We start from the raw sequence: 247129 nt of genomic DNA, 5'->3' as shown, positions 1-247129 counted from the left end.
GGCGTCTACGTCCTGAACAACAAGCACCGTCTCACCCAGAAAAAGGTACATACCACCGTATCTGAAAATCTAGAAATTGACTGTGTTTGTCTGGTTTTCCTTAACCATAAGTCTTTGGTTGGTTTATTTCTGCACCCTGCAGGTGTGGGACGAGGTAGAGCATCATGACATAGGCTGCACACCAGGTGGTGGGAGCAACAGTATGAATGTGTTCTTTGATGCTGGGCTGGTGTTTGAGTCAAGCACCGCTGCAGGAACCGCCTACAGACAAGGTGAGTTCACTTCAACCAATCTGAATGAAGCTAAATTTGATTCTGTTTAAGAATAAAATAGATTTGCAAAGTGCAGCTACCTTAAACTATACAGTGTCAGGCATGTTTATAGACACGCATGGTAAAGATGAGTGAAAGAGCTTGAAATATATTAACTTTTCGTTGCATAAGTGCAGTCTCACGCTAAAATAACCTCTAATTAATTTCCAGAAGTTAGTAAAACCTTTCAGTACATTTAGTCAGTAAGCATTACCAGAGTAGCATTTGAATATTACTAATACAATGTTGTTACATCCATTGACAACTTAATAGGTGACTTACTCCTTCGTAACGGCCTTGGACCTAAGAGCCTTTTCAGGTTGCATCAAGTTTGAAATATATGTTTTGATTGCATGTTTATATATATATATATATATATATATATATATACTGCTCAAAAAAATAAAGGCAACACTTAAACAACACAATATAACTCCAAGTAAATCAAGCTTCTGTGAAATCAAACTGTCCACTTAGGAAGCAACACTGATTGACCCGACAAGGGTCCCCGTTGTCAATCAGTGTTGCTTCCTAAGTGGACAGTTTGATTTCACAGAAGTTTGACTTACTTGGAGTTATATTGTGTTGTTTAAGTGTTCCCTTTATTTTTTGAGCAGTGTATATACGTATGTGTGTGGGTGTGTGTGTGTGTCTTGTAAAGATGTGGTTTGTGTTCTATTTCAGAAAAAGGCTGCAAGGCAAGCGCCAAAAGGAAAAGATCCACAACTATCATGGAAGTTAGAACTACGCTACGTAAGAAAGTTTTTAGCCAATCAATAACCAAATATTGTGTCATTTGTTAAGCTATCATGGTGTTATGTCTTTCCAAGTTAGATTTATTTGTTCAAACTGCCCTGTTTCTACATGCATGCTGCCTTTTTTAACACATAGCTTTTCTTTGTTTTTCACAGTGAGTCAGTTTAATAATGAGCTGGAGAGAGAATGTTGTTTGGACGGCATGAAGGAAGTCCCACTTTCATACACCTGCGAGGAGCGTAAGGCGTACATTGTGGATGGTCAAGCCTGTGCTGATGCCTTCCTGCAGTGTTGTACTACGATGACAACACAGCTGTCTGAAAGGAGGGAAGAAAACTTCAAATTAGCTCGCAGTAAGAAATGGGAACCAATTGGTGGGGAACAGTATTCTTATTTTCCTAAAAGAAACGTTAATGATCCCATGTGCAAAAACCCTTTAGGTGAGTCTGATGACAGCTACATGGACAGCAATGAAATTGTTTCTCGAACCAAGTTCCCCGAAAGTTGGCTGTGGATTGACATCCAGCTTCCTCGCTGCCCAGCCAACGTCCAGAACTGGTGAGCCATTTGAAACCTGCACAGATCTATTATTCTATAAAAAGATAATTTGGTAATAATTTTATATGCTCGACCTTCATATCTGCTTCTGCTGATCTGTGTTTTAGTGTGGCCACGTCCATGGAGAGAAATGTTCCTCTGCAAGACTCAATCACGACCTGGCAGTTCACCGGCATCAGTCTGTCTCGAACACTTGGTAAAGTTTATAATTTTCCCAACATTTACATTTCTGCTCTCTTTTGGTGTCTTACTTTTTTATTTGTTTCATCTTTAAGGTCTCTGTGTGGGCGAGCCATTGGAAGTTATTGTCCGTAAGGAATTTTTCATCGATCTCCGGCTGCCTTACTCCGCCGTCCGAGGAGAGCAGCTTGAAATTAAAGCGATCCTTCATAACTACAGCCCAGACCAAATAACCGTAAGTTAGAGTTTACAAATTTGGGCTGGGTCGGGCCAAAATAAATTTTTGATGGTCTGGTCGGGCTTCTTTAAATAGCCTGCAAATGCAATACATACGGCACAGAGAAAACAAATCAAGAAATAATGATCTTCTTATTGTAGTCTAAATAGAGGAGTTGATTCTCTGTTTAGGAGAGAAGGAAAGTAAGGTGCAGAGGTTCATTAGATCACAACAAGTTCACTCTGCACAATAACTGCGTGTGTGGCCCCGGCCTGCTCCGCTCCCATCAGTCACACATTCCAGATGATTTGCACTTGACTCACTGGTCACGGCCGACACAATTATATTGATTATATCGAACTGGAAATATTAAACAAAAGCTAAAAATGGGAAAAATGACATTGCTTACTCAAATTATGGTCTAAAAATGAAAGCAGTTGAATTGACTTAGGGCTCAGGTCTATAATTCATGTTAATTAGTCGGCATTATTAACAACAGATCTATGCATAGGTTTACATAAATGTAACCAGCACAACACAAAAGGGTCTGTTTACCCAGAGACAGAAAATGGTCTGTTTTATAGACAAATGGAAGTTAGAACATTTTTTTATGCACTCTAACTGATTACTAAGTGATTACATTTAATTGCTTTTCTCCGTCTTTATCCTGTCCTCAAGGTTCGTGTGGAACTGATTGAGGAAGAGAACGTGTGCAGTGTAGCCTCCAAGCGTGGGAAGTACCGGCAGGAGGTCAGAGTTGGAGCCCAAACTACACGATCTGTACCATTCATCATTATTCCAATGAAGGAAGGAGAGCGTAGCATCGAGGTCAAGGCAGCGGTCAAGGACTCATCCCTTAATGACGGAGTTATGAAGATGCTGCGCGTTGTGGTAAGAGAGACACAGAGCCTTTCTCAGTTAACAGGGCAGACCCCAGACTGGTCAACATTCTCATTTGGACCTATGGAAATCAATTTATTAGCATGTGTGTTGGACAGCCAGGGGACACAAGGGCAAACTGAGAAACCCCAACTTCATGCATGTACTCCATCTGGATCAAGCACTGTGCTTGCCATGAGCAGTTATATAGCATATATATCCATCCATTTTCTTTCACCCTTGTCCCTCAGTGGGGTCAGGAGGAGCTGGTGCCCATCTCCAGCTAACGTTCTGGGCAAGAGGCGGGGTTCACCCTGGACAGGTCGCCAGTCTGTCGCAGGGCAACACAGAGACACACAGGACACACAACCATGCACACACACACTCACTCCTAGGGGCAATTTGGAGAGGCCAATTAACCTGACAGTCATGTTTTTGGACTGTGAGAGGAAACCGGAGTACCCGGAGAAAACCCACGCATGCACAGGGAGAACATGCAAACTCCATGCAGAAAGACCCCAGGCCGGGAATCAAACCCAGAGCCTTCGTGCTGCAGGGCAACAGCTCTACCAACTGCGCCACTGTGCAGCCCCTAGCATATATATAATTTTCGATATTTACAATTAATCGGGTAATCATAAATCGCTCTTCCTTATCTCTCTCCCGTATAAATACACCGGCTGAAACGGTCACCACGCATTTCCAAGAGGAGAAAAACTGTCGTACTCCAAGCATCGCGGCAGATGATTTAAAAATGTGTATTGGTCCCCCAAAAATTGACAAAAACCTGGAGATTTGCAGTTGTGCTGCTAGCACATAAGCAACGACTCACAGGCGGAAATGAGCGCGCTGCCCAACACAAATAGTGGTCCGGCCGGAACACGGTGCGCTAAATAATAAAACATAATTTTACGAATCTTAGAGGTAGATAAATTTTCCTAGAGGAATTTTAATAATCAAGGTATGGAGTCATTCTTGGAATCGTTACAGCCCTACTCTAAAATCGAATACTTATCTGTTCAATATTTATGTATGTTTTTGTTTTTTCTTGTTTTGCTTCGACCTACCAGAACCATGCAATAAATGTTTGTTTCTGATAATTTTTCTATCGTTTCCCAGCCTGAAGGCGTTCTGATTAAAACTGCCCAGATTGTACCTCTAGATCCAGTTAAGAAAGGACAGGGTATGTTCACACATTAGCAATGCTTTAACATTTTCACTGATGTATAGTGGAAATATTTTTCCTAACTGATTCCATGTACTTTTCTACTTTTAGGTGGAGAACAAGTGGAAATCCTGAACAGTAATATTCCCAGGAAAGATTTGGTGCCAAACGCACCAACCAGCACACAAGTTTCTGTGACTGGTGAGTTTCTGTGACTGTTACACCCACATAAATTATACAGAGACAGCTGCTTGAAAATTGACTATCCTATGTCAATTTACCGATTTTATTTTGTGTGTGCAGGCAGAGAACAGGTTTCTGGGCTTGTGGAGAATGCCATTAGTGGTAAATCCATGGGTACTCTGATCTACCAGCCCGGAGGCTGTGGAGAGCAGAACATGATCCACATGACTCTGCCAGTCATTGCAACCACATATTTGGACAAAACCAATCAGTGGGAGGGTGTTGGTTTGAACAAACGTAATGAGGCTCTTCAGCACATAAAAACTGGTAAGGTCACTTGGATGTAAAGAGAAATGGATTTCACTTGAAATGTGTGCTCTTTTGATTGTTGACTAAATGAATAGACTAATAATTTACTATCTTTTTAGGATACAACAACGAGCTAGCGTATCGTAAAGGCGATGGCTCATTTGCTGTGTGGGCTAGTCATGGAAGTAGCACCTGGTAAGGCACTCAGGCTCAATTATATTTTTTGGAGACAATACTTTGCTTCTCAGTATTTGTTCTATATGCAGTTTGATGAACTAAACTATTAATGTTTTTTCTTCTCCACAAGGCTGACAGCATATGTGACCAAGGTGTTTTCTTTAGCTTACAACTTGATAGCAGTGCAAAATGATCACATCTGTGGTGCAGTGAAGTATCTGATCCTCAACGCTCAGCAACCTGATGGCATGTTTAGAGAAGTTGGAAACGTACACCATAGAGAGATGCAGGTTAGTGCACCACTAAATACATTATATATAAATGTGTACACAATAAGTACATTTGTTTTAGATACGTTTTGCTTCTTGGCAAAAAAACCCTGATTCTCCTGGAAGGAGTTGATTTCTGTTGCTGCCGTCCCACAGCAGAGTGTGACCAAACTAGCATGAGAAAAAAGTGCCAGGCTGTTGGATACTGAGGCCATAGTTATTTTAAAGAATTGTTAAATATTTTAAGCTAAGTCTTGCTTTTGTTTTTATTTTTATCATCCTATGCAATTAAATTAATCATCATATTATGAAGCTTTATTACAAAACCCCCCCAAAAAAACCAATTCAAATTCCTTTACTTAATGTCATAAGTTTGTTTCCTCCATTAACATTTTCGGAAACTTATGATTTTCATCTAAAACAAAACCCCTTGTTTTCTTCCTTGGACCATGATAAGGGAATATTTTACCTGACATGTTAGTGTTTGTATTTGTGCTTATTCAGGGTGATGTGCTTGGCGGAGACTCGGATGCTTCTATGACGGCCTTCTGCCTCATTGCCATGCAGGAATCACGCACAATATGCGGAGCAACTGTAAATGTGAGTACCTCGACCTTGTCATTCCTGTGAGAAATCAACTCTGTGACGTTGGTGAACAGGAGGGAGTATCAAAGGTTTATGCTTTCACACTGATATCCTCTATCTCGATGGCTTCCCAACAAACCATTACATTCCCATGTTCTCCTTTTCATTTCCCAGAGTCTTCCATCCAGTATAGAAAAAGCCGTCACCTACCTCGAGAGACGTCTCCCCAACCTCGCCAACCCTTATGCCGTCGCCATTACATCATACGCTCTGGCCAATGAAAACAAACTTAACCGGGAAATCCTCTACAAGTTTGCTTCTCCTGGTATTTGCACTGCCCATCTTGTGGAAATTGCAATTTATAAAGTGTGTCAGAAATATTTTATATTTTTACAACAACAAAAAAAAGTTTTTGTTTTTCAGAGTTAAACCACTGGCCCATACCTGGAAAAAAGACATTCACACAAGAGGCAACAGCTTATGCTCTCTTGGCTCTGGTCAGAGCTCAGGTGAGTAGAGCCATTGTTATTTGTTCATTGTGACTTTGAAGGACAAAGTTTTCAACGTCTATTGAAAAAATTCACACTTGCTTTAACATCTTTCTTTGTTCCTTCTAGTTCTTTATGCAGAGTTTCTAAAAGCGGGTACTATCCTATCACTGGTGAATTCAATTTACAGGTTTCAGGTTAAATGATTTAGGAGAAGTAATGCTAAATCTGTAGCATGCTCAAAAATGAATCTCTGCCATCAAAAACTTAAAATCAAAAGGTTTTTTTCAATTTGGGGCAAACGCTTCAGACAGATATGTTCAGGACTGTAGAGTGGTGGAGCTGCTTGTTGAGCTATGCTGTTTGAAATCCCATCCATCCATCCATCCATCCATCCATCCATCCATCCATCCATCCATCCATCCATCCATCCATCCATCCATCCATCCATCCATCCATCCATCCATCCATCCATCCATCCATCCATCCATCCATCCATCCATCCATCCATCCATCCATTTTCTTTACACCTTTGTTCCTTAGTGGGGTCGGGAGGGTTGCTGGCGCCCATCTCCAGTTAACGTTCCAGGCGAGAGGTGGGGTTCACCCTGGACAGGTCACCAGTTTGTCACAGGGCGCTGTTTGAAATAGTTGAAGGGAAAGAGGACAATACATATACCAAATGTACTAATATGTAAATTGAGGCTAACGCATGAGTGTGTGTGAGTATGGATCCACGGATACATATATTTAGACATGTGTAAACGCAGTTAAGATGGAATATTAATTAATTTATGTATTTTTATTTAATAATGAGGGTCCTTCTGAAAATATAGTATGAATTTATGGGGTAGGACTTCATAAGTTTCTTGCGTCTTCCTACTTTTCGAGCATGATAAGATTACTGTGGTTCAAAAATATGTCTCTTTTGCATTCTTTGTTCATGTGTTTGACTTTACACTTCTATCATGTTTGAAAAAAAAAATTTAATAAATGTAGCACAAACTGCTTTGTGAGTTCAGTGCATTGATTAAGAAAATAACCAAGTAAAGACGGCATTGAAATTATGCAGCCTATGTAGAGAAAGCATTGCTGGTTGAAGACAGAATTTAACCTCAACTACTGTGCTGAATTGTTCTGATTGTTGGCGGACAGGATACAAACTGATTATTAGTAGTCACTTAAAAAAAAGCAACAAAAGTACAAGTACTACGCATTGCAGGCTCAAATGATCTCGGTTTCTTTCACTGTAGGGCTTTGAAGATGCACGGCCTATCGTTAGATGGTTTACCCAACAACAGTTTGTCGGTGGAGGTTACGGATCAACACAGGTAGCTTCTAAACTTCCAGACTTTTTCTTAGGGAAATATTACTTTCCCTAGTTAAACTGAATTTTTTCTTAATTCTTCTCATTTGTAATTTTTCTACCTTCCCAGGCCACCATTATCGTGTACCAGGCCGTGGCAGAGTACTGGACCAAAGCTAAAGAACCAGAATATGATCTGAACGTTGACATCTTGTTGCCGGGCAGATCAAAGCCTGACAAGTTCAACTTTAACAGAGAAAATCAGTTCGCCACAAGAACATCTAAAGTGAGATCACAACCTCCTTTTTTTTATACTTTGTGTATTTTTATGATTTGCTTTTTCCTAAATTACAAATTAACATTTCGACAGCTTAATGACATCAACCAGGATGTGAAAGTTACTGCCACAGGAACGGGAGAAGCAACAGTGAAAGTAAGTAAAAATTTTTTGTTAATTCCAGATGTTTGTTTTTTAGCATTATTCAAACTGTGAACCATAAAACTAAGTTGGAAAATATTAATATTCTTAATATTACAGATGGTTTCGCTTTATTATGCCATTCCTAAAGAAAAGGAAAGTGACTGCCAGAAGTTTAATCTCTCTGTCCAACTAATCCCAGGTAATTTTTTATTAATTTGTTCTGTTTTTGTTATTCTCCATTCCATTCATGTGATTTGTTTAAAAAAAAAAAAAAGCATACTTTATATGGATTTAATTTGCTTCTTCAGAAAAAGAGACAGACGATGGCAAGATTTACATGCTTAGGATCGATGTTCTGTAAGTACAGCACACCACACTTCAGCTTGTGTTAAAAAAGGTCTGTGAAATTATTAAAAATTTCTCTCAACGTTGTGAACAAAGGTATAAGGACAGGAACAGTGACGCAAAAATGACGATCCTAGACATTGGCCTGCTCACCGGATTCACTGTTGACACAAAGGACCTGGACGCGGTAAGAGTTCGAACGAGAAACCTACGGCTGAATCCAGATATTTACATACAGTGTATAAAACGATGCAACTTTTTTAATTATTTCTCACATTAAAGCAAACTAAGCTCTTCCTGGTTTAGGTCAGTTTTGGATATCCAAATTATTTCTGTTTGCTAAATGCCAGAATGATGTGAGAATTGTCATGTGTACTCTGAAGCGTTAACTTTGCTGCTCTAAAACCATTTTTTTAAACTAACTTGGGAGTATAAGTTGGGTTGCTGTGCATCTAGGAGACTAACTTGATGTTTTAACTTGATGGTTGATGTCTTGAGATGTTGCGTCAATTTTTCAAAATAAGACTGAATGACACTGTCATTAACATGACATAACACCCGTTATGAACATGACGGCGTTTTCATGAATGTTTGACCGTTTTCAAGAAGTGTCATTTGGAAAATAATGACATTTTAATTCAAAGTTACATTAAAAGTTACCTTAAAGGTCCATTAAAATTGACAGTTTTGCATTAAAAGCATCATTATTTACCAAATGACTCTTCATGACAACAGTCATAACCTTTCATGAAGACTCCTTTGTGTTCATAACAGGTGCTACATCATGTTTATGACAGTATTATGTCTGTCTTATGCACAACCGTTCAAATGAAGTTTTATCAAAAGTTCTCAAAACAATTCTCAAAAGAAATCTTCCTCATAATTATAGCATGTAGCAAATCTATTGAATTTTGTTAATAATCAAAACAGGAAATGTGTTTAATCTGATTTAAGCACATTTTTAACTTATTTTACATTTGAACTACACACCACAGTTTGGGATATTGTCCATTTCGTAGCTTAAAGTATGACTCAGGCCACATGTTTGTGTGTGCAGTTGTCTAAAGGACGCGCCCGCATCATTTCAAGGTATGAGATGAACACAGTTCTGTCTGAAAGAGGCTCACTCATCATCTATCTGGACAAGGTAAATAATTCAACCTTCTCTTCTTTTTTTTTCTTTACTACATGTTGGATTATTCATTAGTGTTCCTCACTTATTTTGAAATCTCTCACCAGGTTTCACACACACGACCAGAGGAGATCAGCTTTAGGATCCATCAAAAATTAAAAGTTGGCGTCTTACAACCAGCAGCCGTGTCTGTGTATGAGTACTATGAGCGTAAGTTTAAAAGGGATGGGCTATAGTTTTTTTATCTTAACCTGCTCAGCTGCGCATTTCTTGTAAGCTCAGTTTTACTCTACAAAATTATTTTTCTGATGCTTTAAATTTATATAAATATCCATGTTCCCACTTACCTAACCTGCTGCTGTGCCAGAATTTCTCTGTTGTGGGACAATAAGGGATATATTTACTTTATTCTATTCTTTTCTAAGAATACATTTGTTTTAAATATGTGGGTTATTTTCCCTTTTCTATTTTAGAAACACCTTGTGTGAAATTCTACCATCCAGAGAGGAAAGGAGGAAAACTGCTCCAGCTCTGTAGGGATAATGAATGCTCCTGTGCAGAAGGTAAACAAGAATAGTTTGCACGAGGATTTTAGGTTGGAAGAACACACGGTTTACTTCCCAAAAGCTGACATTTTTCTGAAAAAGTTAGCAAAATCGCCCTTTTTAATGTAAAAATCACACTTTGCTGTATCAAATTTTGTTACACATTTGACACAAAGCGATGCAAGTTTGTGAAGTGGAAGAAAAAGAAAAAGAGTCAATTAGTTGATTTAAAATATCTGAAATATTTATATCATGCAGTAGCCAGCGTGTGTATTTTGCCCCCTTGTTTTCAATTACCCCTAAATAAAACACACTGCTATTTTTATCCCTATGACGTATGAAGGCCTCAGTAGTCTGACCAAGATATTAGTGAAGTAATAGCAAAGACCAAACATTATTAATGACAAAAAGTACTGCTCACAGTTAGAAGCTGTGCAGATCCGCATCGCAGATGGCAGAATCTGTTCATATGACCAATTAAAAGTCATTAACTACCTCATTTTAATGAAGAATGGGACATTAAAGTCACTGTTGAAAGAAAGCCAAAAGATTCTCATTTTATGTTTGCCATAAGCCATGTAGGAAACTTTGGAAAGACGTCGATGGAGAGGTTCTTGTTAGATGACAAAAAAATTGAAGTTTTTGGCCTGCATGCATGCAAAAATCTTTGTGTGGGAAAAAATGAACGTCGCACATCATCCTGCACACACCATCTCCACTTTGAAGCTTCAATCTGCAGAAAAGCTTTTCTTGGTCATAGATACAAAATATTGAATGTACTATTGAGGGTTCTAATAATTGTGTAAACCATGTGCAAAATATTTCCAGTTTTATACTATTCTACATATATTTGAATAAAAAGCTTGGACATTTTCACAATCAACATAGTTTTGCTAGTAATTACAACATTACTTCTGCTTTATGCATACCTTCATTTTTATTAGTAGTCCTCTTTAAAATGTCGCTCTTTCATAGGTCTGCAACATACATGAACAGAATCTCTTGTGTCACTTTTTAGAGAATTGCAGTATGCAGAAAAAGGGTCAGATTAACAACGATGAGCGCACAGCTAAGATCTGCGAGAGCACGGAGACCAGCAAGATAGAGTTTGGTAAGAAACAGCAGCCATGAAAATGTCCAACAAAAGAAGACGTACTTTTTTTTAAGTTGGAGCAATGCACGATGACGAGATCTCAAACCTGTACATTGTCTGCCCACAGCGTACAAAGCTATGGTGGAAACGAGTAACTTTGACTTGTCTACAGACTTGTACACGATGCGCATAGTGCAAGTTATTAAAGAAGGTGGGTATTGAACTCTGTGAAGGGCCATGAGTTGGATTTTTAAGTTGTTGTGTATCAAGTCCTTCAGTGACATGAAGATCCTCACTTGCTTTGTCTTCTTGTTCTACAATTTGACCACAGGAAGCACGGATGTTGGTCCTGCTGGTAAGCTGCGCTCATTCCTCAGTTATCAGCACTGCAGAGAAGCTTTGAGTCTGGAAAAGGGCAAAACTTACCTCATCATGGGATCATCCAAAGACATTCACAGAGACGACCAGAAGCAAACGTAAGTTGTTGCTCGTGTAAGGGGATCGTTTAAAATCATCACTGCTCTTTAAAAGCCAACGTTCTGGTCAGAGAACTAAACATAAAAAATATCCTGAACGCAATTGGGAAGTTTGAGCTAATTTGTAAGGTTTTTTTTGTTTGTTTTTTTTTAAGGGTAGACTAACAATAAAACTTACAATTGATCATTTTTGATCAATTAATCAAGGAATTACACAACTTTACATGTAAATGACCTCTTATCCATACAGAGTGTGTGAACATTGACCCAAACTAAGGGACAAACAAATGACCCGTAGCATGTTGCAGAGACGCCATAAGCTCCTTGTTGCCGTTAACTAGCTGCCATAAAGTTGCATCTCAATTATTAAATAATATGAAGCTCATTTAGCTTTTGATCTGGATGCAGAAAATATACTTACTTTGACTTTTCGTGTGTATGTGTGTGTGTGTCTCCCTGCTCCTCTTAGGTTCCAGTATGTGCTCGGGGAGAGGACCTGGATTGAGTACTGGCCGTCAGATGCGGAGTGCCAGAGCAATGAACATCGACCTACCTGCATGGGCATGGAGGAGATGGTCGAACAGTTCACTACTTTTGCATGTCAGCAGTAACTGAACTCAAGAAAACAATGGTCATGTATCCAATAATGTTTTTTTGCAATGTTTGTAAAGGTTGTGCAGAGTGGGCTGTATAAGAGCTAAAATAAAAATGTATTAATCCAAATCTGACGTTCTCTTTTGTCTGAGTCTTGACTTTTGATGCTTGCATACAGGACATGTTTCATATATGTTTTCTCTTTGTCCTTTCACTTGACTTATTCATGTTCTTAGTGGTTTATTTATATGTCTCATGTCTGAAAAATTATGACACATTCTTTAATGCAATATTATTACTTTAATAATATTAAAGTAATAAGCAACGCTGAACAAACAGGCAAAGCTACAACTGGTACAACAGGTGTTACCAACTGCACCAGTAGTGAAACAAGTCAGCGTTGGGCCGGGGGGCGGGGCCAATTACCGGGCCCCTAACGAATCACCGGGCCCCTTACGTGCACTGCTGGAAACTGTTGAGCAGTGGGGAGGGGGGGTTGTGCCGCGTATGTCTTGATTTTTACCCAGGAAGCATTTCGGCTAAACCGTGAGTGAAACAGCCATTGGGGCTGACTAGTATGTATTCCATTCGGGAAGGTAACTAACATTTAATACACCTTTCTCAACTGGCGAGGGCACACTTTCTCCGTCTATAATCAGACATTTAAGCGACCTGAAACCATTCCTCCCTACCTGGCACCTCCAGAACCGGGCCCCCATACGGTCCGGCTCGGGGAGGGGGCAGCCGCCCACCCAGCCCGGCGCCTGAACCGCACCACTGTGCGGCCAGTGTTTCTTATTTTTTTTCTTTTGCTGCATTAATAAAGCTTGGATCAGTCTGATAGTTATTTTTGTAATCAGGACTCAAGTCCCCTCCACTCTCCCCTTCTGCACGTGCCTTGAACACATGGACCGCTTCCTGACAGACAAACAGTTGTCTACAACACATACAGGCACGTGCAGGGCGGGGGGGCGGGGCAGTGGCGGAGCCAGAGGGGGGGTCAGGGGGGCCAGTGGCCCCCCTGTCATCTGATTGGCCCCCCTAGTGGCCCCCCCAGATGACTGACATGTAACAGCGCCAGGTTATTCCTGCACATTATTTGGAATCATTCTAAGCCAACCTAATATCTAAAGAAGAAAAACAATAATAAATATATCAAAAGAAAATGTATAAAACTTTATATAAGTCCATGTGACATAAATAAATAGATTTTTATCAGGCGCGATACCAGCCTCCTTTGTACTCATAACAACAAGCTGATATTCTTGTCCTGGGTGTTTCAGTTATGCTGCGCTGTGGTGCAACTCAAAGGCTAAAGCACTTCATACCTGTTGGTGATGGTAAAACACCAATAAGTTATTTATTGATCCTCCGCAAAAAAGAGAAAAAAACGAAGAGGGGCCGACAATGTTCCTAGTTTGGAGCAGAGGTGGCGCTACAGTTTTTTTCGTTGTCCGTCAAAGAAAAAAATAATTTTATTTCCAATTTGTAGTCATCAAACGAAACATTTATTATTTCTCTGCTAGAACGTTTTTGAAATCAGGTAACATTTCACGAAATGACGTGATTAGAAGACAACAGAACTCTGATCGGTTCCTGATCCCGCATCACTTCCCTCAGCGGGAGAAAAACCCCGCAGAAGCGGATCAGCTGCTGGACGCTCCAAAGTCTCTGGTCCGTTAAAGCGTCCAGATCAGAGGTGATTCTCTGACTGATATTGTTCTTAGTCTGATTAATAATGAGCTCCACGATGTTTTCTGTGTGTAAAGTTGAAACTGTCTGCGCACCAAGTGGTCAGCTGATCACAGTCTGGACAGAAACCAGCGAACTGCTCTCTGTTCTTATCAAGACGAGGCTGAGGAGGGAATCTGACATGTTAACTAGTTTTTACTGGTTTTGTTTTTAAAACACCATTAACATAAGCAGTGTAACTATATATTGTATATTTGGCGTTTGTCATCTCATGTGTGATTAATTGGAGCGTAACGGTGGAGCATTTAAGCGCATTTATTGCCCAGCGCACTGCGCTTGTTTCTGCCTAACGGATCTGCACTTTAATTTCTTTCCTCTCTCAACAGTCAGCTGTTATTCCTCGACATAAACTACAATAAGTAGATCACATTCTCTTTAGGTTTTCTCTGTGTGCTGCAAACTCATTAAATGTAAACTCATTAGAAGCCCGAGCACCATCAGGCAAATAATTCTGGTCCGACCCGGACTATTTTTAGCTGTCAAATTACCTGTCACAACAGAGCTTCCTAACCAAGGTGTAACTCATCAACACGCTGTCAGCTCTCGGTCAGAAAGACGCATTTAGTTCAGTGTCCATGAGATGATATTCAGAAAGGATCTTTTATTTGATTGATTTTAGTTGCCTCTGCGATGAACTCTTTGCCTAAAGTCTATCATGTCTCCATGTGCTCCAGTCAAAGGTGTTAATTATAACATGTCAAATGACAGAGGGGCCTAAAAACTAACCAAATATTCAGTTTGGTTTTTTTAAAAAATTATTTATATGTGCACACACACATTTAAAATTTTGCCCCCCCAGAGGTAGTCCTGGCCCCCCCTTCGCCCCCCCAACTTTAAAAGTCTAGCTCCGCCACTGGGGCGGGGGGGGGGGGGGGGGGGGGGGGGCTAGGGGTCTTGAGCACCTGCCTCTTTTGCTCCTTGCCCCCAAGTGACCTTTTGGTCAATTTATTTTCTTTATTATTATTTATTTTATTTATTTCCTAAGCCCTCTGACACATAACATGTACTAATTTATTTGGTTTTGTGTTAGTTTAATTTGTTGTTGCTTTTTTTCAATAAAAATCACACAATAAGCCCTCCTGTCATCTTGTTACCTTTGACCTTTTGCCCATGACGCATGACGCAGTTGCCTCTCGCATAGTGAGTTAGGCGGCTAACTGGAGCTCAACGTAGCGAACGTTCCAGATTACAGAACAGCTTTTAGTGAATTAAAAAAAAACATTTTTGTTGAATAAAGTAGAGTAGACTTGCTACTTGTCAGATAACGTATTGTTTCTGCTTCAGCTCGGAGTCACAGTTTTATCAGAGAGGTCATGAAATACAACAGACACTGACAGGCCTCTGCGTCTGCCTTTCTCTGAAGAACTACTGAGCGGGAGGAGAAGCCAGGTGAGGAAAAACTGTTCTTATCTATCGATTCAGTGTTTTTATCACACAGACTTTAGGCTGCTGTTGTTGTGCTATTAGCTAGCTGATAGCTAACGACTTTGCTAGCAAAGCAAGGTAACTAAAATGCTTCTTCCCAGTATCGTTAATGATATCAGTCATTATTCAGTATTGCTTATGCAATAGGGGGCACATCGCCCTTCCAAAACCTATTATCTCTATAATGGATATATGTCTTCTAATTTCTTTTGCTGCATAATGTACATGGCATTACTAGCGTTAGGTAAATGTATCTTGAAAGAGAATAGCTAATATGTTAAGATGTACTAAATCTAGTAATTATCTCACAATTTGTAATTTATCATTGTTTATTCAACTCTGAAAGCTGTGTGACTTTAATATTCTGCCCTAAAGTGCGGCTAGATGTGCCCTTTTTTTGAGCACCTGCCCCTTTAGTGGTCTCTGCACGGCACTGCACACATATTCATTCTCACATGTTCTTACATTTATTTGTAAGACATTTTATTGAAAACCTGTAAAATTAAGATTGTTTCCCCTTTCTTCTGTGATTTAGACAAAATGTGATTCATCAAAAAATGTTTGTAAGCCAATTTTTTTCAGTCTTTAAACTACAATAATCTGCAACTTAATGTGAAGAAGTTCAAAAATGTTTGGTTTTCCAGTTCCTCTGAGTTTTTGGTTCATTCTTCACATTTGCACAACTGGAGCATTTCTTAAAACAATTACAACAAACCCAAAATCTAGCTAACCTGTACAATGGATTCAGAACAACTGGAACTAATTCAGAATGAATGGCTCGTTCCTCCAAAGCAGCTCTTCATGTCAGTGAACTTGTCATCAAAATGAAAAGTCCTGACACAACGACAATAACATCAGGGAATGCTGAAACTGATCAGACACACAAACGTTTCCAAAAAAAAAGATAAATAAATGCAAGACAATGACAGATATTGGCAACTAGTTAAACATTTATGCTTGCCATTTAAATATTTACTTAGCAATTGCACTAAATATAAAATGTACTAATTATTCAGCTCAAAGCTAAATATTTACCTAGTAAATAATATTTATCTTGCTACCTAGTTATTTTAGCTGAAAGCTAAATGTTTAGCTTCCTCGGATCTTCTCCAAAGACAGAAAAGGTTTGAGTGTTTGTCCATTTCATGTTTATAAAGTTTAAGTTATTGTTAGAAAATAGTTTCTAAACTGTTAGAATTTACCAGAACACGTCGTATCCATGCAGATGTTATTGTTTTCCACATTAACTGTCTGATGCAGATTTTAGTTTTGTTTTCTTTAATGAAGAGTTTAACAACTTTTAAAACTAAAAATATGTTTAATGTTTTATTGGAAATCCATTATTTTCTTCACTGATACTCTTGTATTTATTTCTGGTTAACAATTTGATCAGACAACAGACATTTTGTACCCTGGTGAAAAATTAATATACTAAGTATGTTAAATAACATACTGCCAGGAAGTCATGTTTACAGATGGGACTTTGATAAGGGGAAATATGGGAGGAACTTCAGGTTGGGGAGAGTTAGAAAGGCTCTGTAGAGCTTGGCTTCACACTGGCAGCAGATAGGAATCAATCTGGAGGATGAGAAGGACTCTTCTGCTGCAGCTGGCCTCTCTGGCCTTTGCCTCCTGGGCTCTTCTGGCTGATGGAGCTAATTTGTAAGTAGACCTGTGTGTTTGGAGCACAATACAAATTTATAGAAATTAAAGCCTAAAGATGAAATGTATCTGTTTCTTTGAATATAAACCATTTATGAAACCAAATTAGAATATTTTGTATGGCTTTGTATATTTCTTGTATGATTATCTCAAATGTATTACTAATAGTTTGCAAACTTTTACTATATGGTTGTTTTTTTTGACCCTCTTGAACCTTTTTGCTTTACTTGCTGCCAAAATGTTGTCCTGCATTTCGTTCTGTTTGCATAGCCTTGGATCTTTATCAATGATTGATTTACTGAGTAGTCCAAATAACAGATCATTGCCATCTACTAAAAAAGTCATCTTAAAATATGAACAACCTAAACGTTTAATCAAAGGATCAATAGCAGGTCTCAACTTTACAGCCATCGGATGCCAACAGTTCCAGAGTTTGAATGTAAAATGTCATTTAAAAGTATTCATATTGTTTTATGGTCTGGTAAAAATTGACCCCTTGTTCCAGGTTTTGCTTCACAAAGAGTCTGGGCTCTCAGCTATTGAGATATAAGATATGAGGAGGCTTGGGCTCTTGAGGTTTTAAATTTTACCCCAGTGCTGACGTTTTCCTGCACCAATTCGACATTATGAAACTTATATAAAATTGTCTCCCCTTTAAACAGCCACCCTCCACTACAAAGAGAGATATGTAGAGCCAAACAAGGCAGTTGTTGATGCTAATTCAATATTTGGAAGTATGGCCAACATAGTGTGAACGGCTTCGTTCACTTCATTTGCTGCCATTCTAAAACAGCTCAAAGGTCAGAAAATCGACGTTGTCGTTCACTACTTCTCCTGTTGGCTGATTGGTCTGGCAGAAAAGCTGTTAGAGGGAATCGAGTGAGCAGGAGAAAACCCAGATTGTACTGCAGGCAAGATTTGAATTGAGCAGAGGAGCGCAGAAAGGCAACTTTTTCACATTCTGTTGTGTAACAACCCAAGTTTATTGGAATGTTATGTGACTAACACTCTGGAATGCAAAATTGTTAAGTAGAAATAAAAGGACAGGTGACTTTTTTGTAAATAAAAAATCTGAGAAGTGTGGTATGCGTATGTATTTGGTATAGGTATCTACCAAGACATCCATCTAAGCTAACATTTTATGTAAGGAGAGCATTAATCAAAAAGGCAGCCAAGATGCCTATGGTAATTATAGAAGATCTAAGATCCACTGCACAAATGGAAAAATCTCTTCACAGTCTAGTTTTAGCAGTGTGGACTATAAATGAAGTAGTGATGGATGATTACCATGATGAAAGCTATTATTTTAATAGAGCAATAAAATGTCCTGTTTGCAGTTTGTCCCAAACTGAAAGATGGAATTAGGGTGGAGTGTTACCAACAGTCGTTTAACAATAGCCGTTTCCCTAAGTGGCCATTGGCCAACAAAAGAATTCAGTTTTGAATGATCAAATGCATGTTTTTCTCTCTTGTGATCATCGCCATATAGTACTATCCTCATTTAAATGTATGTAAACCTAATCACTCTAAACCACAAATTAGCAGCATTTTGTTGGAATCTAGTTCTTTTTTTCAAAATACCCATCCATGTACCATATAATTTACCTGCAGCAAAGTGATGTCTGCCCCCAACCTGCTGCGAGTGGGAACAGCAGAAAACATCTTTGTGGAATGTCAGGACTGCACTGGAGGGGACATGGTGGTCAGCATCAGCGTGATGAACCATCCCACCAAAAACAAGGAGCTGACTAGGACATCCGTGACCCTCAACAGGGCGAATAACTACCAGGGGTTTGGAAAAGTAACTGTAAGTAAAACAGTCTTGCAATAACAGGATGGCTAACATGCCTGAAGTGCTTCTTATCAGTCTGCCTTCTCACTCTGGCTTCAGATACCAACAGCAGAATTCAGCAAGGATCCCACTATGAGGCAATATGTTTATCTTCAAGCCAATTTTCCAGACAAAACTCTGGAAAAAATTGTCCTGGTGTCTTTCCAGTCTGGGTACATCTTCATACAGACGGACAAGACGCTCTATACTCCCAACAGCAGGGGTAAGAAGGCGCTCTTTCAACCATGTTGGACAAAACAAAGCATATTTAGATGTTTGACTCGCATAAAATAATCTACTTGAGAGCTATGGTAATACATTTTATCTCTTGAGAAATAAAGCACAGCTGCAGAAATCATATGATCTGGGAAAAGTGTAAATATATAGCGTTTATCTAAATATATAGATGCAAGCAGTCCTATGTATATATATTTCCCATAGACATATATGAAATCTGCGCAACTTTGTTTTACTTGCCTTACCTGATTACTTGATTGGCTCAGACATCTCAATCTGCTGCAAATAATTAAAGCACAAGGACAAAGTATAAAGTAATTATTTAATTTTTAACCTGTAACAATGAACACACAGGGGAATTTATTCGCAAAAACTAGCCTACAAAAAATGAGGAGAGAAGGTAAATATAGAAAGTTAAAAGGAACAAAATGAAATTATTACTTAAATGAATCATTAAATGAATAAATATATAAATCATTTCTTTAATAGACACTTAATTTATTAAAGGTGCTATTTGTAACTTTAATTTATAAAAATCTGTTTTTTACATACATACAGAAAGTGCTCACATGTCGCGATAAAGAATAAATCAATTAATTGGATGATAAACAGACCTATCAACCTCATTTTAATTATCGACCTCATTTTAATTATCGTCTTTATCGTCTCTTCCGGCCTTTTTTCTTTCTGTTAATGACACTGAATGAACAAAGGCTCAACACCGGTGCTCTCCACTGACCCTCCCTTCCTCATTTGCTTAGTCTAATGTCCAGCGCACACGACATGAGTTGTGTGCGCATAATCTGCACTCATTTGGTTGAATGCAGTATTTATTTCCACTTTGGCTTTATGTTGTCTAGTTTTTATTCAAGTACGTTTTTTGTCAATGGAGACTGAGAATCCATTTTATTTTTGTTTTTGGTTGTTTTGTTTATTTAGTTTATCAGTTCCAGTGTTACGTGTTCTTTTGAAAATAAGGTGTATCTATCAGGAAATCGCAGTGCATTATTACGTCATTTCCATTAAATTAGTGTCAAAAGATCTTGAAACAATATTATTGTTTATCGCAATAATTTTTTATACAATTAACCGTCCATCAAAATTTGTTATCGTGACAGGCCTATTCACACTACCTATATGTACATAATGATGTGAGCTCCCAAAACCAGTTGAAGCAGTTCACAGTTCACAGTTCAAAGTTAATTCAGGAACTCGACTGCCTGCAGTCCTTCCTCTGATTGGTCATTTCCTATCTCTACTCTTTGTTTCTCTTTTCTTGGCTCAACCGATAGGATGAATGCTACTTTAAGCTTCAATGGTGTGATGGAGTGTTCCAGTATACATTTCTTTTTTAAATTAATTAGACTTATTCATGATTCTCATGAAGTCATTTAATTGACAGAGGTGCTGAAGTTCAGTCCTCGGGAGTTGCCGTCCTGCTTCTTTCTTGTCCAACACACCTGAATGGCTAAATTTACTCATCAGCAGGTCGTTCAGTTCTGCTAAGTTCTGCTGGCTGGCACTTCATTCCTCAACCAGACAGTTTTTAAATCGCAGCAGAAATAAAGAGTTAGTAAACTAAACAAACATTAGACTTGTTTACTAAACACTCAGACTAGCATACAGCCTTTTTTAAACAGAAAACTTACAGAAAAGGTGAAATCATAAATAAATGTGCTATTTGGAAAAGAAGATATATTTAAAACCTATGAGAAACTTACATCTTTCTGTCTCTATGCCAGTTTCTTTCAGGTTGTTTGCCTTGACTTCACAAATGGAGCCTGTGGGTAGAAATGATCAGAGCCAAAATCATACTGTGCTCATCGAGATTATGGTACTATGTTTTATTCTTTTCAGATGACAACGAGGACGACAATTAATATCCAGGATCAATCCACGTTTATTTTTCTTCATCCTAATTAGCAAATTATTTTCATATTCAGTTCAGGAAAAGGAGAATACTAAGATTAGCTAACATAAATAACTAGAGCAAATGAAGGATGTTATCAAAATGTAAATGGGCTAACTTTTAAAATCTGTCCATTGTATAAATTTACCTTAGACTCCTGAGGAAATCATCACATCTCTTGATGTAGTTGCTTTGAACTCTGGTATGTTCTCTGGACATTACCAACTTGGTGAGATTGCCAGGTGAGTACATTTACAATAACCATGAAACGTTTTTACCATATTAAATAAATAATACATTATTTACTCAAATAAATGTATTTGCTATAAAAGACTTGATCACGTTAGTTTGGCTAAAAGTTCCTTGGCCTACATAATGCAAATTTTCCTTGAGTATCTAAATTCTGGGCGTTGATCACAGTCATACAGGTTTTATTTCTTGAATAAAATATGCAAACTAAGCCACTTAACAAGGAACTAAATTTAGGAGATTAGCAAGAATGTAATTTTTCATTTTATTTGTATATTAATATTATTATTATTATTATTATTGACATTTTTGTGTTTTAATAAGCCTAGTTATTGAATTACACTGCACTAATTGGGCTGATTTATGTCTTTGAGAGAACAAAGCACAATAATCCAATCCTTTTCATAAGAATTAACTTCTGGACAGATTTCAGATTCACAGGATATTCAGAGCTTTTATTGACAATAATTTTTTCCCCCAGTTGATCAGAGATTTTTGACCCTGTGTGTGTTTGTGTCTTTCTCAGCCCTGGACTGTGGAAGATGGTGGCAAAGTTCGAAAGCAACCCACAGCAGAGATATTATGCTGAATTTGAAGTCAAAGAATATGGTAAACATTCATTTATGTAGCTTGTTTTCAAATCTATCCACCATTCGTTCTGTTGTTCACCTGCTGATAATAATACATTAAAAGATGTTTTCATTTTGCAGTACTTCCCAGTTTTGAGGTTAAGTTGTTGCCTGTGGTCCCTTTCTTCTACGTCGACAGTGAACAACTTACCATCAACATCAAAGCTGCGTATGACTTTTTATGATCCTCATAACTGAAATAAAAGCGGATTTGTTTGTCACTTTTGTTCTTAATTTGTCTATTCATTTGGTTGTAGATATCAATTTGGGAAAGAGGTTTATGGGACTGCTTATGTGATGTTTGGTATCATGGAAGACAACGTGAAGAGAAGCATCCCACACTCTCTCACGCGAGTCCCAGTGAGCTCTAGGACTATGTTTTATGTTAAAATTTAAAAAGTCAGGCTGAGCTAACTTGGGGTTGTTGGATCACAGGTTGTGAATGGTGAAGGGCAGGTCACACTGCAAAGGAATCAGATCACTCAGACCTTCCCAGGAATTTATCATCTTGTAGGAAAATCCATCTTTGTGTCTGCCACTGTGCTGACAGAGAGCGGTGAGTGACTGGGCTGCATGTTCAGTGTTTTATTACATTTTAAATAAATCATATTTATCAGTTGAACAAGCAGCAACATGAAAACAGAAGAGATAAAAGAAACAACACTGATATTTAGAAAAAAATATACTTTTTCTACCTCAGTGAAAAGTAATAAACAAATTACTTACATTATTTAGACAAAATAACTCAGACTGAAATAACCTTTTTGCCCCTGAAATAACACCTCTTCTTGATTTTATTGAACATCTTCTCCCTACTTAGATTACACAAGACTATTTTCTCAATTTGTTTTTGCAGATAATGAAATGGTGGAAGCAGAGCTGAGAGGCATCCAGATTGTCACGTCGCCCTACAAAATCACCTTAACAAGAACCCCCACATTTTTTAAACCAGGAATGTCCTTTGATGTTGTGGTACGGAACCAGACGTTGTTTTTCTTATTTCACCATTAAGATGTTAGTAACTAAGAGCTTTAAAATGTGTAATGTTTGTGTAAAGATCTTTTTTTATTATGTGCATGGTTACTTTATGTTGTGCAACAAGAAGTACATTATTGTTTGGCATATGCAATTATTAAGTTATTAATAAAATTATAAATGAAGTTGGGGCTGCAGCTGATGATCAGGAATCTTTAGTCAAACACATCAGTCGCTCAGGAAGGAAGGAATTCAACGCTACTGGACTATAAACACTGCACTCATACACCAGAATAAGTGAGAATTTATTAATGAAAATTAACCTTATAGTCAAAATATTCAGCCACCAGATTCCATAACTAAATTACTAATCATGCAGCTATCTGCTAGTCAAAGGATCAAATGATGAAACGAAATACTGAAAAATGACCTCAAGACTAATAATAGCCCTTCTGCTGGCATTCTTCTAATAGTAGATTGTCAGAGAAAGAGCAGCAACACAGAAGGATCACAACTCAACATGAACATATGAAGAGAAAAAAAGATAGGTGTGTGTGCAAAGACATAGGAGACAGGGACAACCTGTCCCACCCTGGAAGAAAAAGTCCAGACCCAAATTAGAGCAAAGGTTTTCTACAACAATAGGCATGTGATGAGATGTAGTTTCATTTTAGATAACTTGTGCCCAGCACTGTTCTAACTGCATGCAGCATAAACTAAACTATTAACATCATATTAATCCTAAAATGTTCAGAACCTGCCCTGCGACAGACTGACGACCTGTCCAGGGTGTACCCCGCCTCTCGCCCGGAACGTTAGCTGGAGATAGGCACCAGCAACCCTCCCGACCCCATTAAGGGACAAGGGTGCAAGAAAATGGATGGATGGATGGATGTTCAGAACCTGTCTAATTCATTTTTCTGCACTCAATGACAGGTTGAAGTAGTACATCCCAACGACAGTCCAGCAGAAAATGTCCCGGTGGTAGTAAGTCCTGGTGATGTGAGGGGAATCACAGCAGCCAATGGGAGGGCAAGAGTCACCATCAATATACCAGCAACGGATTCCAATCTGAGAATCACTGTAAGTTAGTTGGCGATGAATTACTGTAACTCTTAACTCAAAGACGAGGCAACAACAATTTGCTGAAATCGACTAAACATAACACTGATGAAATGTACGAGCCAATCCAATCACCGCAGGACATGTCCAAACATCAGGGCCCCTAACGCATCACAATGTGAAAAACATGTTTCCTGCCATTTTTTATTACACGTCAACAGTCAGGATTCTAGGATTGCAAATTGTTTAAGAATAATGTAAAAACTTATTTTGTCTTTGGAAAGGTACAGAGTTTGATTTGTATGCTTACACAGTGCATGTGTGAATGAAATTACAGGCAAAAACGGACAAAGATAATCTTTTACCATCAAGACAAGCAGCGACTGAGATGGAAGCGTTTGCTTATTTGTCCAGTAGCAAGAGCTACATCCACATAGGTAGGCAGTTTTCTCAAAGACGTCATGTTCAGGTCACCAGTCTCATTTATTACACCTTAACAATATTTGCAACTTTGTAACCTTGCAGCAATAGACACAGTTGAGGTAACAGTAGGACAGCTTCTGAAGATAAACCTCGTCCTCAATAACCTGCTGCTTGCAAAGGATATCACATACCTGGTGAGACATTTCTATTGCACTTGCCAGTGATGCGCACACAGAATTGCTACCTCCTCTTAATTGTGCTAGTTTCTCTGGACATATTTGATATCTACTAATATCCAATTATCTGCATCCCAGATCCTAAGCAGAGGCCACTTGCTGAAATATGAGCGCTACAGAAGTAGTGGCCAAACTCTGATTTCCCTAATTCTTCCCATCACCAAAGAGATGTTGCCCTCATTCCGCATCATAGCCTACTACCACCCAACCGATAATGAAGTGGTGTCGGACTCTGTTTGGGTGGATGTGAAAGACTCGTGCATGGGCTCGGTAAGACTCATTCCACTGACAATATGAGTCAAACCTGGACAAATCCTTGGTATGTAGATGTTTGGCATTATGAGGAAATATTTTGTGCTATTTTCTCCCCATGTAGTTGACCTTGGAGTCAAAGAGGCCGCTTCCGTCCTATGAGCCTCGCAGGATGTTCACTCTGAAAGTCACAGGAGATCCAGGGGCCACAGTGGGACTCGTCGCAGTTGATAAAGGCGTCTACGTCCTGAACAACAAGCACCGTCTCACCCAGAAAAAGGTACATACTACCGTATCTGAAAATCTAGAAATTGACTGTGTTTGTCTGGTTTTCTTTAACCATAAGTCTTTGGCTGGTTTATTTCTGCACCCTGCAGGTGTGGGACGAGGTAGAGCATCATGACATAGGCTGCACACCAGGTGGTGGGAGCAACAGTATGAATGTGTTCTTTGATGCTGGGCTGGTGTTTGAGTCAAGCACCGCTGCAGGAACCGCCTACAGACAAGGTGAGTTCACTTCACCTTGTAGTGAAGTTTGTATTTTTATTCTCGGTTCAACTAAATGAGGTTCTGCATACAATTCAAATACCTTCATGGAGTTGGGTTACAGTTAATGATATGAATCCTTAATTCTTATTTTAAAAATGTAAACAGTGATAATCATTATTATTTTTAGATGAAAACAATGTGATGTCATGTTTTTGATGGATTTTCATGTTGGCAGAAGGTTTAAACACAGTGACTACTATTTTTAATAATGAATGTCTTTTTTAAGGGTATTAAGTTGTTATTTATCTAAAAGATATTTTGTATTCAATTTCAGAGCTGAAATGCAAAACAACATCCAGACAGAAAAGAGACACAACAGCTTCCCTAAGTAAGAGGCACAGATTTAAACTAAAAAGAAATCCCTTTTAATATTGATACTTTTTTTACTAATACATCTACAGTTGATACCAGAAGTTTACATGAAAAGAAACAAAAACACACGCACCATTTCTGTCTTCACTGTTTGAGGTTAAATCAGACCAAACATATCTAATTTTAAATAAGACAGAATTACTTTTTATATATATGCTAGACGCACATAAATAATGTGAGAGAGTTTTATTCATTACTGTTTTCTAACCCAGAAGCTTACATACACCTCCTCGGTATATGTTAGTATTGCCTTCAAACTTTATGACCAGGGTCAAACATTTTTTGTTTTCTTCCACAAGCTTCTGACTATTGTTTCCTGCACACTGTCTCATTTCTCCTGACAGCTGCTGTCATGTTTATAAGCCACCTTGCTCACACACACCTTTTCAGATCTGTCCACTGTCTCTCCATAATAATGAGTTTAGGGCTGTGTGAAGACGACGCCAAAATATTGATTTTAATGTCCTTAAGTCACTTTGTAACTACTTAGGCTGGACGTTTATGGTCATTGTCCATTTAAAAGACCCATTTGTGCAGAACTTTAGCTTCCGTTTGATAAGTAAAGTCTGAAAAGAGTTTAGTCTCATTTATTGAATATAAATACTTATAAATAAATGCCATCACCATAATCTTTAGCTCCTTCACCAATACTGTGTGAAATTCAAGACAGACTCCAAAATCCCAATTTTACTTCCAGTGATAATAGGAGAATTATGTTGATGAAATTAAAATATTAACTGTAAAATGGAGCATTATCCAAATTTTTTTCCCAGATTTTTTCAAATCTTGGGAACAATTCTTTCACTTATCCAAGTGTTCAAACACCTATTGGTAAATATACATATTGACTGTCAGGTCAACATGATAGATATGTTGGAAAGGACTATATAACATAGATAATGATTCATTAAAATATACTATCATTTATAGATTACAGGCATTGACTAGTGTGTGCGCACGCTTGGGACATCTTGTTAGTCAGAGAAACACAGTGAACACAGTGATGGTGTCATACACCATCTCCATCCAAAATGACCCCACAATGAAAGGCTTGTTGTGATTAATACTGCAGTGCTGGATATTTTTATAACTAAAGAAACACAAACCATGCTATGTACTTAGGTGAATCAGATGACAGCTACATGGACACCTATGAAATTGTTTCTCGAACCATATTCCCTGAAAGTTGGCTGTGGATCGACATCCAACTTCCTGTTTGCCCAGCAGGAAATCCTAATTGGTGAGTCATTTGATGAAATTGAAATAATCTACCACAGTAAAAGAATAAAACACTGGACATTTAATTTGCTAAACTAATAATCTCTAATTATATTTTTAACATTGCCTTTGTTTTTGTGTGTGTGCGTTTCAGTGAATCCACATCATTGGAGAGAAATATCTTTCTACATGACTCAATGACAACCTGGCAGTTCACCGGCATCAGTCTCTCAAGGACACTTGGTGAGGAGTCGTCTGTGTTTTCCTACTATCTCAATTTCAGCACCTCTTATTTCTTGTCTCATTTCTTCTTTGCCTTCACTCACCCTAAAGGTCTCTGTGTTGGCGAGCCATTGGAGGTTATTGTTCGCAAGGAATTTTTCATTGATCTCCAACTCCCTTATTCAGCCGTCCGAGGGGAGCAGCTTGAAATTAAAGCGATCCTTCATAACTACAGCCCAGACCTTATTACTGTAAGTCATAAAGGAGAGAGATGAAAAAATCTGTGAAACTGTCAAAGATTAAGAAAAAGATAAGAATAGCAGCACTAAAGTGGCATAATTCACATTTATCTTTGTTTACCTGACTTTTTTACATCTGACGTGGACCAGAACTCAAGATCAAAAAAATCATCGGCAGTTAAGATTATTCCCCCAAAATAAAATGTAGAATATTCCTGGAAATTGAGGAAAAACTGTAACAGTTTGACAATGAACAATATTATTCTCTACTATTCAATAAATAACAGCAATTTTATGTAAATATTTGAAACACCTTTTTAGATTTCCATACGCTTGTGATGTCAATATCTTTCTCTGTCTTTATAATATTTTTAAGGTTCGTGTGGATCTGATTGAGGAAGAGAACGTGTGCAGCGTAGCCTCCAAGCGTGGGAAGTACCGGCAGGAGGTCAGAGTTGGAGCCCGAACTACACGATCTGTTCCATTCATCATTATTCCAATAAAGGAAGGAGAGCGTAGCATCGAGGTCAAGGCAGCTGTCAAGGACTCATTCCTTAATGACGGAGTTATGAAGATGCTGCGCGTTGTGGTAAGAGTGACAAAGGGTTTGTTTGTTTTGTGCAACAATGGGTCTGGTTTTCTGTGACGGATTGAGCAGTCAAAGGAAAGCCAGGCACAGGTTTAAATTAAAAAAGAATTGTTTTTTATTTAACCCAAAACACAGACTTTGGTAAATAATGAAAAAAAATTACAAAGCTGGGCCCATAAAAGAAGTCAAAGTAACAGACTTCAACTCAGACTAACTCAAACAAACAGACATAAATGAGACAAAGGGGAAAGTTAAATACTGGCTGATCAGGCCACATAGAAGACACAAATGGGGGAACACACAAAAACCTAAGCTAACATAGAATTGATGATGAGTAGTAGTATGAACCAATTTGCAGTCTCAGCAGGCTTGCTCCACCCTTTCTCCACCTCTTTGTTCTCCTGAAGGACTAGAGCAGCCGGCACTGAGGCAGCTCAAAGAACAAACAAAGGTTAAATCAAGCAGAATGTAACAGTGTAAACTAAAATGTGCGCACTTATTCTAGAATACAGTGATATGATGTGTTGCCTTCTAAACAAAACCCAGTTATTCTGTAAATTAAATCCTAGACTTAAAGAAACCCAAATATAAATATGGTGAGACTGAACTTTATTGTGTGTGGTGTGATTGAATCCATCCATCCATTTTCTTTACACCTTTGTCCCTTAGTGGGGTCGGTAGGTGCTGGTGCCTATCTCCAGCTAACGTTTCGGGCAAGAGGCGGGGTACACCCTGGACAGGTCGCCAGTCTGTCACGGGGCAACACAGAGACGCACAGGACAAACAACCAAGCACACACACTCACACCTAGGGGCAATTTAGACAGACCAATTAACCTGTTGGTAACCTGTTTTGGACTGTGGGAGGAAACCAGAGTACCCAGAGAAAACCCACGCATGCACAGGGAGAACATGCAAACTCCATGCAGAAAGACCGGGGCCAGGAATCTAACCCAGAACCTTCTTGCAATCACACAGGCAGCCCTGTGTGATTGAATGTTACCACATTTGTGTGTGGCTGACAAAACACTCAGAATTCTGACTTTAATCTCAAAAATAATAATTCTGACTTTAATCTCAGAATTCTGAAGTCAGAATTATTATTTTGAGATTAAAGTCAGAACTTTAAAAAAAATTTTCCAGTGGCCCCAATCCTCTTCTGTGTACCTATTAAGACAAATAGAAAAAGTTTCATGCAGAAAAAAAACATTTTTAAGACTTTAAAACAGGTCAGTTTGACCGGCAACATAAGAGGAGGGTTAAACAATTTATTTTCTGAAAAGAAATTACAATGTCTTGTATCTTGAACAAATATTTTTGACCTCAATGCTGCATATATTTATGTAAAGATATGAAATAGAATTTTTATTGTGGATTTCACAGATTCAGTTATGTTCAGCTTACTTCATTACAGAAAAAAATTTCTCAATGTGGCAATAATTAACAACTCTCTGAACCAAATGTATGTCCCATCATATTTTAAAACAGCAAAAGTAACCCCTGTATTAAAGAAATCTAATCTTGATTTTGGCTTGATTCTCCGATTTCTGTCCCATCGCTGAGCTGCTTGCAAAAGTTGTAGAAACACTATTCAGATCCTGGTTATGCAAGTTACAGAGCTGATCCCTTTTCAGTCTGGCTTTCTGAAACGGCCTCCTACTGAAACAGCTTTAGTAAAAGTCTACAGCGATCAGTTAATGACTGCTGTTGGTCCTATTAGAGCTCAGTGCCGCCTTTGAAACCATCGACAACATAGCCTTGTTAAACCGGCTGAAAGTTCTTGGTGGTATTTCTAGCTCAGACTGACTCACGTTCATACCTTTCTTACTTTAACTTTTTGGTTTCAAACACCAGTAAGAAAGAAATTTTCATTACAACTCGCAGTCGCCTACATCCTAAAATCAGTCAGACAATTGCCTCTTACTGCCCAGTAACAAAATCACAGCCTATGCTGACTCACAGACAACCCATTCTGCAGGACATTAGTTGCAAAAAGGACTTATTTACTTCATTGTCCATTTGCACCTTGCATATAGGACTCTCTTTCTATTTATGTCCATCCATCCATCCATCCATTTTCTTCCGCTTATCCGGGGTCGGGTCGCGGGGGCAGCAGCTTCAGAAGGGAGGCCCAGACTTCCCTCTCCCCAGCCACTTCTTCCAGCTCCTCCGGGGGAATCCCAAGGCGTTCCCAGGCCAGCCGAGAGACATAGTCCCTCCAGCGTGTCCTGGGTCTTCCCCGAGGCCTCCTCCCGGTGGGACGTGCCCGGAACACCTCACCAGGGAGGCGTCCAGGAGGCATCCTTACCAGATGCCCGAGCCACCTCAACTGGCTCCTCTCGACGTGGAGGAGCAGCGGCTCTACTCTGAGTCCCTCCCGGATGACCGAGCTTCTCACCCTATCTCTAAGGGAGAGCCCAGCCACCCTGCGGAGGAAACCCATTTCGGCCGCTTGTACCCGTGATCTCGTTCTTTCGGTCATGACCCAAAGCTCATGACCATAGATGAGGGTGGGAACGTAGATAGACCGGTAAATCGAGAGCTTCGCTTTTTGGCTCAGCTCTCTCTTCACCACGACGGACCGGTACAGCGCCCGCTTCACAGTAGACGCTGCCCCAATCCGCCTGTCGATCTCCCGCTCCCTTCTTCCCTCATTCGTGAACAAGATCCCCAGATACTTAAACTCCTCCACTTGAGGCAGGACGACCCCCCTGACCCGGAGAAGGCACTCTACCCTTTTCCGGCTCAAGACCATGGCCTCGGATTTGGAGGCACTGAGCCTCATCCCGGCCGCTTCACACTCGGCTGCGAACCGCTCCAGTGAGAGCTGCAGATCACGTTCCGATGAAGCCAACAGGACCACATCATCCGCAAAAAGCAGAGATGCGATCCTAAGGCCACCAAAACGGATCCCCTCAACACCTCGGCTGCGCCTAGAAATTCTGTCCATAAAAGTAATGAACAGAATCGGTGACAAAGGGCAGCCTTGGCGGAGTCCAACTCTCACCGGAAACGAGCCCGACTTACTGCCGGCAATGCGGACCAGACTCTGACACCGGTCATACAGGGACCTGACAGCCCGTATCAAAGGGCCCGGTACCCCATACTCCCGGAGTACCCCCCACAGGGCCCCCCGAGGGACACGGTCGAACGCCTTCTCCAAGTCCACAAAACACATGTAGACTGGTTGGGCGAACTCCCATGCACCCTCCAGGACCCTGCTGAAGGCGTAGAGCTGGTCCAGTGTTCCACGACCAGGAACACTGGACCAGCTCTATTTATGTATTTTATCTTATATTTATTGAATGTATGCTCTAATTGCCACAATTAATTACCACCCCTGGGGATAAATAATTGAATTGAACTGAATAAAAAAGTGACACACACTACAATAAGTTATTCAGCCATTCGCACACTGAGCTACTGGATTGTAGCCACAGCTGCCAAGGGGCCGACTGACAGAGGACACAATGACAGAGGAGGAAGGAGCAGGGATCAACCCACCGATTGTGGAACAAACTCCTGCCACCTTCACCACCATCATCACGCAGTAGTAACTTATGTGTATTAAAAAACGGGCAGGCATGTTTGGATTTACTTAGATGTCATACATTTTAGAGTTTTAGATTTTTTTTTTAATTGCATGTTTTTGCTTTGACCTACCAGAATCATTGAATATACATTTATTGTTAATGTTTGTTCAAACTTTCCTTTTACAGCCTGAAGGTGTACTGACCAAAGTAGTTCAGAGTGTAACTTTAAATCCAGCTGTAAAAGGTCAAGGTATGTTTTTACATCATCAAGGCAAGATTTCAGTGATATACAGTTTTTGTTATTTTTTCTAACTAAGTCAATTGTTCTTTTCTACTTTCAGGTGGAGTACAAGTTGAAACCCTGAACAGTAATATTTCCTGGAAAGATTTGGCACCAAACGCACCAACCAGCACATATGTTTCTGTGACTGGTGAGAGATGTTGTTACACCCACACGAATTATGCAAACAAAGCTGTTTGACAATCAACTATGAATTGATCTGGATTTCTTCCACCTTTCTGGAAGTTGGAATTAGAGCTGTTGTAAACGATTATTTTAGTAATCGAGTAATCTATAGATTTTTCTTACGATTAATCGAGTAATCGGATAAAAACAATTATGAAATAAAATATTGGTAAATCTTCCATAACACCAGTGTTACTATCGGATATCAACATCAGTCTATTTGTTCCACATTTGAGCTTCCCTACCAGTTACTATTTTGTAGACCGTGGGAGCAATACGGGATATTTACCGCTCCTCCGTTCAGAAACTCATCTACCAGCCATGTTCCGCCTCCCATTTGTTCAGACCGGGCTGATATAAGTTTATTGTGCGGTTCGTCGGTAAAGCTGCTCTTACCCTGTAAGCATCAACCCTCAGCCGCCCGCCGTGTTCAGTCTCTCCGCTCACCTGTATAAATCCTCCTCAGCTTCTTCCCGCCGTTCAACCAGCAGCTCCGGAGCAGAAAAGCTGCCGAACTCCCGGCATCACGCCGGTCATTTTAAGGATGTTTATTGGTCCCACAAAAACGATGAAAACCCGGAATTATCACCAATCGGTAAAATCCCCGCGGGCCGAACTTGAAGATTGGACGTTATGCCGCTAACACGTAGCTTCCGTCAACAACTCAGAGGCGGAAGTCAGAGCTCCACTCAACGCAAATAATGTTCCGGCTGAAACACGGTGCGCTACATGATAAAACATAAATTAACGAAGCTTCGAGACAGGTCAATTTTCCTCGAGGAATTTTAATAATCGAGGTACTCGAATCACTCGAGGAATCGTTTCAGCCCTAGTTGGAATATTAAAATTTTTCATCTATTCGTACATTTACTGATTTTATTTTGTGTGTGCAGGCAGAGAACAGGATTCTGGACTTGTGGAGAATCCCATCAGTGGCAGATCTATGGGTAATCTGTTCTACCAGCCCGGAGGTGAGGGTGAGGGGAACATGATCCTCATGACTCTGCCAGTCATTGCAACCATATATTTGGACAAAACCAATCAGTGGGAGGCTGTTGGTTTGAACAAACGTAATGAGGCTCTTCGGCACATAAAAACTGGTAAAGTCATTTAGATGTAAAGAGAAATGGATTTCCTTTAAAATAATAAATTTTCTTATTGTTGACTAAATGAATGCAAGGTTATTTGTGAATAAAATAACAATTTACTATCTGTTTAGGATACAACAACGAGCTAGCGTTTCGTAAAGGCGATGGCTCATTTTCTGTGTTTGCTAGTCGTGGAAGTAGCACCTGGTAAGGCATTCAAGGTTCAATTATATATTTTGGAGACAATACCTCACATCTTAGTATTTGTTCTATGTGCAGTTTGATTAACTAAATTATTAATGTTTTTTCTCCCCCATAAGGCTGACAGCATATGTTGCCAAGGTGTTTTCTTTAGCTTACAACTTGATAGCAGTGCAAAATGATCACATTTGTGGTGCAGTGAAGTATCTGATCCTCAACGCTCAGCAACCTAATGGCATGTTTAGAGAAGTTGGAAACGTGATCCATGGAGAGATGCAGGTTAGTGCACCACTACATAGACTATATCCTGAAAGGACTGTTTATTTCTACTAACATAGTGGCACATATTTAAGGAAATTGCATCTGTGAGTGGAACAACATAGTGAAAAATGTGAGTTGGGTCCATCAAAGCATTCCCAAATCATCTTTTTTTTCATGGCAAAGAAAGGAGTGGAGAAGATGGATTAGCTTGTCGTCAGGATCTTAGTTTCACAGAAAATTTTGGATCAGTTTGGGTGCCATTAATGCCAGAGTGACCAGCGTAACCAAACTGACTTATTTGTAACAAAGGCTGATTTCTGTTGCTGCTCTCACAGCAGTGTGTGACCAAACTGTTGACCAGCCTGAGTCAAAAGTTGCATGATGAAGGTCTTTGTTAGTTAAATGATCAAATTGCTACATTTTTTTATGTCTTTTTCTAAAAGTCATACGACTCAGTAAATGACAAGGAACCAGAGTCAACAGCAGAATAAGCTGCTTAGCACTGGCAGGGAAGATATTTCATGTTTTAATGGGCTCAGCATTGGCTCTGCTGTACAACATGCAGCATCTAAAGCTAAATAAACAGTATGTATTTTTTACAGTATTTACATTTGTTGTAAAGAAGCATTGTTGCAAAAAAATCTACCAAACACAAATGCCTTTACCTCTTGTGCCATGTTTATTTTCACTATTAAAATATCATCTGCTATGAAACTGAGAATTCATTAATGAAACAAAACCCAGTGTTTCATTTATTTGAACCATCATGATGAATATTTTACCTGACATGTTGGTGTTTGCATTTGTACTTATTCAGGGTGATGTGCTTGGCACAGACTCAGATGCCTCCATGACGGCCTTCTGCCTGATTGCCCTGCAGGAATCACGCACAATATGTGAAGTAACAGTACATGTGAGTACCTCGATTCCATCACACTGTGTTTTTAACTTGTTTATTTAGTTCAAAACTGTTTGTACTAAAGGTTTGTCAAAACAATGAACGTGAAAAAACAACTCTGACAATGAACAGAAGCGAATATTAAAGGTTTATGTCTTCACAATGATCTTTCTCGATGACTTCCCAACAAACCATTACATTTCCATGTTCTCCTTTTCATTTCCCTAGAGTCTTCCATCCAGTATATCAAGAGCTGTCACCTACCTTGAGGGACGTCTCCCCAACCTCGTCAACTCTTATGCCGTCGCCATTACATCATACGCTCTGGCCAATGAAAACAAACTTAACCGGGAAATCCTCTACAAGTTTGCTTCTCCTGGTATTTGCACTACCCAAAAAAAATCTAAATAAGTTGCACACACATATGTATGTATGCATGCATGCTGCGTCTTAGGGCCTGGGGCCCATAGGTAGAAGTGCTGTTTTGAGGGTTAGGTTTAGGACTAAGGTGTGAATTGAGTTTAAATTATGGTTAGGCTTAGGATAAATGAATGAAAAATAAATGGAAGTCAAGGTGACGACTTTGTGAAGATAGGAAGACATGCGTATGTGTGTGTTTGGGTCAGGGCCGGCCCAAGGCACAAGAAAACTAAGCGGGTGCTTTTTTTTTTTTTTTTTTTTTTTTTACGATAATATATATTTGATCATGTAGAAATAATTTATACAGGCAAAATGAAAAAAATAATTGCTCTTGATTCTCGTTGGCCCTATATATTTTTGAAGGTTTTTTTGCTTGATAACGTTGGATGACAATAATTAAAAGTTTGCGATGTTTGACATCGCAAACTAGCAAAATGTTTTTATATCAGGCTGCATGGCTAAATCATTAATGTACCAATGAGCTGTTCTACGCTGTAGTTAGCAATATGTTTGCTGCAGAGCATGATAATTTATGTGACTAAAGCAAACATTATTTTTAAATCAACTCATAAGTTACATTAATTATAAGAGGCTTGGGTCGGCCCTGGTTTGGGTGGTTAGGGCTGTCTGGGTTGTAGAATTGTAATTTATTAAGTATGTCAGAAATATTTCAAAACATTTCAAAATGTTTCTGTTTTTCAGAGTTGAACCACTGGCCTATATCTGGAAAACAGACATTCACACAAGAGGCGACAGGTTATGCTCTCTTGGCTCTGGTCAGAGCTCAGGTGAGAAATTGTTCCATAAATATAGAGTTATGGTGATTTTATTATTATTATATTGAAACGCAAAAAAATTTAACATCAACTGGAGCAGCCCTGTTTTATAACATGAAAACAGTGTTGTTTTAATGTTTTTTGGGGTTTTTTTTAAATTAATGAATAGCTTTTTATGTGGGATTTTGCAGGCAATATCTTTTCGCTGGTGGATAGCAGTGAGAGCCATTTCAGTTTGGATATTTAATGGCAAATTAGGGAAAATAATGCTTAAACTAGAGCATATTCCAAATAAATTTCTGAAATCTATAATAACCTAAAATTGGTAACATTTTAATCACGTTGAGGGAGCCTTGTACCAAGATGCTGTACTTAAGCTTATAACATCTGTGCATTGAACCCAAATGTTTTCATTGAAATGAGACATCACATGCATTTCAGGGAAAAGCTGCATCTGTGTGTTTATTCATGAAAATCAGAGCAAATAAGTCATTTGACATTTGTGCTACTGGTTGGGGACAAAATAATTTTCAGAATTATTTAATATAATTTTATCACTTTAAAAACATTAAGAACACAAAACATGTTATGATTTTTGTTATGAATACCATTACTAATGTCAGTCCTCAATATACATAGCAGCTATTAATACATTTTCTGAGATTTTTATTTCTTTAGGTCTTAAAATCTGTTTTTTCATTTGGTTTGCTTAAAAAAATTGCTACTTTTACAGTACATAAATAAATTAAACGAAATGAAAACAAAACCAAACATAGGAAAAAAATTGCAATCGCAATGTTTTTAGAAAGTGTATTTTAATTGGGAGTCAACAGAACAAACATTTCCCATTGGACACAGATTGCTGTATGTAGTTTGAAATGCATCTGACAAAAATCAATGAGAAAATTAAAGGAAAATGAAAATTCCCTTGAAAAATAAAATAAATAAATTAAACAGCCAGAAGCATAATGTCTGGATCTGGGAAGGTTAACTAAAGTAACATTAAAAATGAGAATATATTTTTCTGCATTACTTTTTCATCCTGTTATTGTGGGTGAAGGGAGAACTGATTGTATTACCAGGACTAGGGAAGCATTACTTCTGCATGAATTTAGCACAGACTGCTTAGTGAATTCAGTATGGAAAAAGCAAGTAAGTGGGGAAAGAAGGCATTGAAATTACGCAGCATATATATAGAGAAAGAACTGCTAGTTTTGTAATTTTTTTTTTCATTATAGCACTTTGACGATGCACGGCCTATTGTTAGATGGTTTAACCAACAACAGTTTGTGGGTGGAGGCTACGGATCAACCCAGGTAACTCATAACTTTTCTTCTTGCAACCTTCTAGTTGTTAGAAAAATATAATTTGTTAGTTAAACTGGAATTTTTCTTAATTCTTCTCATTTGTAATTTTTCTGTCTTCCCAGGCCACTATTATCGTGTACCAGGCCGTGGCAGAGTACTGGACCAAAGCTAAAGAACCAGAATATGATCTAAATGTTAGCATCTTGTTGCCGGGCAGATCAAGGCCTGTCAAGTTCAACTTTAACAGAGGAAATTACTTTGTCACAAGAACATCTAAAGTGAGATCACAACCTTCCTTCACATTTACAACATTTAAACTTTTTTATGATTTGCTTTTTCCAAAATTACAAGTTAAAATCTTGACAGGTTCCTTACATCAACCAGGATGTTAAAGTTACTTCTTCAGGAATTGGAGAAGCAACAGTGACAGTAAGTAACTTTGTGTTATACTCCATGCAAGTACTAATATATTTTTTAGCAGTGTATGAACTGTGAACCATGAACATTAAGCAAAAGCTTTCAGACAGAAAGTGTAAAAATAAAGCAATATACCTTTCAGCCTAATTCTATTCTCTCTGCATATTCCATCATATAAAATGTAATCAAATGAGACCTTCTCTTTTCATGTATCAAGGATTTTATGAAATACAGCTACCTCTGGTTTGATTAATTTTGTTGATTACTTTTTACAAAATAATTCTGAGCTTTAAAATTTTGTTTGAATTCCATCTTTTAAAGGTTTTTCAGAATATCTGTTTTTCATCTCAGGTACTTTTGATGTGGAAAATCTGAACTTGTATGCATGTATGCTATGCACTGTTCTTATTCTAATGAATAATATGGAAATCTCTGTTCTTTAGAAACAGGGAACAGTTGTTAGTTGCTCTAGTGTTGTTCCAACAGGGTCACACTGATCCTTTGTGCGCATTTACAAAGGATTTTGAGCGTTGCGCTAAAACCGTGTGATGGTTAATTGATATCTGAAGAGGACATAGTGCAGCCTAAATTAATCCCCTGCAGTCTGTTTACTGTTTGCCATGTTAAAATTATTGTTTAGATTCTAAATCTCATTGCAAATCAATTGCATTTTGGAAAATAGTTGCATTTTTGTCATTGGTTATTTTGCATGTGAGGCACATTTAGACAGATCACGTCTTGTTCTAACGTTACAACACAATAATTTTACTCTCAATGTCAGATGGTGTCGGTGTATTACACCATTCCTAAAGAAAAGGAAAGTGATTGCCAGAAGTTCAATCTCTCTGTGCAACTAATCCCAGGTAATTTTTAGACATTGTTTTGTTTTGCAACATCTTGCCATTTTATCTCTTCTTGTGATTTGCTCAAAAAGATTGTGCATATTTCATTCATAGTTTCTTCAGGAATATCAGATGAGGATAGGAAGACATACAAACTTAAGATAGATGTTTTGTGAGTATTGTTCACACTTCAACTTTTGTTAAAAAGAATTACCTGAAATGACATAAGCTGCTCTGTGTGTTCCACATACAGGTATAAGGACAGGAATCGAGACGCAACCATGTCAATCTTGGACATCGGCCTTCTAACCGGCTTCACTGTTGACACGCAGGATCTGAACTTGGTGACAGATTGAGAAAAATGAACATAGAAGAGTTTTAACATTCAGTGTTGGACGTTTTTGATATTCCGAGGTGTTTTAAAGTTTATTAGATGATTGAGGCCACATGTTTATTTGTTTGTGCAGCTGTCTACAGGACCTGACCGCACCATTGCAAGGTATGAGATGAACACAGTTCTGTCTGAAAGAGGCTCACTCATCATCTATCTGGACAAGGTAATAATTCACCTTTCTTTTGAGCTTTTTCCTCATTTGTTAGTTGCTCCGTCATAAATGTAAATCTCTTACCAGGTTTCACACACACAACCAGAGGAGATCAGCTTTAGGATCCATCAGACATTAAAAGTTGGCGTCTTACAGCCAGCAGCCGTGTCTGTGTATGAGTACTATGAGCGTAAGTTTTAGCGGGATGGGCTTCAAGACTGTTTTGTGTGAAACAGCTTTCATTCCATTTCACATATGTATTAATGACTAATAGACTTTTATTAGACATTTCTTCATGTCTAATAGCGCCTTAACAAATAGAGAGCAGTTGTTTAAAATATTTTTAGAAAGCAAAAAATATATAATATAATGGACCAAATAAAGTACCTAGTATTTTTATTTTAGATCTTTTAATAGGCTTTGAGATATTAAAATAACTTTATTTCTCATTTTAGAAGCACCATGTGTGAAATTTTACCATCCAAAGACGCTGAATTTAAAGATCTGTATAGGTTATGAATGCATCTGTGTTGAAGGTAAGAAAAAAAACTGAGTCCAATTGTCTTAATTTGAATGACAAATTAAACATTTGCTTTTCTGCATTCCAATTTCTCCAAATCAATTAAGTTATGTAATAATATACAAATGAGACTTAAGACTGCAATGAAATTCAGTGAGAGACTGAACATAATCTGCAAGATGACCAGTATATGTACACAAATAAAGTCCCTTTCTAGAGATTAAGCTAATGAATTAGACTATTGTTCAAATGTTGATGTTTTTCAGTAACTCAATTCATTAAGTGAAACCCAATATGTAGATTAATGACACAGACTGACAAAATTTAACAAAGGATGTTAAATACTTTGTTTTTGTCTTTTATAATATTTTTTTCTCTTGCAGCTAATGGAAACAGGACATTTAGGATTAGAATATTACATCAGACCAACAAAAATTTTTACAAACAGAATTGTGGGCTGAATGAAAAAAAATGCTGTCTCTGTTCTACATCTAGCAACAATCTCCAATGGATCAATGATTAAGTTTCCAAGACATTTTTTTATTTCAAGTAAAAGAGCCATGCTAAAATCACCCTGCATCTCTTATAATGTTTCAGAGAGATGCAACATGCAGAAGCGCTACAGAAACAGCACTGATGAGCGCATAGCTAAGATTTGTGAGAACACAGGGACCAGCAAAATAGATTTTGGTAAGAAACAGCAAGTGGGCTGGAAGTAGACAAAATTCCTACCCAACCAAAATACAGCAAGTTTGATTATTCATAACTACCACATTGTCTGCACACAGCATTCAAAGCTACGGTGGAAGGGACTGATTTTGAGTCGTTTGCAGACTTTTACATAATGCGCATTGTCATGGTTATTAAAGAAGGTGGGTACCTATATTTTCAAAACTTTAAATAATTCCTAGATGGAAGTGGAGACAGTCGCATAAAATATTTATAGACACTGTATCTGATTATGTCTTTTGTTAAACTTGCTTTTGTGTTGTAAGGAGATGTAGCTCGTTAGTGTAAAAACCTAATTTAAATGTTACTGTAGTGCAGTGCCATCTGTTATTGTGATTACTTTCATTCTTCTGTACCTCCTACTAACACTGTATCCAAGTGTTTTTGCTTGTATACAGAGGTTTAAAAGGCATAAAGGGTAGATTAGCTATTGAGTCACAGTGAAAAAGCAGCACATTTCACTTACAGTAATACCATATTGTCTAAAAATGTGTTTTTTTTCTTTCTCCTTTTTTTGTTCTCATCTGCTTTTGAACCACAGGACCGATTGATGCAGATGCTGTTGGTAAACTGCGCACATTTTTCAGTCGTCAGTACTGCAGAGAAGCATTAAATCTGGAAAAAGGCAAAACCTACCTGATCATGGGATCATCCAATGACATTCTCAGAGACAACCAGAAGCAAATGTGGGTTTATGGACATTAGGAGATAGTCCTTTATAAACATCCTCTAATTTGCAGCCACTCATAAGTCATTGCAAGTTTATTCATATTTGTACCAGCAATTTACAGAGAGCTGGGCAACTCACCATTCCACGTATTTCTGTTCTTGTCCCTGTTTAGATTTCAGTATTTGCTCGGGGAGAGGACCTGGATCGAGTACTGGCCCTCAGAAGCAGAGTGCCGTCTTAATGACTACCAACCTACCTGCCTTGGCATAGAGGAGATGGTCGATCTGTACTCCACTTTTGCATGTCAGCAGTAACTGAACTCAAGGAAATAACCATCCAATTTTAAATATGCTTCATTTTGCAGTTTTTTAACATCTGCTGACAGTATTATTAAAAATCTCTTGGGTGTCTCATCTTTAATTATTGTCTGGAATTGAAACTGTTTTCCCCATCTTTCTCTGTTTCAGCTCTCATTATATACATAAATTCTTCTTTACTACCTTAAATACCTTCTTTAAATATTTGTGGGTCACAGTCAGGTGATGTGAAGATATTAGTAGAAATAGTTGTCTAAAAGTATGAAAGAACATGTCATGTCACTGGGTGCTCTGGAAATTAAACAGATCCTATAGTGATTCAGACACATAGTCTGTTTTAGCAATTTAAATCCACTCAGAATAAACATGTTACAATTCACTTTGCTACAATGCTTTGTTAGGGTCTTGGTGTATTTACTGAGTCTGCCAGCTGTATCGATCTACCAAAATAGCTATGACTCGCTAAGCCACTGGATTTTACAACCTGCTGAGTCACAAAATCAAATGTTGAGGGTACTGGTGCAGCTCACACATTAATATCCTTTTTACTACTGGAAAGGGAGTTTTTACCGATAACTTCACAGAATTCAAATGGACCATTTAATATAAACAGCACAGTGTTTCCCAACCCTGAACCAGATGAGTTATGCTCAGCAAAACTTTGTTAATCAGCCATCAATTGAAATTTGGCGTGCTGAAGCTGGGCCACTGTGGCTCCGAGACGAGGCTTGGGAAACATTGGTTTAACACGAGGAACATTCTTGAGTATTACAGAGCAAAAGTATTATTCAACAATTGCAAAACGACAATTTTGTCAAGTTGTTTTATTATTTTACCACCTCAATTTGGGTACATAACATACACATTTGGACTAAGACATATGTCTTAGTCTAAATTGGGTACATTTGTTCTGGTCATATTATTGTCTTTCTTTGTTGGATCAAAGTTCAAGTAGCTGGTGAAGCAAACGAAGTAAAAACTGAACAAAAGAAGTACACATTCTAAGGAAACGATGAAACCCTGACAATGATTAAACAACCAAATATATTGATCAGCAAATAAATGTGAAAAAACAACTCAGAAACGCATAAAGCCTGACAGTTTAATTATCTAACTTACCATATTTCTGGTTTTGTTTGCTTTTACATAAATATTTCAACTTTTTCACCAATACATGTCTGACAGCTTTAGTTGCTACTTCACCTTATAAATGCAATTATAAACATATCGACAAATTGCTAGCTTATCATATTAATCCTTTTTCTTTAAAGGTGCAGTGCACCACGGGCAGCACAACACCCCCTGCACACACAAATTCCCACCTCACTCTATAACCAGGCAAATCGTACAAAAGATCTTACTAAAAAAGGAAAAACTCAGATTTCAAAGAATCTGGAATCAGTGTGAAAAGTGAAGCTCAGGCTTCACCTATCTCAATCTAAGGTAAATCTAATGCTGAAAAAGATATACATTAAAAATACTACATACTTTTGGTGAATTAATTTTAAAGAATACATATTTTTAACAATCTTAAATTCTGTCTTAAAGAATCTGTTTGGTGCAGTGCAATCATGTTGTGTTTTGGCCCGTCAACGTAGAAGATCAAAACACTCCAGTGTTCTTAATATACATAAATCAATCATACTGTAAAATAGCCCGTTGTTCAGTTTGTCTCTCTAACAGAGTGCCTTTTTATAGTGATCATCACTTGCTTCACCATTTGACAAATTATAAATGCGTAAGCTGGTTAACTGTCTTTCAATTGGACAAAGTAAAAGAGGCAGGAAGAGGATCCTGCTGCCTGAAGATAAAAGACAGGCACACCAGCGATCTGTAGCCACAGCAGAGATGGGATCAATGATGGGATTCTCTGCTCTACAGCTCCTGCTGGTGGCTTTTTCCTGTCTGACTTCTCAGTCGAGTGCATTTCCTTTGTAAGTATATCTGGAAAACTTTTTCTTTTTTTCTATAATTGATACTTGTTGCTTTTAGATTAAATGAGCCAACGTTTCATTCAAGTTATGATCCTCAGTGCACGATAGTAAATCAGGGATGATCTTTCTCATTCGACTCTTGATTTGATTCTTCGCTGCAGTTAATAATGTATTTATTGTCTCAGAGCCTGTTTAGAATTTGTTTTGCTTTAGTTCATGACAAAACATAGTGGATGTGTGCTTTTGCCAAATGCAGCGTCTTATCCCAACAGTGTTGCGTCTGCATAATTTTTATTGTGTTGTCATTGCAATAGCATTGAAGCAAACATGCTTTAAAAACAGCAAAATGTAAACATTGCCTACAGTAACCAAATGAAAACTTTACATAAAACGAAAAAGGTGATTTTTAATTATTGAATATTAAAAGTGCTGCTTAAACTTTGATTCCATCGTTGTCACTCAGATCAAAGTACTGTTTGCACTAAAATGGCAGTACATTTACTGTCTATTTCAGGCTTTATTTGGTTCCATGAACCAGACAAAGCAAATAAAGCAACGGACCAAGTCCAGAGCTATGATGAAACGTTTCATCGTTCTACCATTGGATCTAAGTCCAGATAATGTTCAATCCTGAAATGCTGAAGGTTAAACATTACACTCTAATTTACCTTTTATTTGGGGTAAAACTCAATTTAGATTTGGTTTTAGCCTCTTATGGAATATGTTTTCTTCTAAATTGAAAAACAGCTGTTGGATCTGTTCAACAGGAATGAAAGAATTAATTTACAAAAAAAAAGTTTTTCTTTATAGTTTATTATACAACTTCTGCCTACTTTTTTTTTCTCAACAGGAAAGTTTTGTCCGCCCCCAACTTGTTGCGAGTTGGTGCAGCAGAAAACATATTTGTGGAAATTCAAGACTGCGAATCTGAAACAGAGATTTCTGTTGAAATTGCTGCATGGAGTTTTCCAACAAAAGCAAAAAAATTAGCATCGACACATGTGAGGCTTACAAAAGAAGGACATTTCCAGAATCTCGGAAGAATAACGGTAAAATCATATCAAAACCCATTAGTATGCTTATTAGCATTAGTATGCTTAATCTAATATAAAATTTTAAGTAATCTTTTTGTTACATAATTGTTACAAAGTGTTTCACGGTTAACATTCATGTTGGTATAAAAAATAGGCATTTATTTTCTTTTTATATCTACTAATGTATATATTTCATAATTCTGTAATAGTTAATACTTACCTTTGAGCGGATTTTTAAAAATGATCTAACTTTTAATTAACCGGGTTACTGTTGTTTCTCAGATCCCTGCTGATGAGTTTGAAATCGACTCAAAGAGGAAGCACTATGTTTACCTTCAAGCAAACTTTGGTGACAGTTTGCTGGAGAAAGTTGTGTTGGTTTCGTTTGAGCCTGGTTATATTTTCATCCAGACTGACAAAACTATCTACACCCCCAATAGCAATGGTAAGTATTACTCATGGAGTATGTCTTTTATCCCCATCTTTCATACCATGGTTCACTTCCAAAAATGCTTATAAATTACTGGGGGAGTTCTTTAAAAAAAAAAAAAACAGAGACATGGGTCCATGTCTCTGTCTCTATTCTGCATGTGCATCACTCTCACAAGGAACAAATATAGCACTGTTTGGAGCGGGTTTTTTGTTTTTTTGTTTTGTTTTTTTTAATCGTTCTGCGTTAGAGCGTCACTGATTAGCGCAGCATTCATCGTTTTCAGTGCCGTTGCATCCTGTGGTGTGGACAGGACGAAGGATGGGGGCCTTAGTGTTGCCTAACATGCAAATGAAGCCTTGTAATATGATATTGCCAAGAAAACTACAAACTACCACACACAAGGGAAGTTAAAAAAACAAATGACTTGCGTTCAAAAACCATACAGTTATTATCGTTAGAAATGAAGAGTTATTCTCACAGGAAAATGCTTTTTGCTTTTTCAGCAAACTGAAATGTTGTGCAATTGTGATGAAACATGTAAACAAGTGTCTGCCCTCTGTTCTGTTTGACAGTCAACTACAGATTGTTTGCAATCAGGCCTGGCATGGAACCGGTGGAGAGAGCGTCCGAAGCTGATGCTTTAATTAACATTCAGATTGTGGTATTGTACTATATTCAAAACTAAATATATGAAACCATATCAAAGTTTAAGAAACTGAACATAACACATATGCATACTAATTATTCAAGAAAGCTCAAGTACTTCTGTCACATATGTAACTATAAGAGTATCTTAGTTTTAAGTACAAGTCAGTAATACAATCCTACTCATTGAATTACAATATTATTAGAAAAATGTCGTTTGTTTCAGTAACTTAATTCACCAAGTGAAACACATTATGGAGATTATTTATACAGACTGACTTTTAAGTCTTTATTTCTGTTAATAATGATGTCCATCTATTTTCTATCGCCCTTGTCCCTAGTGGGGTTGGGAGGGTTGCTGGTTACTATCTCCAGCTAATGTCTGTCTGCTGCAGTACTAAAATTCAACATTTAGAATTAGAATATTACATTATGTTATTGAAAACGTTTTTCATTCAGAAATGTGGGCAATTGAAAAGTATGTTTACTTTTCAATTGTAAACATTGAACAAATAACTTGAAGGTTATTTGTTTCAAGAAGCACTTTTAATTTGATAAATTACCTTAATCATAACTCATATTCTAGCAAATTGAATGGCTTTATTGTGTAAGAATAATGGATAACATAACAATTTCCTTCAGAAATGCTTCTGAAGGAAAGAGTTTTTTACACTGATGATACCTGCTATGGCTTATTTAATGTTTCTATTTAGACCCCTGACGGCGCCACGTTACAATCTGACTTTTTTATTTTCAATTCACAAATACACTCTGGAACGTACCATCTTGGTGACCTTGTAAGGTAAGTTACCTTATGATGCAAGTTAAAAATAATCTACTCTGCCTATTGATGTGCATCTTCTGCTGTAGCCCAGGGATTTGGAAGGTGATTGCAAAGTTCAGCACCAGCACGCAGAGCTTTGTGTCAGAGTTTGAGGTTAAAGAATATGGTAAGTCTAGGGTCGCTATACCTGTGGCCATCAAATGGAGACAACGATAAAATGTGCAGTGATCTTTTCACAGTGCTTCCGAGTTTTGAGGTGGAAGTGAAGCCTTTGCAGCCCTGCTTCTATGTGGACAGCAAAGAACTCAAATTCAGCATTGAAGCTACGTATGGAAAATTGATTGGTACACATAAGGAACTTCTTACTCTGTAACTGAAAATAAGCTGTTTTATTTTATTCACGGTTTCAGGTACACGTTTGGTAAAAAAGTGGATGGATCAGCCTATGTGGTTTTTGGAGTTATGCATGAAAATCAGAAAAAAAGCATTTCTGATTCTCTCCAGAGAATTCCGGTAAGTTGTTTTAGACTTTTCTGGACAAATATTAATTAGGATCCCATTCAAATTTTGATGTGATTTATGACAGACAGTGGCTTTCCAAAATGGTATATTATTTGGTATTATATTTGATGGTAAAATATGTTTCATTCCATTTTAGATTGTTGAAGGCCAAGGAGAGGCCAAAATAACAAAGGAGAACATCAACACTATCAAAGATGTGGACAGCCTGGTTGGGGAAACTATATTTATAAAAGCAAGTGTACTGACAGAGAATGGTAAGAATGACGAGAGGAAATGAAAGATTTTTGGAAATAATTTTTGCTACGCATGATCAGTATTTGGAGGTTTAAGTGATTCACTAATAATGAAACATTGCAAATAGGTGGTGAACTGGTGGAAGTTGAGTTGGGAGGCATCAAGATTGTCACATCGCCTTACACCATCAGCTTTAAGAAAACGCCCAAATATTTTAAACCAGGATTATCGTTTGATGTAACAGTAAGTAACATGTATATGTCTCAAATGTGTAGCCCCCAAACCCCAACAAAAAAAAAACAACTTTGTTGGTTTTACTTAATCAGTGAAAGCCTTTCTGACACATTAGTGGCAATACCAGTGATAAGCTTGGCAGAACTGTAAAAGGATTTTGCATGTTACTAAGAGAGTTGACCTGTGTTGAAGATTAAAAAAAAATCATAATTGTAAAAGTTAAAACAATGCTTTCAAGTATTGGTTTTCTTTTTCCTTAACAGGTTGAAGTTTTAAATCCTGATGAGAGTCCAGCGAAAAGTGTGGTTGTGGTAGTTGATCCGGGGTCAGTTACAGGTTTAACTGGAACCAATGGATTAGCGAGGCTTACCGTCAATACAGTGGCCAACTCAGATCTCCTATTTATTGCAGTAAGTCATTTGGACCCTTCATGTCAAATAACTCTTCTGTAGTGAAAAGATGGAATTGACCTGCTTGGCTTTTGGCTTTTTTTTTTGTGAAATAATTTCCTGACATCCTTGTATTTATTTATTTATTTATTTATTTATTTATTTATTTATTTATTTATTTATTGTATAAATTCTTAGTCATCTCTTTCATATATTTTTAACTACTTGAACTTCTTTTTTTTTTTTTTTTAAGACAGAAGCTGCTGTGAAGCCTTTTCAAAATCTATAGGTCAATCCTAAACAATTTTGTTATTTTAGGACATGAGCCAACTGAAGGTATGCCAGTGACTTAAAGTGCTTTGCTCTGGTGATAGTTGCTTTAAACTCCCCCAAAGCAGAAAGACAGACACAGGTCGTCTCTGCCTTGCTGCATTTGGGTCCATTGTCATTACTACATCATGATAGTAATGCAAATATTTTATAAAAGCTGCAATAAATGTAGTTTTCTCTTAGTTTTTTTTTAAATTATTATTATTATTATTTTCTGCGGGCTACAGGGGGATTAGGTGAAAATGAGGAAGGATGCAACAGAATCAAGTGCAAGTAATGTCTTTGAACAATCAGTATCAATTGTCTCAACTAGCTACAACTGGTGGCCCACCTAACATTAGCTCGCCTTGAGCCCAGGTTTGGATCTCAGCTGGCCTAATCAAAAGGCTACATTTTTGCTGAGAATAAAACTCTGAAGCTATATGAACAAATGTGCTGAGATGAGTGCACATTCAAATTTTCATGTGCATAAACGGAGGGTTTTTGGCTGGTCAAACACCGCTCACTTAAGACGTAGAAGACTTGTAGTAAAGACAGCGAAACAAGTATAGCTGTGTCCATAGTCCCAGAAACCAGTTTCTTCTTCCCTATTTTATAATATCACAGGTTAAGTCTGTCAATTACTTGTTTTTCCTTTCTTTAAATGCTTGTCTAATTTTAGGCAAGGACAGATGTTCCTCAAATCCCTTCTGAAAGACAAGCATCAGTCAACATGACAGCCTACCCATACCAAAAAGAAAGCAACAATTACATCCACATAGGTAAGTGATTTCTAGACATATTTTAATAAACTCTGACCATGGTAATATCAGTAACATACAAAATACATGGGTTTCTACTTCTCTTGGTTGTCCCACTTTAACACCTGAAATGTCTGACTGCAGGTCTGGACAAAACACTCGTGAATTTGGGAGAAAACATGAAAATTAATCTTAATTTTGAAAACCAGGATAGACATTGTGACATCACATACCTCGTGAGAAACATTCTTTAAATCTATGTCTTGTTAATGGGCATGCTTTCAGAGTCTGATTCCCTTTGTTGCATAGTAAAGCTAACCCTTCCCACAGGTCTTCAGCAGAGGCCAGTTGGTCCAGTATAAACGATACAGGAAAGAAGGTAATAAACTGGTCACCGTGATACTTCCAATTACCAAAGAAATGCTGCCATCCTTTCGCCTCGTTGCCTACTTCCATCCAACAGAGTCAGAAGTGGTGTCTGACTCTGTTTGGGTGGATGTGGAAGACACCTGCATGGGATCGGTGAGAAAAATGTTACATTGCAAGTACATTTCAGGATTTAATGAATCACATCTCTAATGGATTTTTCTCTTTCTTTTTTAGTTGACGTTAATCTCAAACAAGAAATCATACTTGCCTCGAGAAAAAGGCATGCTTGAGCTTAAAGTCACAGGAGATCCAGGGGCAAAAGTGGGTCTGGTTGCAGTCGACAAAGGGGTCTATATTCTAAACAACAAGTACCGTCTGACACAGAAAAAGGCAATTTCTTTTTCTTTCATTCTTTTTTTTCCAAGTTTAACATGTTAGATTTCTTTCCTTTGCATGTGCTTTAAAAAAGAAGAAAATAACACTCAATATGATTCTATAAGTTTGTATAGACACAGTATTTCCCAACCCTGGTCCTCAAGGGACACTGGCCTGCATGTTTTAGACGTCTCCCTCCTTTAATGCACCTGATTCAGATCATTGCAAATGCCATCAATTGAAATCAGCCGGGCTGAAGCAAGGACACACATAAAACATGCAGGACAGTGTGTTTTCAGGACCATAGTTGGCAAATACTTTTATTATCACAATATCATTCAAATATGAAAATTGGCCACAAGTGGTTTCAAATCCATAGCAATTCGCCACAGAGAAATAGATTATGCAGAGATGGTTCATTTTTAACTTCACATGGAACCTTGAGATAGTAAAAAGAAAAACCTGTACACACACACACACACACACATATATATATATATATATATATATATATATATATATATATATATATATATATATATATATATATATATATATATATATAATATCCAGAAACATATGTAGATTTAACTTTCAAATGGAATTTATGGAAAATGTAAAGTTCATATAACAATGATGTATTATGGAAATAGGTAAGTAGAAGTATGGAATAGTGATTTTTCTCTGCTGAAAATGATGGGCCAACTCGTCTCCAATGCAACATATTTATTTTTGCAAAGATGTTAAACAACCTCACAGAAAACAGCACATTACAGAAGCTACTCAGTGTGTGGTCTGTACATTGCTCCATAAAGTAGGGTTTTACAGTACATGTACTGTAAAACCCAATAATGAAACAGTTAAACTTAAATCATTTCTTATTATAACCAACTACATGCTTTTATAGACTAGTCTAAAATGGTCAACTTCACAAATCAACAGCTTTGTGAAGAAAAACAGGGTCACAACTTGGTGTTCCTAAGAAACATCGATCCTAAAGACACTTTAAATTTGGTTTTTGAAAATGTATAGAAGAAGCTGGCTTGTTTAATAAAAGGGTATCATCACAGGGCTAACAGCCAAACATGTTGCAAAATCATTAAGTGTAAATATTTTCAATATTTGAATAACTTCTCCTTTGCTCAGATTTGGGATGTGGTTGAGCAGTACGACACAGGCTGCAGTCCAGGTGGTGGGAACAATAGCAGGAATGTGTTCTATGATGCTGGACTGTTGTTTAAGACCAACACAGCTTTTGAGACACCCTACAGAACAGGTAGGTGTCATCATGGTCCTAAGGTGTTAGAGTAGAAACTAAAAATCCAAGTTGGCAACAAGCTTATTTTGTTCCCCGGTCTCCCTTCCTTTATATATGTGCTCATGTTTTTATTTTTTACTACAGACTCAGACTTTATATAGCTGTTTCTCTCATAGTTGAAGCACTTAAAGGAGCTATTAACAGCATAACATCTAAAAAAAAAAAAAAAGCTTTTATTTTCTAAAAGCAGTGTTTCAACTGTTAAAATGAGAAGATTTTTAAAATCAATGTGTTGAAAATAATTCGCAAGCAGCTTTAGAACAACTGTGCTTAGGCAAATGGCAATGTTAGATAAGTCATACGCATAACAAGATGTAGTTTTAGAGATGCTTTATTACTAAATCCTTGTTTTCAATGTATTATATTGCATACACTGTGCAGAATAGTTTTGTCCTTTTTTTTGTTTAACAGCAAATTTTATTTTGCAATTACAGATTTCAAATGTGAGTCTCATCACCGGCAGAAACGAGCTACCACCATTTCAGAAGTCATAAACGAGTTGGGTAAGTTGTAGCTATTATTCCCTCCTCATTTCAGGTCTACTGAAATTATGCTATGCATATGTTTTTTTTCGGTTTTAAATAATAGACAAACAGAAGAAAAAAGTATAAAATTTTGAAACTACACAGATAACGGCAACAACTTCCTCATCGAATTTGTAGACATGAAGACTTTTATTGAGGACCGGATGGTGCATGGTGCTTCTGCCATGCCTGCAAGGTCCATTGTCCCACTCATCAAGACCATACTGATTTGTGGTGTTACGTGTTAGGCAGGAGAGTGGGAGTCCCCCAGGGCGGTCCACAACTGGTGCCTCCTTGTTCCTGGTCAAGAGGGGATTGGGACTCACAACAGAGTGACCAACACTCCGGGTAGTCTGGGGGGATCTGGGTTAGCCAACCAAAGCAATCCTTCTGACAAAAGCTTAAGACACAGAGACTGGCAGTACCAGCCAGGATTGTAGGTGCCATGCGAGCCCCAGCAGGGCAACCAGTCTCCAAACCGCAAACCTCCAATGTCTGCCTGGGCAAAACCTAAGTTCCTCAACCCAACCACATCCATACTTACCTACCTAACTAACTGTCTTCCTTTCGAAAGATAAATCGATCGCTTAAAATTTCAAGTTATCTTTTGCAAATTTTATTCTCCATTTACATCTTTTGTAACCTTTTAAAATATATATTTCCCTTTTTCAATTACAATTTTAAACTTGCCAGTGCTTTGGATCGTTTTGGATGTCACTTTACGCAATGTCTCATCTATGATGACATAATGCATTAGTGTATCTGATTTAGTTTCTATTTGGGATGATGGATCAGACGATTAATTAGTAGAAGAAATGAGAGTCAGACCCAGTAGATTTTTGTCTCATTTGTGAACATCTGATTAAAGTTTGATCTTATCTAAATTATGGTGCACATTGATTGTCCTGTTATCATGAAAAACATGAAGCATTTTTTGTGTATTGTTGTGTTTCATTGTTTTGTTTTGTACATTTTATTATGTTTTCTCCATATTTTCTTCCCACTAAATCTCACTTTCCCAACAGTAAACACATATAATGAAACTGAAAAGTTGAAAAGAGAGTGCTGTCTGGATGGTATGAAAGACATCCCTGTTGCATACACATGTGAGAGGCGGAGCAATTACATTTTGGACGGCCCAGATTGTGTTACAGCTTTCTTGCACTGTTGTAATGAGATACAAAAAGAGCAAGCTAAGCGAAGAGAAGAAATACTTCATTTGGCCCGCAGTAAGTGGGAAAGGGTTTGGGTGGGTTTGTTTTAGTCGTAATATTGTTATATTATGCCCACAGCCTCTCAACAACCATTTTACCAGTGCTTATTTTTGTGATTAGGTGAGGTGGATGATTATTACATGAGTAACAAAATAACAACACGGAGCAAGTTCCCTGAAAGCTGGCTTTGGTATGATCTCACATTACCTGAATGCCCTGGGGAAGATCCAAACTGGTGAGAGAACCACCAAAAAACCATACGCAAGAACAGAAAAGATCCACATCAACATTTATTAAAGGGATTTATGTGTTTTTATTCCAGTGGCAGCAGAGTCTTTCAGAAAAAATATGCATTGCCTGACTCTATCACCACATGGCAGCTGACTGGAATTAGTTTGTCAAAAACTCACGGTGAGGACCTGAGCTGTTTTTTTTTCAATGTATATATATTTATTTTTTGCTTTTTTTGTCAGAACCTTAGTACATTTAAATATTTTATATGACTGAACTGGATTTGATCAATTTCGTTAATCTGTTTGTTTCAGCCAGGTTCAATATTAACAAAACAAGCCAAATTCTAGATGTTTCATTCTTATCACTGGATGCTGTAAATCTCCACATTTAATCTGTCCTTAATTTACTTTAAATCAGTTTGAATATTTTAATACCAATTTCAATGTGCATGTTGTTCTGTGGAATAATTCTGTGGTCAGCATAGAACCAAATTCACGTTTGAGCCTTAAAAAGTTTAGATACAAATTTGTTTTTGCGTAGGAAATTATAAAACCCAGGCTGCACAGTTGGTAGAGCTGTTGCCTTGCAGCAAGAAGGTTCTGGGTTCGATGCCCGGCCCCGGTCTTTCTGCATGGAGTTTGCATGTTCTTCCTGTGCATGCGTGGGTTTTCTCCAGGTACTCCGGTTTCCAGTGGTGGAAAGTAACGAAGTACAAGTACTTCGTTACTGTACTTAAGTACAGTTTTCGTGTATCTGTACTTTACTTAAGTAGATTTAATAATGGGGACTTTCTACTTTTACTCCACTACATTTTACAGTAAGTATCTGTACTTTCTACTTCACTACATTTCTACAAAACTGTCGCGTTACTCGTTACATCCAAGTCGCGTTGCTCCTTTCTTCCGTTAAAATGTGACGTTCAAGGACTTAAGGTGGCGCCGTAAAATCCGAGCAATAACGTGACTTACTGTCTGTTGTCACCCATCGGCTCCACCTTTACTCGCACGCGGAGCTCCAGACATGCGCAGTGGTTTCCTCTGAGCGGGAGGAGATGTTTGTCTATAATATAATAGCGCTGCATAAATTGATATGGCGACATGTAAAATCAGCAGCGCTTCGCTTTCACAGACGGTGGGGACTTTGTCCAACTTTTAGCGTCACTTGGAAGGAAAGCTTAAAGAAAGGTAAGATCTGTGCTAGCAAAGCTAGCTGTACTGAGACACATGTTGCATCTGATGAAAAAAAGTCGTCACTCATGCACTGAAGTATTGTGTGGAGGTGTTGACTGAGGTGTCGCATTTATGGGACAACGCTGTGACCAAAGTCTGCAATATAGTGATATGACATTCAGGAACGATCCGATTCTTCTGGACGGATCTTTACTAAGTCCTAAGGACTGAAGCCTCACGCCTCACTGAGAGCCGTTCTTTGTTCTTGTGTACACTGCGGTACACAGTGTGCGGTAGACATTCATTTAATCGCTGAATAAGTAAAAGTTGAATGTTGGACAGTGTTCATAGTTGAACGTTATTTACCGTTAATTGCGATGTTTCAGTTGTGGTTTCTGACATATGCAATATGGGCAACCGCCCAGGGCGTTAGTTTTCTAGGGATAGCAGGAGACCTCCACTGATTGTAGCACAGCGATGAAAGCAAAACAGAATGAAGTGAGTTTTAATTGATACTGGTTAAATATATTTCAGCTTTAATATCTAGGTGTTTTTATGGGAATGTGGATCTTTCAGATCAATCTGAAAACCAATTTTGATAGGTAAACTTAATGTTATTGTGTCATTTAGCGCGGGGCGCTGGTCTTGGGTTCGGTGGTCTTGACTACAACTCTGCTGCATGGCTCCTTGGTTGCATGTCCTCCACCCCGCCCGCACCTTCTTTACATCCCCTTTCAGTTAGATTTCTTTCTAAATAAATGTGACTAATGAAGTTCATGCTATGTTAGGACAGGAGACAAAATGTTTCCATCCCTGAAATTATGATTCATAGAATCACATATCTAAGACTAAACTGTTACAGAGAATAAACACAATAAGAACATGTTTAATCTGTGGTAGTGTTAATTAAAATGGCACATTTCTGATGTATTAAAATTAAATGCGATCGGCACACTTTATGATATTAGCGATTAGGTAATGCATTCAGCGAGTACTTTTACTTTTAATACTTAAGTATTTTTAAAAGCCAGGACTTTTTTACTTTTACTTAAGTAAAATGTTAATGTGGTACTTTGACTTTTACTTAAGTACATTTTTGACTGTGTATTTGTACTTTTACTTAAGTAAATTTTTTGAATACTTTCTCCACCACTGCCGGTTTCCTCCCACAGTCCAAAAACATGACTGTCAGGTTAATTGGCCTCTCCAAATTGCCCCTAGGTGTGAGTGCATGCTTGTTTGTCCTGTGTGTCTCTGTGTTGCCCTGCGACAGACTGGCGACCTGTCCAGGGTGACCCTGCCTCTCGCCCGAAACGTTAGCTGGAGATAGGCATCAGCACCCCTTCCAACCCCACTAAGGGACAAGGGTGTAAGAAAATGGATGGATGGATGGAAATTATAAAACCCTACACAGGTTCGACACTTGAGGCTCCATAAAAAAGGGATGGAAAAAAATGGTCAAAAAAACACATAGGCAATGCTAATACATTAACACACAGCTGGAATCTACTAAAGCTTTTAAAGCAGTTAAGGCTTACCACTTACAGCAATAGTATGTAACTTTTAGTAAAAAGCATTTTAACATGTTTCACTATGTTGTGACAACAAAGTATGAGACAGATAATCTGAAAAAATTGCACTCCTCTGCCAAATACACTGTTATGTCAGAAACAGCTAATTATTGCCATGAGGAGGGTCTTACCGCTGTCAATCATCCTGGTGTGTCCCCCCCCCCCCTTGCTCTCTGCTACGCTACTGCTGGCTCACCTCAACAGAGCCTGACTGCTCAGGCTAGTTAGCATGGCCACTGATGATGGTGGATTAACAGTTTTCCTGTAATTATAAGTTTTTCTTTGCCATTGGCACATTAAGCAGCAAATACACAATTTGCATGAATTGAAAGCTCTAAGAGACTCCTCCTGGCTTCTGGTTGTTTCTGACCAGGAGCAGTGCATCTCTGCAGATGGCTGCAGGACCACTGGGAGGATGAGAAGCTTGATTTTCTTTTTTATTATTATTATTCACAGATTATCTTTCTCATACCATCCTGTCACGACATAGTGAGATATGTAATAAATATGAAAAGAAAAAAAAACATAGTTGTTATAAAAGTTGCATAATGAAGCTTTAACTAAATATTTTATTCATGTGCTAAATTAATTCTTCAGTACAGGTTGCTGTACAATTTTCCATTCATATATTGTTTTTATCAGTTTTTTCCAAATTTGTCCTCCCTTCTGTTTTTAAGGTATCTGTGTGGCAGAGCCATTAGAGGTCATTGTTAAAAAACCTTTCTTCATTGACCTCAGGCTACCGTACTCTGCTGTCCATGGAGAACAACTTGAAATTAAAGCAATTTTACATAACTACCATGATGATCCCGTCAGTGTGAGTATGTCTTGAACTTTACAGCCTGAACACCTCTATTGTAGTCCGTGCTACAAAGGACACGGTGAAAAAATTTATGAACTGAACATCAAATATGTCATCAAAATACCTATTTGACAGGATAATCTTAGTTTATTTCAAAGATTATTTACAAAATATGAGCAACAAAACCATTGCAATTGCAATATACTGGACTGAAAACAACATTATATCTTTGTTGCTTTTGTTCTATTATTGTATTATCTATTATTTATTGTATCTATTTTTTGAGACCTCTCTCTTATCATTGGCTTCTTCTTGTCTCTTTTAAGGTACGTGTGGACCTCCTTGAAGAAAAAGATGTGTGTAGCGCAGCCTATAAGCGGCAAAGGTTTCGGCAGCTAGTTAAGAGTTGGGGCCCAAACTACACGTGCTGTGCCATTCATTATTATCCCAATGAAGGAAGGGGAAGTCAAAATTACGGTTAAAGCAGCTGTTACGGATTCAGATATAAACCTCTCAGACGGAATTGAGAAAAAATTACGGGTTGTGGTAAGTGAGAAAGACTAATGTGGTTTCTGAGTTTAGGATGCTTTATTAGAACTGTTTTTCTCAAATTATGAAGATGTTCTGTCTCTGAAGATTTTTGTTTTTTATTCACATTGTTGTTTGGATTACTTTACTATTTTTTCAGCCTAAAGGTGTATTGAAAAAATCCATTAAAAATGTACTACTTGCCCCTGCTGAGAAAGGTGTTGGTAAGTGTGTCCTCAAAATGAGAGCAATTTAAAAAATCTACCACATTTCTCTAATTGAATAAATGTTTCTTTTATTAGGTGGTAGACAAGACGAAACTATAAATAGTGGGATTTCTCAAACAGAGCTCGTTCCAGACACACCTTTGAATACACACATCTTTGTCACAGGTAAGACACCGTAAACAGAAAGTATTTACACAGTATTTAAGCACAAAGTGATCCACATGGGATAACAGTATTTTTACATTGAAATATGAGCAAAACATTTTTATTATTGGTTTACCTGCAAAGCTCATACTCCACCTTTGTCTGAGCCACCTGCAGTGTGTGCTTACTGCTTTTAGGAGGGCAGGTCAGCTTAATTTTATTTTATTTCTAAATAATTTAAGAATGTTTGTGTACCTCTCCTGCTCACAAAGGACGGGAACAGATGAGTTCACTATTGGAGAATGCTATTAGTGGAAAATCCATGGGAACACTGATCAAAGCACCTGGAGGCTGTGGAGAGCAGAACATGATCTCCATGACCCTGCCGGTCATTGCTACGTTGTATCTAGACAAAACCAACCAATGGGAAGCTGTAGGCTTTCAGAAACGAGCGGAAGCTCTCCAACACATCAAAACTGGTATGCTCATTAATTATTTCTTTCTGTGAACATCAGAATGAAGAAATATGCAGACATTTGAGCCATCACTTACCCACTAAGAGTGACTTTGTAGATTTAATAGCTGATTAAGATTTAATACCTGCCATCAAATATTTAACATTTTTCTTTTATGCAGGTTACAAAAATGAATTTGCTTACCGTAAAAACGATGGCGGATTTGCTGTATTTCCTGATCGTCCAAGTGGCACTTGGTAAGGAACCTGTTTGTATAACTCACAAATGTTTGCAATTATTGGTTTTGTACTTATTGGTTTTGAATATAAAATAAACCTGCTGTGTTCTTGACACTTTTTAGGTTGACTGCCTATGTTGCCAAGGTCTTTGCTATTGCCCGTGGTCTTGTGGAAGTGGACAAAAATGTCATCTGCGAGGCTATTCAATTTCTTATTGTCAAAGCAAAGAACCCTGCTGGAATATATAGGGAGGTTGGAGATATGATTCATTTTGAAATGATTGTAAGCTTTTTGATTTAGTTAAAGTAGTCCTTAAATCTTGTTTGAAGCAAAAACCAGAGAAATCAATCAAATTAATGCATATCTATATTATACTTGTCCACATCTGTAGGGTGATGTGGCTGGTAGAGATTCACATGCCTCCATGACGGCTTTTTGCCTGATTGCCATGCAAGAGTCCCGATCAATATGTTCTGACATTCAAGTAGGTACCTCACCACAATTATTTATAGCACAATATGGCAATGCAATCAAGAAACTAAGGCTAAAAGTACAACATCACATTTTATTCTATCTTTTTTGCAGCATCTGAATGACTATATTTACCAATCAGTAACTTACCTGGAACAACATCTTCCCCAACTAACCAACCCCTATGCTGTTGCAATAACATCATATGCTTTGGCGAACGAAAACAAGCTGAACAAAGATATTCTCTACCAGTATGCTGCTCCAGGTAGTGCTGACTAAGCATCTGCTTATTTCATGATAATTATTTATCAAGTATGGTGTAATGACTTGGGCTTTTTGGGTATTTCTTTCATAGACAAATCCCACTGGCCTTCATCCACAACCCATGAAAACACACTGGAAGCGACTGCATATGCTCTCCTTGCCCTTGTCAACAACAGGGTGAGCACATCTTTACAGTGACATACGCCAGAGTGTTTGCAGAAAAGTTATGACCGACGTGACTCATGAGAAAACTCAGGAGAGGGGTTTATTACAGAGGTTGCCAAACTGTGGGGCGTGCCCCCAAGAGGTGGGGGGATGCCGTGCCATTGCAGGGGTGCAGGAAACAAAAACAAAATGTTGAACGTTGTATGTGCTGGGGGGGAGGAGATGGGTTTGAGTGGTTGGAAGAGTACAACAGGGGCGGGGGCGGAGGGGGCAGGAGAAAAAGTTTGGGGACCACTGGTTTATGAAACAAGAAACAGGAGTGAACTCTGGAGTTGTAATGCTTGGTTTGTGTTGAATGGAGAAGAAGAGGCGGCAGACTCTCTAAGATAGCCAAAAACTCACAACCACACTGGTACACTGAATTACACAGTGTTTGTCCTTTAATAAGCATACTCTTCATCAACCTTACATCGCCCAGTTGAACGGCTGCTATATAATCAAACTGTAGCATGTTTCTCCCACTCTGTGGAGACATACAGAGATTATAAAGGAATGAATATGAAAATATTACAAACATTATATATACATTATATACATAGAATATAAAAGAAACTTAGAATCCATAACCAAATTAAAGCTAAAAGGTTACAAAACTACCCTTATTTCTATAAAGGTGGACAATTTAAGTTTTTTCATTTATTGGTTAGTAATTTTGTTTGTGGGGCCTGGGGGTGATAAACTTGAGTTGCTAAAACTATTTGCTTATTATCTTCCTGTGTGACCCTAGAGCTTTAGTAACTTTATTACTGAGGCCATCGCTCTTTCGGTCATGTAGTGGTTGTAATATGCAATACAGTAAAATAGAGTTATTTTAAGTTATCGAAGGACACTGAGGTTTTTTTTTATTTTAAAACATTAAAGTCTTTTGTCTTTTATCCAAAGTCCTTTACAGAGGCAAAACCTATCGTAAGATGGCTCAGCCAACAGCAAAAGTCTGAAGGAGGCTATGGATCAACGCAGGTAACACTGAAGTTTTCCCCATTCAACTTAAATATCTGTATTGAGTCTGGTTTGTTAGCATGGTGGTCATCTGTTGGTAACATGGTCCTGATCCTCCAGGCCACAATTATGGTATACCAGGCTGTAGCAGAGTACTGGGCAAACGCTGAAGAACCTAAATATGATCTGAATGTGGACATTACCTTACCAGGCAGGACAAATCTTCTCAAGTATAATTTCTTCCAAGGAAGTCATTATGCAACAAAATCCGACAAGGTAGGAATATGTTCATATTTTCAAGTATATGTTTGTGTATCACAGTGCTGGGGAGAAATCTTGGCCCATTCCTTTTGACAACATTGTAAAACAAAATGAACTGAAACAAACATATGTTTTTGCACAACTGATTTGCTCCCTTTCTATGAGATTATGTCCCTTCTGTGATTTTTAGGATCGCTAAGAGTGTTTGGATTTCTTGGTGTTTAGTAAATGCATGGTTTATGTATCACCTGAAAATGGCAGCTCGACTCAATTCATTTGCTTGTTACATGGAAAAAACAAGAAGTTCAGCAGTGAACAGTCATTCAATGAATTGTGCTTCAGCAGCTAAAACCAAATCTTCAGTTATGACATGTATTTCAGTATAAAGCCGTTGCTTTCTAAACGTTTTAATGATTACCAGCATTGCAATGGGATGTATTTAATGTTAACTATTATTTGCCCATTTTACAGTTTCCAGGCATAAACAAGAATGTAAAAGTTACAGCCACAGGAACAGGGGAAGCTACTTTAAAGGTAAACGTGAAGTTGGTCCAGTTCTATTTTTAATTATTCAAATGTTCTTCTGAATACGTAGACGGCATAAGAGGGCGTTTTAAGAGGAAAACAGATCTGACCTTCTATTAGTGTCTGGGATATTTTCTTTGCACACTTTTTGCCCCTTAATCAAATAATAGCTCTAGCTGACCATGCACACCCATTTTTGGTCACAGAATACATATATCCTGATTACTATGCTTTCTTGAACAAGATAATGGGTTCACTCTTTTTCAGCAGGCTCTCTAGTTCTTAATTCAACAGGGCACATAAGGAATGTAGGATGTAAATCAGCAGCAAATGCATGATTAGTTTCAACGCAAACCAAAATACCTGAGTAATACTTCTGAAACTGTGTTGAATTTATGTCAGGAGGAACTGGGGCAGTTTTGAAGGCAAAAACAAGTCCAACTCTGTATGAGAGCGTTGTAACTCAGAAAGTAGCCAGTGAGTGTCCCAAGTTATGCTATACAGAGTTTAATTATTCGGATTAAATTAGTGAAAAATGACATCTTCAGTGATATTCTATTTTTAACATTTTATTGAGATACAACTGTATTCACATCTAACTGAATATGTAAACAATTTTTGCTTGAAGGCTTTGAAATGCCACCACATTTTACTCAATTGATTTTCTAAACACACATGCACCCACGCACCAGTCGACCAGTTTTAAAGTGCCCGAGATAAAACATATCACCACACGGGATATTGTTGTTGCTGAATCAAAACCATGGAGGAATTCACTAACTTGGATTTATTCAAATACTGAAACATTTATATTGTTCTGCTTTTAAAGAGCTTTTGACTTCTGAAGCTTATGATATATTACATAGGTAACTATATATAACAACATGTCAAGAAAACAGACGTAACCTAATGACAATATTTATTAATTGTTTATTTGTCATTTACCTAAACTTATTTTAAAAATAATGTGTCCTATAGATGGTATCATTCTATTATGCAATGCCTAAAGAAGATGTAAATGACTGCACAACGTTCAACCTGACTGTGGAGCTTACAGCAGGTACATTATTTACGCTTAATTTTCTGGTTTTGGGGCGTTTTGAGTTGTCTATATTGTTTTGAGAGCAAATCAATATTTACTGTACACCATATTTACTCTTTCAGAACCGAGCAATGATGAGAAGAGCTCATACAGGCTGACGCTAGAATTTTTGTGAGTAGAACCTGAAACCGTTGCTAACCCGGGTTAAAATCATGCTTATATCATAAACTCTGACGTCGCATTTGTTCGTTGTCTGTTATCTCTAAAAGCACTTTTTCAAAATGTCCCTGGATGGATTTGTATTTTTTTTGTACAAGAGTAATGAACGCTGTTTGATTTTTAAAATCATGTTCATTTCAGGATGCTATCCAGAGACGTAGATGTTATTTTTCTGAAAAAAAGTTTAAAGTGGTGTGTTTTTATTTTTCACTTATGCAGCTTTAAGAGCAGAGAACGCAATGCAACAATGTCTATTTTGGATATTGGTTTGCCAACTGGGTTCAATTTTGATAAAGAAGACCTGGACAAAGTATGAGCTTATATGCACACAAACATAGTCATGGTATTTTACAGTTAATTTATTTCTTTTCATGATGTAATCTTTGTGTGTATAGATGTCAAAAGGACCCTCACGGCTTTTTTCAAAGTATGAGTTTGACAAAATTTTGACAGATAAAGGCTCACTGATCATTTACCTCGACAAGGTAAGTTACACTTTTGTCTTTTACTTTGTATAAGAGAGTGGTTAAACAAAATTTTGAAGATTGAACTAGCACTAGTTGTCTATAATCTCACCTAATTTATCACACACTTTCTTATGGTTCCCTGAATCTTGACATGCCAAAGAACACATTTTATCTGGGCATAAACTTGAGGAAGAGAATAACAATTCCAGAAGGCATCAAGTCTTGTCACATATGACATATTTGCTTCAGCTACGATTCACCCTTGTTTTTCATTGTGCATGTGTGTTGGGATGCAGGGAGTATAATTAACAGAATTGCACTGCATCAGGACAGAAAGTCACTTTTGTTGATTTTTTTTATTCTATAATTTCTGGCTGACCACTAGGGGATGATAGTTGGCAATGCTTTATACTTAATCTATGAGTACCAGCAAATGGTCAACAAACATATATAAATTATGCAGACTAACAGCCACCTCAAGGAACTCAGATGGATAAATTTCACTTGATAAAACATCTGAATATCACAGCATTGCATAAAAATGATATTATTATTTAATTCAAATGTGCGGTACTGTACTGTGTCTCCAATCCTTATCGTTGTGATATGGAAATTTTTTAGCATGCAACCAAAAATGTGAAGCTGTCTGCCTCACGTCAAATATGTCATTTGTCATTTAACTATTATGAGCAACATTTTCCAGTTTGGCAAATGTAGCTCAAAGGTTTTTGCTAACATTGTTATCCAGTTTACAGAGCTTTTCATAAAGATGCCTGCACAGAGTTTAGGATGTTTGCAGTAGAGTCTGTTGAAAGTAGTTCAAAAAGAGACTTAAGGAGAGACTCAAAAGAGACAAAAAGAGACTCACATTAAGGAGAAATTTTCAACAAAACCTTAATTGCCCAAAATGGGATTCTTGTTGGACAAAAGGGCAAATCCTACATGGTTATATTAATTCCTCTTGCATTTATCATGAATTTAACTCCACAGCTTTATCTTTGTTGGCTAAATCCTCCACAGGTTTCTAACACACAGCCGGAGATGATCTCTTTCAGGATCCATCAGGAGGTCAAAGTGGGCATGTTGCAGCCAGCTGCTGTGTCTATCTATGAATACTATGACAGTGAGTCCCCAAGACATAGAAACATATGCAGACACTCATGTCTGTGTGCCTTTTCTAAACAGCAGTTAAATTGTGTTTCAGTATCATAATATCTTAGCTAAGTTTCTCGTTGTCATTGCTAACCCAACAGCAATGACAAGTTGCTCTTGGGTTAGCAAAGACCTAACAGCTAAATGACCCAACATTTAGCTGTTGGGTCATTTAGCTGTTGCATTTATGTTCACTTTTTATTAAAGTTTTTTTTTTCTCTCCCTCTGGCACCAACTATGGAAATTTTCTGGAGGCACAATGATGTTTGCATAATAATTTGTCTTTTTAGTTTAAATGAAAGGTAAGACAGGTTCAGTGTGAAGCTTCTGTCATTCAGACAAAAAGTGATTCATTATTGTGCAAAATGTTCTTTGTTGTTTTTTTCTTTATAACCTGAAACGTAAATTTAAGAAATATGGATATTTTTGATAGAAAAATAAATCTTGGTCATACAGGTAAATTTTAACTTCAACATGACCTCTCCAAAACTATTCATTTGCTCACAGGACGGGACCAGAGGAATATTCAACTCAGAAATATTTTAGTTATCCCAAATGAAAATTAAATGTAACTCATCCTATCCAAATATAGTGTAATGACTGTAGTCTAACAATCATTTAACTATAGGACAGTCTAATTATTGTCTTAACATGCTGACAACTCAATGTGTGTTTGATTTCTTTTTTTTTTTAGGGAAACCTTGTAAGAAATTCTACCGCCCTGGGCGGGAAACTGGAGAGCTGCTGAAGCTTTGTCGCGGTCAAGAGTGTGCATGTGCTGAAGGTAACCAAGCTGCATGTCGAAAGATTCTCCTGTGTTTCTTTAGTTCGAGTCAGAAAAGCAACATTAACAGACAGTCAGAAATCACAAACACAGAAATCTGAATGTAATTCTGTTTATTTGAAGGGTGTTAGGGTTGATGACCAAAATTCCCTTTAAACATCTTTTATGGAGACTAAGTTTCAACAAGAGTGCATTTTATAAATGGAAAAAACAAGAAAATCAATATTGATAAAAAACATTTTTTATTTCCTACATTGTCTCTCTTGTGCGTAAAAGAAAAGGAATCCTTTCAGTTTTTTCTGGTTATCTTTCTTCAAAGTAAAGATGCAATAGATTAGGAGCTACACTTCCATAAAAAAAATAAAATGTTTCTACTTTTATCTATTATATTTTACATTTTGTCAAAAATAAAGGAAGATGTTTATTTATGTCCTGTTGTCCCAGGAAAGATCATTTGTTTGTTTTGAACAATAAAGGACAACACATTCCTAAAAAAAAACAAAAAACATTGAGTGATCCATAAGCCTTTCCTAGCCCAAACTAGAAGTATATGAATGTATTATATTTTAAGATTTAAATGTGGCTGGCAATGACAAAACCAAGATAACTGTTACCTTAAGTTGTTGAAAAACTGCTTTATATATCAAATACAAATGAAAAGAAACTTGACTTTGTATCATAGCCGAATCTGATGCCTTGAACTTGGCCTCTGTCTCTTCAAACTGTGTAAGTATATATCTGGTTACTTACAAAATGTAAAACTAAATAATGAAGGTTTTTGCGCCCCACACTTATTATCAGAAAGATCTCTGGCTTTTAAATCTTAATCATTTCAGACTAGCTAAAGCTTTTTCAAAAGTGTCAAATATATAACTTGCAATGAACAGAAAGCATCAAGAACAACAGATACGCAAATACCTATGCAATACTGAAGGGTTTTTATCATTCAAGATGTGTGATAATTTTAGGTTTTTTCTTCCAGAGAACTGCAGCATGCAGAAAAAGGAGAAAATCGGCAATGATGAGCGTACTGCAAAGGCTTGTGAAGTTTCATTAATGCACAAAATAGACTTTGGTAAGAGTGAGTGAATGAATGTTTGCGTGAGTTAAGAGTGAGTGAGCACCAGCTCAAGCTAAGCTAACAGTTTTCCCATTTTTTCCCCAGTGTATAAAGCAAGAGTGGAAGACTTTGTTAATTCTTGGTCCACTGACATTTATACTGTACGAATAGTGGAAGTAATCAAGGAAGGTAGGTGAATGAAGATGATATTTGTGTGTTCATTTTCATTATATTTAGAATGTCCTTAAACATGTATTGTACATAGTTTCTTCTTCACATTGTGTTAGATTCATGTAGTTGTTGGCCACGCAAAGTGCTTTCATACTCATAACAATAATACTTGTAATTTACACTTCTCTTTGTTGACTAAAGTGTCTTTTGAATAAGGAGATCATGACTAATCACTGTTTTCCTGCGGTTTACATTTGGAACAACAAGGACCCATTTTTCTTGACAATTCCAGTGTTAAGAAATGAAATATTATTTAACCTTCTTGCTCGTTCTGTATTCTCGTCCAGGTCCAGAATCCACTTGTGCAATAGTGAAACCATTTACAACACAAAGATGAGCCAAACAAAGCATCGCAGCTCAAATACAATTAAACATTTAATAAACATTGCAGAACATAAAACTGACACAATGCATCGTAGAAAAGACAAAGCGATCAACACACATAATTACCTGCCAAAAACAATCTGCTTGAACAAAGGAAAAATTGCAAAGCAGGGCGCCGGCCGGGTCTACAGGAACCCTCTCGCCTTCTCTCTCTCTCTGCTATCCTAACCATAGACATGACTCAAAACCATTAGCTTATATGTAAAACAGGGGTGTGCCTCTAGCGGAGGAAGATTTACAAGCGACTGTCTTGGGGACAAGCCATTTTACTGCTCGTTAGAAATCCATCCATCCATCCATCATCCATTTTCTTACACCCTTGTCCCTCAGTGGGGTCGGGAGGGTTGCTGGTGCCTATCTCCAGCTAGCGTTCCGGGCGAAAGGCGGGGTCACCTGGACAGGTCGCCAGTCTGTCGCAGGGCAACACAGAGACACACAGGACACACAACCACACACACTCACACCTAGAGGCAATTTAGAGAGACCACTTAACCTGACAGTCATGTTTTTGGACTGTGGGAGGAAACCGGAGTACCCGGAGAAAACCCACGCATGCATAGGGAGAACATGCAAACTCCATGCAGAAAGACCGGGGCCGGGAATTCTTGCTGCAAGGCAACAGCTCTACCAACTGCGCCACTGTGCAGCCCCGCTTGTTAGAATCAGTCTTTATCTATACCCAGAGAGAAACCTTGCATCAATAAGACATATTTATTATCCTCCTTTTTTTAGAGTTTGGGTCACAGAGAGGCTGAGGGCAATAATTTAGCCCTGCAGATATGAGTTCGCACACAAACCAAGATTGTTTTAAAATCTAAAAAAAATCTACAGACTGAGTTATTTTAATTCAACTGATGGTGTTATGTTTTTAAAAGAAGGTTAGTTTTCAAACTCAGATAATTAAGCTAATAATTCCAACACTAGGAAACATAACATCCATGTGTTTTCATCTGAATTCAAAAGCAGCTGCAAGAAAACAAAAATTCATCTAAACCTTTGCATATGTACGGTCAGAGTAAGAAATCACTGACAAGTGTGTAACAATTTGAACTGTTACAAGCACAGATGGAAGAGGGAAGTTTACCAAAGTTTAGCTCATTCTTACATCCTGACCAGATCTAAAGCAGACATGGTGAACGTATCTAAACACTCAGAATAAAGTACTGTAATATTAACAGTTTTAAAAAAGAGCAGTTTGGAGGCCATTTTGACAATAAAATGAATGGAAATGGATTTTTCTGCTAAAATCTGGGACTTGTATTTAAAATCTTAGTAAAGCAAATAGGATTCAACTTTGAGAATCAATCGTTGGAGTGACTGGAGAATAGATCTGTATTTTAGCAAGTTCCCATTCATTTCATGATTATACTTTTAACATCTATTGTCTTCTTGGGCAATCATTTTACCCGCAGGAACAGATGAGCAGGCAGAAGGTAAACTTCGTAAGTTCCTCGGCTATCGTCACTGCAGAGCAGCTCTAGATCTGACTCCAGGCCAAACCTACCTGATCATGGGCTCATCCAAAGACATTCGTATCGACAACCAAAACCGACAGTGAGTTTGTTCCCTTGCATATCTCTGTGAACCTGGGCCATGCAAATTTAAATATCATTTATTGATCTAATTCACCTGTCAAGAAAAGTTATTTTTACTCAGTAGCAACAGTAAGAAAAAGGACGAAGACAGTGAAAACACTTATTGTTTTCCGATAATAACTGAGTCATAAAGCTGGTATGTTCAGACCAAAAACATGCTTTTTAATTATCAGATGCATTTAATGCTGTTACAGTCAGCTCAGAAACGGAATATAATGATGTATCTCTCTGAAAATTACCAGACAGGCAAGATTTGCACAGTAAGCTGTCTATTAACAAAACATTTTGCTTAAATGTGGTAATCCTGAAGCTCTGTTTTTGCACAAGACAATATTACTTAGAAATCTGTCTCACTGCATTTGCTGAGTTACTGTAATAAACCTTTCTTCTGATAATGGCTGTGTAATTTTGGCTTTGCTCTGCTCAGATATCAGTATGTGTTTGATGAGAAAACCTGGATTGAGTACTGGCCCCGTGCAGAAGAATGCCAGGTGGAGAAATACCGCCCTACCTGCTTGGGCTTCGAAGAATTGGTTGATCAGCTCCAAGTCTTTGGATGTCAGACGAAATGATACAGTAAATATAATTCTACTCTGATATTCTGAGATAACATATAATTTTGTGATATTTTCCCTTGTGAAATGTAAGAATGTTGATTTCAGCTACTGCACTTCATATAAAATGCCTTGTAAAGGAAGCTTCTTAATTTCTGGTTTTGTGTCAAACTGTTGATTTCCATGTCACTCTGTTGCCCTTTCCTTTGCCAAGAATGAAAATGTGTTTTGAAATATTTGTCACAACTTGTCAAAACATGATTTCTCTAGCATTAAATTGAATATATTTGGTAACTGCTATACTGTATATCAAATTAATCACGTAGTGTGCCTTGAAACTGTGATTGACTGTATTTACAAGGAAACATTTCTGACAACATTGATCATTGATAGGCAGAATAAACCATAGTAATTGTTTATAAGTAAATAAATGAAGACATCAGTTAATAATAAAGACAAGTTGCATTTTGAAACATGCTTTTATCTGAAATTGAAATGACTTACATCACCCATTTGTATGCATGCTTTGAAAGGAAATGAATGACTTGGAATGTTGTTGAAATATCTGATGTACTATTATGGCATAACTGGAATAAATGACCAACTAAAAGATGTGTTTCTGTCAAGATGATTGAAAAGTGTGAACCAGCTGCTGGGGGTTAGGGTTAGGTTTGTGAACGGACACAACAACACAACAAATTAGCCAGACAGTCACAGTGACGAGGCCTCAATCTTTGTTGTGTTGCATCTTTGGTATTCACCTTAGAGTCATATGTTACAGTAAAACTGGTAGAAAATTCAGTTGCATGACCTTCAAATATTTGTACAACGAGTGCATGGGTGGGTGGATGTGTGTGAGTTTGCGTGGGTAGGTGAGTGCATGCAGGTAAGTCTGTTTGCGTTGAGTGGGTGGATGTTTGGCAATGTGTCCCCAGGGCCTTGGTTCAGCCAGCAGGATTAACAAACTGAGGAAAAAGCGTATACTCTGAGTTAACCTACTCGGCTCTCTTGTACTCAGATCTTTTGGTTTCACACAGGTTTATATACAATTAAAAGATGATTCATGTTTCCTAATTAACAAATTTATGATTATCCAATTTAAAAGTATTGCCAAATATGACGCAAAAGGTATAAATACTGAGATGCCACAAATTTAGCAATGTTTTTCTGTTATTGGAGCATCAATAGCTCTGCAGTAACTTTTCTGATGGAGCGATCAGCTACCATGAGCCCATCCTACTTCCTAATCAGTTAGACTCATGTGGTCATCCTGCTGCAAGCAGCCTGCAGCCAGAGCAGAGACCAGACAGATTCCTCCCCGGGTCCAGATTTCAAATTGAAAAAAAAAAGAAAACTGGAAAAACATGATCGATTTATACAGCTTATTATCTGTGAAAAAAGTTGATGTGTGCTATAGTTACAATTTAAGTAGCTGCAAGGTGGACATTGGACCTTTAAATGTTTTTTGTGGGGGTTTTTTTGTTCCTTTAATTATAGTAGGCTTGTTGATGAGGTTCTTTGCCAGGAATTGACTGAGCAAAGAAGGGTAAATCAGCACATGAGTCTGAATCTCAATTATGTGGAAAATTAGGGTGAAAAGTGATTTTTTTTTTTTTTTTTAAAAAGACAAGATGTAATGTCAAAAAAATATTTTTTTTTCTTAAGGAACTTTGAGACAAGAACTCTATATTAAAGTTGGTAATGAGAGAGGGAGAAAACGTGGGGGGAAAATGTAAACGAACTGCAACTCAAACCTGTGACTGACTAGAGCAGTGTTTCCCAACCCTGGTCCTCAAGGCACACTGACCTTTTATGTTTTAGATGTTCCCCTGCTTCAACACACCCCATTCAGATGATTGCAATTCAGCAAAACCCTGTTAATCAGCCATCAATTGCAATAATGTGTGCTGATGATGCAGGGGAGCATCCAAAACATGCAGGTCAGTGTGCCATGAGGACCAGGGTTGGGAAACACTGGACTAGAGGACCGAGGCCGTTATTGCATTTTTTTGTGTGTCTTAAGCACTAATGACATCTGCAAACACTGATGGACGACAAAATTGCTTCTCTTGGCCCACTGGGGGTTGATTTTGGTTTCAATAAATGATTTGATGGCACTCTGGAAAGCACTATGGTTGTGTGCAAGCTGTGCAAAAAGGAGTTAGCCTATAAAAGGAGCTATTCAAGCCTAAAATACCAAATAAATGCCAAACATGTTGCAGCAACGCAGACCAGTTTAAAATGGCTTCCACGCCACCGAACCTCGGATACACGCACGCTAATGTTAGCGACCACAGTTCACGTTTAGCTACATGAATGATCAGGGTTTCCTGAAACACTTGACAGTTGAATTTCTATAACAGCATTTTGCACCAATCTGATGGTAGAATAATCTATAGTATAAATAAATAATTTCCTTGGTGTGCTCATGTATCTATTTATTCAATAATTTTGCAGCAAAAGTGGATTTTGAATTGAAACTGTTGCTTATTTTAGCAATGTAGAGTTTTCAGCTAAAATGAGATTAATTGCAATTTATTGATTAATTACAGAAAGTGCAAATAACCTGATTAAATGTTGTAATTGAGTCACACCACTACACAAAAAACCTGTAGAGGGGAGCGGGCCTCAAGTTACAACTTACAACAAGATGGTGCTTCATGACTTCATAATTTACCCGTCATAAGACTTTGACTTGAACATTTATTCCAGTATGTTGCTCATTTTATCAACATACGTTTTGTACAGTACAACAGTCTCATGTACACTTATCAAAACACATAGGGTATGGCAGTCACCGGACTGAATTTAACACAGCTTTTATATACAATCTTGCCAATGTGTAAGTGGGTGAGACAGAAGAAATGGGAGGAACCAATGGCAGCTGTTTTTAACGGAGCCACAGAGTGAGCGAAGCCACTCGGAGCAGGATGGGACCAGGCAGGAGGATGCATTGGCTCCAGCTCCGGCTGATCGCCTGCCTTGCGTTTTTCTCTCTTTTCTCTCCAGCTGCTGGATCTCCGACGTAAGCAGGCCTCCCGTTCATATTCACATATTTCTATTTAACCACTTTTCAACAGTAAATTTAGATGACACGTATGTCTATTATGTCGAGTTGGTGTCTCGTTTTTAATCATGATAAGTCATCTGCTGCTCCAACACATCAGGCTAACATTTGTTGTCGCATTCGAAGCATATTTAGAGTTTAATAAATAGGATATAAGCTATTTTTACTCTTTTTTTTTTATAGTGGCGTTTCTGCCAGTTGCTTGTGTTGGTACTTTTATTATAAAAATGTTTTTCAGGATGCGAATGTCTCAGTTTTGCATTTATTGAAAACTTTCTGAAATGGTAAAGACTGAAGGTGTTTTTTTTTGTTGCGCAGAATGGATAACATTTACTCTTGTTTTAATTTTGTAGACTTTTTTATTATTTTTTTAAGTTTTAGCCGTTGCCTCACACAGACCATTTAACATCAATTAACACTCTTTTAACATGTTTTAGTCCCTGATTTTCTCGCAGTAACAGGATGTCAAAATTAAAATTGGGTCAGAAGGTTTGTTTGAGTTGTATCTTCTGACAAGATACAGCACTTTGGTTAATAATCTATGAGAAAATTGGAGCACATCTTGTTTTGTATTTACTTAGAGATGAATTTCACCAGACTTAAAGGACAGAATACAGACTAGTGATAAAACATTTTGTTGATCTAATCAATACTGGATCAAGGTCACGATCAGAAATGCCGACTACACAACAACATGGGGAGATGTTTTTTTTTTTTTTTTATGTTAAGTTTCCCCTACGCTGCCAGTGCACACAGCAGTTAGATTGTTGCACTGTTAAGGCTGTAATGAATGTTTTCATAATAGTGTTTTCCAAAGAAATTTCTGTTATATTAATTACATTTTTATTACTCATACAAGTCTGTCTAGTCTTAAGTACAACTCTTACAGGATTGTAAAAACCCAAGTCACAGATGATAAAGAGCCTCTTTCACACTGCTGTGATGGACGTCTAAACTACGGCTGCTTCTTTCAGACATGTGATGTCTGCCCCCAACCTGCTGAGAATCGGAACAGAAGAACGAATTTTCATTGAGATTCAGGACAATGTGAATCGGAACCGAAATGTGGATGTTGAAATACGTGTGATGAACCATCCAACCAAAACCACAACATTCGCATCCACATCTGTGACTCTAACGGATCAAACAAACTTCCAGGCCTTTGCAAAAATTGTGGTAAAATGCATGTTTCTTGGAATTATCCAAACCTTTTATGATGATGGAGGCAGCACTTATCACCTGCCTTTGAATGTTTTCCTTGCTAAATGAAGAAACTGAAGTTAGTTGGTCAACTTGCTGTTGATGGCAACGTGAAAATCTAAATAAAATACTTGATGTTTGTGGTTGTAATGTATAAGAATGTAGGCCATGCATATGTTCTCATGGTGATGGATGTTTCTGTGTTTGAATTTATTTATTTACAGGTAAATTATTGGACTTTTTTCTTTTTTTTTTAGTAATATAACTGAAAAAGGGATATTGTAGAACACACTATAGCGTAACTCATTATCGTTTCTGTGCAATAGGTAACATATTTTAGTGACAAGATGTAGAATTACAGTTTAAATATTGGACATTTTTGGGCCAAAGCTTGTAAAATCTAGATGCAGAGACTAATTCAAATCCAGCAGCTCAGCAATGCATCCTCTTGTTTACGTTTTTTGTCTACATCTGTGGTCTCAGGCTCCAGCCCTCAGGGACGGCAGTAATGCAACACCAATGTTGTCGTTAAAATCTAAAGAAGTCACGGTCAAAGACTCGTCTGCTGCAGCTCTTAGATGTCTCTGCTTCAGCTGGCTCTAATATTAGCTCATTAGCCACATATTTTAATCAACTGCTTGTTATTCGTAGATTCCTCCTGAGACGTTTGCCAACGACCGTAATGGAAAGCACTATGTTACTCTTCAAGCACAGTTCCCTGATCAATTGCTCGAGAAGGTTGCGTTAGTTTCCTTCCAATCTGGCTTCATTTTCATTCAGACTGACAAACCCATCTACACACCCAGCAGCTCAGGTGAGTCCAAAGCCAGAACAATCTGCCGTCACAAATGTTGTTTGAAGAATTTTAATCTTAACGTTCAAGACCATTGAATCTACAGGCAACGTTCATAAGAAAGAGTGGTCAAACAAATGGAGATAATAAAAAAACACATCAAATATAAACGAAGCATCATATAAATATAGAAAATATGTGAAAAATAACGTAAAAAGAACTATTTTCTTCTGAGGTTTCCACATGCAGCATGCTACTTAGAAAGCAGTGCAAAATGCATAATCTGTCTTTCTGTGCCTGTGACAGTTCGCTACAGGATTTTTGCAATGTGGCCCGACATGCAGTCCCAAACGGATACTTCAGTCAATTTTGAAATTCTGGTATGGTGCAAGATATTTTACCTGAATTGTTTTTAATGTCTACTGCTTCTCTGATCGATTGTTGTCGCTGTTTTTTGTAAACTATATTACTGGACAGCATTTTGAAAAATGCTTTATAGATAAAATGTATTTTTCTGCCATTGTTCCAATTTATTATTGTGTTTATTTGTATGTCCACCCTTTGTATGTTTGTTTTGTGTTAATATTTTTCCATCAGCTCATTTAGCCCCGCGTCTCTTGTAATATTTTCCAAAGCTGGTAAATTTCTTTTTTTTTAATCAATTTGTTCTGGCCTTCACATCAGTCAACAAGAGGTTACGACCCATATTGCTGCAGTTGCTCATGGTGGCATTAGGAAAGGCGACCATGTCAGAAAATAATGCATAAAATGTGGGTGGATTTTCTCTGATTAGTTTTGCGTTTCAATTTTTGAGATGCAGCAGAATGGGAAACTCACCCCCGGTTAGCAGGCCTGAGTACCTGCGTCCAGCTTCATAAGCCACCGAATTTTAAACAAAATCTGTAAAGAGTTCATATAACGTGGATTCATTTTCAACAGCCACTTTTCTTTGGTCTAAAAAGTGAACAACATGAACAAAAAGTTTCATGAATTACTGGATAAAGGTTCCTTTGTGGTTTTCACATAGTTGTGAAAATATTCCAATTACATTTCAGTAGCATTAACTGCAGTGCCGTACGTGTCTGTTGTTGTCACCAACTCAAAGCAGCGCTGTAGATGAGCTGCCGTTCAAGACAACACACTTCTGACTGAGCTTCTCATCGTTAACTTTCTGCTCCTACTGTAAAATACCTAGAAGCGTCAGTCAGTCGGCAGCCAGCCGGCCGAACTATGAAGAAGTTATATCTAAACCAATGAGAGTCAGCCCTGCAGACATAGACCAGACCTTCAGACCATAAAATAAAATACTGTAAATTACTTTTTTTTTTCTTGAAGAAATTTGCTTTTTGTGTTTATGTTTAGACCCCTGCTGGAATTGTTATAGAGACTAAGATCATCTCACTCAGGAATCTGGCTTCAGGAATCTACACGGATGAGTACCGTCTGGGTAATATTGTCAGGTGAAGGATCTTTCAACATCGTTAAATCTTTGAAACATTTATGATTGTATTATTTATCCCCGTCAGAGGGCTACCTCCTACTTTTTGTTGTACTTGTGTGCAGCTTTGGAAATTGGAAGATGGTGGCCAACTTTCACAGCAATGCAGCAGAGAGTTTCACTACAGAGTTTGAAGTTAAAGAATATGGTAAATCCCTTTTAAATTCTTCAATTTAATAAAGACAGTCTATTTTAAATTATTTAATACCCCAAAAATGCTGTCCTGTTTCGCAGTGCTTCCCAGCTTTGAAGTTAAATTGTTGCTTCCGCCTAAGACTCCCTTCTTCTATGTTGACAGCAATGCCCTCAGTATCACCATCAAAGCTACGTAGGTTGATGCAGACCTTTGTCCTGTTTTTCTTAGAGACATGTTCACCATTCTTGTCTGGTTTTAGGTACACGTTTGGCAGAGAGGTGGATGGAACCGCTTATGCGGTGTTTGGGTTCATAAACGGCGATGAAAAAAAGAGCTTTCCAAGTTCCCTTCAAAGAGTCGCGGTAAGTACCTTCATGCAGCTGATCCGCATTTCTCGTCTGAAAGTTTGCTAGTGAGCTTTATTTTTTTTATTTTTTCATAAAATTTTTACCCCCACTCCCCTCAAAGATTTACCCCGTTCAAAGATGCATTTATGTTTAGCCAAAATTGTTTAAAAGTTAAGCTGCTTCGTCCATTTTTCTCCCCACTTTAATGAAGATTGTGATCAACATTAACATCCGTTTGTGGCCAATGGCAGCCAAAGGCTAAAATCATTTTTAAAAGACTTTTAAGTTGTAAAGAATATGAAAATAAAATGGAGGCCATTGTAAAGTTAATGAATAAATATCTTTATCATAAACTTCTATTTCAATGCTCCTGTGATTGGCTCGTTGAAACGTTTTCATGAAGGGTGCAGCTGAAATCACTCTGTCGTTCTGTTTGAATTAGGAAAGATGAATGGTGACTTTAAAAGGGAGTAGAGCTTAAAGTTACTTTTTCTTTTGTCCACCATGTTTACCTTCAAGGAAACGTGTCTGATATCGTGGCTTTACTTCAAATGGGCTGCGCAAGCGAGGACAATACTCAAAAAGTCCAGCATGACGGACTCCTAATGACTGTTTGGTTAGGTGGTGGTTTGGTGGATTCGGTGGGCACCAGTGCAGGATTTGTTGCTGAGTGGCAGTGGGTGGCTGTCACTGGTTCTGCATGCAGATCAGTGTGGAAACTTTTAATGCTGGGTTTTGTCAAACAAGACAAATAAAGATGCAGTGTCTTATTAACTTCCCATGAGTTTGTTTGGAGTATCGGGAAATTAACTGTAGAAAAGAAAATGTGAATAATTCAATGAGTGCTGCATCATGCAGATAATGAAGCATCCTGCTATCAGTTTTTGTGCGGGGCTTCTTTGTCCAAGAGAGGAAAAACCCTCCAATGCCACATAAAAAAAATATTAAGATTGAATCATCTTTCAAAATTAACTTTGACCAGCGACTACTTTAGTGACAGAAACATATGTTTTAAACCCAACCACAACTTATATAAGTGTGTTTATGTCACAGGGGTTTCAATCAGGGTTACATTGCTGGTTTCATGCAAATTCAAATGTTTTGGTTTTTGCCTAATCCTTGCATGATATTTTTACAGATCCAAAATGGTAATGGAATGGTAACTCTACAGAAGGAACACATCACAGAAATCCGCCAAAACATCCTGGATCTGGTCGGAAGGTCCATATACGTGTCTGTCAGTGTGCTGACTGAGAGCGGTGAGAGACGCTCCATTTAACTTTGAGACCACGAGCTAGATGTAGACACAACACTGACCTGAAGGAAAAAATACAAAATGTCCTTGTGCGCTTTATTCACGTAATGTTAAATTGGTTTGATTTAAATGTTTTCTCTGCCTGTGCAGCAGCGAGAGGAAAAAAAAAAGGTTTCAGTTCTCAGGCTGCCATTGCAAAGAGACAGAGAGGATTGGTGAAAAAGTTATATTTAATACATTACAATATGCTATGAACGGAGGCTAGTCCGTCAAGTGACTTTCAAAGATAACCTTGAAGAAGGTGCTTTTCATTAAACCCCCATTTCTGTATTAAAATCGTTTTCATTGCTCTGATGTACTTCTCTAATCTAAGACATTTTTCAGCAGCTGTTTTTGTGCAGCATTATTCTATTCATGATGTTTTTGTGCACATTCTACAAAATAGAGCAAAATAGTGTTATGTGTTGAAACATCACACAGACAACAGCCCAGATGTGTCTAATTTTATCTAATGATTATTTAAAAAATTGTGTTGGAAAGCCGAAAGAAAATTAAAAAAATGTGTTTTCAGGTTTTAGGCATGAAAGTAGATGGAACGCTATCAGAGGTGGTCATGGGAAAAAATTTAATTGTAATGTTTTCAGGTTGAATGTCCATTCAAAATCAATTCTCATACGACATTTGCTTGAAATAATTGTACAGGAAAAACTCTGCGCCTGTGGGATTTTAGTTCAGGACAGTGCTCCATCCATTTTGTTTGTCATTAAGTGACATATTGATTCTGGGAACTAACTAATGCCCACTAATTTACGACAAAACGTCTCTTTTTCTTCCTCAGATATTCAGGTGTGAGATTGACAACATTGCTTAAATTAATTAATTCTTCCAAACTAAGTGTGTTTCTCAAAAATACAACTTTCTTAATAACTGAATGGACTGGGTAGGTAGTAGATGAATTGGGCTTTATTTGTAAAACTTTAAATATAGAGAAATGTCCCTAAAATAGCATGTAATGCAGCCGAAGTGTAAAAAGGTGCTAGACCTGCCTAAATAAACCTTGCTTATGCGTTCCTGACAGGTAGCGAAATGGTGGAGGCAGAATTAAAAGGGATCAAGATTGTCCAATCCCCTTACACCATCCACTTCAAAAGAACACCCAAATATTTCAAACCAGGGTTGTCGTTCGACGTAACGGTAACGTACAACTATCCATGTGCTATATGCAAAACTAAGAAAACATTGTAATTATTAAATTATGTCATTGTTAATATAAGTGAGAATTATTATACATATATTAATTACATAAAGTTTAAGTTCTCCTGTTGCCAATGGCAGGTAGAAGTTTTGAATCCAGACGGTTCTCCAGCAGAGGGCATCCCTGTCTCCGTCAATCCCGGTGGAGTTTTGTCCACCACTAAAAGCAATGGGATGGCAAGACTTCCTATTAACTTCGGGGGAGAGATTCAAAGCCTGCGAATCACAGTATGTTTCCAGAAATGCTTTCTATCGACCTTGTTTGTTTGAATCTTTTCATGTATAGAATCTGGCTTTATTATTATTATTATTGCTACATTACAACTTACCACTTCTACAGCTTTAACATTTGCATATTAAAATGTTTGTTTTGGTAAAGGTGAAAAATTGGAACTACATTACTTTATACGTCTTGAAAAATATTTCGTGTTTAAGATTGTTTTTAAAATCCTATTTAAAGGGCAAATATCTCATTTAAAAACATGAGAATGTTCAATGCTATGCATATTGGTAATAAAATGCACTAGGGAAAAAATAGTTGTAGAGCCATGATTCTGATTAATGGTATGGTTTGAAAATAGGCAGGTAACCATCATTTTCCTTCAGCTTATATTTATGTTTTGATTTCTTTAAATAAGCAAAACTCACCATAATTAGCTGAAAGGTACTCATCCGTCTGTCTGTATCTACATTGTGTATTTTGATAAGTTATCCGAGTTGCTGAAATAAACTTTTCAAAAATCCATCCATCCATCTTCTTACACCCTTGTCCCTCAGTGGGGTCGGGAGAGGTGCTGGTGCCTATCTCCAGCTAGTGTACTGGGCGAGAGGCGGGGTCACCCTGGACAGGTCGCCAGTCTGTCGCAGGGCAACACGGAGACACACAGGACACACAACCATGCACACACACACCTAGGGACAATTTGGAGAGGCCAATCAATCTGACAGTCATGTTTTTGGACTGTGGGAGGAAACCGGAGTACCCAGAGAAAGCCCACGCATGCACAGGGAGAACATGCAAACTCCATGCAGAAAGACCGGGGCCAGGAATCGAACCCAGAACCTTCTTGCTGCAAGGCATCAGCTCTACCAACTGCACCACTGTGCAGCCCCTTTTCAAAAATATTAATCTTATTTTTAAAGGTTTTGTGAAACTTTTAACGAGTCTGTACCTACCTCAGCTAATCCTTATGTTCTTTACCTTAATTCGATTGCTTTTCCACAGGCAAAGACTAATTATCCTCCAAATGCACCAAATAGACAAGCAACGGCCACAATGGTTGCTCTTCCATATAAATCCTCAAGCAACAGTTTGCTTCACCTAAGTAAGTGTTGTCCTCAATAAGAACAATTTAAATAATACCAGCCATGGGCAAATTTTGCATATTAATGTATGAAACAACATTTCAGGTGTTCACACAGCAGAAGTGGCGCTAGGGGAGTCGATGAAACTCGACCTCTACTTCACCCAACCAGAAAGTCAGGAAAAACACATCACCTACCTGGTGAGAGTCGGCCTGCAGTTTGCATATGCACACGATTCTTTGTTGTTTTGTCTGAACAGTGAGGGATTAATGAACAAGTTTGTTTCCCTAGATATTAAGCAGAGGTCAGCTGGTGAAACATTTCAGAGAAAAGAACAATAATCTAAACCAGATGTCGGTGATGGTTGACATTACAAAGGAAATGCTGCCATCGTTCCGCATTGTAGCCTTCTACCACACAAGTTCAAATGAACTGGTGTCAGATTCTGTTTGGGTGGACGTGACCGACACCTGCATGGGAAAGGTGAGAGACGCTGAAAGCATGATGTTGGAGAAACGGTAAAGAAAATGTAAATGTTGTGTTTGCCTGCCCGTTAGCTGACAGTGGAAATGAAAACGCCTGCTGCAAGCTATGAACCTCGGAAGAATATCAATGTGGTAGTAACAGGAGACCCAGGGGCCACAGTGGGCATGGTGGCTGTCGACGACGCCGTCTACATACTGAACAACAAGAACCGCCTCACACAGAAAAAGGCAAATTTTTTTGGTGTTTATAAGAATTTAATAGACACAGAACAAAAAAAAATACAATAACCCAAAGCCAAAGTCAAAACATTCTGATGCCTATTCGATATGAAAAGAAAAATTGACAAACTAGCTCTCCGTAAGATAAATATGATGTCTTGTTTCAAACACAAGTGTGAAGCTCTAGTGTTCTGCCTTGTGTGGTGACATTTTATTTTCAATCCACCTCTTTGACTAGATATGGGACGTGGTGGAGCAATATGACACAGGCTGCACAGCAGGTGGAGGGAAGGACGGCAGAAATGTGTTCTACGATGCAGGACTCCTGTTTCAGAGCAGCCATGATGGATCGCCGTCCAGAACAGGTCACACTTTCCCCTAAATTTGTTTTAGTGTTAACCACCAAACGATCACAACTATTGCCCTCTACTGGTTGTATTATGCAAGCAGCAGCTAAGCAGTGTTTTTACTCCGAGTAACAGGAGAATAAAACACCAACAAATGTTAATCTAACCCAACTTAAAAAATATTTAATATTATGTCATATTATGTTTATGAATTTTGTATTACTGGTGAAACACCAAAAAGAAGTAAATATAAAGAAACAACAGCAAAACCGATTGGGTTGAACAAAGAAGAAATTAGTTAAAAAAGAAAGAAAATGGTTTGTTAAAAGCCAGAAAGTTGTAAAGTGATGGACAGTAAGAAGATCACAGTGCTTGTTGGTGTGTCCTCTTTCAAGGAAGATGATAAACAGTAAAAGTTAGGTTATGATTGGGCTAACCTGAATTTAATCATCAGACATAAAACAATTGGATCTACACTCAGTATGTTAGGTTCAGAAAATAATAATAATTTCTGCAATTTGAATCACCTACTTCTTATTTTTACATGAAACTTTCATTGATGTGTTATTTATACATTGTGGAATTTGATATTAAGATTGTGTTTCTGAAAATTCCTGTTTCTAGAGTTAAAATGCCCCACTGCCACCAGGAGGAAAAGAGAAACCACTATCACTGAAGTCAGAACCAGCTTAAGTAAGAATTAATTTTTTCACCGTATTTTTCTAATACTAGTGTTAATTTGTGGATAACAAGCCAGTAATGTTATGTTGTAATGTGAATTGTGCCATTGTCTCTGCAAATGTCATTTCTTTCCCCCACACACATTTCTCTTGACATCTCTAACTCTGTGCTTAGCCTTCCTCAGCTTGAGATCGAGTTACATGAGTTAGTTTCAAAAAAGAATTTTAATGGCAATTATTGATGAACTGAATCAGACGGAAGTTATGCAAAACTGGAGACTTAGCAGATTATTGGTTAATTTTTGCGATAAAGACAGAGCAGTAATGTATAAAAAGCTTTGACATGTGCGTCATCATTTCATGTCTTTGTCAGTAAGTGGTTTTGAAGACCATTTACAAAAGGACTGCTGTTTGGATGGGATGAAGGAAATCCCCATCTCATACACCTGTGAGAGGCGCACTGAGTACATCATGGATGGTCCAGAATGCAAGCAGGCCTTCCTGCATTGCTGCAATGAGATGAAAAAACAGAGAGATGAGAGGAAGGTGGAAATCCTACACCTAGCTCGCAGTAAGAGACAAGCACACAATTTGCTCTCATTTCTACTCAAAGTCTTTTCTTAAACAAGCAAGAAAACATCGGTTTTTTCTAATCTTTTCCCGAGGTGAGACAGATGATTACAAGGTATCCAATAACGACATCGTGTCGCGCTCCAATTTCCCAGAAAGTTGGTTTTGGAAGGATATTTCACTAAGATGCCCTGCAAACGACCCCAACTGGTAAGAAGAGCAGCAGAAGAAAACATGTGGCTACTAAATGCTAAATGTTTTCTCACCAACATGATTTTTGGTTGTTCCATCAGTAACACCGCGACAGCTCAGAAGACTGAAGCTTTGCCGGACACAATCACAACGTGGCAGCTGACTGCCGTCAGCATGTCAAAAACTCATGGTGAGCATCAGCGGTCTAATCGGGTTACATCTGTTGCTGTTTCACTTTACAATGACTTAAGGGAAGTGTGTAAGATGTCTCACTAATATTTAAATGTTTGTAGTCATATTGCACTACTTAAAAAATTTGTATTTTTTAAGCTTTAGCATTATGGTTTCTGAAATGATCATCTAGACTGATGAGAATATAAAAATGGCTTGTCTTTTGCATGTATGCAAAATAGTTCTGTAGTTTATGCTTGTCTGACAAGAACAATAAAAAGACCAGACCACAGTTTACAAGAAGTAAATTTCTTTTAAGACTTCAGTAGAAAATAACTTTTTGATATCCTTCTAGGCTTTTGATTTCTATCTCATTTTGTGTGTTTTATTTTCTGCTTCATTGAAGGTCTCTGTGTGGCCAAACCACTGAAGATCATTATCTGGAAGCCGTTCTTTATTGACCTAAGGCTGCCCTACTCAGCTGTTCAAGGAGAGCAACTGGAAATTAGGGCAATTCTCCACAACTACGATGACAATCCCATAACTGTGAGTTTGAGGTGTCTGGAATACAGTCTAATCCAGACTGTATATGTGTCACACACTTTGAATATTGAATCATATGTACGCCTCTTTCTTTCTCTATCTTTGTTTGCTCTTTGCTCTTAAAATGACAGATTGAGATTGAGTTTTTCCTTGTTAAACTCCCAATCTCAATCTGCTCTACAGGTACGCATTGAGTTTAAAGAGGAGGCCAGCATCTGCAGTGCAGCTTACAAAAAAAAGTGGTTTCGAAGTGAGGTCCAGGTCGGACGCCAAACTACAAGAGCTGTACCATTTATCATTATTCCCATGAAACATGGATCTTTTCCTATTGAGGTCAAAGCAGCTGTTAAAGGCTCTTTCCACTCAGATGGAGTCAGAAAGATGTTGCTTGTTGTGGTAAGAGAGACGAATGCCTGCTCTACACTTTTACTGTGCTGAAACATCTGGAAGATATACCATTTAGGATGTTAGCATCTTCCAGATAGGATGTTAGCATCCTATTGTTAGCATCTTCCAGATAGACCTCCCAATTTCCATATTTGTTAAGTGCAACAGTACTTTGATAAGTGCAGTATCCTTCTTTAGTTAAAACTTTAAAGTCAATATGTTTTTGGCAGTTTTCACTGTTTAAACCAGGAATTGGGGAAACAAAATACTGGAGAACGTTTAAAACATTTAGTAAGATCACTCCCCCTTATCCAATTTACCTAACTCAACTTTATCCCTCAAAGAGTACAAATATTTAATTTTTGTTTGATTTCTTTATCTTATAACACAATGGGGAAATTTATGCCAAATCAAAAAACTGAAATTTTATTGAGATGTTATATGATAAGCAAAATTAGGTACAGCGGAAAACTTTGTTTTAGTTATGTGTAATGGTAACTGCAAGTACCCAAATATGGACTTGGAATCCAGTCAACACAGGATTTTTTAATCGTGATTTGTTTCTTTTTCTAGCCTCAAGGTGTGCTGATGCAAGAGCACACAAAACGAATTCTAGATCCTGCTAGAAAAGGTAAGTTTACGGAACCAGTCTAATTTTTAGCTTTCGATTTGGAAACGTGGACCCTTGTGCACAAAGATTCTCAGAGTCCTCTCATAGAGCTCCTACTTTAGCACAAACAAATCCTGCCAGGGAGTTTTAGCTTAAGAGTAAAAAAGTGTGGGTGACCCGATGCTAGGTGTGACGCTGACTTCAAGTGACTGTGATTGGTTGAAACACAAATCAAAATAACTGGAACCATAATCAGTTGATAAAACTCGATATTAAAGCTTCAGCATGTAATCTTTATTTTAAAAAATATGGCTGTTAAATATTTGTTAAAACCGTCACTGGTGCCCAGTGCTTAGTGCAGAAATACAGCACTCAATCAGAAACAACCACTGTCAGCTTAGCACTTAGACTTAGCACTGTCGGTCATGCTCGGGTATTCGCTGCTCATACCCTCCCGCTTGCTCTCTGCTCCGCTGCGTCCAGTGCGTCACTAGAGAGCCTGCCAGGCATGTTCAGGCTTGTTAGCATGGTCACTGTTAATGGCGGAAAAACAATTTTTCTGTTATGGTAAATTGCTTCCCTGCCATTATCACGTTGACCGGCTGGTGAAGTAAAGGGCACAGAAACCAAACAGGAAAAAGGAGCAGTGCCTGCTGTTGGCATAGCTCTATATGCTTCATGGAGAATGTCTCTCCTTTCTGTCTTTTTTAATGCTATCTTCCCTTCTTAACACACTGTTGGGCTCACTAAAAGAATAAGAAAAATTTGAAGAAGTTTCCTAAAATGCTGTCATTGGAGGTATTTTTAGTCTTAGGAATATTTGTGCATATGGTACCTGATCTCTTGCTGTTTCCCATCACAGGTGGAAGGCAAGAGGAAATTATTAACAGTGACATTCCCATGGCCCATCTGGTTCCAAATACACCGAAGACCACTCTGATCTCTCTGACAGGTGAGAGGAATTAGTGCACTAAGCTGCTGACATTGGATCCCGTTGCATCCGCATTATGTTGCTGCAGTAAATATGCTTCACCGAAAAAAATTATAGTAGTTAAAGTTGTTAATACTTCAGCACCTCCCTCTGGTGCTAAGGGCAGAACAAATTCCACACAGCAAACCCCCATATTGGGCAGGATTATGAAACAACTGCACAAACCCCCTTCCACTGTGACATTTACATCAGGAAAAGTTACACAATGAGAATTCAATGCAAAGAAGTCAAGTTATTTCCATCAACAGGACAAGAGTTTAAAGTTCTTGTACTATTTTAGCACTTACATCCCTACTAGATTTTTTATTGACAATGTATTTTGTGTTTTCAAAGTCATTGATCCCACAAGTAGGTGATTTAGGCTCGCTGCCATCTAGTGCAGAGTAGTTGTCTTACAATTGGGAGGTTGAAGGTTTGATTCCAGCACGCAACCTCATCTGTGTTTCAGTGTTTAAATATTTGTAAGAGTTTGGGTGAACGTGTCTGTAGGGTAAAGCAATTTGGTCAGTATGACAAAGCTTGTTAGAGCTAGCTATTTAGGACGTTGTTAAATCTGCTCCATAATCTTCATCACTTTGTGTTAGATGTAGCCAAATTAACTTTGCAGTCCAATTCAGATGTTGGCAGTCACAAAAAATACAGGCAATGGTGGTATATTTGTTCTACAGATGTTTATGTTGTTTTCCAATGACAATCCTGATCACTAACCTTCTTATTTGAAAACACAGGCATCGGGCAGATGAATACACTGTTGGATAATGTCATTAGTGGGGAGTCCATGGGTAATCTAATTAGAGCGCCCTCAGGATGTGGAGAGCAGAACATGGCTGGCGTGACCCTGCCTGTAATTGCAGCTTTATATTTGGACAAAACCAACCAATGGGAAGATGTGGGCTTTGAAAAGCGCAACGAAGCTATACAATACATTAAAACAGGTAAGCTTCATAGACGCTTTTTAGGTACAAATACCATTTGTATAATGTTACCTGCAACATACTAAACGTAAAAAAAAAAAAAAAATTCATTAACACAGTAAATTTCCTAAAACTATATTTTTTGATTCTTCAAAGGTAATTAAAAGTTTTTGTTAACTTTTTGCAGGTTATCAAGCACAATTCGAATTTCGTAAAAATGATGGATCTTTTGCTATTTATCCACACAGACCAAGCACCACCTGGTAAGATGCTCACTTATAAATTCCACATTTCATAGAAATTTCTACAAGAAAATATTTTTTTATTGTCCTCTTCTCACCTCTCTCTTGGAAAGGTTGACTGCATATGTTGCCAAGGTGTTTGCCATGGCAACAGCCCATGTGCACATTGATAAAAGTATGGTCTGTGGTGCTATCAAGTTTCTGATTCTTCAGACACAAAGACCAGATGGCATGTTTATGGAAGTTGGAGAGGTATCAGATAAGAGGATGATTGTGAGTACAATACATCAACACCGCCTTATAAATATGGAGTCAAAACAGAAAAGATGCCACCAACTCTGTGTCCTGTCTGTATTTGAAAAGGGGGATGTGGGCGGTGTAGATTCAGATGCCTCCATGACAGCTTTCTGCCTGATTGCCATGAAGGAGTCGAGTGTAATGTGTTCTGACTACGTTCCTGTGAGTAGCAACCTCCGCACAGCATTTCCAGACCTTTCATACTGTTTGTTCAGACACCATTTACTTCACCATAAATTAAAATGGTTTATCTCCTTTTTAGCTAAATAATGAACTCTTTCTTGCTCTTAGTCTCAATGTCAGTGTGATTGATGCAGTTCTAAATTGTCAGTGACTTAATTTAAAAAGTAGAGTTGCATATCTCACCAATGCTGAGACATGTAACTCATATTCAGTGACTTTTAACAGGATACACTATTAGATGAACATGTTGGCCTAAATATGTTGTCATTTTCCATGTAACACAATTGCTGTTTGTGACACACCAAAACTCATAATTACATCAAAAATGTCTATTATATTTTTCACCCATGGAGGTTGCCATTTTTTCACCTTGCTGGATTGATGACATGATTGGGTCTGTTCTGTACTGGAATCAACAGCATAAATACATAAAGACTAACTTTACCCCAGTTGTTTTTTTTTTGTTTTGTTTTTTTTTTAAATCATATTGTGTTTGACTGGTGCAAATTTAGACGATACCACACTGTGCTGCTGCTGGCTGTAATTAAAAAAATAAAATAAAATTATGAGGTGAGTCTGGATCATTTCCCACAAGAAAAAAGAAGAACGCAGTGAGAAAGAGCCTAACACAACTTCTGAAGGACCTATTTATGTCCTCAGCATTTTTTCTGACCTTGACATGACTGATTGTGAATAATGTTTTTGCACAAAAGAGCCTTCCAACCAGCATGAGAAAAGCACAAGCCTACTTGGAACAACGATTGCAGTGGCTCACCAATCCTTACGCTGTTGCGCTGACATCATACGCCCTGGTGAACTTTAAAAAACTGGACCGAGGTGTTCTCTTCAAGCATGCTGCCCCAGGTTTACTAGCATAACATTTCATTTCAAACATGTAAAAAGAATACAGAAATAACTAAGAGGCTAATCACACACAAACTGTAGTAATAATTTGAGAATGTTTTCCACAGATCGAACCCACTGGCCTGTTCAAAAGGGGAAAGATGCTACGCTGGAGGCCACAGCTTATGCTCTTCTTGCACTTGTGAAGGACCAGGTGGGTGTTGTGACAAATGGCAGACTAAAACTCCTAAAAACTAAATATTAATATATATGTGATTTTTATTTTTGTGGTCCTATGTCAGTTTTAATCATGAAATTGCAGGAATTTCTGTTTTATAATATTACTACATAATGACACTTGATTCTGGACATTTCGATATAGTGAATAAAAGCAGTGCAAGAACACAGCATTTTATTAAAATTTACAAGTTTTGTGCTTTTATGCCATATAATTGCAACTATTTCAAAAGGATTAGCCAATCCGGACCTGGGTAAAATAGTAGCACTGTAGGAGTATGATTTCAAGTCGACTTTTAAGTGAAAGGGTAAAGACACATCTCATGGCACAAAGTTTTGCTATAACATTGTTTGCATTTCTTGTCAAAGTTGAGAATAATTGGTTTTCAATGTGCTTAAAGAACTGACAAAAGAAAAAAACTTTTGTCAAGTTACAGTTGACAAAACAAGACAACTGCCATGAGAAAATCAATATACCTGAGATACCAAAAACGCTGAAGTACACTCACTTTTCTAACATTTTACTTAAAAGTAGATTTTTACAATACTTTACTCCTGCATGGAGACTAATAGACTTTTGAATACAAATGTGAATGTCTAACTTTTCAGATCAGATTTAAATTGTATCCCTAAGTCATGTCTACTTCTACAGGTGTTATCACAGTGAAATACCTTTCTCAAACTTTCTACTGTCCTACAATTTTTGCCAGATGAAAAAGCAAAAACAGTGTTCTCTGCTCGCTTGGAATAGAGAGTATTTGGCCTCTCTGCATCCATATTCCCATTCCTGTGCTTAAAATCCTAAAAATGTGAGATTATTCTATGTAGTTAGTAGATAAAATGAATTGCCATAATTCCAAAAGGCATTAAGATCATGTAACACATTCAGTGAAACATTAAAATAAAACACAGGGTTTTTTTTTGCCTCCTTTTCTTAAAGGCATTTGAAGAAGCTAAACCTATTGTACGATGGCTCAGCCAACAGCAGAGGTACTCTGGAGGCTACGGAGCAACTCAGGTAATTCAAAACTCTCGATAGGTCAAGCACTTTGTTTGTAATGAAAAAATAAATTGTTTCATACTTCTCTTCTGTTTAGTCAGATATTTGATGCTGAATTATATATTTTTCTCCAGGCTACTATAATGGTGTATCAGGCTGTAGCAGAGTATGCCTCCAATGTGAACGAGCCTCCTTTTGATCTAAATGTGGACGTATCGGTAAAAGGCAGGTCACTGATGAACAAGATAAACTTGAACAATCAAAATCACTACACCACTAGAACATCTAAGGTGAGAAGATGGATAAAAACTGCCAAGAGTGAAAACTACTGCTTTTCTGATCAACTACAGAATGGAATATTTGCCCAAAAAAGTGACAAACTAAGGTCTATTTAGTACAAAATCTATAATGTAACCTAAAAAAAACATCATCAGACTGAAAAACAAACTCAGCATACCATAGTGAAATATAACCTTTGCAGGGTTTTGTATCGATTCTTTTGAGGAACCTTTAAAATACACTCATTGACCTGTTTATTGGATGCACAGGCTCAAACAAATGTAAGAAACTCAGTGGATTTTGACATCTAGACTTGATTAGTTGTTGAAGTTGAAACCATCGTGTCAGAAGAAAAGAAAAGCCATTCAAGGACTAACATTGTTGTTTCAGGTTCCAAATGGGCTGGCACCAACAATCATGCCATTGTCAACAGTTTCTAAACTGTGCAGAACAATCCCTTAGGTTTAGGAATATACAGTGAGCAGACTGAGTTGGTAGAAAGGCAACAGTGGATCAGATAACCTCTCAATGAGACCAGTGTTACTTCAAATGAGTCCTTTATGTTTTGAATTTACCAAGCAAATTTGTTCGGTTAGGAGCTCATTTTACTATGCAATTATAAATATATTTTGGGGGAGGGTTTCTGTAAGCAATTTCCTGTTTCCCCAACAGTTTGACGGCATTAATAAGAATGTCACAGTGACTGCAACAGGGACAGGGGAAGCAATGTTTAATGTAAGTATAACTAATTGTTTGTGAAAATTTATTTTTTTGTGTGTATTTATGTACGTTAATGAGACTGTAAATGCTTTTATTTTCATAACTTTTCCCTCACAAAGTTTTAACAAAGTTTGACCTTTTTGGAGCAAGCAGGGAACTATAAACTATATAATAGATAGGATAGACAACAAGTAATTACTTTTAGTAATTTTAAAAGCTTTAAGATGTGTTATACTCAATTTTACTGCAGCTTATTAAAATTAAATCTTCCTTTTAATATGTCTGATTCGGGGCACGGAGCAATAAGCAAATTCGGCTCGTTCTACTTATTTCTTTAAAGCGTGTTAGTAGCCGTGACTAGCTGCAGCTAGCTAGCTTCTTCTCCATGTTTCTGAGTAGTCGTCTGTCCTTGCGTCTTCAGTCAACTTGGTGCTGACAAAATGGTCAGGAATTATTTCTTATGTTTCATATATCTCGGTGGCTTTGAATTTTGCGCTAAGCCTCGATTTTTTTTTTTTTTTTTTTTTTTTGGGAAGACGCTGGTGTTTCAGAAAGCTTTTTTCACTGTGGCTGAGAGCTGAGCTCCGTGTATCCAGGTCAGTGGCGCAACTACACATTATTCAGGTGGATGCAAAAACATAGATTGGCGCCACCCCCCCCCCTCCCGAGGCGACGATACGTGAAGGTTAAAACTCGCTACATTTACCTTGTTATGGCGCGCAGAAGTGTACGGGAAAACATCATCGGCGCGCCGCCCCCTCCAGACGGGGTTTTGGCGCCCCCTCTGGTGCTGCGCCCCTATGCGTTGCATACCCTGCATACCCACTTTTTGCGCCACTGATCCAGGTAATGACGGTACAGGAGCTGCAGCAGAAAAAAAGCACTTCTAAAGCCTCTCTATGTCCTTACCTTATCGCAGATAGCAACTACTTTTGTGAAATTCAGTCCAGCCCAGACTATAAAACCTTCTCACCGGCCTCTTCTTTGTAGTTCGGCCATGTTTGCCTTCAGCTTTACAACTTGAATGTCGCTGCATAGGTGATGGCATGACATATTTACGCCGTAAAATCAACACATCGCGATAAAATTCACGAAAAAAAGTCTTTTTTTAAAACAAAAATCGGTATTATCGTGAATAATATGATGTGACCCAGCCCTACTCAGTTGCTATTATCCCTTTTCTCTTGAAGATGTTGTGTCAGTATTAGATGCTGAGCTTGTTTGCTACAGAGAAATTCAGGTTGAAATTCATTGTGCTGTGTAATCAAAAACTTTCTGAGGCTGCAACAGTTCTTTTTTTTCTGTGCTTCAGATGGCATCACTTTATTATGCAATACCAACAAAAAAGGAGAGTGACTGTGAGATGTTTGACCTGACATTGGAGCTTATTGAAGGTACTGTCATTCCTCCCTCTATTGTCTGTTTATCTTTGTTTAATGGTTGATTATTTGGGGTTTGGTTGTATTGGTCTTCTCTGCCTGCTTTTTTGTCAATGTAACTGTAATCAAATTTGTTTTTTTGCAGTGAGCTCTGAAGAAAATAAAAAAGTGTACAAGCTCAAGATAGAAGTTTTGTGAGTACCGATTGCTTTATTGTTATGCAAGCTCAGTTAAATGTCCTTATAAAATTTTAATTAAAAACATATTATATAGGAACATATTTCAATGTCAGTTCACTTGGCATTTTTATGAGTAAACCTAAACATTTTGTGCAACACACTACATATAACAACAATAACCCATCTAAGGAGCAATAGAAGAAAGCATCCTGACCTTAACTTCCAATCTGGCTATTAAAGTTCACACAATGCAGCAAGACTGCAATTGTAATATCAGCAACTCATGTTGTACTGAATAGCCTAAGAAGCACCATAAAGACCCTTGGTCTGTATCAAGATGCATCCACACAGCATTTGCCCAATAAGACAAAGGTTCTCAAATCTACATCAAATTTGAATACAAATAAGGCAATAAGTACACGAGCAAAGCACTAAATACAAGCTATACTTCAGAGAAAAATGACTGCTTGCATCATTTAGCCGAAAGAGTACAAAAAAAGGCAAAGTAGTGTTATATAGCTACAACATACAACACTGCAGGCTAAAGAATTAGCCACTTACTATTATAGATTTATGTTGTATCACTGAGGTGGTAAGTAGGCTAAGTCATATTGTGACCTATTGATCAGATATAAAACTAAGCATTTTCCTATTTTCAGGTGGGATGCAAATATTTTTAAAAGCTTGTGTTGCTGTTTGAGGCATTGCTGACATTCATGAGATTCTGTGACGCTCATAAATGTTTTTGTACATTTGTTTCTGTGTGTGTGCAGGTACAAAAACACGGAGCACAGTGCATCCATGTCAATCTTGGATATTGGTTTACCAACAGGTTATAAATTTAACAAAAATGACCTGGATGCAGTAAGAGTCGCTCACAAACATGGGAGCTAAAATAAATTGTCCTGAATCAGATCTAATAAGCTTTTCTAAATCTGGTGGTTGTGTAGTTGTCTGCAGGGCGTGATCACATCATTGATAAATATGAGGCAAACAAAGAGCTGTCCGAAAAGGGATCCCTGATCATTTATCTGAATAAGGTAAGAATGTGTGCCTGGCTGTTTTGAATTCAAAATGTTTTACATTTGCATTCCAGTTTTTAGGATTTGTCAAACCAAGCAAACGCTAAAATAACCACGTGATTCTTTTGAACGTTCCACATCATTGGCGGTTGTGTTAGCATACGGATTCAAGCAATCTGGAGCAGTTGTAGCTTTATCATTTGAAGTGTAGAAGCATTAAAAAGTGATATGTGGTTCAACACACACTTGTCATGATATTAATGACCACCTCTTCTCACAGGTTTCTAACACCCGGCCTGAAGAAATCGCTTTCAGGATAGAACAGAGCATGACGGTGGGGTTCTTGCAGCCAGCTGCTGTGTCCGTCTACGAGTACTATGACAGTGGGTTTCTAAACGACAACAATACGGGCGACTCAGGCTGAACAAATTACTGTCACAAGATATTTATTTCCGCGTTAAAAGCACAGAGAGCATGGAGTTCATTCAAGATCTGTGTTGTAAATGTATAAATGCTTAAAACATTGATACCTTCATGGATTATTATGCGTTTCTCTGTTAGTTGCTTCAGAGAAACGGTGTGTGAAGTTCTACCGTCCTCAGAGGAAAAGTGGCGAGTTATTGAGGCTTTGTCAGAGCGAGGCATGTCTATGTGCTGAAGGTAATTATCTGAGCTGATTATAAACCATGCAACACAACTCACGCAGGAATGCTAAAACACATTTGGAAACACTCTTTTCATAATTTTTCTTTCTTATCCTTTTTAAAACTTTGTTGAAAATGATACAAATGGGGTTTAAAGGAGTGTCATAACATTTTTTGTTGTATTTTTATTTTTTTTTTGTAGTTCAGTACATTGTTTTGTATTGAAAATATTGTTCATTTTCTTCACCCAATATTGGAGGCCTGTTCAAACATGTTCAAATCCAGCATGCACACATGTTAATGACGGATAGACGTTTTTACAAATATATATTACACATTTGCTCTCTCACACTCCTCACAGACGTATCTTACTTTCCTGTTTACTTTTTAGAAAACTGCAGTAAACAGAGAAAAGAGGAAATCAGCAATGATAACCGTCTGGCAAAAGCTTGTGAATCCACAGAATCAAGCAAAATAGATTTTGGTAAGAGTGTTTATTATAGTGTGAAATTATAGAGAAATATTTTTGCTAAAGGCTTTATTGAGTGAGAGAGCATCACAGTTTATACATTTTCTTTATTTCAGTTTACAAAGTGGTTGTGGTGGATTTTTTTGACAATTACACCACCGACTCCTACACTGTGCGCATTCTTCAAACCTTTAAGCAAGGTGGGTGCTATCTGTTTATTTTGATGGTTTGTAAATCTATAGCATGTAAAAAATAAATTTCTTGAACTACTCCTTTAATCTACTTCAGGTTCATAAGAGATTGTGCTTGAATTCAAAGAAAATCTGCCTTTACTGTTAGTAACTATGAACCTTTAAGGGCAATAAACATGTCCCTTATGCATGTTGTACTCTTCTTGTGTCCTGCATTCTCTTCTCCAACAAACCTTTTCTTGCACAGGAACTACTGATGAGAGTCCACAGGGCAAATCCCGCACGTTCCTTACTTACCAGCACTGCAGAGAGGCGCTAGATCTGAGACCGGGCAAAACCTACCTGATCATGGGTACATCATCTGATATTCACATCGTCGGCACCTCGTAAGTGTGTTGTATGTCGTAAGGGTTGTTTATATGGGTTCAAGATCCAGGGTCATGTTGGTGTAGCAGCAGAACTGGCAAGGAGGAGGCTTATTTAAATTTTAGGGAAATAGGATTAAACATTATTTCAGATTTTTCAGCAAGTTAACTAAATGATAAATGAGTTTCATTTCAATATTTATTCTTTAGTTTCTCTGTTAAATCTGCATAATTTTTGCTTTACAAGTAAACATTTTTAGAAAATGCATAATTTTCTAAAACAAAACAAGACTACTTGTCAACTACCCAAGACTTGGTCTACACTATTTAGACAAAGTTGTGTGTGGCAGAGCCAAAAGCCTTTATATTTTAGGTGAAAATCGACAGGAGACTTTCACTAATTAATTGTTTTGAGGATCATAGCGGTTTTCATGGTGATAAGATTTAAAATGTTATTTTAATCAAATGTGTAGCTCCTTGAATCGTGAGATGATTTTTAATTTAACCCAACTTGCTGTGATAATAAGCAGCCAACATACTTTTTAAATTTGGGATATGTTTTGTTTAAAACATTTCATAAAAAATTGAAGTCATGTAACATGTTTTTTTGATACTCTGATCCATTTGGTCCTTGAATAAAGCATAACCATCCAAAATCCTGCTTTGTGGAAACTAAACGCGCCGTTCGATTTTCTGTGTTCAGATTCCGGTACATCATTGGTGAGACTACTTGGGTCGAGTACTGGCCGACCCCAGAGGAGTGCCAGACTGACATACATCGCCCTGTTTGTATGGATTTGGAGATGATGGAGGATCAGATGGGAGACTTTGGATGTATAATGAAGAAATAGAAAATGAAAAGTTAGCCATATTGCTAGTTATTCTGAAATCCTTCTTCTTAATTGTTTGTTTTTCTCCAAAAACAGTTCTAACTTGTGAAGTGAGGTTTTCATACTTTATATCAACTGTTATTAACAAAGGGCTCCTATAAGTTGATGTTTAATCTCTAAAGTATTCCTTCCTAAAATAGTTACAAAGAACATGCAAATGCATTTGCAGGAACTGTCTCTTGTTTTAAGTACACATGCAAATGGATAATAACGTGAATAAAGGAATACAATTAAACCCCAATTTTTATTTTTTATTTTTTTGCAACATTTTAATTTGATTATTTTATGCAGTTTTTCTTCTCAGTTGATGCATAATAAAATTAAAATTATAATGGTGCAAGATTCAGACAGCATGATTTTCAATAGTTTGGTTTTAAAGTGTCTCATAGTATATTCAGATGTTTTATTCCAAGACTCCAAAAAGCGCTGGCTTTTAAATTATTTGTAAAAACCTGATTTCATCCTACAATCCTACAATTAACTAAAATCCTTTTTCAATACTATAATGTTGTTTTGGTTAAATGTATGCAGTAAATACATGTAATTAAATATATAAGTTCAGTCCATTTACCATTTAAATGCTACTTTGATAAACCTAATGTTTTATCTAGAGTAATTTCCTAGTTAAACAAACAAACAAAAAAAAACATTATTTGTTATTTGATTTCTAAATTAAGTGTGAAATGTGTTGGATTGAAATTTAAGTTCTAGTAGTTTAAACCCAACCTACACAGCTCTGCCATCCCATCAGACTTGGAAAATAGTGTTTGTTTTTGGACACACAGAACTTTAAAGGCAGTCTATCAACCATGTTACACCATTTGTGTGTAAAATTATCTGCTTGATTACCGTATTTTCCGCACTATAAGGCGCACCGGATTATAAGGCTCACCTTCAATGTATGGCCTATTTTAAAATGTTTTTCATATATAAGGCGCACCGCATTATAAGGCGCATAGAATAGAAGCTACAGTAGAGGCTTATGCATCCACTAGTTGGAGCTGCACTAAAGTGAATGTCAACAAAACAGTCCGACTCCGGTCGGCGAGGAGAGCCTTCCGCGACTGGGCCGGGGCGTGGCCAGACGATGGCCACCCTTCTCCGTTCGCGCACAGCATGTTTGTAGAGAACGTGGTGCTAAATGACCTGCAGACGACCTGATTCTAGACGGTCAGTAGGTAGATAGTTCAGTCAAACTTTATTAACAAATCAGCGTTCTGACAACTATCCCAGCATGCACCGCGCGCTTCTTCTTCTACAGGCGAAAATTAAGTCGGCGGCTGCTTACCGTAGCTGCTAGACCTGTTGTGGCTCAATATTGGTCCATATATAAGGCGCACCGGATTATAAGGCGCACTGTCGGCTTTTGAGAAAATTGAAGGTGGTAACTAAAATCAGTCCATACTGGCTGACCAAAAAAAAGGCATATAGTTTGTCTGTTACTACCCAATAGTAAGTCCCGCCCACTCCTCACAACTCTTTGGACTCACTACTGCCCAGTTCTCTGTCTAACAGGTCCGGAAAACCCCCAGAAACTCGGGTCTTACCCTAGCGATAGTTTGTGGAGAATTATCTGTTTAAACTGGGGTCGGAAAGGACTCGTCTAGCTCTGACTACCTTCGATCCAGAAGTTATGACCTTTTACAGTTGGGGGGCAATCCGCTGAGTAGCCCTCACAGCGACATAACCCCTACAACCACTCCTGTTAACGGTAGCTCCTTTCCTAAAATAACGGCACTTGTTAACGGCTAGATTAAATTTAGTGACTTAGATTTAAGTCCCAAGGTCATTATTTTAGTTTTGGCTAAAAGCAACCTATAAAACATTTCTACTTTTTCCTCCCAGAATCAAACCTCATAGCTATTTCACAACCATCAAAGAACTTTAAGGTGACTCATTAATTGAATGTCCACAACATCTTTTAGATTTTCTTAAATGCTAATTATTTTATTAGTAAGGCAATTTTTGCAAGAGTCAGTACAGCTTAATTCACTAGCAGAAATAATCAAATAAGTAAAATCAATAATCTAGCCTATCTTTCCCTAATGCTGACACTGAGAACTAAAAAAGGGAAACTTTGAGAGAGACGGACAGAGTTTGGCATTTTGAACCCCAGAACTGGCCTGATGATGAGGAAGGTGTTGCAGCAGCAGGAGGTTCCCAGTACAGGAAGAGTACTGACTTAGAGCGGCAGGTCTCGGGCATCAGGGTGACTTCCTCATGCGCGTAGCGGTCCTCAGCTTCTTGTCCTGCAGCTCTGTAGCTCCCTTCTCCTCGTCTCACGATCTTCCTGGTCCCACGGAAGGAACACACCAGTTCTTCCTCTTTGCCTTTGTTCTTTGCCTTTGTCTTTATCTTCATCTTTGCCTTGGTCTTTGTCTTTGGGGGTCTAAACCCAGCTGTTGAGAGAAGTGCGATTTGAAGCCACATGTTGCGGGGCTAACGGGTTGGTCCCCATGTGCAGAACAGTCTTCGGTTCTGTGGCCCCGGCTCTTCTTCAGCTGCAGAGTTCTTTGTCCATCTCCGTCTTGGCTCGAAGCTGCCTGAAGGATCCAACCAAAGATTCCTCTGTTGCACCCACCTTATAAAGGGTTTATCCACCTTTTGGTGCGTTTGCATTGGCTGGCTTTGTTGCTGTGCCTGTCTCATTGGCTGACTGCTTGGACAGATGATCTCATCTCCATCACCCTGGAGACCTTATGACCGGATCTCTGTTCTAATGTCCCCAAGTTGCTCAACAGTTCCTCCTACCTCTGTTTCCTGCCCAACCTTTTCTTAGGCAAGTTGAAGTTTAGCAATAAGGCTTTAGTCTTCTCCGTTCTCCTATCAGTTCCTCTTTTCCCCTGACCTTCCACCTACCATCTACCTCCTACACAACATCAGTGACCTTTAATTACAGTTACAACATTTTACACCTTTTCAAGTTCAATGTCAAAATCACATTTATAACCTTTTAGTTTATCTGATTCAACATTCATTTATAATGTTATAATAACCATAACTTATTAGTTACTCTTATTATAATCATAAGGTGAGTTATTACAGACATTTCTGAAAAGAACCCAATAATAATCCATTATTGTAATTATCTGATACCATGTTACAGTTACTTGTTTCACCTTTAAGTACTTCCACAAGTGTAAGAGTAAGTGTAAATATTCTTATAATCAAACCAACATCAACCACTGGTTAAACCAATATTAATTATTGGCATAATTATAAGTCATTATTTTAAGTATTTTACTCTGGGTTTTATCCAATCTCTCAAAATGTTTAGATTTTATTCTTTAAAAACCTTTAATGCTTTAAAATAAGGAATGGTCTGAACTATTTTTAGCCTGATGCAAGACAGAAACTTCCCCTTTATTAAGGAAATCAGCTTTTCCTGTTTCATGACTTTCTTTCTGCCTGACTATGATTTTTTATGATTAAATATAAAAAAGTAGAATTAAAGCAAAGTTTGCAGGACACAATAACAACACACACAACCAGATTCATTTTATTACAGTCTGACTCTATTGTTGGGTCTTGATGTCACCTATGTCATTAATTTTACGGTAATTTTATTTGTTATTACTATTAAACTAAAATCTCCAGCATGGGGAAGTGGGATGAGCTCGACTTTTCTCGACACCCCCTCCGCGAGGTCAGACCTTTCACATGCTGGGAACCCAACATCCTCTTGCAGGTCTGCGTCCTCATCCCCTGGAAAGAGAAGATGGCAGTCTGGGATGTGAAGATCCTCCATCGTCACCAAGGCCACAGCAGTCTGGGATGTGAAGATGCAGATCCTCCATCGTCACCAAGGCCTCAGCAGTCTGGGATGTGAAGATGCAGATTCTCAGTTGTCACCAAGGCCTCAGCAGCCTGGGATGTGAAGATGCAGATCCTCCATCGTCACCAAGGCCTCAGCAGTCTGGGATGTGAAGATGCAGATTCTCAGTTGTCACCAAGGGCTCAGCAGTCTTCAAACTCCACTGCTCTTTGACACCCCCTCCTTGGAGTTTTGATGTCTCGCAGGAAGTGACGAATGTTGAAGAGAACCCAGGTCGCTCTGATCCTTTAACAGTGACAAAAAATCCTCAGCTGAATGAAGCGTTGGTTCTTCAGGATGTAGAAGATTCCTTAGGGACAGGTTGATGGGCAAAAAGCCTCAATAAAAAAAAAAAAAAAACTCTGGGTGTTCAGTAGAGCAAAACAAAAAGCATAAGCAGCATGACGCTTTATCCATAATCATAATCCTTTTCCATCGCTGGGGTCGTTAAAGGGTTACTGGAGTTGTCGGAGGCAACAGGACTCTGTCAGGCAGGACTCTGTGAAGTCCACAGGTTGCTTCCAGGTGTTGGGTGTGATTTCAACACTTTGTTGCAGGATTGATCTTGGTGGTTGTCTATGACGCCACTCCTTCCTCACGACTTCAGTCCCTTTTCCTGTTTAATCCATCCTTTTGTGACAGGAGTTCTTCTTTAGCATAATCCAATTTCTTCAGGGCCCTCCTAGTCCTAAGCCTTGAAGTTGTTCTTTGAATGGCAATCATCCTGTAATAGTAGCCAGTCTAACACAGGACGGCATGATGCTTGATTCTTGCAATGTTCTGGTTCGCTTTAGCTAAGAACTGGCTTGAACACTGACCTCGTGGACCCCTTTCTTCATAAGTAATACTTTTTTACATTGCAGTACTTGCTTCACAAAATTCATTCCATTGAATTTCAACTTGATCACCGTGACTACAGGCCGATCTTGATCTTTAATCCAAACTTTCTGTCCTGTTTTCAATGACACTGTAAACTGCAACTTCCCCTTTCCCTCTCTGGGCAAAAAGGAGAAGTGCCTTCGCCTTCCGGCTTTCTGTGACGTGAACGGAGTCCCTCCGCAGGGGAAGACCTGCTCTTTTTCAGCTGTCACTGTTACACCATGTCCATCAGCACCAAGAGGTACTCCTCACCTCTCTTTTCTGTTATCCATGGGGCCTCCCGTCCTCTGGGAGTACTGTCCCACTTCTCGGCTCCGACAAGGACAATTTTCCTCTGCTGGACATAGCAGTCCACTTCATCATTTCCACGCCAATGAGCTCCCTCATGCGTGCTCTCAGATGCTCGACCTTGAGCTCCAGATGCATTTCACCACTTCCTTGTGAAATTACTTACATCTTCTGGACGTACGACCTTGCGTCGTACTCCTCGGTCTCTTTGTCTCCGAGTCGCCTATCCCCCAAAGCCTCTCAGGGTACCTTAGAGCAGGGATGGGTCTAGGCTAGGTTGGCTACTGGCTTCCCTTCTTGATGCAGCTGTTCATCTTAAGCGGAAGCTTTTCCCTCGCCTGCACGCTGTACAGTTACTGCAAGGGTCGCGGCTGACAAGCCTCATCAGTCGCTCCCAACTCTATTTCCTAAGAGTTGGTCTCCCAAGTGAGCTATTCAGACCCTCTCGTCTGTTTTTACTGACTTGGTCAAAGTAAGGCCCTCCTACTCATTAGGGTCGGGCCCACCCAGGGACGCCATGTCTGTTACTACCCGATAGTAAGTCCCGCCCACTCCTCACAACTCTTTGGACTCACTACTGCCCAGTTCTCTGTCTAACAGGTCCGGAAAACCCCCAGAAACTCGGGTCTTACCCTAGCGATAGTTTGTGGAGAATTATCTGTTTAAACTGGGGTCGGAAAGGACTCGTCTAGCTCTGACTACCTTCGATCCAGAAGTTATGACCTTTTACAGTTGGGGGGCAATCCGCTGAGTAGCCCTCACAGCGACATAACCCCTACAACCACTCCTGTTAACGGTAGCTCCTTTCCTAAAATAACGGCACTTGTTAACGGCTAGATTAAATTTAGTGACTTAGATTTAAGTCCCAAGGTCATTATTTTAGTTTTGGCTAAAAGCAACCTATAAAACATTTCTACTTTTTCCTCCCAGAATCAAACCTCATAGCTATTTCACAACCATCAAAGAACTTTAAGGTGACTCATTAATTGAATGTCCACAACATATTTTAGATTTTCTTAAATGCTAATTATTTTATTAGTAAGGCAATTTTTGCAAGAGTCAGTACAGCTTAATTCACTAGCAGAAATAATCAAATAAGTAAAATCAATAATCTAGCCTATCTTTCCCTAATGCTGACACTGAGAACTAAAAAAGGGAAACTTTGAGAGAGACGGACAGAGTTTGGCATTTTGAACCCCAGAACTGGCCTGATGATGAGGAAGGTGTTGCAGCAGCAGGAGGTTCCCAGTACAGGAAGAGTACTGACTTAGAGCGGCAGGTCTCGGGCATCAGGGTGACTTCCTCATGCGCGTAGCGGTCCTCAGCTTCTTGTCCTGCAGCTCTGTAGCTCCCTTCTCCTCGTCTCACGATCTTCCTGGTCCCACGGAAGGAACACACCAGTTCTTCCTCTTTGCCTTTGTTCTTTGCCTTTGTCTTTATCTTCATCTTTGCCTTGGTCTTTGTCTTTGGGGGTCTAAACCCAGCTGTTGAGAGAAGTGCGATTTGAAGCCACATGTTGCGGGGCTAACGGGTTGGTCCCCATGTGCAGAACAGTCTTCGGTTCTGTGGCCCCGGCTCTTCTTCAGCTGCAGAGTTCTTTGTCCATCTCCGTCTTGGCTCGAAGCTGCCTGAAGGATCCAACCAAAGATTCCTCTGTTGCACCCACCTTATAAAGGGTTTATCCACCTTTTGGTGCGTTTGCATTGGCTGGCTTTGTTGCTGTGCCTGTCTCATTGGCTGACTGCTTGGACAGATGATCTCATCTCCATCACCCTGGAGACCTTATGACCGGATCTCTGTTCTAATGTCCCCAAGTTGCTCAACAGTTCCTCCTACCTCTGTTTCCTGCCCAACCTTTTCTTAGGCAAGTTGAAGTTTAGCAATAAGGCTTTAGTCTTCTCCGTTCTCCTATCAGTTCCTCTTTTCCCCTGACCTTCCACCTACCATCTACCTCCTACACAACATCAGTGACCTTTAATTACAGTTACAACATTTTACACCTTTTCAAGTTCAATGTCAAAATCACATTTATAACCTTTTAGTTTATCTGATTCAACATTCATTTATAATGTTATAATAACCATAACTTATTAGTTACTCTTATTATAATCATAAGGTGAGTTATTACAGACATTTCTGAAAAGAACCCAATAATAATCCATTATTGTAATTATCTGATACCATGTTACAGTTACTTGTTTCACCTTTAAGTACTTCCACAAGTGTAAGAGTAAGTGTAAATATTCTTATAATCAAACCAACATCAACCACTGGTTAAACCAATATTAATTATTGGCATAATTATAAGTCATTATTTTAAGTATTTTACTCTGGGTTTTATCCAATCTCTCAAAATGTTTAGATTTTATTCTTTAAAAACCTTTAATGCTTTAAAATAAGGAATGGTCTGAACTATTTTTAGCCTGATGCAAGACAGAAACTTCCCCTTTATTAAGGAAATCAGCTTTTCCTGTTTCATGACTTTCTTTCTGCCTGACTATGATTTTTTATGATTAAATATAAAAAAGTAGAATTAAAGCAAAGTTTGCAGGACACAATAACAACACACACAACCAGATTCATTTTATTACAGTCTGACTCTATTGTTGGGTCTTGATGTCACCTATGTCATTAATTTTACGGTAATTTTATTTGTTATTACTATTAAACTAAAATCTCCAGCATGGGGAAGTGGGATGAGCTCGACTTTTCTCGACAAGTTTAATGTTGCAAAGGATAACATCTTAGGAGAAAGTATGTTCAAAGTGAAATACATTATATTTGAATATACAGACGATACATCTAGTGGTCCTATTTTTTTTAAGCATACATATTTTTAACCAGCTGGAAAAACTCAAATAAAATCTATAAACCACTTCCTACATGCTCACCAATGTTCTTAAATAGATTTTTTTTGTATTCAATTTGTGTTCTAATACTATGAATTTGCAAAATACTACAAAGTTTAGCATTGTTGCTGTTGAGTAGCAGAGAAGGACAGTGTCGGCTGTGGCTGTGGAGTTACACGAGGAACTAACTCCACAGGAGGTCAGGGGGGTCATGAGGAGGAAGAGAAAGACATGGAGGGACAGGAGTGGGAGAAGTGGAACGAGGACAGAAATCAGGAGAGTGGAGCAGGAACCAAGACTGACCAACACAACCTGAACCTGTAAGTGATGATGACTTTCACATGAACGTTTGTAATAGCAAAGATTAAACTGGAGTGGATTATTGTAAGGGTGTGTCTGTCTTTGTTTGGGTTTATGGAACAAGATGGCATCCGCTCCAGTGTCACAGGTCACACACTTGATAGCCGCACCTTGTGATGGATTACAGACAACAGGATTAATCAAGTCAACTAAAGCTAAAGAAAAATGACAGAATTTAGATTCCAGCTTTTTCAGTGTTCAAGCCTCGTTTCACTGTCTGTCGACAACGTGGGTTTGCAGTTGGGTCGGTTTATTCTATCCAGCTTTGTCCAGATTCCCTTCAAGAAATGGAAACTTTGTGTGATCAGGCGAGGTCTCACACTGCCAGTAAACTCCCCCAGTTATTTCCAGTTATTCCCTTTGACCTTTGTCATTTGCTGTCATTTTGCAGTAAATGATGCAAAACAGCACACAGTCAAGGCCTGAACATGTTGGCACATTGCAATGTTTTGCATCATTTCCTGCAAAATGACAGCAAATGACAAAGGTCAAACACAAAGATGAGCAAACAACACATTAACAACTACTAGTTTCTTTGAATGCTCTGCCTAAAAGGATATTGGTCAAAAGTACCTCTTTATGTATAATTTAGACTTTATCTGACTCAAATTAATTTGAATTGTGAGCAAGAAACATTTCACAATATGTAAAAGTTCAGAAAAAGAGGGAAACAAGGACTTAGGTTACCAAACCACTTCTCCACACTGACTGATTGGGACTTTGGAGCTTTACTCCACTAGGAGGGGCAAGCTGCTCCACGGAGATAACAGGGAGTAACTGGGAATAACTGGGGGAGTTTACTTTGACAGCAGCTATGGAGTCCAGCAGGACGATGAGTTGGACCCAGCTTGGATTTGTGACTTCTCTTGCTTTGTTCTCACTGGTTTCTCTGGCTGATGGAGCTCCTCTGTAAGTAGAGCTACCTGAACTTCACACATTACATTTCAGGTTAGATTTAAAGAGCTAACCCATTGACACATTATGGGTACGCTGATTTTCTAAGACGTTCTCAGAGATTAAAGTCAGACTGGAGGTACTTCTGTACAGTTTGTATGTGTCAAATTCATTTTTGGACAATTCAGTGTATCATAAATAATGACGATAATAATAATAATAATAATGTTTTGTAATCAAGAAAGACAGCTGTTTTACATCTGGAGCTGGAATATCTTTACATGTTGTCAGGCTCACATGAAATATTCTCCATTTCTAGAACCACATCTGTGAAGTTCCACTTTGATTGCTATGAAGCGTAAACAAGTTTAGACGTATTCTGGTTCTACCTTTTCTTCTTTCATTCATATTTTTTCAATTAAACATTGCTGCCTTTACATTAATGCCTAACGTTGTCTGTTGTTTGCCCCCTGGTTAGCAGTATTTCTTGGGAGTCTTAGCTAATTTTTCTGTGCATGCTCCCTGTTTAAATTGCAGGTTTTTCTAATGTGAATGAGTTCATTATGTTTAAGCTGAAGGGATTTTTTTCAATTTTCTGCGACATCTACCCCTTAAAAAGTAAACAAAACTCTTTAGATGAAATTATAAAAAATGAAAACAGTTTAAATAAGCTAGCTACATTGCCGTTTCTTCCGTTTTTCAGGTAAGACAAATTCCATGCAAGAATAGTTTTGATTTCTCTTTCATGTCTGCTTGCTTCTCCAGGGAGGTCTTGTCGGCACCCAACCTGCTCCGAGTAGAAACAACAGAAATCGTCTTTGTTGAAGTTCAGGATTATGTACAAGAAAACGCCATACCTGTGCAAATCAAAGCAATGAATTATCCAACGAAAACTAAAGCGCTCGCATCAACTTCTGTGACCCTTAATAGGGAAAACAACTTTCAGGGTTTTGGGAAAATTCAGGTAACTTTGTTCAGATACGATTTAAAAATGATGCCTGTTGTTGTGATGCTCTGTCACTCAAAATCAGTCTGAAGGTTTACATCAAGGTTGTTGATAGCATTGCATCAAACAAACAGATAAAAGAACCAAAAGATTAAAAGAACCAACAAGCTTTTTGTCAGCAGGACTTCAGTCCTCTGCTCTCAATTCAAATATTTTGAGGTATTTTCTTCATCAGTTCTCTTAGTTGGCAGTTCATATGTTACATGGAAGCAACATAACAAAACTACAAGGGTTTTCAGCAAAAATTACAACTTTCAAACGTTTTGAAAGAAATAAGTTCAATCATTTTTTTAAATAAAAGACTCTTTGATGTAAATGTTTCTGGACAATGAACTAAATCCCCAAATTGCACATAAACATTTATAATCATTTGGCATTTCAATGACAGATTTTACTTTAATTTTGAAGATATATCTGTCAAGGTTCTTTTAACGAGTTTGGAAAACGTTTTAGAGATTTCCCAGAAATTACCTCAAGCTGTTTCCTTGCTCTAGTCCCCGAACAATGGAGCGCATCTTCTGCATTCAACATATCTGCTTTTGCCACAACTTACAAGTTTTAATAGATTTAAAAGTCACGTGGTGTCCCAAATCCCTTGTTTAAATTTTTTTTTCTTTGCTTTACTCCCAGATTGAGGCAACAGACTTCAGTAAAGACCCCAACAGAAAGCAGTACGTGTATCTCCAAGCACAGTTCCCAAACAAATTGTTGGAAAAAATTGTGTTGGTGTCCTTCCAATCCGGGTACATTTTCATACAGACTGACAAAAGCATCTACCTTCCCAACAGCAAAAGTAAGTCACAACTACACAATGGTTACAGTCTGAAATCATGCTCACCAGTATTACCAGAGAAAAAGTTAAGCACGTTTATATTCACAGCGACAATATCTATGGAAAAAACATATAAGCAAAGAAAAAAGAAAGTAAACCCTGTTTCAAGTTTAGTCTATTTGTTATGTATTTGTTTTCTGACAGGTCTGGATAGACCAGTAATGTACTATAGAGCGTCAGCAATATTAAATGACAGCTTAAAAGGAAACATTGGGGGCAGGCAGTATGTCTGTCTGTCTGTCTGTCTGTCTGTCTGTCTGTCTGTCTGTGTCTTTTTAAATGTGCAAACCGAGAACAATTCTCCTTGTTTTTACGCTCAGATTTGACTTAATCTGATGGTAAAATGTGTTTTACATTTTTTTCCTTGTTGTGTTTCAAAGTTATGTACAGGATTTTTGCAGTCAGTCCTGGCATGGAACCTCAAACAAATGTAGCTGTGGACACGGAGATTGTGGTAACGTACTTTTAAGTTTCAGTAACTGCTTTATCTACTTCTGTACCACACTTGGATATGGATGTACAAACAAAATATCTTCAAAATATCTTCCAGAGTATATTCCCCAAAAGTCTTGTATTATCTGAAATATTTCCTTGGACTGTGTGTAAGTCTGTTTTGGTATAGAAAAAGATTTTAGAATAAATTACCTGCAAACTGTACATGTTGCCATGATGTGGATATTACCAAAGAACAGCTGAAATATTTGAATTAATAAAGAAAAACATGATACTTTACAAAATAGAGTGTTTTGTTGTTGTTGTTTTGGTTGATGTCAGTGAATAATCAAAGGTTGTTTGTTTTTTTCCACAGACTCCTGAAGGCGTCACTGTACGATCTGACTGGAACGTTTTAAGAGCAGGGCTGGATTATAGAGACTATAGACTTCCTGAAGTCGTCAGGTAAGTGATTTACAATAATTTAAAAAACAACATGAACTAAAACTTATAATTAAAGCCTTCAGTTACACCAAATATGTTGAGAACACTTAAAATATATTGTATAAATAACATAATTATTATTCTCATATGACTGAAAGCAAGAAACACACATGTCTCAGGGAGAATATGTGTGAAATGTTATTGAACTTGAATTAGCTCCTTTCTCTCAGTGCACAGATAATACTTGTTTCTCTGCGTGTTTGCATGTAGTTTTGGAGTTTGGAAAATTGTGGCCAAGTTTAGGAAAACCCCACAAGTGAGCTTTACTTTTGAGTTTGAGGTCAAAGAATATGGTAAGACTCTTTTCCACTTTAAAAAATAAAAAATGGCATCATCCATGCCTGATAAAAACAGAGAAAAGGTTCTCATGAATGTCTGCACATTTTGCAGTTCTCCCTAGCTTTGAAGTTACACTGACACCTGGAAGCCCCTTCTTCTATGTAGACAGTGAAGATCTCACAGTCAACATCAAAGCTATGCAAGTATCATGCAGATGAAAAGACAGAAGTGTAAATAAAGCATTCACCCAAGTTAATATTTTACTTGCTGTTTCAGATATAACTTTGGGGAGGCAGTGGACGGAACGGCCTACGTTCTGTTTGGAGTTGTTCAAGACGGTCGTAAGAAAAGCTTTCCTGACTCTCTACAGAAAATCAAGGTAAAAGGGATACATAAGGCTTTACGGTACGGTGCAGACTTATTTCAGTTTTGCTGTTTTCTACATGATTTTTAAGTATTTTCTTCTTGTCTGACGTTTCAGGTGCATGTCAGCAATTTGTAACGTCACTAAAAGAGAATTTTAGCGATTCAACTCAATAAGTTAAACTCACATAAATGTACTCCACACAGTGTGACACAGTTCAGGCATCATTTTCTGTTAATTTGAGTTATTTAAGTTTGGATAACCTGTGTGCCATATTTATCTAAATTAACAGGAAGAAACTCTTTACTTACTATAATAATATTATGCAGCGTGAGTAACTTTTTGAGTTGAATTATGCAGAACTAGAAAGACTTATGATCATGTTGCTGTTGTTGAGATGTACTTGCTTGGATTAATGATGCCAATTAGTGTACATTTCTGACTGAAACGTTAACCCAAGTACTCAGAGTTAAATATTTTCTTGATGACAAACTTTTGCTTCGCATCATGTCAGATCCTGGAAGGCGATGGAGTGGCCAGACTAACGAGGGAGCAAATCACACAGACCTTTTCAAATATTGCGGAGCTGGTGGGGAGCTCTATATTTGTAGCAGTCAGTGTGTTGACAAAAAACGGTAAGAAAAAAAATTTTCATTTACACACACTAAGTTATTATTACGCAAAAGTAAGCCATAAAGAAAACTGACCATAGTATGTTTGACTTTGAGTTTTGAACAATTAGAAAATGTTTTTCATGGTTTAAAAAGGCTGTAAACCTGTGTAAGGTAAAATGTGTTTTTTATTTTCTTACGAAGAATCTGAAAATGTCTGCTCAAGTAAACATCATCGGCTCTAAATGTTGCCACTATTTTTCAAATGTAGCATGTCTGTAAAACATGAATCGCTTCAGTTTGAACTGTTATCACTTATTCTTACATAAGCCAGCGCCACAACAAGTAAACAAGATGATACGCACTGAAGAAATTACTTCCATGAAAGATTTTTTTTTGTAATTTACCAAATGTTTTTGTACACAGAAGCATTTCATCCTTAAAGATGAATAAGAAAACAAAAATATACCAAACTGTGGCGTTTTCAACGTGAAAATTTGCTCTCTGCAAAACGTCCTCGTATAGTGTTCTCGTTTTGATGGGGATAGATTTTTAAAAATGTGTTTAACTTTAGATTTTAGCTGTAGGTAAAAGGTTTGGACTTTGATTTTCTGACCTTTTTTCTTCGTTGTTATGTTTTACCATTAGGCGCTGAAATGGTTGAGTCTGAGCTGGGAGGCATAAAGATCTCCTCTTACCCCTACGCCATCCTCTTCAGGAGAACATCAAAGTTCTTCAAACCAGGCATGCCGTTGGACGTCACGGTACATAATTCATTTACATTAAAGACACCGGACAGAAAATTTGATAGAAACATATTCCAACATCCTAACGTGTGTTAACAATCTGAAAACTGCGCAGGCACAGCAGTTTTTAAGTTCTGTTTGCACCAAAACAAAATCACACAAATATTAAAAATCAGCCAGAAGATGGATGGTAACACAATGTAAAAATGTCCAAACTCTGCATTGTTGTAGTTTACGTAAATGAGTTGGCTGCAGGCAGGATATCTGGATCCTTATAAAACTGTGCAAACATTTCTTAAAAACATATTAAAAGGAGGACTTTACCTTAAAGACACTCTTTAATTCAAAACAAAAGTTTTGAAGTACATCAATAAGCTTTTTTTGCCCCTCTGCCTGGTTGGAGAGTTCGTAGAGAGCAAAGCACCTCGACTGCTTTCACACTAACGAGGCTTTCAGGTTCACCGTATTCCAGTCCAGTCGGGTGCGGAGGAGCTTGAAATGTTTCTACAGTTACATCATGTGATGTGGCTTAGCAGCAACTTGACGTTTTTACTGCTTTCTTGTGTGTTTTTTTTTCCGTCTCTGGCAGGTTGAAGTTGTGAATCCTGATGATTCCCCGGCTCCAGGTGTGACCGTGGTGGTGGATCCTGGCAACATGGAGGACGTCACCTCAGAAAATGGCGTGGCAAGATTTAGCATCAACTCATTTCAAAGCTCTCAAGCCGTGTTTATTGGAGTAAGTCGTGTAAATTGTGTCCCACCTGACCCCCATGAGGTCACTGTGAAGGCTTAACCAGTCACTAAGCAAATGTTTGTTTTAAAATAAGAAAGTTGATCACAGGTAGGGAAACAAAACGACTGACTAAAGCATCACAGTAATTAGACGAACCAAAAGCCAAAGCAATTGAAAGAAGACATAACAAAAATGTCTGAAAGAGCATTAAAAACAGGCTCAAATAGTGGGGCAAACCTTTTAACAATTGGGATTATACACTAATTTAATTATTACTGAATGTTTAGAAAGGGAAGAACAATAGGTAATGGCGCTGCAGCTAAACTGAGGGAAATGATATTGCAATCTTGCAAACAGAAAAAAGAAATCAGAACTTATCAACAAACTGATCACAAGGAGGATAAATCTGCTAATAGCCCACAGGTATTGAGCAGAAGAGTGGAAAATAGTCAAACAATAAGTAAATATGAAATTACCATATAGAAATGTGAGGCAGAGAATAACTGGGTATGTAAATATGGAATTTACTCAATAGCCATGGATAGAAAAAATGATCTTTTTGTCCCTCTATAATAGTTACATTTCTCTGTGTGTCATTTTTTACAGGCGAAGACCAAAGACCCCAAAATCCCAGCAAATCGACAAGCGTTTGCCTCCATGACGGCTCTTCCATACAAAACCAAAAGCAGCTCTTACCTCCACATGAGTAAATATAGAAAATATGTACAGATCCACATTATTCTTTACTCAAGGCAGATGAAGGTTTGAAATCATTTTTCTTCAAATGGGGAGTTTCTGAATGGAAAAGAGACAGACACCTCTAGAAAGATAGAACTACGCAAAGAATAGGAATGAAAACAATATACATTTAACTTTTTTAAAGTGGTATGTTGAATATCATTAACACCCTAATCAATAATGGCATTACAGTAATCAACCAATTTAGTTATTGCTGTCCATCTTTTTGCATATCACCTGTTATTATTATTATTATTGTTATTATTATTAGCAGAAAACTTGCTAAGCCCGGTGGTCGGGGCTTCGAGGCGGTCCATCATGTTTTTGTATTAAAAGATTAAAAGTAGACAGGAAATGTAAAAATATTACTGGGTAATTAGATGTTGCAGGAAAATATTGCCAATGAAACGCTATTTAAACCCACAACTATAGAATCTTACAAACAACACATAAAAAAAATTGCACTTCTGTTTAATCCAAATTTTATAATGTATGTATGTATGTATGTATGTATGTATGTATGTATGTATGTATGTATGTATGTATGTATGTATGTATGTATGTATGTATGTATGTATGTATGTATGTATGTATGTATGTATGTATGTATGTATGTATGTATGTATGTATGTATGTATGTATGTATGTATGTATGTATGTATGTATGTATTTATTTATTTTTTATTTATTTATTACATGTATTTATTTGTAATACATATAATATAATACTCAGGTTCACTTATACTTATAATACTCCTGCTCTGATAGTGAAACTGCTGAATCTAGTAAGTGAGACCATCCACAAATAACAAGTTGTTGTCACAGGTTTGGATTCAGCTGAGGTGGAATTGGGAGAAACCATAAAAGTCAATCTGTTCCTCAGCAGACAGGAAAGGGAACACAAATACATCACATACCTGGTAAGAACAAAATGCAGGCAGCCTGCAAACACGTGGTTTTACTTCTATGAACCTGAATTGTTTGAAGCTCTCAATGTTGGGATTTCATTCATGCATGTTTTTGTCTGTATTACCAGATTTTGAGTCGAGGTCAGCTGGTAAAACATGGACGATATCACATGAGTGAACAAATGCTGATGAGGCTGAGCATTCGCGTTACCAAAGAAATGTTGCCATCTTTCCGCATCGTAGCCTACTATCATCCAAACTCTGAAGAAGTGGTTGCAGACTCCATGTGGGTGGATGTCAAAGACTCTTGCATGGGATCTGTAAGAGGCACAACAGCTGAACAATTGCACATCCATGCAAGCTAATACTACTTCATGCACAAGAATATTAACGTTTGTGAAGTGTGCTGAAGGGTCGCCTTGAGCAAAAATAAAAAATAAAAAACTTTCTTTCTCTTTAAGCTAAGTCTGGAACCAGTGAGACCTGCTGCATTTTATGCATACCGCAGCAGCTTCAGTCTAAAAATCACGGCAGATCCTGAAGCCACAGTGGGACTAGTGGCAATTGACAAAAGTGTCTCAGCCCTCAACAGGAAGCACCGCCTGACACAAAAAAAGGTAACTCCTTTCGTCTGCTTGCCAAAAATATTTGTTATTTTTGCACACAGTTGAATTTGTCTGGTTGGTTAAATGCATTTCTCCAATTGCAAAGCTGTAACTTATGAGTGCAAATTAAACTCATCAAAAGTTTATTCTAATTGAGATTCCATCCTGCATACAGAACATACATGTATTAATTAACTATCTTTCATTAAATGACGGGTATCATACAGCGCATATGAATGGATCAAATAGCATAAAAAGAAGGGTGAATATTAAGTGTTGCAGATTGATTAAAACCTTCAACGAGGTCCAGAAACTTTTAGAAAATGGGTTTGAGAAGCACTACGATTCTGAGGGCTGTGTTGTCTGAGACTCCAATACAAGACTGGCTGCAGGGAGGGTCAGACAAAGAGCCATTCATTCAATTGCTTCAAACTGATGTGTGAAGTTGAGTGGCAGCAGCTGGATGTAGACGGACTCATCTCCACACACATCTTTTGTTTTTAACTCGACTCAAGCAGAGGGGCGAGTGTGGGGACCGTCGACAATCCCCAGCTGAGTGAATCCGTTTTTTTAAAAATTCCCAGACTAGAAAGAGGATCATCACCTCTTTGTACTTTATAGTGACAACTAAGAAGGCTGGTACCATCTGGTAATTTTCTGATGCTCCCAGGGAACTTCAATGCTTATGTGGGCAACAATAAACATGAAGAGTTGGAGAAAAAGTTACTTTTTCTAAAACCAAAACTAAGTTTCCATACATGTTCTGGGCTTTTTTTTTTGTACTTATGCAGAAAACTTCCATTTTATGTTAAAAATGTCTGAATCTGTTAAGTGGTTGTGTTTAAATCACTTCCATTGTGTCTAGATCTGGGACATGGTGGAGGAATACGACCCTGGCTGCACAGCAGGGGGCGGAGAGGACGGCATGCACGTGTTCTACGATGCTGGACTCTTGATGGAGACGAGCACCGTTCCAGGGACGCCTTGCAGAACAGGTTAGCTCTTGCTCCTGCTGCTTTCTTGACAGAGCGGATAGCAACACGGCCAAACGTTGTCTGGCCAACTCTGAAACAAGCAAAGATTTCTCCAAGGACTTCAAAATAATCCCACTATTTTAGGTGTGATTGGATTAAACTTTTATGCATTCAAGTAATGTCAAGTAAAGTAAGATATTGTGTGATCTCATTAAAAGATGCCCTTTTAAGATCACCTGAAGAAATCACCTGCATCTTTAAAACCTCACCGAGAAACGATTTGTAATCTTGGTGCGTGTAAATGTTTTCGAAATCTCTAATTTCTCCGTCTTGCCTGAAGATTGTTGTTCTCTCCGAGATCCGCACCTTTGAATCTAGAGCAATTAATTGCAATCTAATTACTAAATGTTGCTGCTTTTTCAGATCTCCAGTGCCCCACATCCAGCCGGAGGACACGAGCCACCACTCTGAGACATAATACAAGCAGAGCGGGTAAAAGTTTAAAAACCACAAGGATACCGAATCTCTGTATGGCAGATTAGATTACGGAATGAGAAAAAAACTCAATCACATGAAATACAGATATTTTCTGTTCTGTCTGATTTTACATGAGGATCATCTTGTTCTCTCTCTCTTCCTTCAGATTCGGATTTCTTTAGAGAAATTCATCTACTGCGTCGCAACAGGAGAAGAGCGCAGCATACGAGTGGTAGTTACCATCAGTTCATGTCATCACTGTACAGGAATCAACATATTTCGAAAGCGGTCATCGATTCTTACTGAGATATTCTTCTTTTCTTCATTTCCACTTCAGTTGAGGCAGGCGGCATCACGGATTCAGATTTAACCGTCATTCGCACTCGATTCCCAGAAAGTTGGCTTTGGTACGATGTGAAGACGAACGCTTGCCCAAGAAACAAACCTGGCTGGTGAGGAACAGAAACGGCAACGCCAACACAGACGTCTAATCAGATGTTTTCCACATGAGACCAGCTCTTATTATTTATCCATTTCAGTTTGTCTATATCACATGGAAAAACTTTCTTCCTGCCTGACACGATAGCAACATGGCAGCTGACAGGCATCAGTCTGTCAAACACTCACGGTGAGGAGGACTCTTGACTTACTTTTGCTGTTTTTACATAACAGATTCTTTCCAAATCAATTCCTCTCTCCATCTGCAGCTTTGATTTAAGTTTTTAAGGTGAACAAAGGGGTGGCTGGTGGAGTAACTTTGTTCTGTTTATTTTATTTTATTTGCAGGTATCTGTGTGACTGACCCATTAGAGGTTTTTGTGAAGAAAACTTTCTTCATCGATCTCAGGCTGCCGTACTCGGCGGTTCACGGAGAGCAGCTGGAAATTAAGGCAGTTCTCTACAACTACAGTCCTAATCCCATCACTGTGAGTCTGAACTATTCCAGGGAAATTAGTTAACATTTTACACAGCATGGATAATTTTTTGATGTTCAAAAAATACCTTTATGCACACAAAGCAAATGGATGGCCAATGTGTTTTTTGGACACTAATTAGCTCTTGTAAGCTAGCTGTTTAACCAGCTTGTATCGAAATCCCCAATTTCTGCCCAGGTGCTCAAGCCAATTTCATCCCATTACTCTGTTACTAATGTACAAAACTAATGTAATATTTTTTTTAAAAGTGTATTTCTGGAGGGAAAACATAGAGATAGGTAAATCAGATTTCAAGATGTTGAAGCATCAAAGGGGTGAAACTTCTGCACCCATTTCTTCTAATCTTTTGTTTGCCGTTTATGATACCTGAAAATGAATCCTGCTGGATTTAAAACCATGTTCCCTGTTCTATACACTTTAAGGCGTATGTGGATCTGATGGAGGAAAACGACGTGTGCAGCGCAGCTTACAGACGTCTGAGCTACCGGCAGGAAGTCCCAGTTGCAGCTCAAACTTCCCAGCTAGTTTCATTTGTCATTATGCCACTGAAGACAGGACACTTCTCTGTGGAGGTCAAAGCATCTGTTAAAGATTCAAGCCTTGAAGATGCAGTCAGAAAAACACTGATAGTGTTGGTAAGTCTGACTATGAAATCTGGATCTTTTTTATTTTTATGAGATGTAACAAGAAACTTTCTTCTGAATTTATTTCCTAAAACCGGCAAATTCTATGTTTTCTTTCATTTGATGAAACAATCTACTAATATTGCCTCATACCAGTCATCACTGATTGATTCTCAGACAGTACAAAAGGTCAAACTGTATTTAGTAGTGTGCTCGGTTTTATTCAACCCAGTTCATTTTGAAAACACATGATGTTTGCAGGTTTGCCAAAATGATCTTTTAGCTTGATATGGTATCAAAATGCTGTTCTGAACACACTCACGATGTCCTGCATTTTAGAATATTGCACCGCTTTACTCAAACAGCTGCAAATCTCAAACACAAAGATGGCTGCTTGGTCCAGGACCGGCAAGCACAACATGTCAGACAAGCGTTTTTAAACATACGAGATTTTATGGATTAATCGCAGTGATAATCCTCCACTGGGTTTTATAATCTTGGATAGAAAATCAAATTCATTTGATTTTGTTATATTGGAGAAAACCTTTATCTCTAATCATTTCAATGTATTTTAACAAAAACCACAAAAAGGAAACAAAAGATAAAATGCAATGTATTTATTATTCTGGGACAACTGCTCGCCTCGGCATAATTGATACACAACATTAGTTCTTCTTGTAGTCAGAAATTCTTGGTGTTAATTATTTCTTTACATTTTTGTAGCCTGCAGGTCAACTGGTAAAGTTGGTGGAGATTGTCACATTAAACCCGTCTAAGAACGGCATTAGTAAGTTTAGAAACGAGATACTAAAAGAACAAGAAAACAATATTTTATTTTGCTGAATGAACTTCATAACTTGCTGCTTTTATCTCTAGACGGCAAAGAATCTGTTACGATCAGCGGTAAAATCCTTCCGAGCGACGTCGCTCCAAACACACGGATGACGACTTACATGTATCTGACAGGTAATTCAAACAAGTAAAATATCTGTTGAAAAACAACATTTCTGAAAAAAAATCTATTTCAAAAGCATTATACGTAATTGGTAATGTTTGTTTTTAATTGTGTTAAAATGTTGCTAAAAGTCTGTCTGTGTTGCCTATCAGAGAAAGTTTTAGAATTTGCTCAAATCTTTGCTTCTCTCCACCGACCCACATAGAAAACGTAAAAGTGAAAACTTAGCATTATTAATTTTTGGACTATTTCTCTTTTGCACATGACATTGAACTTTTCCAAACGTTTAACACCACATTTCTTCAACTTACTGTGTTTTTACTCCTTCAATTATTTTCTTTAGCCATCTTGTTTTACAATCCTCATTGAAATGCTTCCATTTTGTGTCTGTGTGTATCAGTTATTTCCTGTTTTTCACTGTTTTCATAATGCTCAAACCTCACTTTATATAACTTAATTGTATTATTCTCTGAAGACACTGCATTATACTCTGCGCTTCCATTTATTTTGGTCCTGATTTTTGATAGTTTACAAAGTGTACTAAAAAGGTTTAAATGTTCCTGGAACAAAATACACCACAGACTCGACTCAAAATGATCAAATTTGAATATAAAAGAAAATGTCGGCAGCTTTTGCAAAACGCTCGTTATGCCTTCATCTTCATCAAATATTTTCACCGACTGCTTTGTTTCTGTGTGTGCAGGAGCAGGGAAGACAAATCCATTTCAGGAAAATATCATTAGTGGAAAATCATTGAGAGGATTCTTCAGAGAGCCTCTGGGCTCTGGGGAGGAAACGATGATGACCATGACTCCGTCTGTCGCTGCAACGATGTACTTGGACAAAACCAACCAGTGGGAAGCGGTGGGGCTAGAAAAAAGAGCTGAAGCTCTCCAATACCTAAAGAACGGTATCATCAAATAACAACTTGATTAACAATCAGAAGATAGATCATTTGTGGGTTGATAGGATGAAAGTGAAACCTTTTTTTTCTGTTTAGGGTATCAAAGAGAGCTGACCTTCCGTGAAAGCGACGGCTCTTTTGCTCCATTTCCTGCCATACCGAGCAGCACCTGGTGAGACAGGCGACAGCTAACTACATATTCATTATCTGCACACAAATATTCTATTATTCAACTAAAAGAAGTTTTGTCTGAAATATTTTATAAAAGCAATGAGAGGCAATAATTAGCATTAAAAATAAATCCAATAAATGGAAAACCAAAATGTGTAAAACAATCTACATGATAAAGTCCCCTAAAGAATATCTTAAATTATACATGTTTTTTAGACTGTTCTTGTAAGCTGTGTGTAAGATAAGTGCGTGAATGTAAGAGTGTTCCAATGCGCAGACTCCAAGCGACTTTATTAAATAAACCTGGTCAATTACTTAAGAGAAGATAATGAGATAACAAGGGGAAATTTGTTTGTCCCAGCATAGCACAAATGGAAATTCATTATTGATTTAAGATAAGAATGGGTTGACAAAGTGTTCAGTAAATAGTCATGTGTTAAAGCCAATGTGTGCATAACTCCACGTCCGATCAAATTGAAACATTTCATTTTATCCTGTCGATAATAAGGTACATTTTTGTCTTGTTTATTGTCAGACCATGTGTTTTTCATAAATACGTGCATATCTGACTCATCTGTCTGAATATTTCCTCCACAAGGCTCACTGCTTATGTCGCCAAGGTGTTCAGCATCATATCCAACATGATAGATGTAGATTCAGCAAATATCTGTGGTGCCGTCAAGTTTCTAATCCTTACCACACAGCAGCCGACCGGGATGTTCAGAGAAGTTGGATATGTGTTTCACACCGAAATGATGGTAAGTCATTTGATTTTAATAATAAAACAGAAGCAAAAATGAAAATTCATTTATGTGGCTTTGCAGGGCGATGTTGCTGGCACAGATTCAGATGCTTCCACAACAGCTTTCTGTCTGATTGCAATCCAGGAGGCACGAAGAATATGTGCGGAATCTGTTCCTGTGAGTACAACCTGGTCTCTGTCTTACACTTCAATATTCAAATGCTGCCTGTAGAAATCACCTCCTTTTAGTAGCAGTCGTTTTATTTGGTTGTACAGAATAATCATGAGAGAAAAAAAAAATGTTAAAGTTTGCAATGTACGAAAGCTAAAATCAACACTTACATTTAAAAGTACAGTATGTGTTCTGGAAGCGCTTAACTGTTTACATGAACAATCAGTCCTCTAATTCATAAAATGTAAATTAGTACTTATGTTAAATAGACAAAACCAAAATACCACCAGAATGACATGGGGCAAACAATAATGCAATTTTTTTTAGCTTTGTCTCCTTATATTCCCTATATTTACCTTTTTGCTAAATGTCTGCTCACTCAGCTTTAGGCACTATTTTTAGGATTGGATTTAAGCTTGAAAGATAAGTCTGTGTAAGTATGTATAATATGTATTTAAATTATAATTATTTTTCTTTCAGTCAATGACCCAAAGTATAGTCCGAGCAGCAGCCTATCTGGAGCAGCGTCTGCCTGCTCTTACAAACCCTTATGCTGTTGCAATAACTTCCTTTGCCTTGGCGACTGAAGACAAACTCAACAAGGAGACACTGTTCAAGTTTGCTTCTGCAGGTAAACAGCCAGCTTGCTGTGGTTGGTTATGTACACTGACATTATGCTGCCAATAAACAATGTATCAATGCAGATTATATTTTGGGAAAAGAGAAATGGGTCAGACAGGGTTTTGGTCAGTTTGTAAGAGTTAAACTGACTTTTTTTTTTGTTTGCTGTGTCCATGATCCTTAAACTACCTATCTGACAGGATGTACTTGTAGTGTACAGGTCAGAAAAACTGCTGAGCTGGTGACATGTTTACTCTGATTTTATTGATGCATAACTTACTAACTTAGCAAACAGATATTATGAATCCTAGCTGCTAAATCAAAGGGTTACTGCCTGACAGATCACACAGTGCGTGCGTGCGTGCGTGCGTGCGTGTGTAAAACAGTGTTGTGATGTTGGTACAGTAACATGCTCAGATATTTTACTTTTAGTCTAACAGGATATTTCATGTCTGGTCCACAGATCGATCTCACTGGCCTGTACCAAGAGGAAACACGCACACGCTGGAGGCTACAGGCTACGCTCTGCTGGCGCTTCTCAAGGCTGAGGTGACACTTCCTGCTGTCATGCAAGATCGTTGTAATTCAGTTTCTTACATTTCAAAAAACTAAGTGTGTAAAACAGATGAGCTGACCTCTAATTAGTCTCTGTTGGGTTGTTTTTGGAGTACAGATGTTCTGTGACTCTGAAGCCTTCTTAGACGGTCACATAATGTTTGACTTTCTGTTGTCTGGAGTAAATTTGAAAAGCTTTTTCTCACATTGCATCGTTAAAGGCCATTGACGAAGCCCATCCTGTCGTGAGATGGCTCCGCGAACAGCCAAATTTAAATGGAGGTCATTTATCGACACAGGTGACAAAAAAAAAAAGCTGATTCAAAAAACATATTTTGGGTACTGAGATTTCCCGAGGAAATATTTTTTAACATTTGCTCGTGTCTCCCTCTCCAGAGCACCATGATTGTGTACCAGGCCGTAGCTCAGTACTGGAACCGTGTGCAAGACGTAGATTATGATCTGAAAGTGGAACTCATCTTTCCAGGGAGGATCAGACCAGAGACGTATCACTTCAATAAGGATAACTATTACATCACAAGGACCTCCAAGGTACGAACACAAGGGCAAGATGAAGCACAAACGACTGGTTGTACAAATGTTTACTGATATAACACCCTCCACATTAAAGTGTTTAGTACGTAAGCAGATATTATGAAGCAGCAGAAATGATCAGCGTACTGTATGATTGTGGGATTTTAGTATGATGCAAAATGTAAGGCAAAACCAAAATGACATTTAAGCGACTGTGTTTCCTTAAATGTTTGATTTGACCAAAATTGACAGATGGTTTTGTTGTTTACACAGGTCCCACTTATTAAAGCCGCAGAATGTAAATTTAAATAATGTTTTTTTCATATTTGGTAAACCCGTCACCATATCATGACAGTATAACAAGAGAGAGACAATTTACAGAAATCTAACTCCTCTGCCTCCTCCCTCCCTGTGGTCCTACTGCCATCTGCACAAACACACAGCTCTGTCAGAAACAACCAATCAGAGCCAGGAGAAGGGTTTTAGTGCTGTCAGTCATGCCTGTGTACACGCTGCTCACACCCTCCACTGATAGGTCAATTAGCCACTCAGAATTGCTGAATTTGTGAATTTGTGCATGCATAATTGTCTGTCTCCACCCTGCAATGGTTCAGTATGAACAGAAAATGTATGAATTAGTAACTTTAAAATTTGTGTGTAATTTTAACAGGTTGACACAGTAGACAAGGACATAACAGTGATGGCAAGTGGAGCTGGAGAAGCCGTCTTAAAGGTGAATAAGTTAGTTTTGAGTGATTTCTTCCTAAAGTTTTCATGAACGCCTGCTAATCGTCATGACTGTGTTACTAGCAGTGCATCAGGCTAACTTTATATTTTATTAAGGTTAAAACAGTTTTAATGAGCAACATTGTTTAAAGACACAGAGTAGCTAATACTTCAGGTGCGGACTTGTCAATTTAATACACTGTATGTTTTGTGTACTGTATATTAAAATACAGCATATATTATTAGTACTGGCAAATGCAGCATTGCATAAATGGAAAATGGCACTTTTCACCAATATCTAAATCATGAAGGTAAAGTTTTATTTTATTGCTGTTTTAATATAATTAATGAAGGAAACTGTAAATTTAAAAAAGAGGGATTTTTTAGATGCCTCAGAGATTTGCTGAAATACTCATTAGGACTTTTTTTATCTTTGAAAGATTGTGTCTCTCTACTACACTCTTCCTAAGGAACCTGAGAGCCCATGTGAGGCATTTGATATGAGTGTGCAACTTGTGCCGGGTAATTTCTCTTTCTGCTGATGGATTTCTTTATATCACTGCATGATCTTCTTCTTCTTTTTTAAATACTTTAGCCTGTAAAAAACAATATTCCTTTAGTCAATTAATGATTTTTCAGATCAGAAAGTCATCAACTTTTGCTGTCAGTAGTGAAACTGAACCAAAGAAAATGTTCACAATCAACTCTGTTTAGTATTGGGTTTTCTTCATCTATTCAAATTTGTTTGATCTGAAATGTGGACCTGTGCTGAAAAAGTAAAACAGAAGAAACCCAAAGAAATATGTAGGTGTAGGTGTATTTATATATTAAGCAAATCTACAATCAATTCAAATATACGTGAGCATATATAGACATTCTTTTAAACTCGTGTCATATTTATGCAATTGTTTATTTTGAAAATAGAGCAGATCAAATAAGTCAAAATCTAAGAATGGAATAAAATTAATGCCAAATCAGTGCATAAACAGAAACGTAAAACCTTTTATCTATTATGACTTGCAGAAAAAATCACAGAAGAAGAAAAAGTATACAGGTTGAGGATACAAGTCAGGTGAGTATCGGAGAGAACTGTGAATATCAATTTCACTCCTTTGTTTCAAGTTAAGTTTTATGTGTCTACAGCCTTTTACCCCTTAAAATATTTCCATTTCTCAATATATTTTATTTCCCAAAACCCTCGTTCAGCTCCTTCCAGAACTTTTATACCATCCATTTTTTCCCCCCACATGCTAAAACAAAGGCTTTTATAATGACAAAAGCCTTTGTTTGTGTGCAGGTTTAAGAACAGAGACCGCAATGCAACGTTATCAATCGTGGATGTCGATTTACCATCCGGCTTCACCTTTAACAAGCCTGACCTGGACGCAGTAAGACGGCAGAAACAACAAACATCCGGAAAAATCCAAACCCCTTTAATTTGCATAACCTTTAACAATGTGTGCTAACAGTTGTCTACAGGCCGTTCTCCTGTCATCTCCAAATATGACGCTCACACATTTCTGTCAGAAAGAGGATCTCTCACCCTTTATCTGGACAAGGTAAGACTTCCTCTAGATTGTGCAACATCTTGCTTTATACCGGGTTTTCATCCATATTAAAATAGACTATTAGTTTATAAATTCTCCGTTTTTCACGGGTTTCAAATAAGGTTATCCAGTTTCAGGCAGACCGGCTTAGTGCAGCATGCACTCAACAATACTCTTATGGGAGTGTCTATAATATTAAATTTAATCCTTACAAATGTTTACTACTATAAAAAATGTAGACGTTTTATATATTTATATCTTGTGCACATTTTGTGCCAGATTTCTCACACGCAGCAGGAGGAGATCTCTTTCCGGATCCACCAGGAGATGAAAGCTGGAATCCTGCAACCAGCTGCTGTGAAGGTCTATGAATATTACAACCGTAAGTTTCCAGCTGCAGGAATGCAGAGCAAAAAAAAAACTACGAGCAATTTTCACAGTTCTATTTTGAAGGATTGAAATGCATATTTTAAAGGCTAAATTACAGAAATGATTCCCTTGTAAAGTGCAACTTGTTTCAAACATATGTTGTTGTTGTTGTTGCAGAGAAACCTTGTGTGAAATCCTACGGCCCTGAGAGAACCGGGTCTCTGTCCAAGCTGTGTTTGAACGAACAATGCGCTTGCGCTGAAGGTAACAGAGCAGCGGCTGTCAGCTGGACGCTCCTCTGTTGTCTGCGCTGCCCAGTGTGGAAATGCTCACCTGCAAACTAATCAATTTTCAAACTGTTTGAAAAAAAAAAAAAAAAAGAGGATTGCCCAAACAAAGCTGCTTCAAACTGTCTGAGAGACAAAAATGTGGGGCTTTTTCCGACATGCTGAAGCAAAAACAATTCTCAGTGAACTGATTTATTTTTAACAGCAAGCGGAGAGACAGTGATGCCTTTTCTGCACCACGTCTTATGACGTGTGGAACGCCAGAAGTCCTGTAATGTGAGGTTTGGCCTTCAGTCCAGATTCTTTTAATTTTTTTCATCAACTTCAATACTTCAAAACTATTTTGTCCCACATACAAACTGCCTGTGTGAAAGCTTTATATTGCACTTATAGGTTCCATGGTCATTTATCATAATATTTTTGCTTATGGAGTCAGTATTTAGCACTTTGGAAGCTATTTGCGAAACATCTACTGAAAACACTCGTCCCAACTGTAGGTCTAATGTTAATTTTATTATTAGGATCTTATCAAGGAACAAATGATACAGGGGAAATGTTTGGACAGCATATTTTGTTTCTGAATTAAGTGCTAGTACCGTGACAGGAACTGTTCACTTCTTATGGGGGAATTTTACTGCAGGATGCCTTGTCTTTTGTTCTCAAAACTTGTAATGCTTCTGTTCCCTTTCATATATTCTCTGTGCTCTCTCAAATCTTTGTGTTCATGCTCAGATTTTCTCTGAGCATGAGCATGCAAAACGTCTCTCTGCTCAGAGACGAGAAATTCTGCACACTCTCGAAAAACAGTAAAATTCTCCCATAAATTCTGCGTTGTCACTGTTATTATGTAGTAATTATCATTAACTTTTTTTTAATGTGTAGCCATATGCAAATAATATTCTCTTATGCATTTATATTTTTCATTCTAGAGAGGTGCAGTGGTCAGAAAAAAGGAAAAGTCAATGACGACGAGCGTCTTGGGAAGATTTGTAATTCCACTATAAATTTTAGTAAGTCTTTATATATGTATATTTTTTATTTTCATTTTTTTTTATATATATATATAGAGAAACAAAAATACTCTCTCAAACATTTTGTGCACATCTATTTCTTTTGAGATGTACTGAAGTGTTTTACAGACATCTCTGTGTTGACTTTAGTAAGTGATGATCTTCATGTTTGGTATTTGGGGTCTGTGATTTTCTGCAGTTGGATGTAAATAATTTCAGGACCCGGCTAAGTTCACCTCATTTTGTCAAAATATACCTGCAAACAGACTAACGATCTTTGTCTCTCGTCAGTCTATAAGGTTAGAGTGGAAGAGTTGGCTGACAGGCCGCCGGCTCATGTTTACACGCTACGAATTTTGGAGGTGATCAAAGAAGGTGGGTGATAAAACGTCTCCTGATATCTCTGCCCTGTTCTCCGTTTTAGTCTGACGGGATCGTGGGATTCTAATATTAACCTTGATCAAATGTCATAGTTTTTTCTTTCTTGAAAGTGTTGCGATTCACTGAAGCAGCAATGCTACTATAAATACAGATAAACAGCTACAATAATTATTTTTTTGGTTTTTTGGTTGTTGTTTTTGACCAGATTTTTTCACTACGTTACAGAAAACCTTGATGTGGGAGCACAAGGTAAACAGCGCAAGTTTCTTGGCAAAAAAGCATGCAGAGATGCTTTAGATCTGCAAACAGGCAGGACCTACCTGATCATGGGCTCATCGAGAGACATAAACAAGGACGAACTCGACATGAGGTAACTGCAGATTAGTATCACCTTCACATTCGTACAAAATCCTCTTTAAAATGACTTTTGTGCCTCAAATTCTACTATTAATAACTATAAATATTATATCAGTTGATGGAAAAGCCCCTCACTGTGTGGCGATGTAATGAAGAGCATTTCTTCTGACTTGTGTTACTCAGCCACTGGTACACGTTTGGAGGGAACACCTGGATCGAGTACTGGCCCGTAGAGACGGAGTGCCAGCTGGAGGCGCACCGAGCCGTCTGTATGAGTCTGCAGGAGATGGTCGACCAGTATACTTCCTTTGGATGTCTTTGAATAAAACAGACCCAAACTAAGTTCCCCTCTCTCATCTTTTGTGACTCGCCTCCAGGACCAGGATGACATTTTTCCAGTCTAAAGAGATTTCTCTTTGTTTTTTTTGTTTTTTGGCATTTTTGAAAACAGAAACTATGTCTGTATATGAAAATGTTCTTTCCTATTAAAATGCATTTGATCTTGTTGTCTTCATCATTGTTGCCAGTGAAGTAAGTGAAATGTTCTTATATTTGTTTTTAATTACATGCTCTTGGTATTTTAATTACTGGGATGATTTTTTTTTTTTTATGATTGTTGTGCTCATGTCACCTATCATAGAAATTAACCTGTTTAGTTAAGCCGGCGTATTTACAGAAATGTCTATTAATTTGCACTTTCTTCATAGATTTTCAAACAAATAAAAAAATGTTGTCCCTACAGAGAGCCTGACAATGAATCTTCTGTTTCCAAAGCTGACAAAACAATCAACAATGACAACCTATTAGCATTTGTATGTCAACATATCTGCAGGAGCACGCCGTCTGTTTGTCTCCTCCGTTAAATTTACTTGCTAAGTTCAGAATTTTATGCTATTTCAATAAAGTATTATAGTCTTAATCTACCTATTTTTATACATTAGCAGAAGTAGAAAGATTCGTTACAATGCTCATAAAAGCAACAAGCATCAGAAACTTAAACATAAACTGACTTCATAGTAAAAATATATTCATCAGATCCAGTAAACTCCTTGGATGTACTGGTTTGAAAAGGGATTAGCAGGTTAGTTTTTAGATTAGGATATATTTTAAGGATTACACCATGAATGAAACATGTGACAGGTGAAGTGAAAGTCCACACAGAGGGAAGCGGCTGCATGACGGAAAGCTGCAGCTCTTTGCTGCACCAACAGTGAATATGGGCTCAGGCTGCAGGATGACGAGGACACAGCAGTGGTGGTTGTTCACCTCAGTGGCTTTTATTTCGGTGATTTCTAGGACAACAGCAGCTCCAATGTAAGTCTGATCTTCTATCCTCTAGTTTGTTACAGCATCAAGAACCACTGCATGCCTGTCTGTCTTCAATCCTGTTAGAGAAAGTTATAAATTTATCTAGTTGTTAATAGCTCATCCCAAAGGGTCAAAGAAGATCAATTAATAGGCAGAGAAATTATCAAATATATCTTTTCCCAAACTTATAGCAAAAATGTAACTTTTCTACACGAAGTTCTACATAAAAAAAGGTTCATAAAATACGTTTTAGCTTCGTTTTGAAGCAGCATTTTAATATTTGGAGACTTAAATGTATTTTTTGACAACTTTATGTGTCAAACTCTTTGATATTGTGTTAATGTTATGAGGCTAATTTTTACAGACTGGTGTGATGGTCAACAAAATATGAAGATCAAAAGAAAACATTTGAATGTGAATTAATGTGTTTGTAATAAAGAATAACGATAAAATGTTACCTGTTGGATTTGGCTCAGGGGGAAAAAACTCAATAAATTTCAAATTGAAGATGTGGGAAATGTTTTTGGACATGCAGGGTAAACAGAAACTTTAATAGACTCAAATAAATGTTGTGAAACAAAAAGGTAAATGATTTATCTGTGATAAGATGTCAGTAACCTGTAACTGGGTCCAGTCTGGCCGGACAAAACTTTACGTTCAGCTTTACTTCCTGGCCTGTTTCTGCTCTGCAGGAAGGTGATGTCTGCCCCCAACCTGCTGCGGCTGGGAAGACCACAAAACATCTTCGTGGAGTGCCAGGACTGCCCCAGTGAGAACAACTTCACCGTCAGCATCAGTGTGATGAACTGGCCGACCAGATCTCAAAGACTTGCACACGCCTCTGTGAACCTCAACACTGCAAACAGATTTCAAGGCTTTGGGGAAGTTGAGGTGATGTTGAAACTGAGTTTTACCTCAAACGTTTGCGGATTTAATTCATGAAACATTTTGAACCATCTTCAGATGTCCAATATAAACACCGCTCAGTCATGACAAACATTTCTTTTAAATCTTTGACAGATTCCTGCTGATGACTTCATTCGCAGGCCAAACTTAAAGCACTATGTGTATCTGCAAGCTCAGTTCCCCGATGCAAAGCTGGAGAAAGTCGTCCTCTTGTCCCTGCATGCCGGCTACATCTTCATCCAGACGGACAAAGCGCTCTACACACCCAACAGCAAAGGTGAGTCCGACAGCGCCACAAACACACCTGGCCTGTTAGGTTGTTTAAACGAGACGGTCATAAAATCAGTCAGGAAGTTCAAATTACAAATGAAGATTGTCTTGATTTATTCCACTTTCTGAGACAGACTCTTTTTCCTCAGCTGAATTTTAGGCAATACTAAGTTATTTCTAAGTAGAAAATATAAAAAGACAAGACGGCAAAAAATGTGTCAGAGTCTGGTGGTATTTGCAGAAGTGCTGGTCCAAGTTGGAACTTATCAATGGAAGTTTTAATGTTTTATTTTTGAGAAAATGGGAGTTCAGTCCACAGTATTACCTGATGGGTTCATGTAAAAAGTCTCATGATAATTGGATGTGTAACATTTTTGCTGCAGTTCATTACAGGATATTTGCCATGACGCCTGACATGAAGCCTGTGGAGAGAGACAACATGACCCAGATGGACGCTTCTGTGGCCATTGAGTTTGTGGTGATTTATTTAACATTTGAATATCATTGTTGTATGTTATGTTATGAGAAAAACATGGTAATTCCATGTTTTCTAAACCCTTCTAAAACCATTTATGAAATACTTTTAGAAGCATATTATAGCATTTACATAAATATGCAGCAAAGAAAATTGGCATATTTATACAAATTGTAAATATGCAAATTTTCTTTGCTGCTTTTAAATAAATTGATATTTATTAATACAACTAAACAAATATAGCTTTTCAGTTTAAAGTGGCTATTAATATCTGAATTTGGACACTCATTATAGAACCGAGGCATTTGAAAAATTGTTAATGATATTTGATTAATCAGGAACTGCCCAAAAGAAATGTAGAGGGGAGAAAAATCTTCCAACCTGAAGTAGATGGTCATCCAAAAACAAGTGCCACGTGTTACATTTTTTTCTGAAGTCAAATCTTGAATCTGGGAATGATTTCCAAAAGAAGATGAAAGATTTATTTAAAACAGAAGCTTTTTAGTTAAAAAATAGAAGCTTTAGTAGCAAATCCTTGCTTCAATCTTTTAGACCCCTGAAGGCATCATTCTTCAGATGGATCCGGTTTCTCTGAGGTCAGGGATGCACGCTGCAGATTTTCAGCTTGCTGAAGTTGTCAGGTGAATATATGACAACTTTTATTTCTGAGATCTTTTTTAAAAACATACACCGTACATCATAAATCTCCTCTGTGCTTTGTGTCAAGTGTTGGAATTTGGAAAATAAGAGCGATGTTTCAAAGCATACCACAGATGAGCTACTCTGCAGAGTTTGAGGTCAAAGAATACGGTGAGTTCAATCAGTTTTCCTGACGTGTTATTGGTTTTTGTGAGAGCTCACTCAACTCTGTGCATTATTTTCAGTGCTGCCCAGTTTTGAGGTTAAACTGACCCGCCGAAACTCGTTCTTCTTTACGGACAGCACAGAACTCCACGTAGACATCAAGGCCGTGTATGTGAAATTTTTCTTTTGTGGTTTTGGAAACAATTCTTGATTGTTCAACTGATCTAAGCTGTCTGAATTACTGATTGGTGACAAGAAGACACTTTACACGATTAAAAGCATCTTCCTGCTGACTCCAGGTACATGTTTGGTGAAGATGTAGAAGGCTCTGCATATGGAGCTTTTGGAGTTGTGCATCAAAATCAAAAGAAGAGTTTCCCCAGCTCACTTCAGAGGGTGCCGGTAGGTCTTCTCCTCTTATTTTTCTGTTGCATTTGGGTTTAGGTCTGTGAAACAAACTGTATGTACCGATGAAATCTCACCTTTTTCTAAATACGGTACTTTAAAAATGGAAAGTTGTCATGTAAACGCTGTGGAAAAACTTTGTTTCTTTAAACAAATCCCCAGTTACTAACCTGAAACTAGCTCGTAAGAAAGGGAGGCATTTTCACCAGAGTTCATTCTTTCAAATTTTTGGATGCCTTCAAACAGCTAAGAATGTAACAAACCACTGACATTTTTGGTCAATACATTGAGTTACAGCCATGTGGTTAGATACTAAAGTTGCCTGTGAGTGTAAATGAGATGTAAATGTGTGACGACACCAAACTCTTCAGATAACGTGCATTGTGTGACATTAGATTGAGAGAGGAGAAGGAATGGTGACCCTGAAGAGAGAGCACATTACTCAGAGCTTTGAAAACTTCACCGATCTTATGGGCAGCTCCATATTTGTGGCGGTCAGCGTGCTGACAAGAGACGGTAAGAGAAGCAGAGGTCGGTGGGGGTCAGTGTCACTTATCCAGGAGAAACGGTGGTAGTCTGTTTACAGTTTTCTGTGACTTTCATTATCTGGAGAAAAACAACATGAGAATAAAAGTTCTTTATTGTATTAAAAGATAAATAGTGTATCGCCTGAGAAAATTAATACATTTAAATGTGAAGTTTCCATTTAAAGGCCTCACTATGGACTCCTGGATATGCCACAGTACAATTAATAACTAAACCCATAAATATAAAATAAACCAGTAAATTCATCTTACAAATTTCATCTGCCTGCTTATCCTACAGGGTTGCACTGAGACAAACACATACACATTATCACTCAAGGGAAATTTTCAAAATATCAACCCAACGTTGTTTTTAGGAAGCTGGAAAACCCGGAGAGAAGCGACACATGCACCAGGAGAACAGGCAAACTCCACACAGACTAAGTCCAGGCAAAGATTTTATTGTTTTTATCTTAAATTTAAAAGAAACATGAATCTATTTATGCTTTTGCCAGTAAGCCATAGCTGTACATACAGATACATACGTACCATTTAAATAAAGAGTCCTAAAAGCCGACTTATTACATCAAAGCCTGCGTCTCATGAAGTTTCTCATCACAGTCCTTGTTTTTTTTTTCTTTTTACTTGTCTTTGTTCTGTAGTATAAAATTAGAACATTTTAGCAATTAAACCAAAAAAAAAAACATGACTAAACTTAAAAAACTTTGTTTCTTTAAAACTGTATAGTGACAACATGCCGGTTTATCTGTTATGTCGTTCAGCCATCCAAAGCTGCATTGGCTGTCCTTGCTGCTGTAAAACAATAAAGTGAAAACCCAAAAGTTTTTATTTTATCTCCACAGGTAGTGAGATGGTGGAGGCAGAACTGAGAGACATTTATATTGTCACGTCACCTTATACCATCCAGTTCACCAAATCTCCCAAATATTTCAAACCAGGATTATCTTTTGATTTTGCGGTAAGATTTTATGTCTTTTTTTTAAAGCATATACAGACAAACTTTCAATTTGAAAGATTATCTTAGTTTTATGACTGATTTGCAGCTGGTTACTTAAAGACTAAGCAAATCACTTTGTGAAGCGTGATACAAACATGACCCTGCTATTTAAAAGGTTTGCATGTTCAACAATAAGTGCAAACTTGACAGCACACACGCACACAAACAGGATTGTCTCTGCAAAATGACCCAACATCGCAGTCGCAATAAATTTAGTGTGTCTAAATTTAGCGCGAGATACTGGGAGAAGGAGATGCAATGACTTACAACCCACAATACAATTTGTTAAAACTGCACCAGATTGCGCTGTGCTGTTTTTGAGTCTGTATTTAGCTCATTTGAAAGCAGGTGCAAACTGGCGAGCAAAAACGCCTGCCGTCACCGTGGCAAAGAGGCGGCTAACAAGGACGGAAAACATCGGTTGCCATTTATTTGGCTCATTTAATAAATAGAAACTGACAAGTAACATCCCACAGCAATGCTAACTCTGAGCTGCAGGATGCTACAGAATAATCCCAACACACTATCACTTCATGGCAGCTCCATGTTTTATGTCTGGATTCTCTGCAGGAGCGTGTCTGTAAAGCCCAGAAAAGGCAATGGACATTATATTCAGTGGTGGAAAAAGTACTCAAAAAATGTACTTAAGTAAAAGTACAAATACACAGACAAAAATGTACTCAAGTAAAAGTAAAACTACCACATTAGCATTTGTACTTAAGTAAAAGTAAAAAAGTACTGGCTTTTAAAAATACTTAAGTATTAAAAGTAAAAGTACTTGCTGAATGGATTACCTAATCGCTAATATCATTAAGTGTCCCGATCATATTTAATTTTAATACATTAGAAAACAACCTGCTGAATACTATTAATCAATCATTAATCATTTTGTCTAGATTAATGTCAAGTTGTCAAAACAAAGACATTTTCAATAATGTCAACTTTGTATTAAAAGTGTCATGATTTACTGAATGACGCTTTATGACAACAGTCATAAATATTTATGAAGACTTATTCATGTCCATGACAGATGTTTATGACGGTGTCATGTCAGTCTTATTCACCTGCCTTCAAATAAAGTGTTACCGGCTGGGTTTATGTAGCATTTGATTTTTAACTAAATATTTATACCTGTATTTCAAAAAAATAATGGTAGACTTTCGGCATTTATTTTGAAGTATGTTGATCCTGTTTACAACTATGATTTTCATGTTCAAAAGCAATTTTTTATGTTCCATCTTATAGTAATAACTTAACAAAACTTTATTTGACTTCAAAGACTAGAGTCAAAATTGCTTTACATTTAATTTATACGTTGAAAATTTGTATAGTAAAATGCAATAAATTAGTTGTGATGTACAGAAGATAAACATTAGCAAGCTCAAGAATATGTTTAGCTCTTAATATATAATAGTAAAGGTTAGTTATAAAGACTAGATGACGTCAATTTATGGTCTTAAATTGCAAAATAAAGTCTGCAAATTGATTGTAGAATGGTTTCATTTTTACATCACTTTGCATGAGCTACTTTCAAACTAAGTGTTTTGTGTTCTACAACTACATTTTCTGTGGACTTAGAATTTAATTTTGTTTCAAAATTATGTTAAGAATATATTAAATACATTAACTTTAATATATTTTACACTATAATTAACATATGGTATAGAATACAGACTTCAATGGTTTGGAGGACAAAAGTATTTGGAAATGTCCAAGGTTTTTTTTTAAAAAAAGTTTGTGAATGCATCACAAAAGACAGAGTAAAAAGAGAATTTCAGTTTTGGGTTAACTAAATATTGGTAAATTTGACATAAAAACTGTTAAATTATGGAAATATTTTTGATGGAAATTCTGAAAAAAATAAATAAAAAATACAGAAAATGTCCTGGTAATTCTCTGCCATAATATTTTCAGTGTTTTTTACAGAATTTCCATCAGAAGTTTCCCGTGATTTAACAGTATTTTATTTCAAAGTTTTCCATAAAAAAACAGGGAAATGTCCTGGTAATTTCTGCCAGTACACTTTCTCGTTTTTTATGGAATTTCAGCAGAATTTTTCCATAATTTAACAGTTTTTTTCCCCATAATTTAACATAAACAAACTGTTAAATTATGGTCCACCACCACTTCAGGTGACATTTCCCATATTCTCAAACTCAAAGCTTGACATGTATGGGGCAACGTGAGAGCTCATCTACTGACTGACTACATAAACTAAAAGCTGGATCATAGATATTTTTAATAAGCGTATTTGTGAGCCTGCCTCTTTTTATTAAATTGAAATTAATTTAAAATTTTCGTATGACTTTTTCTCAGATTAACTTAGAAAACGAATTGTTATTATTACAGGTTAGTTTTCTAAACAACAAAAAAGTATCTGTTAGGGAAGCTCAAAAATGAAAAATTGGACTGATATTGATATCCGATAGTAACACTGCTGTTATGCCAGATTTACCAATTCATTATTTTGTCAGTTTTTTTTATATGATTACTCGATTAATAGTAAGAATAATCGATAGATTACGCGATTACTAAAAGTTTTGCTTACAATAGCCCTAATTATATAAATAAAATAGCATTTATAGGTGGATCGGGGGGATTAATTCTCTCCTTCACCCCCCTCTTTCTACACCCAGACCTCCTCCCTCTTCTTGCAATTCGCTGTCCGGCCGCGCCCCCCACCCAGCACTCAACGGTACGCTAGACCGGCCCCACCCTCTTTGACCCCTCACATATACCTCTACATTGAGGGGGGACTAGTGTACCTCTCCTGGTACACTAGCCCCCCGAATGTCTCTCCTTCGCCCCCCTCTTTCTACATACAGCCAGACCTCCTCCCCCTTCTTGCAATTCGCAGTCCGTCTGCCCCCCCCCAGCACTTAATGGTTCGCTAGACTGGCCCCACCCTCTTTGACCCCTCACATCTACCTCTACATTGAGGGGGGGCAGAGTACCTCTCATGGTACACTAGCCCCCCCGAATGTCTCTGCTTCGCCCCCCTCTTTCTACATACAGCCAGACCTCCTCCCCCTTCGTGCAATTTGCCGTCCGTCTGCCCCCCCCAGCACTTAATGGTTCGCTAGACTGGCCCCACCCTTTTCGACCCCTCACATCTACCTCTACATTGAGGGGGGGCTAGTGTACCTTCATGGTACACTAACCCCCCCAATGTCTCTCCTTCGCCCCCTCCTTCTACAGCCAAACCTCCTCCCCCTTCTTGCAATTTGCCGTTCATCCGCCCCCCAGCACTCAACGGTACGCTAGACCGGCCCCACTCTCTTTGACCCCTCACATCTATCTCTACATTGAGGGGGGGCTAGTGTACCTTCATGGTACACTAACCCCCCCAATGTCTCTCCTTTGCCCCCTCCTTCTACAGCCAAACCTCCTCCCCCTTCTTGCAATTTGCTGTCCGTCCGCCTCCCCAGCACTCAACGGTACGCTAGACCGGCCCCACCCTCTTTGACCCCTCACATCTACCTCTACATTGACGATGCGCTAGTGTTCCTCTCATGGTACACTAGCCCCCCCTCAATGTCTCTCCTTCGTTCAATCCTTTGCTTCCCCCACACCCCCACCTCTCTAACAATACGTCAGCCCCCCACCTTCTCTCCTTCTTCGAACCCCTTCTGGCCTCCCAGTGGGCCATCGTTCCCTCGGCCTCCAATTCTGATTCTTCGGGTCAATCTACCCGTCTTGCTCTCACTGTAACAACGAATGACTAAAGGTTTCCGGTATTCTCAGATTAAAAACTTGCAAGCAATCTTTAAGGCCATAATCATCCGCTCTGGTAAGTTGCGAAGTTCTGCTGAGGAACAGTTTTGACACTAATGACAAGGTGTCACTACGTTGGTGAGATTAGGCATGAGGACTCAGAGGTCTGTCGTGAGTTGGAGACAGGCCCTGACTCAGAGACAGGTCATAACTCTGAGGCAGGTCCCGTCTCAGAGGTCGGTCCCGTCTCGGGGACGGGTCCCGACTCAGAGGCAGGTCCCATCTCAGAGGCCGGTCCCGTCTCAGAGGCCGGTCCCATCTCAGAGGCCGGTCCCGTCTCAGAAGTCGGTCCCGTCTCGGGGACGGGTCCCGACTCAGAGGCAGGTCCCGTCTCAGAGGCCGGTCCCGTCTCCGAGGCAGGTCCCGTCTCAGAGACCGGTCCCGTCTCAGAGACCGGTCCCGTCTCAGAGGTCGGTCCCGTCTCAGAGGTCGGTCCCGACGCTGAGGCGGGTCCTGACTCTGAGGCAGATCCTGACTCGGAGACGGGTCCTGACTCGGGGACGGGTCCCATCTCGGAGACGGGTCCCATCTCAGAGGCAGGTCCCGTCTCAGAGGTCGGTCCCGTCTCAGAGTTCTGTCCTGACTCGGTGACAGGCCCTGACTCTGAGGCAGGTCCTGACACTGAGGCTGGTCCTGACGCTGAGGCGGGTCCTGACGCTGAGGCAGATCCTGACTCTGAGGCGGGTCCTGACGCTGAGGCGGGTCCTAACGCTGAGGCGGGTCCACACTCTGAGGCAGATCCAGACTCGGAGACGGGTCCTGACTCGGGGACGGGTCCTGACTCTGAGACGGGTCCCGTCTCAGAGGTCTGTCCTGACTCGGAGACGGGATCTGACTCAGAGACGGGTCCTAACTCTGAGGCGGGCCCTGACTCCTCCAAGTCAGTACCAACCTCTGAGTTGACCAAATTTAGAGGCCCAGCTAAGTGTGGACTAAACACATTTGATCCACTCTTGGTGGGCTCTTGCCTCTCTTCTTCGTCTGGATTGTCTCCACAACCCGCAGCCTTTTTGATGAGGCCCCATGCCTTTTGAAGAAAGGTGTCTTTGAGGTTGATTTTTCGTGGTCGTGCAAGGGTTCTTTTAAAGCATTCCACAACCTTGTAAATCACTAATGGGTTGTTGCTTTTGATCATTTTGAAGAGCAGTTCTCTAACTGCGTCTTCATTGCCCCAGAGAAGTTGCAGGATGTCTCGGCAGGCTTTTTTTTCCATTTTGTCATAAAAGACAAAATCTATGTCCTTGACTTCTTTCCATATTTTTGGAGCAAGCTTTCTCTGAACCGGTTCGGTGTCCTTCCTTTTGTAATGCCCATAGGTAGATCTGTAACTGGACTTGTAAATCAATCTCCAAAGAATATTTTGAACCATAACTCTCCTTTCTTCTTCTGTTCCATGTCTGAATCCCATCCTGTTTGCGTCCCTCAAAAATTGTTCAGGGTCCATGGTTTCCTGAGTATAATCTTCACTCAGGCAGTTTTCATCTGCGTACAAGTCTTCAGTTGGAAAAAAAGTCTTTCGGATCTTTCTTTTGGTAGACGCTAACATTTTCTTTGGAGGAAGAGGATTCTCCAGGTGCTTTTTGAATTTTTCCACGATGACTTGGTGTCCTTCTGGGTGTTCCAGTAGTGCGATTAAATGCAGTCCACTGGCAAAGTGGAATGCATCTCTCGCAAGACTCTGGAAAATCCTTTCACCAAGCTCTTCTGAAACCTCAGAGAGTACGTTCACATTTATATCTCCAGTTTTTCTCAAAAGTAAGATCAAAATTTTGCTATGTTGTTCCTCAAAGACTTGTCGGACAAGATGCAGAGTTGGTCCATCTGCAGCCTTTTCAATCACTTCCCACAAAAGTTCACTGAGAAAGTTTCTCTTTTTGTAATCTGGGCTTCTTTGACCAGGATGAACTTGGCTGGACAATGTCTTTTTCACTTTCGTCCAAAAAGAAACCTTAGGTTTCACATCCATTTCTCTCTGTGGGCTTTCGTCGTTCATCTTTATTGTGCTGAGCTAAAACGTCCAAATGAATCTCGAGTTGACTGACTTGTTAACTGATTTGTGGTAACTGATCAGAGAATTAACTGATCAGTTGGTGATGTCATGGACTCTATGACATCATAAAGTCATCCTCAGAAGGGCCTCATGACACATACATCATTTGACGTCATGCTGATGACATCATTGTCAGCAGCATGACAACTGTTGCTAAGGGTAAAAATAGCACGCAGTGAGCATGCGCTATGAAAAAAAAATTAATCTGTGGCCACTAAATGCATTATTCCCGCAAGTCTGAACTGGCAGTGATTTGCGCAGCTTAACAGGAGGGGCCAGGGAACCATTGGCCCCTCCACTCACCGCCCACCCATTTTTATTTGTTATTTGGGTTCCATCTCCTAACAGGCATAGAGCAAATGTCAGTGGAACCACAACATGACCTGGGCCGGTCTATCAGTCAAACAAACCTCTTGTGATGCCCACTGGTGTGTGAAAAAAAAGTTAAAAAAGGAGCATTTAAATGTTTATGGGGTTATGATGATGATAATAATAATAATAATAATAATATAATAATAATAATAATAATAATATTTTACTTGTTAACAGGGGTTAAAGATGATGGGTGCAGTAACGGTGTTTCACCGGTATGTGGTGCATGGGAACTCTGAGCTGCCAATTGCTCTACAGTTTCTCATAAGCTGAGAGAAATTGGAGAAACACAGACTGCGTCTCCCTTGTGCTAATTTACTTGAGGTGAGAATAACCCTCAAGATTATTTTAACCAGTGGTGGAGAAAGTACTCAAAAATGTACTTAAGCAAAAGTACAAATACACAGACAAAAATGTACTCAAGTAAAAGTAAAACTACCACATTAGCATTTGTACTTAAGTAAAAGTAAAAAAAGTACTGGCTTTTAAAAATACTTAAGTATTAAAAGTAAAAGTGCTTGCTGAATGGATTACCTAATCGCTAATATCATTAAGTGTCCCGATCGTATTTAATTTTAATACATTAGAAATGTGCCATTTTAATGAACAATGCCACAGATAAAGCATGTTTTTATTATGTTTACAGTATGTGATTACTTACTATGTGATTCTATGCATCATACTTTCAGGGATGGAAACATCTTGTCTCCTGTCCTAACATAACATGAACTTCACTTTTTTTTTTTTTTTTGCTACTAGTGGCTTTTATTTTTAAAGAAATCCAACAGAAAGTGGATGGAAAGAAGGTGGGTGGGAGAGGACAGGCAACCAAGGAGCCAGTAGCAGAGTTGTAGTCAAGGTCACCGACCCAAGACCAAGTCAAGACCAGCACCCCGCGCTACGTGACACAAAAAAATTAACTTTTACTTATCAAAATTGCTTCTCAAATTGATCTGAAAGATCCACATTCCCATAAAAAACTAGTTATTAAATACTTAAGAGCTTAAATAAATGCAATCAGTAAAGATCCGTCCAGAAGAATCGGATCGTTCCTGAATGTACCAGCGTTGTCCCATATTTGCAACACCTCAGTAAACACCTCCACACAATAATTCAGGGCATGAATGACAACTTTTTTCATCGCAGATGCAACATGTGTGTCTACGTCAGTACAGCTAGCTTTGCTAGCATCACGTCCACAGATCTTACCTTTCTTTAAGCTTTCCTTCCAAGTGACGCTAAAAGTTGGACGAAGTCCCCACCGGCTGTGACAGCGAAGCGCTGCTGATTTTACATGTAGCCATATCAATTTATGCAGCACTATTATATTACTGATGATTAGACTCGCTCAGAGGAAACCACTGCGCATGTCTGGAGCTTCGCGTGCGAGTAAAGGTGGAGGCGATGGGTGACAACAGACACGTAAGTTACGATATTGCTCGGATTTTACGTCGCCACCTTAAGACCCTGAACTTCACATTTTAACGGAAAAAAAGCAACGCGACTTGGATGTAGCGAGTAACGCGACAGTTTTGTAGAAATGTAGTGAAGTAGAAAGTACAGATACTTACTGTAAAATGTAGTGGAGTAAAAGTAGAAAGTATCCATTATTAAATCTACTTAAGTAAAGTACAGATACACGAAAATTGTACTTAAGTACAGTAACGAAGTACTTGTACTTTGTTACTTCCCACCACTGATTATATTTATCTGCTGCATCTTCCACAAAATTATGCAGGCAAATGTCAGATTAATGCTGACAATATATCTGCAGTTAAACCCAAAACAAAACACCACGACTAAACTTAAGAAGTAGAGCGGTAAACCATCATGAAGCCAAAGGGATACTGAAGTTAGAACAAATAAAAAGATCTGTCCTGAGCACAAGATAAGTTTCCCCCCTAAAGTTCTTTTGCAGGCCGCCATGAAACACATTTATTTTGCAATAAACTATCATAGGCTTGGCTTGGTTGGGTGAAGTAATCAAAATCCCTTAACTCCAAAAAGTCACAGGAAGATTTGAGGTATTGTTGGACAGATTAAGTGGGAGAGTAAATATAGCTGTTTGGAGCTTTTGTGTTGTATCACTGAGATGATTGTTTAAAGAAAATGTATGATTGTCATGAATACTACACCTTCAACTCCACTCCGTCAAACTTCGTCTTTCTTAGACAGCCGCTCCACTCTCTGACGCTCACCGTGATGAGCACGCAAAAGTCCTTGTTTAATTATGGCGCTCAGGATCACTTTAGCATGTGCAGTCAGCAGGACGTGCAATCTCACTGTGTGTGAAATTTATTTGTTTATCAATTTTTGCTCATGCAATTTACTGCTGAATGCATTTTAAGAAACTGTTGATCCAAAGATGTTCCTCAAACATCCTTTCTTCTCTTTTATGTACGGATGTATGAACACACACTTTTCTGTCAAATACGATTGACCTTTGCCTGATTGTTTCTGGAAAGGTTGAGGTTCTGAATCCTGATGGCACTTCAGCACCAGGAGTTCCTGTTGCAATCGATGAAGCTGAGGCTGAAGGCGTTACTTTTGCTAACGGCATGGTGAGATTTTCAATCAGTACGCTGGAAAACAATGAACCACTAAAAATCACAGTAAGTCCTGGAGTGTTTTTTTTTGCATTCCTTGTTCATGTGTGTGATTTTATTCTTCGATTTTAGTCTTCTATCATGTTCGAAAAAAATTAATCGATAAAATAAATCCTGAGAAGTGATAGAATTGCATGTTTGTTGTTTCACATTTTCTCTGCAGAAGACTATTCTGCATGCTGACTTCGTATTTAAAATAAACCTTGAATCCCTTTGTACGTTTCTCACATTTCTGACAAGTGTCTTAAATAAATCTTCCTAAATAAGGAAAATCTTCTTTTACATAATATTGCTTGTAGGATATCTATTACTGCATTGCAAACTAACAATATTTATGTATATTTCTTCATTTTGTTTTTTTGATGTTTGTTTAAATGTAGGTAAGAACCCAAAATCCTCAAATTCCAGCTGAACGACAAGCATGGGCAAGCATGACGGCTCTCCCTTATAGCTCAACAAGCAAAAACTATGTCCACATCGGTAAACACTAAACTACATCCGTCATCGAACTATGCATAAATGCACTATATTGTGTACGGAATTTCTTAATGTTATGTGGATGTGAATTAATGTGTGAGCAACAGACGATCTTAATTTCCCTATGGGATTAATAAAGTTTTTTACCTTACCTTACCTTTTATACAAATGACCAAAACCGTCTCTGCAGGAGTGACAACAGCAGAAGTAAGCCCAGGAGAAGATCTGAAAGTGATTATAAGCCTCAACAATCAGGAAAACCCAGAAAATTACGTAACATATTTGGTGCGAGAGCAAGTTTGGTTTTATGTGTGTGCAGAGAAACTTGCTCTGTTTCTAAGAACTTCTGAAGTATAAATGTTCCAGAGAGCTGATCAGTCTTTTTATTATTATTATTCCTGCTTTCAGATCCAGAGCAGAGGTCAGTTAATAAAACATGGACGCTTTAGAGTGAAAGGTCAAGCGATGATATCCACGATATTCACCGTTACCAAGGAGATGCTGCCGTCATTCCGCATCCTGGCCTTCTACCATCCCAATGACAACGAGGTGGTGTCGGACTCAGTCTGGGTGGACGTGAAGGACTCTTGCATGGGCTCGGTGAGGCACAGCAGCAGCAGGGCTCATGGGAGAAAATTTTAAAAAATGCAACGACGGGCACCAGGTGGGACAGAGGCTACGGTCCTCAACGGAGCTGTCCCAGGTTCAGTTCCCATCCCCCGGCCTCTTACTGCATGCTTTTCTTGCTCTGCCTTTCTTTTTTTGTCTCATTACTAAAAATAAAAGGCATTTATGATTTTTTTATTTTGTAAAAATACACATTTCTTCCATATGAATTCAGATTTTTGAATTGATTCCAGGGCCGAAAATCATATTCTGTTTTTTGGGGGGGGGGGACAATAAACAGAAACATTTCTTGAGAGTAATTCCTGGGTTGTGTATTAAGTTCTTTTTACACAACAAAAAGTTAAATAGGGAATCATCTTATACCAGTGGGAGTTAGAACATGGTAATAGTGAGTCTAATAGGGAAATAAATGCTTCAGTAGTTAAATAGGTAAGTCTCTTACTTCATTTCATTGAGTTGGCGTACACCTACATTTCTTTTCTGTTTCCTCTTAAGTTGAAACTAGAGCCACAGAAATATTTTGCCTTTACCTCCTACGAACCTCGGAAGAAGTTTGACCTGAAAATCACAGGAGATCCTGAGGCCACAGTGGGGCTGGTGGCCGTGGACAAAGGCGTCATTGCGCTTAACAAGAAATACCGTCTGACGCAGAAAAAGGTGATCGTCTCTCCTGAAATCAGGCTGCAGAAAGCGAAAAGGAAAAGTGCTTACTGACCATGTTCTGCCTGTACATTAAAAACCAAAGCATCTGTACATGTCAAACATTCTTCTTAGAGTTGTTTTAATGACATTTTGTCTTGAGAGCCTTTTTTGATTCCTCAGGTGTGGGACACAGTTGAGAGCCACGACGTCGGCTGCACATACGGTGGAGGAAAGGACAGCATGAGTGTGTTCTACGATGCTGGGCTGCTGTTTCAGTCCAACTTACAAACTGGGACTCCCTACAGGCAAGGTAGCACCATACTTTATTTTTTTTTTCCATTTTCTAATATAGTAGATGGAAGAGAAGCAAACCACAATTTTGTGTGACAGAGGAAAACTGACAGACATGACTGTGTAATGCCAGCAGAGGCAGCAAAAAGTGCCACCGCTTCAATGGCAGTCATTTAAAGTTTTAGGAATCCCTGCTACACAAGAAAACTGTCAAGAGGTTTGACAACACAAAAGCCTAGAAGTGAAAGCTTCACCTCCAGAACATTCACCTGTGGGAAGGTGTCAAAAACAATCACAGGAAGCGTAGACCACCGCAGAGCAGGAATGGGTAGAGAGAGACGGCCAACAATTTATAAAATATGCCATTAAAATATTAAAATGCAAACTTATAATATATAAAACTTACAAATTTATGTATATATGTATAAATTTGTATATATTAATTTGTTATCTCAGTGTCAATATGAGAACCAACAGATTTTAGGAAAGGCTGAATTGAAAATAAAATCCTCACGTCTTCTGCAATTTGTCTTCTAAACTGTATCTGGCATAAATCTGAAATAACTTTAGCAAGACGTGTATTTATCCATGTATCAGAGCTGACATGCTCGGCCCTCAGCAGGAGGAAACGGAGCGCGGCCATGATGAACGTCACCACCGGATTATGTAAGAACCATCACAGAAAACAAGAACAATTTCCCAACTTTTTCTCTTTCAGTTTATCCTTACTGGGCTCCTTGTCTGCCGACAGCTTTTTGGTCCTCACATTTACTTTTGTTTATTCCCCCACAACCTTCTGTGTAACCAGTGAGTCGATATGACAACAACCTGCAGCGTGACTGTTGTTTGGATGGCACACGGGAGACCACAGTTTCATATTCCTGCGAGCGTCGCAGCGAGTACATTCTGGACGGTGAGGCCTGCGTCGAGGCTTTCCTGCACTGCTGCACGGAGATGGAAAGAAAACGAGCCGAGAGGAGAGAGGAAAACCTTAAACTAGCTCGCAGTAAGTGTAAATGCCCGGAAGAAGGGGGATATTTAAATAAAAGAGCCGGATACGGTGCTTCTGCTCCAGCATATATTATTATCTCAGTTAGCTCACAAACATACACAATATCGACGTAAACAGCACTATGTTAGCAACGGCGCTAACAATGGAGCTAACAGAGCTAACAACGGAATTTGTTAACATTCGGAGCGTCAAAAAAAACTCACAAGCTTTCTGACAGTTAATAAACTCATTTACAGTCTACAGGTGTGTTTATATATATACTCATACCTGAAGAAGGGAGATATTTTAATAAAAAGAGCCGGACACGGTGCTTCTGCTCCAGCTATGGAGGAAGTTCCGGTGCTCTTCAATATAGCTAGCGCAAGCGCTGGTCTCCCCCTGCTGGTTGCATCTAACCATTACATCAGCTAGACATTAACATCTTCAGCCCAAAATGCTGGTAAAGCATTACAACATCTTAACATCAAAAGAATAAATGTATCTCTGAAATAACCAACTTTTAAACCATCACATAAGCACCTGGAACAAGACATGAGAGGCGACAGCATCACTATTTTGTCAGTTTTGTTATTTGAAAGGAATAAAATGTGATTTTTTTTTTTTATCAAACTCGAGGTGAGAGCGACGACAGCAGCTATATGGACACGAATGATATTGTCTCTCGCACCAAATTCCCTGAAAGCTGGTTGTGGTCCGATGTCAAATTGCCAGCATGTCCTCTAGACGAGCCTAACTGGTGGGTTCACAGAAACTTTTACAAATGAACAAAAAGAATCACGCTATCAGTTTAGCTTCAATCTTAAATGTGTCTTTGTTTCAGTGAAACAACCTCCTTCATAAAGAAAATGGCTCTGCAGGATACGATCACAACATGGCGGTTCACAGGGATTGGTCTGTCCAATACTGGTGGTGAGAATTCATTCAACTTGAGGCTTCAGTGTTTAGTTGTGTTTCAAAATTTAACATCAAGAAAATTCACTGGGTTTTTTTCTGTAGATTTAAGTCCCTTAGGCGTTCCCTGTGTCTTTATTTTCTGTGATATTTGTGCTGTGTGAAGGCCTCTGTGTGGCCGACCCTTTGGACATTGTTGTTCGAAAGGATTTCTTCATTGATCTCAAACTGCCCTACTCAAGTGTTCGAGGAGAGCAGATAGAAATTAAAGCCGTTCTGCACAACCAAAGTCCAGATATTGCCACTGTAAGTATGTAAGCATGGATTAGCCACTGATTACTTCTTGATTGCCTTTACTCAAATCAGGATTCCTTCCTTCGCAAACTTAATACAATGCAGGAAGTTAAATAATTGGTTGGGGTAGTTGCGGAGCAGTCTTCAACAAAAGCAAGAAACAGTCTCCCTATTGTTAGCAGCAGGCTGGACCTACTTAACAAGTTTCCATTGACTGCACATGGCTGTACGCAATTGGAAATGTGTTAATCTGATGCTTTTTCCTCACCCTTTCTATGCCGCTTTTTGTAGCTGCATAAGTCAAATTCCTCCCATTGTTGCAGGTTGGAGAAATGAAAGAGTTTTGTTTTTTTATTGTCAGAATACTTGTGAAAAAAAACTAACTGATCAAATTTTGCACATTGTAATCATTTTTTTAATACTGCCCTGTGGGGAAAAAAATGTTCCTCAAAGAGAAAAATCTTTAGCGTATTTTGAGCTAGATTTTTATCTTACTTGCACATAACTTTTTAATCAAGAGAAAAAGACATTTGGACAATTAGAAAATGGGTCTTCTAAAAAAATGTTTCCACTGGCCTTCCAGGGATTCCTTTATTCCCAGTCCATTACTGAGCATCAAAAACCATCTGAAATTAATTGAACTGAGTAGTCATACTGTACCTTTTTACCTGTTGTTTTTAAGGTACGTGTGGATCTACTTGAGGCAGAACATGTGTGCAGCGCAGCTTCTAAGCGTGGCAAATATCAACAGGAGGTCAAAGTTGGGGCCTCGAGTACACGATCAGTTCCCTTTGTTATTATTCCAATGAGAGAAGGAGATTTCAACATCGAGGTCAAAGCGGCTGTCAAGGACACCACGCTCAGAGATGGAATTACAAAAAAGCTGCGGGTTGTGGTAAGAGAAATGATCAGTGTGTAGCCAGCCTCTTTTGTCTACCAACAGTTTCAAATGATTACATTAACAAGAACTGATAAAATATTTTAGATATGTTTCCTCACTGCTGTTTTTCTAGCCGGAAGGCTTCCTAGTAAAAGCACCTCAAACTATAAAGCTGGATCCCGAAAATGAAGGAAAAGGTAAGCAGGACTTTGTAGACTTATAAGATTTTTATGTACTCATAGTTTAGCACGCAGATAATTTCTGATAAGCTACAGCGTACGTTAACAACATATTTATTTCCATTTTTCATTATTCAAATGAGTGGGATGACTCTGAAGTTACGATAAACGCATGAGGTAGATAGAAAGCACTGAGTTGAGACCATCAGACAAACTGCACTAAAGGAGAGATTAGAGTGAAGGTTGATACTGAATCCTTATGAATTTTTTTTCTTTTTTTAAAATCCAGATGGTAAACAAGTGCAGCTCCTCCGCAGTAATATTCCTCTGATTGACATCATACCGAACTCAACTACCAGCACACAAATAGCAATTACAGGTGATATGCAAATAAACCGGATGTAAGACTGCAAGGTGCAATTAAGACTGCGTGACGTTAGCTTCTCTTTGCTGCTCGTGGGAATGTTGCCAGGAAAAAAGCCTAAAGAAGAGCTGAAGAACGCCGTCACTGGAGAGTCGATGAGCGGCCTGCTCTACCAACCTTCTGGTTGTGGAGAGGAAAACATGATCCACTTGACAATGCCCGTCATTGCAACCACATATTTGGACATGACCTACCAGTGGGAAGCTGTGGGGGTCGAGAGACGGGATGAAGCCCTGCAGCACATCATAACCGGTGGGGCAAATAAATATATATTTCTCTGACTTTATATCTGAGGTCAGGGATCTTCAGCTCCAGTCCTCAAGGGGTGGCGACCTGCACCTTAATCAAATTACATCCTCAGTTTGCAGTCAAGTTCTCCAGAGTCCTGCTAATAATCTGATTGTATTCTCATTTGTTTTGAAGCATGTAAAAGTTTCGGGACAGCGCCCCTAGAGTACTGAAGTTGACAAAACTCTTTCCTAGGTTTATGTTGATCTAGAAAGTTACAGGTACAGTCATGTCACAGATTGTCTATAACAGATGGAAGATAATTCTATTTAGTTCTTAATGTGTATTAAAGCAAATAAAAACTGTTATTCAATTTCAATTTGAACTTTATGAAGAAATTAAATTTTAACCTTGTGCACAATCCCAATGAAAGATGTGCAGCATCAGAGCACATGGGTTCACAAAACATAAACTTCAATCAGTGAATCTTGTTTGTTTTGTTGTGCTTAGGTTACCGTAATCAGCTAAGCTACCGTAAAAGAGACGGATCCTTTGCTGCATATCCTGATCATGACAGCAGCACCTGGTGAGCCCTGAAAACCTTCAGACATAATTATCTATCTATAGTAATTTGCACAAGTTTTAAAACACTCTTACTCCTATCAATAGATGGTTCTTTTTCAGTCATCCTATTGGCTTTCTGTAGTTTTCATATTCACTGTTTAGTCGCATTTGAAGCCCAGGGAAAAGAGACGATCCATCAGGACTTCAACCTGGGGTTCTAAAAATAAATATCAGATTATTTTGCATTTGTTACACTCTGAAAAAGAATTAAAATATTTTCAAAGTGAGAAGAAGCTAGCAATATTTGCAGATCTTTTGTGATTAAGGCCTGGGAAAGTATTGCTAAATGCCACTTTAAAAGATTACAAGTACGACTTCTAAAACAATCATTTCATAAAAATAAATTAAAAAAAATGGTAGACTGGAGGCTTTAAGTGCCTCTACGTAGACGAATTTACAATCTGACTTTGTTCGGTTTGATGTTTCAGAAGTGACCAACCTTTCTGCATCCTCTGTTTCCCCCCGAAAGGCTGACAGCATATGTTGTCAAGGTTTTCTCCCTGGCCCACAGACTGGTGGCCGTTCAAAGCAAAGTCATCTGTGACGCCGTCAACTTTTTGATTCACAACGCACAGCAGTCTGACGGGATGTTCAGAGAAGTTGGAAGAATGTCCCACGTAGAGATGACTGTGGGCACCGTAAAATCATCCAGACCTATAATTCATCATTTTAAAAAGCGTAGTATTTGTAAATCAGTATCAGTGTAAGAACAGGTTGTGTGTGTCCACAGGGTGACATCAGCGGCGTAGATTCGGACGTCTCCCTGACAGCCTTTTGCCTCATTGCCATGCAGGAGTCAAGCAGGTTATGTAGTGCCAGTGTTAATGTGAGGATCTTTGTTTTCTCTCACAATACAGTATATTGTAATGCTTCCAATATTCTAATATTTCTCACCTTTTTAAAAATGTTTCCTTTGTTTTATCCAGAGTTTACAAGACAGCATAAACAAAGCAGTGAGCTACCTCCAAAAACGCCTGCTGACCTTAATCAATCCTTATACTGTTGCCATGGCGTCGTATGCCCTGGCCAATGAAAACAAGCTGAACCTGGAGATCCTGCACAGTTTTGCCTCTCCAGGTGCGATCACACAGTAACACAGACACTATGGAGCAGTTCTAATGAAACAGTTTAGATCATTTAACCTCTCAGCTACAACACAAAGAGAAGACGAGAGAGTTGTGTTCAAGACCCCCAAGAAATTTTAATAGAGGCAAGAATAGGGCCGAAGCCAAGCAAATATAAGATCATCATTTTAGCTGTTGCTGAGAACATTTAAAGAAAATCTGCCTTTGTTCATTAGTGAACTAACCTGTAGCAGGTATTCAGACTAACTGGTTCCACTGGTGTGACTTAACTTTTTTCTACAACAGTCAATGAGGATGAAGGTGGAGGCAAGAGAGGAAATCCCATTTCATTATTGGGGGGAACATTCAAAGATGTTTGCTTTGCATCTAGGTCTTTTTCAAATTCTTAACATGATTTCCCCTTATCTATAGTAGTAGCAAGTATTAATCTGGGAACAGCTGCTCTGTATCACTGAAAACACTGCATTACATTTGTAAATCATTGCTGATATCTGCACATGAAATGTCTACGTGTATTTCTTGATTTTATCGATAAATATGTTGCTTGCACTCATGTTTTTGGGAGGCTTCTTGAGCCGTGTTGTCGTCCTCAGATCTGTCCCACTGGCCGGTACCAGTGGGTCGTATTTACACAGTGGAAGCCACAGCATACGCTCTCCTGGCTCTGGTCAAAGCCAAGGTCGGGATGTTTTATGTACTACATAAACACGACAGATGTTCATTTTTGTCTGACAGCTTTCATCCAGTGTGTTTTCATTGTAAAGGCCTTTAAAGAAGCCTGGCCAGTTGCAAGGTGGTTTAACAAGCAGCTAAGAGAAAATGGAGGCTTTGGATCAACTCAGGTGAGAAAAAAATAGTTTTTTTTATTTTTCTTTACCTTTATGACAATGTTTACCGTTCTTTATATTCTCAGATATCAAAGAACCATACAGGCAAATTTATACACTTGGATTTGATCACTTTGTTGTGTTGAGAAGATGAATTTCCTGTTGAATGACAACTCAGGATTTTTTTAAGGACACAGCATTAAGGTTTCAAGCTGGTAGTCCAACTGGGAATATTGGGGAATTATTATTAGCCCTGACCTTAAAATCCAGTATGTCCTCCCTGCTTATAAAACATAGTGGTAGCTACAGGAAAAATCTGTCTATTGCGATTATGTTTTATACACATTACTTTACCTCCTCTACCTAGCAGGTTTTGCAGCTGAAAAACAAAATGCCCTGCTGTAAGCGTTCACAGGGAATAAACTAACAAAGATCTTTCTGGTTATGAAACGCAAAAAGCTCTCCTCTCTTGAAGATGAACCTCCTCCACAAAGAGGAACAGGGGCTACTTTCTTTTTAATTTTTTTTGGTGGAAGACCGCATACGTTGAGGATGATTGAGGTCACTCCAACTCTCGCCAAGTGTGGCTGTCACTGCCTCAGCTCAGCTGATAAGCAATATTTATACCACAGTTAATTTATTTAACCAGTTGCACTTGTATCACACTTTAAAACCAAAGCTGTGTGGTATTTATTACACTGGTTTGTTTCTTGGTAGTCAGAACTATTTGTTTTTCATGTACGTCTTGTCTCTGCAGGCCACTGTGATGGCGTACCAGGCCGTGGCAGAGTTCTGGACTGGTGAACAAGATCCAGACTATTATCTAAATGTGGACATCTTGTTGCCGGGCAGATCAAAGCCTGTGAAACACAACTTCAACAGGAAGAACTACTTTGCCACAAGAACATCTAAAGTTCGAACAAGCATTTTGAAACTATTAGTATTTACTATTATTCCCATATGGAAAGCACTTTGAATTGCCTTGTTGCTGAATATGTGCTACATAAATAAAATTACCTTACCATAGTGGCTCAAAACTATTATAAAAAAAAATCCACTTCATGTGTTTTAGCTGATCTCTGTATTTGCTTGTCTGCATTTTAAATCATTATAGATGAATAATATAAACCAAGATGTGACTGTCGTTGCTACGGGCCCAGGAGAAGCCACAGTGACGGTAAGTGAAGTGTTCACTTCTTGGTTTGGGTTCAACTATTCAAGGAAAATCAAACATATTTTTAACTTTAAATACATAATCTCATAAACGACTTCCTATTTATTTATGTATTATATGCTAACTTAAAAACACTCTTTTGTGACAGATGGTGTCATTATTTTATGCTTTACCCAATGAAAAATATAGTGATTGTCAGAAGTTCAATATGACAGTACAACTCCTTCCAGGTTAGTTTTCTTGTGTTTTGCATCTTGCTGTGTGTTAATAAGTTTCTGGGGATGTTTCATATCAAATTGGTGTGATCTTCCACCAAATAAACTTTTGTTGTGTTTCCAGAGACGTCGGATGAACGTGAGAAGATATACAAGATAAGAATAGAGCTTTTGTAAGATCTATTAGAATAAATACAACATTTTATGAAAATTGTTAATTTAACCCTAAAATGGGTAAGGAAAAAATAAATTCTGGTAGTGACTAATCAGAAATTAAAATGTCTAAATTCAAACACCAAAACACATGTAAAAACAATAAAATCTCTGTGAGGATCTTGTTTTTAACGCTAAGCTTGATTGACAGCACTAAGATCCTCCTCCTGCCTCTGATTGGTTGTTTCTGACTGATGCTGCAGAGGAGCCACAGAGAGGAGGCAAAGAATATCATACTGCTACAACATAGCAACCGTTTTAACAAATATTGTTTATGAAACGTGCATACTGAAGCTTTAATTTTGTATTTCTATCAACTCTTTCTCTGCTTAATTTTTATTCGGCACAGATATAAGAACCAACATCGAGATGCCGCCATGACAGTTTTGGATATCGGTTTGCTAACCGGCTTCACTGTTAACACCAAAGACCTAAACCTTGTAAGACACACGCAGACCTTCAAGACTGATCAAATGTGTTGGTCTAAAATATTTAAAATAAAGATATGTTTTTATGCTCACAGATGAGAATCACAGTTGTTTTTTTGCATTTAGTTATCTAAAGGTCGAGCCCGCACTATCTCAAAGTACAAGGAGATTATCAGTGACTCAGAAAGAAGCTCGATCACCATCTACATGGACAAAGTAAGTCTTTAGTATTACATCCATTCAACCCTTTCTGCATCTATATTCTCTTCTTTCATTTGTCTTGTTACTAATATTTCTCCAAAGGTTTCACACACAAAACCAGAGGAGATAATTTTTAGGATTCACCAGAAGCAGGCAGTGGGAGTACTACAGCCAGCAGCTGTGTCTGTTTACGAGCACGACAGCCCTCAGTATGGTAATAACAACACATCAAAAATATGTTTAACATATATAAATATACATTTAAATCTGCTTGTGCTTAACACACCATGCAGAGACGCGCTGTGTGAGGTTCTACCATCCAGAGAGGGACGCTGGAAAGCTGCTGCGGCTCTGCAAAAACGACGAATGCATTTGTGCTGAAGGTGAATAAAACTTGTCTTAATAGTCGGTGAAAATTAGCTTTAAAAAGAAATATTGCTTCTTTGGATGAGACCAAATCATGACCAGTGATACATGCAGCTAAATTTACGACCTTGAACTAGTTTGTAAATAAATAGAACAATAGATGTTCAAAAATGGCAAGAAACACTAATAACTGTTGTTATTTAAAATGTGAAACTCTGATATTCAGTCTTTGTTTCTAGTAGGTTCTTGCTGCATGAAGAAATTCTGAATTATTTGCATAAACTAAAATCTACATCACAATCATAAAAGTATTTGGTTTCTAGGATAGTGTAAAATTTTCTTAGCTACAACATTTATATACAACTTAAACAACATGGTAAAACCTTCTTATGAGGACAATATTATTCCCTTTCTGTCAGAAGAGGGATTTATACTTTTAAAATCCAGATCTATGGTGTCGGGGTGTGTGGTAGTGGAAGCAGGACCCTGATCCTAAGGTAATCATATTAATGTACCTTTAGGTTCATAAATGAAACCTATTATTTCTCTGAGTGTAGAGGCTAATAAATTAGAGAGGTTTTACTGATAATTGTTGCTTTTGGTGGTGAGGGAGGATATATTCATTCACTCACTGAGTTTCTGGCTCTTGGGTTATGTGTCACATTGCACCTGCTGTGTGATTGCAGAGAACTGCAGCATGCAGAAGAAGGGCAAAATCAGCGACGACGACCGGACAGATAAGATTTGTGAGACTGAGCGGAACAGCAAAATAGACTTTGGTAAGTCTGTATTTGCATAAATTTCCCAATGAGTTGTGTAAATGTGCTGATGATGTACAACTTGGATATTCTCAGCTTACAAAGTGAGAGTGGAAGAGTTTGCAGACGGCGTGTCCACCGATATTTATACAGTGCTTGTGCTTGATGTCATCAAAGAAGGTGGGTTCGTGTCCATCACACTTACAGCTTTGGAAAGCCCCAGTAATTTTATAGTGGAATCTTTATTAATTTCTTTGCAAAGTAGAAGAAGCATCACCAAGGATTTAATGCAAATGCACTACTTGGTCATGTTTCTAAAGGACAGTGCAAGAGCATTCAAACCCCTTGACCTTTTTCCAATTTAGTCAACTATAAACTAGAAACTGTATTGTATTTTATTTAGATTTTGTGCAACAGACTTGCAGACCGGCTATTTAATCACTGTCCTGATTGGTTACATGGTGTACACACCATGTGTACCATGTGTACGATGCTGTGTACTAGTGGTGACCCCAGTATCAAGATGATTGTACCCATACTCGTACTTGTAGAAGCAAACCGATATTCCAAAGCGATACCCTCATTTTTGCTGGAGTTTGCTCTGGACTGATGCACAACTTAAAGGCTAAATCACGCTTCATAGCAGGTGGTGGTAATACAGTAATAAATTACTTGCTGACCCTCCAACAATAAATTAGAGAAGAAAAGCTAGTTAGTGGGAGGCGGCAAAAACGGCCGTAGCTTGAAGATATTGCAAGGTAAAGAAAGAGGATATGAAACAAGCAGACTGCTGTCCAAAGAATGTCCGTTGAACAGAGGCAGTTTTTCTCTATCTGCTGAGTCACTATGTCCAATTAAATTGTAACATATAAAAACTGTGTTTGTAATTATAGGAAGCTCAGATGTGGGTCCTCAGAATAAAAGGCGCACATTCCTCGGTTTCCGGCACTGCAGAGAAGCTCTAGACATAAAAATAGGACAGAATTACCTCATCATGGGCACCTCCAAAGATATTCACGCTGATGAACCCAATCATTCGTAAGTTTACTCTGGTTGATCATCAGTTTGTTAGTTGTGTAGTTTTGTCAGGATTTTAAACGTGAACTTTTCTCTCTGTTTTCCATTTTTCTATCAGGTACCAATATGTACTCGGTGAGCGGACCTGGATTGAGTACTGGCCCACCGAAGCAGAATGTGGAAATAAGAAGTACAGCAACACCTGTGCTGGCATGGAGGCAATGGTCCAGCAGTACACTCTCTTTGGGTGTCGACAGTAGTAAAACAAGTGAAGGCTTAAATAAGATTTCTGCTTTTCAAAGTTCACTGACACATGACATTCTCTGTATGCAACAAAATGTGAAAGTTTCAGTGTAAAAAGAGACAACTGTTAAATCAAATAAAACCATTTCAAATCAAAGTTACAAAGCTGGACCTGAAGTAGTTTTGAGTCTGCAAACTTCCTCACATCTCTTCATTGTCAGGAAAAGTGACTGCCGCCCACGAAGCCTTTAAAATCAGTTACCAGTATTGCTTACACATAATATTGTAGAGACTGTCAGTGTAACCCTTACAAACTATTTTACTCAACTGCAAACTTTTACCTCTGGACATTCCTGCATTTCTTGTGGAATGCGTAGCAGAGGTATAGAAAATATTTTCCAAATGACAAACCATCTCGGGGAGGAGAGATCATGAATGAAACATGTGACAGGTGAAGTGAAAGTCCACACAGAGGGAAGCGACTGCATGACGGAAAGCTGCAGCTCTTTGCTGCACCAACAGTGAATATGGGCTCAGGCTGCAGGATGACGAGGACACAGCAGTGGTGGTTGTTCACCTCAGTGGCTTTTATTTCGGTGATTTCTAGGACAACAGCAGCTCCAATGTAAGTCTGATCTTCTATCCTCTAGTTTGTTACAGCATCAAGAACCACTGCGTGCCTGTCTGTCTTCAATCCTGTTAGAGGAAGTTATAAATTTGATCCAGTTGCTGTTGCAGATAATCCCAAATCAAAGAAGTTGAATTAGTAGAAAAATAAAAAATACATCCATTCCCAGGCTGGTAGCAAAATTTAACGTTTTGAGGAGAAATTATTTGTAAGACGTATTAAATCACATTAATAAATTTAGTAAAAAATAAAGTTGGATGTGTCTGTTAATTTTAATTTTGAAAGAGTAAATTAGCATTTGAAGACTTAGAGTCAAACTCTGATATTGTGTGAAGGAAGACAAGAAAGAGCAAAGTTGTGAGGTAGTATTCATGCACTGGACTGACACTGGACAAAAACTAAAGACTACAACAAAATATTTAAAACCTTTTAGTTTTAAAGTCCCAAGACTGTTGAACAGGTTTAATGTGTCAGTAAATCAAGAAGAAAAACTCAATAAATCTCAAATTGAAGATGTGGGTAATGTTTTTGGACAGGCAGGGTAAACAGAAACTTTAATAGACTCAAACAAATGTTGTGAAACAAAAAGGTAAATTATTTATCTGTGATAAGATGTCAGTAACCTGTAACTGGGTCCAGTCTGGCCGGACAAATCTTTACGTTCAGCTTTACTTCCTGGCCTGTTTCTGCTCTGCAGGAAGGTGATGTCTGCCCCCAACCTGCTGCGGCTGGGAAGACCACAAAACATCTTCGTGGAGTGCCAGGACTGCCCCAGTGAGAACAACTTCACCGTCAGCATCAGTGTGATGAACTGGCCGACCAAATCTCAAAGACTTGCACACGCCTCTGTGAACCTCAACACTGCAAACAGATTTCAAGGCTTTGGGGAAGTTGAGGTGATGTTGAAACTGAGTTTTACCTCAAACGTTTGCGGATTTTGAACCATCTTCAAATGTCCAATATAAACACCGCTCAGTCATGACAAACATTTCTTTTAAATCTTTGACAGATTCCTGCTGACGACTTCATTCGCAGGCCAAACTTAAAGCACTATGTGTATCTGCAAGCTCAGTTCCCCGATGCAAAGCTGGAGAAAGTCGTCCTCTTGTCCCTGCATGCCGGCTACATCTTCATCCAGACGGACAAAGCGCTCTACACACCCAACAGCAAAGGTGAGTCCGACAGCGCCACAAACACACCTGGCCTGTTAGGTTGTTTAAACGAGATGGTCATAAAATCAGTCAGGAAGTTCAAATTACAAATGAAGATTGTCTTGATTTATTCCACTTTCTGAGACAGACTCTTTTTCCTCAGCTGAATTTTAGGCAATACTAAGTTATTTCTAAGTAGAAAATATAAAAAGACAAGACGGCAAAAAATGTGTCAGTCTGGTGGTATTTGCAGAAGTGCTGGTCCAAGTTAGAACTTATCAATGGAAGTTTTAATGTTTTATTTTTGAGAAAATGGGAGTTCAGTCCACAGTATTACCTGATGGGTTCATGTAAAAAGTCTCATGATAATTGGATGTGTAACATTTTTGCTGCAGTTCATTACAGGATATTTGCCATGACGCCTGACATGAAGCCTGTGGAGAGAGACAACATGACCCAGATGGACGCTTCTGTGGCCATTGAGTTTGTGGTGATTTATTTAACATTTGAATATCATTGTTGTATGTTATGTTATATATATTAAAAAAATCATGGATGGTAACTCCATGTTCACTAAACATTTCTAGAAGTGATTTCTCACAATATGTGAAGCTTCTGTGCTGTATTTAAACAAATTGATATTTATTAATACAGATTTAGAGAATGGTAATTTTTAAATTAAGGATTCACTAAAGGCATTTTAGTTACCAGTTTTAATAATAATAATAATAATAAATCTTGATTTTGATCCTTTAGACCCCTGAAGGTGTCATTCTACCGCTGGATCCAGTCTCTCTGAGGTCAGGAATTCATTCTGGAGATTTTCAACTTGCTGAAGTTGTCAGGTGAGTATATGGCATATTAATATGCTCTGGAAAAAATTAAGAGTTCACTTAAAATGACCAGTTTCTCTGATTTTACTCTTTATTAAAGGGTAAAATCATGTTTGAGTAAATTTGTTTTACTCAAACATATGTTTGAGTAAAACAAACATTGTTCTCTTATTCTATAAACTACTGACAGCATGTCTCTGAAATTCCAAGCGAAAATTTAGTACGCATTTATTTGCAGAAAATGAGAAATGGTGAAAATAACGAAAAAGTGCTTTCAGACCTCAAATAATGCAAAGGAAACAAGTTTGTTAATTTAGAGTCAACAGTACTAATGTTTTAACTCGTAATTTTTAAACACATAATTTTATTGCTACAGTTTTACAGAATGTTTTTGGCTACAGTAAAGTGAAGAATCTTGTCGATTTGTGTCGTATTAAATTGAGCTACCAGCAAACTGACTCACTAAGGAATTCAGGACAGCAATATAACAAATATAGCTACCTATTCACTCTATCTTAACTTTACTACTAACTGGCACACATTCATCTACTGCATGGACAGTCAAAGACGGGAGGATTGTTTAAACAGGCCACACATCCTGATGCTCTTCCTGTGTGTCAAGTGTTGGACTTTGGAGAATCGTGGCGAGGTTTCAAAGCATACCACATATGAGCTACTCTGCAGAGTTTGAAATCAAAGAATACGGTGAGTTGCGTAAGAGTTTCCCTGACGTGCTGGTTGTGATTGTTCTGATGTCAGAGCTCACTCAAACCTTAAACTTCCAGTGCTGCCCAGTTTCGACGTCAAACTGATACGCCGAAGTTCGTTCTTCTTTTCGGACAGCAAAGAACTCCACATAGACATCAAGGCCACGTACGTTGAGTTTCTCTTTGTAGGAGACATGTATTGATTATCAGATCGATTTAAGTTTTCTGTAGTACTTTGATCTACAGCAGTAGAAACTAGTTTTGGAACTTTAACAAAAAATAAAAGCGTCTTCCTGCTGACTCCAGGTACATGTTTGGTGAAGATGTAGAAGGCTCTGCATATGGAGCTTTTGGAGTTGTGCATCAAAATCAAAAGAAGAGTTTTCCCAGCTCACTTCAGAGGGTGCCGGTGAGTTTTTACCTTCAGTTATTTTTCTGTTTTGTTTGGCTCCACGTCCGTCTCAAACATTGACCCTCACATGCATAAGAAACAGTTTGAAGCATCTGACAGAAGGGTGAGATTCTACCTGTACAAGCACAATATGGAAAATCATCATGGAAACGCTTTTTGTAAACAAACCCACAGATACTGACCTGTAACTAACTATCAAATGGAGGGTTTGAAGGAGCTCATTAGGAGTCTGTGCTTATGGTCTTAACTTTTGGCCGTCCTCAGACAGATGAGTGATGTCGTTAGTAATGCTGACCGTTAGGTGTGAGCGATACGGATTTAAAGTTTTATATCACAATTCTGGGGTACATTTCTTATAACGATAAAATTGGTAATAATAGGTATTTATTATTGCTTTTTTAGGTAACTGTACTGCTGCAGAGCAGAGCAACCATCGCCCCACAAACATAAACACTGCTTCTGAGAATCATTGTAATCCACTTCTCTAGGACATCACTCACATGGAAAAATGTTATTTGTGTTACTAAACTGCAAGCAGTAAATGCACTTATTCATATTCATACATTTGTTGATATTTATTGGTACTATTTTTGTACAAACAGTGGACAATCCCAACAAAATTGACAGTTTTGGGGGACTTTAAATATTATTCATAGGTATTTATTGTGATAATAAATGTAATTCTTATCATGAAAGGAATAACCACAATAAATGAATGATAAACAATGTGAGAGATGACCACCCCTACTAACAATGTTTTTTATGTGACATATGTAGATATTGATTGAATAAAGGTAAAGGTAATTTTATTTATTCAGCACATTTTCAGCAATGCAAAGTGCTTTGAATAGTCATTGATCAGTTGATACCAAACACAGTGTGTTGCTGCTGCTGCTGCTGCTATGTCATTAGCAATTCACTGTTTTTGTCTGTAGAAAAGCTGAACCTGATAAAGTTGCCTGTGAGTGTAAATGAGATGTAAATGTGTGACATCACCAAACTCTTCAGATAACGTGCATTGTGTGACATTAGATTGAGAGAGGAGAAGGAATGGTGACCCTGAAGAGAGAACACATTACTCAGAGCTTTGAAAACTTCACCGATCTTATGGGCAGCTCCATATTTGTGGCGGTCAGCGTGCTGACAAGAGACGGTAAGAGAAGCAGAGGTCGGTGGGGGTCAGTGTCACTTATCCAGGAGAAACTGTGGTAGTCTGTTTACAGTTTATCACAGTGTGTATCCTAATGAAATGGGTTGTCTTGACTTTGTTCAAGCTTTTATGTAAACATGTTGCCTTAGAGTCCTGGAAGTGCAACAATTTATGAGTTTAATAACTAAACTCATAAATACAACATGTTTCTAAATTGTTAAAATCTTGAACATAATGTAAATTAGTATGTTATGGATCATGTAAATAAATGTGTCCTCTGTTCTTCAGTACTCAGCTCAACACTTTTTCATTTATGTCATGTCGTTTGTTTTTTGTTATATTTAAAAATTTCCGTTGATAAAATACTGAAAAGCAATTTTTAAATATTATTTTAAGCCTCAGCTTTATTTGGTTTATCATTATTTTTGGTGGAAATTATGACTGATGTGCCTTATGATTTAACTTTAAAACCCATTGAGGATCGCATCATGTCACGATCTTATTGGAAAATGTTCAGACCGATCACTTTGTGTAAAAAGAGTTGACATTATCCTGAAGTGCATAATTTCAGCATTAGAGCCTGGTCTCAGCGTTATCCCCTGAAGGAACTGAACTCACTTCTTCCAACAATGGAAGCCTTAAAGGCCTTGTTTATTAATATATCGTGACTATGCACCATTTTATCTGTGAAGTGGTGTACTGTGACATCCAGAGCTTTTTTATGTGTCCGCACTGCTGTGAAACAACGAACTGAAAGCCTGACACTTCATTCTTATCCTCACAGGTAGTGAGATGGTGGAGGCAGAGCTGAGAGATATTTACATTGTCATATCACCGTACATCATCCAGTTCTCCAAGACACCCAAATATTTCAAACCGGGATTGTCTTTTGATTTTGCGGTAAGATTTCTTTTGTCCTGTTTTGATTCACATGCAGACAAACTGATAGTCTGATGTGTCACATTTGACTGATTTGTAGCTGGTTTAAGCGAATAACTTTGTGAATTTGTGTATTTTAATGAACTGTTGGTCCAAAGATCAGACATTCAGGTTCCTCAAACATCCTCTTTCTTCTCTTTTCCATGCGAATGTTTGACCATATCCATTTCTGTCAGATATGATTGACCTTTGTCTGTTTCTTGAAAGGTTGAGGTTCTGAATCCTGACGGCACTTCAGCACAAGGAGTTCCTGTTGCGATCGATGAAGCTGAGGTTGAAGGCGTTACTTCTGCCAACGGCATGGCGAGACTTTCAATCAATACGCTGGAAAACACTGGACCGCTAAAGATCACAGTAAGTCCTGAGAATTGGTAGAAATGTGTTGTTTCACATTTTTATCGAGGCACATGGATAGACGCCTATTCAGGATGCTGATCTCATGTTTAAAATAAGCATTGAAGCCTGCATGAACGCTCTTGTAAGTTTCTCACATTTCTGACAATAGTGCGATTCAAAAACATGAGGTATCGAGTAATATTTTCTTCCTCTAAACAAAGAACATGTAATTGTACTTAGTCATACCTGTAAGAGCTCTATAGCTGTGTTTGCTAGAGTGCATCTCTGTTTGTCAAGTATATTTCTTTATTTAATATTTATATTTTTGCTTAACTGTGTAGGTAAGGACCAAAAGTCCTCGAATTTCAGCTGAACGACAAGCATCGGCAAGCATGACAGCTCTACCTTATCGCTCAACAAGCAAAAACTACGTCCACATAGGTAAACACTACATTTATGTCCATCAGTTTTCTATGCATAAACACATTTTGTGGTAAATTACCCAAAGCCGTCTCTGCAGGAGTGTCAACAGCAGAAGTAAAACCAGGAGATAACCTGAAAGTGAACATCAACCTCAACAAACAGGACAATCCAGAAAACGATGTAACATATTTGGTGCGAGAGCAAATTTTATGTTTGTTTCTAAAAACGTTTGAAGAAGTTTGAAGTAGAGCTTTATGCAGTCTTTTTATTTTTTATTCCTGCTTTCAGATCCAGAGCAGAGGTCAATTAATAAAGCATGGACGCTTTAAAGTGAAAGGTCAAGTGATGATATCCATGACCCTCGCCGTTACCAAGGAGATGCTGCCGTCATTCCGCGTCCTGGTCTTCTACCATCCCGATGACAACGAGGTGGTGTCGGACTCAGTCTGGGTGGACGTGAAGGACTCCTGCCTCGGCTCGGTGAGGCACGGTTATTATTTTATTTTTGACCAATAGAATTTTTTTGTTGTTTTTTAGATTTCTCAGACATTTTTTATAAGTTCAGACATTTCTTAAACACCATCTGGCATCTTATGGATTTACATCCACCAATATATCTAGACAGGAAAACTGAAAATTAAATCCAACTTCTGAGTCTCTGTTCAGCTGTTCGGTGTTATTGATCATGGTAAATATTTGGACACACTTTAAAACATAAACGTTCACAAATGGTTTTTTTGTTGTGTTGAAACCATATTGTAAAGAAAAAAACGTTTCAAAGATATGAAGAAATTAAGTAAGAATTTTGATTTAATGTGTGCATGAAGGGAGTAAAAGGGCTCTTGTGTAGTTTCAATTCTGCTTTAAATTATCTGCTTTTTTGTTTTAGATGGTAATGTTTGTGTCTCCCAGCGCTCATGTTCTCTAAGCATCATCTTCATTGTCTGCACGCCTTCCGCTATTATTCACAGTTCTTACTCTTTTAATCATATTATGCATGGAAATAAGGGATGGTCTCATCTACTTCCAACAGCTGAAACTAGAGCCACTGAAACTTTCCACCTCCTACGAACCTCGGAGAAAGTTTGATCTGAAAATCACAGGAGACCCTGAAGCCACAGTGGGGCTGCTGGCCGTGGACAAAGGCGTCATTGCTCTTAACAAGAAATACCGTCTGACGCAGAAAAAGGTGATCTTCTCTCCTGACTATGTTCAGCACTTAAAGCCAAAGCGTCTTTGCATGTCAAAGATTCATTCCCCAAAGATTCATCAGTTGTTGTTTTTTTTTTTTTTTTTTGCATTTTATCTTAACCCTTGTATTTCGAAATGGGGTCCAACTGACCCCACACACATAAAACCTGTATCATTTTCCATAGACCTCTACGTTTGCCTCAGTTCTCGCACGCACAAGGGTTTTAAGGAGCCCTTTTGATTCCTCAGGTGTGGGACACAGTTGAGAACCACGACATCGGCTGCACACACGGAGGAGGAAAGGACAGCATGAGTGTGTTCTACGATGCTGGGCTGCTGTTTCAGTCCAACTTACAATCCGAGACGCCGCCCAGACAGGGTAGCTGAGCAAAACAAAAATACAACAATGCATAAAAGAAGAGATGATGGCTTGTTGTCCTGTTCCAGTTAAAATAGGAGGCCTTTCTTTATTCTTGATTTTACATAAGGCTAAAATACATTTAAAAAAATCTAAATTCTTCTACTGTTTGTTTTCTTAACTCCACCTGGAATAAATCTGAAATAACTTTGTCGCAACACGTGCATCCATGTTTTTAGATCCAATGTGCTCAGCCCTCCGGAGGAGGAAACGGGACACTGCCCTGATGAACGCCACCACCGAATTATGTAAGAGCCGTCACAGAAAGCAAGAACAATCTGCATTCACGTTTCACTTGTGTCGTCTCTCAGACAGTTTTGGCTTTTTAGACTTATTTAATTGCAAATACATCTTGTGTTTGTTCAACATACAGAAAAACAGCAGGTTGAGTTTCCAACAGCATTGCCACTGATACATGCACATTAAATTCTTGGTACATCCCTTTCATTGATGCACAACACGTTGTAATGGATGCATAATGTATGATATCACTAATGAATCATTTTATCAGCTGATCTTTTGGGACATTTACAAATATGCTGCACCCTTGATCCAGAAATAATCTGCAAACTGGCTAAAAACTCTTCTCAAAGGGGTTTTTTGTCTATTTGTCAGTCACAAAGTGCCATTTTCTGAGTTCAGTGAAGTAACTATGCTGTCTTCAGCTGGTATGAAAATACTGCATATGTCAAAACCCACTTAAAAGAAATTTGACCTACGTCATATCTGTATCTGACCCTTTGGCGTCTGTGTCTTTAGTGTCAACACTTCTCCATGCCGTGTGCTGATTCGGTTTACAAACATTTGTAGGAGCGCTGGACTGAGAAGTAGTTCATCAGTTTGTTAAGGCGCCCTTGATTGGTTGCCACGGGCGATTCAACGATTTCTAAAACATGCATTAATGAGTAAAAGCAACAGTTTGCATATGTTGCTGATGAGGGAATAACATTATAACATGATAGAAAGCTAAAAAAATAAAAACCTTTTGCACAACAATCCCTCTTAAAAGTGTAATAGCATTTCTTAAACCTCCTTCATGGAGTCTTGACTTATGTTCTATTTGTGTAAGTTTTTATTTAGTTTGTACTTAAGTAAATTTATGATGTTTGAATTGTCTGTACCTTTTAATTACTGTTTTGCAAACTGTACACCTGCGTGCCTCTTGGCCAGCACTCCCTCAGAGATTTCATCTCTTTAGACTTTCTGATAAAAAATAGCACCAAATACATTTAACCATAAACATTAAGTTTGTTCCCATGCCTTCAAATGAATTTCACCAATAAAACTTCAGCAAAAGATAAGTATAAACAAAACAAGATAACTGATATTATTTTTAAATGCTTGGTTTTTAAATTATGCGTCCAACATGTTTTTTTGGGAGTTACTTTGATCTATTTTTATTTTTTAGCTTATCCTTACCAAACTGTTTTTATGCTTTCAATCAGCTTCTTGTGCTCATTTTCCCCCACAACCTTCTGTGTAACCAGTGAGTCGATATGACAACGACCTGCAGCGTGACTGTTGTTTGGATGGCACACGGGAGACCACAGTTTCATATTCCTGTGAGCGTCGCAGCGAGTACATTCTGGACGGTGAGGCCTGCGTCGAGGCTTTCCTGCACTGCTGCACGGAGATGGAAAGAAAACGAGCCGAGAGGAGAGAGGAAAACCTTAAACTAGCTCGCAGTAAGTGTAAATGCCCGGAAGAAGGGGGATATTTTAATAAAAGAGCCGGACACGGTGCTTCTGCTCCAGCGTATATTATTATCTCAGTTAGCTTACAAACATACACAATATCGACGTTTAAACAGCACTATGTTAGCAACGGCGCTAACAATGGAGCTAACAGAGCTAACAACGGAATTTGTTAACATTCGGAGCGTCAAAAAAAAAGTCACAAGCTTTCTGACAGTTAATAAACTCATTTTCAGTCTACAGGTGTGTTTATATATATACTCATACCTGAAGAAGGGAGATATTTTAATAAAAAGAGCCGGACACGGTGCTTCTGCTCCAGCTATGGAGGAAGTTCCGGTGCTCTTCAACATAGCTAGCGCAAGCGCTGGACTCCCCCTGCTGGTTGCATCTAACCATTACATCAACTAGACATTAACATCTTCAGCCCAAAATTCTGGTAAAGCATTACAACATCTTAACATCAAAAGAATAAATGTATCTCTGAAATAACCAACTTTCAAACCATCACATAAGCACCTGGAACAAGACATGAGAGGCGACAGCATCACTATTTCGTCAGTTTTGTTGTTTGAAAGGAAATTCTTTTTTTTTTAATCAAACTCGAGGTGAGAGCGACGACAGCAGCTATATGGACACGAATGACATTGTCTCTCGCACCAAATTCCCTGAAAGCTGGCTGTGGTCCGATGTCAAATTGCCAGCATGCCCTCCAGACAAGCCTAACTGGTGGGTTCACAGAAACTTTTACAAATGAACAAAAAGAATCACGCTATCAGTTTAGCTTCAATCTTAAATGTGTCTTTGTTTCAGTGAAACAACCTCCTTTGTTAAGAACATGGCTCTGCAGGATACGATCACAACATGGAGGTTCACAGGGATTGGTCTGTCCAATACTGGTGGTGAGAATTCATTCAACTTGAGGCTTCAATGTTTAGTTGTGTTTCAAAATCAACATCAACTGATCCATAAATTTTAGTCCCTCATTGTTTCACTGTTCCTTTATTTTCTGTGTCATTTGTGCTGTGTGAAGGCCTCTGTGTGTCCAACCCTTTGGACATTGTTGTCCGAAAGGACATCTTCATTGATCTCAAACTGCCCTACTCAAGTGTTCGAGGAGAGCAGATAGAAATTAAAGCCGTTCTGCACAACCATAATCCTGAGCCTGCCACTGTAAGTAATGCAACATGGATTACAGACACAGATAATTGTTTTTTAATTGCTCCTAATCTACTTAAATAAGGATTGAACAGTGTGTGTCGATATGGTTGGGTTGTACTGAAATAAATTAAATTGATTTGAAGCTTTAGATCAAATTTAATTTTCTATAACGTGAACCAGGTCTTTTTGTGAAGTGACGAGATGTATCAGTTGTAAAGTTGTTTTGCTAAACTAAACTCAGGGTTGGCTCCTGCAAAGCCCCTCCATGGACCAACAATCCAGCCTGCATGTACGCAATAAAAACTATGTTAAGTTACATATTTATTTTTTACTTTTTATTTATCTTCTGATAACTGCTTATAGAGACATGGATGTATGCGGTTCTTTGTTTTAAATAACTGAACTACAATAAGTATGCATGTTGTTTAATTCAGACTTTGGCACAAGTCATTTGGTAACATCACATGTTGATGTACTATTATTACTTAACTAAGTAATAATAGTACATATTAGTAATAATAATAATAATAATAATAATAATAGTACAAAATAAACTTTAAAAATATACATGTAAGTAAACAAAGGTGTCAGGATCCATTATGACTGTAATCTTTGGTTTCCACTTAGGTTCAAACGTCTCCATCTTAAGTTACGGTCTTGATGTTGTTTTTTCCATAATGTTAATTTTTTTAAGTCTACCTCTCCATTGCATAATACTGGGAGATTGTCATTTTAACAAAGCAGATGTAATACATTTCTTCTCAATCAGAAGCAAGACTCAATTAATTGTCTTTGTCCATCATATCCCTGGAAACTATTCCCAAAATGCCTACAGGTGGGTCCAAATCTAAATAAATGCCTAAAATACGTTTCATCTTGTGTTTGTTTGATCATCTTTCTAATGCTGCCCTGGGCATCTGCCTACGTTGACCAAATCAAAACCATCTGAACTGAATCGACCCGAGTAACCACGTTGCACCTTTTCACCCGTTTGTTGTTTTTAAGGTGCGCGTCTTTCTACTTGAGACAGAACATGTGTGCAGCGCAGCTTCTAAGCGTGGCAAATATCAACAGGAGGTCAAAGTTGGGGCCTCGAGTACACAATCAGTTCCCTTTGTTATTATTCCAATGAGAGAAGGAGATTTCAACATCGAGGTCAAAGTAGCTGTGAAGGACTCTGAGCAGGGTGACGGATTTAGAAAAACGCTGCACGTTGTGGTAAGAGAAAAAAAATCAATCCGTCAATTCAAGTATGTAAAATCCAACCATTCTGTGTTTTGGTTGTCTTTCACTGCCATTGGATATTGAATTCATTTTAAATTGATTGAATTAACAAAACCTGATATAGAGAAAAAGCTAAATTTCAGATGTTTCCTCGTTGCTGTTTCTTCTAGCCTGAAGGTATTCTGATCAAATCTCCCCTAACTGTAACGTTGGACCCTGAAAACGAAGGAAAAGGTAAGACTCTATAGTCAACATTTTTAAGCACATGGATTAATCTCAATAAGTTGTGTGGTTGAAAAACGTACTTAATTCCATCATTTAATTTAAAGTGCTTTACCGGGCCTGGCTTTTAAGAATAAACTATTGTTAAATCAAGAGATGTCTGTCTCAAGAGGAAAGAAACGCTTGAAATGAAAACAGGAAAAGACAGAGGGGGATGACGATGAAGTTATGATGAGTGGATGGAGCAGACAAAGAGCATTGAGTTTAGAGCAACGCTATAGTTACTTCTAAAGTGGTGATAATTAATGTTTTTTTAAAATCCAGATGGTAAACAAGTGCAGCTCCTCCGCAGTAATATTCCTCTGATTGACATCATACCGAACTCAACTACCAGCGCACAAATAGCAATTACAGGTGATATGCAAATAAACCGGATGTAAGACTGCAAGGTGCAATTAAGACTGCGTGACGTTAGCTTCTCTTTGCTGCTCGTGGGAATGTTGCCAGGAAAAAAGCCTAAAGAAGAGCTGAAGAACGCCGTCACTGGAGAGTCGATGAGCGGCCTGCTCTACCAACCTTCTGGTTGTGGAGAGGAAAACATGATCCACTTGACAATGCCCGTCATTGCAACCACATATTTGGACATGACCTACCAGTGGGAAGCTGTGGGGGTCGAGAGACGGGATGAAGCCCTGCAGCACATCATAACCGGTGGGGCAAATAAATATATATTTCTCTGACTATTTATATCTGAGGTCAGGGATCTTCAGCTCCAGTCCTCAAGGGGTGGCAACCTGCAACTTAATCAAATTACATCCTCAGTTTGCAGTCAAGTTCTCCAGAGTCCTGCTAATCATCTGATTGTATTCTCATTTGTTTTGAAGCATGTAAAAGTTTCGGGACAGCGCCCCTAGAGGACTGAAGTTGACAAAACCCTTTCCTAGGTTAGAAAGTGGTTAGTCACGGTCATGTCACAGATTGTCTATAACAGATTGAAGATGATTCTATTTAGTTCTTAATGTGTATTAAAGCAAATAAAAACTGTTATTTAATTTCAATTTGAACTTTATGAAGAAATTAAATTTTAACCTTGTGCACAATCCCAATGAAAGATGTGCAGCATCTGAACACATGGGTTCACAAAAGATAAACTTCAATCAGTGAATCTTGTTTGTTTTGTTGGGCTTAGGTTACCGTAATCAGCTAAGCTACCGTAAAAGAGACGGATCCTTTGCTGCATATCCTGATCATGACAGCAGCACCTGGTGAGCCCTGAAAACCTTCAGACATAATTATCTATCTATAGTAATTTGCACAAGTTTTAAAACACTCTTACTCCTATCAATAGATGGTTCTTTTTCAGTCATCCTATTGGCTTTCTGTAGTTTTCATCTTCACTGTTTAGTCGCATTTGAAGCCCAGGGGAAAGAGACGATCCATCAGGACTTCAACCTGGGGTTCTAAAAATAAATATCAGATTATTTTGCATTTGTTACACTCTGAAAAAGAATTAAAATATTTTCAAAGTCAGAAGAAGCTAGCAATATTTGCAGATCTTTTGGCTTGGCTGATCTGGGAACACCTTGGGATTTTCCCAGAGGAGCTGCCCCAAGTGGCTGGGCAGAGCGAAATCTTGCCCTCTCTGGTTAGAAAGCCTGAATAAGTGGAAGAAAATTAATAGATGGATAATTTATAGGTCAAACATAAATTGCTTACCAAATAGGAGGAGTTCTCCGTAAATTAGAGCCACAGCAAATGTCTGAGCATTTTAGAAAGATCTACAGGAAGCCTGGGAAAGTATTGCTCAAAGCCACTTTAAAAGATTACAAGTACGACTCCTAAAACAAGCATAGACGAATTTACAATCTGACTTCGTTCGGTTCGATGTTTCAGAAATTACCAACCTTTCTTCATCCTCTGTTTCCCCCCGAAAGGCTGACAGCATATGTTGTCAAGGTTTTCTCCCTGGCCCACAGACTGGTGGCCGTTCAAAGCAAAGTCATCTGTGACGCCGTCAACTTTTTGATTCACAACGCACAGCAGTCTGACGGGATGTTCAGAGAAGTTGGAAGAATGTCCCACGTAGAGATGACTGTGGGCACCGTGAAATCGTCCAGACCTATAATTCATCATTTTAAAAAGCGTAGTATTTGTAAATCAGTATTAGTGTAAGAACAGGTTGTGTGTGTCCACAGGGTGACGTCGGCGGCGTAGATTCGGACGTCTCCCTGACAGCCTTTTGCCTCATTGCCATGCAGGAGTCAAGCAGGTTATGTAGTGCCAGTGTTAATGTGAGGATCTTTGTTTTCTCTCACAATACAGTATATTGTAATGCTTCCAATATTCTAATATTTCTCACCTTTTTAAAAATGTTTCCTTTGTTTTATCCAGAGTTTACAAGACAGCATAAACAAAGCAGTGAGCTACCTCCAAAAACGCCTGGCGACCTTAATAAACCCCTACACTGTTGCCATGGCGTCGTGTGCCCTGGCCAATGAAAATAAGCTGAACCTGGAGATCCTGCACAGTTTTGCCTCTCCAGGTGCGATCACACAGTAACACAGACACTATGGAGCAGTTCTAATGAAACAGTTTAGATCATTTAACCTCTCAGCTACAACACAAAGAGAAGACGAGAGAGTTGTCTTGATCTTTACCACAGTCCAAGACAAGACCCAGATTAAGGCCAAGCAAATCAGATACTATTTTCAATACATCTACATTGTACAAATCTGCCTCTGTTCACAGGTGAACTAACCTGTAGCAAGTATTCAGACTTACTGGTTCCACTGATGGGACTAACCTTTTTCTGCAACAGGTAGTGAGAGTGAAGGTGGAGGACTTAACTCACTTAACTCAATTGACATTCTTCCCTTATGTATGTTCCTGAAAAACATCCATTTACATATGCTGGAAAATGTTTTCCCTCCATTTTAATTTTTTTTTCGGGTTTTCCTTTCAGTGGAAAACTCACGTTAAGTCTGGATTAATTGTCTTCCTCTCATCTATGGTATCTCTTTCTTGTACAGTTTAATTCAGACCAACCTTTCAAGTATCACCGAGATGCAGAAAAGGCCGCACTGCATTTTGAAATCATTGTTCAAGTCTGCATGTAATGTCTAGGTTCACACAGTATTTCTTGATGTTTGTCTGTAAATGTGTTGCTTCCCCTGATGTTTTTGGGAGGCTTCGTGAGATTGAGCCGTGTTGTCCTCAGATCTGTCCCACTGGCCGGTACCAATGGGTCGTGTTTACACACTGGAAGCCACAGCATACGCTCTCCTGGCTCTGGTCAGAGTCAAGGTCAGAATGTCTTATTTACTACTGTGACTTCAATATAGACGATCATTCTGGTCAACAGCTTTAACATGGTCTGTTTTTTATCGTAAAGGCCTTTAACGAAGCCTGGCCAATTGCAAGGTGGTTCAACAAGCAGCAAAGAGAAAACGGAGGCTTTGGATCAATTCAGGTAATGTAAAACTTATTCTTTTAAGCCTTTATGAGACTGTTTACCAGTCTCTGTATGCCCACATATCCAAGTACCATGATGCTGACAGACAGTTTTAAACCGTAGCACAATCACTCTTGGACTTTGTTAGATTGAGAAGATGAAGTTCTTGTCCAGAGGAACTGGAGAACTGTACCTCCTCTGCTGAACTTGTTTTTATTGTAATTGAAAAAAAATGCAGAGAAAGACATTTTTGTTAGCATCCATACATCAATATGTAAACAAATGTTTTCCCATCTCAATCTTTTTTTTAGCTTTAACCTGAGACACAGTTATGTTTGGTCTTAACGGAGGCCAAAACATGCTACGTATGAAATACTTTAGAGGTAATCCATAGATCACTGTCAATGGTCGCCCATCTTATATTTAGTAAATTCCCAAAATTTTCTCTACTGCAGATGTCTCTTTTAAAGAAAGTTTGCTTGAAACAAAGACAGTTGAGCTTAAACAACTCATCTTTTTGGCTGTCGGTGCTTATTAGCTTGGCAGTGACCACAGAAACGTCATGGGTCTCATTTCTAAAACTTTGCTCAGGATCTATACTAAAACTATGCATTTTCCCAAAAGGAAAAAAAAGGCAAATCTCCAGAATAATCCAGATTAATGAAACTAGAACCAGGAAGCAATTTCTCCTTCATAATCATTGCTCATATATTCATATCCTCTACATTCAGCCATAAATGGTCGATGCAAAGTGCCTCGTGAATATCAGTTGATCAATGTTTTTCATGGCCAACAATGGCAATCACAGAGAAAAGAGTAAAGAAACACAATTCAGTGAGATGGGGGAACAAAATCTTATTTTTTTTAGCCACAGTAGTGGCGTGACAAATAAAAGTTACACACCAACATTGGCATTTTAGTAGAAGGTCAATACATAGAGTAATATTAAAGGCACCTCCTCCTCTGCGCTCTGTGGGTTTGGAGAGGAAGTGAGGAGCCACTGCCCCCTGCTGGTTACAGCGGAGGACTGCATCAAGACGCATGACCCGAAAAGTTAGAATTTACTTCCGGATTCTACCATTTGCAGCAGTGGCAATGCCTCTTCTGTCTAGTTTGTTTTTTTGTAGGTCACAACTTTAGCGCCACGTTTATAATTGAGACCCCAGGCCTCCTCTGACTGATGTCACTCGCCCTCACACAGACTTTTAGAATTATTATTTATGTATATCAAAACTGTTTAATAACACAATGGTACTGAGAGTTAATTAATCCAGATACCACCTGTTGTACTTTTGTCACACTTTAAAACCACAACTTGTGAAATAGCGTCGATTGTTGTGTTTCTTTGACGTCAGAACTCATTTTTTCATGTCCGTCTTCTCTCTGCAGGCCACTGTCACAGTGTACCAGGCCGTGGCAGAGTTCTGGACCAGTGAACAGAACCCAGGCTATGATCTAAATGTGGACATCTTGTTGCCGGGCAGATCAAAGCCTGTAAAATACAATTTCAACAGGAGGAACCACTTTGCCACAAGAACATCTAAAGTTCGAACAAGCATTTTATAACAATCAGTGGCTCAAACTATTATGAAATACATCTACTTATGTGTTTTTGCTGATCAGTTTATTTGATTTTAAATCATTATAGATGAATAATATAAACCAAGATGTGACCGTCGTTGCCACAGGCCTAGGAGAAGCCACAGTGACGGTAAGTGAAATGTTTGACTGCTGTTTTGGGTTCAGTTGCAGTCATGGAAAATCAAGCATATTTTTAATTTTAAATACCCAAGAATGACTTCCTATTTATTTATTATATGCTAACTTGAAACCTAAATTTTTTCATGTGACAGATGGTGTCGTTGTTTTATGCTTTACCTAAAGAAAAGCATAGTGATTGTCAGAAGTTCAATATGACAGTACAACTCCTCCCAGGTTCGTCTACTTGAGTTTTGTGTCTCTTTGTTTGCATGAGCATGTTTTATACCTAACTGCTGTGTCTTTCCACCAAACAAACAGAGGAGTACAAACTATTTTGTCTGTTGTGTTACTAGACAAAACAAGTGAAGTTGAGAAGATATACAACATGAGAATACTGCTTTTGTAAGATCTATGAGGCCATTTCATGAAAACTGTCCATTTAACCCTCAAATGTAATCTTAATCAGGAAAAAAATTATTCTGGTGGTGATTGTCTCAGTAATTGAGACAATTATCTGGTAACAAATCTGTGAGTTCCTTCTTTTTACAGCATGCTTTACAGAGATCTAATAAATGAAAAGAAAAAAAATCAAACAAAAGTATGTTAATTTCGCACCAAATTACATTAATTATCTTAACTTTGTATTTCTATCAACTCTTTCTCTGCTTAATTTTTATTCTACACAGATATAAGAACCAACATCGAGATGCCGCCATGACAGTTTTGGATATCGGTTTGCTAACCGGCTTCACTGTTAACACCAAAGACCTAAACCTTGTAAGACACACGCAGACCTTCAAGACTGATCAAATGTGTTGGTCTAAAATATTTAAAATAAAGATATGTTTTTATGCTCACAGATGAGAATCACAGTTGTTTTTTTGCATTTAGTTATCTAAAGGTCGAGCCCGCACTATCTCAAAGTACAAGGAGATTATCAGTGACTCAGAAAGAAGCTCGATCACCATCTACATGGACAAAGTAAGTCTTTAGTATTACATCCATTCAACCCTTTCTGCATCTATATTCTCCTCTTTCATTTGTCTTGTTACTAATATTTCTCCAAAGGTTTCACACACAAAACCAGAGGAGATAATTTTTAGGATTCACCAGAAGCAGGCAGTGGGAGTACTACAGCCAGCAGCTGTGTCTGTTTATGAGCACGACAGCCCTCAGTATGGTAATAACAACACATCAAAAATATGTTTAACATATATAAATATACATTTAAATCTGCTTGTGCTTAACACACCATGCAGAGACGCGCTGTGTGAGGTTCTACCATCCAGAGAGGGACGCTGGAAAGCTGCTGCGGCTCTGCAAAAACGACGAATGCATTTGTGCTGAAGGTGAATAAAACTTGTCTTAATAGTTGGTGAAAATTAGAAATATTGCTTCTTTGAATGAGACCAAATCATGACCAGTGATACATGCAGCTAAATTTACGACCTTGAACTAGTTTGTAAATAAATAGAACAATAGATGTTCAAAAATGGCAAGAAACACTAATAACTGTTGTTATTTAAAATGTGAAACTCTGATATTCAGTCTTTGTTTCTAGTAGGTTCTTGCTGCATGAAGAAATTCTGAATTATTTGCAAAACTAGAAGAAAAGAAATGATACAATGTTCTTTTAGCAGAGTCTGACTTCTTACTGACCCCTGCTGGTCATTCTAAGTAGTGGCATGAGGCTGGTACTCGCCATGACTTTTGAGTTGATCTAGTACAAACATCTAACAAGGTAATCTTCATCTAAAATCACCATGAAACATAAACTAAAATCTACATCACAATCATAAAAGTATTTGGTTTCTAGGATAGTGTAAAATTTTCTTAGCTACAACATTTATATACAACTTAAACAACATGGTAAAACCTTCTTATGAGGACAATATTATTCCCTTTCTGTCAGAAGAGGGATTTATACTTTTAAAATCCAGATCTATGGTGTCGGGGTGTGTGGTAGTGGAAGCAGGACCCTGATCCTAAGGTAATCATATTAATGTACCTTTAGGTTCATAAATTAAACCTATTATTTCTCTGAGTGTAGAGGCTAAGAAATTAGTGAGGTTTTACTGATAATTGTTGCTTTTGGTGGTGAGGGAGGATATATTCATTCACTCACTGAGTTTCTGACTCTTGGGTTATGTGTCACATTGCACCTGCTGTGTGATTGCAGAGAACTGCAGCATGCAGAAGAAGGGCAAAATCAGCGACGACGACCGGACAGATAAGATTTGTGAGACTGAGCGGAACAGCAAAATAGACTTTGGCAAGTCTGTATTTGCATAAATTTCCCAATGAGTTGTGTAAATGTGCTGATGATGTACAACTTGGATATTCTCAGCTTACAAAGTGAGAGTGGAAGAGTTTGCAGACGGCGTGTCCACCGATATTTATACAGTGCTTGTGCTTGATGTCATCAAAGAAGGTGGGTTCGTGTCCATCACACTTACAGCTTTGGAAAGTTATAAAAATTTACAGTTGAATCTTCATTTCTGCTTATTAATAGAGTAATGTATTAACAGATGGAGCATCAGCAAGAATTTAATATTAATGTAACACTGTCATGTTTCTAAATGGCTTTTCGAGAGTATTCAAACTCCTTGAATACTCTTGAACGTTTTCACATTTTGTCAATTACAAACCACAAGCTTCACTTTATTTTATTGATATTTTATGTAACAACCAGCACAAATTAACTGTAATATGAGGCCTCTTATTAAAATAAAGTGCAAGTACTGTTATCCTGTTTTGCCCTGATTAAGAAAGTTAAAATATCTATATGCAATCGATCAAAACAATTTTTTTCCCTTGAGAAAAATCCCTGTCTTTTGAAAAGATATTGCTTTGGTATCAGATTTGGAAAGGCCTAGTCAAAGTCCAGTTCTTACCTCAAGTAAGACATGTGAATTGTTGTTGAAGCTCTCCATAGAAACTGACTGAAGCTGAGCATTTTTGCTAAGGAGGTTAAGGGAAGAAAAACATCCACAGTTATTGTCTTGAGGGCCCACATATGAAGGCTCAGCACAGTTTTAAAGTCTAAAGTTTTCTCCCTCTTCACTATTATGGGTTGCTATGCGGCTTATCAAATTAAAATTGCCAAAAACTACCTTCCAGTTTGTTGCTGTATTTGTTTTTTCACTGTAATATTTGCTTCCCAAACAAAATCAAACATTTATTCATCAAAGTCCCATTGAATTTATTAGTAACAATGATGGTTAAGTTATTATAATCTAAATGTATTGCTGAAAATATGTGCAATGATTTTAGAAAGGCGTACAGATGATGAAGATGATGATGACGACGGTGCAGTTTCTCTCTCTGCTGAGTCACTATGTCCAATTAAATTGCAACATATAAAAACTGTGTTTTTAATCATAGGAAGCTCAGATGTGGGTCCTCAGAATAAAAGGCGCACATTCCTCGGTTTCCGGCACTGCAGAGAAGCTCTAGACATAAAAATAGGACAGAATTACCTCATCATGGGCACCTCCAAAGATATTCACGCTGATGAACCCAATCATTCGTAAGTTTACTCTGGTTGATCATCAGTTTGTTAGTTGTGTAGTTTTGTCAGGATTTTAAACGTAAACTTTTCTCTCTGTTTTCCATTTTTCTATCAGGTACCAATATGTACTCGGTGAACGGACCTGGATTGAGTACTGGCCCACCGAAGCAGAATGTGGAAATAAGAAGTACAGCAACACCTGTGCTGGCATGGAGGCAATGGTCCAGCAGTACACTCTCTTTGGGTGTCGACAGTAGTAAAACAAGTGAAGGCTTAAATAAGATTTCTGCTTTTCAAAGTTCACTGACACATAAGAGTTTATGCTGTGCCATTTCAGTGAAATATGAAAGCTTCAGTGTAAAAAGAGACAGTTATGTTAAATCAAATAAACATCTTTCAAGTGGGACCTGAAATGCATTTATTTTGATTAACATAAGTGTCTGTATGTCTGGGGGGTTTTCACTAAGAATAAACGACTAACATTTAATTACGTACTGTAACATTTTCTTCAACCCTGCTAGGAAACAATGTCAAAGTTTTGGTTAAGCAACACAGTATTAACAAGAAAATTCTAATTTTTTAAAACAAATTAGTAAATAGTAATATTTTGAAATACATTTATCCAAAAAACATTGTTAGAGTGAGTGGGCGCTGTTTTTGTCCTGAGATCTTTAGCTGCTGTTTTCTAAATGAACGCTAGGGGGCTGCAGCACATTATTCATGAATGCGTCATCAGCGGAGAAGAAAAAAAAGAAAGTGACGCACTTCCTCTTGCCAAGCCGCCGATGGGTTGTGTAGGTGTTCTCTGAGAATAAAGGCTTGAACTTTAACTACACGATTCGACAGCCGGCTGTAGAGCTGCGACAGAACAGTGCTCAGTACTAGTTTAGGATTCTTTGCAGCCAAATTAATCTTCGAGGTTGAAGTGCGTCTTAATTTTCTGTCATGGCAAAGGTACAGGTGTTAAATGTTGCTGTTTTGGACAACCCGAGCCCATTTGGAAACCCGTTTCAGTTTGAGATAACGTTTGAATGCATGGAGGATTTACCTGAAGGTGAGTTTTCTTTTATTGTCAGTAAAATCACATTATCTCTGTGAGCTGTTGAGTTTGGGCGCTCTTGGGTTTTTATGAAGTGTTAACGTTACTGTGAGAAAGCGTAACACACCAATATGTCGCGTTTATGCATTGTAGTTTACCTGAAAATAACTTACCTTATGCTTTATACGGTTTGTATGCATTTCTTTATACGAACTGTTAAAAATTGGCGCTGGCGCGTTTGTGCTGACAAGCCCGCCTTCTGCTATAGCTGATTGGCTCTTTTACCAGTGCGTCAGTGTTTTCCGACAAGATGATTGGCTGGCGGCATTACATCGGTATGTCAAGGAATTGCCGCGAAATACAAATTCCTGCCGTGGATTAAAATACCCAGAAATAAACTGTGCCTTCTTTTAGAAATAACCTCTCGTTTGTGTTTGCTCATTTGTTTACGTTTCATTTTTTGAGATTTTTTTCTGTCGTTTTTTTCCACTTCTGTGTGCTGCGGTTGTAAAGAAAGCATTATTAAATGTGGGAAAACGTAGCCGCGAAAACCAACCATAACAAGGTTTGCTATCAACAAACTGTCATAAACCTGCCTTTTTTGGGGCGCATTTTTCATTAGATATAAGGTGTTATTTTGCACATTTTAGTGTTCGTATTATGCTTGAGCTAGATGTTTGTCATTCAAGCCCCTTTAATTTAAAACGGAGCAAAACCGGTTAGAATCAGATGCAACATTTTCTGCCCGTCAATGATCCATTTGCAGTTATAGTTGAGCTTTCACTAAAACATATGATTTGTCTTAATTCAGTCTGTAAACTGAAATTAATTACAGTTGGAAACACATTGTTTGAAAATTATAAATATGCGAGTTGAAATCAAGTCAAAGATGCTTTTAATCATAACTATGAATACTTGCTGAATACTGCTGTAGGTGGCATCCTTTTTAAATGTAAAGCTGTTATAAATGTAAGCATGTTTTATATATATATATATATATATATATATATATATATATATATATATATATATATATAAGAAAGATCAATTGAGCTGCTGCTGTAAAACAGTCTAAATGTAGTGGATTTTTCTTAAAGATTTGGTTCACAACATATTTTTCACAAAAGTAAATATATTGTGACGATAATCTCATTAAAACAGCAACATTTAATGATATGTGGCAACAGTAAGAGTAACAGTTGCTTTTCTTTTTAAAAATAGATCATTTAGGACAAGTTACACATTTTTGTGCAAGCATTGCAATACCAAGTGGGCACATAATTTTAAAAAATCCTTTATTTTTATAAAATTGTCCTTTTATATTAATGCATATTCAACCAACTTCAGTGCTTGTTTCTCTGAACTTGCAGAACACAACTAATGCTTATTTTGTAATTTCATAATTTAATGTTATTATTTTTGCTTGAATTTGCAGTTTGCAGAGCTTTCCAATGAATTCCCAAAGGCATCATGTTAAAAATCCTTCACTCTGAACTTAAAAAAAAGGAAGAAAAAAAAACTGGAATATACGAAAAGCTGCATATTAGTACAGAGCTTAAATTTGAATTTTAACTCTGTTTTTATTTTTGTGGAAAATATCCTAACCTTTCACCTCCTTCCTTCCTCTATTAGATCTGGAGTGGAAGATCATCTATGTTGGTTCTGCAGAGAGTGAAGAGTACGACCAGGTTCTAGATTCTGTTTTGGTCGGTCCAGTTCCAGCCGGAAGACACATGTTTGTGTTCCAGGTGAGTTCCCGACTGACTACGTTTCTTGTCTAATGTTATATTACAAACCAGTGAAACGGGACATCTTCTGGCTACCAAACGGATTAAGCTTTACTAAATCTGTGAACACGAAATAAGTGCAGCGCTCAGCACTTTTCAAAGTTATTTTCAGCATTAGCAAGATTTTTGAAGTTAAAAGAAGTACAAGCGTAAGAAACCATTTAAAACAAAACTATCATCTAGAGGTGAGATGTCTAGAGATACCTGCTCTTCGTTCGGGCTGCAAGAAAGTGAGAGAGAGCAAGACTTAAACAGATATCAGGGAAGCTGGATATTGTGCATAAAATTGCTCAGTTTTACCTTGAAGAAAATACATACCTATGTTAAGGTTTTTGTAATTTGAGCCCTGCTAAGACGGCCAAATGGTGTATAATTTGTAATTTCATAATTTTATCTCAAACAAAATGGCAAAACCCTGCTCTGCAGCTGCTGTTTACTCGTCCATGGCTTTACCTCTGGTTCTAAAATAAATGACTACTGAGTGCTTTCAACAGGAAGAGTGACAAGCAATCTGTTTGAGCTGTTCTTACATTTTCATACTTTAATGTTCAGAAGAGAAATCAGAGAAACTCACTGGCAAGTCAAATCTAATCTACAAAACTCTGAGGCTTCAACTTAATTTGTCCCCGTTTTTATTCCCAAGTTCTTGATTTTACAAAATGGAACAATAAACTCTTGAGTTGATGTTTTTGTTTGCTCTGTTTCGACCCAACAGGCTGACGCTCCTAATACAGGTCTGATTCCAGAGACTGACGCCGTGGGAGTGACGGTGGTCCTCATAACCTGCACCTACCGCGGACAGGAGTTCATTCGCATTGGTTATTATGTCAACAATGAATACACAGATCCAGAGCTGCGGGAAAACCCCCCTCTAAAGCCAGACTACTCTCAGGTAACTAACAGAGGCTATGTTGTGTTTAAATGGGCCATTCTTCTGAGCAGACTTAAAGTAAAGTGCAGCTTTCTGCTGCCCTCCAGTGTCTCCAAAAGGAATTTTGTGTGTGTGTGTGTGTGAAACGGTTCATGTCTTCCATTGTGTAATAATTTAATTTTCTTACTCTGAAAATGTCTGTTTTTACGCAGGTGTTACTAAGTTTAGATTTTGATCAAATTTGTATTTTAGGTGACCTTAACTTGGATATGAGTCTAAAAAGGTTAAATCTCACTCTAACTTTTATTTTATTCCTAATTGACATTTAAGATTCTTTCAAGACCAAATACCAAAATACCCTGAAAAATCCACTTTGGTTGATTTGATTTTAGCAAACCATTCCCACAAATACTCAACTGTTTTTGCTAATATTATTAGTTATTACCGTGTCAACAGTACAAAATACAAAAATAGGTGTAACTAAACTTTACGCGGTTACCAACAGCGATATGCAACACTTGTCAGAACAGGATTTCTGTCACTTGCACCACTTTGAGTAGAGGAAAACGTTCCTGACGTCAGAGCTATGACTGCACTGGAGTTTATAATGGTTATACTGAAGCTGTAAATAAATATGCTCCTTTCAAAAATTGCTGGCTGAAAGGCAAAAAATAATCCATGGTCAGAAGCCAGAGAGTCTGTAGAATAACGGTGATTTCATCAAAGCAAATACTCAGCAGCACTGTTTTTTTGTAGCTCACTTAATAACATTATTCAAAGATATTGCTTCTTTTTTTGTTTGCAATTAAGGGAATTGTTTGGTCTATTGTTATTTTTGGAAGCAAAACGTCTTTGTTATAAATCTTACTTTTTTTAATTTACTCTTTGCTTTGAAACAAATCCCATCCGTGATAATTGATAAATCCCTTCGACACAGAAGGGATTGTCGCAAAAAATATTGCGATACTTTTTTTTGTGCGTGTCAGTGTTACCCAGACCCACCAGTTACCTTAACTCATGTACTTATGGGGCACAAGCATACCAAGCCGCTGATCTTTCTTTCCTCCCCGTAGCTTCAGAGGAATATCTTGGCCTCCAACCCCCGCGTCACCCGCTTCCACATCAACTGGGAGGGCTCGGCGGACAAGATGGAAGACAGCGAAAACGTGGACCCGTCCCCGAACGTCGGCGGCATGCTGCCCCCATCCTGCGTACCAGGAAAGATGCCAGCTCTTGGACAGATGCCGGACAACTCCATGGACTGCATGTAGCGGTCCGGATGACGAACAAGGAGCTGTTCTTACCTTTACATTCGTAAACATCACTAACTTTTCTAACAAGACCACGGACGTCCCATGTGGACATGTGAAGGACAAAACGACATGGGACATTTTTTCTCTCTTGTGGGGCCCATTTAATGGGATGGGTGTGGCCAGCGTAGGTTCCTCTCCTGTATGCTTTTCTTTCTCATACTCGTAGATCTGCACAGCCAGAAATGCCTTAATTTATTATTTCTTGGTCATGTTTTAATATTCTCCCTGAGAAACCCTGATTCCTCTTCAACTATGTTTTGTTTTGTTTTTTTCTTTGTCCTTTTGAGCATTGGACATCGCTCTCTGCATCACTGCACATATAGCACAAGCTTTATACAGTTCAGGCTCTTCATTATGCACAAACATGATCTCATTTGGTGCTTCTCATGAGACAAAAAATGTTCAGTCTCCTCCTGAGAGGTCACACAACCCCTTTGTTAGTTTTGACTGGTGAACCCACACATTTGAGCAAACCCCACTTAGTCCACCATTTGTTTAAAATTCACTGAACTTGAGGTTTATAGGAGAAACGAATCCCATGTTAATGTCGAGTTCTGCGGTTTAAAAGGCTCTTTGTAAGTAATGTTACTTAGTGCTTGTTTTGCCTTCTAGAGGGCATTGTTTAATTTTGTACTGCATAACTATATATTATATACCTCCATGTTTTGTTTTTTTTAATTATTTTTATCAACTGCAAGGTTAAATAAAGTTGTTGGATTTTTTTTCTGATTATTCCTGCGCCTTCCAGCTCCTTTCTGCTTCGACTCGTGGAGAATAGAAAGTACAGCAACAGCAGTGGAGGAAGAAAAAAACAGCCCTGTCTTCTACCCTCCCCGCTCTGGCTCGCTCTTTTTTTCCAGTTTCATTCATAAAATGCAGCAGCATCACTTCACCATTTCCACTCCAGCCTCATGTTGCTAGGAAACTGCAGCACAAAATAGGAGCGGGTGGAGAGGAGGGGGAGGGGGGGGGCGTCTGCTCTCGCTCGTTTTATCTTCGTCGCATCGAGTAACTCCCCCATCCATCCATCCATCTGTTCTCTCCACTTCTGATGTCTGCAATGTTTAAGGTGATGAAAAGCATTAGTTGCGCATTCATAATGGATGCGATTAGGGGGGGAAAATGTGAAAATAACTGTAAATGCCATTTATCAGGTGAAAACCCTGCTTATTGCAGCTTGAATGTTTGCTGCATTCCTGTTTAGTTGCTGTTTATGTCTAGATCTTAGGTTTCAATAGTAGAAATGCACCTGCAGCTGAAGGCTCGTGTTGAAACCAGGTGGACCAGCTTGACGTCTTGTCAACGCCCAGCAGATTTCACATAAAAGCAGAACTTCACATGTAGGGAAACGGGTTGTAAGGGTCGGTTCGGTCCATATAGGAACGAATGATGCCGATATGAGTATTAACTGTTTGTTCATGTTTTTTGCTACTGAGGTACTATTACAACATGAAATGGTTCCAAGGGATATTCAGATGCAAATATGTGAGAAAATAGCCTTTTGATGATGCTGGATATAAAGGGCTCTCAGTGCTCTCCCAGTAGGTAATCCAGGTGCTGCGTTGAGGGGTGCAGATGGAGGGAGGGGTGGGGTTTGACTGACCGCCTGGCTGTAGAAACACCTGGTATAACAATAAAAATAAAAGGAGGGGGGAGAAAAATCCTGTTTATTCAGATTGCGTTTTTTTTCCTTACTAAAAATCCCTCCAAAATGTGTAAACGTCCTTGCTTTCACAGTGCTTTGTGACAATGGCAAGCCAACTTATCATATAATGTAAATTCTTAAAAGCAAGCATAAGTATTTTCTTCAGTAAAGGTTAACGTTCATATATGGAGAAGGGCTCTATGCTGTCCATAATGAACATTTGAGATGTCTCATGTCATTATTATGTAACAAGTTTTTAAATTTGTGAGTGTTGCATATATGTCATATATATTTAAATATCTTCTTCACAACTTAAACATTGTTCTGGAAAAAGTTTGTGTGTGAGTGAAGTTGAAATCTGGAATTCAAGGTTTGTATTTCAATATCCAAAAGGAGAAAAAAAATTCCAGACATTTTGGATGCTGTTTTGTATATAAGAAAAAACAGAACAAGTAAAAATATAATTATCAGCATTCATATTTTTGAATTACCTGTACAAGTTATTTACTGTTAACTTGACCAAACGCTTGTTGTCATATCAGCTTAATAAAAAAAAAAGATTAATTATCTCAACCAAATCAACTTCCTTAATTTTTTTTAAAGGCACAGAAAATGAAAGTAAGTAGTTCTCAGAAACCATGATTAATTTGGCAAATATTAGTACAGTGATCAATAGGAAATCTATATTTTTAAGCATTTTCAGTTTATACAATAAATGTTTGAGTTTTCTTTTCTTCAGTCTGTAGCATAATAATTAATTTAATGAGTTTGTTATTAAAGTTTTGATTTAGAGCAGAATGTGTTCCTAATAACTTTAAGCGCAAGTAAAAAAAAAATACAAAAAAATGTTAGGTTTAGTATTCACTTTAAAAAAAACATAATTTTTTAACTCAACTTTGCATATCTTTAGTTATAGTACTGACTAGTTGCCATTATTAATACGAACAAAATGAAGTGCAGTTTGATTATGTGATACGATGTCCTGCCATACAAGCGTGCGTTAAATTCTGACCAACATATCTAAAAATAGCACGCGGTTGACGTCACTCAGCCAAACGTGTATCAGTCGCTGGATGCTGGAGGGGACGGGGGTGGGGTAAATGAGTTTTCTTTTCTTTTTTTTTTTAAGCGGTGGGATGTGGGCGGGCCTTCCTGTCAATCACTGCTCACAGCCAATGGACAACATCGCGCTCACTGAGATTCCCACGGTCCCTCCGCATCCAGCCAATGGAGAACGGAGACCAGAGACAGTGGGCGCGAGCGTTGTTGGGAGGAAAATAATCGATGACGCTCCTCTCACTCGCTTTTCTGTTAGGACTGTCAGACGCGCTGTCCCTTTGAGGGATAGAACAAGATATCCAATCAGAGGACTCCTGAGCTTACCGTTGCAAGGATGCAGCCAATCATCGAGCGGCTCTTAGCTGTCAATTAACGGATGATTCGGCGAGTAGGCGGAGCGTTCGCCAGCCTGTAGTTCCGTCATCTCGCTCGTCTCCGAGGCTACGGGGGGCCAATGTTGATTTGGATGAATACCTGCAGTTGCCGGACCCAGCCTAGGTTGATTTGTTTTTTTAAAGCTGGGTTCACCACCGGAAAACGGGACGCTTCGGACTGAGAATATTGCTCGCTCGCGCCGGGAATCGTTGTTTTTCTGGACTGAGGAGAGGTGGGGAGCCGGGGGTGGGGAGGGGGGCTCAATCGGCGGGGGCTGCAAGGAGGGTCAGGCGGAGACTGTATCCTCCGTGCTCGGGCCATCTGCGCCGAGCTCGGTCTGATGGTTCCACTGAAGCCCTAACCAGGGGGCCGGGGGTCCACGGAGAGGATCTGAAACCCGGCGTCGGCTGCGGATGACCGTGGAGGGGAGTGGAGCCGCTTTCTCAGCCTTTCCTCGCCGTGGCGCCGCATTAGCAGCAACTGTCGGGGATTCTTCTTCTTCTTTTTTTCTTTTTTTTTTTAATTTTATTTTTTCTTCTTCTTCAAAACGGGTTAACGCTGCGTTTCTGCTGGGTAGAGAAAACACAGAGAAGATCTAAGAGAGATTAAACCGGCTTGAGGAGGCTGCAGGGCGGCCCAAAGCCACTGATTGCTCCGTTGACAGGTTGTCATCATGGGCAACGCGCCCACGGCCAGAAAGGGCAACGAGATGGAAAGCGGTGGGTATCTCTCTCTCTCTGTCTCTCTCTCTCTCTATCTCTTTCTCCCTCTCTCTCTCTTTCTCTCTCTCTCTCTCTCACCCCCATCCCCTCCCCTCCGATCTGTACCTGCTCCGTTACATCCTCATGAAACGATGAGAAACAACGTGACACAGCATCCCGTTAAAGCTTCACACCACCTGCCCCCCCCCCCCCCCCCCCACCCGCTACCTCCATTCATTACGACCCGCGAATTGAGCTTTAAAACTGTATGCGTGTAGTAATTACGCAGCAACGCTTCACTCCATGTCCATATGAAGCATCTTGATCGGGAATCGATTTTAGGCTCTGTTCGTGGTGCGTTAGTGAGGCATGGGATTCTACACAGCAAGTTTTAGTCTATAGTCATCATTTTACGAGCTGCAAACCAGCCGAGAGCGAGTGCAAGCTGCGGCTATGTTAGCGTCTCCACTTCTCTCTTGCGCTCCGATCTTGGCAAGATCGCAAACGAGCTATGTGTCAGATGTTTCCCGAACACTCTGTGCCTGTTGCTTTATGGAAATAGATATTGTTGTTGACACTGGTCCCAACACCCCCAGTGCCGGCCCAAAGCATCGGCGAACTGCGAAGCTTCTCGGAAGCTCGGAATTGGTTTGTGGGGTTTAATTGGTTTGTGGGGTTTAATTGGTTTGTGGGGTTTAATTGGTTTGTGGGGTTTCCTTCAACAAAAAACTTGAATTCACATTGATAAATTCACCACTGTCTGCACACATTGCGTGGAGGGATATGTGTACGTATGTTTAGCATGTTTGGAGTTATGTTGAAACTTTGTATGCTACTTGAGCTGGGGAAACATTTCGGGGATATTTAAACATTTTTGCAAATAAGTCATAAGTATTTATGATCTATGTTTTGTTACACGAGAACCAACTGTTCAGACGGACTTCCCTGAATAAAAATAAAAAAATATATATTACAATGTAATGACACATTTCTACTTTTTTGCTAAATTAAATGTTTCTTGTGAGGCTTTTGGTTCTGGATATTATTTAAAAAACTATTAATTATTCTCACATTCGTGCAATTTTCCCCTCAACTTTGCAGTAGTAGTTATGTAAAACTAATAAAAACCATTTCACAGAATAGAATAGAAATTCCTTTAGTGTCCCACACTGGGGGAATTCTGGTGCAATCAAAACAAGTACGTTCACACAAAGATTATATATAATCTTTGTGTGATTAATATATAAACTAAATGATAAAAAATACTTTGTTGTAAGGGAAAAGTCTCAACGTAAACGCTGTGCATTTATTAGAAATAGCGTACCGTGGTCCAAAGGAATCCACAACTGGAAATATTCAAAGTAATCAACACCCAGCTGAATCTTAATCACATTTCATGTGTGGTTTGTATTTTCTTTTTTTTATTGCTTTTGGTTATTATGCTTTTCAAAATGTCTTTTAGCATGAACTTTTCTGTATGAAATTTAAATTGATTCGTCTTTGAGAGGGCAAACTTGCATTAGTATTTCATTGTCACTATTTTTAGTTGAAAATGGTCTCACAATGACAATAATATCGTCTATCGCAATCATTTCTGGGGCAATTTATCGTCCAGCAAAATGTGATCCGTAGGCAAAGGCCCGTTTGGGAGGCACCACAAAAAAATATTCCACACATCCTTGGCCTGGACCTGCACTCACAGCACCTGTGCTGTAAGCTCAATGCAAATTTATTGTTGAGCAGAAAATGAAAGTCTTCCAACTCTTTGCACTATAATATAACACGAAGCGTCAGAAAGTGGTTTGCATGTCAAAACATTAGCGGGACATGTGCTACAAGCATATGCCACATGTGTAATGCTTAAACACGGTTGCTGTGCAACGAGGATTAGTTAGACTCTCCTCTGCTGTGTCGTCTACATTCAGGCGGTTTGTCAGTGCCGAGCAGATACTTGCTCAGCCCGTTCGTATTTATTTATGTATTTAATGTTTGAGAATCATAGATTATTTGCCATGCAGACTGGAAAGTTCTTACTCCGCTTCCAGTTTCAGGAATCGGCTCTTAGAGTTTCAGGAAAGCGTAACACGATTTGCACCTTCTTTCTGTTTTAATATAAAAGTATCTATCAAAAAAAAAAAGAAACACGTGAAATTTCTTACCACATCCACTTAAACATGTGATTATGCTGTCTTTTTGAGGTGTTTTCACAAGTAGAGTTTTGAGCACTGTGACTGGATGAGTGTGTGTGTATGTGTGTGTTGGATGCAAATTATTGTTTGGAACTGCTTTGCATGTTAGTCAAAGTTGTGAAGTAATGCCACAAATAACAGTGAAGCAGGATGTAGGTTTAGTCATGCGTTGTGCAGTTGACCTCTAAAAATATCAGCAGACTCTTAAGTATTTCTGTGGCATCTCTCATTATCTGTAACAACAAACCGCTAACACACGTTTCTCTCGTCCTCCTGCAGTCAAGGAGTTCCTTGCTAAAGCCAAAGAGGACTTCCTCAAGAAATGGGAGAATCCTTCACAGGTTTGTGTCTGCTTGATTCACCTTAATGTGCAGAAAGTGGAAGACACTCTTGCAGTTGTCATTTATGTTTTGCCCAACTCTGGCTTAGGACAATTTCTGTCTGTCAGCCACACAGAAATATAGAAATGAATAGTTTTAAAGTTTTACTGCGACGTCTAAATTGTTTGGCTCGTTTGAGTGTAACAAGGTTTGATTGGAAGGCGGACACCCCACCTTCCACTCAGCTGAGATTTAAGGAGAAACCAACAGTGACCACTGCATCAAGTTGTCACTTTCTAATGACCTGATCAGTGGTTAATATGATTGTGTCTTAAAATACATCAATGCAGTTGTTGTGACAATTGTTTTTTATGGTTTACCAAAGTGTTTTCTCTACATCGCATTGTGCACTGGCAGGTATTTGCCCAGTGGTAAAGATTAATCAATCGGTTACGTTTTTTTTATTTAGCAGATTTTAGCAACAAGGCATTTCAAACATCATAAAAACACGAAAATACAAAGTCATAGAACATACGGCAAACATTTCAAACATTACTTTTTCCCGTCGTTACACATCAGATTGTTGATTCGTGTTTCGTGATTGTGTTTCAAAAGCAGCTCTAAACAGGTGGGTTTGTAGTCCAGACTTAACGGCACCCAGTGTTTCAGCTGTTCTGCAGTTTTCTGGAAGTTTGTTCCAGATTTGTGGTGCATAGAAGTTGAATGTTGCTTCTCCGCGTTTGGTTCTGGTTCTGGGGATGCAGAGCAGAACCAGAATCAGAAGACCTGAGAGGTCTGAAGGTTGATTCAACAACAGCTAAGACGTTTTTATAAAAAATAATGAATCTTTTTCTGTTGTAGCACAACAACCACACAAACTCCCAACAGTTAATTGAAATACTTTCATAGATGTGGGAGAAAATCCCAAGTTGAGAAATGTGAACATTTCTCAACATTGTCTACTCATTTAAATGTAATTGAAGCGTTTTGGTATCTTAAGCTCTGCTGATTGAGGAAGTTTTAGTCAGGAATCCACAACCTTATTAGTTCCCCTGAGGGATAACTATTTTTTCACTTAGCCCCTCTTCAAACTGGGAAAGACCAATAATTGATCCCTGTGTAAGTCAGGAAATGGTGACTAAAAAGAAAAACTCACAGTAAGATTAACAGCATCACTTAGTGACATTTTGGGGTCACTAATTGATGTGACCTCAAGACCAAGTGAGCCAAAAGACCAAATGAACCACCTCAATGTCCAGACCACTTGATGCTGCAATTGTAACCATCACCGTTTCTGTTTGCAGCAGTGAATAAAGACGGACTGGCTCCAAATTTCTGGCCAATTTTCGATTTCCAATTTTTGTAAAACTGTGACCCGCCAATTCCAGTTTTCTCTTCAGAGAATGCAACCATCACTGTTTCCAACAAATACAGCATCCCGTTTACATTCCCACAGGCAGTTCTTTATGCATGTCTTCATAGTCTTGTAAAAAGCCTGTTTCTGCAGAAATATATAGCAGCACAGTTTGGGCAGTTCTCCTATCACACACGCCCATTACGTAGAATGTAAACCTGCTATTTTTTCCATACGTTGTATATTAGACCTTACTTTACAGTGCCTATCTTATTCTTTTTGTTATTACGAATACTTTTATGTCCGTCTGTGGGCATCCGTTGCATGCGTTTATAAAAATGGCTTTGCAATGGCGCCTCCCGCCGTCCTTTTTCAGAAAAACGTGCTAACCCTTCCTGTTTTCCATGTGTCCAGAACACTGCTAGCCTGGAGCAGTTTGAGAGGTTGAAAACCTTGGGCACGGGCTCGTTTGGCCGCGTTATGCTGGTGAAGCACAAAGAAACGGGACAGCATTACGCCATGAAGATCCTCAACAAGCAGAAGGTCAGTCTCGACAGAGTGGGGGTCATCGAGGTCGCAGGAGGGCGGGCGGAGTTAGGAGGGCTGGGAGATGTTATCGTCATCGAGATGCTCATGTTCAGTGTTGCCACTTGTTACTTGTGGGAAACACTGACCTGTTTTTTATGGGTGGGGGGGGGGATGCCTGGTGCTTCGTTCAGGGAGCATCAAATCCAGGTGTAAACTTCATCCCTGATCATCCTGCTAATAGCAAATGAGAATATTACTGTGGTGTAAGACAGGAAAAGGTTGTTGAGTTGTGCTGGTAGTCGCTGAAAGCTTTTAAGTTCTTTATTTGACAATCTTTTATGGATGTTTTTGTTGTTGTAGAAGACCCAAACGGATCATAAGAACTGAAAGGGTTTTGGAGGATACCGCATCTGGTTCATGACGCCGAAGTTAGCGTCTGAGTTTTTACTTCCCTTCAGAAGTGAAAAGCCGATTTCATGTTTTATTTTAAGGAATCTGGACTGCATTTGATCATTTCTGGTTAAAAGTTTAAAAAAAACAAGCAAAAAGGAAATCGCTCTTTCTAAAAGACAATTCAGACATTTCCGATGTCTGAATCGGTATCACGGCCGCTTTAGAGTGAGTTCGACAGGCCAACGATGATGTATGTGCTGGTCAAACCCGGCTGGAGTTACTCTGCAGATGGTGTGAACTGATGCGGTTAGGACAGTGGAAGCCAGTCATGCTGTTCTCACAGTGACCACAATGAAAGCGTCAGCAATTCAAACACGAGTCTTAAACTTGGAAATCATCTGTCGAGCCTGAAGAGCTTACCTTCATTTCCGGAACGAGCAGATACAATGGCTAGGTAACGTTTTGTTAGACGCGCTTCACTTTGATAAGAAATGTAAGAAGGGTGTTTTACATTTTTAGAGATGTTACGCCGAGAGCGATGTCAGTAAACTCTTGTTTTGACTATTTCAGAATCCTTAAAGTGCAGTTTCTGATGAACTGTGAAAACAAAAAACAACGGTGTTCTTAAGTTATTCACAAAATAACATTAAAATCTCATTGTCTTGTTTTCCAAACCCCAGTATCAAGTGACTAATCTAGTATTTAACTGTTTAGTGAAAGTAAAGCTTGTATACCTCTCAGATGATGTTAGGGTGCTCTTGTAAGACAGTTGTTGTTCTTTTATTACCTAATTCAAATTTCACAAGTCTTTTATGTGATCAATCTGAGTTCCTTTCCTTCTTCTGAGTTTGCTTGTGTGTGTTTTGCTTGTGTGTGTGTGACCTCCAGGTGGTGAAGCTTAAGCAAATAGAGCACACTCTAAACGAGAAGAGGATCCTCCAGGCTGTCAGCTTTCCCTTTCTTGTGCGGTTAGAGTATTCATTCAAGGTACGGAGAACGTCTGACGGTGTCCCTGTTTGTTTTCGCGGGCGGTCGCAAATTGGACGTTTTGGCGTTCAGGCCGACTGTCCAGAGCTTCTCCTCAAAACGGCCTCCGAAAGCATGTTAGCTTGACAGAATCAAAGCGTTTCAGACCACAAAAATAAAAGACAGTGAGCTAAAAAGATGGGCGCTCGCCCTCTGCTGTGCTTAATTGAATCAAACTGGCTGCTGCTGTTGTTGTGAAGTCCCGCGCTGTTTCTACATGGCGCTGCTCCGTCCTGTCTGTTTATGTGGCGTCAGTCGCCTCTTTGTATGCAGAGGCAGCATCAGGCGTGAACTTGTCTGTCGCTGCATAACGAAATGATTGTGTGGCACGTGAGCATGTGGAGGGAGCGTGAGCTCCAAACGCTCAGAGCTCTGATGACCCCGCTGCTGACCTCTCCATTTAGACCCACCCGCGTTTTGGTGTTCACCTCGCTAACCATTGCTCATTTTGTACCGTAAGATTTTATGAGAATAACAGTCATAGTTACTGTTTAATCACGTAACTAGTGAGATGCGCCGACCAGTTAAATGTGGCCAGTTTCGGATCATCGCTTTTGTAAACGGTCTGACCTGCCGAGCTTCGATTAAACTGCGTTTAAAATAAATTCCAGCTTTCGCAGTGTGATTATTAAAACGTTTGCTGGGAACGAATGTGATATTCTACCATGTCCGTGAGAGAACAATCGCAGTAAATCAGGTTAATGCTGATCGTAAACAAAGACAAAATGTTTTGAAGTTTTAATCTGGAAATGTCTTTATCTTCCTCTATTAGCTATTAGCATCGTTAGCATTGCTGAATGCTAACGATTCAGCAATGTTTGTGTGTGTTTCCTAGAAATTACAGACCTAAAGCAATAAAAGTAGGAAATGATTAAAGGAGCCAAATGATTAAGACCCATTTATGTTGTTTTATTGGTTTCCAAGTCTGACTACGTTTATGGAAAAATGTCAGATTTCTCCAGATGAAAATCAAGATTTCTGGAAAAATTTTGACTTTAAAAAAAACCAAAAAAAAAAAACCATTACCTCAGTTTCAGATTATTTCCTCTAGTTTGGATTTAGAACATCAAAATGTGACTTTTTGTCCAGGTCATTCACCAGAAAAACGTAAATTTGAGAATCTAAACATGTCATCGATTCACTGCTTTTTTAATGCCTTATTTAGAACCTGTAGTTTCTAAAATTGATCCAGTTTAGATGTAATTCACTCCTTCTTCTACAATCAGAACACATGTAGCCAATCACAAGCTGAGTGACCTCCCATTCATAAACTTTTTAAGAGCCTATCCAATCAAGAGTCTTTAATAAATTTGCATAAACCAGTCCAGATTAGATTCATTACCTCTGTTGTGTTGTCGCCTCTTCCGAGACCGTAAACCCGCGTCTCAGCAGAACAAAACCAGGCCGGCCACGTGAAGAGGTGTCAGCAGTGCTCTTGCACCTACACAGACTAACCCAGATGAGGGCCGTGCTCCAATTATGTCCTTACTCAGGTTAAGCTGTTTAGACGCACCTGGTTGGGCAGGCATTCAGTATCCTTGAGGCCTTAAATAAACCTATTATCGGTCCATGTGTGCTGCTCTGCACACGGATTGAAGTGGCACCGATGAACATGAGTCTATGCCACCAGTCATTCTGAGAGGTCCAGTATCACATTTGTATATTAAAAAAGTTTTCAACGGAGTAAAATTACAGGTAAAAGTATTTTATTTGTAAGAGAAGCCTTCCTCAGCTCTTATGCTGCTGAGCTGCTGTTCTGCAGCCCAAAAGAGACAAACTGACTCTAGGGTTCACCTTTGAAGCTGGTATTTTGAGTTTTTGTGAAACTATTTTGTCACTTTATTTGTGTTACAGTCTTGTCATTTAAGGTTTACTTCACCAAAGCAGTCAGGGAACACACATTAGCAAGAAGTTCAACAAGCTTTGTGCTCAGATTCCCATGTCTTTTTCCAGTTTATTGTGTGTTTGTATATCTAATCTCCATCCTTTTATTTGTGCATCCAGGACAACACCAACCTTTACATGGTTATGGAGTATGTACCAGGTGGAGAGATGTTTTCCCACCTACGAAGAATTGGCAGATTCAGGTCAGTGCATGTAACAGTCCCTCAAAAATGTTGCCATGATTTTGTTGTTGTGATTGTTTTGCAGCCTGAAATAACTGATTTTGCAGTTCCTTTTTCAAAAAGTTGTGGTCAAAGTTGCTTTTTCTAAGCTTTATTTTGCCATAACATGATCGTTTAAAAGCCTCCCAATAAACGACGGGATTTTAACAGAGTTAAAACTTAAAATGCAGGTAACATTTTCAATTGCCTTCTTAAAATAGCAAACGTAATGCAAATAAAGTCATGTCCAAAGGAGTAGTCAGAGTGCAAAAGAAGAAATCCTAATTGGTCATTCAGGTTAACATGAACTGTTTGCTCTACAAGCAGGTCCTGCAGAACGTCTCACAAGGGTTTTTGCAGGAAAAAAAAAGAAAACGTCACCGCTTAGCGTCACGCATGCTTTCATCTTCCAGGTGCAGGCTTCTGGAGATGTCGCAAAACAGGAAGTTAAATTATTAACTATTATTGAGGAGATTGGTCAAAATTCAGCCGAGTTCCAGTGATTGCTCAGAAAAGATTGAAATAATAATAAAAAAAAAAATGTTAAGGTGATTCGTCGGATTTGCAGAGAAGTTGCAACGGCTGCTGAAAAGTCTGAGAAAAGAATTGTGAATAATGAGTGAATTTGCTCTAACGGTTGCTAACACAACTTCCTGAAGTTACTGATTGAAGTGTGCATTCAGGAAGCGCTCAGTAGTTTCTGATGACGGCCATGAAGATGTTTTGCTATTTTTGTTGCTGTGTCTTAATTCTCCAAAGTTTTGACCAATCTGCTCACCGCTGTGCTTCTGTTGGCGCAGTGAGCCGCACGCTCGGTTCTACGCTGCTCAGATCGTGCTGACCTTTGAGTACCTGCACGCTCTGGACCTGATCTACAGAGACTTGAAACCTGAAAACCTGCTCATAGACCAACAGGGCTACATACAGGTCAGAGGTTCTGTTTCTTCTCTCACGATCTTTCGGTGTTTTGTGTCCTGGTTTTCATTTTTGTTCATGTTTGTTCATAGTTTCGCTGTAGGTTTTGGCCATATTCAATTTATATTTCGATTTATTATCACAAGGGTGTTCTCATATCAGCTCGTTTCTTTGTATTTAGTTCCTCAGGCTTATTCTTGTGTTATTATTTGTGCATTTGGATTTATTTTTCTGATATCAGTTTTTGTGTTTTTCCCTATTATTTTGAAATTGTTTGAGATAAAATGATTTTTTTTAATCACAAACTGGGATTTAAAGGGATTAAAGTCATTAATTCCACACTGTAAAAAAAAAAAAAAAAGTCTCTAATTTACGGTAAAATACCGGTGCAGCTGTGGTTGCCTGAATTTTAAATAAATTTCGTAAATACGGTAAAATTCTGGAAACCACAGAAAACCAAGCAGGAGAGTCTACATGTTCATAATTTCCTAAAAATCTGAAAAAGAAAAAAAAATATAGAAAACTGTCTGGAAATGAAATTTATATTCATATTATTGTAGTAAAACTGGAAGAGTCTTGAATGGTTGTGTCGCCCCCTTGTGGTTTAATGAGAAATAACAGCAAATATTTCTTTCTGTTCCAAGATGTTTTGTGTTCCATCTATCTCTGTCCATTTTATTTCTGTTGTTTCTCATTAAAATAAATGTCTGTCAGCTCTTTTTTTCTCTCTCTCTCATTGCTACTCAGGTTACAGATTTTGGCTTTGCCAAACGGGTAAAGGGCCGGACCTGGACACTGTGTGGCACCCCAGAATATCTGGCTCCAGAGATCATCCTCAGCAAGGTGATCCATCTTCCCTTGACTTTTATGTTTGTTTGCTTGTTTGTTTGTTTTTGTTTTTGATTTAGTTTTTTATTCGAAGCCTGAAGTGAGGCAATCTGAAAATGCATGAAAGCACTTTTTTTTTTCTGTTTTAACATCACAACAACATATATATATATATATATATATATATATATATATATGGTCCTAGCTGCGATGAATAACACAAAAGAGCAAACATATTAAGGAAATTGTTGATATCTAATATTGATTGTGCTTTAAAGAGAACTTTCTCCACCTGTTTACACCGGCAGGGATATAACAAGGCAGTGGACTGGTGGGCGCTGGGTGTTCTGGTCTATGAGATGGCAGCAGGGTATCCTCCTTTCTTTGCCGATCAGCCAATTCAAATCTATGAAAAGATTGTATCAGGGAAGGTGAGTTTTGCTGTTTTCATTTTTGAAATGTTTGGTGTTTTTGACTGAAGACGGACTTCTCCACTCTGTTTCACTGTTTAGTCTCGCGCTTTTGAGAGAAAAGTGTTATTAATTTCCAGTACTTTTCTCTTTTATGTTGTTTAAAAACTCAGTGATTTCTGGAGACTTCTTCTACAGTACATAAATGTTTCGGCAAGAAATCCAGATGTTTCGTGGTACATTATTTAATTTTTGGGATTTATGGTCTTATATAAATAAGTCTCACCAAGACTGAGTAATTTCAGTTCTTGTACATAATTCGACGTAAGAGTTTGACGTTTTTATAAGACGTGAACCAAAAATCTACAATGCAAAATGTAACAATTAACTTTAAAGATGAAAGTTTCCCTTCTTATTAGAGAAATCAGAATTTTCGTTGAATAGTTTTTTAAGACATTTTAAAAGCTTTTAGAGCTATATGTTAATATATTGAATTGCAATATCATATTCACTAAAGACTGCTTGGATGCAATATTTGACAGGACATATTTTGTATGCAATCCAAACAAAATCTGCGTGCCAGGAATGATTCTGGTCTGTTGAGATACATGTTCACTGTACGGATGTCTTCAGATTGCAAAATAGTGGTGGGAACGTGATGACAATGGAAACAGAAAAGAAAATAAATTAAATTGTGCGTTAAGTAGCATCCCAGTTACGTTTCCCAGATACCGTGGAGCCCTATTTTAAAAGCAGTAACCGTCTTGCACCGGTGTCAGATTTCACTCCTTCAGAGCCGGTGCCATGCGGCTCTTAGACGTGTCTCAGCTTCAGCAGACCCGAATCAAACATTTAGGTCATTAGCAGGACTCTGGAGAACTTGACTGCAGCCTTTTGACTCAAGTGTTGGTGAACTAGAGATACAGGTAAAAGTTTCAGGACGCCGCTCCTCGAGGACTGGAGTTTGACACCATTAGAGTGAATCAAGGCGAGTTCAGAAACGTTTTCATTTTGTAAAAAAAAAAAAAACAATCAGTTGGAAGTTGATACCAACAACCGTTGGTGCAAAAAACCAAAGTGGATTTCTCCTTTTCTTGTTCGTGTAGGTGATGGACAGACTAACAGATGAGGATGAGGATAGGCAGGAGTTCTCCAAGGACTGTGGTGTTTGCAGACGACATTGTGGTCTGCAGTAAGAGCAGGGCACACGTAGAGGAAAAGCAAGACAGGTGGAGGTGTGTACTGGAAAAGAGAGGAATGAAGATCAGTTGCAGCAAGACAGAATGTGTGTGTGTGAATGAGAGGGGAACAAATGTAACGGTGATGTGACAGAAAGTAAAGGCAAAAGAAGGTAGAGGGCTGGGGTCAATCTTCCAGAGCAGTGGAAGAAGTGTGGAAAAGAGGTGAAGAAGTGTGTGCGAGTGGGGTGGAATGGATGGAGAGAAGCGCAGAGTTGGATGTGTGATAAAAGTGTATCAACAAGAAAGTAAGGAAAGTAGTGACACCGGCGATGGTGTGTGGTTTAGAGGCAGTGCCGATGAAGAGAAGACAGGAGGCAGAACTGGAGGTTTCACAGCTCAAGATGTTGAGGTTCTGTTTGGCAGTGATGGAATGAGCAATCAGAGAGGCCAGGCTGAGATGGTTTGGACATCCGCAGACATGTCAGTAGGTTGGAAGCCACGGAGCAGGAGGCCGAGAAGAAGACCAAACCCAAGATTTATGGATGGACATAAAGTTAGTTGGTGTGAGCGTAGAGGATGCAGAGGATGCTGTGGCGACCCCTGAAGGGTAAAACAAAAAGGGACAACAAAGATGAGAAGGATTCCCAATGCTCCCATTCACCTGCTTTTTTTTTTTGTTTGTTTGTGTTTTTTGGTGACTTGTTGCGGAAGACTCTTTTTGGCTCTGTAACTGTGCGTTCACACAACCGCTTCTTCTACTTCCTTGTCCTCAGGTTCGTTTCCCGTCTCACTTCAGTTCAGACCTGAAGGACCTACTGAGGAACCTCCTACAGGTGAAGGCAAAAGTCGAGGAAGTTCTGAACTTCCAGTGAGGCGTGGTTTATTTTTCCAAGACCTCCAAGATGATGGGAACGTTCTCCTCTTGGTTTCAGGTGGATCTCACAAAACGCTTTGGGAACCTCAAAAACGGAGTCAACGACATCAAAGGACATAAGTGGTTCGCAACAACTGACTGGATTGCCATCTACCAGAAAAAGGTACGTTGGTGTTTCTACGTTGTGTCTCCGTTTGCACTGGATTTGATTGCGATTCGGAGCCTTTTATGTTTTTGATGGGTTTTTTTTTCTAGGTGGAAGCTCCCTTTGTTCCAAAGTTCAAAGGTCCAGGCGATACCAGCAACTTTGACGACTATGAAGAGGAGGAGATCCGCGTCTCCTTCACCGAGAAATGTGCCAAGGAGTTTGCTGAATTCTAGAGTTAGAGGAGAAGAAATAAGGAAAATAGGGAAAGTCTAAGGTAGGCTGGTCAAAAGGGAGACACAAGAAAAGTGTACTGTCTTCTGTCCAAATATAAGCACCAGCTACAAAAAAAGAAAAAGGGAAAAAAATCGAATAGAGGTGTGTGGAAAAAGAGAGCGGAGACTGATAACCAGCAGTGTTGCCTTTTCTGTTGCGTTTCTGTTGTGTTTTATTTATTGTCGTCTTATTTATGAATCCCTTTATAACGACGCTGTGTTTCATGGGTGTCGGGAGCCCCACCGACTTAGAGTTGCCTCTACGCATTCCCGCCCGAGATCTTCCCGTTTCTGCATCCGTTTCTGTTCCGTTCGTTTCTGCGCCACAGCAAAGACGAGTCAACACGTCAATCTGCCGGTCATCGCACGAGCGCGCACGCAAGATATCATCGGTTCATGCCGATGAGATGGTTTGAGCAAAACACAACACACGTTAAGATAAATGCCCATGTGATATATAGTTTGTCTTGAGTTCACCTGACCCATCTCATTAATGAAACACTTCAAAGGCACGAGGGGCCAAAAGAAAGACGAAACAAAAAGTCAGGTACGTCTGTTGTGTAACTCCATCTACGGCTCTTATTATTGTTAATATATACAGACTTTGTACATATCTGCAGTACTCCATTTTTAAATGTTAGTAGGTACTTAGTGGCTCCAGTGAAACCATACCATGCTAACGTTACAGTACGACAACATACCAATAAAAAGGACGGCTTTCTCTCAGTTTCGACGGTGTTGTCAGAAAAACACCAACCGCATAATGGAAACTCAGGTTTGAACATATCACTTAACAGACATTTATCTCCATAAAGCCTAAGGGTCAGCAGGTAAATCTCGGAGTACAGATTTGGGAATTTGAAGTTCTGGTTTTAAACGAGTTTAAAAGGAACAAAAAAAAAAAAGAGGGACTATTTAGAGTTTTAGTTGGCGTCTTCCACACTTTATCCCTTCCAGAATATTTGGTCAGTTTTGATAGAAAAGCACTTCCTGTTTCAGCTCAGAGCTAATTTACTACATGAGATTATTCTACTTGTTGAAACAACCGTTTGGCCCCCCTGGTTTTGACTTTTAGACACCGTGTGAGGCAGAGGACCTCCGACTGCTTCTGGCTGAGGGTCAGCAGCGCTCCGGTCTGTACGGATGGCAATCAGGATGGTGGGCTTTACCTTGATCATTGCTCATATCACAAAAGAGAACCATGCAAACTCTGTCATCATTTCTTTTGTGTGTGTTCAGGACATGCACTAGTTTTGCTAAGTTTCATTTTATGTGTATGTATTGATGATCTGAAAATGATTGGTACTCTGTTTGTCAAGTTAGAGATGGGTGAAGCACCAGGAGGTGAATATGCATCGGGGAATTTTGTATTGAACATGTTTTTCCTCAGAGAATTTGTTTCCAAAGAGGCTATTGGTATAATATTCACACCAGATGTTGCTAGCAACCCAAATAATCTGTGCATGCAAAGAAATAAAAGCAACTAAGTCCATAAATCAGGTTGCATATTATAAAGTTGAATTCTCTTAAATATTTGAAAGAAAAGCTTTAAGGTGTCTCCCGTATATAGAAACCAGTTGAAGTTCTCAGTTGTCATTTTGACCTATTTGATTAAAACTGTCTTCAGATTTCTTCGCCACTCCCTGATAACCAATTATTTCTATAGAGTTTCTAATTATGTTCAAGTCAGGTGACTCACTGAGCCGTTTTTCTGTCCTCTGGTTCCTTTTCCGACACCGGATTAGAAGTTCCCATGACTGTATTTTTGGGATCATTGTCTTTCTGAAACGTGCTGTTGCACTCCTTCCTATCTTGCCGCTGGCATTTTAAAAGATACCTGTTACATGAGGAGGAAATTAAGGCCATTTTGTAAAACCTCAAATCCTGTCATGTTTTTCAAGTGTTTGTTACTTTTGATCAGCTTTGTCTGTTTATACTAGAGACAAATAGGACAATTTTTTTTAATGCTCTGCAGTCATGACCAGTCATGTATTGCGTTTTCATAACCACGCCATCTTTTAATTTCTCCTTAGAAAGATTAAACAAAAAACAGACCCTATGGGAATTACATTTCTATGCTCTGAGAGCGCCCCCTAGTGTTCAAACAATTACTAACCAAATTAATCAGAACACAACAGCTGCAGCTGACATGACTTTGTAGCAGCTGCTGCATGTATAACAACCACTCCCATGTGGCAAGATTTTGTTTATATTATAATTAAAGTCATGTATAGTGACGCAATATACATTATTTTCCAATAAAATAATTTCCTGGAGGCAAAAGAACGATACAAAATATTGTAACGAGGGCATTACTAAGAATATCTTGGTACATTTCTTCCTATAAATGCTGCCAGTACCACATCCTGTAAGACAGGCCCACAGTATAAGGTTCCCCCCTCCGAAAGTCACTATCAGTGTGGTGTTTTTGGGTTTGGTGGTCAATGCCATTTCTTCTCCAAACATTGTGTGCAGTGACATTCAAAGATTAATGCTGGTCTCATCTAAAGATGATAATCCAATTTTCCACTGACTTGACCAAAATGTTCTATAGCAGACTTGGAGCAAACTTTCCGGTCAATGAGGCCATTGTGGTTTATTTCCATGATTTAAAAAAAATTGGATTACTAAAGCTCAGTGAGAGCAATTCTTTGCTTTTGGAGACTTGTTCTGATCACTCTTTTTTGTCAGAAATGTTTACAAAAACCACCTAGTCGTGGCTGATTTTTGGTGAAATTGTGTTCTTTCCTCCTCCGGATAATGGCTGTAATGGTTCAGTGCCATTTGTATTTTTGCAATAATAGGGTAGTGGAGGTCGTAAAATTGCTTCTTACGTTTTTCTGGCGATAGCATAAAAGACAAATTGTTTATGCTCTCGCCTAAATCAGCTGTCATGAATTATTGACAACTGAACTAATACGAGACAGGATTGCTTACTACGCAGTTACAGATTTCAGTTATGTTTTAGTTGCCTTTTTCACTCAAGCTTATTACAAATAACTTAATTTCTGGAGTAATTTAGGTCGATCTTGCTGTGAGTGGGAGTTTCTTGGGTTGCTACAGACATCTAGTGTGAATTTTATGTCAGTAGGACTAATAGAAATGTGTTTACTGAGAAGAACTATGTTTGTTCATTGCTTTCCTGCTATAACTTGTTGAAATATCCTTTTACATGTTCGCCAAACAACCTGGTGATTTGAAGCTTACGACAAAGGCCACCTCGGATGTTCGGGGGTCTCTTTGCTTGACACAGTTTGACAGCAGGGCATTAAAACAATGTCCTGAGAGGATTAAATTTTGTTTCAGGCGTTAAATTATAATTTAATCTTTTACCTTATTAGGGATGTGAAATATTACAGTTCAGATAGGCGCAAGGAATTCCTTTCATCATGTTTTCTGTCAAGAGTCTCAACTTCGTGAAAAATCTCAGATATGAGAAAAATATGATTGGCCTTTTGTTTGAAATACACATCTGCAATGTTACTAGTCTGTGTGCGTCATTTGTAAATTAGAGTGGTGTTTGAAACGGCTTAACATGGAGGCATTGTCCAGGTGGACGACTTGGGTTCACAGTATCCTTTACCACACGTGTCTCTTAGGAGAGACCATTCCCGTCCATCTATCTACTGTCTTCCACTTATCCAAGATCGGGTCCAAGAGGGATCCCCAGACATCCCCCCACCCCCATTAGCATGATCCGGCTCATTCTGGGGGATCCCAAAGCGTTCCCATGCCAGATGGGACATATAATCCAACTAGTGAATTCTGGGTCTTCCCCTGGGTCTCCTTCCAGTGGAATGTGATCAGAAAACGTCCAGAGGGAGGCACCCAAGGGGCATTCTGATCAGATGCCCAAACTGCCTCGACTGACTGTTTCAATGTGGAGAAGCATTGACTGAGTCCAACCATCCTCCAGAGGAAGCTCATTTTGGTCGCTTGTATCCAGGATCTCATACTTTCAGCCTCTTTTCTTATCTTCTTACCATAGGTGAGGGTCAGAACCTAGGTCAGTAAATTGAAAGCTTAGCTCTTTTTTCAGCACAACACGTCACAGCTGCATACAAAGCCCCAATCCATCTGTTGATCTAGCATTCTGTCCTGCTATCACTCGGGAACAAGACACCTAGATACTTAAACTCCTCCACTTGAGGCAGAGCCTGACCCCTGACTGAGAGGGGAGCCGTCTTCCTTAAAGGAGCTGACTCTCATCCTGGCTGCTTCACACTGTGCAGTGAACCACTCCAGTGCCCACTGGAGGTCATGGGCTGAAAAAGCCAACAGAACCCCCATCTTAAGTAAAAAAAAAAAGTAAAAATGAGATGCTGAGGTTTCCAAACCAGACGCCCTCCCCTACAGGATTATTCCTTGAGATCCATGAATATCGGTGGAGTCCAGAGCACACTGGGAACAGGCTTCACTTTATGCCGAGGATACAGACCCCAGCTCTTGCTTTGGCCACTTTGGGCAGACATAGATTGGATACCCAGCCAGACACCCCATACTTGTGAAGAACAGCTTCCAAAATACCTGGGATGGACCTGGTCATAAGCCTACTCCAGATCCATAAACGACAAGTAGAACTGACAAGCAAACGCACTCAGCAGTTCTGCAAACTAAAAGATGTAGCCCACTGCTCTATGAGCCACATCGCACTTCCTGTATCCGAGGTTCAGCTATCAGTCAGAGCCTCCTCTCCGATACAGCGAAGGTCTGATTTGGCTTTATCGATAAACATCAAATAAGAGAACTTGCAGGAAGAGACATTATCACGTCTGGTAAAAATGTTAATTACAGAAATACATTAGTGTAGTACCATAATATCACACATTTTTTAAATATTCCAACTTGTTATTGAAGTCAATTTACTCAGTGAGGAATGAAATACCATGTTAGGAAATAATTGCTTTCAACAATGTGACACAGTTACTGGGAGCCCTGTGTTAAGACTTCAAACAGCCACCTTTTTACAATAGTGCAGCACAACGGCATTTACAGAGATGGACTTTTGGCCGTTTTCCTTTACGTTATCCTCTCTAGATTCTCCAGAGTCTTGGCTCTTCAAACTATTTTCAGTTTACTGAAGCCACCAGGTTTTTCTCTAAATCATCAGGTATTTCAAAGAACTTATGATGCCCTAATTAACAGGCTCACAGCGTTACAGATCCTCCACCGTCCTTCAGTCAACATGACATTTACACGTGTTCATACTTTGTTTCAAACCCACTTACAGTGTTTGTTGCTGAAAAGCTTAATCTCTGTTTCATCTGACCAAAGCTCGTACCGCTGTTTAAGGTCTCAGTAGAGTTTTGTAAACTGTCCGTGTTTCTGTTAATGAAGGAGGGACTTGGAAAGGCTTCGTGCCTCACATGCAGCCGGGTGGCTTGTAGACGGGATCTCATGATTGTTATGGAGACTTGGCATCCCCCAAAGATGTCGTTATTTGCTGCAGTTCTCAGTTCAGCTCTGTTCTCTGAATTAAAATGTTTCTACTGCATCTATTTTAAAGGGAATGTTGGGACTAAAAAAAAGAATGGCTCTGGTAACTTTGTTGAAAATAATCTATTACATTCTATCATTCAATTATTTCCCCCACTGAATAAACGTACTCAAGAGAAAGTTTGGACTTTCTATTTTTTCTAGTGGGAGATCATCCCGCTGCAGTAAATTCTGGATTCATTATATGTTTTGGGGGTTTTTTTGTACACTTCTTTGGAAAAATAGGTTTGTCTTGTCAGTTCCCTTATTACAAATGCAGAGTGGGTTAAGATCTAGAAACACTCAGTTCACATCTCTCACATCGTTTAACACGTATGTGGTAAATTTGTTGCAGTTTAAGCTGCTGGTTTTATGGTGAAACTCTTAAGGCAAAAGTGTGTTTACTGGCTGTATTGTTATTACTACTGTGTGAACAGAGACAGAATGCGAGTTTGGTCGGAGTTACAGCGAACCTGGAACACTTAATTGCAGAATAAAAACACATACTACATCTGGAACAATGGTCCACTGTAACATTATTTATTTTACCTTGTGATTCACAAGGAAAGAGTCTGAAATTTTTAGGCGCCTTCATAAAATGACCTAATGTTATGCTTCACATTTGTTTTTCTCTATCCTTGTGTGTTAAGTGGTAGGAAATGAATTACCACAATAAATCTGGGGCTTGTTTATTTTGTTCATGCCATGTAAGGCCACTTGGTTTGAATTAAAAAAAAAAAATGTCTCTCTTGAGTTGTTATGTTCAGTGTTCTGTCAATTTTTTTCTTGATGAATCTGAAGATATGTTGGCAGAAAGATGGCAGCCTTCTGGTCGTCATCCGCTTGCTCACTGGTTATGATAGCCTAATTTATAGACTATTACTATCATCATGATATTGTTTACATCTGTGGTTGGGACATCACATCCCCAACATTTCCTTCATGTCGGGTTCAGTATGCAGCATCCTTGAGACACTTTTGCAGAGACACAACTTCTTCTCAGTGCAGGCACAATGCTGGTACATAAGAGCCTACTGTCGCACTTTTTAGGGAAATGAGACCTCCCTCCTCCCCAGCCAGTGTAAACCATATCGACCCATGCCACACACACACACACCCATACACACAAAACACTCTTGTGAATGGAAGCATCTGAAGTCACGGGAACAGTGACATAAAAACAAGTGTAATATTTTGCAACATGAGTATCATTCCAATAAAGTTTTACTTGTAAAATCTCCCCTGAACTTGTGTCCTTACTGAGTAGTGTGTGTGTGTGCGTGTGTGTGTGTGTGTGTGTGTGTGTGTGTGTGTGTGTGTGTGCGTGCGTGCGTGCGTGCGTGTGTGTGTGTTTGAACAAGGACAAGTTCATGGAGAAAGAAAATGATGGTGAGGTGTGTAAATCATCCTCTAGTAAAGACTGACTGGGGTATTGGTTATCTCCCACCCTTTCCATTCCTTGCCTTTGTGAACTTGTCTTTGTCCCACCAACCATGAGTGCAGTGGTTCCTAAGCAGTCTGGAAAAGTAGACAAAAGTATGAAATGTGTTTTCAGTATTTTCCAGATCTGGATAAGTATAGAGAAAAAGAAAAAAAAAACTCTACCTTTATGGAAATGCTCAGTCGGATTCCTCAAAAAACCCAAAGATGATGGTAAGCTTCAGAGAGCTTCTATGTTTCTTTGCGCTGTGATGGATGAGTTTGGCTGTAAACCTTCAACAAAGAGTACAGACACAAGGCGAGATAGTTCCGCCTTAAAAGCTGTGTGCATCTGTTTTGTTGGACGGAGGCGCCATCTTCAGTCCACCTTAAACGCACAATGTGGCCAACGAACGCTGGAGTTCCTACAGGGCTACGGCAAGCCGTTTGTGTAAATATTTCACATCCCTAACATAGTTATTGTCTGCTAGTTTGCAACAGCTGTAGCTCAAAGTGTCCTCATATTAATTAATTATGTTTGCTTCATTTGTCCCTAACTTTTAAAAATCTAAACCACACTGTTAGTGATGTATAACAATACATACACCAGAAATGATTTTAGATTTGTTAAATCCCAGATAATGTCAAAAGATTCTCTTTGAGACTTTTGAGAAGTTAGAAGTAAGCTTCTCGTGTGTTAATTCCCAACATTTGGGTTATGCAGAGACACATCTGTGGGTGCAATTTAAGGTAGCACTTAAAACAGTTTGTGTCCTTGAGTGACATCACAGGAAAATCTTTTAATAAAATCAGACATGGTATCAGAGAATTGTGGATCTACAGGAATCCACAATGTGAATGTGCGACTGTGGCGCAGGAAGTATAACATTTGGTGGAAGAAGTTGGAGTCAGAAGACCTGCAGTGCAGGAGCTTGGACTCTGCAGGTTGGTGGTGCAAAACTTTGAAGGGCTGCGGTGCAGGAGATCTGTGACATGGCCGATTAGGTGGCCAGGACCGATGGTAGAGCAACCTGAGGCGATTGACGTATGTGCCTTGAAAAGCCCTGATGATGGTCGGTGATGAAGGCAGAGGAACCTTGGGGAATCTGGAAGCCTGCAGTGCTGAAGGTCTGGAGGATTGTGATGTGGTTGGCGACCCTGAAGAGCAAAAATCGCCTGTCACTTTGCTCCTGACACACCTAAGCCTGTAGCAATGAGCAATAAATCAATTAAATGTATGATGAATTAAAACAAGCTCAAAAATTTCCATTTTCTCCTTTCTCTCTCTCTCTCTCTCTCTCTCTCTCTCTCTCTCTCTCTCTCTCTCTCTCTCTCTCTCTCTCTCTCTCTCTCTTTCTACCAAAAACTTGGATGACAAAAGTCTTCCAAGTGCTTTGGTATCAATTAGCCCTTTTTTAAAGAACAAATTTGCTTACAGAGACTTCATAATTAATTTTATTTGTTGTTTTGTTTACTTATGTTAGATATTTAAAATGTCTTTCAATTTCCATGTTTAATTTTTTTTTATCTTTAAGGGTGTGTTCTTTCATTGTATGCCATCATTACCATGGTATTACTTGAAAATATGCTGAAAAGAACAATATTATCGTTTATCGCAATGACCTCTGGGACAATTTATCGTCCCACAAAATTTGTTACCGTGACTAGGTACACCTGAATTTCCCCACTTTGAGGCAATAAAGATGAAGATATTCTATTCTTCGTCAAAGATACGGAATATTTACAGCAACGGCTTGCCATAGACTTCCGTCCTCAGTTCTCCAGCCAGAGAGGGGTGTGGGGGGTACCGCCGCACTTTGGCTTCCCAGCTCTGGCACAGCGTCACCGGTGAAACAAGAAGACGCACTCTCGGGCCGAGCCCCGTCCGCACCCACAAAGGAGAGAAGATGTCCGAGCCCAACAAGTACCGAGAGTGGATCCTGGAAACTATCGACTCTCTCCGTTCGAGGAAAGCCCGTCCGGATCTGGAAAGGATTTGTCGAATGGTCCGGAGGCGACACGGGTCAGACCCAGACCGAACCAGGACGGAGCTGGAAAAACTCATCCAGGAGCAGACGGTGCTCAAAGTTAGCTACAAGGGATCGATATCGTACCGAAACGCGGCCAAGGTGCAGAGGAAAAGCAGAAAACGGAGCGAGTTCGGCGGCGGCGTGGATACACCGAGGGAGCGGACCAAACCCGATCATCCGAACAACAACAACAACAACAACGGCGACAGCGCGCACAGCTTCACCGACCCGGAGGAGGGCGAGACGGAGCCGGATCCCCGCGCCGAAACATCAGTCGGCAGTCGAAACAAAAAGCTCCAGCCTGCCTCCAGCCCGGGTAGCGGAAACGGGTGCCTCAGTTGTGGCGCAACAACGAGCTGCGCTGTCGGGAGCGGCTGTGAAGAGGAGAAAGCAAGTGCACCGAGAGACAAGGGATTAGGACAGCAGGGAGCGGGGGGCTGCCTGCCGCTCGGAGTCAGCCGCGGCGCGGGCACCGGAGACCGGAGTGAGGATGTTCCGTCCGGCGGAGGAACGAAGCCCGGTCTGTCTGGAGCTGACACCCGAAGCCAAACTTACTCCGGGAGCGACAGCCAAGCCCAGACACAGAGGCAGACCGAGTCTGGCCAGCCCAAACTTCGACTCGGAGGAGGAAGCACCAAAGCAGCGCACCGCCACGCCAACTCCGAGCTGCGCGAACTGGCAGCTCTGTCCGAGAAGCCTCTCCGAGCAGCAGGAGGTGGAGGAGGAGGAGGAGGAGGTGGCGGGGGCTCCGCCGCCGCGACCCGAGGCCACGTGAAGCCGCTGGGCTTGAAGGAGATCCTGGGCTACCTGAGCAGCCAGGAGCGGCTGTCGGAGGAGAAGCTGACCCGAGGCAAAGTCAAAGTGGTGATGGAGCGAGAGGTGGAGAGGGGCATGCTGCGCAGGACGCGCTGCGGGAACATCACTCTTCCTCTGCGGGGGATGGAGCCGGACGAGCCCGAGCCGAGTGATTCGTCCGCCGATAGACTTGCGAGAAGCGCACTGCAGGACAAGCGCGCAGCGAAGAAGGTGGGCAACTTATTATTTCTGACACGTCTGTCCCGTCTGTCGCCACGAAGCGAACTGAGTGGATCTGCCTCGATGGGCTTCGCTCATAAATTAATGATCGGTGTTTTTAAAACAGCACGCGTGGCACCGAGGCGCGCCGGGCTTATAGGTTGATAAATAATTACATTGCTGTTCAAATAAGCCTGTTTTTATTACATTGTTCTTCTCAGTCGGGATTATTTTTTTCGGTTCTCAGACTCGGTTCATTGTTACTTCGATGCGTCTTTTCTTCTCTCTCTCTCTCTCTCTCTCTCTCTCTCTCTCTCTCTCTCTCTCTCTCTCTCTCTCTCTCTTTTTATTTGCGCTGCATCTGGCGGATCATGTGCGTGTGTGTCGGCTTTCTGCACAAAAGGTGCGGGCTGCACGGCGCTGAAGTTGGCATCCGATTCAGTGCTCCACTAAAAGCCTATTCCGCTGCATTCAACAACTTGGAGCTAAAATACTTGGAATGTTTTCAGGCTCAGTATGTTTCCCTTAAAACGCGGTTTGTGAATCGCGTTTTAACTTGTGAAAATTAAACAAAAAAATGCGACGATAGGTGGATTCCTAGCGTAAGATATGGAGAGGAACATCTTAAAAACTTAACCTGTTAGATGTAGGTCAAACCTAGACAGGACTTTTCTACGGTAATATCAAATTATAGAAAACAACTTGGGGTACGTGAACCCTTTAACTATTTCAAATAGAAGTTGAAAATTACAAAAGGGTTTAAACTGCAACAAAAATGAGCTTTTTAGGGGATTGTTGGGCTTTGGACATTAGTGAATCCTTTTTTTGTTTTGTTTATTTGTTTCTTTTCAATTATTAAAAAAGTAAAAAAAAAAAAAAAAAAAGGACAAAAAGAACAAAAAAATGATGTGACTTTTTTAGGCAAGACAGACTAAAGTTGTGTTAAAAAAAAGAAGGCTGCATCTAATTTATCCAAATACACCGAAGGCAGATTATGCAAATGCTATTTGTTATTTGTGAATTAATCGTTTCTTTTTGCATCACTTAGTATTTTATTCATCTTTCAAAAGAGCACTGGCTGAACTTGGACAAATTTCCTGTATTAAAAGTAATAATAATAATAATATTAATATTAAAAAAAACTTATTAAAGTTGTAGACGGGTTTAGCCTGTCTATAAGAGGAGCAGTTTTTAAGATGTGCCTCGTGTAAATTGGTTCCAATCTAAACAAAAGCTTTCCAAATCACCTTTGACCTTTATGTATCATCCCCTGCATTTCTTGCTCATTGTTTAACAAGACGTTAAACAATGTGTTTTAGCCCCATGTAAGAAAGCCAGAAAAGCCTTGAAATGCAGATTTTTTCAGTTTAATTAAAGAGAGTGTTTACAACTTGGATTTAATTTGAACTAGCTCTATGTATCCCCACATTACAATACTACCACCACCATGCTTCATAATGGGAGCGCTGTGTTCACATTGTATTTCCTGAGGTCTGTCAGAACATGTTTTCCTCTCGGTGTTTCCTTTGTGTTATAGATTTTGAAATGAACAAAGTTTTAAATTGTGTCAAGCAGCTAAACAGCTTTAATTGTTGTTTGTTTTTTGTGTGTTTTTTTTTCTTCAGTTTTTGCATATGTTGAAAAAAAAGTTTTAAAATTTTATTCTGTTTTACATAATCTGTTTGTCTAGGTGTATAGATTTTAAGGTGAATCTATTGCAAAATGGTCTTAAACCCAGCAAAGTTTTAAAATAGCATTGTTTTTTCTTTTTTACATCACACAAATTGACTAAAGGTTTTCTAAACGATAAACCTGGAATAATAAGCATAATCTCAATCTTGACCGACGTCTAGTGGAGAAGAAAAAACAAAACACACGTTTTTGCTAACCCTCTGTCTTTTTCGTAAACAGCAAACTGTTTTTGGCAAGAAGCAGCAGGGTGCAAAGTACAGTCCAACTCAAGGTTGGCCATTTTAAATGATTTTGAATTCTCAGCTGGTAAAGGTAAATATAATTTTATTTATATATTTATACATCAGCAAGGCAATACAAAGTGCTTTACGGGAATTAAAAGGAAATAAAAACAAAATAACAAACCAAAGATAAGAGCAAAAGAAGAAAAATAATCTAATGTTGATCCAAAGTATGTAAGCTCGGCTAGAGCCCATCGCGGCAGCTCAGAGTCATGAAATGCAGCGGAATAGCCCTTTAGTGGAGCACCGAATCAGATGCTAGCTTCATTGTGCGGGCTGCACGCGCAGACGAGCGGGCGGCTCCCAGGACACCAGCGCGAGGAGCGCCGCCCGCCTCGCTGCGCGCTGACCGCCGTCCAGCGCTCTCAGGCCGCGTCCAGATGGTGTCCGGCACCCCGTCCTTCTGGTTTCCCTTTGTTGGAAGTTTGTGTGGAAAGGAGCGCGCCTCGCGTCCGGGCAAGGCCGCGCGGCAGGCGGCGACTGTGAAGAAAAAAAAAAAAAAAAAAAAAAAAACTTGAGCCGTGCCGCTGCCGCGCATTGAGCCCGGCGGAGGGACTCGGCATCGACTTTATTGGTGTTTTTTTTTTCCCTCCTCCCCTCGGTGCCTCATTAAAATCTTTCTACCGTCCCTCACAGCGCACTCTGCTCCCCGCTTCTTCTCTCTCCCCGTAGGCGAAAACTTGACTAGACTACTACAGTGGGCGGATCGTTATTTCTGATAGGCTATGTGTCTGTTTTATCTCTTTGAATTTGAAAAACAAAATAAGAGAGAGAGGACATGTTCACTTTGTCTCTACAGTCCCCACCTCCAGCCCGTCCGGAGAGCGAGCCCATGGAAACCGGCGAGGAGGAAGAGGAGGGCCAGGGAGAAGAGGAGGAAGAGAAAGACAATGATGATGATCCCAGGAGTTCTGATGAGGATGGAGGACTTTCCCCGGTAGCCATGACAACCGAAGCTGGACTTGCTGAGAAAAGCGGAGAAGATGCGGGCTTTCCGAGGGAGCTGAAGGAGGAGAGCCCTCAGCGGCAGAGGGAGGATGGAAAAGGTCCGTGTTCAGCTATCAGTTCGGGTTCCTTTTACATGATCAAATGTCTTAAACTTTGAAAAAAAGAGTATTCGTACTGGAAAATGTTCACATTTTGCCACAAACCTGTTGGGATTTCAGGTGATTGGCTAATAGAAATAGTGCATAACTGTGAAATAAGACCTCTGTCTTTATTCCTGACACTTTTCTATGAAGGACAAATTTAGCTAATAGTTGTCTGATTCACTGATTATCCCATCTGAGCTGGGAATGCATAACTTGGCTGCTTTTCTGATGAATTTTTATAAAATTGTTTCTCATTTTAATTAAACGTTGCAAATTATGCACTATGCTAAAATACATTGATATAGCTATGATGGGGCAAAAATGTGAAAAAGTCCAAAAGAAAACAAATACTTTCTTTAATGTTTAAATTTGTATCAAATTTCGTCTTTTTTTATTTGTTTTGAAGAGTGAGCAGAAGTGATACTTTAAATACACATTCTGTCTTCCTGTGTCGCCTTTCAGGGATGTGTGAGCTTGATTTTCCTCCAGAGTCCCGCTCTCCACCTGCCGACGGAGCCTCGTGGTCTGAGTGTAACGGTGCCTCCTCCGAGGAGGGAGCATTCTCCTCAGATCACCTCGTGAGTCCGTCCAGACAAACCAGTTCACCTCCATCGCTGGCGGATTTATTTTATGAAAATAAGGTGGCTTAGCTTCCGATTTCAATCAAACAAATGTCATGTAGTGTTCAGGTTGATGCTGTAAGTATCTGGCAGCGGATAGTTCTGGCGTGGTGGTCTCAAACCGCGTTCCTAGAGGGCCAGAGTCCTGCATCTTTCAGATGCGCCTCTCGTCCTGCACAGTTGAATGAAATGATGAATCGTTTTGCTAACAGGCCAAATATTTAATTTTCACAAGCCATAAATGAACTATTTATCCTGAGATGAAATTAAACGCAGCTTTACTCTTATTTACGAATCAGATGACCTCCAGCTGCAATGCATTTTAATTAGACGTTTCAGAATACCAGCGGCTGATTTCCATGGCGTGACTCACCTTTCAGAATTAGGAACAGATGGAAAACAACGTTTTGTTTCCATTTCACAGCAGCTAAGCTCTAAGTGTTGGTCTTTAACGTGAAATCTTAATAAAGCCAGTCGAAGTCTGTTAGTCAAAATGTGAAAAAGTGCAGTAGGTACGAATACTTTCGCACAGCACCGTATAGGTTCATACACACATCTCACAAGAAAGTGTTTTCCTCATTTTGTTTGTTTTAACACGCCAGAATAAAGTGATACTCTAGGTGTTGAGTTTCCCTATTTGAGGAGTCGAGGAAATTTTAGGTGATTTGGGAGAGTTCAGTCAGTTGGAACGAGGGTAAAATGATCTAATAGCTAACATGTCAATGAGTACGGTTGTATTTTCACCTCCTAGTAGAAGAGAGTTTCATATATTTTTTAAAGTAAACAGAAAGACCCAGTTGAACTCGGGCGCACTCCAGCGCTTGACTGAGGGGTGACTCATCAACCTTGGCAAACTGGGCTCCCCCCGTCCCCGCACTTCATGGCCAACGCATCATCATTCACACGCCCACAGCAGATGGTCTTAATGTGCCGCTGCAGTTGTATCATCATGCAGCCACCTCCTGTTGTCCTTTGTTTCAGAGGAAGGTTGTATCGCTCTGGATGCTCGCTTTTTCCTTGGATTCTGTTTGACTTGTTTTTCCTCCACACACAGGGCTACACACACCACGATGAAATAAACCTCACCACCTCGAGCTTTCGCAGTAAGCTTCCCCTCTCCGATATCTCACTACCTGAGTGTACCTGCGCATATTGGTGTGAATAACACTTGTCCCAAAATTTCCCCGGTAGACTTGGAGTATAAAACAGAGATCGGTGCTTCGTCCTGCATGCTCACTCCCACCGCCTCCCCGAGGGACTCCAGCCTCCCCGAGGAACGAGGCGCTAATGACAGCAGCCGAGGGTGAGTAAATAGCCGTTTGTAGATGAAAACGGTATCTTACGTCCACAGCCTTTGTCCTGCTGACCACACAGATTTTCTGTCGGATGTAGCAAAGTAACATTCCTCCTCCTGCATCAACAATCAAACATTTTGGGTCAAAACTTAATTTCATCCACGTGTAAAACGATTTTTTCTAGTTCTTGCTGAGACATTTATTTGTTAATCCTGGAAATGTTCTTCAGGTGATAGAAGGCCGACTTTGTAACTGTCTTTATGTGACTGAAGGTTCATGTCAGAGTCCATCACTGCACCCGGGTTTCAGGCCTGATCGCTGGTTTCTAGTTGTAATAAGACCCGTGCTGACTCTAGGTCCTTCCTCTTTGGGTCCAAAGATAATATCTTCAGTTTATTTTCTGTTTCTGATCAAGTTGTGGCACATCCACACGTTGATTTGTTCAGCACTCAAATGGGTTCATGGTTACCTGGTGACGTTGTAATGTAGAGCTCTGTGTGTCCTCTTTATGATTATGGTACCTTAATTTATGACATGTTGTAACCTGAGTAAGTGGGAGCATGTAGATATTAAATAAGAAGGGTCCCAGGATGGAACCCAAGGGCGGCCCCATATGTGACTTTTGTCCGTTCTGCTGAGAAGTTACCGACTGACACGAAAAAGTCCCTGTTTAGGTAAGATTTGATCCAGTCAAGTACCGGACCAGAAAGTCCAATCCAGCTCTGTCCGATTAGAATATCAGTGTTGAATGCTGCACCGAAGAACAGAACCAGCACTGTGGTTCTTTCACAGTATGTTTTTATGTAGATCGAACAGTTTGACAAGGGCCGTCTCCATATTGCACCCTTCTCCTGACTTATACCTTTGTACATTGAAATCATTTTAAAACCGTGGCTTTAGCTAAAATATTCAAACAAGCAAATATCAGAAAGTTTCTACTACGATGGCTGAACTTTATACTGTTTTCTATATTCACTGAAACTGATGGCCAACTGAAGGAAGACTGACTGCTGAAAATAAATATGAAGTTGATTCAACAAAGTGTTAGCTTAAAGGTGTGACCACTGGGTTATCTGACATTTTTCATACCCCACTCCCACCCAACATATTTAGTAGTTTTTCAACTGAATTGTGGACAGTATGTGCAACATTAGCCATGGAAATCTTCTTTTAATGTCGCTTTTAATCCCACTTTTAAAATCCCCTGTAGCTGGGCTTCATGATTTCTCTCTACCCAGTGGGTTTTATAAAAGTCCAACTTGATTTTTCTTTGTTTGTTTGTTTGTTTGTTTTTTACCCAAAGGCACATGAAGTTTGGCAGCACCAGAGTAAGCCCGGTGGACTGGACCGTGTCTGACGTGGTCAGTTATTTCACAGCCGTGGGTTTCCCCGAGCAGGCGGCGGCCTTCAGGACCCAGGTGAGGCTGTTTCTGCCAGTAGTGGGCGCCAGAGACTGCGTCTGTTGAATTGTTGCAGACTCCATAGACCTGCTACACTCTCTGCTGTGCTCTGTTCCACAGGAAATCGACGGGAAGTCTCTCCTCCTCATGCAACGCAACGACGTTTTGACCGGCCTGTCGATCAAACTCGGACCCGCCCTCAAGATCTACGAGCGTCACATCAAGGTTCTGCAGAAAACACACTTTGAGGACAATGACTGCTGCGATGACGCAAAAAATACACTCAGACTGTTATGTTAATATCTAAATATAGCTCAAGTAGTAAAGAAAGAAAAATGCATGTCTTTACATTAGGTAATATAAGCTTTGAGAAAAGCATCAATCAAACACGGCTCAGCTTTTGTTTAGTCTGTGTAGGAATTTCACAGGATTTTCTAGGAGGATTTTTCTACTGAATGAAGCACAAATGATGGCCAAAAACAAGGTAGAATATCAGAACATTTTCATATGAATAGATCAGACACAAAAAGGTATTTTATTTTATTTTCAAAAAATTTCAGCACTTTTTTTGTTTTAATTAATCTGTTTAAGATAGTTTGTGTTTTTGTGCACATCGCCTCAGAATCCATGTTACGTTTAAATTTTAGGTCTGTGGTAGGACAGCTTCATGCTTGTAAGTTTGATTCTTCTTCATATGGAAGAAGCGTAGTGGAAAAACAAAAATAGCAGCTCAGATAGAAGCAGATTTTTTTTACATACCCTGAAGCTGGACTGAAGCGTCACGGTTACATAATTTGTGTTTATGTCGACCCAGAGCTCATCAGCATAGCCAGCCGGTGTTTTCTCTCGGTTTTTTTTTAAAGGTTATTATTTGAGGGCTGATGTTTTTCATCTGCCGCCTAAAGCATCACATGAACAGCTGGAAACTAAAGGTCCATAAAGTGATCAGATAGAATTTGTTCTGGTCGATTGGGCCTTTTAGATTCTGACGTCAGGGAATCGTTTTTGCAAATATACTCTTTACTTTACATAACTTTGATTTATAATTCTAAATTAAGTTTCTGTCTGCAAAAAGGAGGAACAAAACTGCTTCAAACTGGTTGTTTTTCAATTTTTTATGTGTATGCTGTTGTGACAGCTCACTAAAAAAACCCACTAGACGTTTTAAAACTAAACACTAAAAAAAATACCAAAACCTGCAGTTCATTAAATGTAGGTCCAAAGCAGAACTGCAGGAACTAAAACTTGATATCCAAGTGTAAAAGTTTAATCCAAAACAGATTGAACTGATTTTTTTAAAGCAAATCATCAGAACTGAATGATTTCCATGAAGCAGTGCTGTCCACTTCCAGTCCTCAAATGTCAATGTTCTGCATGTTTTAAATGCTCACCTGGCTAAACATTTCATTTAAACAAATTAGTCTTTATTAAGCCTTTGCAGAACTGCTTACAGAGGTAATTAAGCCACATTTCCCCCAGGACTGGATTTGGACTTATCTAAGGGATCAAGAGGAATAACGCAAAGTCTCTGCAGCAGCAAACCAATAAATTTTCATGGACTGAGATAATATTTTCTGTTTGTCTAATATTTTGACTTTACATGCATGCGACACTCTTTATGTAGCGAAGAAAACCGCGATCCCGCTGTAGCTAACGAGCTGAAGTCTGCTCATGTTCGGCACAATTTTCATATGAATAGATCAGACATATGAATCTATTCATCGTCTTCGCCGGTTGGTTCTTGAAAGCGTCACAACGGAAGATTTTTGCATTTGTCTGGGTTACACGTCCAACCCACATTTATTTAGTTGTTTTTGTTTATTTTGGCTAAAAAAAAAAAAAAAAAAGCCAAATTACGTGACAGTATAAGTGTGAGATTCTTTTGGTCTAACTGGACTCTGATTGCTAGCATTTAAACATGGTGGACATTTATAAGTTAGCATACAGAAAACAGCGATCAATTTACATGTCAATTAAAGTAAGTCAAATAATGGGTGTGGTCCAGTGACGTGAGGTCTGGGTAGGCAGGTAAGGCAGAGCCTCACCTGTCATCATGGAAAAATAGTAATAAAATCATTTATATTGCTTTTTTCACCATGTGGTTTGTACTATGAAGTACCTATTTTTTACATAGCTTAACCAATTCTGATTATTTTTTCTTCAAAATCGCTGGATTTTCGCATTTTCCCATTCAAATGCTCAGAAGCGAAGCCGGTGAGGCAGCAGCGAGTTGAGCCTCACCTGGGATTGCGCAACCTCTCGCTAACTGCACTGGCTGACATTATATGACAGCATGTTCGTCCTGTCTGTACGCCGGCAATAAAATGGCTAAAAAACATTTAATATATGGACTGATTTTCCATAATTTAGCTCATGTATATAATGACAGTGTTTTTTTTTTGTCACCAATAACTGTGTGTGTATCGTGTTTTGTGTGCGGCGGAGCAATCAGAAACGACAGAGAACACACTCGAGGTGAGGCAGGCAGTTCTCTTGCTTTATAGCAGGGGGCGCTCATGATCTCAGATATTGTGACTCCACAACTGTAGAGTAAGATACATGGAGCTAGCCATTCAGTAAATAAGTAAAGTACAGCGTTATATTTGTTTTCTTCTCTCTTCCGACGTCAACATGAAAGACTACATTTCTACACTTAAACAGTTTTCTAAAGTGGATTTTCAATTGAAGCAGGAGATGATAACTAAAGGAAGACCAACACCGGAGCTGAAAGTTTTACTTAGAGACAGTTTGATGATTCTCAAACGGAGTAGAAAAGACATGGGGAGGATAGACTTGGCTTTGGATGAACGGATATTTTTGTGCAGAATTAGCGGTGCATGGATTTCATTGATAAGTAAAGGTAAGACAGCAATAAGATGTAAGATGTAAAATAAGATTTTTGTTTAGTTTTTTTAAATGAAATGTGCGTTTTGTGGGCTACAGTTTGTATGTCTAAATAATTCAGTAAAGCGGTAGCTTGGTAATCTACCACAGCAATTATTTATTAATAAAACATTAAGCCTAAAACGTACTACAACAACAAACTAAATGTTCTTTTCTGTGTGCAAAATTCTTGAATGTTTTTTTGGTGTTAAATCCTAAAACATGAAGTGGCATTGTTGTCAGTTGCTATGGCAACGAGTGCGTGTAGCATGGCGAATACCTCTTTCCCTTTGCTGTGGATCATAGCACGAAATTAATACCCACATTTCTAAGTTTCGCTGAGTTAACGCGGCTATGGATGACATGTAAAAGATTAGTCTTTTTGCCCCCCCAGCTTTGTATGCCTGGGCGAAATTTCCGTACGTCCAATAACATGCATAGTGTAGGCTATAAGTCATTAAGTCAGTGCCTCACCAGCAATGAACCTCATCGCACATCACTGGTGTGGTCTGACCTCATTTAAAATGTTTCTGGCCTTTGAAAAAGTAATGGAAAATGCACCAAAACCAGCAGAATACTGAACACATATTTGCATTGTAAAGTCCTCATTGAACAATAGAATATCAGCGAGGCAAACAAATATTAAAATGCGTTTTTACACTCCTGGTGGCATCATGGGAGCAGACCACCCATTTCCTCAGCACCCGTTCTAAGTTTTCTTGCTTTACTCGTTTTTTTTACACATCGGTTTGTTTTGTCAATAATTTCCCCTGAGACGTGTTCCTGTTTGTGCTTTTGCACTTTCTCTACCTCTTGCTTTATTCCTCAATGTTATTTCGTTGTCAAAATGTTTTCTGTCACTTCATTTTGATAAGAGGAACCCGTTTGGAGAGAACAGCCACGTTTCAGACTGTAGAAAATGGTTGATTTTCCTGTCATTTGTTTCTTGTTACAGAACAATTTTAGTAAATAAAAGCAAAAAAAATAAAAAATTTAAGCAAAACATATGCTGCTGTGTAGAAGTTGTGTGCCCAGTGCCTTGCAGATTTATTCACGCATCATTTTCACATTTTGTCACAGTACGACCGCAAACTTCGGTGCATGCTTCTGGAACTTTATGTGACTGAAAAGAACACAAAGGAGAGCAAATCTGTACTGGAAGAAATATCAGACGTGGTTTTCACTGTTAAAAATCTGATCAGTTTTCTCGGCATTTGTATACTATTTCACTCCCCCAATCTAAGTAAACCCATCAACTCCAACCAACCTCTCTGTCTCTGGATGCTGCACTCAGGTTGATGTGCAGGATTCATCCATTCTCTTACACTCTCATTCCCCTTGGGGTCGGGAGAAGCGCTGGTGAATATCTCCGGCGGTCAACGGGCGAGAGGTGAGCTGCACCCTGGACAGGTCGCCAGTCCGTTGCTGTGTTCTGTGATTTATTTTTATTTCTTTTGCTGTTGCCGTCAGTGAGCCTTTAGGCTGAATGTCAAACTTTTGGTCTCTTATCATAGCTTTCTTTGACTTTCTTTCAGCTATGGATTCTTTTTGCCACTCTTCTAAAGTCCATGTTTGTCAAGATCATGAAGAACAGCTGCAAATAGATTCTCCCACCTGCTTCTCTCATTCATACTATCCTCTTCTGAACTGTCAATGTAATTGGACGGCCATTTTTTAAATTTACATAAATACAATGGTTAACTCTGTCTGTTAGCTCGGTGGTATCAAAGGGCTGAATTACTGCTGCATAATATCCCAGCCCGATTTGTCGTTGCAACATGACAAAGCAATAGACTTTTCAATGAACACGGCCGGATTTAGAAGGATAAGAGATCCTGGGCTGCAGCCACTTTTAGAGCCCTAATCTCATGCAAATTGCGAAATATTATTGGGTAGGTTTACACATTTGCAGATACGACTTGATGGAGGGTTGGTTTAAAACGTGACCGATGGCTCCCCCCATTTGGTCCCCAAAAAGATAATCGTTTTCAAACATTTGAGTGTAGATAAATGAATAAAAGTCAAATAGTATTTCAATAGAATATACATGAGCCCATGATTTTCATATTAGCAGAGACTTTTTTTTTTTTTGCATCCCCGCATCCCTCCCCCCACCCTGGGCTACTGCCCCTAAGCCCCTTTCCAAACTCTGACCCAGGCGATGAATACCCAACACAAGCACTCAGTGCGTCAGGAAGGGAGCCGGTGACGGTTCAGAGCAGCTGGGACACAACAGCAGCTCGCATTTCAACAAAAAATAACAAATAAATTAAAAAAAAAAAAAGACGTGGCTGATCCGGGAGATGACGCAAAACACAGCTCCTATTTTGAGGAGAAAAGGAAATCTCTATGCAGAATTTATTTGGACACATGAATATTCAGCAGCTGCTGGGAGCAGCTGAGCTCTCGGTTTTACATTTTTGCAGGCGAGGAGCGAGGGGTAGGAGGAAACCTCACACTGTCTGCGCACCGTGTGCTTTGGGACGCTCTCCAAGGTAAAGAGCCTGGGATCCCTGCGTGTGTGTGGGCGCTCATGTTGGGGTTATAACAGGAGAAGCAGACGGACGTGTTTATGTCACCCAGGCAGAGCGAGGCTCCTGCAAACATGAAGACTGAAGACAAGTGAGGAAAAAGGAAAAAATAAAACAAAAGGCTGGGAGTCTCAGCTGGGAACTTTTTGGCCTCTGAAGAACAAAAGCAGCTCACCAAAGACTAAAAAGATCAGACAGAAAGCTCGAGGCTTTGAAACATAAGGGACCGACTGTGTTGAATATTCTGCAGCGTAAAATTGAGCTTATCTGAATCTTCAAGACGAAGGAGAGGAGACATGCCAGGCCCGGGAGGAGCAGAGTGAGTAAACAGCTGCATTATTTTAAACATATAGAAATAAAACAAACAAAAAAAATCAGATTAAAGGACTTAGCCATTTATAAAAGAGATCAAATGTTCCAAAATAAGATCAAAACCTTTGATGAATTTAGATATTTTTAGGTCTATCAAAGTGAAAAACAAAAGTTGCTTTGCGGAGAGCCAGAGAGTTTCTAAATACGGCTCAGAGTCACATGAAGAAATTAGATCTTTGAGTGTGGAGCATGTGGGGCTGCATGTGAACGTGTCAATGTGTCTCCTGTCTGGAAGGCCGAAGGGAGAGGATTTCTCCACCGCCATCCTGAAGGAGAAACACAGACCGAACAGGCTGATTGTGGACGAAGCGCTCAACGAGGACAGCAGCATTGTCAGCCTGTCGCAGGTGAGTTTCTGCGTGAATCCAGACAGCAGATTCACGAAAGTATTGTTTTTGCTCTCAGAACTGTGCGTCTCCACGCTAGAATAAGACGGAGGAGCTGCAGCTCTTCCGCGGGGACACCGTGGTGCTGAGAGGACGGAAGCGACGGCAAACCGTGTGCATCGTCCTGACGGATGACACCTGCGGGCCCGAGAAGATTCGGATGAACAGGGTGACGCGCAACAACCTGCGAGTTCGCCTCGGTGATGTCATCAGGTATAGATCTGTGTGGAGGGCACACACACACACACGCACACACACACACACTTTGAATTTGACCTTTTTACCAACAAGATTTTCCATTTTATAGGAAACTTTAAATTAAACAAACTCTCATTCTCTCAATTTGTGAGCCAGTCTAGCTCAGTATTTTTATTACGACATTCCTCAATGATGCCTGGGAAGATGGGCAAAAAAATAAAATAAAACTTTAAAAAATGGGTATGCGATGGATAGGGGCGCTATGCTAGACGGGCGCCAAAACAGTGGCGTACAAATTAAATCCTATCGCATTTGTTGATATTTTTGGTTTTGAAAAAATATCCCTGACTTGCAAAGAGAGTTTAGGGAGAGGGGGGAGTGAATTGGTTTATTATTTGGCTAACATGCCATCGCATGACATGGCTTCTGATTTAATGATTGGTTGATTCTGATTGGTTGATCAGTCCCTCACGACAACTCCTCCTCATTTCATCAGGAGTGAATAACTACTAGTTGAAATAATACATTTGAGTCTTGCTTTAATTTATTAGTAGCCCTCTTTAATTGAAATGTTAATTGTTTTTGATGGGTTTTTAAAATAGAATCTGTGAAAGACTGCATAGAAATTGCTGTGCAATTAATATATATATTCCTCAAACCGTTTTTTAATTATTATTATTATTATTGTTGTTATTTTAGATTATTACGCAGGTGAGAACAAAGTAATCAAATTGGTGTTTTTGGAGACCGTCTCTGTTGTCCTTTCTCGCAACAATTCATTTATGGAAATTAATATACAGTGGATTCCAGGTATCATGAATGTCAGGGGCCACAATTATCAGCATATGGATGAAATCCACTAAACCTTGAGAAACCCTCTAATAATATCTAAAACGATCTAATTTAATAGCACAAATACCAAATTCATCTGCAATAAGACGAAAAGGGGAAACCGTCTTGCTACTACCACAGAAGCTAACGCCACCGCCTGGATGAACAGTTCAGCGTCAGAGTAATAGCATGTGAAATAGCATTGCTTCTAAGTATTTCAGCTTCCCAAGCCACTTTTTTTTGGGGGGGGGAGATATTTTATATATGCTCTACAAAAAACAAATCAGCAAATATGTAAATTTTCTGTGAATGATTTGGAATTACAGACGAGTGAATTTGTTGATCCCAAATGGAAATTTCCAGGAGTCCGCTGTGGCTTAACATCATGACAGATGTAGATAGATGAAATAGGTTGCCATACGTGACAAAAGTTCATGTTTCTGACATGCCAGTATCCACGCCTGCCCTGACATCAAGTATGGGAAAAAGATCCACCTCCTCCCCATTGACGACACCATCGAGGGCCTGACGGGGAACCTCTTTGACGTTTTCCTCAAGCCATACTTTCTGGAGGCGTACCGGCCGGTGCACAAAGGTACGAAGACAGGATTGTACCAAAACAAAAATCTGGCTCCTTGAGTCACAGAAACTTCATCTTCTGAGTGTTTCTGACAGCACTGTGCTGTCTTCAGGCGACATCTTCTTGGTGCGGGGAAGCATGAGAGCTGTAGAGTTCAAGGTGGTGGAGACGGACCCGAGCCCTCACTGCATCGTCGCCCCAGACACCGTCATCTACTGCGAAGGAGAGCCGATAAAAAGAGAGGTCTGTATGAAGGCGTTGCATTCAGGGGGCATGTGATGGGGGTGACAGGAAAGGAAAACGTTCTACCTCTAGTCAGGAGGCAGAACATGTTTTCTTTGAGTTGCTGTGGAGAAAATGTAGGAACCCTCCAGAAGTGGATGTGAGTTAAACAAACACCTGAAACCAGTCGTTTTTTTTCTATTTACATACAGTCCCTTTACTCTGACACCTGCAAATAAAGTCCAGGGCAGCCAGTACTTTCAATGAGAGCAAAACTGAACTTTCTGACCTGCAAAATGCTGTACTCCTTTATGACATAAATTCCTAATAAAATACTAATTTTATTAGGAATTTTATGCATGTGGCGTGACAAAAATCTGGGAAAAAGAACCAGTTGTTTCCAAGCATTGTGTGTAATATTTAAATATTTATAAACTGGTTTTAAGTCCTGCACCTTAAATCCTTGGATCTGAGCTGTTCAACAGCGCAGCCTAAACGGAAAGGTTCCTCCCCTGAAACAATGTCAAAGCCTGTTATGTTTTAAGAAAACGTCTCCGCCCGGTCGTCGGAGCGTCCTGGGTTTCCCTGCTTTCTGTGGCAGGATGAAGAGGAGAATCTGAACGATGTCGGGTATGACGATATCGGAGGCTGTCGGAAACAACTGGCTCAGATCAAAGAGATGGTGGAGCTTCCTCTCCGGCACCCCGGGCTCTTCAAGGCGATCGGAGTTAAGGTGTGGCGCTCTCAAACTTGTCATTCCGATCCAAGCATAAAGCCGCTGTCTTCACATCCTGTCGGTCACTTCTACTGCTTGTTGTCTGTCGTCTCTCTCAGCCCCCCAGAGGTATCCTGCTTTATGGCCCAGCAGGTACAGGGAAGACCCTTGTGGCCCGAGCGGTCGCCAATGAAACCGGCGCCTTCTTCTTTCTGATCAACGGTGAGTCGTTTTCCGTCGTTTAATTGTATTACACTGCAAAGGGCTGGAAAAACGTCGCCTTACAAGTAGAGCGGTGAGACAATATGGACTTAAAGTTTTATCAAGAAAATTTGTGATGGTATTGTAACAACAATAAAAATGACAATGTGAACTATTTATTACTTTTTCTTTAGATAACTGTTGGTGTGTCTGCATAACATAGCAACCATAACTCCACAACCGCAAATACTGCTCTGGAAAAACGTACCTATTGGTGCTATGCTTCACTATGACAACACCAGTCACATAAAGAAATTTATTGATACTTTCATTGAACAAAATGGAAAAGAAATAGTAACAATTGCAATCCCAACAATACGGACAGTTTAGAGGGTTTTAAAGACTATTAATTGGAGTTTATCATAACAACAATAAATTCAAATTGTTATCATGACAGGAAATTTATCACAATAAGTGATAAACGATACGATAAATGCCCATCCATACTAACAAGTTTTTTCTATTTTTTCTTTCTCACTTACCTGCTTGCTTCCTGCTTATTCTATCACAAGGTCCTGAGATCATGAGTAAGTTGGCAGGGGAATCTGAAAGCAACCTAAGAAAGGCGTTTGAGGAGGCAGAGAGCAACGCTCCGGCCATCATCTTCATCGATGAGCTGGACGCCATCGCTCCCAAGAGAGAGAAGGTGAGCACGTCCAGGTATTCCATCAGAAACCGACACGTCTTTGCCGTCCTCTGGCATGTGTTGTGTGACGGTGCGTACGCAGACTCACGGCGAGGTGGAGAGGCGCATCGTGTCGCAGCTGCTGACCCTGATGGACGGGCTGAAGCAAAGGGCTCACGTGGTCGTGATGGCGGCGACGAACCGGCCGAACAGCATCGACTCCGCTCTGAGGCGCTTCGGTCAGGACGGAGACGCACACACACACGACACACGTGTCGCAGAAACACACACTGATGCATTCAGATGCATTCACGGAAACCCCGATGCTCTCCAGGCAGGTTTGATCGAGAGATCGACATCGGGATCCCAGATTCTACCGGCAGGCTGGAGATCCTGCAGATCCACACCAAGAATATGAAGCTGGAGGATGATGTTGACCTGGAAAAGGTGAGCTGCTACTGCAAAAAATAAAAATAAATAAATAAATAAAATAAAAATCACAATAATTTCAGTAAAAATCTAACATTTCATGCTAAAATCAGGAGTGCGTTAGCTAATAAGTTACAGAGTCTTGGTTTTTAAACCATTTTGTCGCATCACAACTAAAAACGTCAGTCACAAAACAGAACATAATTGAGTAGTGGAATAAAATGATTCTTGATTAAAAGTAAAAAACTGAAAATGTTTTTAGAATTTCCATTGTGTTTTTATATGCAAGCAGCATTGACTCCTTCAGGCAGATTTTATAAGCATGTTGTAACAACACGTGTTTATACCTCAGTTTATTCCACAATTTTATCCTCAAATAAAATAAAATAAGCTCCTTCCCAGCAAATAGCAGTGAGACTACATGCAAATGAGGCATTACTTAATAATCTCGAGACCTAAAATTTTAAAATTCATTTTTAAATGTTACTCTTGCAAGTTCAAAAAGCAGCTAACGGGATGATAATGACAAAGGCAGTCGGAAAAACTCCGCACTTAAAAGTCAGTGAAACTTGCTGAGATGTTTATAGATGTGAATAAGAAACAGTCCTGCTCTCTCCACATCGGTTGTTAGCTGGTAGATCCTTCTGCCGTCACTCTGACTTTCTACGTGTCCTAATTTGATGTCAGATCGCCATGGAAACACACGGACACGTGGGCGCCGACCTCGCCGCCCTGTGCTCTGAAGCTGCTCTGCAAGCGATCCGCAAGAAGATGACGCTCATCGACCTGGAGGACGAAACTATCGACGCTGACCTGCTCAACTCTCTGGCCGTCACCATGGACGACTTCCAGGTTGATATGCGACACGTAATCAGGCTGTGTGTTAACATGCGAAGCTTACTTCGTGGCTTTCTTGCTACCCGTGAGATAAGAATTATTTTTTTCTTTTAAAATTTCCTCAAAACTGCAGTGTGTAACATATAAAATGTTTGTTTTTTACATATTTGTTAAAACTGTCACTATGTCATGACAGCATAATGTGAGAGAGATAATCTATGAGCTTCTCTGTCTTACCAGTGCTAACTACAGAAACACACCGCTCAGTCAAAAACAACCAATCAGAGGCAGGAGGTGAGTCTTAGCGCTGTCAATCACCCTCACGTATGAGATGCTCACACCCTCACCAATGCTCTCTGGTACCCTGAAGCACAACCTGCCGGTAGCATGGCCGATTACGAACAGTAAATTTTTTCTCGGTCGTTAGCTCATTGAGCAGCGTGTACAGGAGCAGGATTGGCAGCGCCAAGACCCTCCACTAGGCACTGACTGGTTGGAGGAGCTCAATCTTTTCACAGATTATCTGTCTCATATCATGCAGTCAGGGCATAGAGACAGTTTAAATAAATATGTAAGAAGCATATTTATATTTTTTATAAGAATTGCATACTGTAGCCCTCCTGAGAGTTTTTTTTTGAGTTAAGATGCCATTTTAAGATATTTTTTTTAGCTTATAAATAGCTTAATTTTTTAATTAAGCTATTTTTAAGCTTAAAACATTAAGCTTAATTTCTTTAAGCTTTCATATGTAGGTATTTTCTTATGTAGGCATTTTCATATGCCTACATATGAAAATGTAGGCATTTTCATACAATTGCCTACATGTTCAGCAACTCAAATGACCAATGAAAAAATGTAAATTTTGGATGTTTAGACATTTGTAATAATTTCTCTAAGTGAATCAATGAAAAATTCTAAGTTGTACTCAGTTCTGTGGTCAGGTATAAAATCTGGTAAAAATGGGGGAAAAGCTTTGATAGACCTTAGTTAAAATATGAAATAATAATATGGACTAATTTAGAATATCACAGGAAAGTGTGACTCCTTGTAATCACAATATGAAGACATGTAAAGACAATGCTGTGTATAAGAATACTTCTGAACTGAATTGTTTTTAGTGGGCCCTGAGTCAAAGCAACCCATCAGCTCTGAGGGAGACCGTAGCAGAGGTCCCTCAGGTCAACTGGGAGGACATCGGTGGTCTGGACGAGGTCAAACGAGAACTCCAAGAGCTCGTTCAGGTGGAGGAAACGCTCACAGCACACTCTGCACTGCAGTCACAGTCCAAGCTCCCTTAGACGACCCACACATGTTCTTACTGATTCCTCCAGTATCCAGTGGAGTATCCTGACAAGTTCCTGAAGTTTGGGATGACGCCGTCCCGTGGGGTGCTGTTCTACGGCCCACCGGGCTGCGGAAAAACGCTCCTGGCGAAGGCCATCGCCAACGAGTGCCAGGCGAACTTTGTGTCCATCAAAGGGCCTGAGATGCTCACCATGTGGTTCGGAGAGTCGGAGGCCAATGTCAGAGATGTGTTTGACAAGGTGGGGAGGTCTCTGACGGTGAACATCGACTCTTGGAGCTTCTGTCGTCTGACCTTTTTGGTAATTTTTCCTCCGCGCCTCAGGCCAGGCAGGCGGCCCCCTGCATCTTGTTTTTTGACGAGTTGGACTCCATTGCCAAGTCGCGGGGAGGCGGGGCGGGGGACGCCGGCGGAGCCGCGGACAGAGTCATCAACCAGATCCTCACCGAGATGGACGGCATGTCGGACAAGAAGAACGTCTTCATCATCGGCGCCACAAACAGGTGCCGCCTCTCTGCATGTCTGCTGTGAATAATGGGTGAACAGACGTGAAGTCCGTGCTGAGCTCCTTTCCTCCCATCAAACCAGACCTGACATCATAGACCCGGCCATCCTGCGGCCGGGCCGTTTGGACCAGCTCATCTACATCCCACTTCCAGACAAACCGTCTCGCACAGCCATTCTGAAAGCCAACCTGCGCAAATCACCGGTTGCACGGGTAAGACCTGCAGAGACACAGTTCTCATTTGATCCGTCTGGCATGTAGCTGTACGTAACGAACCAAGAGAGGTAAATTATGAATTAAAATGTTAAATGATTTCTGTTGATGGACGCAACAAGGCCTGGTTTAACTCCCTCCTTTATCAGATTAAATCTTAAATTAGACCTCCGCCATAGGAAAAATCTGTTCGTCCAGCGTATTTTAGGGACTTTTATTTGCAAAACCAACAGAAAATAATACATAATTGGACAGTGTTCTTACAAATTATCTACAAATAATGATTTGAAATGTGTAAAAGGCAGTTGTGAGACATTTGCAGAAAGACACAGAAAGGCAAACATGTGGGGGAGGGTAATCTGATCAGATTAGAACAAAATGTAATCTTTTGTTTTACGGGCTAAACACTGTGTTGGGTTGAAGACCAACATTGCAAAACATAAATAATAAATACATGAAAATAATGGCTGGAGCGCCAGAAGACCACAGTTTCCATGCATGAAGGATACTGATCAATGTTCCTGTTATGATTAATCAAAGGCAACTCTAAACAGGTGGGGTTTTTAGCCCCGATTTAAAGGAACTCAGTTTTTGGCTGTTTGCTCCAGATTAGTGGTGTAAAGAAACCAGAATGGGTCAAACGTGAAAAAGTTCAAGGGGTGTGGCTGTAATGTCCTGACCTTTAATGTCATGATGAAAAACATTAACATTTACCTGCTGATTGCTGCAGAGTAGAAACCCAGAGAAAAGTAGCATTTTGATGACTGTTTTTCTTCTCTGCTGCCTCGTTTTGTGTGGGATTCTGTACCTGCAGGATGTGGATCTGGAGTTCCTCTCTGGGATCACTGAGGGTTTCTCCGGAGCCGACTTGACGGAGATCTGCCAGCGCGCCTGTAAGCTGGCCATCCGGGAGGCCATCGAAGCCGAGATCAAGGCTGAGCGTCAGAGGCAGAGCAGACCAGGAATCCCCATGGTCAGTCGTCGCTGCTGCTCTTCCATTTGGCCTCTGCGTTCCACTGAATTATACTCACATCTATACTCACATCTCAAACCAGTTTTGGGCTTTGTGTTCGGTGCTGTGCGTCCCGGGACCTTCAGGGTTTCTGATCTAGCCTCTTTGTAGCTAATCCCGTGTTCATCTTTTCACAGGACGAGGACTTCGACCCGGTCCCAGAGATCAGAAAGGACCACTTTGAAGAGGCCATGCGCTTCGCTCGTCGCTCCGTCAGCGACAACGACATCCGCAAATACGAGATGTTTGCTCAGACTCTGCAGCAGAGCCGAGGCTTCGGGAACTTCAGGTCCGCCACACGGGTTGCAGAAGAGCAGCCACAGGTCACCTGACTCTGTTTTCATTTTCGTCCAGAGTTCTTACATTAGATGTTTCCTCCAGGTTTCCGTCTGCTACGGGAACCCGGTCCGGAGGTCAGGGGTCTGGGCCAGGTTCTGGATCGGAGAGGCCGAGTCTGTACAGAGAGGAAGGGGATGACGACCTCTACCAGTGATGATGATGATGATGATGATGATGATGATGATGATGATGATGATGATGATGATGATGATGATGATGATGATGATGATGATGATGATGATGATGATGGTTCGATACAAGAAGAGAAGCAAGAGGTCAAATGAAAAGTGTTTGTCTAAATCTCTCTTACATTGATAGAAGCTATAACATTTTTACAATAAAATGTAAAAGTATAAGGATACAGTGACTGTTTAGAGTAATGGTAGTAAATAAATATTGATTTGTTTTATTTGCATTACATTACTTATTAACTGTTCAGGAAGTTATGAAGAGAACATAAACTGGCCTCTTGTTCAGTCATCTAGTCTTTTGCATTAATATTCATTTTTCATGTCATACCGGATGTCGAGACGTTTTGAAAAAATAATACTATGTATGTATGAAAATACTTTGTGCTGAAATAATAAAGATGCATATGATGGCCTACCTCCAAACAGATGGTAATTTCTCTGCTTTAATACATTAGTGATACTTGGTCATATATCTAGACATATTCATTATCCTTTAAAATATGTTTGAGTGATCTTAAAAATTTAAAACCAAAGATTTGATTTTATGGGTCCAGATATTACTATTAAAATATTTTAAGTAAGTGAAACAGAAAACGAGTCACAAATAGACCCATCACACCTCCTAAAACACTCTGAACAACCTCTTTACCTTGTTTTATGCCACTTTTTGTTTTAAATGCTGCCGTTTTTGAATTGGTTGATATTTCTTCTAATCATTTCTTAAAAACAAAAGACTTTCTTTCACTGCTGCCTCAAATAAAAACTCAAAAGCATGAGTGTCACACATTTGTGTGTGTGACAGTCTTCTCATTGACATTTTCAAGCCAAAGAGAATGAAAGATAAGCATAAAACATAAATAAATCAAATGAAGCTCTTTCTTTTGGTTTTCAGAGCAGACTGGTCATTTTAAAAACCGCTTTTCCGACAAAACGAGCCTTTTGGAGCCATGTGTCTCCGAAGCAGAAAGGTGCTGTCATCTGTTGTGTATCAGTCATGTCGTATTGCCTGAAATCCCACTGGAAACGGATTGAACTTTACTGACTTTCAGCTGCTTCCACTCACTACTTCTGTTTTTCTGCTCGGCTAATATGACATTCAGAACACCTGTTTACTGACTGCAGGTTAGAGCTGGGGCAGAATTTACAACATCCCTCTGAATGCCAGATTAATGTAGCTTTTTAAAATTAACTATTTTCTTACAAATGGTCGTTTGCCACCGTAGTGAAATACATGCAGACCTGCACTTCACTTATTTCTGTATGGGTGGTATACCTACATCAGCCTATTGTTTGAGTTGTCATCTCCCCAGCAATTGTTTTATTTTTGTTTTTTATGGATTCATGAACTTTGCCAATGTTGAGAAATGCAACAGTTTTAAGAAACAAGCAACGGCAAAGCTTGTCCAAGTACAGAACTGGTGAACCTCCTTGTCATTAAAAAGGAGCATAGATGATGGTCTAGAAATATGACTACTGTGAAGGTCAAAAAACGAATATTAGGTTATTAGTATTATTAAACGGCATGTATAATTTTGCACAACTTATCCAATAGTGTGTGAATGTGTTTTAATTTGTTTCGGGGTTTTTTATTAAAAAAATATATTTTTTTTTTATAAACATAAAGATAGAACAAGGAATATAACACAGGATCTGTAACAAAATATGCCAGTGGGATAGGCTATATAATAAATATATTTAGTATATTTTTTAATACAAAATTTTATTTTGTATTGGAATCACGAACGAAGCTGCCCTGTTCTGTAACAGTTTAAAGAAAATATCTCCCATTTTATTATTTAACATGCTTCTGATGAAATGTCCATACCTGTATTCACGGTGAATTATAAAGTTTTTCCAATAGAAAACAGTCGAATGTGCATAAATAATATCTTGTTCGTGTCTAACAGTGTTCTGTTGTTTCACCTTCCCTCCTGTAGGTGGCGGTAAAAAAAATGTTTTTGTGACGTTAAGTTCTGAAGCAAAGCGGAAGTGGATGCAGGGGGCTTGTGGAGGTGACCGAATGGCAGATTGCAGACTATTTCTGTAAACATTTCATTTTTTATGAGTAACAGCAGTGTGTGATATATTAATTTTAGCTTCCAGTGTGCCTGAATCACCGTTGCCATGGGCTCTCACCTGGCCAAGCGGTATATCACCGAAAGGGACACCGAACCGGACCCTACCACGAAGTTCGAGTTTGACCCGAAGATCGGCTTCGAAGAGAGGAAGGAGAGAGGTCGGTGTGCAGCGACTGGACCGGGTTTTATCTGAGCTGCAGCTATTAAGCAGGTGTTTTCAGGCTAAAAGGGATTTCACGTCAGTTAGCTTGGGGTTTAGCTCTTGCTAATGTAGCCTTGGAGTCACGAACGAAGCTGCCCTGTTGACTAGCTAATGTTAGCATGTTGAATGCCAGAAAACGGTTTACCTTCTGCTGGGAAAGATTTACAGCATATTGTAATGAACCAGAATGCATCTGGTTGGGAATCTAGGGTACAAAGCATGGAGATAATGTTTTAGTGAATATCTATAACAGTGAGGGTAAAATTCAAACCTAGAAAGTGCGAATTGATCATAAACAATTACGAAATGATTCCTCTTAAATTACAGTTACATCTTATGCTCAGGTAAAGACTAAGCAATCAATTAGCTATTAATTAAAATGCAAATCTGATCAATGAAAACATCAGCATGAATCCAGGTTTTACCATTGGGTTGATTGATCAATACACCCCTAAATAAAAACGTGTTATGTTGTTTACCTTTTTCCTGTGTATCAAAACTACGTGAAAACACTTAGAACAAAAACATTTTTTGTTCCTTTGCAAACATGCATATAGGTGTAAAATTAAATGTGCCCTGATAAATAACTACAGGCTACCGACAAAATTATTTAATAAATCCTGGGATGTATTTATTGTAGTTTAACTTCAATTTCAGGTTCTTTATGTCGTTCTGTGTTCCCGCTGTGTCAGCATAAAATAATTGGTCGGTGCACAGTAAATCTTTAGCAGGTTGTAAAACTATTTAATTCAAACTGAACGTGAACAAAGACAGTGTTGCAGAAACCTTGAAATGCAGACCAGTTTTTCATAATACTACAGATTCTTGTTTTTGTTTTAAAAAATATACTAAAACAACCTGCTGCGGCTGAATCTCAACTAAAAACGAGTTGCTCTTTCTCAGAGATGATCGCAACCCAGGAACAGATGAACCTGGCGCAGCTGCCTTTGGGGCAGAGAGATTACTGTGCCCACCATCTGATAAAGCTCATGAAGTGCAAGAGGGACAACTGGCCCAACTTCCTGGCTTGCAAGCACGAGAGGCACGACTGGGACTACTGCGAACACCAGGAGTAAGTGTCCGCTGGTCACATTTTCCAAGTTGCTTAAGGGAAAGCTGCGATGCTGCTGGTTCACACACTTCACATGCTGGAGTTTTACATTTTAAAAGATCTACCGCTTCAATATGGTGTAGAGTAAATATATGTGCTTCCTGCCTGCAGTTACGTTATGCGTATGAAGGAGTACGAGAGGGAGAGGAGGCTCCAGCTGAGGAGGAAGAGGACTGAGGCCAAGGCAGAGGCCGAAGCTGCATGATGAGAAAATCCTGACTCTGCTTCCTTGTATATACACCTGCTGTTGTTCACATTAAACAATATTGATCAAGCTCTATATAAACCAAAAACTTTTTTTTTACTGTGTGAATATCCAAAAAGTAAAAAGAACTTGAATCCGGCATCACTTTCTACAAGGACAATTGCCACCGCCTGCCATTTTTACAGCATTATTCAAAGATATTGACCCAAAAACAAACATTTAAGACGAGACAAAGAAACAAAAGCTTGATTTGTTTGGTTTTTTTAATAAATTACCTCAGACAACAAAACTCAGTTCTGTCAAGTTTCAGATTTTAAGATTCTTAAGCAATTCAAGGTGAGAGTTCAAAGATGCTTTCAATGCCAGCCGCTCCAGGCTAAAAAACACCAGAAATCTGCAGCTTGAGGCAATAAAAATTAAACTTGCATATTTTACAGCAGTTTTTAGAAGAATGCAACTCTGGGAAAAGAAACTCGAAAGTAAACCAGTCAGAACAGAACAGTTTGTCTGCAATACAAAAAAAAAACTAGTTTACATTTTTACTCAACACAACAAGAATTTAAAGCAGGAAGGGAAGCAAGGGATCAAGCTTTGAATCTATCAGTCTAAATCCAGTGTGAGGTTTAGAGAAAGGACGACGTCCTCGTAGTTGTTGGTGATGGATCTACAGGACGAAGGGCAGGATGGGCGAGCGGAGCGGAGGGTAGTCGCGGAACTCCTTCAGGTAGCTACGGTGCTTCCCTTTGGCCCAGACGGTCATCTGGATGAAACCCACCAGGGTGAAGAAGGCCACCGGCAGACACTGGGTCATCAGGGTGAAGCCGAGCCAGGAGCCCAGCTGCAGGAGGAACAGATGCCGTCACGGATAACACACACACACACACACACACACACACACACACACACACACACACACACACGACTCAAATCCGAACAGGAAGAAGCGAGTTCACATTCTCCATGTTGAGATTAAGCCATGAAAATCTACATTAGACTTGGATCAATTAAAGCTTTTTCTCACTTTCATAGAGAAAGTGAGGAGCTTTTAGATTTGTTTTTATTTTTTAAAGGCTGACAAATACAACAAATTTATTTATTGGGGTAAAAAGTTAGCAAACTGGTAAACTTGTGCCTGTTGAGGATGAGTCTGACCACTAGATGGCAGTGAATCGCTTGCAGGACTATTCAAGCAAAATGAGTGTTTTTAATAAGCTTCCTTATTGTATATCAAATGACCAAAGAAGTGATGAATTGAGGCTTTTTGGATTCCTGAATAAGTGAGTTTATCTTCAAGATTTGGAAAAAGTTCAACAGCAGACATTTCATTTACTGTGCAACATTGTTACGTTGCTGACTGAGTGTTAGGATTCTGATCACTAAATTCATATTATTCAGAAGGTGAATAACAGAATTTACCCTCTAAATATTGCATCCAAGCTGTTATTTTAAACTGCAATATCATAATGACAACTGAGAATCAATACAAATATAATTTTACTACGTTATGCTCTGACTACACAGACTTGGAGCACTTATCAAGCATGAAAAAAGTCGAGACCATTTTACCTCATAGGTGTAGTTGGGACAGGAGACGAGGAGGAAGATCCAGGTGAAGGGGTTCTTGGTTGGATAGGGAATCTTCCTGGTCTTTGATCCTGGATTCACACAAAAAAAAGAGAGGAAATTTGAAACCTGAAATCTCTTTACTGATCCAATTCTCTTAGTAAAATTAGATTAACTGAAGATTTTGCAAGCTTAGTTTTTAAATATGTATTGTCCAGAGAGAAATCCAGCTCAAGATTGTGAGGACTTGCACCAAAAAGTTCATTGATATGTTTTTGAATTGGAGGACAGTGCGAAGTGACGGATGTGCTCACCTGGTGGACGGAGGTTCCGGAGAGCGATGTGGATGGAGAAGTTCCCGATCTGACAGAACTGTGATCGAGAGCATTTAAGGCGTTACATGGCGTTTGTTTAGATGTCAGAGAAAATTAGGTAAGAAGTTTAAAAACCAACTCAACAACCACCAACGGTCAAGCTTTCCATGGACTTGAAGACTCTTAAATAAAAGTATTTCTGTCGACAGCACAAGTTCAACAAGTTTTCAAATGTATCAAGCCGGAAACGGACTATAGCGCAGAGCATTCTGGGTAAATACAACCAAAGCAAATTTGTGAGTCTTGGTTTGGTGTGAGAAATGGCAAAAGACAAAAGAAACTTAAAATCTGACATCATTCCATTTTTTGGGTACATTTCTTGAAGAAGGAAGTTGTGCTCATGTCTCCTGAGGTTTTTGGTGCAGCGCCACCACAGGTGAGGAGAGGAACAGGTTTTTCAAAGGGTTTGTTGAACGTAAGTGCATGTTGCCACCATTTTGGTCCCCAGTTGAACAGAGTCTACTGGACTATCCTGTGTGTAAACACCCTAAGCTTCTAAAACCAACCAGTCTTGTTGATTGCTACAACAAGTGTGTGCTTGAGGTGCAACTTTTCAAGAAACATGTCCTTTAAAAGATTACAGGAAGTGTTGGTATATTTGACTCTGTATTTTCAAGTCCATCTTGAAAATAAACTTTAAAATACAATTCATGCCAACTCTGAATGAAAGTACACTGCTGACCAGAACTGGCATCAGAAGAGCTGCGATGAGGAAACCGATTCTTACCAGGAATATGATGAGAGCCAGTCTGATCTGCTGTTCTCCGTATACTGAAAAAGAAGATTTAACATAAGAAAAACAAAAACAGAGCCTTCATGTGTAGCTAAACCAAATGCCACAATGTTAATGGACACTCACTGGGTGGTGTGTACAACGGATGGTTGATGTAATAAGCCATCCATGCTGCAAAGCCCCAGTAGTAGGTGCAATTCTGAAAGCGACAACAATACTCATTTTTTTCTAGTGTCAGAGAAATTAACGAGCGATGAGATCAGACAGAGTTTCAGTGAATCCCACCTTGAAGATGTTCCGCAACGGCATCGTTCCGTGAGAGAAGCGGTGGACAAACAGGGTCTCCAGGAGTCTCTTAACGTAGTGGAAGGAGTGACACATACAGGCGAGACTGAAAGAAGGAGACGTGAGTGGATGACACCTGCCACTCAAACCAGGACCCATTAAGAGCTGTCCGTACTTGAGCTGACTTGAACTATAACCTTGAGGCGCTGATGTTCTTCACCGTATGTAAGGAGATCAAACCCACTAAATCTCATTATGATTCACTGTGTTGTTGAATGTTAGGTTGCCTGGAAACAAGCACAGCCTTTGTTCAGCATCTGCCTGCCTCATCTTGTATGACAACTTGGCATCTGGCCGTTTGGACTCTCTCCAGGTTAGGGATGCAACCGTTATTGTTAACTAATTTGGTAAGCTGACTTGTCGTTAACTGAGGTACAGAGACTCGCAAAAAAGCCATCAGCTGAAAAAAAAAAAAAACAGTTTAAGATTTTAAAAAAGCCGTATTTGTCTGTCTGTAAATGTGTTTTATCCAAAACTCTTCAACTCCATATCTTCACCCGATTCCAGTTCACAAAAGGGAACACTCTGCTCCTGCATTTTAGGCAACTAGATAAGTATTTTACTATTTAAAAAGGAACTGAATTATTTGCTTATCTTGTATCTTTTAATGTATTTATAATATTGTATAAAAGTGGTAAAATGAAAAATCTGTAGAATTTGCCGTTTATTTTTATCCAATTAAACGTCAGAAAGATCAATAGAATAATCAAGAAAATAATTGTTGGTTACTCCAAATATTTACAAAACCCTTTCAAATGATTGTTCATTTATTCTACATTGGATTTCAATAATATTCCCTCTTCACGCTTCTTGAAGCCAAACTTTTCCTGCTTCCATCTCGTGGCTGCAGCTGCATAAACTCAACCCCTCCACTGCTCTGCATCACATTCATACTGATCATTCCTGCTACAGCTGCTTTCTACAAGCTTCCTTTAATATATAAAACTCTACAAAATAAGTTTCTTAGTCCCCATAGCTCTCAGAAAGACATGAAATATAAAAAGGCTCCTCAAGTTTGACACTTTAAATCCTTTCAGTTCACTGTTTGATTAAAATGTAGAAAATGAAACGCTAGATTAAAATGGACCGATGCCAACAAATGGAAAAACAAATCTAGTAGAAATGTCCCCCAAGTGGCAGCAGCAGGTACTGTGTTTAGATATGTTTTGAGAGGTTGAGTGAGAAAAAAGGACTCTTCCTAATCCCATGAGGCATGGGGAAAACATACTGGACACTCACTGTACAACCCAGTGTTTACTGGTGGTGAAGTCATATTTGGGCGCGTAGATGAAGGGAACCCGGAAGTAGAAGAGCAGATAGATGACCAGAGGGCCGGTGTATTCTGTCAGAAACACCTGTAAACACAAGGAATAACAGATTAGACGCCACAAAATCTTGACTTTAACAGGTGGAGCTGGAATATATGCATTGTGGGAGCTTTGAAAAAAAGAGAAGGAAAAAAAAAACATGGAGGATGTTCATGAGAACATCCTTGAAGCAGATCCACATCAAAGACACAGGGACTTTTCTTTAAGTCCTAAACACCTTTACTTCACAGCGGGAACTCTGATTTCAGTCACTCGCTCGTGTCTTTTAACGTGTTGGAGCTGATTTGTGTTTTGAACTCACTGTGACCCAGCTGATCTGAGCTCCCAGGTCTCTGAAGTAGAAGGTTGCTGTGGTTCCCACAGGGAGATGCTGCAGGACGTCCTCGTCTTTCAGGGACTTCCCCTCTGAAACGATTGCATTACTGAACACGTAAGATTCACGCAGTGGAATGAGCGAAAAGCTCCCACCAGCCCTGCTTCAATTAGATCAAATTAACAGTGACGTACTGGGGTCAAGACGAATGGACTGTCTGGCTGGGTACCACTGAGGATCTGAAACGGGAGAGGTAATTAGCTTACAGTCATTGTAAAGGCAGAATACAAAGAGCTGGATGTCAAAGGAGCAGGAAAACGACACGTACGGCTCTTGTGGAACATGGACTTGATCTCCCCGATGGTGGCATTTGGCTCGACCTGCAAATAACATGACAGTAAATAAACATAGGGACACCCACTCCCACACAAAGGGGACGTTCATAATCCCCTTTCCATTTATGATGGAGGTTAGAGGTAAATTTAGCTCCGACTGCGCTTAAACACCTCCTGGATGTGGGCTAACAAACAGCTGGTGTTAAAGAGTTTCAAAAAGTCTGGACGCACAAAAACACCCGTCCTTTATTCCATGAAGTCATGAGGAGCACACACAGACAACAGTCCTGTTTGTCTTCGCTGTGGATCAATATTCTTAGGCATATATTTTACCCTCCATAACTCTTGATGCAAGCTATACTCCTAGACAGAAAAACTATTCCCCAGTTCCTGAACAGCAGACATGGTACACGTCTATGTGAAAGTGGTAAACCCCTCATGTTTCAGACATCTTGTTTCAATTCCCTCAAACTTCTGTGTGTGACCTCTCCGGGACCTCCAAGTATTTTCAGCAGGATGACATCGCTGCTGTTGGATTTCAGAAACCACCTCTAGGGTTCCACTGCTGGTCTGGAGCCGATGCCCAACTTAGATCCTGCTGTGTTTTGACTGGCAAAGCTGGGCAGGGCTCTAATGGAGGTACAGAGATATGGGACTTTCTTCACAGAGAAGTTCTGATTGTACTGATTGGAAGATACATTCTCGTGGTTCTGTGAAAAGGGCTTTCTGTTAGGGGTGTCCTGATCTGATATTGATACCGGAAATAGGTATCAGCCAATAAACGAGTATTGGGTTTGTGTCGGCCTGCATCTAAATTCTGTGATACAAGTACTCTGCTCCAGTATTTAGTCGGTCCCAGCAGCACACAGACCCTGTTGGTTCATAATAAATGGGTCAGTTGTTCTCATTCCGGCCGTTGTTGACTATTGCTCTCTGAGTAATATCACTTGATCAAGCCTTTTCTAAAAAAGTATCAATGATTCGCACCAATATCGTATTGGGTCAATATTGGTAGCGACCAATACTCAAAGCTGCAATATCTGCATCGTATCGGAAGTGAAAATGTTAAAAACTTACTCGTTGTGCCTTCATTCTAGAGGCTTCGTGTATTGAAGGATTGTCCTTCATGGACACTGATCCAGACACGTTCCTGAGTTTTATTTCTAACTCAGCTGGTCACTCTAGCTCTAATCTAGGAAGTGTGTCAACTCCAAAAGCCCATCTGTCTACAACCAAATCCGTCTCCCTCGAGGTGATAAGACTGCGACTCTTATCACCATAGAAACTCTGCTAACTCGACAACCAGGTCTAATCTGTCCAGGATTGCACCTCATACTACGTAGCCTTTAATAAAGAGAGTTTATTTTGGCTGATGGTACCAAGAGTGTGGTTAGTGAAACTCTATCCAAGCACCATCAACACACCAAATCTCTCCGAGCACAAGCAGCGACAAAATTAATCCGTCTAACATATTAACAACAAACTACGGGCCAAGCACGGATACTTGTAAATAAATCTGTAAAACAAGCTGCTCATCTCCAATCAAAATGAATATGGCACATGTAAATGTGATATCCTTTCATCCGTCCGAGGAAATCTCACAAATGCCTGTGGAGATTCACAGCAATGAAACTTGGAAGACTTTGTAACTTTTACGTGACTCTAAAGACTTAAATGTCATAAGTAAAAAGAGTCAAAGACTCTTACAATCTTTGAACCCCAACTTTCTTGTGGTTCAGAAGTTTAAATACATTTATTTTGCGTCTGGTAGGATTGCCTCTAAACTGGATGATTTGGTTGAAATGTTTTTAGTTTGCTTCCAGAAGAGTCTCACAATGATTGGCTGGAACTTTGGCCCATTTCTTCTGACAGGACAGATGCAACCGTGTCCATTTTCAATGTTGCTTTGTGATGGCCATTCTGAAACCTCGACTTTTTACTTATTAAGGTGCTATAATAAAAAAAATATTTGTGGTTTCTGAAAACTATCGCTGATTATGGGGTTTATTAAATCACTTTTAATGCGTAGCTCTGTGTTTTAATTAGGCGCCATTTAAAAAGAACTACAAGTCAAGTACAACATTCATTTAAAGTTGTAAAGCCACCAACAGCTTATACACCATTATTGCCTGGTAAATAAAGCCATTTATTTTGCTTTGCATGATGGGAGTAAATATCGCCTTGCATAAAGATTAAAATCATTTGAACTTTTCCACATCGTCACTTTACTACCACAGACTTCAATATTTTCCATAAAGATTTCATGCAAAGGAACTAAATAATCTAAAATGTGTGACTTTCATATCGTTTACAGCCTCATTGAGTCAGTACTTTACAGAACGACGATTGTCCGTTCTTTATAAAACAGCTCAATCTCACTGAGATTGGAGGGAACTGCGAACATCGACTCCTAAATCTTGCCACAGATTGTAAATTAACTTTCACTGGACTATTATAACACATGAATCTGCTGTGATAAAAACTATTAGTAGCTTTGCTGGATGTGGTGTCTTGTTGGAAGGTGAACATTCACCCCCAGTCTAAAGTCCCTGATAAGTTTTTTTTCTAGGCCTGTCCTGCTTTTAGAACAAATCCTTGTTCCTACATAAACAAAGCATCCCTGCTATATATAACTTTACTGCATGTGGGGGAAGAAAGTTTAGTTTAGCTTTGATCTGGCCAGAGCACCTTATGTTTATGTCTTCCCAAGATGATTTCTGGCCAACTGCGAACGGAATTCTTGGGGTTTTACTTTCAACAATGGCGTTCTCCTTGTATAAAGGTCAGTTCCATGACAGACAAGGTCTAAATCATCAAATGATTCTCTGTAAATGTGTTGTGTCCCTTTGGCCGTCATCAGGATAACTAAACGCAGCATGCAGCAGCGTCCCATGAATGAAAAGCACTCCAGAGGGTGTCCCCTTTACACTGGCTGGGATACATGCCCACAAAGAGAGAGAGAGAGAGAGAGAGAGAGAGAGAGAGAGAGAGAGAGAGAGAGACCATTGCTTCATGTTCCAGAAAACACCCATTTCCCACACACAGACCTTTTACTGATAAATGACCACATGCTGCACAGGGACAGTCATACAATAGAGGTTTTTAAAAGGTTGTAGGTATCATAGCATGACCAGCTGTGTCATCTCAACATGAAATCAAATGAACAAAACCTTGAACTTGAAGAGCTTCTTACCTTGTCCAGGAAGCAGAGCTTGTCCTTGGTCTTGGCGTCCAGTATCTCCACCTCAAAGAAAACAACGGCCTTTTTAGCTTTTTTTGCAGGTTTGCGTTTTGCCGGGGCTTGACTCGTTGGCACGGCAGCCCCCGCCGCGTTATTAGCCTTTTTCCCGCTGGCCTCCAACGCCAAGGCATCCATGTCTCCTTTGCTCCACCTGCTCTCAGTTTATCCCCCCGTTGCTCCCCTCAGATCGGCACCGACCTCTCCAGATCCACGCCGAGAGACGGACAAGAGTGCAGCAGCGCTCAGCTGTGGAAATAAATCTGTCGCTTCCCCCCCTGATCCCCACCCTCTTCCTCCTCATCCAGCCCCACCCTCTCCATTCAGCTCTCTGCCCACCTCTCACTTTATTTAACAGCCGCCCGACCGCTTGCGGCGCAGACGCCGTCCACATGAGCGGGGACAGTTGCATACAAAGACATGCCAAGCATCCCAAATGCCAAATCGTTTACTGAACGCATGTTGGACAAAAGAAACCTCTAATTCATGCAACTCCCATCCTGACATGCAGGGGTTGTGCTTGGAAACACAACTATTCCCTAAAAACGGACGGCTACGACCTTTGACATCTCAACTTGTGAGGTAGAGGGAGGAAAGAAGGGAGGTATTACGACAAACAGCGCTTCCCTTTACCAGCCTGACCCTGTCTTCTTCTCCACAGCTAAATATAAACATCTCATAGTGACTCTGCCCATCAAGCCTTCTCCCAACTGACCCCACACGGATCTGGGCAGTGAAGTCATGGGTTTAATCAGAGGCCAACCGAGACACTCCCTTGGTTTAAGTGCCGTCAAATTCTAATAGGCTTTTTAGTGAGTTGGACTTTAAAACTTAAGTAAATTTCTCGAAGCCGTCACTGACATGAAAGTTTAACTTTTCCCAGCATTGTGAAGTGATAAAACTCCCAATTCTCTGAAAAATGTGGGAAAAGATACAATTCACTTTCTCTCAGGGTAAATGGTTGGGGTAACTTTAAGAACATAATATACTCCACTAAATCAAAATGTAAAAAAAAAATTAAAAAAAATCATCAAAGCATGTATCAATAAATAATAAATTAAAATTAACTCAATCTCCATTCTGCAATTTTATTTTAGAGACATCAGAATCCATTTTATTATGGTTTCAGCCGGGTGTGGTTTGTTTTTTTCAACATTATTCCTTGTTTACTTTTATATTTAAAATATGTTCCAGTTACAGTGTCAAGTTTTATTTACAAATTTAAAGTTTATTGGTCTCTCAAGGGGAAAATATGCACAATTATGCCATTTTTACATTACCGGAAAATGGTCTTGAAACAACTTTCTCGTTTATTGTTGGAACAATTTATCGTAAAGCAAAATTTGTTAACGTGATAGGCCTACTAACATTTATAGGATGGGTCATTAAAATCCTGTTGAACTTCCTCATAAACTGCTTTAGTGTTACAACTAAGACGGCACCAATGAAATGGCTAGGGTGCATCGATTCCGATTGATAGATATTTTTGTCTGAAGTATTGCTAAATATAGCAATAAAGTTGCTGAGTTGGCAACAGTGGGGCAGCTATTGTTAACTACAAAAGTGCAGACATGACCTGGTGGGCCGGTCTGTCAGTCAAACCTCTCTTAAGGGAATCAGAAGACGACAGTGGCTGATTTTTACACCTTTGCTGAGGTAGATACAGTCGGTGGATAAAGTTGGCTTCACAATGTATCGGCTGATCACCGATCTCAAAAAAATTAAGGAAATCGACACAGATAAATCGGCTGGCCAATAACTTGGCGCACCGCTACAATCGGCCCCGAATTTCTTAAATTTGAAAGATTGGCACTCAGTTCATACCAATCTCGATAGATCCGTCAACCAGGTCTTGTCTGCACATGCGTAGTTAAAGATAGTTATTCCCCTGTTGCCAACTTAGCAACTTTGTTGCTTATATGAAACAACTATTTAGACAAAAAAAAAAATTGGTATCAACTAAATTGGAATATCCATGTCCTTTTAAAAATCAGTGACCGGCCACAAAGTTGTAATCAGTGCACCCAAAGTTACAACCAATTAACCGACCAGATCAACAAACTGATGAACCTTGTTTGTTGAATTATTTTCATACGTCATTTTTATTAAATGAGTATCCTTAGCTTTTCAAATCAGGATTTATTTTATTTTTTTATTGCCTACAAGAAATAAAGAGCCACATACAAAGCAAGCAGGACACACGACACCACAGCTGTGACTTTGGGGTAACAACCCCGTTCCTGTCTTTGGGCCAACTCTGCTGTACCTCCCCCCTCAGCTCCCTCGTCTCAGCCAAATAAAACCTGTCACACTGACAGTCGGAGCTGCTAATGCACTCTGTGGGCACGAGGACGAAGCACGGAGAATTCAGTTTTAATTGCTACAGTGGATGTCGACGGTTCAGCGACTGGATTTATAGCTTTTCTCCAAGGTAAAACCTGGCGTTTATTTTAAAACTGATGTTGCAGAGAAAGTGTAGAGATAATGTGCTTCATACAAGTGTAGACATACTGCATCCTGTGGGTTAGGGGAGTCACTGCAACACATTTCTCTTTCCTATCTCTAAAAATGACAAAACATGATGTGAGAAATAAATCAGCCACATTGATAATTGACTGAAATTAAGGATTCTGCTCTAACGTAGTCTGAAAACTTTAACAAGTATTAATTTAACAAATAATTTATGTGTAATTACACTTGCATTGTCATCTGGCTTTAATAATGAAGCAAAATCATGTCTTTTGCCAATCAGCACTGTTATTACTATTCACTATTTAGTCCCTTTTTTATAATTTTCCCCCCTCTTAAACCACTGCATACTAGTAGATTATATATGTATATATATAGGTTTTTTTCAAGAATTGTGTAGATGGCTACAAAAAAAAAATCATTCAGTCCCACGCTTACCCCTCTTTTTCTTATTTCTGAGTGAAACCTATTTTTAAAAAATACTTTTTTAAAGTATTTTTTCTCAGGCCTTATCCCTCCGTTTCATGCTTGCAAATCAGGCACAGAATTTAAACATATGTATTTTTGAAAACAGTTTTTAAAAAGTGGAAAAGTAAAGTAGGGATAAATAAAAACAGTCACGTCAGCTCAGCTTGACCCCTTAAAAGTTAAACTGTTTCAAAGACAAAACAGTCAGACTGTTTGGAGGAGTCACAGATAAACTGTTTCAAATAACGAACTTCATATTAATTTACAAGGTTGCATTCAACAATCAGAGCTACCGTGATCAAGCATTAAAGTAGCCCATCTAACAAGTGCAATGGAGTGGTAATCAGTATCCATCACTTCTTCAGAGGTTATAATGTTCCTGATTGATGTATGTGCAAATAAATCTAACCAACATTAATCTTGTTGTATTTGTCGTCTTCTAATGTCCTGTGAAAATTAATTTCACTGTTATCCCTTTATTTAGGTGCACAGCGCAGCTACAACTGAAAACTGCTTTTTTTACAGGTGCCAAAAATCCAGATTTGTCACCTGAAAGAAAATGGAGCAGACCAACCAGTAGTTGTGTCAGTTTCTGCCAAACTACTTCAGATCCTGTCTGATGGGTTTTGGGTGTTGATGCACCTGTGGGCTGGTGTTATTCTTCTAGTCCTGAAAGCTTCTCTGAATCTTATGACAAAGACTTGTTTTACCATTTTAGTAATAAATTAGCTAAATTTACATTTTGAACCAGCTACATGTATATTTTCCATGAAATGTATTACTAATCTCCCTCTATGAGCACCTTTTAAGTTAAAATAATTGGAAAAAAGTTTGGAATATAGATTACATGTAAATTTTGCAGATAATGTAGATTTATGGAAAAGGGCTGAGGTTGTGTTTTTGACTTTTCACCTCCATTCTTGGGTAAGACTGAGCAAGATAAGGAGCGCCATGAATCATCCCAGCCAGAGATGGCGATGCTGTTAAACCCTTTCCTGCACAAACAATGTCTCTGTTAAGCCCAAATGCTACATTAAATTCAGGGATTCCGATTTGAAAAACACTCTGTTAATGGTGCACAAGGTTTTAAGACTATGTATACTGTATATCTAAAAGAAACAGGCCACAAATCGTTTCAGACCCATCGTAGACGGTGTTAACTGGGCTAAGCTTCACCGCTTATGGTAACATAGCGGTACCTAATTACTGAGGTTTCCAAACACAGAGGTAACGCGAAGGCTAAGAACTAGCCAGGTTTGTTAAATTTAGTCTCAAACAAGTGTGGTTTAACAATGAATGGATACCACTTACCTCGTAGTGCTTCATCTTGGCAGTGGCTCTTCCTTAATATCTCGAATGAGTGACAGGTCAATGTCCAATCAGCGTATAAACATGCGGTGGCTAAGGACGTCGTGGGCGGGTACAAAACGCTCCTGGCAGCCTATCACGGCTGGCATAAGTCAGTCGAACACGTCCACACTGTCGAATGTAACCAATGAGATTTGAGCAAATGGAAAGGCGATGCCTTAGCGCGAGATAATAGGATTTACTTTGGGTTGGCTCGGATTTTACTGTAAGAAATTATTTTTGGCGTATTCAGTGTTCCTGTTGGTAATTTCGTCCTTCAAATTGCTTGTTTCTGTTAAATGTCAGTTCATGTACAATACCCCCCGCATAAAGTATTTCACAAATAAAGTTCAATGTTATTTAAATAAAATGAAAGAGAGAGAATGAGAATGAAAAAGTTCACAATGTAATCCTCAAAAAGACCAGATACAATGACACCTACTTTCATGATGTTATAAGTATCTGATAATCTCCCATCAGAAAAAGGGAATTTCCTTCTCCAATATATTTGGCCTGACAAGTGATTACTTTCCTTACAGGTGGGGTATGTAAATGTTAGAAATTAAATTCAGAGCCAGGATGTGATCTCAGCACTGTCAATCAAACTTGTGTACATGCTGCTCAGAGCCTCCCCCTTGGTCTCTGCTGTGCAGCTGATTCACCACAAGGAAGCCTGCCATGAATGCTCATGGTCACCGAAGATTACTGATAAATCATCTCCTGACAGACGACAGATAAGTTGTTCCTATGCCATTAGCCCATTTAAGAGCACCAAGATTGATTGACTGCACCAAAATCCGCATCCTGGCTCTGTTTGGTTGGCGCAGCATTGGGAGGAGGTGGAGTAGCTCCAACTTTTCACAAATAATCACTCACTTGTCACCACATGGTGCCAATTAAAACATATGTAAGAAATTGTTTTTTAATAAATTGTGTGTAATATAAAATTTACACACCCCAGTTTTAAATCCACAGAAATTTAAAGACGAATCTTCAAAAAATGCTATTCGCTGACAGCTTTTGTGTAAACTTGTTCCTGTGTACCTTAAACTTGTCAGACATGCTTCTGCAGAGTTGGTTTTGGTATGAGCCACGCCCGAGTCGAAGCAAAAGGACCTCTTTGCACAAATGATTTGTACAAAAAGACATTTCTGCTGTGTTGAAGGTTGCTTAGGGTGTCGGTTTAAGAGGTCCCCCCCTTAAAATGATAATCATCTGAATCAATGATATAATTTTGTTTCATGTATATTAAACGGATTAATTTGTGGTTTTTACAAGAATTAAGACCATGGTTATCAAAATGCGTTACAATGACCACTGCTGGTATTTGGGCTGTCTCAGAAGAAATTGTTATCATAATTAATTGTAATATAGTAAATACAAAAATGAACTGTGGCTAGTACTCCAGGCGCACGTGCTGGAAATGGTATGCTGCTTTCCATTTACCTCTGAGATTTGAACTTCGATTAGCGAATGATGTCAAATCACACCTAATCTGTTCCAAGTTTAAAAACTGTTAAGATTAGCTAGATCTTACTACTCAGACACCAAGCGAACTGATATCAGACGTACAAGCTAATAACAGTGTATTTATTTCTGTACATTCAAACACCGAGGGAACATGCCACTACAAGAGGTTGTAATATTAAATTCCCCATAAAACTAAAAACGTCTAAGTTCTGTTTTACTGCTGTACCAGAAAGTTTGTAAAGCTCGCGGTATTTGCAAAACATCGTGGAACGTCTTGTAAAAAGTTTGAGAATCATTTTGAACCTTTGCTTAAATTATGACGTTTTAAAAAAAATAAATACCGAAATTAAAAATATCTCCTACAGCACGTGAAAGCACCATGGGAGTTAACGTTTCCCGATGGGCGTGACTTTGCTGGTGGCGTCACAGCCGAGATGGTTCTGGCTGCGTGTGGAAGCGTCTGGAAGTTTCCACACTGTTTATAAAGAGTACGTACAGAACTCCAGCAGCAGCCCGAGTAGAGACGGACGCCTGACCAGGAGCCGACGCGGACAGACAACCTTTGGGGGAACATTTAAATCAAGATGGGCAAGGACTACTACGAAATTTTGGGAATTAAGAAAGGAGCTTCAGAGGATGATATAAAAAAAGCTTATCGTAAGCAGGCTTTGCGGTACCATCCCGACAAGAACAAATCACCAGGAGCGGAGGAGAAATTCAAAGAAATTGCAGAAGCTTACGACGTTTTGAGTGACCCAAAGAAGAAAGACATATATGATCGTTTTGGAGAAGAAGGTAAGCATCATCTCGAACATGTAGTCCGCTCAGTAATCCCAGCTATGTTAGAATAACTTTATTAAAATCTTGGTTGATGTGTTGGCCGAAGTAAATGTTAACATTTTAGGGACAAACGGTGGTTAATGGTAATCTGTTTGTGCCATGGCGCTTTGAGCTCTATTCGTCCTTCATTGTGAGTTTTACCTTCAGGGCTAACTAAAAGCCAATGCCCTGCTTAACGGGACAAACCCAGACCTGTTTCCATAATAAATCGGCTGGAATCCTAACGGGAATGTAGGCCGACTAATAATAGCAGTGCTACTGGCAGTGCTCTGTATATTTGCAGGAAGAGGCCTTTTTAGCCACATTGTTGTTATGAAGATGCTACTGATGGTAGCCTGCTGTTAGTTCACTTACAGTTCTGCCAAAACAAAATGACTAGCAAAGAGCCGTGACCTGATTAGCACGTTCTTTAATTCAAGTGCTCGCCACACCGCGACTGACTTAAACGGACACAGTAAAATGATGGTCAAAAGTTTGCTCCCTGTGTGGTGTGTTGCCACGGTTACATCATGTTTTTATAAATCACAAATTGGACATAAAGCTGCAACTGCTCTCACACTGGTGTGAGAGGACACCTTTCGTTGTGAGGGGGCTGAAAAACTGGCAGATCACACTAGTTATTGCTTTTAGACGCATGGTGGGCATGAGTCTGCTTACAATGAGTCACAATATATTTATAGAAAAGTTTTCATACAGTTGAATGAAACACAGAAACGAGAATGCAATCTACAATCAAGCCAAATATGACAAACGATGTATAAAAAAATAGCAATCTTAAATAACTGGAGTTAAATTTAAAACTAATAGAAAAATATAACATTCACTTTCATTAACAAAATGAATAGTTAAAAATGATTTCTAGTATCTTTTTAGGATTAGAACAGAAAAGAAACAAAGGAAAATTAGCATAATTTTACACGTTTTTAATGAATAGTGCCTCATCATAACTAAATATTAACAGAAAAACTCATGCGTCCTGAAATTTTTTGTGTTCATCCTCATTTCTTGTATTCCATATTGTCTCAAGTATAAAGCTCCCCAACCAATTCAGGAATATGCAGGCGTAGAACATCAAAATTCTCCTTACTTTTAAGTATTTGCAAACATTGCTTTTAACACATTTTTCTTTAATCCACATTAATGCAGAATAACCCTATTGAAAATGTATTAGCAATTCTGCTGAATTGCTATTTCATTGCATTTGTTTAAATGATCTCGATGGTGCCATATCTATGACCTTTTTTTATAAAATCCAAACCAAGGCTAGATTTATTAGTAACTATTTCCTGTATTTTTGAGACCTTTGCAATCAGTAATTACACTTAAGCATCCCAACATTAAAATTGGGTGAAATGTTAACCTCCTGTTGTGTATTTAGGTCTAAAAGGCGGTGGTGGTGGCGGAGGAGGACCAACAGGGGGCAGCGGACCTGGCACCTACAGCTACACCTTCCATGGAGACCCTCATGCCATCTTCGCAGAGTTTTTCGGCGGCCGTAACCCCTTTGAGCAGTTCTTCGGCGCTCGTAACGGCGGCATGGACGAAGACATGGACACTGACGACCCGTTTGCTCAATTCGGGATGGCCGGTCGCGGAATGGGCCCCAGCGGAATGGGTGGCTTCTCGCGCTCCTTCAGCCCCGGCATGGGTGGAATGGGTGGCCACACGAGCGTCGTGAAGAAGCAGCAGGACCCACCCGTGGTTCACGACCTCAACGTGTCACTGGAAGAAGTGCTGAACGGTTGCACGAAAAAGATGAAGATCTCTCGGAAAAGGCTCTGCCCCGACGGCCGAACGTCGAGGACGGAGGAGAAAATCCTGGAGGTGCAGATAAAGAGAGGCTGGAAAGAGGGCACCAAGATCACGTTCGCCAAAGAAGGGGACGAGACGCCGAGGAACATTCCAGCGGACGTAGTGTTTGTGCTGAAGGACAAACCTCATCCCGTGTTCAAGCGGGACGGCTCCGACGTTGTTTACACCGCCAAGGTCTCACTACGCGATGTAAGTCGGGATTACTTGAAACTTCTAATTTAGAGGGATTATTTGATTGTAAACGCAAAAAAAAACAGAATTTATATTTAGCATGGAAAGGTCAAATGAGATATGGTCACTCCTTTCTATTTTGGTCACAATTAGCTGAAATATGAAAAACGCATAGCTGCAGCCATCAAGGCAGGTGGAAAACTAAGCCATCAGAAATCAAAATGTGCAGCAGTCTGAACGGGAAGCAGCGCAAAGATGCATGCAGGATTAGCGCCAGGCGAAGAGATTTGATCTGCTCTGGCTGTGAGTTGTAAATGATTTTATTAGCCTAATTATAAATATTTATAATATTGTCTTCTTGCTTTTTGCAGGCAACGCAGCTTGACATCGACCAATAATCCCTCCATAAACCGCAGTTTGACTCTGCGCTGTTTTTAAACGGTGTTGTGGTGAATCACGTCGCTAACCGTTCTCTGCTCTCCTTGCTCCATCAGGCCTTGTGTGGCTGCACGGTCCAGGCGCCCACTCTGGACGGCAGGACGGTGACCGTTACGTCCACGGACATCGTACAGCCGGGGATGAAGCGACGAGTGAGCGGAGAGGGGCTGCCCTACCCCAAGCGACCCGATCGGCGAGGAGACCTGATCGTGGAGTTCGAGGTGAAGTTCCCGGAGCGGCTGAGCAAGAACGCCCGGGACACCATCGCTCAGGTTCTTCCGCGATCGTGAACACGACTGCTGGACTCTTACTTGGGCCGACATCTTTTTACCCGTGAATTATAACACGGACGTTCACAACTCGACGTAGAGAGCGACACTCCTGGGGTTGGATTGCCCCGAACATTACAGGGTCCTCAGTGGTGTAAATACAGACTTTTGAGAGATTTGCTCCCAATGAACGAGTGCTGCTTTTCAGAGGCTTGACTGTAAATATGTTTCCAGTGCGGTGTGGTGTTTGGTCTACTAAGTGAGTTTATATTTTTCATGAAAACTGTGCAATAAATGAGAGGCTACATGTGGCACTGTTCTGCAGACTTGTTTATAAGTTTTCATCGAGTAACCTTTATTTTTTTTTTATGAAGTTTAAGCATCCAGGTTTGCAGTGGATGGTTTGCACAGATGTATTTGACACATAAGTGTAGAAAAACGGCTTATTTTACTAAGAATAGCAGGTCACGCTCTGAAGAATGACATCGAGATGAAATATTGTCCTTTGTCTTCTGAATAATGCTGCATTAAGAACAATAAAAAGGAAAATGGTGCTGTTTACGCCCAATGTATCCTGTATGTTTCTATGAAATGGTTTGTAGGTGTTTGAAATCAAATGGTTTCTTCAGCCGACTTCATCTTGCTCTTCCATGAAGTGTCATATCAAACAAGTTTTGAAAATTAAATGAGTAACTTGATTGACTACACAAAGAATGTTTTAAAGCCTTTATTTTTGTTAAATATGGCGTTTCTCTTGCAAATAAAACATTTAATGGAATATTTTATATCGGTAAATATTTTTATTACAGAAACATGGGCTTAATGAATACTATGTTTAATATATTTTTAGAGGTTCATTTCAAAAGATACTTTTAATTTGACAAATGAGTTTCTCTGGAACAAATACATTTGAGTATTACTTTTATTTTGCTCCATATGTATGGAGGGCCAAAACTGACATGATAAAAAAATAAAGGCATATTTACATATATATTGTTTTTCTTGTCTTTACACATGTGTTTCCCTCAAGAAATGTATATATTGTTTTTCCTAATAAAAAAATAAAAGTATAAATGTATATTTTGAGCTCCAGTGATGTGATTTAAATAGGTTTTCAACTGAAACATGTTCATTAGGTAGTATCACATCTGAGAGCGGTGGAAACGGAACATTTCCTGATAGATATTTATTCTCCCTTGTTGAATTACTGCCCCAGTTTGAAGTCTTTAAAATGACCAAGTATGGCTTGATTGAAATGTTCCAGGATGTGCTCACGTCTTGAAGTCCATGAATTAGCTTTATAGTGAGTAGTTAGCCTCATCTTTGGCTTTACAACCAATTTTTAAACGTGTATATTTGATTTACATTAAAAAAAATGACCTGGACATCAAAAGGTGATTTTAAGATGAAATCAGTACCTAGGCTTCTACCTTTTAGTACGTGAACTGTTTGATACACTCACGAAATATCTTATTCTCCCAACATGTAATGAGTGTTTCCTCTTTGGTTTGACCAATCGGATATTAAACTACTGGTTTGCCCTTCAGTACCCCACATTTGGGTGAAATGTGCTGAGAATATTGCCACATACCACACTTCCTCTTTCCCACAGGGTGTTTTACACCTTTAGTCACTCACTGTCTTTGAGCTTTTCTTGAACTGTGCTTCTTTTTCCACCAGTTTCCATGTGCAGTTGGGATAGTAGGGTTCTTGACCCACTTCTGCTTTACAGCTTGCTGAAATAGTTTCTACGGTAGAGATTTAGCTTTCTATTGAACTAGCAAAGAGTTAATACAATCATTTTTCCCTTCTAGAAGTGTTACACATTAACTTAGTTGATACTAAAATCAAAATTTGAGAAAAATTTCACAAAAGTAAAATATTTTGGGATGTATGAAGATGATAGCGCTTGTTTTTCTTGTTCAAAAGAACAAGAAAAACATAAGTTGTTCTGGACATACAGTAAATATAAGAATTGTAAAGAAAAACAACACAAACAATTGTCAGGAACTGAAAACCCTCCAGGAGATTTGTACAAAGGTTTCACCTGAACCAGGTGAAATCACACTGGGTGACATAAGCATTTTACAAAACATGCGATAAAATGACAAGATCTGTGTTGAAGTTTGATAGACAAAACCAAAGACCAATCCCTAAAACGATGGAAAGGGCTGCTGGTAGATCTACCGATGACCCTGAAGACGGATGCGTATCTGAAACAAGCTGAGGATTGATGCCATAACTTCTGCTTGGATTAACTCGCTGACCTTCGTTGTACCTTGTGACGGCGGCAGGAACATGAACTCAGAATGCTACAGAACCTTTTTGTCTTCCTGCTCAAACTGATTCATTTGATGACATAACTAGAAAACGTGACTGCCAAAACAGCCAAAATTGATAACAGGGCTAAGCTTTACACTGGCCAATCTCCAGACATAAACTCGCTCTGATGGAGGGCGAAACGTCTCAAAGTAAACAGTTTAAAAGGGATTAGGCTTCAGTTATTGTACTTAGAAATAAACTGGAATTTATCGTGGAACCGATGCATCAAAATTCTTATCATGACTAGAAATTTATCATGATAAATTATAAACAATTAGAGTAGACAAAATAAAAACTTGAGTCCTTCCTGCCTCAAAGGTTTGTTCTGGTGGTGATAGG

At 39.1% G+C, this 247129-nt stretch overlaps 13 protein-coding genes across 20 annotated transcripts in view; 12 read left to right on the top strand and 1 right to left on the bottom strand.

Annotated features, from left to right (window-relative positions):
* The window catches only part of LOC103475608 (complement C3), an 18223-nt gene extending 6100 nt beyond the window's left edge, over positions 1-12123 (top strand). Inside the window, exons 15-43 of the mRNA XM_008427786.3 lie at positions 1-45; positions 143-272; positions 996-1064; positions 1223-1420; positions 1508-1625; positions 1733-1821; positions 1901-2040; positions 2701-2913; positions 4021-4084; positions 4178-4267; positions 4370-4576; positions 4678-4753; positions 4866-5025; positions 5509-5604; positions 5764-5914; positions 6013-6098; positions 7331-7408; positions 7514-7669; positions 7754-7816; positions 7922-8003; positions 8113-8161; positions 8246-8336; positions 9207-9296; positions 9389-9491; positions 9755-9844; positions 10845-10937; positions 11047-11130; positions 11251-11395; positions 11865-12123. The exon at positions 1-45 is cut by the window's left edge and continues 111 nt beyond it. Coding sequence (XP_008426008.2) covers positions 1-45; positions 143-272; positions 996-1064; positions 1223-1420; positions 1508-1625; positions 1733-1821; positions 1901-2040; positions 2701-2913; positions 4021-4084; positions 4178-4267; positions 4370-4576; positions 4678-4753; positions 4866-5025; positions 5509-5604; positions 5764-5914; positions 6013-6098; positions 7331-7408; positions 7514-7669; positions 7754-7816; positions 7922-8003; positions 8113-8161; positions 8246-8336; positions 9207-9296; positions 9389-9491; positions 9755-9844; positions 10845-10937; positions 11047-11130; positions 11251-11395; positions 11865-12006 — 3198 coding nt within the window. The 3' untranslated portion in view covers positions 12007-12123. The remainder of the gene's footprint in view (positions 46-142; positions 273-995; positions 1065-1222; positions 1421-1507; positions 1626-1732; positions 1822-1900; positions 2041-2700; positions 2914-4020; positions 4085-4177; positions 4268-4369; positions 4577-4677; positions 4754-4865; positions 5026-5508; positions 5605-5763; positions 5915-6012; positions 6099-7330; positions 7409-7513; positions 7670-7753; positions 7817-7921; positions 8004-8112; positions 8162-8245; positions 8337-9206; positions 9297-9388; positions 9492-9754; positions 9845-10844; positions 10938-11046; positions 11131-11250; positions 11396-11864) is intronic.
* Positions 12124-16730: 4607 nt separating this feature from the next.
* LOC103476323 (complement C3-like) lies at positions 16731-40824 on the top strand. Its single transcript, XM_008428979.3, is given in 42 exon segments — positions 16731-16828; positions 18440-18635; positions 18720-18882; positions 20639-20730; positions 20959-21047; positions 21581-21663; positions 21765-21852; positions 21941-22043; positions 22119-22239; positions 22540-22655; positions 23595-23741; positions 24058-24157; positions 24246-24337; positions 24458-24649; positions 24756-24911; positions 25009-25138; positions 25455-25508; positions 26675-26792; positions 26925-27013; positions 27104-27243; positions 27608-27820; positions 31539-31602; positions 31694-31783; positions 32712-32918; positions 33038-33113; positions 33227-33386; positions 34186-34281; positions 34495-34645; positions 35389-35474; positions 36701-36778; positions 36892-37047; positions 37136-37198; positions 37968-38049; positions 38143-38200; positions 38282-38372; positions 38496-38585; positions 38661-38763; positions 39029-39109; positions 39691-39783; positions 39882-39965; positions 40364-40508; positions 40665-40824. Coding segments are annotated over 42 exon segments (4773 nt in total). The 5' UTR covers positions 16731-16751.
* A 1704-nt stretch (positions 40825-42528) lies between these two features.
* Positions 42529-93575, top strand: LOC103476998 (uncharacterized). The gene is given in 86 exon segments (XM_081612444.1): positions 42529-42743; positions 43594-43792; positions 44060-44222; positions 44783-44871; positions 45569-45657; positions 45726-45805; positions 45879-45966; positions 46050-46152; positions 46298-46415; positions 46523-46638; positions 46893-47039; positions 48010-48109; positions 48233-48324; positions 48419-48610; positions 48692-48890; positions 48997-49004; positions 49865-50108; positions 50585-50653; positions 51700-51903; positions 52009-52123; positions 52211-52299; positions 55540-55679; positions 55991-56065; positions 56067-56210; positions 56353-56416; positions 56495-56584; positions 56836-57042; positions 57200-57275; positions 57380-57539; positions 57649-57741; positions 57843-57993; positions 58084-58169; positions 59100-59177; positions 59277-59432; positions 59889-59951; positions 60921-61002; positions 61107-61155; positions 61423-61513; positions 61599-61688; positions 62691-62793; positions 63517-63606; positions 64589-64681; positions 64772-64855; positions 66694-66835; positions 67304-67424; positions 72478-72511; positions 72797-72870; positions 73853-73950; positions 74054-74136; positions 74223-74316; positions 74384-74486; positions 75610-75730; positions 76805-76920; positions 77062-77208; positions 78206-78305; positions 78391-78485; positions 78577-78768; positions 78843-78998; positions 79228-79354; positions 79961-80029; positions 80390-80587; positions 80682-80796; positions 80880-80968; positions 81356-81495; positions 81676-81888; positions 82453-82510; positions 83352-83441; positions 84209-84415; positions 84582-84657; positions 84750-84909; positions 85000-85095; positions 85830-85980; positions 86088-86173; positions 87137-87214; positions 87331-87486; positions 88148-88210; positions 89508-89589; positions 89720-89768; positions 90527-90617; positions 90704-90793; positions 91056-91158; positions 91337-91435; positions 91811-91903; positions 92005-92088; positions 92327-92465; positions 93148-93575. Coding segments are annotated over 86 exon segments (9795 nt in total). The 5' UTR covers positions 42529-42543; the 3' UTR covers positions 93296-93575.
* Positions 93576-101039: 7464 nt separating this feature from the next.
* Positions 101040-123257, top strand: LOC103478388 (complement C3-like). 2 transcript variants are annotated; one of them, XM_081605528.1, is made up of 43 exons: positions 101040-101484; positions 103184-103382; positions 104055-104217; positions 104637-104710; positions 105065-105153; positions 105403-105485; positions 105583-105670; positions 105748-105850; positions 106350-106470; positions 107095-107210; positions 107782-107928; positions 108532-108631; positions 109489-109583; positions 109700-109891; positions 110033-110188; positions 111042-111171; positions 111574-111642; positions 111794-111859; positions 111965-112079; positions 112167-112255; positions 112414-112553; positions 112985-113197; positions 113909-113972; positions 114062-114151; positions 114844-115050; positions 115141-115216; positions 115814-115973; positions 116040-116135; positions 116610-116760; positions 117214-117299; positions 117527-117604; positions 117702-117857; positions 118510-118572; positions 119006-119087; positions 119589-119637; positions 119863-119953; positions 120035-120124; positions 120392-120494; positions 120659-120745; positions 121698-121778; positions 122070-122153; positions 122385-122529; positions 122700-123257. In XM_081605528.1, exons 1-43 carry the CDS (start codon positions 101396-101398, stop codon positions 122836-122838), a joined length of 4815 nt encoding a protein of 1604 aa, XP_081461654.1. In that variant the 5' UTR covers positions 101040-101395; the 3' UTR covers positions 122839-123257. The 2 variants fall into 2 exon arrangements, with proteins under 2 accessions (XP_081461654.1, XP_008430824.2); XM_008432602.3 differs by lacking the exon at positions 101040-101484 and adding an exon at positions 102284-102433.
* Positions 123258-123587: 330 nt separating this feature from the next.
* On the top strand, positions 123588-150295 carry LOC103479133 (complement C3-like). The gene is made up of 43 exons (XM_081605511.1): positions 123588-123830; positions 124517-124715; positions 124845-125007; positions 125384-125478; positions 126028-126116; positions 126203-126285; positions 126360-126447; positions 126579-126681; positions 127080-127200; positions 128072-128187; positions 136888-137034; positions 137409-137508; positions 137696-137790; positions 137914-138105; positions 138628-138789; positions 138955-139084; positions 139663-139731; positions 139874-140071; positions 140693-140813; positions 140898-140986; positions 141135-141274; positions 141945-142157; positions 142276-142339; positions 142611-142700; positions 142794-142997; positions 143484-143559; positions 144067-144226; positions 144328-144423; positions 144524-144674; positions 145276-145361; positions 145447-145524; positions 146267-146422; positions 146624-146686; positions 146832-146913; positions 147023-147071; positions 147461-147551; positions 147666-147755; positions 147843-147954; positions 148034-148123; positions 148793-148885; positions 148961-149044; positions 149758-149902; positions 150000-150295. Exons 1-43 carry the CDS (start codon positions 123733-123735, stop codon positions 150139-150141), a joined length of 5013 nt encoding a protein of 1670 aa, XP_081461637.1. The 5' UTR covers positions 123588-123732; the 3' UTR covers positions 150142-150295.
* A 206-nt stretch (positions 150296-150501) lies between these two features.
* LOC103462413 (complement C3-like) lies at positions 150502-171763 on the top strand. The gene is made up of 43 exons (XM_081605517.1): positions 150502-150749; positions 151450-151648; positions 151762-151924; positions 152299-152393; positions 152660-152748; positions 153359-153441; positions 153522-153609; positions 153750-153852; positions 154888-155008; positions 155790-155905; positions 156152-156298; positions 156622-156721; positions 156801-156895; positions 156992-157183; positions 157737-157892; positions 158144-158273; positions 158492-158560; positions 159800-159997; positions 160615-160735; positions 160820-160908; positions 161040-161179; positions 162173-162385; positions 162562-162625; positions 162938-163027; positions 163121-163324; positions 163803-163878; positions 164548-164707; positions 164809-164904; positions 165005-165155; positions 165831-165916; positions 166005-166082; positions 167454-167609; positions 167713-167775; positions 167918-167999; positions 168119-168167; positions 168452-168542; positions 168657-168746; positions 168834-168945; positions 169025-169114; positions 169945-170037; positions 170113-170196; positions 171150-171294; positions 171392-171763. The coding sequence occupies exons 1-43, from the start codon at positions 150652-150654 to the stop codon at positions 171531-171533; spliced, it is 5007 nt and encodes a 1668-aa protein (XP_081461643.1). The 5' UTR covers positions 150502-150651; the 3' UTR covers positions 171534-171763.
* A 253-nt stretch (positions 171764-172016) lies between these two features.
* On the top strand, positions 172017-177018 carry asf1bb (anti-silencing function 1Bb histone chaperone). Its single transcript, XM_008434917.3, has 4 exons — positions 172017-172330; positions 173948-174063; positions 174818-174994; positions 176047-177018. The coding sequence occupies exons 1-4, from the start codon at positions 172222-172224 to the stop codon at positions 176242-176244; spliced, it is 600 nt and encodes a 199-aa protein (XP_008433139.1). The 5' UTR covers positions 172017-172221; the 3' UTR covers positions 176245-177018.
* Positions 177019-178992: 1974 nt separating this feature from the next.
* On the top strand, positions 178993-199331 carry prkacab (protein kinase, cAMP-dependent, catalytic, alpha, genome duplicate b). Of its 2 annotated transcripts, none has more exons than XR_536344.3 (11): positions 178993-180084; positions 182535-182596; positions 184344-184472; positions 185739-185837; positions 187881-187963; positions 188782-188908; positions 189644-189739; positions 190033-190155; positions 191241-191369; positions 192089-192148; positions 192248-192319. XR_536344.3 is itself a non-coding variant. In XM_008436763.3 (11 exons), the coding sequence occupies exons 1-11, from the start codon at positions 180039-180041 to the stop codon at positions 192568-192570; spliced, it is 1056 nt and encodes a 351-aa protein (XP_008434985.1). In that variant the 5' UTR covers positions 179623-180038; the 3' UTR covers positions 192571-199331. The 2 variants fall into 2 exon arrangements, 1 of the variants encoding a protein (XP_008434985.1); XM_008436763.3 differs by lacking the exon at positions 191241-191369 and adding an exon at positions 192445-199331 and having other exon boundaries at positions 179623-180084; positions 192248-192352.
* Positions 199332-201262: 1931 nt separating this feature from the next.
* Positions 201263-214340, top strand: samd1b (sterile alpha motif domain containing 1b). 4 transcript variants are annotated; one of them, XM_081605554.1, is made up of 9 exons: positions 201263-202559; positions 205320-205566; positions 206074-206189; positions 207286-207334; positions 207423-207534; positions 208830-208944; positions 209047-209151; positions 213104-213199; positions 213345-213901. In XM_081605554.1, exons 1-8 carry the CDS (start codon positions 201411-201413, stop codon positions 213170-213172), a joined length of 1962 nt encoding a protein of 653 aa, XP_081461680.1. In that variant the 5' UTR covers positions 201263-201410; the 3' UTR covers positions 213173-213199; positions 213345-213901. The 4 variants fall into 4 exon arrangements, with proteins under 4 accessions (XP_081461680.1, XP_081461676.1, XP_017162144.1 ...); XM_081605550.1 differs by having other exon boundaries at positions 201264-202559; positions 213104-213901; XM_017306655.2 differs by lacking the exons at positions 213104-213199; positions 213345-213901 and adding an exon at positions 214236-214340 and having other exon boundaries at positions 201266-202559.
* Positions 214288-223782, top strand: LOC103482061 (transitional endoplasmic reticulum ATPase). Of its 2 annotated transcripts, XM_081605538.1 has the most exons (19): positions 214294-214659; positions 214948-215059; positions 215139-215311; positions 216580-216722; positions 216820-216950; positions 217531-217662; positions 217764-217866; positions 218418-218551; positions 218634-218769; positions 218865-218977; positions 219647-219811; positions 220915-221037; positions 221128-221340; positions 221424-221602; positions 221688-221817; positions 222632-222790; positions 222967-223118; positions 223211-223342; positions 223418-223782. In XM_081605538.1, exons 1-18 carry the CDS (start codon positions 214637-214639, stop codon positions 223320-223322), a joined length of 2433 nt encoding a protein of 810 aa, XP_081461664.1. In that variant the 5' UTR covers positions 214294-214636; the 3' UTR covers positions 223323-223342; positions 223418-223782. The 2 variants fall into 2 exon arrangements, with proteins under 2 accessions (XP_081461658.1, XP_081461664.1); XM_081605532.1 differs by having other exon boundaries at positions 214288-214659; positions 218418-218769; positions 218869-218977.
* Positions 223783-225265: 1483 nt separating this feature from the next.
* ndufb7 (NADH:ubiquinone oxidoreductase subunit B7) lies at positions 225266-227025 on the top strand. Its single transcript, XM_008402775.3, has 4 exons — positions 225266-225371; positions 225456-225595; positions 226543-226711; positions 226862-227025. Exons 2-4 carry the CDS (start codon positions 225484-225486, stop codon positions 226953-226955), a joined length of 375 nt encoding a protein of 124 aa, XP_008400997.1. The 5' UTR covers positions 225266-225371; positions 225456-225483; the 3' UTR covers positions 226956-227025.
* Positions 227026-227200: 175 nt separating this feature from the next.
* On the bottom strand, positions 227201-239538 carry tecrb (trans-2,3-enoyl-CoA reductase b). 2 transcript variants are annotated; one of them, XM_008403947.3, is made up of 12 exons: positions 239433-239538; positions 235140-235190; positions 231940-231991; positions 231806-231850; positions 231600-231703; positions 231210-231325; positions 229911-230016; positions 229752-229824; positions 229620-229663; positions 228833-228890; positions 228522-228610; positions 227201-227793 (listed from the first exon to the last, which is right to left on the bottom strand). In XM_008403947.3, exons 1-12 carry the CDS (start codon positions 239445-239447, stop codon positions 227620-227622), a joined length of 927 nt encoding a protein of 308 aa, XP_008402169.1. In that variant the 5' UTR covers positions 239448-239538; the 3' UTR covers positions 227201-227619. The 2 variants fall into 2 exon arrangements, with proteins under 2 accessions (XP_008402169.1, XP_008401975.1); XM_008403753.3 differs by lacking the exon at positions 239433-239538 and having other exon boundaries at positions 235140-235443.
* A 1775-nt stretch (positions 239539-241313) lies between these two features.
* dnajb1b (DnaJ heat shock protein family (Hsp40) member B1b) lies at positions 241314-245459 on the top strand. Its single transcript, XM_008404071.3, has 3 exons — positions 241314-241733; positions 243157-243779; positions 244256-245459. Exons 1-3 carry the CDS (start codon positions 241523-241525, stop codon positions 244487-244489), a joined length of 1068 nt encoding a protein of 355 aa, XP_008402293.1. The 5' UTR covers positions 241314-241522; the 3' UTR covers positions 244490-245459.
* The last annotated feature ends 1670 nt before the right edge of the window (positions 245460-247129 follow it).

Source organism: Poecilia reticulata, chromosome 1, assembly GCF_904066995.2.
Source record: "Poecilia reticulata chromosome 1, P_reticulata-male-v2, whole genome shotgun sequence".
In the NCBI taxonomy this organism is placed as follows: domain Eukaryota; kingdom Metazoa; phylum Chordata; class Actinopteri; order Cyprinodontiformes; family Poeciliidae; genus Poecilia; species Poecilia reticulata.
Note: the sequence above shows the minus strand (reverse complement) of the source record. Positions and strands in the feature narration are given on the sequence as shown.

Excerpts from the sequence above, each read along its gene's own strand:
- tecrb (XM_008403753.3), bottom strand. The coding sequence starts at position 235,322 with ATGGATGCCTTGGCGTTGGAGGCCAGCGGGAAAAAGGCTAATAACGCG. Across the intron at positions 229,825-229,910 it reads CGTTGCGGAACATCTTCAAG|AATTGCACCTACTACTGGGG; the intron begins GTGGGATTCACT and ends TGTCGCTTTCAG. Across the intron at positions 228,891-229,619 it reads TGGCTCTCATCATATTCCTG|TTCTGTCAGATCGGGAACTT; the intron begins GTAAGAATCGGT and ends TCTCGATCACAG.
- LOC103478388 (XM_008432602.3), top strand. The coding sequence starts at position 102,339 with ATGGAGTCCAGCAGGACGATGAGTTGGACCCAGCTTGGATTTGTGACT. Across the intron at positions 107,929-108,531 it reads CTCAAGCCGTGTTTATTGGA|GCGAAGACCAAAGACCCCAA; the intron begins GTAAGTCGTGTA and ends CATTTTTTACAG. Across the intron at positions 118,573-119,005 it reads CTGGAGAAGCCGTCTTAAAG|ATTGTGTCTCTCTACTACAC; the intron begins GTGAATAAGTTA and ends TATCTTTGAAAG.
- LOC103482061 (XM_081605532.1), top strand. The coding sequence starts at position 214,637 with ATGCCAGGCCCGGGAGGAGCAGA. Across the intron at positions 217,867-218,417 it reads CTTCTTCTTTCTGATCAACG|GTCCTGAGATCATGAGTAAG; the intron begins GTGAGTCGTTTT and ends TTCTATCACAAG. Across the intron at positions 218,770-218,868 it reads CTCCGCTCTGAGGCGCTTCG|GTTTGATCGAGAGATCGACA; the intron begins GTCAGGACGGAG and ends CTCTCCAGGCAG.
- asf1bb (XM_008434917.3), top strand. The coding sequence starts at position 172,222 with ATGGCAAAGGTACAGGTGTTAAATGTTGCTGTTTTGGACAACCCGAGC. Across the intron at positions 172,331-173,947 it reads CATGGAGGATTTACCTGAAG|ATCTGGAGTGGAAGATCATC; the intron begins GTGAGTTTTCTT and ends TTCCTCTATTAG. Across the intron at positions 174,064-174,817 it reads GACACATGTTTGTGTTCCAG|GCTGACGCTCCTAATACAGG; the intron begins GTGAGTTCCCGA and ends TCGACCCAACAG.
- ndufb7 (XM_008402775.3), top strand. The coding sequence starts at position 225,484 with ATGGGCTCTCACCTGGCCAAGCGGTATATCACCGAAAGGGACACCGAA. Across the intron at positions 225,596-226,542 it reads CGAAGAGAGGAAGGAGAGAG|AGATGATCGCAACCCAGGAA; the intron begins GTCGGTGTGCAG and ends GCTCTTTCTCAG. Across the intron at positions 226,712-226,861 it reads GACTACTGCGAACACCAGGA|TTACGTTATGCGTATGAAGG; the intron begins GTAAGTGTCCGC and ends TCCTGCCTGCAG.
- prkacab (XM_008436763.3), top strand. The coding sequence starts at position 180,039 with ATGGGCAACGCGCCCACGGCCAGAAAGGGCAACGAGATGGAAAGCG. Across the intron at positions 180,085-182,534 it reads GGGCAACGAGATGGAAAGCG|TCAAGGAGTTCCTTGCTAAA; the intron begins GTGGGTATCTCT and ends GTCCTCCTGCAG. Across the intron at positions 187,964-188,781 it reads CGAAGAATTGGCAGATTCAG|TGAGCCGCACGCTCGGTTCT; the intron begins GTCAGTGCATGT and ends CTGTTGGCGCAG.
- LOC103462413 (XM_081605517.1), top strand. The coding sequence starts at position 150,652 with ATGGGCTCAGGCTGCAGGATGACGAGGACACAGCAGTGGTGGTTGTTC. Across the intron at positions 151,925-152,298 it reads CTACACACCCAACAGCAAAG|TTCATTACAGGATATTTGCC; the intron begins GTGAGTCCGACA and ends TTTTTGCTGCAG. Across the intron at positions 160,909-161,039 it reads TGGTCTGTCCAATACTGGTG|GCCTCTGTGTGTCCAACCCT; the intron begins GTGAGAATTCAT and ends TGCTGTGTGAAG.
- dnajb1b (XM_008404071.3), top strand. The coding sequence starts at position 241,523 with ATGGGCAAGGACTACTACGAAATTTTGGGAATTAAGAAAGGAGCTTCA. Across the intron at positions 241,734-243,156 it reads TGATCGTTTTGGAGAAGAAG|GTCTAAAAGGCGGTGGTGGT; the intron begins GTAAGCATCATC and ends TTGTGTATTTAG. Across the intron at positions 243,780-244,255 it reads CCAAGGTCTCACTACGCGAT|GCCTTGTGTGGCTGCACGGT; the intron begins GTAAGTCGGGAT and ends TTGCTCCATCAG.
- LOC103479133 (XM_081605511.1), top strand. The coding sequence starts at position 123,733 with ATGGGCTCAGGCTGCAGGATGACGAGGACACAGCAGTGGTGGTTGTTC. Across the intron at positions 123,831-124,516 it reads AGGACAACAGCAGCTCCAAT|GAAGGTGATGTCTGCCCCCA; the intron begins GTAAGTCTGATC and ends TCTGCTCTGCAG. Across the intron at positions 126,286-126,359 it reads GTTTGAGGTCAAAGAATACG|TGCTGCCCAGTTTTGAGGTT; the intron begins GTGAGTTCAATC and ends CATTATTTTCAG.
- samd1b (XM_008399229.3), top strand. The coding sequence starts at position 201,411 with ATGTCCGAGCCCAACAAGTACCGAGAGTGGATCCTGGAAACTATCGAC. Across the intron at positions 207,335-207,422 it reads CACCACCTCGAGCTTTCGCA|ACTTGGAGTATAAAACAGAG; the intron begins GTAAGCTTCCCC and ends TTTCCCCGGTAG. Across the intron at positions 207,535-208,829 it reads GCTAATGACAGCAGCCGAGG|GCACATGAAGTTTGGCAGCA; the intron begins GTGAGTAAATAG and ends TTTTACCCAAAG.